Source organism: Phyllobates terribilis, unplaced genomic scaffold (assembly GCF_046119375.1).
Source record: "Phyllobates terribilis strain yellow unplaced genomic scaffold, ASM4611937v1 Scaffold_1__5_contigs__length_1240528914, whole genome shotgun sequence".
Classification (NCBI taxonomy): Eukaryota; Metazoa; Chordata; class Amphibia; order Anura; family Dendrobatidae; genus Phyllobates; species Phyllobates terribilis.
This window is the reverse complement of record NW_027362761.1, coordinates 796,250,211-796,505,322: the sequence shown is the minus strand read 5'-3', so window position 1 is coordinate 796,505,322 and position 255,112 is coordinate 796,250,211. Positions and strand designations below refer to the sequence as shown.

General features: G+C 42.2%; 1 protein-coding gene and 1 long non-coding RNA gene across 3 annotated transcripts; one reads left to right on the top strand and one right to left on the bottom strand.

Moving 5' to 3' along the window:
- Positions 1 to 32,234: 32,234 nt before the first annotated feature.
- RBPMS (RNA binding protein, mRNA processing factor) lies at positions 32,235 to 220,350 on the bottom strand. 2 transcript variants are annotated; one of them, XM_073637057.1, is made up of 9 exons: positions 219,962 to 220,350; positions 140,984 to 141,061; positions 137,143 to 137,181; positions 133,279 to 133,341; positions 108,725 to 108,875; positions 77,316 to 77,446; positions 52,926 to 52,995; positions 40,395 to 40,501; positions 32,235 to 33,614 (listed from the first exon to the last, which is right to left on the bottom strand). In XM_073637057.1, exons 1-7 carry the CDS (start codon positions 220,022 to 220,024, stop codon positions 52,933 to 52,935), a joined length of 588 nt encoding a protein of 195 aa, XP_073493158.1. In that variant the 5' UTR covers positions 220,025 to 220,350; the 3' UTR covers positions 32,235 to 33,614; positions 40,395 to 40,501; positions 52,926 to 52,932. The 2 variants fall into 2 exon arrangements, with proteins under 2 accessions (XP_073493158.1, XP_073493159.1); XM_073637058.1 differs by lacking the exon at positions 77,316 to 77,446.
- On the top strand, positions 42,141 to 125,192 carry LOC141151479 (uncharacterized). Its single transcript, XR_012247131.1, has 4 exons — positions 42,141 to 42,212; positions 123,025 to 123,083; positions 124,576 to 124,735; positions 124,843 to 125,192. It is a non-coding gene; the product is annotated as an uncharacterized lncRNA (long non-coding RNA).
- Positions 220,351 to 255,112: the final 34,762 nt, after the last annotated feature.

Here is a 255,112-nt window from a genome sequence, read left to right as displayed (position 1 = left end):
GTCTGCAAATGAAGGTTCTGGTTCAGTTGTATATCCTAAGTCACATGGCAAGGCTCTTGGGTAGATATTGACTTTTAGGATCAGTACTTCCAATAGGTGGCACTATAGTTCCTGTGCTATTTCTCTGTGAATAGGCTATTTGCATATTTAATTTCCGAGAAGAGCATTACACAACGTATATAAGTCTCCGTACACCAATTTGACACTTTCCACAAGGAGAAACTTTACCACTCAAACCACTAGTCAGAGGCCTCTTACCTAACCTTCCAGTTCTGCTTTGCGCTGCTGAGGGGCAAATACCCTGAAACTGTCTGCAAATGAATGTTCTGGTTCAGCTATATATCCTAAGTCTTGTTGCAAGGTTCTGCCAAGAGTCGACATTGACTTTTAGGAATGATACTTCAAACAGGTGGTACTAGATTGTCTGCTGTAAAAAGGCACCGTTGCTTTTTTTTTCTTCTATATCACAATCCATATTAAAAATAAGAAAATAGAAATCTTAGACTCCGGCTTTCTGTTTTCCCACATGTACATTAGCAGAAATATACAGACTTATTGGTAATGTTTTTTTTCCCCATATCTCAATCTGATTTTAAAATAGAAATTTTGCAAATATAACACTGACCACTGGGGGAATAACACATGTACATAGGGTGGGGTCTGACCATTGTAGCTATGTTTTGTATTGAGGCATCTAATAAGCATGTGCAAAGATCAATATGAAGTGAAGTGGAGAAGGGAGAGCTCTGACATCCTGTTGTGCATGGTGGACCCTGTGATAACACCTCTATTCACAGCTTTATATATCTGTCCCAGTAATCCTGCCTCTGATGATAAGGAACCTGCTGAAAACTCTTCCTGAAAGGACTGGAAATATGACTCTTAAGGCAACGTTCACACTTTCAGTATTTTACATCAGTATGTGTAAGCCAAAACCAGGTGAGGAACAATCAGAGAAAAAGTATAATAGAAACAAGTCACCAATTCTGTATTTATCACCCACTCCTGGTTTTGGCTTACACATACTGAGGTAAAATACTGACCAAATACTGAGCTTGGCCTTAGGGCTCATCCAGTCGTCCATACAAAACGGGCCAATCTCGGACTGAAATGAACAGACTGGCCACGGCGCTCCCCGTCCAAGTGTCACAGCCTCCCATATTTCCTTGGGGCTGTCACACTCGGGTCGGCAGACCAGTGGCCAGTCTATGCATTAGCGATCCGTAAATGGACCGATTTGTACAGGCATCTGCATTAGCCCTAAAATGGCTTCAATGACCAGTGTGAAAATTGTAAGTTTCCTAATTCTGTTTTTTTTTTTTTAATAAAGATCGTGATATGAAAATAAAAAAATTGCAACTTTTTTTTTTAATATATGGAACACAAAAGCTTTATTTAAACAATAGGTCATTCTCTGATGGCACATTACTTTCAGGCGGCAGCCTGAAACTTTAATATCACTTAGCGGGCTGGCAGTCTTAGATCGGAGTCATCAGACATATCTACAGCTGTAACTAGACCTGTGTGTAATGCATTATAGTGTAACACGCCATGGCCTACATCCGAACATTCCTGGGATTAGTGATCAGTCCATGGTTTCCTCATGGGAACACCTTGCTATGTTGAAATACACACATCTGCTCATGCTTTCCCCCCCACATGAAGAAAAATCCCAGAAATGCATCTCCTCTGTGATGAAACGGTTATCTGCATTTTAGTTACCTTTCTGTATATGTCTCTTATGTCATGCTGTGACTCTTGCAGTGTAAACCAACTTCCCCAATGCCCTTAACCCCTTAAGGACCGAGCAACTTTGCACGTTAATGACCAGGCCAATTTTTACAATTCTGACCACTGTCACTTTATGAGGTAATTACTCTGGAACGCTTCAACGGATCCCCCTGATTCTGAGATTTTTTCGTGACATATTGTACTTCATGATAGTGGTAAAATGTATTTGATATGACTTGCATTTATTTGTAAAATAAACAGAAATTTGGCGAAAATTTTTTAAATTTTGCAATTTTCAAACTTTGAATTGTTATGCCCTGAAATCAGAGAGATGTCACACAAAATAGTCACTCTGAGGTGTCTTTATGACAGAAAATACCCAAAAGTTACACCATTCTAAAAACTGCACCCCTCAAGGAACTCAAAACCACATTCAAGAAGTTTATTAACCCTTCAGGTGCTTCACAGGAACTGAAGCAATGAGGAAGAAAAAAATTAACATTTAACTTTTTTTTCACAAAATATTAAATTTAGACCAAATTTTTTTTATTTTCACAAGGGTAACAGATAAAATGGACCCCAAAATGTATTGTGCAATTTCTCTTGAACATGCTGATACCAAATATGTGGCGGAAAACCACTGTTTGGGCGCATGGCAGGATTCAGAAGGGAAGGAGCGCCATTAGACTTTTTGAATTCAAAATTTGTTGGAATAATCAGCAAATGCCATGTTGCGTTTGGAGAGCCCCTGATGTGCCTAAACAGTGGAAACCCCTCACAAGTGACACCATTTTGGAAATTAGACCCCCTCAATGAACTTATCTAGATATGTGATGAGCACTTTGAACCCCCAGGTGCTTCACAGAAGTTTATAACATAAAGACGTGAAAAAAAAAAAAACACAAATTTTCTTTTAGCCCCCAATTTTTTATTTTCACAAGGGTAACAGGAGAAAATGAACCCCAAAAGTTGTTGTGAAATTTCTCCTGAGCACGCTGATACCCTATATGTGGCAGAAAAACACTGTTTGGGCGCATGGCAGGGTTCGGAAGGGAAGGAGCGTCATTTGACTTTTTGAGTTCAAAATTTGCTTGAATAATTAGCGGACGCCATGTCGTGTTTGGAGAGCTCCCGATGTGCCTAAACAGTGGAAACCCCCCACAAGTGACACCATTTTGGAAACTAGACCCCTCAATGAACTTATCTAGATACGTGGTGAGCACTTTGAACCCCCAGGTGCTTCACAGAAGTTTATAACGTAGAGACATGAAAATAAAAAAAAATCACAAAAATTTTCTTTTAGCCCCAAATTTTTTATTTTCTCAAGTGTAACAGGAGAAAATTGACCTCTCATTTTGTTATGCAATTTCTCCTGAGCACGTTAATACCCTACATGTAATTGGCAACTACTTTTGAGGCACAGTGCAAAGGTCAGAAAGGAAGGAGCACCATATTATAGTACAGATTTTACTGTTATGGTTTGAGGGTGCCATGACCCACTGGGTGATCCCCTGAGGTGCAGTACAAGCAGATTCCCACATAAATGACCCCATTTTACAAACTACACCTCAATGAACTCATCTAGGGGTGCAGTGATCATACTGACACCAAGGGTGTGTCACAGAATTTTATTCCATTGGACAGTGAGGAAAAAATAATTACATTTTTACCGCAAAGTTTTTGTTTTAGCCCCAGATTTGACATTTTCACACTAGATAATGGATAAAAATGGCACCAAATTTTATCCCATAATTTCTGCTGAATGTGGCAATACCTCATATGTGGCTGTACAGTACTGCTTAGCCACATGGCAACACTCGAGAGGGAAGGAGTGCTATTTGCATCCTGCAGCGCAGATTTTCCTAGAATAGTTTGCGTACCCCATATACAGAGCTCCTTAATGCTAGAAGAGCAGAATCCCCCCTCAAGTGACCCCATTTTGGAAATTATACCCCTGCCAAACATGTGGACACTAAATGTGGTTTAGACACACTGCGGTGCTCAGAAGGGAGGGGGGGATTTGGATTTGGGAGCGCTGAATTTCTTTTGGGGGGTGAGGAGCCGTTTAGCTTTTCCAGAGCCTTTGTACTACCGGTAACGTGGAGGCCCCCTATATTTCCATTAACACATGACAGACCTGAGTGGGGGTTTTTATGTGAAGCTTTTATTGGGAACATTTTACATAACATTTTAGATCACATTTATCCTGCGCTCTACGCTGAGCACTTACTTTGGGGTTTCCATCTAAATCTCCAAATGACATGATTCAGATGAAACCCTGGAGGGATCCATTCACTATAGTGAGATGAGGCAGCAGAGTTACTCTGGACTCCGTCTGGCCTCTGTTCAGTGTTATCCTTCTTTACAGAGGTACACAAAACTGTGGCTGACCGCGCTTTTATTTACGCCTAAAAAGATGGACACCACTGAATCATAGGTCAGACGCCGTCCACAGTGCCTCCATCTGTCTCATTACAGGGAATCTTCCTGTCTCTTCCGTATTTCAGAGATTTACACGGAAACCCCGGTGTAAGCGCTCAGCGCACAGCGCAAGATAAATGTGCGCCGAGCAATACTGTGATCTTTGGGAGGCAGAATAAACAAATCTGAAGCAGGTGAAGAATTGGCTTTATATATTTTTTATGTCGTTCCTTGTGCGGTATAAGTGATTACACGACTTTATTCTTCGGGTCGGTGCGATTACAGCGATGCCAGGTTCATATCGGGTTTTTATGATTGACAGCTGTCACACACTAAAAGACGCTTTTTTTCAAAAACTAATGTTTGCATCTCCATATTTTGAGAGCTATAATTTTTCCATATTTCGGCCGACAGTCATGTGACGGCTTGTTTTTTGCTGGACGAGTTTACTTTTTTATTGGTACCATTTTTGGGCAAATTACATTTTTTGATCGCTTTCTATTCTGATTTTTGGGAGGCAGAATGAACAAAAAACAACAATTCAGGATATTTTTTTTGTTGTTACTTGTGTGGTAAAATTGATAAGACAGCTTTATTCTTTGGGTCAGTACGTTTACAGCAGTACCACATTTATGTAATTTTTTTATGTTTTTGCGCTTGTACATAAAACTTTTACAGAAAAAATAATTATCTTTGCATCGCTTTATTCTGAGCGCTGTAACTTTTTAATTTTTCAGATGATGGAGTTGTATGGCGGCTTGATTTTTGCGGGACAAGATGACGTTTTCAGCGGTACCATTTTTATTTACATTCGTCTTTTTGATCGCGTTTTATTCCACTTTTTCCAGCGGTATGATGAAAAGTCATAGTTTCTCATGTTTTGTGTTTTTTTTACGATGTTCACTGAAAGGGTTAACTAGTGTGACACGTTTATAGATCGGGTCGTTACGGACGTGGCGATACCAAATATGTGTACTTTTTTGTTTATTTTTATTTTTTTTACCTATAAATCTGTATTTATTAGTGTACAATATATATTTTTTTTACTTTTTTTTTTTTTTTTTTTTAGATTTTTTAAAAAAAATTTTTAAACTTTTTTTTTACTTAGTCCCACTATGGGACTTTCACTTTTTTCACAGATATAATGTATTGCAATGCACTAGCAATACAATACATTATACCTATATTGAAAGCTCCTGAGACTATGCTGTGCATTGGTCTCAGGAGCTTTCTGTAGCTTGGTGATCTGGGGGTCGTCATGACGACCCCTGATCACCATGGCAATGGTCGGGCCCCGACCATTCGGGGGTGCCGACCTGAAGGCAGAGGGAGCATCCAGCCCTCTGCCTTGTCTCCTGAATGCTGCGATCGCACTCGATCGCAGTGTTCAGAGGGTTAATAGCCAGGGGCGACGTTGACACCACTCTTGGCTGTTTAGTGCCGGAGCTCAGCCACTGGTAGCGCTGAGCTCCGGCACTGATAGAGCAGCGGACGCTGAAATTTCAGCATCTCCTGCGCCATCATGCTGTGATCGGTCAGTCAGATTGACTGACCGATCGCAGCGATCTGGGTGCAGGGACTGACGGCATGGGTCCCTGCACCCCTTCTCGTGCAGCTCAGCTGTCATGGACAGCGGTCAGCACTGAACTGGCACAGCGTGTTCACATTCTGTGCCAGTTCAAAACTATGAAGGACACTGCACGGCAAGGAGCGGTAATTTACACCTGCTCATGCCGTGCAGTGTCCGTCATTGAGCGCTATGGGGTTAATGATATTTTTAAGCCATTATATTACAGCTCTGCCCGTTTATTATTGTCTGTCTTCACTCTAGAAATGAGGCAGGAGACAGGGTGAACAGCGCTCTACCGTAAATTGTCTCTTCAGAGAGTAAGAGTTCTTGAACGCTAGTGCCACCTGTTGGAAGTAGAAATCCTAAGTCATTATCGACCCTTACCCCATGACTTGACTGATTTGGCTGTACGAGAGGCTTATGACTGGGATCTAAGGGGTAACGTTTCTCCTTGTGGAGAGTGACATACCAGGGTAAAGAGACTTGTAGGCCATGCAATGACAATTTGTATATTTAATTTCCCAAAGGAGCATTGCATGGCTAATAAGTCTTTTTACCCTTATGTGGCTCTCGACAAGGAGAAATGTTACCCCTTAGACCTGAGTCCGAGGCCTCTCATACAGCCAAATCAGATCTCATGCTTTGCATTGAAGAGGGGCAACATCCTGATACACGTGTCTGCAAATTGAGATTCTGGTTTGGCTTCTATCCTAAGTCATGTGGCAAGGCTCAATAAAGGGTTGATATTGACTTTTTGGATTGCTACTTCCAATAGGTGGCGCTAGAGTTCAAGTCCTGTTAATCTCTGAAGAGACAATTTGCATATGCTAAGATAAACACAGAGACTTCAAAAATGGTATATGATCACAAATGTGATGAAGACAAATCCCATAGTCATATAGACCTAAGAGGAAACCGAAAGAGTAAAGAACCCACATAAGAACCATAACACTGACAATAAATATATGTAATTTCAACATCTGTGCCAGTTTCTGCTTTGGCCACTAGGTGGTGCTGTGCCTTTGTTGCGGGTGATGCTTGACATCATCAATCCTATTTTATTCCTGAGACTTCTGGCTCTGCCAGTCCAAAAGATATGAGGTTAACCCGGTTTGGGTTTTTTCCTGTTTTCAGCACTGGGTGGGGCTGTTGACTATATTAACCCCTGAGAGCCAGGGTTTGTGCTACCTGGCTTTACCTGTGTTCTGTGCATCTGGTGTTTCATCCTGATTTATTCTATTCCCTGACCTTGGCTAGTTTATTGACACTCTTCCTGCTTGATGACTTTGTACCGCCTGGATCTGACCTGACTATCCTTCTTCTCAACTTGGGCCACTGAACAATAGCTGGCTCTATGGTCCTAGCCCAGGGACCCCCCCCCCCCCCCCCATTTAAGTCCAGATTCCTGCACAAGTGTTAAAGGGAAGGCCAGGGCAACCCCTGGATTCTGGGAAATTGAGTAGCTTGCACCAGGCCTGTTCATGGTAGCCATTTTAGAGATGCCAGTTAATGTGTGACTGTAATACAGTAATATATATTGTATTCTACTGAGAAATTGTAGTCTTACTTTAACAAAGTTCTCCGACAGCAATGTACACATAGCTAAAGGACATTGTATAGGGGAAGGGAAGGCTTTTCTGTGATTAATGAGAACATGGAGAAAGTGCTGTTGTGATCACTGGGGACTGTCTATTCTTTGACTACCAATAGATAAGAGCTGGCGGCATTGTAGGAATGTGCTGAAGTTCAGTTTATAGGCGAAAAGGGAGGGCTTGCTGTGCCTACTAGAGAAATGATGGTTATTGGTACCTTTCTGAATACAGGAGAAAGTGTGGTGAAGTGCTGTTATGAATACAAGGCAAAGGTAGGTCCTGCTATGTTCAATGGACTGAGGCTTAGCGCTAAAGTGATTCCTAGGAAATGGTCAGATGCATCTGTGACTAATGGGAAAAGAGAGGCAATAAGAGCCCTTACTTTGAATTTTAAGAAATAAGGAAAAACCCGGCTATGACTGCTTGAGGAAGGATGAGGGACCCTGCTCTGAACATTGGGGAAAGATTGGAAACTCTCATTATTACTTGGGTGGACAACCCAGACTGTTAGACGTGCCAGAGAAAACACTGAGGTGACTTGCAGAACAGAGGGGAGAGACTACTACTGTGAGAAAAATTCCAGGACCTGCTTATAGCTGCGCTCACAGTATAGTAAGCAGAGCGGTGACTGTAGGCGCGCTCTGTTCACGACTCCAATGACTGAAAGCCAGCAGTTCCCGGAAGTAGATGAGTTCATTTCCTCCCTGTAGCCACACCTTCAGTAAGGTGGCCAGGCAGAATCGGAACATTAGTTACCCAAGGACTAACCCCATATCTACAGGTAAATAGAGTTTTCTGAGGTGACAGGTTTACTTTAAAACTAGTTGAGGAACAGCAAACTCTGTGGAAAACAATTTTATGCTACAGGTCATACGTCATTGCAAGACAGAGCATAGCAACAAGACACAAGGTAGTTCTACTGCATCAACAAGGTTTCCCCCAGGCAAAGATTTCAAAGCAAACCGTGGTTTTATGATGTGCTCCTGTTTAATTTCTTTTGAAGAAGCATCAAGAAATGGGCAATGTTGAGGATGTTGTAGATGCAGTGGTTGGTCAACGAAAACTTAGTTCAGCAGATGAAATACATTCATACTTACTTCCCTTCAAAATCGAAAGATGTTCAGTAATGCCATCAACCAGTGGGACCCAACTACACCTATCTACTGCTCATAGAAGTCCAGCCAGAAGTAGTCTTCATAGAAAAATTGTGGCCTAAAAGCCATACCTTCAACATGAAAACTGCCAGCATGGCCTACTAATCAGAATAGGTGTCTGGGATAGATTGTAAGCTTGTGAGTAGGGCCCTCACTCCTTTTGATATCTAGGTAAAAAGAATATACAAACACCAGCACTCAAGGGTTAAAGAGTGGAAATAGCTGGATGGTGCTGATAGTGAAGTGGGTCCTGTGTGATAACCCTTAAAATGATAAAATAGCTAAATAATGGAGACTTATCACCCTAAACATCTTCATATGAAAGCAAGAAAATAATTGAAAAAGGTTTTGTTATAGTGAGGTAGATTGTTATGCTAGCGCGATAGTCTACATTACTTAGTCCTTTTGATATCTGTTATGTGTTAAAAAAACAAGTTTAAATAGAGTAAGGGTCTGTTACCACGTCAAAACCAAAGAAAAGGTCCTGTAAAATATAGCTTTTATTAGCAAATTTTAAAAGCAGCAATAATCCAAAAATAGGTTTAGGAGTCCGGTAAACCTATATGATCTTTAATAGAAAATAGGTCACAATATTCAGAAAGATTCTAAAGGAGATAGAAGGTGTCTTCAGCCTTCATATCCCTGGCTACCAGCAGAGGTTGTTACCCTAGGGGACACGATGTGGCGCCTCCACATTTATAGTGCATAGCACGGTGAATTTGTTAAGATCCCCGGTATTTAGTTATACTAATGACTGCATATAAATCCAAACAGAGAATTCCCAGATATTGGTTATGTATACAGGCAAAAAGGATCAATAGCTATGACATACAGTGGGTACGGAAAGTATTCAGACCCCTTTAAATTTTTCACTCTGTTTCATCGCAGCCATTTGATAAATTCTAAAAAGTTCACTTTTTTTCTCATTAAGGTACACTCTGCACCCCATCTTGACTGAAAAAAAACAGAAATGTAGAAAGTTTTGCAAATTTATTAAAAAAGAAAAACTGTAATATTAAATGGTCATAAGTATTCCGACCCTTTGCTCAGTGTTTAGTAGAAGCACCCTTTTGAGCTAGTACAGCCATGAGTCTTCTTGGGAATGATGCAACACGTTTTTCACACCTGGATTTGGGGATCCTCTGCCATTCTTCCTTGCAGATCCTCTCGAGTCCCGTCAGGTTGGATGGTGAACGTTGGTGGACAGCCATTTTCAGGTCTCTCCAGAGATGCTCAATTGGGGTTTAGGTCAGGGCTCTGGCTGGGCCAGTCAAGAATGGCCACCGAGTTGTTCTGAAGCCACTCCTTTGTTATTTTAGCTGTGTGCTTCAGGTCATTGTCTTGTTGCAAGGTAAACCTTCGGCCAAGTCTGCGGTCCAGAGCACTCTGGAAGAGGTTTTTATCCAGGATATCTCTGTACTTGGCCGCATTCATGTTTCCTTCAATTGCAACCAGTCGTCCTGTCCCTGCAGCTGAAAAACACCCCCATAGCATGATGCTGCCACCACCATGTTTCACTGTTGGGATTGTATTGGGCAGGTGATGACCAGTGACTGGTTTTCTCCACACATACCGCTTTGAATTATCACCAAAAAGTTCTATCTTCGTCTCATCAGACCAGAGAATCTTATTTCTCATAGTCTGGGAGTCCTTCGTGTGTTTTTGAGCAAACTCTATGCGGGCTTGCACCGAGGAGAGGCGTCCGTCGGGTTACTCTGCCATAAAGGCCCAACTGGTGGAGGGCTGCAGTGATAGTTGACTTTGTGGAACTTTCTCCCATCTCCCTACTGCATCTCTGGAGCTCAGCCACAGTGATCTTGGGGTTCTTCTTTAGCTCTCTCACCAAGGCTCTTCTCCCACGATTGCTCAGTTTGGCTGGACGGCCAGGTCTAGGAAGACTTCTGGTGGTCCCAAACTTCTTCCATTTAAGGATTATGGAGGCCACTGTGCTCTTAGGACCCTTGAGTAATGCAGAAATTCTTTTGTAACCTTGGCCAGATCTGTGCCTTGCCACAATTCTGTCTCTGAGCTCCTTGGGCAGCTCCTTTGAGCTCATGATTCTCATTTGGTCTGACATGCACTGTGAGCTGTGAGGTCTTATATAGACAGGTGTGTGCCTTTCCAAATCAAGTCCTATCAGTTTAATTAAACACAGCTGGATTCCAATGAAGGAGTAGAACCATTTCAAGGAGGATCACAAGGAAATGGACAGCATGTGGCTTAAATTTGAGTGTCTGAGCAAAGGGTCTGAATACTTATGACCATGTGATATTTCAGTTTTTCTTTTTTAATAAACTTGCAAAAATTTCTACATTTCTGTTTTTTTTCAGTCAAGATGGGGTGCAGAGTGCCCCTTTACAGCCTGTGGCGTATTAGTACGCCCCAGGCCATCACCCCCTGTTCAGCACGGGCTACGGTGCTGAGCCCACACTGAACCGGGCACATGTCAGCTGATTATTACAGCTGACATGTGCCCGCAACAGCCGCGGGTGGAATCGCGATCCACTCGCGGCTGTTAACATGTTAAATGCCGCTGTCAATCTCTGACAGCGGCATTTAACATCGCCGCGCCGGAAGCACGTCACTTACCCCGCCCATTGGTGACCCCGTCACGTGATCGTGGGTCACCGATGCATGGGCATGACAACCCTGGGTCTGCAGCAGACTCCAGTGGTTGTCATGTGCTGATCGCTATGAGCACCACCTAGTGGTCGGTGCTCATAGCACAGGAGCATTTCTGCTACATAGAGGTGATCTGCTCATCACCTCTACAGTCATGGCCAAAAGTTTTGAGAATGACACCAAAATTATATTTTCACATGATCTGCTGGCCTCTGGTTTTTATTAGTGTTTGTCTGATGTTTATATCACATACAGAAATATAATTGCAATCATATTATGAGTACCAATAGGTTATATTGACAGTTAGAATGCGTTAATGCAGCAAGTCAATATTTGCAGTGTTGCCCCTTCTTCTTCAAGACCTCTGTAATTTTCCCTGGCATGCTCTCAATCAACTTTTGGACCAAATCCTGACTGATAGCAGTCCATTCTTGCATAATCAATGCTTGCATTTTGCCAGAATTTGTTGGTTTTGTTTGTCCACCCGTCTCTTGATGATTGACCACAAGTTCTCAATGGGATTAAGATCTGGGGAGTTTCCAGGCCATGGACCCAAAATCTCTATGTTTTGTTCCATGAGCCATTTAGTTATCACCTTTGCTTTATGGCAAGGTGCTCCATCATGCTGGAAAAGGCATTTTTGGGCGCCAAACTGCTCTTGGACGGTTGGGAGAAGTTGCTCTTGGAGGACATTCTGGTACCATTCTTTATTCATGGCTGTGTTTTTAGGCAAGACTGTGAGTGAGCCGATTCCCTTGGCTGAGAAGCAACCCCACACATGAATGGTTTCAGGATGCTTTACAGTTGGCATGAGACAAGACTGGTGGTAGCGCTCACCTCTTCTTCTCCGAATAAGCTGTTTTCCAGATGTCCCAAACAATCGAAAAGGGGATTCATCAGAGAAAATGACTTTGCCCCAGTCCTCAGCAGTCCACTCCCTGTACCTTTTGCAGAATATCAGTCGGTCCCTGATGTTTTTTCTGGAGAGAAGTGGCTTCTTTGCTGCCCTCCTTGAAACCAGCCCTTGCTCAAAGAGTCTCCGCCTCACAGTGCGTGCAGAAGCACTCACACCAGCCTGCTGCCATTCCTGAGCAAGCTCGGCACTGCTGGTAGTCCGATCCCGCAGCTGAAACAGTTTTAAGATACGGTCCTGGCGCTTGCTGGTCTTTCTTGGGCGCCCTGGAGCCTTTTTGACAACAATGGAAGCTCTCTCCTTGAAGTTCTTGATGATGCGATAGATTGTTGACTGAGGTGCAATCTTTGTAGCTGCGATACTCTTCCCTGTTAGGCCATTTTTGTGCACTGCAATGATGGCTGCACGTGTTTCTTTAGAGATAACCATGGTTAACTGAAGAGAAACAATGATACCAAGAACCAGCCTCCTTTTAAAGTGTCCAGTGATGTCATTCTTACTTAATCATGACTGATTGATCGCCAGCCCTGTCCTCATCAACACCCACACCTGTGTTAATGGATCAATCACTAAAACGATGTTAGCTGCTCCTTTTAAGGCAGGACTGCAATGATGTTGAAATGTGTTTTGGGGGTTAAAGTTCATTTTCTGGGCAAATATTGACTTTGCAAGTACAGTAATTGCTGTTAAGCTGATCACTCTTTGACATTCAGGAGTATATGCAAATTGCCATTACAAAAAATGAAGCAGTAAACTTTGGAAAAATTACTATTTGTCTCATTCTCAATACTTTTGGCCATGACTGTATGTAGCAGTGGCGATCAGACAAGTGCTGCTTCTAGTCTCCCATGGAGACTATAGAAGCATGCAAAAAGTGAAAAAAAAATGTTTTTAAAAATATTAAAAAAATTAAAAAAATATAGAAGTTTAAATCACTTCCCTTTCGCCCCATTCAAAATAAAATAATAATAAAAAAAAAACACATACACATATTTGGTATCTCCGCGTTCAGAATCACCCGATCTATCAATATAAAAAATAATTAATCCGATCGGTAAACAGCGTAACGAGAAAAAAATTCTAAACGCCAGAATTAGGTTTTTTGGTCGCCTCAACATTGCAATGAAATGCAATAACGGGCAATCAAAACATCGGATCTTCCTCAAAATGGTATCAATAAAAACATCAGCTCGGCGCACAAAAAATAAGCCCACACCCGGCCCCAGATCCCGAAAAATGGAGACGCTACGGGTCTTGGAAAATGGCGCCATTTTTTTTTTCTTTTAGCAAACTTTGGAATTTTTTTTCACCACTTAAATAAAAAAGAACCTATACATGTTTGGTATCTACAAACTCGTAATGACCTGGAGAATAATAATGGATGGTCAGTTGTAGCATTCAGTGAACGTGGTAAAAAAAATAAGAACAAAACATCTGTGGTATTGCACTTTTTTTGCAATTTCACCTCACTTGGATTTTTTTTCCATTTTCCCGTACATGATATGGTAAAACCAGTAATGTTGTTCAAAAGTACAACTCGTCCCGCAAAAAATAAGCCCTCACATGGCCATATTGCCCAAAAAATAAAAACGCTATGGCTCTGGGAACAAGGGGAGCAAAAAACGAAAATGCAAAAACGGAAAATCCCAGGGTTGAGAAGGGGTTAATGAGGAAAAAAATGAACTTTTTAGAATTTACCAAATGGCTGCAATGAAACAAAGAGTGAAAAGTTTAAAGGGGTCTGAATACTTTCCGTACCCGCTGTAAGTTTGATACACATCAGTGTTGCTGCTTTCTATGCGCAGTTATTGAGGTTAATTTTCTTTAGATATATGGGCTATTGTTATTTTGGCAACACTGATGGGTATCAAACTTATGTCATAGCTATTGATGCTTTTTGCCTGTATACATAACCAATATCTGGGAATTCTCTGTTTGGATTTATTTGCAATCATTGGTATAACTAAATACTGGGGATCTTATCAACTTCACCGTGCTATGCACTATAAACTCTTATGCAAGGACCTATGTACACCTATATTTTGACATCTACAGTTAGGTCCATATATATTTGGACAGAGACAACATTTTTCTAATTTTGGTTCTAGACATTACCACAATGAATTTTAAACAAACCAATTCAGATGCAGTTGAAGTTCAGACTTTCAGCTTTCATTTGAGGGTATCCACATTAAAATTGGATGAAGGGTTTAGGAGTTTCAACTCCTTAACATGTGCCACCCTGTTTTTAAAGGGACCAAAAGTAATTGGACAGATTAAATAATTGTAAATAAAATGTTCATTTCTAGTACTTGGTTGAAAACCCTTTGTTGGCAATGACTGCCTGAAGTCTTGAACTCATGGACATCACCAGACACTGTGTTTCCTCCTTTTTGATGCTCTGCCAGACCTTCACTGCGGTGGTTTTCAGTTGCTGTTTGTTTGTGGGCCTTTCTGTCTGAAGTTTAGTCTTTAACAAGTGAAATGCATGCTCAATTGGGTTGAGATCAGGTGACTGACTTGGCCATTTAAGAATATTCCACTTCTTTGCTTTAATAAACTCCTGGGATGCTTTGGCTTTATGTTTTGGGTCATTGTCCATCTGTAGTATGAAATGACGACCAATCAGTTTGGCTGCATTTGGCTGGATCTGAGCACACAGTATGGCTCTGAATACATCAGAATTCATTCAGCTGCTTCTGTCCTGTGTCACATCATCAATAAATACTAGTGACCCAGTGCCACTGGCAGCCATGCATGCAAAAGCCATCACACTGCCTCCACCATGTTTTACAGATGATGTGGTATGCTTTGGATCATGAGCTGTACCACGCCTTCAAAATACTTTTCTCTTTCCATCATTCTGGTAGAGGTTGATTCTTGGTTTCATCTGTCCATAGAATGTTCTTCCAGAACTGTGCTGACTTTTTTAGATGTTTTTAAGCAAAGTCCAGTCTAGCCTTTTTATTCTTGATGCTTATGAGTGGCTTGCACCGTGCAGTTAACCCTCTGTATTTACTTTCATGCAGTCTTCTCTTTATGGTAGATTTGGATATTGATACGCCTACTTCCTGGAGAGTGTTGTTCACTTGGTTGGCTGTTGTGAAGGAGTTTCTCTTCACCATGGAGATTATTCTGCAATCATCCACCACTGTTGTCTTCTGTGGGCACCCAGGTCTTTTTGCATTGATGAGTTCATCAGTGCTTTCTTTCTTTCTCAGGATGTACCAAACTGTAGATTTTGCCACTCCTAATATTGTAGCAATTTCTCGGATGGGTTTTTTCTGTTTTTGCAGCTTAAGGATGGCTTGTTTCACCTGCATGGAGAGCTCCTTTGACCGCATGTTTACTTCACAGCAAAACCTTCCAAATGCAAGCACCACACCTCAAATCAACTCCAGGCCTTTTATCTGCTTAATTGAGAATGACATAACGAAGGGATTGCCCACACCTGTCCATGAAATAGCCTTGGAGTCAATTGTCCAATTACTTTTGGTCCCTTTAAAAACAGAGTGGCTCATGTTAAGGAGCTGAAACTCCTAAACCCTTCATCCAATTTTATTGTGGATACCCTCAAATGAAAGCTGAAAGTCTGAACTTCAACTGCATCTGAATTGTTTTGTTTAAAATTCATTGTGGTAATGTCTAGAACGAAAAAATTAGAAAAATGTTGTCTCTGTCCAAATATATATGGACCTAACTGTATATAGAGTTAAGGATCTTGCCTAAATGCACATATTAACTCATTGGAGAGTGTTTATAAAGGTATATAACCTTAAATGTTGTGACATTGGTCAACATTGATCAAGAGCACATCTCATTCTCAGAATTATACAACATCTTCAGCCATAAGCATATGCAGCCAAATTTTAAGCACTTTATTTGGGTGATGGTGTTGGCTTTGGTGAGGGAGTTCCTGGTAAGAGTCAGTTAGGGGCAGTTGACATGGAGCGGGGGCACCACATCGTGTCCCCTAGGGTAACAACCTCTGCTGGTGGCCAGGGATATGAAGGCTGAAGACACCTTCTATCTCCTTTAGAATCTTTCTGAATATTGTGATCTATTTTCTATTAAAGATCATATTGGTTTACCGGACTCCTAAACCTATTTTTGGATTATTGCTCCTTTTTAAATTTACTAATAAAAGCTATATTTTATAGGGTTTTTTTCTTTGGTTTTGTTTAGTTATGTGTTACCCTGTGATGTCTTTATTGTCTGTACAAGTCCCCTCTAAAATGTGCAGTGATGCGGAATATAAATCAGAAAGGAAAAAAAAACGTATAACGAACAATATCTGAAAATAGAATAAATTTTATTGATGTAAATCATTAAAAACATACAAAATTCCAATGGCAACAAATATATTAGTGGTGGGCCAAGTAAGGCACCACAGATAGGCATCCACATGAGGAGGGAGCATACAAATAAAGGTACAGACAATCAAGAGGGGTATAACAAAGTTTCCACTCATAGATTAGTATATACTTAGTATGTCTGAACCATAGGTAGGTGCTAAAGTGCACAGTGCATTGTACAATTTCATAAAAGAAACATCCCACACCTAAATACATATGCAAATATGCTACAACTACTCACATGTGTAGGTCAGTCTATGGTGCCGCCCTCTTGATTGTCTGTACCTTTATTTGTATGACAAATGTGGATGCCTATCTGTAGTGCCTTATTTGGCCCACCACTAATATATTTATTGCCATTGGAATTTTGTATGTTTTTAATGATTTACATCAATCGAATACATTTTTTTTTCAGATATTGTTCGCTATACGTTTTTTTTTCCTTTCTGATTTATCTTTTGATTGACTATGAACAGTGTATTTTTGTCCTGACATATAGAATTGTATATGTATACGATCCTGGTGGTCAATCTCTTTATCTGAGTGCTGCGGAATATGTTGGCACTATAGAAATAAAAAATTATTACTATATAGAATGGTTTGTATTCTTCAAATGTAATTATATAGTAGCAGCTAAAGTTGGAAAACACAATCTGAATATTTATGAAGGATGCTTCAGTGAGATGTTCCCCTAACATTTAGCAATATCTAATTGTTTCCAACTTTCATGCAATTTTCTAGAATTCCTGTGCTGTTGCTTAGAAACACTAAAATGACAGACTAAGAGGCATGTACATATTCAGTGGGAGTGCGAGTGCCCGATGGCGGCCAGCAAAGATTCCTACAATGCATACTTAAGATTTCTTATATATTTTATCCAGTTGGTCTCAAACAGGACACCTCTAGGTATGGCAATGACCACTGTGCTTTATCACTATAGTCAATAATTGAACATCCAAAAACTTTTTATCATGTAACCTTATATCATCAGTTAATGGGGTTGTTCCATGAACAAAGTAGATTTTAATTAATAGTTCTTGGAACAATAAGTTGCATAATTGGATTTGTTGAAAAAAAGTATTCCTGTTCTGAGATAATCTTATAAATTTGCTCCTGTTATATACTGTTTATTTGCTACATCTGACCATGCAGCGCTGCTCCAGTTCATGATCGTCACGTACCACAGCTTCTGGTCAGGATTAAGCATCATTCAGTTATGATAAGTAATTATACAGACAAAACAGCAGAGGCTCACAGCTGCTGCTTTCTGAGGTAACACATTTCCCTGCCTGTTTTATCACAGGAATGAGTGTTTCTGCCATGTCTCCACCCTTCTGAGCTCATCATAAATTAAGTCAGTGAGCTATATAAGCTCAGCGGCTGCTGGAGCTCCTATCACTGACTTGATTTATCATGAGCTGAGAGGGTTGGAAAAGAGGCAGGAACACTCACTCCTGTGATAAAACAGACAGAGAAATGCGTTACGTAAGAAAGCAGCTGTGAGCCCCTGTTGTTTCATCTGTATACTCACTTATAGGTGATTTATTCTTCCTTCCATGGCCAGGAGCTGTGGTATGTCCTGACCATGAACTTGAGCAATTCTGCATGGTCAGACACAGTCATTACATAGTACACAGCAGGGGCACATTTATAAGATTATCCCGGCACAAGTACATTTTTTTTAACATCCAACTGCGGAATTTATTTTTATTGCAAGATCTACTGATTAAAATGTACTTTGTTTGTGAGACAACCCCTTTAAACACGTCAGTGTGCAGAAGGTTTGATATAGACCTTTATCCTGGAGCTAATACTGTGTTGTAACTTCTATACTAAAGTACTATACGTCTTTAATAAAAAAAATTCTATTCTTAGATTACTGGATGTTTTTCAGCAACAGCTGGGATTAAATTACTGACACACCATGTAATAAGGAGAAAATAAAAAAAATCAAGAAAAAGCCATGACATTACATGGGAAAATGTCCGAGTATGAGACCTCATCTTCAGAATGTGAGAATGACGTAATGGGTGAAACATGATCTCACTTTGGGAATCAATATGTAGTGTTTTACAAATGGATTTATGCATTTGTATATTTAGGAACATGTCTCTGGGCGATAGTAAAGGATTAAAAAAAAGCAAACTTTGTTTTTTTGTACATTTTACTAGGATTTTTGTTGAGATCTGCTTATAATAAATACACTATGTATGACTATGTAAGGTAATGCATAAAGCCTCATATTGTGAGACATAATGTCATTCAGGATTTTTTCTGTAATGGGATCTTTTCTTATTACATTTGTCCTGTGTTTTCTTAAAGAAGTTCTCCCATACATTTTCCACCCTAGACCTGTGTATATACACTGTGTTCCAAAGTATTATGCAAATAATATTTTCTCAGATTTTCCCAAATTACCTATATGAATTGCAGTCATTGTAATTTTCCAGTCAAATAACTATTAGAGTACAATTGAAAAGTTTTTGTATAAACTGCCTATGATAACAGTATATTTTTTAAAAAATAAAAAACTCAAACTGCACTCAAAATGCATGTTCCAAATTATTATGCACAGCAGAGTTTTCAACCTTTTAATTTTAATAAAGAACAAAAAAATGGTCATTTTTGAAATTATAAGCATTAGCAGATTATTACAAACTGAAATCAAACAGTTTTCAACTCAAAACTTTATTCTAGGTGATGTAACATTTGCACATAGGACCCCTTGTTCGAAAAGAGCTTCTGAACTCTCTCGTCCATTGAATTTGTCAGGTTTTGGATGGTTTCTGCTTTAATTGTTTTGCATGAGGACAGAATACCTTCCCAGAGCTGTTGCTTAGATGTGAACTGCCTCCCGCCATCATAGACACTCCTTTTGATGATGCTCCAGAGGTTCTCAATGAGGTTGAGGTCAGGGGAGCATGGGTGCCACACCATAAGTTTGTCCCCTTTTATGCCCATAGCAGCCAGAGATGCAGATGTGTTATGTGCAGCATGAGACGGGGCATTATCATGCATGAAATGATCTCGATGGTCCAGATGGATGGAGTGGAGGATGGCTGGTTGATGGACACCCCATGCAAACACGGCTACGGCGCTAACAAGGAGGAGGTGGAGTAATGTTTTGGGCTGGAATCATGGGGAGAGAGATTGTCGGCCCTTTTAGGATCCCTGAAGGGGTAAAGATGAACTCCATAATGTATGTTGAGTTTCTCAAACAGCACTTCCTTCCATGGTTCAAGAAGAAGAACCGTGTATTCCGCAGCAAGATCATTTTCATGCATGATAATGCCCCGTCTCATGCTGCACATAACACATCTGCATCTCTGGCTGCTATGGGCATAAAAGGGGACAAACTTATGGTGTGGCACCCATGCTCCCCTGACCTCAACCCCATTGAGAACCTCTGGAGCATCATTAAAAGGAGTATCTATGATGGCGGGAGGCAGTTCACATCTAAGCAACAGCTCTGGGAGGGTATTCTGTCCTCATGCAAAACAATTGAAGCAAAAACCATCCAAAACCTGACAAATTCAATGGACGAGAGAGTTCAGAAGCTCCTTTCGAACAAGGGGTCCTATGTGCAAATGTAACATCACCTAGAATAAAGTTTTGAGTTGAAAACTGTTTGATTTCAGTTTGTAATAACCTGCTAATGCTTATAATTTCAAAAATGACCATTTTTTTGTTCTTTATTAAAATTAAAAGGTTGAAAACTCTGCTGTGCATAATAATTTGGAACATGCATTTTGAGTGCAGTTTGAGTTTTTTATTTTTTAAAAAATATACTGTTATCATAGGCAGTTTGTACAAAAACCTTTCAATTGTACTCTAATAGTTATTTGACTGGAAAATTACAATGACTGCAATTCATATAGGTAATTTGGGAAAATCTGAGAAAATATTATTTGCATAATAATTTGGAACACAGTGTACTGTAGTGTCAGTGTATACTTAAGTACCTACCACGGTCTTCTGTGGTGTCCAACTCCGTTCTAGTTGTCTTCTGAGTGACAGCAAGTCGGACTGTCCAGGACACTCTCTGTGTGAGCCGGAGATATCTTTTACAAGGTAAGCCCAAGGTGTCTTGTTCTGACGCTCCAAGCCACTTCCAGGTCACATAGAGCGCACCGTGATCAAGTGAGAGTCTGAAGAGCGGTAACGTCAACAGCAATGATGTTCCCTGGTGGCAGAGCCCTTTTATAGCAGGATAATGTGGCCTGCCTCACTGCAATTTTTCTTACAGGAATGGTTTAAAGAAGATGTATAACTTTTTTTTTATATTAATGATTTATAATAATCATTAATAATTTTAATAATGGTACAATGTATATTTAGAACAGTAATATAAAGAAGGTGGTTCGGTCTCCAATCCTATCTCCTATACTGTGTCAGCATTAGCTATGAACTCTGCTTGCACTTGTCATGCGAACTCCACAGCTGTAGGTGGAGCCAGGTGTCATTTATTTGTAGCCCAAGGCTATGAAATTTCCCGACCTGTCACCGCTCATTGCTGGAAGCAGTCACTGCTGCTGCCCTGGTGCCCAGACCTGCTGTCACCGCTCACTGTTGGAAGCAGTCACTGCCGCTGCCCTGGTGCCCAGACCTGCTGTCACCGCTCACTGTTGGAAGCAGTCACTGCCGCTGCCCTGGTGCCCAGACCTGCTGTCACCGCTCACTGTTGGAAGCAGTCACTGCCACTGCCCTGGTGCCCAGACCTGCTACCACCGCTCACCTCTACAGTGTTAAGTGTGCCGCAGTTATATTATCACTGGCTGCTGCACTCAGCACACTGACTGAAGTCTGCTTTGTCAGTGTGAGGGCGCAGTAAGACCAGTAAGACGACCGTATAACATGGACGACTATTGCATCACAATGCTCGGACTGGCCACGGCTTTCCTGAGCTGAGGATGACAGCTGTATAGAAATACATGCTGTCAGGCTCGGATCAAGAGAGCCACCAGCCAGTCCGAGCATTGCGATGCGAGCTTTGTCCGTGTTATATGGCCATCTGACTGTGCCCTATCTGTTGCCCCTGCACCAGTTTATCACTGGCCAATGCGCTCTGTACATTCAAGTTAAACTTGTTGCTGGCGGCTGCTCTCTGCAGAGAGAAAGTCTACCCAGGTTTGGAATCGCCGTAATCGTACTGCCCTGGAGAGTCATGTCACCAGCTAATTTTTGCTATCAAATGAATGACACCCAAAATTTAATTGCATTTTGGGGAGGGGCACCATTTACATTTTTGGCTCAGGCAGCAGGAACACGGTCCTATGGGACACTGTCCACAATATCAATCAGTATCACATTGCAGTCACCCACAAAATGGCTCGGCACTATGATCCTAAACTTTATCTTTTCCCCTCCCTTTGGAAACACCCAGAAGAGGAGTGTCGGAGTGACATGAGACTCATACGAGCAGATCCTGCCCATATTTACTGCAGTTTTAATTTGAGCAGCTGCTCCCTCGAGGGTTTCAAAATTGAAAATATCAAAACATTTAAAATAATTTTTCATATCTTATACCATAAAAAAAATATTTGAGTGAAAAGTGAAAGCAATATACACACTGCTCAAAAAAATAAAGGGAACACTCAAATAACACATCCTAGATCTGAATGAATGAAATATTCTCATTGAATACTTTGTTCTGTACAAAGTTGAATGTGCTGACAACAAAATCACACAAAGATCATCAAAGGAAATCAAATTTATTACCCAATGGAGGCCTGGATTTGGGGCTCTGGCTCTGTATTGTTTTCTCACTATCTGCCTGTCTCCCTATTGGTGCACTTTCTTTGTGGTAGGTATAGTATTTGCTGTGTACCTTCTATTTGAATATATATATATTTGAATGGGAGTAATCTTACCTTCTTATTTTTCTAATGCAACTGCATATATTTTGATACAGTTGTTCTATAAGGTAGCACTTGTAATTGCAGATACTCATCAGATTAATATATTTGTGGGCAGATTTAGTGGAATAATCTGTATTGCCTCTATATTATATGTATTACACTTATATTTTGATATACTACATACCTTCATGGGTATTTCCTACTTGTTTTTAAGTATGTTTTAACTGGAGTGTGTTTAGTGTTCCTAATTACATTTCTTTATAATTTTCCTTGCGGATTGATTTTTATTGTTTATTAAGAATACTTGGTGCCTAGCATATGTACCCCTTGTTCTCTTCAAAGTTCCATGTCTCTCTTTGGGAGGTTACTGGCACAGTATTCCTTTATTAAATATGTGGTGCTAGAATTTATTTTTTTTTCTGCTATCTAGGCCTGGATTTGGAGTCACCCCCAAAATTAAAGTGGAAAAACACACTACAGGCTGATCCAACTTTGATGTAATGTCCTTAAAACAAGTCAAAATGAGGCTCAGTATTGTGTGTGGCCTCCATGTGCCTGTATGACCTCCCTACAATGCCTGGGCATGCTCCAGATGAGGTTGTGGATGGTCTCCTGTGGGATCTCCTCCCAGACCTGGACTAAAGCATCCGCCAACTCCTGGACAGTCTGTGGTGCAACGTGACGTTGGTGGATGGAGCGAAACATGATGTCCCAGATGTGCTCAATCGGATTCAGGTCTGGGGAACGGGCAGGCCAGTCCATAACAACAATGCCTTCATCTTGCAGGAACTGCTGACACACTCCAGCCACATGAGGTCTGGCATTGTCCTGCATTAGGAGGAACCTAGGGCCAACCGCACCAGCATATGGTCTCACAAGGGGTCTGGCGAGCACATGGAGGGCTGTGCGGCCCTCCAAAGAAATGCCACCCCACACCATTACTGACCCACTGCCAAACCAATCATGCTGAAGGATGTTGCAGGCAGCAGATCGCTCTCCACGGCGTCTCCAGACTCTGTCACGTCTGTCACATGTGCTCAGTGTGAACCTGCTTTCATCTGTGAAGAGCACAGGGCGCCAGTGGCGACTTTGCCAATCCTGGTGTTCTGTGGCAAATGCCAAGCTTCCTGCACGGTGTTGGGCTGTGAGCACAACCCCCATCTGTGGACGTCGGGCCCTCATACCACCCTCATGGAGTCGGTTTATAACCGTTTGTGCAGACACATGCACATTTGTGGCCTGCTGGAGGTCATTTTGCAGGGCTATGGCAGTGCTCCTCCAGTTCCTCCTTGCATAAAGGCGGAGGTAGCGGTCCTGCTGCTGGGTTGTTGCCCTCCTACAGCCCCCTCCACGTCTCCTGGTGTACTGGCCTGTCTCCTGGTAGCGCCTCCAGCCTTTGGACACTACGCTGAAAGACACAGCAATTCTTCTTGCCACAGCTCGCATTGATGTGCCATCCTGGATGAGCTGCACTACCTGAGCAACTTCTGTGGGTTGTAGAGTCCGTCTCATGCTACCATGAGTGTGAAAGCACAATCAACATTCAAAAGTGACCAAAACATCAGCCAGAAAGCATTGGTACTGAGATGTGGTCTGTGGTCCCCACCTGCAGAACCACTCCTTTATTGAGGGTGTCTTGATAATTGCCAATAATTTCCATCTATTGTCTATTCCATTTGCACAACAGCATGTGAAATTGATTGTCAATCAGTGTTGCTTCCTAAGTGGACAGTTTGATTTCACAGAAGTTTGAATTACTTGCAGTTATATTCTGTTGTTTAAGTGTTCCCTTTATTTTTTTGAGCAGTGTATTTTTTTTAATTTTCACTTTTTTTTGGAGGATAAATTCCCTTTGAGGAACATGACAAAGATTAAAGTGTTGACTTGATCTAAAAGTGATCAAGCATCTAGGAGATGCCTAGGATAAACAGATCCAATCATAAATCCTAAAAAATTGCAACTAAAAGTGTTTGACGTCAGTTTCTGGCAAAAAGACTTTGATGAATTGGGGCCATAAAGAATAAGTTGTAAATACTATAGACACTAAAAAAATGCAAATAACTCCGAAAAACTTAGTGCCAGATATCACAGGTCTATACTTCAACAGGTCAAGACTATTTTAGTGGCTCAAGGGGCGCGTGGTTTTGTGTCTGATTTATTGATCAGTAAACAATGATAGTGCACAGATAATATATAGAACATTAGCACAAAAATAAAGAAAAGAAGACAAGCAAACCATACAATAATATATTTTATTTAAAAATAACAATAGAAAAGTACCTTTATACAACTCTAAAGCTTCAGATACCATTTTATGTTGGTATACACACAGAACACACTGGAAATAACATTTGGCTATACATTGCAACAATATCCCTTGTTTTTTTATTAAGCGAACAGTCATTATTTTTTTTTAAATAAACCATTTACAAAAGACACAAGAAAATTCACTAAGCTCAGTTCTGGAGCATTTGTAAAATACTATAACAAATAAAACGCTAAATCAGAATACCAGGAATGCACCTAAGTGAGGACGATGGATAGAAGTGGGATAAAAATGTATCTAATTGCATAGGGGACTGATGGTCACATGTCAAGCCCTATAATAGTAGAAAGACTAGAGATTCTAGTAAGGCTTGAAATGAATGGCTATATTTATTTATACTATTATGACACTAACTTTACATGCGTTTCACCAGTAACAACTGTGTTACTGCTAAGAGCATATGCAGGGGATAGGCCGTATAACTCTAATCTAAAGGTCCACCTCCCCAGTTGCTGGTTCCTAGCACTAGCCATGTGGATTGAGTATAATGCTTCACCTCCCATCCCTTCCTTACCTCTCATCTTTAGGAAGAAAGAGCAGCATCAACCTCATAATGGCCATGAGGAGAGAAGAACTGGCCAATTCTGACCTGGCCTATTTGGACACCATTGGTTCATATAGAAAAATACATTTTGTCAGCCTATCATTATTTTGTAGCCTTTGGTTATTTGCCCTCACATGTTCACCCTGTAAAAAACCCCATTGTGATAGAACTTATTGTAATCAGCTGGTCTTTAAATTAGAGCGTATTGTCTTACATTATATGACCTGATTAGTAATATATATATATACTTGAGCCACTGGATTAATAATTAGGTGATTATTGAGCAAAAAAACATCATAATGGGTTGCATTATTTGGACTAATTAGTAGTCCAGTTGATCTACAATATATATGATGCTTTTGCTCAATAATGACCTAAGTGTTACTGTGTTCTGGTTGGTTTCTATGAACACTCAAGGAGCTGGTGATTGTTAGCCTGACATATACACACGCACACAAAACACACCCAACTGCATAAAACACACTATAGGACATCATCATGTGACTGTAAAACTATGGCATTCACAAGCAACTAGAATTCAGCCATTATTTATGGTATTATATATAGCAAATAAAACCACTAGTACATATATCAGAGGCAAAGAAGACCAACATTACTTTCTCACTGGTTCATACGATCTTGAAGTTGTTAGTATGGCACTTACTGGCTACTTATCCAACAACCTCATAGAAGAATCATAATACAGCCACATTATAAATGTCTCTATTACCTTTTTAGGTAACAGTTCAGAAGAGACGGGGCCGCACAGCAAAGCTCAAAATAGGTTTTAGAGAAAATATACTTTAAAGATCTGTCCTGGGACCACAGAGAGAAACCCCTATCCAGCTTCTCTGCTAGAGGTGATTGACAGGTCTCTCCCTTGTGTGTATATAGGGAGAGACGTGTCAATCGCCTGCAGCGCTGCCGGGAAGGGCCAACCAAGGGTAGCACCAGACTAGTCTAGTCTACGCCGGTGCGTTTCAGAGGAATATGTATCTGGCTGTAGGCTCGGATTCATGCTGTCCGCAGTTGGGGCAGTATGAATCAGACAACAAGTTTCCTTTAATGTAGAATTTTTTTTTTTATAAAATGGTGACTTTTTTTAATTGCTGGTCATCCAAGTTATCTTTTGTATAGAATGTATATTGGAATATGCAGCTGTGATAACACTTATTGTCTGGAAAACCACAGGACATAATCACTGTATTAAAAAACATCCAGAATCCTGCCTGAGAAGATAATGTAGGGAATATTATCCCTTGTATAGCTGGCACTTCAACCAGTACAGTATTTTGTAGGAGTAAATTGCTGTTGGCGGCTTATTTCCTATACAGTGGCTATTACAAGGGATCAGCAGTGTTACATGTGGCCATTGGATTGAATAGCCTTCCTTGTAATTCATGGATGAACTGATAAGAGCCATGGCTGGTTAGTGATTTCTGTTCTGGTTCCTTTGGCCAGATAGATTAATTAAAGGGAACCGGTCACATTGAAAATGCGGTTAACCTGCAGATATAGGGTAAATCTTCAGGTAAATGGTGTTACAAGGCTAAACGCTAACTTACTAAAACTGCGGCTACTGGGAGAAAATGAACCTATTTCCTCCCAGGAGCTGCCGGCTTTCAGTCATGGGAGCGTGCACAGAGAGGCTACAGTCACCACTCACAGCACTGCTCTTTACACTGTATACTGTAAGCACACACGGCACTCTGATTGACAGCTCACGATGCAGCGCCCATTTACCTGCCGATTAATCCGGTATCTGCAGGTAAATAGCGTTTTTCCAAGGTCACAGGTTAACTTTAAGGAAATTATTAATGCGCCCTGAGTATTCACCTTAAGGCTAGTGTCACATGACCATTTTTTTCTGATCTGAGAAAATCAGCCTGACTCTGATCAGTGTGATTTGATTTTCTCGGATGAGGAGAAAATAGGAAAAAAAAATATTTCTCCATCTTCTCCATTCTGTCAGTTGTGAAAATCGGACTACACTGAGATGTCAGAGTATGGTCCAATTTTTTTGACGGACCCATTGACTTACATGGCCGAGTGCGATCTGAATATCAAGATGCAAATCGTGCATGCTGCGACTTTTACCTCAGACAGACTCGGTCTCAGGAAAAAAATCGGACATGTGCACGGCCCCATAAACATTGGTTTTACCACCTAATCTAAGAGCAGCATGATTTAGAGCAGAGACCCCGATTCCTGTGATGTGTCACTTACTAGGCTGCATGCTGTAGTTTTTATAAAATTACTGTTACTATTATAAAATTACTGTTTTATCAGCAGGAGTTTATCACTAGAGGACTAGTAAACCTGCTGCCATGTAGTCCTACATATTCATAAGCTCTGTATAACCCCGCTCCCACCACTGATTGGCAGCTTTCTGCCTATGCACAGTGCATACATAATGCTTTCAATCAATGGTGGTGTTGAGGTTATATAAAAGCTACACTAAACAGCCCAGTAAGTGATACATCACTGGAATCAGGGTCTCAGCTCCTACATCATGTTGATCTCAAAAACCTGGTGACTGATTTCCTTTAAAATCTATAGCTCATATATTAGATACGTATCTTCCTAAGTGAAGATGATGCTGGGCATCATGAATTATGCCTATTTATTAAATATAGTTTATGTTTATTGGTTAGAAAAACTATTATAAGTTTATAACATTAGAACTTTTAAAGGGCAAGTTCCCACAGAATGAATTTGCTGCGGACCTTTGGCAGTGGAGGTCCCATAGTGATATCAGAAGCGGATATCATAGTGAAAGGGGTGCAGGGAAGCCACACATTTCACCTTTTGAATTGCAAAATTTGTGAAAATCAGTCTTGAGAAGAAAAAAAAACAAATCGAACATGTGCACGGCCCTATAGAATAACACGGGGGCAAATGCTATTTATCAAAATGACGGACAGCGCTTGTCCGATTTTTACGGTCATGTGCACGAGCCCTTAGGCTTCAAACTTTTAATCAAGTTGAATGACTAGGGAATGAACCTATGTAAGGCCGGGTTCACACAAGCATATGTCACGATCCGTATACGAACAACAATGACCAGACTGACTGCGGGTTTCCCAACCTGAACCTATTACCTCAATTACACATATGAAGCTGTACGCTCAGGCCGTCAGACCTGGCATTGGGGTCCATATTCGGACCATGAAATACACCTAAAGTAAGTGAAATGCAATTGCCACCACACAAATCTGCGATACTCAAGCTTTGTAATCCTATGGTCAGCACCGATTGTAAACCATGACACAAACCCTACAAGGCACGCTAAGAGGCTTAGAATTGCATTTTTTTTTTTAATGTTAACATTTGCATAGAAATATTCCTTAAACAAGTACCATAAACCGCATATATCTATGTACAATACAAACAGAAAGAAGGACGCAGACATCCGCACAATATCTCCTGTACATCTCTATAGCAGGACATTCTTTGGACTTGGACGGATACATTTCACCTAGTCTTTTAATTCACATACAGAGTGAAGCACACCGGTTTAGTTTTGTGTCCATTTATTGAAACTGTTGCATTTAGCCTAAACATTCACTTTATCTATAAAAAACAAAACAAAAACTAAAATATATATAAATAGCTAGAAGGTATTAGAGGGAGCCAGTTACAGGTATAATGGGGGATGACTTTGGACTAAAGAGAACAACTGGTCACCCAGGCGGACCCTCTTAGAAATGTTTTCTGACTGTAAAAAATGATATATAAAGAAGCACCCCTATTAACCATGGGCTGTGTCCAGTATTACATCTCTGTCATATTCACTTTAATGGGACAATGCTGAAAAATCAGACACAGCCTATGGATAAAAATAATGCAGTTTCTGGAATAAAAAAAGCTCTCTTTATTTTTATTTAATTTCTTTTTCTTTTTTTTCATTCTGAATAACCACTTTAAGGGCTTTTACTTGTCAGGACTTAAATATGAATGACCTATCTATGCGATAGTTCATCACTATAAGATCATTGGGTGGGCTGACCCTGGTAACCCCCGCCTATCAGCTGACAACAGCTCTGGCAGCAACCGTCAGCCAAGCGATGTATGGGGTGGGACACAACAGCTGATTAGTGGGGGTGCTGGGTGTCGGACCCCAACCGATCTCAAATTGAAAATCTAGCAAACAAAAAGGTCATCAACAATATTCAGTCCTTGACCAGAAAGTTCAGTAGAAGCTCTCTACCATGACATACAGTGAATGTGTGAGAACTAATTCCTTTCCCATACCCAGAGGCATAACTATAGTAGGTGCAGGGGTAGCAATCATAAACGGGCCCTGGAACCTAGACGAGCGCAAAAGCTCTCTTTGGCCCATGTGAGAAGAACAATATTATAAACTTGTGTTCGTTGGGGGCCCTGTTGGAAGTTTTTGGGTCTCAATGCAAATTCTCCAAGTTATGCCACTGCCCATGACTTCACAGAAATGTGTCATTGTGATTATGTTCCATTTATCTAACTGGCTATCTCTTAAGGTATATATGACAAAAATAGACCCTTGACCATAATCAACACACTGGCCTATAAACCCCATGTAGGTCAAAGGCCTGAAGCAGCAATGGAGATCCTCCATTGCTGCTTGCAGTTGTTACATGGAATGAAGCAATCAGGAAGCGGTTTGGCGACTGTCATGACTTGAAGCATGAAGTCTGGGATCCAGCTGTTGACCCCCAATAGAATGTAAAGATCCTGTACCCACAATCCCCATTTGTATAACCCTGAATATCATCTAGTTTACCACTGGCAAGGCTTGCTTGCTCAGATGTGATAAGAACATTAGTGGGGACATTACTAGTAAAAAATGGGCACCACTACAAAATTTAGATGCCCCCATACATAAAGTCAATCGTTGACGGTTTATAAGTATAGTTTGCAGTTAAGAAAAATAATGCAGTAGACATTGTATAGGTCCAGGCCATCCTTCCTCTTTACCTTGCACCCGGCTAAATTTTAGCAGCGGAGGGAATGGAGACGCAGAAGCGCCAAGGTTCCCCACTGTGGGCCCTAAAGCTGCCGCTTAGTATAGCTACATTAAGAGAATAATTGGCCAAAACCTTTAGAGATCCAACAATATAACTGGAGGAAACAGAAGGTCAACAGTGAACCACATTTTTCAATCTCCTCATACTGCAGTCTCATGGACCATCTCCTGGCCACTTGAGAGGCGGAAGATCATGTAACTTCTTATAAACACATATCCTTAATGTGCTTGTTTTGGTCCACCACAGTGGCTATCAACTAAAAGAAATAGCTAACAAAATAAATTGTGCAGTTCTAGAGTTTCCTTTACTGTGTGTCAATACACAACGGTATTAATTCTCATGCCATGGCTAAGAAAATGTGCTGAGATCCCCCATTGAGAAATGGGGTATTGCTGGCACACTGCAGACTTGGTACTATTTATGATATTTGCACAATTCCACACTCTTGTCTGCTAAAAATGCAATTCCTCAGGACAGGGAAGTTGTGCAAAGGTTCTCATGAACTGGTGTGGAAGGGGATGCGACTCATTTTGAAGCCGCAAGGTCTGTCCTTCTAGTATACAGTTATATGAAAAAGTTTGGGCACCCCTATTAATCTTAAGCTTAATGTTTTATAAAAATTGGTGTTTTTGCAACAGCTATTTCAGTTTGATATATGTAATAACTGTTGGACACAGTAATGTTTCTGCCTTGAAATGAGGTTTATTGTACTAACAGAAAATGTGCAATCTGCATTCAAACTAAATTTGACAGGTGCATAAGTATGGGCACCTCACCAGAAAAGTGACATTAATATTTAGTAGATCCTCCTTTTGCAAAAATAACAGCCTCTAGTCGCTTCCTTTAGCCTTTAATGATTTCCTGGATCCGGGATGAAGGTATTTTTGACCATTCCTCTTTACAAAACAATTTCAGTTCAGTTAAGTTTGATGGTCGCCGAGCATGGACAGCCCTCTTCAAATGATCCCACAGATGTTCAATGATATTCAGGTCTGGGGACTGGGATGGCCATTCCAGAACATTGTAATTGTTCCTCTGCATGAATGCCTGAGTAGATTTGGAGCGGTGTTTTGGATCATTGTCTTGCTGAAAGATCCATCCCCTGCGTAACTTCAACTTTATCACTGATTTGTGAACATTATTGTCAAGAATCTGCTGATACTGAGTGGAATCCATGCGTCCTTCAACTTTAACAAGATTCCCGGTGCCGGCATTGGCCACACAGCCCCAAAGCATGATGGAACCTCCACCAAATTTTACTGTGGGTAGCAAGTGCTTTTCTTGGAATGCTGTGTTTTTTGCCGCCATGCATAACGCCTTTTTGTATGACCAAACAACTCAATCTTGGTTTCATCGGTCCACAGGACCTTCTTCAAAAAAGAAATTGGCTTCTCCAAATGTGCTTTTGCATACCTCAGCCGACTCTGTTTGTGGTGTGCTTGCAGAAACGGCTTCTTTCGCATCACTCTCCCATACAGCTTCTCCTTGTGCAAAGTGCGTTGTATAGTTGACCAATGCACAGTGACACCATCTGCAGCAAGTTGATGCTGCAGCTCTCTGGAGGTGGTCTGAGGATTGTCCTTGACTGATCTCACCATTCTTCTTCTCTGCCTTTCTGATGTTTTTCTTGGCCTGCCACTTCTGGCCTTAACAAGAACTGTCCCTGTGTTCTTCCATTTCCTTACTATGTTCCTCACAGTGGAAATGGACAGGTTAAATCTCTGAGACAGATTTTTGTATCCTTCCCCTGAACAACTATGTTGAATAATCTTTGTTTTCAGATAATTTGACTGTTGTTTTGAGGAGCCCATGATGCCACTCTTCAGAGGAGATTTAAACAGGAGAACAACTTGCAAGTGGCCACTTTAAGTAGCTTTTCTCATGATTGCATACACCTGGCTATGAAGTTCAAAGCTCAATGAGGTTACAAAACCAGAAAGAGTGCTTTAGTAAGTCAGTAAAAAGTAGGTAGGAGCATTTAAAACAAGAAAATGATAAGGGTGCCCATACTTATGCACCTGTCAAATTTTGTTTGAATGCAGATTGCACATTTTCTGTTAGTACAATAAACCTCATTTCAAGGCAGAAACATTACTGTGTCCAACAGTTATTACATATATCAAACTGAAATAGCTGTTGCAAAAACACCAATTTTAAGAAAACATTAAGCTTAAGATTAATAGGGGTGCCCAAACTTTTTCATATAACTGTATATAATCGATAGCCAGAAAACTATGCTGCATTTGTTAATGAGAACAAATTAGTAACAATGGAGATCAGTAATGGATGTTAGATGTAAATGGAGTCTATTAGCACGTTTTTAATATGTAACCTGAGAGCAGCATGATGCAGTGGCTGAGAGCCTGATTCCAGAGATGTGTCACTTACTGGGATGTTTTCTGTAAGTTCAATACAATCAGTGTTTTATCAGCAGGAGATTATCACTAGTGGACAACTGACCTCATGCCTCCTAGTCCAACCATGCCCCCTGCTCTGATTATAGTGTACACAGAAAGCTGACAATCAGTGGTGTGGGTGGGGTTATACAGGGCTCAGCATTCAGAGGACTGCTAGATCTGATTATTTTAACACAACTGCTGCACCCAGTAAACTAAGTGATACATCACTGGAATCAGGATCTCTGTCCCTACCTCATAGTGCTGTCAGATTACAGGTAAAGGAGCACTACACATATAATATGAATCTGATCAAAGTGCAGTTTATAAGAAAAATCTATGATATACAGTGAGTGATGTATATGTTAAATGGACCTGGGGATAAAGTAGTCATTATGGAGGCAGGAATGTCCCAGCCGACTGTAGGGTGCCGCACCAGGACTGACTGACCAGTAAAGGAAATCAATTAACCGCACTTTCCACAGGTTTCCAACACAACATATTTCACAAATAATAGACTGACAGAGAAATGTTTCTTATTAAATAAACCACTTTATAATATTAAGTACAACTAGGAATTGCTTTTCTGCCCTGATTGACTCCCTCTACTGTTATATCCGTACAAATAATACTGGGGTCAAGCCGATCTAGTGCATAAAATATGTACAGCTCACACAAACAAACAATCTCCATATTGTAAAAATACAGTTCTTTAGTTTTCTGTTTTCTTTTCTTTAAACAAGATATTTTAATATTCAGAAACATGCAGCTTAAATTTAAAAAAAAAAAAAAAAAAATAGGAAATTTTCTTTAATTACAAGTATTGAAAAGTATTATCATTAATTAACCTAGAGTCTCTGAACACAGCAGATTTCTTGGGACGGAGACTGCTAGTTACATTATCCCGGATGGTTCTCTTAGGGTTGAAAGCGTGAACTAGACCGCAATGAATGGCAAGCCAAACTTTCATATAAGGCACTTGCAGTTCTTTACAGTGTACAAGGGGCAGGGGATATTCACTTGCATTTAGTGTCAGCTTGACAAAGGCAGATGTGTGATGGAGGCTTGGTTGGATCTTGAAGGAATCATGATGTAATATCGATGGGTGGTCTTCGGTTGTTGTAGCCTGTATTTGAGAAAAATGAGAGCAATGTTAGCAAACGATGGTACAGTTCAGTATGTGTAAATGGAAAAGGATATCCAAAAATGTATTATATATGCACTTATCAGCCATAACATCAAAACCACTAAGACATGAAGAGATAAGAACATTTACGCTTTCACTACTGCCATGTAGTGTTTTTACACCGAAGTGCCGCCATAAAAAGCCGATGTATCAAAAGTAGATTGCAGCATTATATGGTATACAGTCACAATGCCGGAAACAAACTTGGCCTTTAAAAGGGGGTTTGTTACTTGGGGGGGTGAATAACAGTCTTGTCTCGTGATGCCACCTGTGGTTCCCGGTAATGGGTACCGGCGCTGGTGAAGACCTCTGGAGCAGATGTTAGGGCAGCTGGGTTGGTGCGGCTCTCCACAGGCAGAGCACAGCTCCAGGGCAGTGTAGGTGCAGATGGTGATGCTCGGCGTTGTAGTGCAGGAGCGATAGCGTGGTAGAAATAACTGACAGAAACAGTGGAGTGCAGTCATCCGAGTTTACTCACAGTTTTTTAGGTTCCTCAGGTGCACTGTACAGATGTCAGCCTCCCACGTCGGCTTGCATTTACCAGGCAGGGGTTCAGCACTCCCTCAAGTATCTCAAGAGCACTTAACAGGACCCCCTTTCTGTATGTTCCTTTCTTAGCAACTTCCCACGCTGGGTCTCTCCCTCCTGCACTGTGCCCCGCCACACAAAGTCCCGATCGGGTACCTTGAGATCCCTCTGGGCAACTTGAAGTTCCCGGACCTGACTTGGTGCCCTTTTCGGCGGCTTAGGTGCGGATGTGGCAACTGCACCTTGAAAGTGCAGAAGCCTCTGGTTTTCTAGCTGAGACCTGAAGTAACACATCTAGTCCAGGGACCGGTACCCTTCTTGCGGCCTGATCCCTCTGACGCCTGGCAGATTCGGGCATACGGGTGCCGTCTTGCACTCACCGTACCCCCTGGGATCCCTTCAGCTCCTGGAGCCTTCCTCCCTAACTCCCACTCCTCTCTCGGTCCTGGGCATGACAGGCCGAGCCTGCCTCCCGAGCAGAGCTCCTGCAGAGTCCCTGCTCCTCTCACTTCTCTTCCTCTCTTACTGACTGACTGACTTTTCTAAGATGGCTCCCTATATATATGTATCTTCTACAAGTGCTGCCCTGGTCTGCGTCCTCCACCCACACTCACTACTTGGTTCCCCCTCACTTTTGGTTCCCCCCACTCCAGCCAGGGACGGGGCAGCAAGAGAAGTGCATAATGCCCTTCCAGCCGGCCTGGAGTAGTGTAGTGTTGAGTGCAGGTGTTAGGGTCCCGGACAGTACTCCATCCTTACCTGAGAGAAGGAGATGCCACACCTCTGGATGAGGTGCAGTACCTCTGTGGCGACTGAACCCTCAGGGGTGCCACAATATACAATCAAAGCATCAAGGTCAGGGGTCTCAAACTCGGCTGGGTATGTGGGCCGCACATAGAAAAATTTGACGGGCAAAATTCTTTGCAGGATGAGATGACATTTTTAGTGACCGCATTTATTTTTCCATAAAAAAAAAAGATAATTTTTGGCATTTTTTTTAAAATCATATACATTCTGGTACGATTTTATAGCTGGTCACCTTCGTATAGCAATTCTTGTAGTAATGTCCTCATCCTGGTCACCTTCATGTAACAATGTCCCCATCCTGGTCACCTTCTTATAGTAATGTTCCCATTCTGGTCACCTTTATATAGCAATGTCTCTATCCTGGTCACCTTGTTGTAGAAATGTTCCCATACTGATTACCTTGTTGTAGCAATGTCCCCATCCTTGTCACCTTCATGTAGCAATGTCCCTAATCTGGTTACCTTCTTGCAGCAATGTCCCCATCCTGGTTACCTTCTTGTAGTAATGTGCCCATCCTGGTTACCTTCTTGAAGTAATGTCCCCATCCTGGTTACCATCTTGTAGCAATGTCCCCATCCTGGTTACCTTCTTGTAGCAATGTCCCCATCCTGGTTACCTTCTTGTAGCAATGTCCCTATCCTGGTTATCTTCTTGTAGACAATGTCCCCATCCTGGTTACCTTCTTGTAGCAATGTCCCCATCCTGGTTACCTTCTTGTAACAATGTCCTCATCCTGGTTACCTTCTTGTAGTAATGTGCCCATCCTGGTTACCTTCTTGTAGTAATGTCCCCATCCTGGTTACCTTCTTGTAGCAATGTCCCCATCCTGGTTACCTTCTTGTAGCAATGTCCCCATCCTGGTTACCTTCTTGTAGACAATGTCCCTATCCTGGTTACCTTCTTGTAGCAATGTCCCCATCCTGGTTTCCTTCTTGTAGTAGTGTCCCTATCCTGATTACCTTCTTGTAGCAATGTCCCCATACTGGTTACCTTCTTGTAGTAATGTCCTCATCTTGGGTCACCTTCATGTAGCAATGTCCCCATCCTGGTCACCTTTTTGTAGCAATATTCCCATCCTGGTCACCTTTTTGTAGCAATGTCTCCATCCTAGTCACCTTGTTGTAGCAAATGTCCCCAATGCTCTTCACATACACATAGCAAAAAAAAAAATATTTTTTTTTTGCTAGGTGGCAGTGACGTCATACGCTGCCCACGCTGGCATGCCGACATCAGCTACCGGCCTCTGATTAACTGGTGGCTGGTATTGGTATTGCGGTGTAGAGAGATGGTCTCTGCGCCGCAATACATTTCAATTGAATGTGCGTCCAATGATGCGCATTCAGCTGAAAGGAGGAGCTGGCATCGGAGGCACTTGGACTGGGCCACGATCGGCACGGTGAGCTCCAGTATCTGCGGGCAGCATGATGCAGCCTCATGGGTCGAATGCAGCCCGCGTGTTTGAGACCTTGTTTGATAGAAGTGTGTGTGTGTGTGTGTGTGTGTGTGTGTGTGTGTATTTGGGTGGGGGTCGGGAGTGGGAGCTAAAAAAAAAGAAGACACTCTAATCAGATGAGACAAACAGGCAATCCCCGCATGTGTTCAGGCTGTCTTACAGCTGTAAATCATGCAGACGCAGGAACTCAAACATATTATACGAGCACGCCGAAGATACTCAGTAAGCACCCGAGCATGCTCAGTGAAAGGGTTAAACAAGCACGCTTGCTCATCACTAGGTATGACATATCTTGGGTTGGACCAATGTAGAAACTGGCATACTAAAAAATACAGTTCAAGGATCTTGGCATCCTTAGAACTGTATTTAGACCCTTTGGCATCATAGCCTAAATTGAGAAGTATCATCATAACCCCTTATAAAAGGCATATTTTTGAAACAGACCTTGACTAAGGCTTTTTGGGCAGTATTCTAGCAGAGCCCCAATATGTTAGAATATGGGTTTAATGAAGCATCCTATAGGTAAAGTAATGGATAATTCATCTTCTGGTTGGGGTTCCAGAAGTTAGGAAGAGCTTCAGTTTAAGGTAAACTTCCTTTCTTTGCCCTTTGTCATTTTTAGTGAATGCTATCACCTCCCCGAATGTTCTTTACTGATGACACTATGTGTAACCCAGAAACATAAAGTTGCTGAAATAATGAACTGAACCTTTAAACTGGGATCTGTTCTAACCTGTAGTTCTGTCAGAAGTCTCTTTGGCACCCAATATCTTTGACTAAATCGAGTGATTCATTGAGTAAACAGCGTAAAATGCGAGAAACTCAGAGTAACTCTGTAATTTGTGAGTATGAGGTAAATTCTCTGAGCCCTTAAGAGCATCTTGCTTCACTTTGTCAGGCTTTTTAAATCATATTCTGTTTTATAACAAAATATAAATCTGTCAACCTTTTCTGGCACTGACATTACTGATAAATGCTCTGTTGATTAACCCCTTCCAAACAGGTTGCACAGTGCTGACGTCTTAACAATAACTTAAGAGTGGAAAAGGAACAGAGTGTACCATACTTGTATGAGCTGCTATCCTCTGTCATTCATAGAATATGTTACATCTGGGGCATACGTTTGAGGCATACTCGAAAAGGTTGTCAAAACGTTTATTTTTATCAACTAACAAAAGTGAATGAATAAAAGAGAAATCTAAATCAAATCAATATTTGGTCTGACCATTGTCTTAAAAAAAAAAACAAATATCAAAGCATCAATTCTTCTAGATAAACTTTTTTTCTGCCACCATTTTTGAAGGAACTCAGCAGGGAGGTTGTTCCAAACATCTTGGAGAACGAACCACAGATCTTCTGTAGATGTAGACTTGAGTAAATCCTTCTCTCTCTTCATATCATCGCATAGTAAGCACAATGAGTCTTTCATCTGCTGTACTAAGTGTCATTGGCTGACCTCGGCATCAACGTTGCCCATTTATTGTTGTTCTCTAATGCTGAGAAATACAGGCAGATACTTATCCATCATGGAGTACAATCAGGGAGGCGTTTGATTGGCTCCAAATTTATTCTGCAGCAGGACAACGACCCCAAACATACAGCCAATGTCATTACGAATTATCTTCAGAGTAAAGAAGTACAAGGAGTCCTGAAAGTGATGATATGCCCCTCACAGAGTCCTGATCTCCAAAACATCAAGTCTGTATTGTATTACATGAAGAGACAGAAAAATGTACGAAAGCCTAAATTGACAGAAGATCTGTGGTTAGTTTTCCAAGATGTTTGGAACAATCTTCCTGTAGAGTTCATTCCAAAACTTCATTAGATTTCTCTGTTGTTCATTCACTTTGCATTGTATTAATTGATAACAATAAACTATTATTGGCACAGATATTATATTGTGTTTGTGTTCTAGACAAGAACTACACTGTGTCAGAAGCTAATTGGCACAATGATGTCTCAATTAAGGAGATGAGATTGGAAGTATGGGATTCACAAGCGCTGTGCCCAATAAAGACACACAAGCCTCATTACTGACAAATCGTCTCAAACTATCCACAACTGGAGAAGAATTCTGGTCTGGTGCCCTAGGAGTGGGCACACTGTTAAGATTACTCCAAGAGCACAACTGGCAATTGTGAAAAAGTGGTGAAGAAAGAGAGGGAGAGCATGATGGATGTAGCATCATGGTTTGGTATTACTTTGTTGACAATGGGGTCTTGATGTCTTGCACTTTTTGAGGGAACAGTGCATTTAAAGATGTATCAAAAGCATCTTAAAGACTTATGTCTGGAGACAATGACCTCAAGTTGATGCAACACAAGACACACCAAAACAATGACCCATAGAACATAAGTAAAAACATTAAAGAATGGTTGAAAAAGACAATTTAAGCTCTGGAATGACCAAGTCGGAGTCCTGACCTTAAAGAGCTATTTTCAAGTTTGAAATTTATCCCCTAACCCTGGATGGTCCAACCACTGGGATCCTGGCCTTTCCCAAAACCAGGGCTCTGAAGAGCCACGTGTAAATGGAGCAGTGGTCAATCATGCACACTGCTGCTCCATTCATTCTTATGAGAGTGACAAAGACCAGCCAAGCGCAGTTCTCAGCTATCTTTGGTAGTCCTATTAATAATGAATGACGGCCGGACCCCCACTGATTGGGAAGTTATCCTCTATCCAAAGAATAGGGGATTACTTTCAAACTTGAGAATACCTTTTTAACCCTATCAAGAAGATGCTGCATAACTTGAAGAGGGCGGTGTGGACAAGGCATTCCAGATATATTAGTGTCCTGAAACATATTTGCAGGGAGGAATGGTTCTAAATTCCTCCTAACATCATGCAAATCCCATTTGCAGCTAAGGCTGATTGCTGCTACGGGGGATCTAAAGGTTAGAAAATTCCAGGGTTTACTGACATTTTCTCCCACTACAGAGGATGTTTGCGCAATGTGTTTCATAAAAGAAATATACAATATAACTGTCTGTGTTTTATTAATGCAATTAAACTGCTCTAATAATAATTATGAAGGAGAGAACAATCAGACCATATTTTGTTAGTAATCAATGCAGAAATTTCGATAATATCAAATGGATTACTTACTTTTCTATATTACACTAGTATTTCTAGATTATAGCTATACAGTATTACTAGCATGTGTATGAGTTAAGGGGAATCTGTCACCAGGTTTTTGCTACTTAATCTGAGAGAAGCATAATGTAAGGACAGAGACCTTGATTCCACTTGTCACTTATTAGGCTGTGTTCTGTAGTTCTGTGTTTTATCAGCGGGAGATTATCACTACAGGACTAGGTCTCACGTGCAGAGCAGTCCAGCTAATCTATGTAACCCCGCCCCGTCCCACTGATTGGTAGCTTGTTGACAATGCACAGTGTACACAGGAAGCTGCCAGTCAGTGGTGTGGGCGGGGTTATACACAGCTCAGTATTCTGAGCACTGCTACAGCTATAGAAGGGAAAACAGGGATTCTAGCAAAACTACAGCAAGCAGCCCAGTAAGTGACAAATCCCTGGAATCAGGCTCTCTGCCACTACATTATGCTGCTCTCGGATTACACAACAAAAGCCTGCTAGCAGATTCCCTTTTTTTATGAATAGTAACAAGTCTTTCTCTGCAGTGAACCTTCTCACAGTTGGCATATTTAGGAAAACGTTAATGCCTACAAAATTCCATAAGGTATATGAGGGAAGTGCTAGTGAGTGAGTTACTTTTTACCTGTCATATAGTCAATATATAGGCACACCATGCTCTCGGTACCACAATGCCGTTCTTCAGTATATTGTTGTGTGAGTCAGAATTCAAAGGTCAAATAACATATATAAATGTATGAAAATGGAGGAAGTATGGAAACCATGACTCATATCCAGCATACATTTCCAGTGGATTCCCAAGGGACCTGTAACTTACCAGCACACTGTTTTGATGGATAGCCTGAGACTCCAGTGGCCAACAATGAATAATAAATACATCAATACCCGCAAGAGAAACTATAGCCGCCATCACACACCTGATACCTGTAAAAAAAGAAGCTTCAATTTAGTCATTTTAATACCTGTGAAACCAATAATCAATTCTACTTCAATAAAATCAAAATTGTGGCCAACACAGAAGATAAATCCTAAATTCCCACATCCTTAGGTTCATCCAGAAGAGTTAATGAAACCTCAGAGAAGACACTCGACAGTCACCGAAATAAAGAAAATGTCACGTCGTCTTCCTCGTCTAATTACTTTTATTAATCATAAGATAGCAGGATATTGGCGAGGAGTCTATTTATTAAATATTCTTCTGTTGTGTGTGTCAATATTTTTATAAGAAAATATGCCGTTCTGTGCCATTGCCAGGCGTACAATGTGTTCTGTTTAGAGTATATAAGTAGGTTCTTAATTAATCTTTCTTAGAAAATATCTGTGAGCAGGAAGAAGAATTCAGATTTTCTCGTTAAATTACATGGACGACTCAAGCTATTTAAAAGGGAGTTTATCAGCACAAAATGACTGTTCAAACCAAGCACAGGCTCACATTGCGCCATTGCCGAGCAGTTCAGTGGACCACGTTACCTAATTGTTTTCCATTTATCTCTGCCCATCTCTTCTTTGATTGACAGCTCTGGCTTTATACAGACAGAGAAGGATGGAGATAGTTGAAAAACAAGTAGGTGGGAAGGTGCACCAAACTGCTTGGTTTGAACAGTCATTTTGTGCTAACAGACTCCCTGCACTTAGCATAATACATTAAGGTAATTTATTAAGATCGGTCTCAAAAGACAGTTCAATGGAGTAAAATGCACCATCATTAAGAGGTTAATACATCTCCTTGCCCATGCCCAGATGGTGCGCAAGACCCGTAGGAAGTATTGGGGTCTCAATCTCCATCCAGTCTATGGATAAGGAGATGGCTCCATGGACCTGCTCGTTATTTTGTTATGATGCTGCAGTTTAGGTGATGCAATGCCAGAGTGAGGAGTCCTATTGAGTAACACATTGTCATCATTTATTTATTTATTTTACTCACTTATATAGCGCCATTAATTCTGCAGCGCTTTACAGACATTATCATCGCTGTCCCCATTGGGGCTCACAATCTAGATTCCCCACCAGTATGTCTTTGGAGTGTGGGAGGAAACTAGAGAACCTGGAAGAAACCCACACAAACACGGGGAGAATATACAAATCATCATGATCATTATTATATTTTTTATGAATGTAGTTAATTAATTCTCTTCTGTTGGTTTTGCTGGAAAACGTTTTGAAAACGAATACTGAATACTTGGTTTTAACATTATATAAATATATTTTTTTATTTTACGCTGGCAGCTTTTCTTGAATCCAATAGTGTGAAGTTGATACAATATATTAAAGTTGTCCGAATCTGCTGATTTTGGCGGGACAGACTGACCAGCTGATGTGTCTGGGTGCAGATCATGTCAGGTGGCGGGGGAGACAAGGATAGCCAGTTTAATTTATAACCCCAATCCTTTTGTTCTCCAGGTAGACAAGCCACCGCCATTAAAAACACAGGAATGCTTGGGTGACTGTTCATAGGAATGGTGGAACGGGCAGACAGCTGTTGGCTAAACAAGATCTGGCCAATAGGAATCTCATGTGTTCGGTCACCAAATCTTGTACGCCTTAATACTAACAGCAGAATACTACTTGAGATCCAACACTGATGAGAACATGTCACAATTATCATGTTAACAGGTCGGCATTAACTTGTCATCAGGTAAGCAGGATTTTATGTTCTCTTTTTGTCTTTTATTTTAGACCTTACATGCCATGACTTGTACTTCCATGATCTGTAAATCAGGTCATACAGTGTGAAAAAAATGTTTTTTTCATAATGTAATTCAACTGCTGAGATTAGGATAGTTTATTATAACAGTGCTCCTCTTCATATTACCGGCTTACAGTAAATGATACCTGGTACCTGGACCGCTGACACTACTGACAATGTCCCATAGGGAACAAAGCAGAGGTTTTGTCGACTATGATTTCAATTGAACCCGTACCCCGCTCTGTGTGCACCCTCAGGCAAGATCGCGGCACTCCTGTTGCCAGAGCTGTGCACCTCAGCAAGGTGGGGGCTTTGAATGATCAATGGGGAGTCTCATCACAGGGCCGCCCACCTATCTGCTTGTGATTAAAAGGGCACTTAAATATATAAAAAGTGATAAAGGTTTAGTTACTCTTTAAAGGGGTATTTCGATTGTGAGATGCAGAAGTAGTGCTGTTGCTTCAAAAGCATCCAGCAACTATTACAAATAACACAAGCACAGGAGACAGGAAGTGTTGTGCTTCAGAAACATCCAGCAACTAGAGGGGTTAACACAGTCACAGGAGACAGAGAGAGTTTTAGCAGAGTCCCAGGGGGATTGTGGGGAACTTGTTATTGTAGTCTGGCTGAAGCCTAAGAGAGAGGTGGTGTGTTATCTGGATCTGACAGAAGGCAACTGAACAGGATTCAGATCAGGAGAGAAACTAAACACAGGTCAGATAAACTCCCTCAACTAACAGTGCAGAGTATTATCGGGCAGGAAGATAAGGACTGGAAGGAATTGTGTCACAGGGATCATCTCCCTCATCAAACCCTCCCCCCTCCTTCTCCATGCAGGATAAAGAATGCTGTGTACTATTGTGTCCTTGTGAAGGAAAAGCCTGTGTTTGTGTATGCATAGAAGTGTGCTGCAAAGAGATCTAACCTGTGCTGATGCTGAACTGTGCTACTGAAGAGACTGCCATTACTGTACCTGCTTTAATAGACTGTACTGTGGTGAAGCCTGTTTCTTCAAAGAGTTAAATGGTACTGGTCGTACTTGAATAAACTCCACTGTTAAACTGTGGAAAAAGACTCTTGTCAGATGTGTCTGGTCAGCAACTGAATCTATCATGTGCCTGAGAGAAGCTGCAGCCTATGGTCGCCCTGAGTAATGGTTCCCCCAGGATTTCAAAGAATTCATGAAACCCGTCTCGCCCCTATCTGAACTTAGGCGGCGTGTGTGTGTAACACCATCTCTAAAATTCCATCCCAATATGTAGTAAGTGTAATAATAATAGTAGCAAATACCTCCAATTAACAATGTAGTATAGTTCTTCTGATTCGCTATGTTGCTTACCCAATGTACAGGGCATTGCAGTAGTTTAAGTATCCATAGTGATGACCACTAACAGCTAACTAAACTGTCACTATATGAGTGGTCGTAACCATGGATATCTAAGCTACTACAATGCCCTGCACATGGGGTAAGTGACATAGCGAATCAGAAGAACTATACTACATTTCTAATTGGAGATATTTGCTAATATTATTATTATTACACCTCCTACATATTGAATGGGATAAGATATTGAGATGGGAATACTTGTCCAGTGCTTTATATTGATGGCTTATTCTTAGGATGCGCAACACTGAAATCGCAGTGTTGCGTTGCAACATTGAATCTAATGCTTTCTTATGGTGCTGCGTTGCAACTAACTGCGACACAGAGTAGCATAGGTTTCCAAATGTGTTGGCTTTTCAGTCGCTGGTCGCAAGTAACTTACTTGCCATAGACTTCAATGCAAATCTCATGCAACCACGATCTACATGCGACTTATCTGCAATTTGGCCATTTTTTTTCACAGCAAAATCATAGCTTTAAAATATTTGCGCAACAGCAAGTCTAAGACAATTTGCACAGATGTTTCTGGTTGCGCAACGTGTCTGAGAATTGCTGTTGCGTGATAGACGTTGGCGTGTAGACTCAAGTTGTCCATATATTTCCCTTCCATACAAAAAAAGTCAACATTTTTATGACCTCAGTAGATGGACTACCTTCCATTGTTACTTCCTGTTGTTCCTTTAGTAAAATCACAGTGATTTGCTCATGTGGTTTGCATGTTCTACAATGTAAGATACAAAGATGGAAGGAAGAGCCCTTGTAACATGGTAATGTAAGAAAGAGATCCTAAAACTAATGTAACTGACCTAAGAGTGGAAGGTATGTGACCCCCACTCATTTCATACCAGTGACATCATATGAATGTATCACTTCGGTGCTGCTTATCCTCTTCTGGAATGTATTAAGGGATTATGTCAAATCGAAAAGTTAAAAAAAGACAAACATAAAATTAACCATTTCATTGCTCACTATTAATTGGATTAGGCGTAGTCCTTTCTTTGAATATGTTTAAAAACTATATTACATTACAAAGTGATAATCTAATTTGATACAAAGATACAACTTTCACAACAGGAGGTTATAAAGGAGAGTAAAGATTTTGACTGGTCCTCCTATAGTTCCTATAGTCTGCTATAGTTCTGTAGCTTAAAGGGGTATTCCCATCTCTAAGATCCCAATATATAGTAGATGTAGTAATAATATTAGCAAATACCTCCAATTAGAAATGTAATATAGTTCTTCTGATTCGCTATATCGCTTACCCCATGTGCAAGACAGATCAGTACTTTAGGTATCCATGGTGACGACTACTAACAGCTAGCTAAAGTAATGGTCATGATATGAGTGGAGGTAACCATGGATAACTACGGTAAGCTACTGCAATGCCCTGCACATAGAGTAAGCATCATAGCGAATCAGAAGAACTATACTACATTTCTAATTGGAGGTATTTGCTAATATTATTATTACACCTACTACATATTGGGACAGCATCTTGGTGATGGGAATACCCCTTTAATGGTGAAATTCAGTGTAAGTGATCTCCTGATAAGTCAAAGGTAGTGTGAGAAGATTGGTTAAGTCGGTAATCTTGGGCCTTCATGGATTTGAAAAACATCATGGCTCCGTAGTGCTCAAACCCCTTTAGATGATCATTGACAAATAACTCAGCTAAACTCATCAATATCAGTGGGATTGGAATACTAGTGATTGTAGCTCCCCTGATGTTTAATGGAAGGATTGAGCATGTTGGGTTTCAACATGTCCTATCATTTTTTTTTGCTTGGGAAAAAGCCTGCATATTGAGTGTCGGGGTTGTGACGAAGGCCCAGAAGGCAGTGGGATGAGACCATGCAGAGGAAACACAGGTGGTCCGTGAATACCGCATCTACTGCTGAGGTGATCAAAGTGTGCCGAAGGAGGCACAAACGGGGATTAATAAGGCTGATGAACCGAACTATGGTGCAATCCGAGACCTGAGAGGCCCATGAGAGGGAAAACAGAAAGTTGCCATAGGCAGAAGTGCCTCTACAGTTTCCGCAAGTTGGCTGAATAGCCAGGAAAATTGGTCCAGTTGGAGAGACCAGTCGGGTCTTAAGGACTGACTCAAGTTTGAGGCATCCCGCCTCAGTTTGTTTGCAAGAAGGAAATAAAAAGCACTGATGAAAGCTTTTTGGCCATAAGGCCTCTTGTTTTTTTTCTCCCTTAAAGGGATGGAGAGACTGTACGGGACTCCCTTGTTGTTAGCTGCGGATGTCTGACGTTTGTTTTACTCCCTGACTGGATTGGAGGACTTTGCAGCTGCAAGACGGTTGCACACCCTTCACTGAGGACTGTGCCCAATCCCATAAAAGGACTTTGCCCCCAAGACTGTGTGCTTGCCACACAGGCTGGTCTGTACAGTCTGTGCAAAGGTCCTAAGGACTTTTGTTGGGGGGGAGAGGGGAAGAATAACCCGATGAGCTGTGCCAGGTTGGAAGAAAAGAACTGTGGACTGTGCCATGCGAGCCCTTGTTGTGACGGGCTACCCTTAAAGGGACCATGAACTTGAACATTCTGTATCTGGGGTATAGATTAGCATGTGAATGTTTCGCTCCGATATGTTTTCTTCAGGTAACAACTGCTAATTTCCCTGTGGGCTGCAGTACTAATCAATGGCCACACGATGTCACTGTCTTTCTTTTCACTCCTGTATAGAATGTAGGGGAAAGGTGAAATCTGCCCAATAACATGGCAGGGACAGACAGCAGGCACAAAGACAGTGTGAGGGTCAACTAGAAGTATGGCCCATAGTGGGAGGGAGTTCTGTGGGATTCTGGGAAAAGGGAATCCATTTTAGTCAGTCAAGAAGAGGAAGGGAAAGAGGCAAAACAGGTTTTTCCTAGTGTGGAACTACAAGGCTCATGAGGAAGATGATCTAGTTACAGAGGCGGCAGGATGACACAGGCAAGTGGGGAACCTGCAAGAGAAAGGCTTAGAAGTCCAGGAAGTGTACTGTCCAGCGAGAAGGGGACCTTAGGATGAGGTAGCGCCCTACTGTGGGTACTGAAGGTACTGTCCAGCGAGAAAGAGACCTTGGAACAAGGTATCGCCCTGCTGTGAGCACTGAAACAGGGAGAACGTTTCTACGAGCGGACCCTGGGACTGATATACCATATTTTTCGGACTATAAGAGGCATTTTTTCCTCCAAAATTTTGAAGGAAAGTTGGGGGTGCGTCTTATTGTTCGGATATACAGTTGTGGATGGTTGTCCGGCTATGGATGGTGAGGATGGGAGGATGGCAGCAGGTCACAGAGGCAGGAGCCAGCTGCTGCAGATCACACTGAGCCCGCTGCTAAAGAAAATGAATATTCACTGCTCCCCACACCCATAGTCCCTCCCATCTCTATGCACTGAAGCCAGCGGTGGGAGGGACTATGAGCATAGGGAGGAGTGAATATTCATGATCTTTAATAGCGCGCACATTGATAACTGCAGCCGCGGCTCCTGCAGCTGCTCGGCGGTCTAGTGTGCCCTTTACTAAAGAGCATGAATATTTATTGTTCTCCACTCCCATGGGCATGGAGAACAGTGAATATTCATGCTCTTTAGTAGCGGGCACGTGATAGCCGAGCAGCTGCAGGAGCCGCGGCTGCAGCTATCAGTGTGGGCGCTATTAAAGAGCATGAATATTCACTCCTCCCCACACCCATAGTACCGGGCGTGGGGAGGAGTGAATTTTCCGGCAGCTGACCTGAGCGTGTGAGGGCGCATGTCTGTGATGTCATGCGCTACTCACACACTGATGTTAGCTGGTGGCATCAGAACAGGACACAGTGCTGGAGCAGAGGGAAGGTGAGTAGAATCCTTTATTATTTTCATGTGTCCTGCGTGAGGGGGCTATGAATACCAGGATGGTGATGGAGTGGTGCCATGAATACCAGGATGGGGATGGTGGATGCCATATATAGACCAGGATGGGGATGGGGGGTGCCATGAATACCAAGATGGGGATGGGGCGTGCCATATATATACCAGGATGGGGGGTGCCATATATACCAGGATAGGGGGCCATGTATACCAGGATAGGGGGCCATGTATAACGGAATGGAGGGCCATGTATACCAGGATGGGAAGCCATGTATATTAGGATGGGGGGCCATGTATACTAGGATGGGGATGGGGGACCATGTATACCAGAATGGGGATGGGGGACCATGTATGCCAGGATAGGGATGGGGGCCACGTATATAAGGATGGGGATTTATTAGTTCAGAATTGGGGGACATTACCCCTATAACAGTTTCAGCAGCAGACTTGTCCCCATAACAGTGCATCATGACCACATTTTTTGTTTCAATTTTTTTTCTATTTTCCTCCTCTAAAACCTAGGTGCGTCTTATGGTCCCGTGCATCTTATAGTTCGAAAACTATTGTAAGCAGGACACAGGGTATCAGGGAATAGCGACACACGTGGACCCGTATGACCCTACGCCTAAGGAAAATGCAGGCATTTAAGATCTCCCCTTATTCCTGTGCCATACCTGTTGCCAGAAACAAATTGCAGACTGTAACTCAAAGAATGGAGCCGATGTACTGTGTGGGAAAAGATAAAGATTGCATAACCTGTTACTCTCTGTTTACCAGTTTGACTGCGCATAAAAAGAACACAGTTTCTAACAGCTAGTTTGGCTTCTTGACTGAGAGGGTTAAACGGGACGGTTCTGCAGCCAGTGCATTAACGTGGACTGTGGAGATCACAGATCTGGAAGCATCGTCACACATGTGTGTCACCCCAGACCTGGATGCCACAAATATTAAAGGCTGTGTCTGAGAGCAGGAGGGAGGTTCCCTGGTCAGGGACCATTAGCATGCAGCACCTCCTGTCCCAGGCCAGTAGGGGGAGCAGGCTGCCCCTATAAAAGCTTTATTGGGTGAAATGGACACCCGATCACGGATCATACTGTGACCCTCCTCTTTTGTTGGTGATATGGACACCCAGTCACAGACCACACTGTGACCTAAAGAACTCAATATGTGGTGTTGTTTGTTATTTCTTTCCCTGTTGTGTTTATGGTCATGCATTTATACCCTGTATTTGTGTTTCTTGTTTAGTCCCGGAGTACTAAAATTTACTAGGGGGGAATGTGTCACCCCAGGCCTGGATGCCACAAATATTAAAGGCTGTGTCTGAGAGCAGGAGGGAGGTTCCCTGGTTAGGGACCATTAGCATGCAGCACCTCCTGTCCCAGGCCAGTAGGGGGAGCAGGCTGCCCCTATAAAAGCTGGAACTGAGGGCAGGATTAGAGAGACCAGGACCCACTTCTGAAACATCCAGAAGGGTTCCCAGAGGAAAGGGACAGGTCAGCAGCAGCTGAGGAGTCCGGGAGGCAGAGGAGGAACAGCAAGCCAGGGACAGAGGCGACGAGAGCCGGTCCTGGCTGAGAGAGAACTACACAACCGGACACTGGGGTCCGAGGCTGTCAGGGTTGCAAGCCCGGCAGCAGATGACCAACCTGCGAGGGATTTTAGGTCCCTTGGCCTGAGAAGCCTGGAGGCTCCGCCACACAGAGGGACCGGTACAGCACGGAGAAGCAACAGGTACCTAAGGCCCGAGTCGCAAGCCATACAGGCGTAGTACACGGCCAGCTCAGGGACGTGGGCTATCACACCACGAAAAGGGGAATAGTCAGCAAGGGCAGAGAGAGAACGGTAGGCCTACCCACTCACCCTGACCAGTGGGGCTCGCCCGAATGCTCTCAGACACCCAGGCCCATTCCTACCCTGTACTCCTGTTGGGTCATTAGTGCTAACTACAATAAAGACCCTGGACTGTTTGAAGCAGACTCTGAACCCTTATTATTGCGGTCTGCACCATCACCCCCAGCATCCTATTACACTGCCCTGAGGCTACACTCTTCCGGTGGGGAGTTATCCTATCCCTGTGCTGCATACCAACATCAGCCTCAGCGGTCTGCCTTGCAGCGGCGGTCATCCCTGACCGTAATCCACGGGTGGCGTAGTCGGACATTCAAAACTCTACAAATAGACTGCCACAGCATTTGGTCTGACCACCCTGAGCCACGGGATCGGGTTGCCACTACTACCCCCAACATTGCACTGAAGCCCGGTTCCGGGTGCCCCACGGCCCAGGGGGCGAGTCACATGCATCCCCACAATGCACGATTTCCTGTAGCGGGCCAGAGTGATGAAGATGTGCCACTCGACCATGACTACCACCCTGCCCCCCGTTACAAAGTGGCCATAAGAACGGGACTCTGTTGCTTCCTGTTCTACCAGAGAACACTAGAAAGACCTGAGCTGGACTCACAGGTATTAAAGTGGGTTGAGAATACATTTTTTTCATGGTTTTTCCATCCTTTTCTTTTACATTTTTTAAATTTAGACAACTAATTTACATTTTGACTGTCTTATTCAGATGATGTTTCCAAGCACATTACCTGTACGTAAGGATAAGACGTGGAAGCAAGAATAAAGTCTAGAAGGCCATTCAGGTCCTTTCCAGATCGGACATGTAACACAGGATATTTTTGATTAGTTTAACATCACTATGTATTTGTATTATGATGCCTATGTATTAGGTTGCTATTTTGTGTATTATTGAATATGATCTAAAATGTAAATTGCCACAAACCTTGCATAAAAAGCTTAGAAGTGACTCAATGGAACACACACGCATATTACTGAGTTGTAGAAACACGGTTTTGTTCCATAGACAATTTAAATGTCATGGGTGAATGGGGAGAGGATAAGGAATGTAGGAAGAACATGCCTTGCGGATAATAACAGATTGAAATTAAAGTAAATATTTATTGGCCTACCACCGGCAGAGGGGTGTTTTATCTTTGTAGTCAACCACCTGTCAAATATGTTTTGGGTTATACAAGGGTCTCGAATTCCTCAGCCTATACTTTGCCATTAATTAGTAGCTTAGTGCAAAGACAGCTTGGATATGTTACTTGCCTAATGAATTCATTTAATGGCTTTGCAAACAGGCAGGCTCAGACTTTTAACACATCTTTTTGCTATGCTCTGTTATGTGACATGTCTGACAATTCCATCTATTAGGGATGCGAGTTTGAAGAAAATGACCAAATGCTCAGCATGCAGGCTTTTATTGAGATTTCGCAGAAAATAAATTCTATTTATAGATGGATTTGAGGAATGAGAGTCTGGATGATTGTTCATTATTACCACGAATTGTGCACAGAAATCAGACAAGTTGCATCATAACTCCGAAGTATCTCACTTTCACGAGGACATTCTCTACTTTTCACCCAATTTCCTCTCCCTCTCTCTACCGGTAACACACACCCATCCTGCATTTGGCATTATTAGAATGATATTTGCTATTCGGGGCTTATACATTTCTAAATCTAGCTAATGTTTATAAATGGGTGATAGATTAAACAGGAGATTACAGATAGCAAAAACTCAACACTATGCCATGTAATGTCCTCAGCATTGTGTGATCACCAACACAACCAGAAAGGAGCTTTGCATTGCAGTAACTATGTCACATTTAGTAATTCCTCAATTTCTACTAGATAATCACTTTTCGGGCAATAGCTGTTTGCTTAGATGCACGTCTTTCAAATACCTTTCTACATTTCATTTTCTCATCCTGAATATTGTTTTTTTTTCCAGTAATTTATTCCGTTTGTTCATTTAGTAAGGATTATTGTTTTGCAGTATGCTTTTTATACAACCAATACATTCATTATTTACCTTTAATTTACTACCATTGATAACTACTAATACTGTACTACTGCTTTAGTAATTATTTTTCCAGTAATTGTATTCGTTGGGTAGGTGCAAAAGGACAAATGGATAAATTGGTCATCTCACCAGTATGCTTCATGTTTTAATTCTTACACTTGAGGTAGGTTACATTACCCAATTTTTCAGCATTAAATGACTGTCGATCTCTACCAAGAACTAGGTCACTGTGCGCAACCCCGGTTCTGGTCAGAGCTCTCTGGCCGTGGACAGGAGCTGTGTGAATCTCCATAGCTTCTGGGTTTCCAGCGTGGCATTAGAGTCTGATGTAACGTCATATGTGTAGCGCACATGTGATATGTTCCCGCTCGGTTAATCATAAGCCTGGGATCCGGGATGGTAAGGAAATATGTGCAGCTCCTGTCCACAGCCAGAGGGCATTGACATGGACTGCAACTAGGGTTGTGCGAAGCGATCCGCTCATCTCTAATGAAAACCAAAAGATCATGAATGACTGCAAGATCATCATCAACCGGGCGTTCCTACGAATGTTCATTCACAGTAATCTTGCAGTGTAAGTACACTTTAAACTAGGTCACCAACATCAGATTGGTGGGGGTCCGACACCTAGCACCCCAATTAATCAACTGTTATGATCTCCGATGGCCAGAACTAGATGTTGAACAAAGCCTCATTCGATATGTAGCTACCACTGGTGGGTACTGCAGATCTGCTGTTATTATTCTGTTCAATAGGAGCTAATGTGCAGTACGAAGCAGCAGGCGCTACACATTGAACGAAGACATACAGCACAGGTCCATTCAATGTTTTCTGGAGATAATAGGAGCTGATCGATGAGGGTGCTGGGTGTTTGACATTGATTACCTATTCTAAGGATAGGTCATTAATATTATCTGACCCGATAGCCCCTTTAAGCAAGTATACAAATGGGAGTAGCACAGACCTCTGTAAGGTTAATAGAAATGCTTAGTGTACAGAGCCTGTCTTTGCTCTCAACTTTTTGTTGTCTGACGTATGCAGCTATATCAAGCGACATTATGCCCAACCCCGAGCATGCACGAGCCGCTGTCAAATGATATTAAGATGGTGCCAGAGGCTGAATGAAAGTGCTCCAAGTACAAGGCCAAGTGCACTACTTCTACAATGTAAAGGATCTCAGGATCATAATCTGTAATTTCTTCTCTTATACATGTTATTAGAGAAAATAAAGTTACATTAGTCGTGCAGAATGTTTATGTAGAAGATAAGGGGCGAGAAGATTAGGTCATCTGCTTATATATGAATGATGTCACCTCATGTAATAACAGACATCAAACATGAGGCCGATTCTCATGTTAATAAAAAAGATCTACACTTTAACAATTCTGTTAAGTTTTAAAACCAACATTCACTCATAAATTTCCAATGGCAAATATTATTATTATATCTTCAAATGAGACGAACGTTTTAACGATCAAATCCATGTTGGTGTCCCAATAACATAACTAGTTCCTTATATTAGAAGCTTCCGATATATAAAGAAATATAAGTACTTACACATTACTCAGCAGAACTGGCGGGATTTCCAGCCCTGAGAAGTAGCATCTGAAGGAGGGAGCCAACGGACCTGAAAAGAGAAACAGAATGGAGAAATGCATAACTTGGTCCAAAAAAATGAACTTACCATACTGAATTCTTATTAACTAATTTTATTTTAGTTATTGAATTGAAGGTGACACAATGTGGTCCCTTCTTCTGGCACACACATTTCAAACCTCTCACCATGGCTATCTTCCATTGGCCTCCAAATCACCCACTCCCTAATTCAGCTGTGATCCAAAGCAATATCATGTGAAATCTTTTGGTTTAGATATACCACAACTGTTACCATTTCATATAGAAACGTACGAAGATATCACTGTTGGGGAACCGAGAAGACCCCAACTCTTTACTAAAATGAAGGGGTCTGTAGACTCTTTTGAGCTCTGAAGTTCTTCATCTTTTAGCGTCAAGCTCTCCAGATATAGGTACATCAATAAACATGGAGGGCCAGTAATTATTCTGTGCTAAATGAAAAACTGTGCATTGTCTTTTTTGTTTTTTTTCATAAATGATATAATGAGATATCTGACATATATACATAGTTAGTGTCATGTTTTTTTATCTGCCACAACTGAATAAAGTAAATCACATAGTCACAAAAAGAATAAAGAAAATGTTATGTAGACACAATGTATGTACATTGCAAAATATTGTTTTTTATGTGTCAATGACCTCCATACACATTCACATACGATCGCTCCTATTTCTTTGCAGCAACCAGCAATTCTGTTATTTCTGCACATTTTGACTATGAATCTCATTCTTCGGAAAATGCAAGAACCTTTTTAAACCAAATTGGTAGCCACTGGCTCATGCATTTTGTAAACATGACAAAAGCGGCCGTTTTTTGCTCTTAGTTTACTGTTGCAGTTCCTTTGAGTACTGCGTTATTTTTTTTTCTTCTAAAACTGCCATACGGTTCTAGAGTTATGAAATGTTTTATCTGGTGCCACTTTTCATGGGGGTGTTGCTCATAGGGTAATACTGCAGAACAGCCTAAAGACACGGTCCCAGAGAATCCTGCGAGCAAATTAGCAGTAAAAAGTGCCCATCTCTCTGGAAGAAATTTTTTCTTCAATAAATCACACCATTTTTGTTTATGGACTGTGCCTAGTATTGAAGTGAATAGAGCAGAGTTACAGTACCAGCATGGTGGAAAAAGATGCACAGCCCACTGTGTGTATATACACTGCTCAAAAAATAAAGGGAACACTTAAACAACAGAATATAACTCCAAGTAAATCAAACTTCTGTGAAATCAAACTGTCCACTTAGGAAGCAACACTGATTGACAATCAATTTCACATGCTGTTGTGCAAATGGAATAGACAATAGATGGAAATTATTGGCAATTATCAAGACACACTCATTAAAGGAGTGGTTCTGCAGGTGGGGACCACAGACCACATCTCAGTACCAATGCTTTCTGGCTGATGTTTTGGTCACTTTTAAATGTTGATTGTGCTTTCACACTCGTGGTAGCATGAGACGGACTCTACAACCCACAGAAGTCGCTCAGGTAGTGCAGCTCATCCAGGATGGCATATCAATGCGAGCTGTGGCAAGAAGGTTTGCTGTGTCTGTCAGTGTAGTGTCCAGAGGCTGGAGGCGCTACCAGGAGACAGGCAAGTACACCAGGAGATGTGGAGGGGGCCGTAGGAGGGCAACAACCCAGCAGCAGGACCACTACCTCCACCTTTGTGCAAGGAGAAACAGGAGGAGCACTGCCAGAGCCCTGCAAAATGACCTCCAGCAGGCCACAAATGTGCATGTGTCTGCACAAACGGTTAGGAACCGACTCCATGAGGGTGGTATGAGGGCCCTACGTCCACAAATGGGGATTGTGCTCACAACCCAACACCGTGCAGGACGCTTGGCATTTGCCAGAGAACACCAGGATTGGCAAAGTCGCCACTGGCACCCTGTGCTCTTCACAGATGAAAGCAGGTTCACACTGAGCACATGTGACAGACGTGACAGAGTCTGGAGACGCCGTGGAGAGCGATCTGCTGCCTGCAACATCCTTCAGCATGACCGGTGCCTCCTAATGCAGGACAATGCCAGACCTCATGTGGCTGGAGTGTGTCAGCAGTTCCTGCAAAATGAAGGCATTGAAGTTATGGACTGGCCCGCCCATTCCCCAGACCTGAATCCGATTGAGCACATCTGGGACATTATGTCTCGCTCCATCCACCAACAGACTGCACCACAGATTGTCCAGGAGTTGGCGGATGTTTTAGTCCAGGTCTGGGAGGAGATCCCACAGGAGACCATCCGCAACCTCATCAGGGGCATGCCCAGGCGTTGTAGGGAGGTCATACAGGCACGTGGAGGCCACACACAATACTAAGCCTCATTTTGACTTGTTTTAAGGCCATTACATCAAAGTTGGATCAGCCTGTAGTGTGTTTTTCCACTTTAATTTTGGGGGTGACTCCAAATCCAGGCCTCCATTGGTTAATAAATTTGATTTTCATTGATGATTTTTGTGTGATTTTGTTGTCAGCATATTCAACTTTGCACAGAACAAAGTATTCAATGAGAATATTTCATTCATTCAGATCTAGGATGTGTTATTTGACTGTTCCCTTTATTTTTTTTGAGCAGTGTATATATAAACATACACAATGGGCTGTGCATCTTTTTCCACCATGCTGGTGCTGTAACTCCGCTCTATTCATACCCATATATATTTATATATATGGAGAGGTGTATTGAAAATCAATGAAAAAAAAAAAAAAAAAAGAGAAAAGCAATTGATGTGACAATGTGCACACCTACATGAAACATATATTTTATTAAAGAAATTAATTGTTGAACATTCCATGTGCATGGGTCAGTAGTACCAGTTGTGATCCACTTTGACTTAGGCTTTGCTTCCACTGGCTGAGTCTTTAGCGACATACACTTGAGAAGAAAGGCTTGACGTATGCGACTGTATAGTCATACATTAATATAATAGAGAAAACTCTATAGTCATATATTGGCATATGTCGGCCATAAGGACCATATGAAAAAAAACCTGCCCTACACTGCTTTTATTTACATTTTGTTTCAATGTGAAGAACACTCTTAACATCCTTTGGTTATGTGGGAGTTCTATATGCGTATGCCCCAAATGTAGTGTTGTAATGCTATATGCAGAGAGCCTTAAAGGGTTGTACAGTGTTAGAAAAATAGCCACTTTCCTCTATAAACAGTACTGCTCCTATCCACAGGTTACATGGGGTATTGTAAGATATGCAAATATTTTGTAATATATGTGAATCAGATAATTATCAGATTTTACAAACTGCAGTAAACTCCTCAGTCCTACATTGTAATATGTCTTGATCCATTCTTTTTTCAACTTCCGGGCCCTTTATCTTCAGTATATAGATTTTTTATTTCAAACTTCAAGGGCTGCTTTCTAGGTGTGGATATTAAGTATGTTTTCAAAGCAGCCATTAACCCTAATAACCATGATACTGTATCCTGGGAACCATATCAGTTATTTGGTTACATATTGGTGACATTTGTGCTTTTGTGTATGGCTTCCAGGTCAAAATGTCAATTAGGCGCCATTTTAGCAGTGATAAACCATATAGCATTGTGGCATGGCATTTATTTTAGAAACGCATGTGGCCCTATGACCAGCCTCGTGTACTCACAGAGCTTCATAAGTCATGCTGTTTATTTTTCTTAGCTATTCTCTCCTGACAGTGACTGCTGACACCGGTTCTGGGTATCTTACAGCACGGTCATTTTTGTTAATTGTAAATGTCAACTTTGTATTTTGTTCGAAGGGGCAAATACAGCCACAGATCACATGTACAAAGGCTCTGTATATGTGTAGTTACAGTAAGACGTTCCCACCTGACAGGTGCAGTATGGTATAACACCCCCTCTAGAATCATATCATTATAAAAGCAGACTATGTCAGACCAACCTGAAGCTTCTGGACCCCAATGTTACATCTCAAGCAGTGTCCAACAACAATTATGTGCTATTCAAAATACTGGGGTCTTCTTATAGCAGAGGGTCCCGAGTGCGAATGCTGCCTTTCCATACCCTCTATGACCCCCCCAAAATAGCTGTTTGCACCTATTGTATTTGGCAACTTTTTTTTTTTACTACAATACACACATTAGCATAAAATAATCTAGATAAAGTGATCAGGTGTAAAATATGTACAGAATAACTATGATACGATTTATCACAGTTCAGGTTTGAAGCTAGACCTCCCAAACAGCATCACAGAACCCCATTATACTGAGTTTAGATTATTAAATCTGAGGTCAGGCCAGAAATTGTGAGGACAGTAAAGATGCTAAAATGTGTCCGTCTTTTGGCCATCTGATTGGGGGAAGAAGGAGGTCATCCAGTTGTTACACGATGCCCCCCACAGTCACCCTTCACACAGTATGATTCCCACAGTAACCCCACAAACAGTATGATGCCCCCAAAGTATATTTCCCCACACACAGTAAGATTCACACCACAGCCCCCACACACACACACACATTATAATACCGCTCACAGTCCCCACCTCAAAAAAGTATGATTCTTCAAACACTCCCCCATACACAGTATGATACCTTAGAGTCCCACCCCCCCTTACATAGTATGATGCCCCAACACAAGCATCCTACTTGCCTGTGTGTCTTACTACTTGGCTACAGAGCTGGTCTCTCTTGCTCAGTCACGAGACTTGAAACTGTCCTTGCACTTTCTTCAGTCTCTACCCAAATTAATTAGTGGAAATATGATCTCTCGGCTCCCTGCTGCACTATAAAACATACAAAAACTAAACCAAAATGGATTTTCCTGGGAAAAATGTTAAGGAACATCCTTTCCAGGGTAACGACTTGACAAGGCAAAATAAATAACCAAAAACAAAAATGCTCCTCCACACCTTGGACTATGTTCACACGTAGCGTTTTTGCACTTTTGCATTGCTTTCAACAGTGAAAAATGAATTCACCAGGAAATGTCATTTTAACATTTTGCTGCCTTATCTGGCCATGTGGTGTGTGAGACATCATCAGACACATCCTGTTTCATTCATGAAGGAGGGACTCTGAAAGTCACAAACACTATTTTTATAGGGCCATCAGGCAGCACTTACTATTCTTAAAGGGCCAGCAGTCGGCTATGCTTAGTTGTTACCATTATTAAAGAGTGTGTCTCCTATACTGTTATTGGGTATGCAGTGGCTGCCAAAAATTTGGATGCACCCCAATACCTATTTGGAGAGACATAGAGGAGGGTCTCAGTGAAAAAAAATGTTCCCATTATAAAGGAGTGGGTCTCCTATAGTGGTAATGCCCATGCAGTGACTGCAAGGGCTGCCAAAATTTGGGAAAAACCCAAATACCAACTGAAAGACACATAGAGCTGAGCCACAGTAATGACAGGTTCCCATTAGAAAGGAGCGGGTCTGCTATATAGTTATAGGGTATGCAGTGAGTCCAACGGCTGTCAAAATGTAGGAAATACCCCAATAACAATTTAAAGACACAGAGCTGGGCCACAGTAACGACATGTTCCCATTAGAAAGGAGTGGGTCTCCCATACTGTTTGCCTATACAGTGAATGCAGCGGCTGCCAAAAATTTGGAGGAGCTCCAATGTCCCTTGCAAGAAACGTAGAGGTCGGAGGGCCTCCTGAAAACAATGTTCCCATTATTAGAAAGTGGGTATCCCATACTGTTTACCTATGCAGTGAATGCAACAGCTGCCAAAAATTTGGAGGAACTTCAATGTCCCTTGCAAGAGACGTAGAGGTCGGAGGGCCTCCTGAAAACAATGTTCCCATTTTTAGAAAGTGGGTCTCCCATACTGTTTGCCTATGCAGTAAATGCAACAGCTGCCAAAAATTTGGAGGAACTCCAATGTCCCTTGCAAGAGACGTAGAGGTCGGAGGGCCTGCTGAAAACAATGTTCCCATTATTAGGAAGTGGGTCTCCCATACTGTTTGCCTATGCAGTGAATGCAACAGCTGCCAAAAATATGGAGGAGCTCCAATGTCCCTTGCAAGAGAAGTAGAGGTCAGAGGGCCTCCTGAATACAATGTTCCCATTACTAGGAAGTGGGTCTCCCATACTGCTTGCCTATGCAGTGAATGTAATGGCTGCCAAAAATTTGGAGGGACTCCAATGCCCCTTGCAAGAGACGTAGATATGGTAGATATTGTGGTGATATGGTGGTGGAGGATGAAGATGAGGAGAAAGAGGAGGACAAGAGCAAATAGACAAAATCAAGAAGCTTATACCCATGTCTGGGTATGAAGACAGAGGTGCATGCGAATAGTAATAGACCTCCCAAAAACAAGACACTGTATTTGAGTTTATGCTACGCTACAATCATTCGGTTGTGTTGAGAAGTCTGGCCCAAGCCCTTGTTCATTTTTATAAGAGTCAGCCTGTCAGCATTTTCAGTTGACAGGCGGATGCGCTTATCAGTTATAATTCCACCAGGGGCACTAAAAACTCACTCTGACAAAACACTAGCGGCAGGGCAAGCCAGGACCTCCAAGGCATAGAGAGTCAGTTCATGCCATGTGTCTAGCTTGGATACCCAATAATTATAAGGCACAGAGGATCACGGACGACGTTGGTATGGTCGGCAAGGTACTCCCTTAGCATTTTCCAAAATTTTTCCCTCCTTGGGAGAGTACCCCGCGCCTCAGGGCCTGTGCGATGGGAGGGTCTGAGTAAACTGTCCCAGAACTTTGACAGTGTTCCTCTGCCTCTGCTGGATTGCATTTGTGTCTCTCTCGCCTGTACTCCTTGGTTGTCCAACTAACTGTCACCTCTGCCACCAGCGTTTTCAGATAGGAATTTTTTTAATAATTCTGCAACAAGGGCATTCTGGTACTGCCCCATTTTATTAGGCCTGTCCGGCAAGGGAATAAGAGACACGAAGTTCTCCTTGTAGCGTGGATCTAGAAGGGTCACCAACCAGTAATGACTGTCGCCCAAAATTTGGACAACGCGAGGGTCACGGGAAAGGCAGCGTAACAAACTCAGCCATGTGTGCCAGACTACAAAGAAGATTTCCGTGTCCTCGCCAAGAGGACGACTGACCATGCTCTCCTCCTCATCCTCCTCTTCCGCCTCCTCCCTCTTCTCAGGCCATCCACGCTGAACAGACTGTATGACAGTTGTGCAGGTAGTACCATCAATGGCGCAGGAAATTAGCTCCTGGTCTTCCTCCTCCTCACTGTCACCCAATCCACGTTGGGATGAGATGAGGCTGGGCTGTGTGGAATCACCCTGTATGGTTCCTTGCTACATCTCATCGTGCTCCGCCTGCAATGCATCCTCTTTAATTGTGAGCAGAGAGCATTTCAGAAGACAGAGAAGCGAGATGGTGATGCTAATTATGGCATCATCGCCGCTCACCATGTTGGTGGACTCCTCAAAGTTTTGGAGTATGGTACAGATGTCTGACATCCATGTCCACTCCCGAGGTCTTATGTGTGGAGTCTGACCTGAATACCCATGGCCGTGTTGATGCTGGTAGTCAACAACTGCCCTCTTCTGCTCACAAATCCTTCCCAACATCTGCAATGTAGAGTTCCAACGCGTGGGTACATCACACACCAGTCGGTGAGCTGGAAGCTGCAAACACTGCTGAAGCACGGCAAGGGCGGTGGAAGCTGTAGCTGACTTTCTAAAATGGGCACACACATGGCCTACTTTGACAAGCAGATGCGACAGATCTGGGTAGGTTTTGAGAAACCGCTGAACCACGAGGTTAAGCACATGGGCCAGGCATGGTACGTGTGTGAGCTCACCTCGCTTTAGAGCCGCCACCAGGTTCCGACCAATGTCACACACGACCATGCCTGGCTGTAGGTTCAGCGGTGTCAGCCACAGATCTGCCTGCTCTTTCAGAGCTATCCACAACTCTTCAGTGGTGTGCGATTTGTCACCTAAGCATATTAGCTAGGAGGAGGAGGAGGTGCAGGAGCTGTAGAATGTGGGGGAAACCCTGATTGACCCAGGGCTCGCAATCCTCGGAGTCGGGAGGACGTGTTCCGTCCCAAGGTCCAACTGGGTCCCAGCTTCCACTATGTTAACCCAGTGTGCCGTCAGCGAGATGTACCATCCATGCCCACAAGCACTTGTCCACGTGTCCGTGGTTAGGTGGACTTTCCCAGTAACTGAGTTGTTGAGAGCATGGCTAATGTTGTGAGACACGTGCTCGTGTAATGCGGGGATGGCACACCGGGAGAAATAGTAGCGGCTGGGGATCGAGTACCGAGGGACGGCCGCCGCCATCAGGATGCAGAAAGCTTCCATCTCCACGAGCCTAAAAGGCAACATTTCGAGCGCAAGCAGTCGCGAAGTGTGGAAATTTAGTAGTGTGGCATGTGGGGCGTTGGCTGTGTATTTGCGCTTGCGTTCCAAGGACTGGGGTAGGGACAAGTGAACGCTGCTCTGGGACAAGGAAGTGGACGTTCTTGCTGATGGTTCTAGTTGAGAGTGTGCAACGACAGGTGCAGGGCGGGAGGCATCTTGGCATGCGCCATGGACAGCGGATTGGCATGCACGCACAATAGCAGAAGAAGCAGTGCTGTCACCCACAGACACTTTTTCTGGGTCCTGGGATTTGGCCCACTTAGTAGGGTGCTTTGCTGCCATGTGCCTGATCATGCTGGTGGTGGTCAGGCTGCTAGTTTTGCTACCCCTGCTGATGCTGGCCTGGCAGGTGGTGCATATGGCCTTTTTGGGGTTATCTGCAGAGTCTTTAAAAAACAACCAGACTCGGGAAGACCTAACAGTTGTACTGGCAACTTCCGTCGTGGTGGTTTTACGGGGAACGCTTTCCCGCCTTGTGTCCGCGGCCACCACACTGCTTTTTCCTGCCTGTTGTGGTGCTACGTCTCCCTCCCCCTGTGTGCTGCTGTCCTCGCTCTGCATGTCCCCCTGCCAGGTTGGGTCAGTTACTATATCATCCACCACCTTGTCTTCCAATTCCGCTGCCTGGTCCTCCTCCTGACTTTCTGGCAATTGTGTCTCATCATCATCATCATCATCATCATCCACCTCTTGTGACAGTAATTGCACTTTCCCACCGTCGCCTTCGTGTGATAGTGGCTGCTCATATATTTGGGCATCGCTACATGCGTTCTCCTCTTGACTCGCTTTAAGCTGGCCGGGCGAGAGGCCCGAATCTACAAATGGAAAAGTGAACAGCTCTTCTGAGTGTCCAAGTGTGGGATCAGTTGTCTCCGGGCACTCGGCAAGGTTGGAGGAAGGAGGATCAGGGTGAGGAATATGTGGTACAGACTCACGGCTACTGAGACTTGACCGTGTGGAAGACAGGGTGGTAGTGCTGGTGGCAAAGTGACTGTAAGCATTATCTGCTATCCAACCAACAACCTTTTGACATTGCTCTGGGTTCAATACTGGTGTGCTGCGGTCCCCTGCGGCAATTGGGACAGGAAGGTTGGGCGACAAGATGTGGGTGTTTGTTGTGGCACAATTTCAGCTTGCCCATGGCCTCGGCCTCTGCATGCACCATCACCATCACGTCCACTTCCCCGTCCCTTGCCACGCACCTTGCCCATTTTAAATGAAGGACAGTATTTTCCACGTTCACTAGAAATGGCTGATTTTGGAACGCAGTTATATGTGATACGTCTGACAGAGAACGACAGTTTTAAAATAGCAGGCATGTAATTTACTAATATTATTCTTCAGAGAGACCTAGTGTGAATAGCTTGACCGTCACATTGCAATGAAATGGAAGGCACAAATGGCTGATTTTGGAACACTGTTATATGTGATATGTCTGACAGAGAACCACGGTTTTAAATAGCAGGCCTGTAATTTAGTAATATTATTCTTCACAGAGACCTGATGTGAATAGCTTGACCGACACATTGAAACGAAATGGAAGGCAGAAATGGCTGATTTTGTAACACTGTTATATGTGATATGTCTGACAGAGAGCCACTGTTTTAAATAGCAGACCAGTAATTTACTAATATTATTCTACACAGAGACCTAGTGTGAATAGCTTGACTGACACACTGCAACGAAATGGAAGGTAGAAATGGCTAATTTTGGAACACTGTTATATGTGATACGTCTGACAGAAAACCACGGTTTTAAATAGCAGGCATGTAATTTACTAATATTATTCTACACAGAGACCTAGTGTGAATAGCTTGACCGACACACTGCAACAGAATGGAAAAGGAGGCCAATATTTTCCAGGTTCAGTTCAAATTTCTGGATTTTTATCGCTGACATATGGAACAGATCTGGCTTCATTCTGCAGTGTTAACAAGGAAATGGAGCAGAAAAATGGTGTACTCCGGATTGCTTTTTAAGCAAATAACCAGGAATAAGATAAAAAAAAAATTTGCTGCTCTGTCCCCTGATACCTGGGGCTATGTCTCTATTTGTCACACCAGGATCACTCAGAAGTTGAACATGCAATAGACCCTCTTGTGCTCTATCATGCACTGCAGTCTGTCACATACCTTGCCTGCCTTGGTTTTTAAGCAAATAACCAGGATTAAGTTAAAAAAAAATGGCCCTGGCCCCTGATACCTGGGGCTGTATCTACAAATATCTGTAAGAACAGCAGCAGCAGGAACGTACTATGGACCCTCTTGCACTATATGCACTGCAGTCTGCCACATACGCTGCCTGCCTAACTCCTGCTATCATCATTGAATATATGCAGCTGAATTAGTCCTCAGAAGGACTGTTAGCTCAGATGTAAATATACATATATATATACAGTACAGACCAAAAGTTTGGACACACCTTCTCATTTAAAGATTTTTCTGTATCTTCATAACTATGAAAATTGTACATTCACACTGAAGGCATCAAAACTATGAATTAACACATGTGGAATTATATACTTAACAAAAAAGTGTGAAACAACTGAAAATATGTCTTATATTCTAGGTTCTTCAAAGTAGCCACCTTTTGCTTTGATGACTGCTTTGCACACTCTTGGCATTCTCTTGATAAGCTTCAAGAGGTAGTCACCGTAAATGGTCTTCCAACAATCTTGAAGGAGTTCCCAGAGATGCTTAGCACTTGTTGGCCCTTTTGCCTTCACTCTGCGGTCCAGCTCACCCCAAACCATCTTGATTGGGTTCAGGTCTGGTGACTGGGGAGGCCAGGTCATCTGGTGTAGCACCCCATCACTCTCCTACTTGGTCAAATAGCCCTTACACAGCCTGGAGGTATGTTTGGGGTCATTGTCCTGTTGAAAAATAAATGATGGTCCAACTAAACGCAAACCGGATGGAATACTGTAGCATGCCGCTGCAAGATGCTGTGGTAGCCATGCTGGTTCAGTATGCCTTCAATTTTGAATAAATCCCCAACAGTGTCACCAGCAAAGCATCCCTACACCATCACACCTCCTCCTCCATGCTTCACGGTGGGAACCAGGCATGTAGAATCCATCCGTTCACCTTTTCTGCGTCGCACAAAGACACGGTGGTTGGAGCCAAAGATCTCAAATTTGGACTCATCAGAGCAAAGCACAGATTTCCACTGGTCTAATGTCCATTCCTTGTATTCTTTAGCCCAAACAAGTCTCTTCTGCTTGTCGCCTGTCCTTAGCAGTGGTTTACTAGCAGTTATTTTACCATGAAGGCCTGCTGAGTCTCCTCTTAACAGTTGTTGTAGAGATGTGTCTGCTGCTAGAACTCTGTGTGGCATTGACCTGGTCTCTAATCTGAGCTGCTGTTAACCTGTGATTTCTGAGGCTGGTGACTCAGATAAACTTATCCTCAGAAGCAGAGGTGACTCTTGGTCTTCCTTTCCTGGGGCAGTCCTCATGTGAACCAATTTCTTTGTAGCGCTTGATGGTTTTTGGAACTGCACTTGGGGACACTTTCAAAGTTTGCCCAATTTTTCACACTGACTGACCTTCATTTCTTAAAGTAATGTTGGCCACTCGTTTTTCTTTACTTAGCAGCTTTTTTCTTGCCATAATACAAATTCTAACAGTCTATTCAGTAGGACTATCAGCTGTGTATCCACCTGATTTCTGCACAACACAACTGATGGTCCCAACCCCATTTATAAGGCAAGAAATCCCACTTATTAAACCTGACAGGGCACACCTGTGAAGTGAAAACCATTTCCGGTGACTACCTCTTGAAGCTCATCAAGAGAATGCCAAGAGTGTGCAAAGCAGTCATCAAAGCAAAAGGTGGCTACTTTGAAGAACCTAGAATATAAGACATATTTTCAGTTGTTTCACACTTTTTAGTTAAGTATATAATTCCACATGTGTTAATTCATAGTTTTGATGCCTTCAGTGTGAATGTACAATTTTCATAGTCATGAAAATACAGAAAAATCTTTAACCGCTTCCCGACCGCCCACTGTAGATAAACGTCCGCGCTGCCTGGGCTCTGTGCAGCGCGGACGTTTAAAAACGGTGGGTGGTCCCGCAGTGCTCAGGACCCCCAGGGTCTTGCAAGCGCTGCGGGAGCGGTGCAGAGCGATAGCTCTGACAGGGAACATCATCGGGACCTGATTGGATCAGGTCCCAGTGATGTTAACCCTTCGCTGTCTTCTATATGCCGCGATCTATAGTGATCGCGGCATATAGAAGACAGCAGGAGGAGAGGGGGTCGTCCACTTACCTCTCCGACGGCCCCCTTATACCTTCCAGGACCTGACGTTGCTATGGCAGCTGGAGGTCACATGACCGCCTCCAGATCTGTCATATATGGTGTCCTGCCTTGCTCAGCCTTCAGCTGAAGCCAGGCAGGAGACTGACTGTGAAACAGTCAGCGAAGATCTCATGTAATGTAATACATGTCTATTACATTACATGAGATCAGTGATCAGAAAAATAAAAATTAATGTCCCATACAGGGACTAAGTAAAAATGTAAAAAAAAAGTAAAAAAAAAATGTTTTTAAACTGTTAAAAAAAAATTACAAAATAAATAAAAATAAATAAATAAAATATTAAACCGATAAATCCGTATATTTATGCAAAAATAAAAAAAGTACACATATTTGGTATCACCGCGTCCGAAACAACCCGAGCTATAAAACTGTCACACTAATTAACTCCTTCTGTGCACACCGTAATAAAAATAAATAAAAAACGGAGCAAAAAACTATGCTTTTTCCTCATATCGCCAAACAAAAAGTGGAAAAAAATGCGATCAAAAAGCAAAATGGAAATAAAAATGGTACCGCTGAAAACGTCATCTTGTTCCGCAAAAAAACAAGCCTCCATACAGCTCCATCAGCCGAAAAATAAAAAAGTTATACTTCTCAGAATAAAGCAATGCAAAAAAAAATATTTTTTCTATAAAATGGTTTTATTGTGTAAAAGCACCAAAACATAAAAAAATATACAGTAAGTGTAGTATCGCTGTAAACGTACTGACCCGAAGAATAATGCTGCCTGATCACTTTTACCACACGCAGAACGGCATAAAAAAAAAACCTCAAAAAACAATTCCTGAATTGTTGGTTTTTGTTAATTTTACCTCCCAAAAAACGGAATAGAAAGCGATCAAAAAATGTCACATACCCAAAAATGGTACTAAGAAAAATGTCAACTCGTCCCGCAAAAAACAAGCCATCACATGACTCTGTCGGCCAAAATCTGGAAAAATTATAGCTCTCAAAATATGGCGATGCAAAAACTAGATTTTGCAAAAAAAAGCGTCTTTTAGTGTGTGACAGCTGTCAGTCATAAAACCCAATATAAATCTGGTATCTCTGTAATCGTATCGACCCGAAGAATAAAGTAATCTAATCAGTTATATCACACTAGGAACGGCGTAAAAAATAAATAAAACCAATTCTTCACCTGCTACTGATTTGTTAATTATGTCTCCCAAAGATCGCAGTAAGGCTCTGCTCACATTTATCCTGCGCTCTGCGCTGAGCACTTACCCCAGAATTTCCGTGTAAATCTCTGAAATATGTGATTCAGCCGGAACCCATGACGGAAGATTACCTGTAATGAGGCAGATATAGGCACTGTGGATGCCGTCTGGCCTGGGATCCCACGGTGTCATTTGTTTTAGGCGTGCATAAAAGTGCGGTTGGCCACAGTTTTGTGCACTTCTGAAAAAAAGGACACCGCTAAACAGAGGCCAGACGGAGTCCAGAGTAACTCTGCTGCCTCATTACAGTGAATGGATCCCGCAGGGGTTTCATCTGAATTACATCACTTGGAAATTTAGATGGAAACCCCGATGTAAGTGCTCAGCCTAGAGCGCCGGATAAATGTTACATAAAATGTTCCCAATAAAAGCTTCAACTCAGTCCTCAAAAAAAGCTAGTCCCCACTCAGGTCCGTCATCTGTTAAAAATATAAGGGACTTCCAAGTTACTGGTAGCAGAAAGGCTCTAGAAAAGCGAAATGGCCCTTGCCCCCCAAAATAAATTCAGAAAATTTTATGCTCCCAAATCCAAATGCCTATTCTACAATAATTTGTTCTCCAATCATCAAATAGCACTCCGTCCCCCCCAGAGCTCGCCGTATGGCTGAGCGGTACGATACAGCCACATATGGGGTATTGACACTTTTAGAAGAAATTGTGTGACACATTTCGGCACCATTTTTACCCATTGCCCTGTGTGAAAATGTAAAATCTGAGGGTAAAACATTTTTTTGTGGTAAAAATATAATTATGCTTTTTTCACTGCCCAATGGTATAAATTAAAAAATTAAAAAATACTCACTACTTCCCTAGATGAATTCCTTGAGAGGTGTAGTTTACAAAATGGGGTCACTTGTGGGGGTTTCTGCTGTTTCGGCATGTCAGCGACTCTTCAAATGTGACATGGTGTCTGCAACCTATCCCAGCCAACATAGCGCTCCTTTCTCTTTCGAACCCTGCTGTACACCAAAGCAGTGGTTTTCCCCCATATATGGGGTATCGGCGTACTCAGGAGAAATTGCACAACAAATTTCATGGTGCAATTTATCCTGTTACCCTTATGATAATGCAAAATTAGGGAATGAAAAACATTTTTTGTGGGAAAAATGTGAAAATTTTATTTTTACGGCTCAATATTATAAACTTCTGTGAAGCGGCTGGGGGTGCAAGGTGCTCACCACACATCTAGATAAGTTCCCTAAGGGGTCTAGTTTCCAAAATGGTGTCATTTGTGGGGGGTTTCAACTGTTTAGGCACATCAGGGGCTCCCCAAATGCAACATGACATCCGCTAATTATTCAAACAAATTTTACAATCAAAAAGTCAAATGGCGCTCCTTCCCTTCCGAACCCTGCAGTGCGCCCAAACAGTGGTTTTCCCTCACATATGGGGTATCAGCGCGCTCAAGAGAAATTGCACAAAAAATTTTGGGGTACATTTTTTCCTGTTACCCCTGTGAAAATAAAAAAATTGGGTCTAAAGTAACATTTTTGTGAAAAAAGTTAAATGTTAATTTTTTTCTTCCACATTCCAAAAATTCCTGTGAAGCACCTGAAGGGTTAATAAAGTTCTTGAATGTGGTTTTGAGCACCTTGAGGGGTGCAGTTTTTAGAATGGTGTCACTTTTGGGTATTTTCTGTCATAAAGACCCCTCAAAGTGACTTCAAATATGATGTGGTCCCTAAAAAAATGTTTTTGTAATTTTGTTGGAAAAATGAGAAATCGCTGGTCAACTTTTAACCCTTATAGCTCCCTAACAAAAAAAAATTTTGGTTCCAAAATTGTGCTGATGTAAAGTAGACATGTGGGAAATGTTGTTTATTAACTATTTTGTGTGACATATCTCTCTGATTTAAGGGCATGAAAATTCAAAGTTTGAAAATTGCAAAATTTTCAAAATTTTCACCAAAATTCAGATTTTTTGACAAAGAAACGCAAGTGATATCGAATAAATTTTACCACTATCATGAAGTACAATATGTCACGAAAAAACAATCTCAGAATCAGGGGGATCCGTTGAAGCGTTCCAGAGTAATTACTTCATAAAGTGACAGTGGTCATAATTGAAAAAATTGGCCCGGTCACGAAGGCAAAAACAGGCTCTGGTGCGAAGTGGTTAAATGAGGTGTGTCCAAACTTTTGGTCTGTACTGTATATTTATATATATATATATATATATATTGTGGAATATCTATACTAACTATAAACAAGCAAATCTCTCCCTGATTCAGCAGCAGCTCTCCCTACTCAGCTCTCCCTACTCAACCAACATGGCTACGGCATTACAATGTGTGGCAAGCAATCCCTGCATGTTCATTGGCTCTCTAAAGAGCGCCAAACATGAAGGAGGGGACCCGAGTTCCCACCCGAGCAACCCAGAAATACTCGCAGAGCTTGTCGAGCACCGTGATGCTCGGGCGAGTACCGAGCAGTGGCAAGCACGTTCGCTCATCACTACTGGTGAAAGTTTCGCTTGCAGACCTGGAAAAGCTCTTTGATGTCTAAGGCTGGTGTTTCAGAATATACCCACCCATTGTGGCTCACTGAAGTTCACAACTTTTGAACAGACAATGACCACTTCCATTGGCTCCATCACACCTTCCCCACCAATCCTCAGTGTTATTTATAATACATACTCTATCTCCATCCAACCCTACTTCCTTCTTACTCCATACATAGTTCTCAGTGCAGCACTGGTTAGTGGCCTTGGTCACTATGGTTCTATTATGATCCATTCAGCCAATGGATATTATCTGATTGACATTGCTTCCCTTTTGCTCGGGGTTTACACCCTACTCAAATCTGGTGTGAAAACATTTTTATTTGCTCCTGATGAGTATAGATTCTAGGATCAGACACAAAATAACATAATTTTATGTAGTTTGTGATGTATTATCCATGAAGCAAGTTACAGTATGGAATATACAATAATAGGTGATTATTTGTGTATAAATAGGTCATTGGAATCTCCTGTATGTCATATCTATATTTTGGTTTCCATTAGCTCAATATATAGAGAGAGTTGTATTATCGTTAAATCTATTAATATTTAACCATGGTTTCCAAGGAAAGGCCACAGGTAGGTCAGAGGACCATGGATCAGTGGTCACATAACTTCAGCTTTCTCACAATAGACCATTGTTCAGCCTTTACTTCTGTCAGGAACTTCTAGTCTTAAGAAGGACATGAATCTAGTGAGTGGAGAACAAAGCTTTGTCAGGAGGCTCTTAGGGAGTGCCTTATCGTTTCTTTTTTTTTATATCAAAGCAAAATGACCTTCTATCTGTGTATTAGTCATCATCCTTTCATCCTGTTCATTGAACTGTATAATATTTACGAGGAATGCTGATACAAACTTCTCAGGCCAGTGAAGGACATCTTCATCTTTTATGCATTGTCAGATCCATGAATGAGCCTCTGTGATGATGTCTATGATCAACATTAGTACATATCTACTGCTAAAAATGGAATGTACATGGATATCCGATAGAAAACATGAGGGCTATATGGTGGAATATTGGATATTAGACATATTATAATAAAACTGAATTGATACAGGCAGAATTTACAAGAATTCGTGAAATCTTTAGCCAACCTGCCATGGCAACAATTCTACAGGTTTTTGCTATGCCACCTGAGAGCAGCATAATGTAGGGGCAAAGACTCTGATTTAAGCAAGATATTACTTACTTTACTGGGTACTTCAGTTTTGATTAAAAATGATTTTATCTTCTGCAAATCTAGCAGTTCACTGAATGCCGAGCTCTGTGTAACCCCGCGCGCACCATTGATTGGCAGCTCTATGTACACTGTGCAAAGAAAGAAGCCAATCACTGGTGGGGGTGTGGTTGGACTAACTGGCAGCAGGCCAAGTGATCCTCTAGTGAAAAACTTCTGCTAATAAAATACCGATGTTATAAAAACTACACTAAGCAGCCCATTAAGTTATACGTCGCTGGTTTCACATGTGATTTTCATATTGCCCACACCTGTTACTTGCCACAGGTGAGTTTGAATGCGCATCACATGCATGTTTAACCATAATTTTGGAAAGGTGCCAACAATTTTGTCTGGCCCATTTTTGGGGTTTTGTGTGAAATTATGTCCAATTTGCCTTTTTTTTCTCTTTTTTTTGTGTTGTTCCAATACACACAAAGGAAATAAACGTGTATAACAAAATATGTGTAATTGCAATAATTTTCTAGGAGAAATACTTCATTTTCTGTCAACACTTTCGGCCATAACTGTATATGCGCCCATGAAAAAAAAAATACTAATTAGCAACTCCAATAATCTGCGTATGAGACAGTAAGCTCAGGTCAGGAGAACCGGCAGTTAGGTTGAGAATTCCAATGAGAGCACGGTCAGTGTTCACAGACATATGAAAACGGCTTAATGTTAAAATCTGGGGGCCATGGAGTCAATATATTAATTGCCCTAATCACCCCTTATTTATTTCATTACTAGTACCCTTTGACTTGCCTTTTTTAGTGCACTACTTGCCGTACTCTCGCTGCCACATTTGTCTAGATGTTGCATTGTGAACATGTGCTTTTTGATATCGTGTGACTGATTGGCATTAAATACGAATCTTTTAATTAGCACTTTGCCTACTTGTACTCGTCTTTAGATTATTAGTGGTTCAGGCAGATTTCCTTTAATGGCTTTAAAGGCTCCTTTTGAGCTCTGCTCATATCAACTTTGGGCCTTTTGCAGTTTTCAATTCATCTACACCCCAATATGCGCCACATTTTTGCTGCTTAATATATTTGGTGCATTCTACTCCAGCAGGCTCATATTTGTGTAAGACTGATGCAAGCAAATCCCCCTCACAGTAATCTAGTTTTGGAAATGTGGTTCATGTAAGATATACAGTGATGAGCTTTCTTTGACAGGTTGGGGGAGTCGGTACTACTGGAATTCCATTTATCTCAGGGGTTCTCTCAGTTACAAAATTGTTAGAAGAAGGTGTGTCTCACTGACTTCTAAACATTAAGTACTTATTAAGAAAATTCATACACAAGTATTTCTCATAGTGTATTCAAATATCACATCTGTATTTGAAACACCTTCATTTATGGCAAGATTCTGAAACACTACATTAGTATTTTCATGTTCTTGTTGCAACCATTCTTATTAGTAGTAGGAGATCTCCTTTCTCCTCCTGCGTAATTAAACCTAAATAGATGTTTGTGTTCATCTACAGTACATACATACAGTACATACATACAGTACATACTGTACATACAGTACATAAATACAGTACCGTACATACATACAGTACAGTACATACATATTCTTAAAAGGGGTTTCCTCAACATGAATCTTCAGGAGCACACCGCTCCCAGCCCCCTGAATTCCTGCTTTTGTCAGGGGCAGTGCCCTCCTGAAGATTGACAGTGCAGAACAGCAGCATGGTCATGTGCTCTCTCCCATGCTAATAGCAGAGATAGATGAGCATCCTTAGCATGGGAGGTGCACAGGAGGACTGAGGCAGTTCAGATCCAGCAATTGAGCAAGCATCAGAACGGTGCAAGTTGCCTGTAAAGCATACATCCTGCTCGTACAGCTTGGCCCAAGCCCAGGTAACCGGCCAGGCTGGGACTGCAGGGTGACTAGTAACTTAGGTAAAGATCTATACACTATATAACTAAATTAAAATGCCTCCATTTTTGGAAACGGAGAGTATTTTTACTATGGTGTAAATTGAAAAAATTGCTTGTTTTTACAAGCACTTTCCAATTTTACCCATTTCTGAACTTGAGACAATCCTTTTTATGTCTGACACTGACCTAAAAATACAATGGTGAGCATTTAATAATAAAAGAGCCCACTCTCACTTTTGCCATCAAGCACTATCATTTTGGCATATGTCCCTGTGTGATATATAAAAAAAAAATCTCCTGTACTTTGAATGGACATAATAGTTTCTCTGAGTATTAACCCCCATCTTACCTGGTTTTCTTACTGTGGATTTGCAGTGAATGCACCACAGGTACTTAAAGCACCACTCCAGCGCTTTCTTATTGCAGCGCTGGAGTGGTGCTTCTAATCTAAGTTCCCTGCCCTTACTCTCATACTTACCACCTTCGATCACCGCCACTTCCGTCGGTCTCCAGCAGTTTGTGACCTGTCTGATCGCTCAAGTATTTGCTGTAGCGGGCCAGAGGTAACTTTTTACTGCAAGTCTATAAGAGCCTCGTTCTGGTTGTCATAGACTTATATTGGGCGCTCGTGACCGTTACCTCTGACTTCCGGCGAGTCAGAAGTTGCGGTCACAAGATGGTGGCTATAGAAGGTGAAGATGTGGTGGAGTGGTGCTTTAATATTTTCTAATTATTCTAAGAATTACATTGCATGTATTGCAGAAAAAGGCTGATTTCCCATATATTGTCTTAATAACCATTTACATACGAAATAAAAACAAGCAGGACCAGGAAAAGTAAATGCACATTCCACCGTGCCAAGACTGCTTGCTCCAGGAAAGACACGATGTAATCCAATGGCCGACTGCCAACCACTACAATAACACTATATGTTATGCAGTCAAGGGTTAGACAGTTGAGGGGACACTGAAAATCCCGGTGAAATGCTTCCCTCTCTGTATTAATAATTCCCTCTCGTTGGGGGGAGTTGCTATTAGCTTATGAGCTATATATTTCACTGAATACATGACTAGGCAGCTCAGGCTCATATAGAGCTCTAATATATCTGACCATATCATTAAACTAAGTATGGCAGTTAAGGTTACAAAATTGGCTGTGCTCATAAGATGAAATCATTTTCTATGTCTTGAGCTAAGCCAACAGGGATCTGCAATCATCTTGTTTCCATTCTGAGATATTCAATTATATTTAAACAAGATGACACACCCCGGAGAAGACCGACTGCGCATTTATAAATCGGCCCATATGTACATTTATACAATATCTCATCCTCCATAATGAAGCTTTGACAGCATGACACATTGTATAGGTTAAGATTATACGTTCTTTTATGTCAGTTAAGTAGAGTTTACCAAATGTTAGGCATTTTTTGGATTTAGCCCAGCTTTGCATCATTGATTCGTATTTCTAAAAATCTACATTTTTTGACTGGGTGAAAGATTGACTTGGACTGATCTTGATTTCATTATATCAATTACCAGGATAAGCCTCAATCTGTCACGGTCAGTCGAAAGTTGTACATTAAAGGATGTGTCAATGTTTACCTATTCCATTTAACTCTGGCATTAGAATGCAGCGAAAGAACATGATTTATATTGGTCACAACAAAAGCTGATCCATATAGGAGATATGGTATATGTAGCCGAATCATGAAAAAAATTTTTTGCCATGGATTTACCAAAATGCAAATCACTGAGACCTTAAAACAATTATAGATCCAATAGCTCTGAAGTAGAAAAAAAAATTAGACAAAGTTTAGATAGTACTGTCCATTACCTGCTGTTCTGGCAGTTGTATAGCAGCAAAAGATGGCAACAAAACACAAGTTAAAGAGTTCCTGTCACTTGCTAAAAAATTGAGATAAATACCTTGTAAAAAAGTCTCTGAGCTTCATTGATTCTGCCGCTTTTTTCTGTTTCGAGCTACATCACTCCATTGCCTAGATATTCACATTTGTGGGTTTTGGGGTGCACCATGTGAAATCTCTGCTTATAGTTAAACTGGGCGTTTCTTCAGAATCGTCCCTGGAGCATGCTCTTTCCCCACTTCCTCCCAAGCACTGCCAATTACAGCTTGGCAGCTGATCTAGCAGTCTCAGATGCTGCCCAGTTGTGACTGGCACCATCTGAGAGGGAGGGGTGAAAGTGCACACCCCCGGAGAAAATTCTGAAAAAATGTCTAGTTGCACTATGAGCAGAGATTTCACATACTGCGTTTCAAATAAATAAGTGTGAATATCTCTGAAATAGAGTGACACAGCTCAAAACGGAAAAGTGTGGCTGAATCAGGGGAGTTCAGGGATGTTTACAAGGTATTTAACTCAAATTTGGTTTAATTAAGTACAGATTGACTGTTCAAACCAAGTACAGATGCTCGGTGCATCATTGTATTGTCAAACATTTAACTACAACTTCCCACCTGCTTGTTTTCCATCTATCTCCACCCTTTTCTGGCGGCTCTATCATGCCAGAGCTTCAATCAAAAAAGAGGGGATGGAGATACAGTGAAGACAAGCAGGTGGGAAGTTGTAGTTAAATGTTTAGCATCGCCATGTTGCACCGAGCGCCTGTATTTGGTGTGAACAGTCATTCTGTGCTGACACAGTTCCTTTAAAAGTCCGCTTTAAAGTTCCATTTGGCCTTTTGTAGCAAGGATTCCTGTAGTATGGCCTTGTTTCCAAAGTAAAATCAACTTTTGAGAAAAGGTGAAGTTAATTGTCCATTAAGCGCTCTCTATTGGTTCTTTTACAAACTGCTTATCTGGTGCCTTGGGATCAACCCGATCCTTTTCATGACAAGTGATTCAATATGGTTCAGTGCTGAGTGAAACTTGGATGCCATCAGCTTTATATAAACTTTTGCATATCTGAGCACAGACTTTTTTGGTGAAACGTCACTTTTCTTCGACATGTTCTGTTACTTTAAAGGGGTATTCCCATCTTCAAGATCCTATCCCAATATGTAGTAGGTGTAATAATAATAATATTAGCAAATATCTCCAATTAGAAATGTAGTATAGTATTTTTGATTCGCTATCTCTCTTAAATCATATGCAGGCATCGCAGGACCTTAGGTGTCCATGGTTACGACCACTAGCAACTAGCTAACTAACTGTGACTTTATCAGTGGTCGTAAACATGGATACCCAAGGTCCTGCGATGCCTGCACATGAGGAAAGAGAGATAGCAAATCAGAAAAACTATACAACATTTCTAATTGGAGGTATTTTCTAATATTACTATTATTACACCTACTGCATATTGGGATAGCATCTTGGAGATGGGAACACCCCTTTAAGTATTAGCCTGGAGCATTATTTTTTTAATTTTAGCATCTCGTTACAAAAATTCAATCAATCAATCTAAAATAAGTATCAAAATGTACCATTAATATCTTTAAAGTACCATTCCAGTGGGGTTTTTTTTAGCGCTAGAGTGGTATCACTAATGTAAGTTCCCTGCACCTAGTAATACAATTATTAGCTGCTGTGTTCATTTGTCATCAGCGCCGCTCCGACAGTCTTCTGCAGTTTGCGACCTGCTATATCTCTCCTTTGTTTGCTTGGCCAACCAGAGGTCACATTTCAATGTAAGTGTATGAGAGCCAGAATGAGGCCAGAATGAGCCTCTCATAGACTTACACTGAAAGCTTGCGACCATGAACTCTGACTACAGGTCAATCAGAAGTTGCAGTCACAAGATGGCGGATCAGGATCGGAGCGGCACCGGGAACAGCTGAAGACAGCGGCTGGTAAGTATATTACCAGGGACAGGGACCTTACATTAGTGCCACCACTCCGCTGAAATAAAAAAAACAAATTGCTGCAGTGGTGCTTTAATCTAGTTAGACCCTAATAACACTTAAAGGGCCACAGAGAAAATAAAAATTTGTTATATGTTCCTGTGAGGAATTAATCCTCTATCCTTTCTTATCTTTACCATTAGCAAAGTAGTTTGGGCTTAAAGTTGCCATTCACAATAGTCATCGGGACCTACTTCGGGATATTAGCGGGATTAGCTCCGGACTCCTTCCCAACATTATCTGATAAGCGTAGGGCAATTTGAATTTAAAAGCTTGTTTCCTTTGTTTTTCATGAGATAAGCCACAACCAGAGCTGTCTGGCAGCGTCTTTCTCCATTTTCACCTTTGAAAACACATATACGTTCTGCTGAGCTAAAGATTCATGTATACGAAGGGGTCGGAAGAGATGCTGTTGGCCAAACAAGAGTTTGGCCAACAGTTCTTACATATGTGTGAACAGCTTCTATGTTGCTATACACAGAGAAAATAGATGATTTCAACTATAACAAAAAATGAATCGGGTGATATTTCAGAATGAACGATCATTTTAGTTGACTTATGACACACCAGAATTGTTTGGAATGACGTTGGCTGTGTTTGAATTTTTCACCCAATAGTTGGACAAAAGATCTTTTATTGTAAGAGAGATCTCGTATCTAAGAATGATTTGATGTTAGATTTCAACTGAACAAATGACCAGTCCTCCCCCACACAATTATGGATAGATTCTGTGTTAATCTGTAGGGAAAACCTCAGATCAGTTAAGTCAGTAGTAGGATATGATATTAATTCTTGATTTACAAATCAGAGATGTAGGAATCCCGCCACATGAAGACAGTCTGAGGATGAGTGAGGACAAGTGAGGCATCTTTGGCCTCCATGTAGTGAGCCAGTTAGCTGGTAGGACAGTGGTTAGTGTGTGGAGTGCACCGTGGTACCAGGAAAGGGCAGGTGGGATACAGAGTGCGGATGTGGCTGATTGGTATCAATTACCTGGGCATGCAGTGAAGCGGGATAGGTAAAAGCAGGAGGAGGTAGAGCAGGTGCTAGTTCCGCTGGGTAGAGGGGATACGGCGCCCACACTTCAGGGCTACCCGGGTAAAGTGCAGGCACTGTGAGTTCATCTGTAAGAAAAGAATAAGGACACCAGGTTAGTAATAACAATATTGTAGGACCATAGTGAGAACTTGTGGTGAGGATTTCTGGACGTTTTAGGCTTTTACTTTTTAAACATATAAGACATAGTGACTTATAAACATAGTAAACATAGGCACAGTTATTGAGGATAAATATTATGGATTTTATATATAGTATTTTACTTCTTCATTTTGGGTTAGGTATTTTTATAATATGTGAACATCTCACTATTAGAGATTAACCCTACTTACGAGATTAGTATGAAGAAATTTTAGGATAAAAATGAACATATTACCTACAAACATATACGTCTATCTATTGTATAACATGACCTAATGTTTCATGGTTAGGTCATAAGAGCCCTGTGGTGCTTTTAGTGTAGTGAGCCGGTGTAGGTCATTGAAACGCTGATAAAACCAAGTAAGGAACATCATGTGAGGTTGGTTATAAAGCTCTGTAGGTCACTGTGCTATCTTCTAACTTATCATTATGGAGGGCGTCCACTTGGAATGGGAATGCTGCAGATCCTCACTTGAATACAGCACAAATCACGTGGATGAGCTTTGAACAAATCCAATCTACATGTGTATGCTATTGTTCTGCACAGAAATTGGCCTGGTAATTGCCCCAGCAAAATCCATTTCTCAGTTATTCCTCCATCCCTTCTGGACATACCCTATATGGTGTAACCTGAGATTTTCAATTAATGGACATGTATTAAAATAAATAAAAAAAATATAACTTGAAGGGAGATCTGTGTTCATCATTTAGCACAGGTGTGAAATGCTGCATTAGATTTTCTGCGTGGCACATTAAAAAGGATATTTGAGCATTTATATAATTTTATTCTATTTAAACACTTTTATCATCTCTCTTCTTTGCTTCTTTGTATCCTGGTATCAGATGCTGGCTGCAGAATAAACAAAGGAATTAAATGTCCAATGCCCTAGATAGGGGCTAATTAATTGTTTCATTTGTTGTCCGTGCCTGGAAATATGGGTGATGCTTATTATTCTATGTGTACATGAAGTTTTTTTTAGGTGGTCAAAAACTCTTTCCTGAAGAGGTTTGGAAGTTTTTTTTTTTAAGCATTTTGGGAAAGTTTCATTCTCGTGAAGCATTTTTTTGCAGCCATTTGATTGGACAGTATCTATCTAGTTTGGAGAGATTTCCTTCAAGATCCTCATAAACATTAGATTAACAATGGCAGAACCGGTCAATATCAGCAGGTTTACCATACAGTCTAATGTGTATGGTGGCCTCCCAACTCTCCCCACAGAAGATGTCAGGGCAAATAAGAATTTGGCATTTTTTGTTTCAAAATGCCGATCTTTTTGTTGCTAGTGAGATAAGCCTGTGACAAAAAAATCTGCCAGCGGCTCTCCTGTACAGAACACAGTAGTGCTCGGCTGAGAGAGTGCTCCTGTGTATGGGGGAGTTGGGAGAGATAGCTGAGGGCCAAACGATCAGCCGAACCATTGGTCAGCAGAAAGCTATCTATTGGGTATGGAGCCCCTCAGACTTCTCTATGTACAGGGTTCTTTGGTAGTCTGAGGCTATTCAAGAACAGGGAAGAGTGTCCTGGGCTGGATCATACACACTTAGTTTGAGAAACTGGTAGTAACTTTAGATAATATTTTAAATATGTATATTATGCATTTATTGCGAGCTGGAAAGCAGCTTTAATTGACTGTTAAACGCAGTATTGAAATAGTTATTTCTAAATACAGGGTGCACATGTTACAATTCACAAGGAGTGTATGAGATCCTTTGCTTCCTTTATGAAAGGTCCATTATACACAGTATGTAGACTCAATAGTTTAGTTATAACTTACCTTTAACAAGCGCTTAAATTGACGCTCGATTACATGGGCCAACGAAGACTTACGAGAACAGAACCATTGTTAATACAATCGTTTCGTACCAATATAGCATCATCTGGTAGGCAGCGCATGTAGAGGGCACAAAGTACTGCCAATAAGAATGATTTTTATACTGGCATAAACCATCAGATTAACCCAAGAATGAGCGATCTATTTTTGACAAGTGATTCCAGCCATGTGTTTACATGGGACGATATTTGGGAAGGAGGCTCATAGAAATAGGCCTACACAATACCGGCATACAGCTGATATTAGTGAGATATCAAGCACAAGATGAACTCTTTTTGTCCTGTCTCCCACTCTTGGTACCGGAAGATGGCTGCTGGATGGACAATAATCCATTTGTTTGTATTCTCTTATCTCCTTCTGGACCAGTCCCTGGAATTATTTTCCATAGAACAGTAGTATCCTATTCCTCCATCCTCTCAACCCTCACACATATGTACAGATCACAATGTAGGACCAGCTCTCCAGCCTACCATATATCTGTAGTAGGGTCTTCCTGCTAGAGTGGAAAGGTGAATGGGCCGGCGTGGTGACCACAGCTTCCTACCACCCTGTTCTCAAGTGAGCAATTGTAAACTATGTATCCATTTATCTTCTATCCTAAGTCTTATGGCAAGGATTATTAAAGGGTTGATACTGACTTGTAGGATTGCTACTTCTAATTGGTGGCACTAGAGTTCTAGTACTCTTCCTCTCTGAAGAGGTAATTATCATATGTAAACTATGTAGTAGTTGCTCAAAGGGGCTATAAGACTACGTTCCCAAGATAAGCACTTGGTAAGTTTTTGATGTTGCAGATTTTCTGTGGCATTTCTGCACCTATTATGATGCATTCTTTTCATTGCATTTTTGAGTGCATTTTTTTACATGTGTTTTTCATTGCATTTTGGATTTTGTGGTTTTCATTTCTTGTTAGGATGTCATGTTTTAAATAAAGCTGATTTGATTATGATGAGATGTCCTGGTATTTGGCTTTGACAAAACTTTATTGATGCAGTTATCTGCTGATTATACATACCTATGTATATGTTACCTGCGGATTTTCCGTACTTAATGTAACCACAAGAGAATTTGACAGGTTGCAGATTTCAAACGCTCACACACCAGGAATACAATTTCTATGAATCCAATCCAGTTTTCTGAAACTATAATAAGTTGCATTTTTTGTGCAAAAGTACGCAGAGTAGTGATGAGCGAGTATGTTTTGTTAACCCTTTCGCCGAGTATACTCGGGCGAGCACCAAGTACTTATAGCGTGCTCGGGCTTTAAGTTTTCATCGCTTCGTGAACATGATTTGCAACTGTTTGACAGATTTAATACATGTGAGGAATGCTGGAAAAACAGGCATTCCTCACATGTATTAAATCTGTCAAACAGTCGCAAATCATATTCACGGAGCAACGAAAACTTAAAGCCCGAGCACGCTATAAGTACTTGGTGCTCGCCCGAGTATACTCGGCGAAAGGGTTAACAAAACATACTCGCTCATCACTAACGCAGAGCCAAAAACTAGCAAAAAACTCATCATGGGAACTACTTAGCCTAAGGGAATTGTTTACATAGTAACATAGTAACATAGTTTGTAAAGCCGAATAAAGACTTGCGTCCATCAAGTTCGACCTGTTAGTTCTGTAATTGCTAAAGTTGATCCAGAGGAGGGCAAAAACCCCAAATGATTTGGCCAATCTTCACCTGAGGAAAAATTCCCTCCCGACTCTGAAACCAGCAGTCAGAATAAATCCCTGTATCAACCTACTATTTTATTTTATTTTTAAGTATATGCTGAAATCTGCCTGGTATCTAGAAATGCATCCAGTCCCCGCTTGAACTGGTGTAGTGAATCCGACATTACCGTCTCCTCACTCAGTGAATTCCATATTCTCACTGCTCTTACCGTAAAGAACCCCTTCCTATGCTGGTGCTGAAACCTTTTCTCTTCTAGTTTTAGTGAGTGCCCTCTTGTTACCGTAATATCCCTCCTTTTGAACAAATCCCTGGCAAGATCTCTATACTGTCCCCTAACATATTTGTACACATTTATTATGTCCCCCCTCAACCTTCTCTTTTCCAGGCTGAATAGTCCTAGTTTTGCCAACCTCTCTGGGTATTGCAGTCCCTCCATTCCCTTTATTAATTTTGTTGCCCTCCTTTGTACCTTTTCAAGCTCATTTATATCCTTTCTATATATTGGGGCCCATAACTGAGCACAGTATTCCAAGTGTGGTCTGACCAGTGCTTTGTACAGTGGAAGAACAATGTTCTCATCCTTTGCAGCTATACCTCTTCTGATACATCCCATTACCCTGTTTGCCCTTACAGCAGCGGCCTGACTTTGGGCACTCCAATTTAGTTTGCTATCAATCAAGATGCCCAAGTCCTTCTCCATCTCCGAATTCCCCAATGATTTCCCATTCAGTGAGTACTGGTGACTTCCATTTTTCCTTCCCATATGTATGACCTTACATTTCTCCTCGTTAAACCTCATTTGCCATTTAATGCTCCACCTACCCAGCTTATCCAAATCCCTCTGTAGGTCTGCACTGTCCTCTTTTGTATTAATTGTTTCTTTCAATGCAATTAGTATGCAGGTCTTGAAATTCAATTTGTGACTTATTCTTCATGATAAGAGGCTGTTTTTACATAACATTTGAATTAAAGGCCAATATAATGTCATAACCAAAGTGTGACAAAAGCATATAAAAGAAAAGTGACATTTTAATAGTTTACATTCCTAAAAAGATTATCCAGGGACCAGAAATTCTAAAAATAAACCAAAATACTTCTCTACCACCATTTCTTGAGTCTACAATTCATATTCATATAGGTTTTTCAAACTCATTATATTCTGTCACAAGGAAGGCTCCTTATATTTTAGAACTCGGCATAAAGAAAAACTACAAGTTCCAGCTTGCCCTTCTCCACTATTTTCAGCTATCCCAATTCAATGTTTCTTTCTAACTGTCCCCTGTGATTACCTGAATTGCTTCAATGTTGGGTTGTTAAATTGGTGCTTTTTTATTTTTGGTCCCTGAATCACCCCTTTAAGTACATATTTTTTTTACATTTTCATATGAACAAGTTCCTAACGGTTAAGTGTCAGCACGTATTCTGCAGCTAGACAGCTGTGCTTTATCACGTTTTACTGCTATTTAGCCAATGTCACGATCACTGAAGATGTGTCATTCTCACAGACCGTCCTGCCTGGCACAGAGCTCAGATTTTCTCAGGCCTATTTTTCCACGATCTGAGAAGGAAAACATATGGACATGTGCACCCACAGGCCATTTCTGCCGTTCCCAGATTTTTATTGAGAGCATGTTCCCAGAACACCCTGGGGACCGTATTCCCAAGTCAATATGAGGAGGTGAAAGGGAAAAATAAACTGACTACTTCCTGGAAATGGGGTTCCCTGTGGCTAGCAACATTTGCACTTATTAAGGCATTTCAATTACATAGGATTCTCGGCACAAAGCTCTTATCTATCTAATTAAGAACACATTTGTCTACAAGCACAGATATTACAGTGAATAATTACATAGAACAAAATCGCCTTCCATAAACTTCAAGAAGAAAAGTCAAAATGTCCTGCAAAAGCCAGCGACCTTGATAGTAGCATTAGGAAAAAACAAATCCTCACATTACATTTCAAATCCACTATCAGAAGACAGACTACTGCTCATGTTACCAGTATTCTGCTTGTGTCCCAGCTAGTGATGAGCGAGCATGCTCGCCACTGCTCAGTACTCGCCCGAGCATCTCAGTACTCGAGATACTTGGAGCTCGTCGAGTACTTTCGAGATGCTCGGGCGGGAGCTCGGGTCCCCGTCCTGCATGTTTGGCGCTATTTAGAGCACCAATCATGCAGGGATTGTCTGACACTCACTGTAATGCCACAGCCATGGTGGTTGTGGCATTACAGTGATTGTCCAAATCGATGGGAACAGTGCTCACAGTGAAACATGAAAAGCCGGCAATTCATCAGCGGCATCGGTACCCGACAATTTAGAACAGAAAGAATAGAGCATCACACATAGATTAGATAGATAGAAACATGTCAGTCACATATATAAGAAGTACAGTGACAGTGTTGGTTACTGTACTTGTCATTTAGTGTTAAAATAAAGGATTTATTAAAAAAAAAAATTGGCGTGGGGTTTCCCATAATTTTAGGCTCTAGCGGAGATTAAGCAGACGGCTGGGGCAGATGTTTGAAGCCTGGGAAGGGGGTAATACCCACGGAGCTTCCCAGGCTACTAATATCAGCCCCCAGCTGAATACCTAGCCTTTACTAGCTATTAAAATGGGGGACCCCAAAAAAAATGACGTGGGGTCCCCCCTATTTTAATAGCTAGCAAAGGCTAGGCAGACAGCTGGGGGCATGCCTGCGCTACTCAGTGTCTCTGAAGGATGGCATGCTGGATGGCAGCATTCTGCTAACATCCAGCCTGCCATCTCAATGCCGTCCCAGCATGGGAGAATTCTCCTGCTCAAGCGGTGACGTCCTTTGCCGGCACCGCATGCGCAGGAGAATTCTCCCACGCTATCAGTGACATGCATGAGGTGAGCTGAGTTCATTGGACATGAACTCGGCTCATCTGGATGCCGTCACAGCCAGACACTGAGGAGCTTCTCAGTGTCTGCGGCATGGCAAGCTGGATGGCAGCGTTTTGCTGCGATCCAGCCTGTCATGTCAATGTAGCAGAGCTGAAGCCATCCTTGGAACCATGGAAAGGTAAGGATGAGGTTGGTTTATTATTTTACTTTTATTGCAGGAGATCGTTGGCTTCAGCTGGAATGGGCGATACGGTAAGTAGAGTTTAATTTATAACATTAAAGAATTGAGTCTTTATTTCAATTAAAGGACTTTATTCTGGGTGCTTGTGTTTTTTTTTAACTTTCACTATAGGGTTAGTAATGGGGGCGTCTTATAGACGCCTCTCCATTACTAACCTGGGCTTGATGTCAGCTGGCATTATAAGCTGACATCAACCCCAACCCTATTACCCAACTGCCACGGCTACAGGGCAGTGGGAAGAGCGAGGCTAAGTGCCAGAATTGGCGCATCCTATGGATGCGCCATTTCTGGGGCGGCTGACTGCTGGTGTTTCTAGCCTGGGAGGGGGCCAATATTCATGGCACCCTTCCTGGGCTATAAATATCAGCCTGGGAAGCTCCGTGGGTATTACCCCCTTCCCAGGCTTCAAACATCTACCTCAGCCGTCTGCTTAACCTCCGCTAGAGACTAAAATTACGGGAAACCCCACGTTAATTTTTTTTTAATAAATCCTTTATTTTAACACTAAATGACAAGTACAGTAACCAACACTGTCACTGTACTTATTATATACGTGACTGACATGTTTCTATCTATCTAATCTATGTGTGATGCTCTATTCTTTCTGTTCTAAATTGTCGGGTACAGATGTATACCGCTGATGAATTGCCGGCCGGCTTTTTTAAAGAGACAAAAACACTATTATTTTTTTTAAATAAATCCTTTATTTTAACACTAAATAACAAGTACAGTAACCAACACTGTCACTGTAACATAGTAACATAGTTTTTAAAGCCGAATAAAGACTTGCGTCCATCAAGTTCGACCTATTAGTTTTGTAATTGCTAAAGTTGATCCAGAGGAGGGCAAAAACCTCAAATGATTTAGCCAATCTTCACCTGAGGAAAAATTCCCTCCCGACTCTGAAACCAGCAGTCAGAATAAATCCCTGTATCAACCTACTATTTTATTTTATTTTTAAGTATACGCTGAAATCTGCCTAGTATCTAGAAATGCATCCAGTCCCCGCTTGAACTGGTGTAGTGAATCCGACATTACCGTCTCCTCACTCAGTGAATTCCATATTCTCACTGCTCTTACCGTAAAGAACCCCTTCCTATGCTGGTGCTGAAACCTTTTCTCTTCCAGTCTTAGTGAATGCCCTCTTGTTACCGTAATATCCCTCCTTTTGAACAAATCCCGGGCAAGATCTCTATACTGTCCCCTAACATATTTGTACACATTTATTATGTCCCCCCTCAACCTTCTCTTTTCCAGGCTGAATAGTCCTAGTTTTGCCAACCTCTCTGGGTATTGCAGTCCCTCCATTCCCTTTATTAATTTTGTTGTCCTCCTTTGTACCTTTTCAAGATCATTTATATCCTTTCTATATATTGGGGCCCATAACTGAGCACAGTATTCCAAGTGTGGTCTGACCAGTGCTTTGTACAGTGGAAGAACAATGTTCTCATCCTTTGCAGCTATACCTCTTCTGATACATCCCATTACCCTGTTTGCCCTTACAGCAGCGGCCTGACTTTGGGCACTCCAATTTAGTTTGCTATCAATCAAGATGCCCAAGTCCTTCTCCATCTCTGAATTCCCCAATGATTTCCCATTCAGTGAGTACTGGTGACTTCCATTTTTCCTTCCCATATGTATGACCTTACATTTCTCCTCATTAAACCTCATTTGCCATTTAATGCTCCACCTACCCAGCTTATCCAAATCCCTCTGTAGGTCTGCACTGTCCTCTTTTGTATTAATTGTTTTACATAACTTTGTGTCATCTGCAAATATGGATATTTTACTATTTATCCCGTTGACTATGTCGTTAATAAAGATATTAAATAACATTGGGCCTAGTACAGACCCCTGTGGTACCCCACTAGTGACGCTTACCCAATCTGAGTATATTCCATTTATAACCACCCTCTGCCTTCTATCCCTTAGCCAGTTAGCTACCCACTTGCAAACATTTTCCCCCAGCCCCATCATTCTCATTTTGTATACCAACCTATTATGTGGCACGCTATCGAACGCTTTTGAGAAGTCGAGATACACGACATCCACTGGTTCCCCCTGATCTACTCGAGAGCTAACCTCCTCGTAGAAGTCAATCAGGTTTGTTTGGCAGGAGCGATTCCTCATGAATCCATGTTGGTTCGGGATTATAAGATTATTAGCATCAAGATGCTGCGTAATCGCCTCTTTAATGAAGCTTTCAAAAATTTTGCCCACAACGGACGTCAGACTCACCAGCCGATAGTTTCCGGCGTCACTTTTTGCTCCCTTTTTGAATATTGGCACTACATTCGCCTGTCGCCAATCAAGTGGTACAGACCCAGTCTCAGAGTCCTTAAATATAAGATATAACGGTCTGTCTATCACATTACTTAGTTCCCTTAGTACCCGTGGGTGTATGCCATCAGGTCCTGGTGATTTGTTTATTTTAATGTTACTGAGGCGTTTCTGTACCCCAACTTGGGTTAGATTTGTCATACTTAGTAGAGGATTAAGCTTGTCACTTCTCATTTCGCCTGTTAGTTCTATTTCCTTTGTGAAAGTTGTCGGAAAAAAATTATTTAATAGATTAGCTTTATCCTGCCCTTTCTCTATGATTTTGCCTTCATCACTTTTTATCGGTCCAATATTATCCGATTTAATCCTTTTACTATTTATATACGTAAAGAACAGTTTGGGATTTGATCTACTTTCCCTAGAAATACGTCTCTCTGTTTCCTCCTTCACTATTTTTATTTGTTTTTTGCAGGTTCTCGTTTTTTCCTTGTAACACATTAGTGCTTCCTTACTGTTTTCCTGTTTTAACCTCTTGAATGCCTCTTTTTTGCTATTTAACGCCCCTTTTACGTTCTTGTTCAACCATATTGGTTTCCTCTTATTTCTGGCCCTTTTATTCCCATACGGTATATACCTCTCGCACTGAGTATTCAGAATTCTTTTGAAGGTTTCTCATTTACTATTCGTATTCCTTTGATTAAGAACTTTGTCCCAGTCAATAAGTTGGAGGTTTTCTATCAGCTGATCAAACTTCGCCCTCCTAAAGTTTAATGTTTTTGTTGTTCCCTTATTGATAACCCTACTGAAGGGCATTTTGAAATCGATAATATTATGATCGCTATTACCTAGGTGCCCCCCTATCTGTACCTCAGTTATTCTATCAGGCCTATTAGTCAATATTAAGTCCAACACGGCCTTCCCTCTCGTTGGTTCCTGCACTAGTTGGGAGAGATAATTATCCTTAATATTTGTCAAGAACCTTTTTCCTTTCTGAGATCTACAGGTTTCTGTTTCCCAGTCAATATCCGGGTAGTTGAAATCCCCCATTACAATCACTTCATTATGTTTTGCTACTTTGTCTATTTGTCCTAATAGCAGATTCTCATTCTCCTCTGTTATATTTGGTGGCTTATAGCAGACCCCCAGTAATATTTTATTATTATTTTTTGCCCCCTCTATCTCTACCCACATGGACTCGACCCCCTCTTCTCCCTCTCCTATATCTTCCCTTAGTCTGGGCTTTAGACATGACTTTACATATAAGCAGACTCCTCCGCCTTTCCCCTGTTTCCGGTCCCTTCTAAATAAACTATAATCTAATAAATTTACCGCCCAGTCGTAGCTATCGTCTAGCCAAGTCTCTGTTATACCTACGATGTCATACCTCTCCTCCGATATAAGCCCCCGCAGCTCATCCGCCTTATTGGTCAGGCTTCTTGCGTTGGTCAGCATGCAAGATAAAACTTTGGGGTTATTTAGCATCCTATTCTTCTCGAACGATCTAACTGTACTATCCCCACCCCCCTCTCCACCCTCATTATATTCACTTCTCCCCTTCCCCCTTGCTTGCCTCACATCCCACCTATTTCCTTGGTTCCCCCCCCCCCATCTCTAGTTTAAATACTCCTCCAACCTATTAGCCATCTTCTTCCCCAGCACAGCTGCACCCTTATTATATATGTGACTGACATGTTTCTATCTATCTAATCTATGTGTGATGCTCTATTCTTTCTGTTCTAAATTGTCGGGTACCGGTGTATGCCGCTGATGAATTGCCGGCCGGCTTTTTTAAAGAGACGGATGCATGAAAATCGGAGGGCACTAGTGTGTTCCAAGTGCCCTGCTATGTTTTTCATACACCCTCCTATATACCCTGCCTGCCTGTCTGCCTATACATTCTGCCTGCCTGACGTTTAATTGAGCAGTGTTCCCATCGATTTGGGCAATTTTGACCTTCTGCAGACCGCCGGGGTGGTCGCCTGAAAAATACTCGAGTTTCCCATAGACTTACATTTGGCTCATTGCTCGGGTCGAGTACCCGAGTATTCCAATGTGCTCGACCCCAGCTTCGAGCACCCGAGCATTATAGTGCTCGCTCATCACTAGTCCCAGCGTAAGATATCATAAAACAGCCTATAGCCCCATTCAGAAGTCTGTGAATCACATTTTTCATGGATAGAACATGTACCTATTATAATCTATGGAGCTTTTCACATATTCCATTTTTCTGTGGACTTTCTACAAAAAAACAGAGACACGTGCATTTTTGATCCAAGTCATGGATCAAAATTTCCCATAAAAGTCTATGGCTCAGTGAAAAATCACTGACAGCACACATCGCCATCTGTTTAAGCCTATGCTTTGTTGATCTGATTTGTATAGTGATGCGGAATATGTTGACTTTACTTAATGATTATTATTAATAAAATGCCCCCCGCCCTGTTTGACCGTGTGACAGACATAGATCTGTCTTTGTACACTTTGACAATTCGGCCTGGATAAGTTATGGCCCATTAATTTGCACCTAAAACATAATACCAGCATGATAATGACAATTTTTTATTCAGTTGTAGCTGCCATTTTTTTGGGTGAAAGTTAAATTAATACTATTTAAAGTTACATATTAAGGCCATAGCCCCACTATCAGTATTTGGTCAGTATTTTTTCTCAGGAGTGGGAGCCAAAACCAGGAGTGGGTGATAAATGCAGAATTGGTGACTTGTTTCTATTATACCTTTTCTCTGATTGTTCCTCACCTGGTTTTGGCTCCCACTCCTGAGAAAAAATACTGACCGAATACTGATAGTGGGGCCGTGGCCTAAAACTAAGCTTGAAAAAGCTACTCAGATGCATCACTTTGTTATTGCTGAAGATGCGCTATACTCTGAACATACTGACACAATATCACCACTCTGCAAAAGTAATAACAGATCTGGTTTTGTATAAATGGCTACCTCAACAAAGTGTAAAAAATGGTAATCTCTCTGTAAGTGAATCAGTTACTAAACGTATCCGTGATTTTTCTCATACTCAAAAATCAGGCTGTCTGCCATCAGTGTGCTGGATCAGATATTCCTCAATGTTTGGTCAGTGTGTTCGTTTTTGTCATTAGTTTCATAAATTTTTCTTGTATGGGGGAAAAAACAAAACAAAAAACAAAACAGAAGTTTCCCGAGCTTCTCCAACCATCCAGAGAAAATCATGGACACAGGGAAGCAGCTCAGATGCCATCCAGGTGCCAGTCCTTGTTTTCGTTGAGCCATACACTTTAATAGCAGAGTTTGGTCTGTCAATCACACCAGTACATGAAAGAACAGACATAAGGGGGGATTCATCAAAGTGTTGTAGCAAGAAAACTGGTGTAAAACACTTTGAAAATTTGCACATTTTTTGCACAATGAGAAGATGCACAAAAAATGTTGTGAAGTTTGAAGTAGCTCCACCAAGATGCTGAGGAGGGGACAGGGCGAGGTTACAATCACCCGTCAAATTCAGCAAAAAAAAGTTCACGTTTTGTATACCTGAAATGCTACTCCAGTTTCACTTTGGCACAGTGTACTCCAGCAAACCTTCATTAAGACTGGCATGCACAACACGAGTCTTAAAGGGTTATTTCCATCTCCAAGATCATATCCCAATATGTAGCAAGTGTAATAATAATAATATCAGCAAATACCTCCAATTAGAAATGTAGTATAGTTTTTCTGATTCGCTATGTCTCTTTCCTCATGTGCAGGCATCGCAGGACCTTAGGTATCCATGGTTATGAACACTGATATAGTGACAGTTAGCTAGTTGCTGGTGATCGTAACAATGGATACCTAAGGTCCTGCAATGCCTGCACATGAGGAAAGAGACATAGCGAATCAGAAAACAATACTACATTTCTAATTGGAGGTATTTGCTAATATTATTATTATTATTATTATTAAACCTACTACATATTGGGATGGGTTCTTGGAGATGGGAATATCCCTTTAATGAATCAGTTCCATACACTGTAATGTGTCTTTTGTGCTCTAAAACAAAAGATGTTTGAAATAGGCCTTACTATTAGTGAAGAGATAAAATTGAGTCTTTAATTGCACTTCAGTTCACATGAATGGGGAAAAGTCATGTTACAGAAGCAAAGATAATCGCCAGATAATTTTATTTAAAGGTGACTGTCAAATAAATAAATAGTGAATCCTGCATTGAGCAGGGGGCTGGACCAGATGACCCTGGAGGTCCCCTTCAACTCTAACATTCTATTTTTTTATGGAATAGTGCGAACTATTATTGTAAGAATCAAAATAATCCAGTCTAATGTGATAGCCAAGCATGTGGAATTAATTAGAAAGAAAGCGACTGAATACGTGATTAAATCATGGTAGAATTACCAATATGTAAGAATAGGTTTCCTCACACTACCACTCCAGTGTTTATTGGTATTTCCCCATCCGTTAGCCTTCAGTAATGTAGGTTCAGTGTGTGCGATAAAATAATTACCGGTTACTGTCTTCTGCAGTTTCCACCACTGCTTTGGTCCCTCTCCTGCATCTTGTGACCTGAGTTGTGATTAGTGTTGAACTGATAACATCTGCGTGACAGCGTGGCAAATGAGGGATGTTCGTGGGCGGAGACGATTTTTTGGCGTGAACAAGCTGGAACCCCGAACACAAACCCGAATTTGAAATGCTGAACAAATTCGCTCAACACTAGTTGTGATGAGCCGGCTCACACTTGTCTTCTGTGCGGACCGGGAGTCACTTTCTCATTGTAATTCTCGGAGACTCCGAACGAAGCTCTCTAAGACTTACACAAAGAAAGGGAGTAATAGTCCGGAGTGTGAGTAGTCATTTGATGCAAGAGATGGAGCGTTGCAATACTGGTAATGGCAGAAAATAGTGAGTGGTAAGTATTTTAATGCATATATTGTGCATACATTACTGATAGATAAGAAATGGGGAAATAAGAAACCTAAATCAATAAAAAAAACATACTGGAGTGGTACTTTAAAATACTTGAGTTTCATATTTTAGAAAAATCTAATTATTACCACTGAGATAAAAAATGTAGACTTTGTATATCACTGGGAATCTGAATAGAAACACATAGAGGACAGTATGGAAAACGTATTGTTCTAATTACACATGGGAAAGGAAGATGAATGATATCAAAGTCAACCATCATTTTCTGCCTTAACTTGACAATTTATGGGTCTCATAGCTTTTAAAAGCATTACACATACCAAAGTGTATTTAAGGTTCATTTGCAGTTTAGTTTAAACAGATGCTTGTGCGCTGAGTCATTAGTTACATCTTAGAGAAGAAAAAAGACAATATCACGCTTATCTGAAGAACACAAAATCTTAAAAGAAGCATAAAAAGGAAATGAAACACTAGAAAAGAAACCTCCAAATAAGTAGTCATTAGTTCCTAGAATGATCATAAATAATGAATCAGAATGACTTGAGTGTGGAGAGCAAATGAAGTCATGTGTGAATGAAGGCGATTTTACCAAAGACAAATATATTACAAAGATATCATTGTACTGTAAGGACAAATTGGGTATTCTTGAAGCTAAGGTTAGTAGAGGTCACGAAGATGTACTTAACTTGCCCAAATAAACTAGTGCCACCTTTCTCAAGATGAATATGGTAAGAAAAAGTGAGACAATAATATGTATTTGGAAGGGGTATTGGTGGTAGTTTTTGGGTGATGGGGTGCCCCTTCAAATGTAATGTAGTATACAGGAGGCCCTAGTGGTGTAAGAGTGGGTTCCCCACTTAGGAAAGACACAGTGCAGACAAACACAGGAGACAATTTAGGATAACTTTACTCACGAAATGGAGCAATGAGCTTGATGGTTACAATGTATCTTGAAGGACAGCATTTTGGAGGATACAATATTATTAGAAGACGCAACAAATTGATACATCTTCCTCTCAAACACTCGTTCAATCCCCTATCCAGGTCTTCACTCACAGGAATAAGCCTCTTTGCTCTCCTCAGTTGTGGATAGCCTCTCTCCAAAATGACAGTACTCTCTCTTGCAGATGGGCTAGTCCCTCTCACATGGGGCAAACTACTATGGCAGGCAGTACAGGATGGTGCTTCCTGCTTTTGTCTTCTGTGACTCTTACTATAGGTGCACAATATATACAGAGCTCCTCACCCCTACTTAGCTAGCTATGACCAGCACACTTTCAAATATGCTTCATAGTTCTCTATCTTTCTGCCATCTATCAGTATGTCTGATCTTCACTCGTGCGAAGCAGGACTTTTTTGTATGAACTGTCAATTTATCAAGCTTGTGCCAACCCAACACTGCGCTTCTACCTATCCTTTACTTAGTCAACAGCAACTCAGGGCATTAAATCTCTATATGACACAGTGCAACTGTTCCTGTCTCAAGGAAAGGAATGATGAGAAAGGTCCATACAGTGCTGGCCAAAAGTGTTGGCACCCCTGCAATTCTGTCAGATAATACTCAGTTTCTTCCTGAAAATGATTGCAATCACAAATTCTTTGGTATTATTATCTTCATTTAATTTGCTTGCAAGGAAAAAACACAAAAGAGAATGAAGCAAAAATCAAATCATTGATCATTTCACACAAAACTCCAAAAATGGGCCAGACAAAAGTATTGGCACCCTCAGCCTAATACTTGGTTGCGCAACCTTTAGCCAAAATAACTGCGAACAACCACTTCCGGTAACCATCAATGAGTTTCTTACAACGCTCTGCTGGAATTGTAGACCATTCTTCTTTGGCAAACTGCTCCAGGTCCCTGATATTTGAAGGGTGCCTTCTCCAAACTGCCATTTTGAGATCTCTCCACTGGTGTTCTATGGGATTCAGGTCTGGACTCATTGCTGGCCACCTTAGAAGTCTCCAGTGCTTTCTCGCAAACCATTTTATAGTGCTTTTGAAAGTGTGTTTTGGGTCATTGTCCTGCTGGAAGACCCATGACCTCTGAGGGAGACCCAGCTTTCTCACACTGGGCCCTACATTATGCTGCAAAATTTGTTGGTAGTCTTCAGACTTCATAATGCCATGCACACGGTCAAGCAGTCCAGTGCCAGACGCAGCAAATCAACCCCAAAACATCAGGGAACCTCCGCCATGTTTGACTGTAGGGACCGTGCTCTTTTCTTTGAATGCCTCTTTTTTTTTCCTGTACGCTCTATGTTGATGCTTTTTCCCAAAAAGCTCTACTTTTGTCTCATCTGACCAGAGAACATTCTTCCAAAACGTTTTAGGCTGTCTCAGGTAAGTTTTGGCAAACTCCAGCCTGGCTTTTTTATGTCTCAGGGTAAGAAGTGGGGTCTTCCTGGGTATCCTACCATACAGTCCCTTTTCATTCAGACGCCGACGGATAGTACGGGTTGACACTGTTGTACCCTCGGACTGCAGGGCAGCTTGAACTTGTTTGGATGTTAGTCGAGGTTCTTTATCCACCATCCGCACAATCTTGCGTTGAAATCTCTCGTCAATTTTTCTTTTCCGTCCACATCTAGGGAGGTTAGCCACAGTGCCATGGGCTTTAAACGTCTTGATGACACTGCGCACGGAAGACACAGGAACATTCAGGTCTTTGGAGATGGACTTGTAGCCTTGAGATTGCTCATGCTTCCTCACAATTTGGTTTCTCAAGTCCTCAGACAGTTCTTTGGTCTTCTTTCTTTTCTCCATGCTCAATGTGGTACACACAAGGACACAGGACAGAGGTTGAGTCAACTTTAATCCATGTTAACTGGCTGCAAGTGTGATTTAGTTATTGCCAACACCTGTTAGGTGCCACAGGTAAGTTACAGGTGCTGTTAATTACACGAATTAGAGAAGCATCACATGATTTTTCAAAGTGTGCCAATACTTTTGTCCACCCCCTTTTTTAGGTTTGGTGTGGAATTATATCCAATTTGGCTTTAGGACAATTCTTTTTGTGTTTTTTTCATTGAAGACAAATTAAGTGAAGAGAATAATACCAAAGAATTTGTGATTGCAATCATTTTCAGGAAGAAACTGAGTATTATCTAACAGAATTGCAGGGGTGCCAATACTTTTGGCCAGCACTGTATGTAGCTTTATCAGTCCTTTCCATGTCAATCCACGGAAGTTGGAGGACTTCCCAAAAGAATTGATGAGGTAAGTACTATATTTGAAACTGGGTGGCTTTTGTGATCAATATTTTTGACAACCTCCACTCCTCACCTGTTTTGAATAGATGGACAAACCCCATATAGGAATTATTAGTATAGTGAAAGGATAGGGTGCACTGTGGATGGAACCCAACAGACTTTACTACACTATTGAACGGAAACAGTGATATCACTATATACGTGACACTTCAATAAGATGGCAACAGGTTATATTTGATAAGATACTAGTGAATGCATCTCTTATCATAGTGTGATTATCCCCTACAGTTTGGAGTATTGTCCTGATTGTTTCTATGTTAAAGGATAGTAAAATTATTGTGACTAAGGCCCTTTTAGTAGAAATATTTTACATGCTGATCATTTAAAGAGCATCCTATTTAAAGGGAATCTGTCACCCCCTTGCACTTATCTGATCTCTTATATGGGCATACAGGTGATACGAAATGTCTTTTTATTCAATCAAGTTTCTGATACTTGCGGGCCTGGGGCGGGAAGAATCCCCTCCTCATGTGGTAATTATAATGTTTCCCCCCATCCCTGCACGTTACAGTGCCCAGATTTGGCCGTGACAACTGCACATCACATTTCACAGCAACCAGACCTCTAATATGGGTCATACAGATAGGTATAGATTTACAATTCTATCACCTGTATGCCCATATTAGAGATCAGATAAGTGGCAGGGGGTGACAGATTCCCTTTAAATAGGATGCTCTTTAAATGATCAGATGTACCTAAATGTCCAACAGAAGGGAATTCCATTAACAGCTGATTTGCAGCCAACTGGATGTAAATATGGGAAACTCTTAATTAAAGGTTGATACACAAATGTTGTTAGAATTTATTGGTGATGATATGATAATATATTGCTGGATTTAATTTAAATGGAACAGGCACATGTTCCAACTTACCAACAGTTATAAAACAAAATATGGCACATGTACGCTCAAGAAATGCTTGGGAATACTCCCGAAATGACCAGCATTGCCCTTTTTTAAAATCTGAATTGTTGGGGCAAGCATGACATTTTCTATATAAATTGAGAGTAGGCTTCTAAATCATATCAGAATATTTGCCTTTCATTAGAAATTCTCCTCCCTTCTCCTCTCTTTTTATCCTCAGTTTTCTGATCTCTGCTGGGGATTTGGAAAAGAGAAGGGTACTCTCACATATATATGTGGCAGAGCTGTGAAAGAAGTTTGTTTCTGGTCAGCTAGTTATGATATTTATAATAAAGTTTTTTTTAGATTCAGTACACTGGTCGCCGGAGATGGCTCTGTTATCTATTATACCAGGTTCAGTCTCTTCTCTGAAGAAAGATCTAATGTGTTTCTTTATACAAGCAGCTACTATAGTTATTCAATGCCACCAGAAGACCTTGCAGGTACCCTATCTTGTGGAGGGCTAGATACCTTCCCGGATATTTGTAGGATGCAGCAGCTAATCACCTGGAACCACGAAAGGACTGACCAGTTCTTCAGAACATGGAGCCATTGGTTTGTTTTTAAGCATTCTGAAGAATTCTTATCTTGGCTAGATAACCAAACTAATTCAAGACTGCAAGTATGGACTAAGGCTATGTGCCCACGATGCAGAAATGCTCTGGATTTTTCCTGAGCGTTTCTGCATCTCCCTGGCAGAAAAAACGCATGCGGATTGTACATGAGGATTGTACATGCGTTTTTCCTGCCAGGGACATGCGGATATGAAGCGTTCTTCACATACATTTCCACATGCGGGTTGTCAAGCGCTTTCCAAACGATTTTAGCATCACTTGGAAAGTGTTGTCAACTTGGTCACACTATATAAATCCATGCAAAAGGCATGGATTTATATAGTGTGACCCGACAGAATGCAAAAAAAAAAAAAAAAATCTATACTTACCTTCCGATGGCCCCCGGTGTCTTGCTTCGCTCGGTGCTGACTGCCGGCAGATCGTGGTACACTGAAGGATCTGCCGACGTCAGCGTCGCGTGACCAATCACATGATTATGACGTCAGCGCAGGTCCTTCAGTCCATCGCGATTTTCCGGCAAGGGAGGAGGAGCGCACTGCGGGCCGTCAGAAGGTAAGTATAATATTTATTTTTTATTTTATTCTTTTTTTTACAGTTTCTATGGTACCCGGGTCCAGAGGAGAGTCTCCTCTCCTCTAGACCTGGGTACCATCCGCACATTGAAATGCATGGATTCCGCATGTACAGATCCAGTGAGGCGGAATCCATGCGTTCTAATGCAAGTCAATGGCGGCGAAAACGCAGCACTTCCGCAAAATAATTGGTAGTGCTGCGTTTTTTTCCGCAATGATAATCCGCAGCGGAAATTTCCGCAGCATGTGCACAGCACATGCGGATTATCATTGGGGAACATGGCAGGCCTTCTACCATGCGTTTTTTAAGCGTTTCTGCAGCATTTTTGCCGCTGCGGAAACGCTTAAAAAACGCATCGTGGGCACACAGCCTTATACTCCCTCTTCTTTTTCTCATTCCTTCTCAATTACTTCTCAATCTCATTATTTTTTTCTTCTTAATAAAAATACTAGCATATTGGCTTCAGTCCCCACCACTGAAACTGCCCGAACCAAAATTACTAACAACTGACTTACCGCCAAAACTAACAGATAATTCTCTGTCCCACTCTGTCTTCCACACAGTCATCCACTCCCTCCTGCTGCAGATCCTCTCTTCCCTTGGAATTAAAGACCTTGCCCTCTCCTGGATCTCCTCATACCATACTAGCCGCACATTTAGCATCTCCCATTGACATACTACCTCCTCATCCTGCCCTCTCTCTGTTGGTGTCCCTCCAGGCCCTGTCTTGGGACCCATACGCTTCTCCATCTATACCTTTGGCCTGGGACAATTCAAAGTTCCATTGCTTTCAGTACCACCTATACGATTATGACACTCAGATCTACTTTTCTGGCCCAGATGTCACCTCTCTGCTGTCCAGAATCCCAGAGTGTCTATCAGCCATATCCTCCTTCTCATCACGCTTCCTAAAGCTCAATGTGGACAAAACCAAACTCATCATCATTCCTCCATCACACTTAACTCTCATACCTGATCTGTCTATCACAATAAATGACATCCCGCTTTCCCCTGAAGTTCGCTGCCTCGGAGTAGCCCTTGACTCTGCCCTGTCCTTCAAACCGCACATTCAAGCTCTTACCACCGCCTGTCGCCTCCAGCTCAAAAGTTTCCAAAATCTGTCCTTCCCTCAAGTGCACACCCTCATCATCGCCCACCTTGACTACTGCAATATCCTCCTCTGTGGTCTCCCAGCTAACTCTCTCGCACCTCTCCAGTCGGTCCTCAACTTCTGATTAATCCAGTTGTCTCCTTGCTACTCCTCCAGTTCTCCCCTACACAAATCCCTACATTGGCTTCCAATTCCCCAACGGATCCAGTTTAAACTACAAACATTGACCTACAAAAGCCTTTTATAATCTGTTCCCTCCATATATCTCTGAACTAATCTCCTGATTCCTACCCACGCATACTCTATGGTCCTCTCAAGACCTCCCTCCCATCTCCACACTCATACGTTCCTCATCTAATTGCCTCCAAGACTTCTCCCGTGTATCCCCCATCCTTTGGAATTCCCCATTCCCAACAGGTCCGATTATCCATCACATTCAAAACCTTCAGGCGGAATTTGAAAATCTTTTCAAAAAAGCTTACAGTTTAAAATTACCCCAATGTCACCTTATCACCCCCGGTGCTGCTGCAACAACCTAACCTAAGGTCTCTTTCCCCATTATCCTGTAGAATATAAGCTCACAACTGCAGGGCCCTCTCTCCTTCTGTTTCAGTCTGTCTTAGTTTGTTCATTGTAATTTAGATCTGTACAGCACCATAGAATCAACAGTGCTCTAAAAATTAATAATAATAATATTGTTATTCATCCTGCTTGACTTGTCAGTTTATGTACAGTTTCTATCTCTAGCATGTATCTTATGATACTATCTAATAAAAATAATTGAACCATAATTTTTTTTTCCCAAAAATGTAAACTCACTGAGTAACTGCTGATGACGACTTCCATTTCCTGTCTATCCTGCAACCCATATAAACTCTCTTATTTTTGAGTAAACTTGCTATTGTCTCTGGCCAAAATTAAAGGCCGTTCCAAGGTAACAAAACTATATAAATCTATTTCAATGCTCAGTGGGACTGTAACCTAAACAAAGCAGCTTACTTCCTGTATTACAATACTACAGGCAGCGTATCTTAAAATCACAGACAACCAACATTTTTCTAAAAACACAATAAAAGTCCATGATGATTTAATGTCAGTAAAATCAACACCCCCAAACTGCATAAATGAACTTGTAACTCCTTGAAATGTAAATCTATTGACAACTTTATAGTTTGTATCTGTTGCTGCATTCCTGAGTAATTAGCATTTTAGTGTACATGCAAATGAGGCATTAAGTGCTATGGACGTGACAGAACATTTCAAGAGCTTCTGCCTCCTGGTGGATATTGCCCAGCCCAGTGCAAGTCTCTTTAGTTTGATTGATAGCTCACTGTCGGTATGATGTCAGGTGCCAGGCAAAGAAAGAAGACAGAGTTATCAATCAAGCTAATGAGACTGGGGCTTGGTGGATTTGATTGATAGCTCACTGTCGGTATGATGTCAGGTGCCAGGCAAAGAAAGAAGACAGAGTTATCAATCAAGCTAATGAGACTGGGGCTTGGTGGATTTGATTGATAGCTCACTGTCGGTATGATGTCAGGTGCCAGGCAAAGAAAGAAGACAGAGTTATCAATCAAGCTAATGAGACTGGGGCTTGGTGGATTTGATTGATAGCTCACTGTCGGTATGATGTCAGGTGCCAGGCAAAGAAAGAAGACAGAGTTATCAATCAAGCTAATGAGACTGGGGCTTGGTGGATTTGATTGATAGCTCACTGTCGGTATGATGTCAGGTGCCAGGCAAAGAAAGAAGACAGAGTTATCAATCAAGCTAATGAGACTGGGGCTTGGTGGATTTGATTGATAGCTCACTGTCGGTATGATGTCAGGTGCCAGGCAAAGAAAGAAGACAGAGTTATCAATCAAGCTAATGAGACTGGGGCTTGGTGGATTTGATTGATAGCTCACTGTCGGTATGATGTCAGGTGCCAGGCAAAGAAAGAAGACAGAGTTATCAATCAAGCTAATGAGACTGGGGCTTGGTGGATTTGATTGATAGCTCACTGTCGGTATGATGTCAGGTGCCAGGCAAAGAAAGAAGACAGAGTTATCAATCAAGCTAATGAGACTGGGGCTTGGTGGATTTGATTGATAGCTCACTGTCGGTATGATGTCAGGTGCCAGGCAAAGAAAGAAGACAGAGTTATCAATCAAGCTAATGAGACTGGGGCTTGGTGGATTTGATTGATAGCTCACTGTCGGTATGATGTCAGGTGCCAGGCAAAGAAAGAAGACAGAGTCATCAATCAAGCTAATGAGACTGGGGCTTGGGGGACAAACAAGTTCTGGCTTGGGAGGCACTCTGTGATGCCAAGAGCACGCAATGCTTCATTTGCATATGAATTAAAATTATAATTACTCTGGAATGCAGCAACAGATAGAGAATATAAAAGGTGACAATGGAATTTTTTTTTTTATATCGGCACTGCTTCGTTCTGAGGATACTCCTATTACTAGTGGTTCCTGTATACAGGGTTATTGTATAGAATAGGTAATGCATAAGTCTCTAGGAAAAAACAATATTCGTGAAATTCTTGTACAAAGAGGAGAGCAGGTACTCACCATATCTTAAAGCTTTTGTTTATTCCATCTTCATTAAAAAACAACATCATTAGTAGTGTTCTCAGGAGAGGGAACTGTAGCTAAGATTTGACGGCCGTTTTGTATTACAGACGCTAGAAGAGGCAAGTTGGCATGAATGTAACACGAAACGCCCATTGCCTCTAAGTTCGAGTTCTCTCTGCTCTACAAGCACTACTATTAATGCCATTTTTAAAAAACATGGAATAAAGAAAATAGTTTAAGATACGATGAGTCTCCTCTCTACTTTTATTATAAGAATTTGTCAATGTATTTACATTTCAAAGATGTGCATGCCCATTTATGCGATTTGGTAAGATTGATCTTACTGACAGACTCACTTTGAAGGGGTTTTCACACAAAGTACATTTTAATAAATATGTTTCGAATAAAAATATTTTCCTCAATTGGATGTGTTTAACCCCTTAGTGACCGAGCCAATTTTAACCTTAAGGCGCTCCTGTCAGCAGGATTGTGCTCAGTAAACTACATACACTGTCAGGTGGGCGACATTACACTGATTAAAATGATACCTTGGTTGATTAAATCCATCCGGTGGTTCTTGTGTAATCTTTACTTTCAGTTTGGAGTTAATGATATGCCTGAGCTCCAGGGTGGTCTGTGGGGTCACTCTATCTGATGCTCTGCTTACATATTCATATGTACGCTCTTATGACTCTTATGTTCCTTCACTGACCTGCCTCCTATTTTACATAAAGCATCTAGTAGTGCGGGGCTAGGTAAAATAGGAGGCAGGTCAATGAAGGCAGAGTTTGATCACACGGCAGGGATCGGATGGGAAGTAGCGCTACTTGGCTTTTAGAATGCAGATTCTGTTTGAACAGACTGTGGGCTCTATTAGCTGAGCCCCTAAGATGCAAGTGACCCCATATTGGAAATGCACAGGTTCCTCACAGAATTTTATAACATTGTGAAGTGGAAATATAAAATTTTATTGGTAAAAATGTAATTTTTTTATTTGTTGTAAATTTGTCACTTACACAAGGGTTAATAAGTGAAACCGGACCCCACAATTTATTGTGCAATTTCTCCTGAATGCAGTGATGCTCCAAACGACTGTTTGGTCACACGTCAGGGCTGAGATGGAAGGGGCGCTACTTGGCTTTTGGAGCCTTAGAATAGTTTGCGGGTGACGTTTGCGGAGCCCCTGAGATGCCAGAACAGCAGAACAACCCCAAAAGTGACCCTATTGTAGAAATTGCACTTTGAATTAAAATTGTACTTTGTTCTTGGGAAAACCTCTTTAAGGGATAGTTCACATGAGCGTATAAAAAAATCATTCAGCATCTCAGATGATTTTTTTCTTCTCACTTGTCATCGATGTGCTGTCTGTATACAATTCGTTTTTGTACAGCAGCTGTTAATCACTTGCAACACCATTTACAGTTTCCTATGCTACAGAATTGCAATTTACCTGTAAGAGTTAAATTTTATAGTGTGTCTCATTCGATTTAGGGAAGAAACTAGGACACGGTGCGATTTTTTCCACATGCAGATTCGGCCAGAAAAAAAAGGCTCATCAGCACTGCCCGATTGAATAATATTGCTCCGAGTGTTATCTGTTTTTTTCCACGGACAGCGCTTGGACCAAAAATATGATCATGTGAACGAGCCCCAAGAAAGATGAGGGATACATGTCTATAACTCAATAAACTGCTATGAGCCAACATTTAACGTTTTAAGCAAATGATAATTACAATGACATTCTCAAGTGCTACCAACCTTAAAAACAAGAAATAAATAATATTACTTTTTCTTGTGGACACTGGACAAAAAAGTCTCTTATGTTTACACTATCCACTGATAACCTTGCTCTCTACACTGCTTCGTCCTGGGCATATCATTTATATACATTTGTGTTCACTGTATAGGTTTAATGAACAACAAAAACATTTATGCTAAATGACTCCTATCCTGAAATAAAGTTTCTAGACACCATTATCAAAATTCAGAATAATATAACAGAGAACACTTTACTAGACGCTCAACTGAATTGAATGCCCAACATACTTGAAATGGGACTTGTAACTATTACATACACATAAAAAACATCACTATCTACAGTCAAGCTATTAAATACAAGCACATTCTACAATCCGAGGAAGAAAAATATGCTAGAGCCAATAAAATACCAGAAAGTAAGACTGTAACATATAATACAGGAGAAACCATAATAGGGTACTCTTTTAGTCACTGACAATCCACAGATGACTGATCGGAAGAAACCATGTCATTTTATCATGTTTCAAACCTTCTGGGAACAACTATGGACCAGATCTCAGAGGACAATCAAAATATCACACTCCCATCTATAAACTGCTGCAAAAAACTATTGCTACTTTCTCTTTCTTCCACTTATATTGATGACTATGTAACACTTCTCTCCTTTCATCACTTCATTTTTTTTTTATCTTGTTCTCCTTTTTTGGAAAAAAAAGCATCCGTTTTGTCTGTCAAAATAACAGAATTTTCTACACAGCTTTTCTGGTCATCTTTGTAAAGGAACGTCACTAGGAGAACACGGGTGGAAATAAAATCATACTTAGAAAGAGCTCACAATTGCTTATGATCAACACTTGCCCAAAGAAATGATTGATGTCGTAGATTGAGGAAGGTAAGCGGGTATTCCAAGAATAACTTTTCCCTTCCAATTAGATTTTGCTAGGTTAAAATAATAACCCCAAGTGTTATTGACCTTCCCCAGATGCAACACTTTGTTTCCGATGCTGCCGCCTTGGTCTTTGTTGACTGGCTGCAGTGGTGACATAATTACAGCTCATGTAAAACCACTAGCCAATCACTGTCTTCAACAGCTCTGCTGATGTAAACGCCACAATCCACTAAGCCCAGTGATTGGCAGCAGCGGTTTTGTGTGCTGTAGTCAAGAAAGCATCACTGTACGGTGTAATCAAAAGGCCCAGAATTTGCTGCAGAAATTTCTAGGACTGAAAAAGAGTTCAATGTATCCGAATCTGGCTTGTAGAGTATGCTACATTTTGGGGAAAAAAAAGTCACTGACTCAAAATGCCACCGAAACACCACAAACAATGCACAGTATGCAAGTCCTATTTTGCACAATAGACTAAAAAAAAATCCATGTAAAAGGTCATGTAACCTGCCTAATGGCATCACTCCCATAAAAGAAGTCATCTCACCCTGGACTTGTAACTCATAATTGGCTCACCAACACATTCCTGTCAAGCTCACTAAGATTGCAAAATGGGATCACATTTCCTAATTATCACAGTGCAGTGTGGGGGATGTGTCCTTGCCAGCTGTCATGGCTTTGTCTTTCAGCCTTACAAATAGAAGGCACAACTGTAAATTGCTTATTTTTTATGTCATCGCTTGCCCATCTTCCCTACGATAAGCTGAAGGCATTTTACAAGTGCCTGATTGGAGACTGACTTATATTAGCTAAACGCTTGTGAGCAGTCCATCTGCTTGCTTGTTTTCTTTAGCACCTCATCAGGGTTATTGGGGGCAGCACAATGAGGTGAATACAGGGTTAACACATGCAAACCTGAAATATTTGCCGACACCTCTATCTACTATATATGAACAATGATAGATGCACTCTTCAACATTGAAACCGCAACACCAACAAGGAAAAGTTGTGGAAGTATGAAAATCACAAGATGGATGGAAACGGGGGTAACAATCGCAGTTGCAGAGGGACTGGGCCCGTGCTGGAGGGGGGCTCGTTGACGTCTAGTTCAGCTGGATGTCTGTCCGAAGACGTACATGCAGCTGAAGTGTATTGGAGCGCAGGGACTCTCTAGCTCCCTGCACTGCAATACATGGCACCAGCCAATCAGAGGCCGGCAGCTGACATCGGCGTGGCAGGCATTGCTCTCGCACAGCAGTGATGTTATGTGTTGCTATAGAAGAGGACACTGTGCGTTGTGAGATCAGAGGAAGGTGAGTAGAAGGTTTTGTTTTTTTCAATTCAGAGGCAGAAAGGGACTTTTAGCGTTTTCATGACAATTTCTCCCAGTTCTATCGAAATGGGCAGAGCTGGGGTGGGAGCGTGAAGCCACAGCTTTTCTAATTCATGACATGCTGTGGTGTTCCGTACGCCAGAATCCCACCTATTTATGGATCAGGAGCATCTGACTCCACCACGTTCCCTCATCAAGGCTGACGACAAAATAACTGGTAAGAAACAAAAATGTTGAACGCTTGGAGCCGTTCTTGCACAGTGTGTAGTGTGGAGCTGGCTACACACTGCGCAAATGCGGCTCCAAGCGCCACACTGCACAAGCGCAGGATTCTAGTGACCTCGATGCAACCAGAAAAATCAATCAAACTGAGTGGGCGGTGACGCCTGTGACTGCACCGAAAATGAACAACTCTATGACTAAATGAGCAGGTACGATATAACTACAGTTGAAACCAGAAGTTTACATACACTGTATAAAAAGACACATATGCATGTTTTTCTCAATATCTGACATGAAATCAGAATAAACATTTCCGGTTTAAGGTCAATTAGGATTACCATAATTTTTAATATTTTCCAAATGCCAGAATAATGAGAGAGAGAGAATGTTTTTAGGCATTTTTATTACTTACTGCAAAGTCAAAAGTTTACATACACTAAGATTACTATGCCTTTAAACAATTCTGGACTGCCCATATGATGTAATGTGTTTGGAAGCTTATGATTTTTTGGCAACATCTGAGTTAATTAGAGACACACCTGTAGATGTATTTTAATGCACACCTGAAACACACTGCTTCTTTGTGTGGCATCATGGGAAAGTCTAAAGAAATCAGCCAAGATATCAGGAAGAGAATTGTGGACTTGCACAAGTCTGGCTCATCCTTGGGTACAATTTCAAGATACTTGAAGGTGCCTCATTCATCTGTACAAACAATTATACGCAAGTACAAAGAAGATGTGAATGTCCAGCCACCATACGGATCAGGAAGGAGATGGGTTCTGTGTCCCAGAGATGAACGTGCTATTGTCCGAAATATGCATATTAACCCAAGGACAATAGCAAAAGACCTTGTGAAGATGATGGCGGAAGCTGGTAAGATTGTGTCAATATCCACAGTGAAACGAGTACTGTATCAACATGGGCTGAAAGGCCACTCTGCCAGGAAGAAGCCATTACTCCAAAAGAAACACAAAAAAGCCAGATTAATGTTTGCAAATGCACACAGGAACAAAGACCTTCATTTTTGGAGATATGTCCTGTGGTCTGATGAAAAAAAAAATTTAACTTTTTGAGCATAATGACCATCGTTACGTTTGGAGGAAAAAGGGAGAAGCTTGGAAGCCTAAGAACACCATCCCAACTGTGAAACACGGGAGTGGCAGCATCATGTTGTGGGGTTGTTTTGCTGCAGGAGGGAATGGTGCACTTCACAAAATAGATGGCGGCATGAGAAAAGAAGATGTGATTACTGAAGCAACATCGCAAGACATCAGCCAGGAAGTTAAAGCTTGGGCGGAAATGGGTCTTCCAAATGGACAATGACCCAAAGCATACTGCCAAAATGGTAATAAAGTGGCTTAAGGATAACAAATTCAATGTTTTGGAGTGGCCATCGCAAAGCCCTGATCTCAATCCTATTGAAAATTTATGGGAAAAGTTGAAAAGGCAGGTGTGATCAAGGCGACCTACAAACCTGGATCAGTTACACCAGTTTTGTCAGGAGGAATGGGCCCAAATTCCGACCAACTATTGTGAGAAGCTTGTGGAAGGATATCCCAAACATTTGATCCGAGTCAATCAGTTTAAAGGCAATGGTACCAAATACTAATGAAATGTATGTAAACTTTTGACTTTGCAGTAAGTAATAAAAATACCTTAAAACATTCTCTCTCTCATTATTCTGGCATTTGGCAAATATTAAAAATTGTGACAATCCTAACTGACCTAAAGCGGGAAAGGTTTATTCTTATTTTATGTCAGATATTGAGAAAAACATACATATGCGTCTGTCACGGGTGTGTCAGGTGTAATAGACAGTCGCTCTGGATCTGGCTATAGAAAGTCACTGCGCTTGGCATTGCAGACACCTTCTTAATCCTTCTTCGTTCTTCCCCAGCGGCGACCTCTCTCCTGCTGCTGTTTGACACACCCTTGCATGGGAGTTAAAAATTGTCAGTTTGGTCCAGGCAATTGCCGGTGATACTTCTATGTACAGGCTTGGAGTGCTAGCAGTCGGCTAGCATCTTCTCTTGTGCCCTTGGAGGACAGCTGGCGTTACTCCTCTGGTGTCTGCTCAAGCCAAGTTATTCCCCTTTGTTTGTCTACCTTGTTGTCTTTAGTTTGTAGTGGGGCCTGACCAGTGCTCACCCCTCCCTATCTATGGCCAAGCTCTAGGGTCATCCAGGGTTTAGGGTCCTCCTCGGCGATAGGTGTGGAACCGATATAGGGACGGTAGGGTAGGCAGGGTGATATTAGATCTGCCTAGGGGTCTCCACTCTCCCTTTCTCTAGTGTTTGGGCTTCCTCCCCCTCTTCCCTTCGTGTTGCACCTAGTCTTTCCCACACCTTGCGTGACAGTGTCTTTTTATATAGTGTATGTAAACTTCTGATTCCGACTGTTTAAAAAGTGCTTTTTGGACATCATTACAGCGTCATTTTTAAAACGTGTTAGTGATGCGCATTGTGTCACTAACAACGCACTGGGGACAGTTTAGATACTTGAAATGATGTGACAGGTTCCTTTTAACTGTCATTCGCCTCTGCCAGGGATTGGAGTATATTTCAGGAGTGAAAGGCGTAATTTTTCAAGAATTCGATGGCCGGGCATAGCCATGCCTCGTCCATGCTACGCTCATATTATCATAGTTGTGCAAGATTGGCATGTAAAGGCTAAATGTCACAATATTTTTGTGAAACTTCTGAGTTAAGCAAAAATATTGTGACTTAAGAAGTTTTACACCATTCTGGCATAAACCCTTTGAATCGGGCCCGTAATGTTAACGTTAATAATGAAAAAAAAAAGACAATTAATAGAAAAACCCATGAGACTGGTGAAGACTCTATCAGTAATCTGTCATTCTTTTATTGGAAATTCTGATCAACTTCAATTATATACCTTGTCATGAGCTTAGAGGTTATGGGTTTTGGTGCACAAAAGGCAAATTGTTTTATTAACAGCAATGTGATGAAGCCAGCAATAAAATTCTAAAACAAATCCAACATCATTCATAAAGCACAAAATGTAATAAGTGATCTTCAATTGATGATAATTATTTAGCAACAAAATGAAAATGACGAGAGAGTATGTTCTACTAATAGATTGAGACCATCAGCTCTCCCACTGTTTTCTGTCACTTAGAGTAAGGCTATGAATACATTTAGATTTAGCATACTAATACAGTTTAGGCCAAGAATGTGCTCCACTGTTCTCCAGGGATGCACAAGACTAAATATTAGTAATATTACACCCAGAATCATGGTATAACCTAAAATGCATCTGCTCAGAAAAAAATTGTGAATGATAGTACAAATGCTTTTATTTTATTACAAGATATACAGTATATTATTAATGGATAATATTCCAGATATTTGTGGGGTCTCAGTAGGAAAGATTCAATATGTCACATCTACATATGTCTTCTAATGGGTTTAACTGGATTCAGAAAATATGACTTGTCCATAAACTCTGTATATGAATGGATGGAATTATTGGGCTGTATCCACTGCATGTTGTACCACTGGGTCCCTTCTCCTATGGACAGTAGTCATTTCCACTCTCTCTGGATCCTTATACAGCCCAGTGATTCCATCCCTTCATATAGTATAGTGGTACAGGTGGACATTCTGCATTTTTCTCATCCAAGAAAGACATTCCACACATATCGTATTCCAACCCGAAACGTTGCTATACTTCACTTTGTGATGTATTAACTTTTTTGGATATTTGGGTAGAAAATTAAAAGCATTCAAAAACATTCAGTTTTTTGCCTATTTTTGGTGTGCTATTCCCTTATACAAAATTAGTTTTCCAACGACGTAAAGAGTAATGTGACTTGCTCTATTGGAATAAGCACCCATTTTCTTCTTTACAACATGAATTGGAGGTTGATCAACCCACCTTTTGTCTACACTGTAATAGTGACACTAAATATATTTTTACATCAATATTCCAGCTAGAATTCCATTCCAAAATCACCACAGAGGACCTACACTGGACAATGTGATCTGTCCTACAGACAGTTTGTAAGTGTAAAAGAAGACTATCTAAGAAAACTAGAAGATGACCAGTGTTATTGTAATGTATCTTCCTCTGATTCACGTAAAGACCATATTTCCTGATTAAATAGCTTAGGTCTGATCCAAAAACACATTTTATTTAGCTATAAATACAATAGAGAAATCCAATACTTACACTGATCCCTGGAGATAAACTGAGGTACATTGTTCAGTTGAGGTGTGCTGGGATTTGGGGTTCCGACAAGTTTGCTTTTGGCCATTTTTGTGTTTGCTTTTGCAAACTCCAACCGTAACGTCTGAGGAATTTCTGGATCAAAGCGTATTCCCTGAAACCATTAAATGAGAAACATTTATTCCATGAGACATTAGCATTTAAGAAAATCCATACAGTAATGGATGGTGAGATGTACGTAATAGCATGATGAACGAGGGGTCATAAAGCAGTCTAGCGTAGACACACAGAGTAGCATAGACTACATATGTAGTAACATCTACATGATATTTGATGTTGTCTTTTCTGCAGATTGCACATTTTAGATCAGGATCAACCAATCAATGGACACCTCAGTGATTTATAATGCAGTCTGCTTTGGGTAGTTAGGAGAGATAGCCATCGATTAATCGAGCGTTCGGCTGATAGCAGTCGCAGATGTATGGCCAGTTTAAGGCTGAGATCACCCTATTCTCATACCAGGTATATATAACCAGAAGAAGATGGATTTTAAGGCGGTTTCTGAGTTTAGTTTCTTTGTTTTGATGCTACCATGGTAGGATTACCATGCAATCATGCATTTGACTAGTTTTGATGATTCTTTTACTTCTATTTATATCTACCTTAATTCCTCTTAATTACAAAGTCTGAGATAGTTTAGTAGTTATTCTTAGGGCTCATACACATGGCCGTATTTTCGACCTGAGTGTAATCCGACAAAACTTCGGATCACACATAGACCAATGCTATTCTATGGGGTTTTGCACATGTCAGATCTTTTCCTCGGACCGAGATGGGAAAGTAAAAGAAATCGCTTCATGCCTGAGTTTGAGCAGATTATCAGATCGCACTTGCCCATGCAAGTCAACGAGTGCATGCACATCATCGGACTACTCTTGGATGACATCTGAGTGTAGTCCGATTTCCACGGACTGACAGAATGGAGAATTTTTTTTCTCTATCTTCTCCTTATCCGAGAGCATCGGATGACACCATGATCAAACTCTGATCAGAATGTGATTTGCCTAATCGGCCTGGTTCTCTCGGATGAGAGAATACAGGGTCATCTGTGCCAGCCCATGATCTGCGCAGGTAGTGTTGCTACTAGACACAGCTCTGCTGCTAAGCACAGCTCTGCTACTAGTTACTAACCACACAATCTGCTGTCCAGCATGTAAAACACAAACACAATATCAACCTTTTCAGATACTGTAACTCTGTATTATACTACTTGCATATAGGACAGCACAGTGGGTCTACCTTTAAGGAGATTTTCCAAAATAATAATAAGAAAAAAAAAAACACCTATATATAAGGGAATTTATATCATATACTAAATTAAATCACATTTTAATACTACATTTTTTAAGGTTTTTATTTTCCGATTTCTTATTTTGTTTTCTGTACATGTCTATGCCATGTTGCCAACTTGCTACCGGTTCCATCAAGTAGTTCCAACTTCCCACACGTCTTCCAGGACTCAGGGAACGGCTTATTTAAGTGGCTTGCTAATTGTTAGATGTTAAAAGATTTCCAAGAAATCTTGTTAATAATCGCAATGCTCTCAGCGCTGTATTTCAGCCAATCATTGTTGCCATAAATGTCACAGTAGAAAAAAAATCAAAAACAGTCATTTATAAATTTCTGCAACAATGAAAAAAAAACAAAAAGCAAAGCAAAAAAAAAAACACCAACCAATGGCATCATGAGGATTTATATAAAGATTTTTATTTTTGGTTAGGGTACCTATGGTTGCTAGAAAATCTGTTAAAAAGAGGACCATTCACTGGATTTTTTTTATTTTTTATTTAAACTGAGTACCCCCTCTAATCGGTGATGCTCCACTGATTCTGGAACAGTTTGTCTACTGTGCCCCTCTGTTCCAATGTTATGCCCCCTGGTAATAATGGTGACAATTTCTCTACAACCAACTGGGCGTAAACCACAGAACTTCTCTGTGGATGTTTGCTTTTTGTCCTTTAAAGCTGGTCAATCAAAACACGGCAGGCGCCCACAGAAGTTCCGTGGTACACGCCCAATTGGTTGAAGAGAAAATTTGCACTGTTATTACAAGTGTCATAACTTTGGAGCGGAGGGGCCCAGAAGAAAAAGAAAAACTGTTCCAGACTTATTGGAGCATCAACAATTGAGGCAAGAAATCAGTTTAAATAAAAAAAAAAATCCAGTGAAAGGTTCTCTTTACACACCCCTACTGTGTAATATTACCTGGTCACCCTATGGACAAATTCCGTTTTCAAATGAAAGCTGATGAGTTTAGCTGATCCCACAGGTTTTGCTTCTGTAACCTGCAGTGATAAATTAAAGGGGTTGTCCACTACTTTATATGATCCCCCAATGTATTCCCCCAGGGCCCATAAGTGTTTCTCTAAATACTTTTTGGTGCCTTTTCAGCCTGTGAGCGGCGCTATCACTGGCCTCTCACAGGTATCACGTGGCCCCCGGCTGCAGCCGGCTCTGACATCCGCTGACATCACGACAAGTCGAAGCTGCAGCTGAGGGTCCCTCTTCCGCGTTCCACCGGTGGCTGCTGGGTTACGGGCGGGGCACGTCACACCCGGCATCCACCGCGCGCTTTCCCTCTCCTCATTCACTGGGAAAACGCGCGGTGGATGCTGGGTGTGACGCACAGGGTTACCCCGCCCACAGCCCAGCAGCCACCGTGGGGAGTGCGTCGCTGAGGTCACGCCTCACTTGACGTGACATCAGTGACGGGTCACATGATGCCTCTGAGCGGCCCGTAATTCCAAGAAATGGTCATTGATGAAATGAATTGGCAGACTGGGTCCACCAGGGCTTAAACAGGTCTGCCCCTTCATGTCCTTATGCAGTAATTAACCACATAGTAAGTGGATGTCCTAATGAGCAACTTCTTTAATAAATTGCTATTCTACATAGTCCTTTCTTTTTTGTATGTAATGTACCTCCTATGAACTTTTCCCCAAACATGTGTATATTTGTATGTTATGTACTGTAGTGTCAGTATATTAAAGGAGTTTTCCCACGAACAAAAGTCTGACTGTGTCTGACTGTGCAGGAACATGGTCTGATCATACCACAGCTCCTGGGCAGGGGAGGAAGCAAAAGAGTATACAGACAGGACAGCAGGGGATTGCAACTGATTCTTTCTTTGAAGTAAAACATTGTTTATTAACATGCAGTGAAATGTTTTACCTCACAGGAAGAATCAGCTGCGATCTTCTGCTGTCCTGTCTGTATACTCTTTTCCTTCCTCCCCTGCCCAGGAGATGTGGTATGATGAGACCGTGTTCCGTACACAATCAGCCACAGCCATTACACAGTACACAGCCATTGATTAAAATGAACTTTTGTTCGTGGGAAAACCCCTTTAATATACTCAGCTACCACCGTCCTCTCCACTATACAGCGCAGTTCAGCTTCTCTTCTCAATGACTTCACTGCTCTGCATCCTCTCCTCTGTGTGAGCCGGAAGCCTCTTTTACAGTGAAAGCCTATGGAGCATTAGAATGAGGCTCCATGGGATTACATTGTAAAAGAGGCTTCCAGCTCACGCACAGTGTAGCTGAACACGACCATTTTCTCCCCATCCAACAAAATTAGTGCGATTATGCTAATTAGACTCTGATCAGAGTTTGATCTGTGTTTGCTCAGAGTGGGATCAGTTTTTCTTGGAGGTGGAGAGAAAACAAAAAGTTCTACACCTTCTCCATTACGTGAGTCTGTGAAAATCGGACTGCACTCGTATGTCATCCGAGTGCGAGCCGATATTTTCCACGGACCCATAGATTTGCATTACCAATTTTGTTCCGACATTGGGATCAAAACCGGACACATCACCGATTTTTGAAAACCACAGATAGCACTCATCCGATTTAATCGGTCTTGTGTTCGAGTCGATAGAGTGAAAGTGAGCCGGATAGTCTGAAAAGCGGTGATGTCACTCAGAAGAGGAGTGGAACGGTTTTGGAGACTGCAGAAGATGGCGACAGGTGAGTAAATTAACACACTGACAGTACACTATATACACATATTTAGGGGAAAAAAATGTTACATGTGATAGTTTTCAAAGTTATTTGTCTACAAACATCGATATTTTTCTGATTTATTCTTTATTTTCTCAGAAAAGCCAATGAGAAAATCTTATTATACACCAAATCTTGTTATATTTTAAATGAGCACACTATGAAAAAACTCCTAGAAAACTCTATATACATTGCAAACTGCAAAGATGTAGGTTTCGGCCACACAATTTGCCAATATAGATAATAAATGTAATGGGTTTCATACTTCTGTCATCCATTTCTCTAGTGTTAATTACTACAGACAAATGTACGTCGTCCACGCGATAATGAACACAATGAACACTAAGGTTTCTGTTTTCTTGGAAATCTTTTAACATCTGACAATTAACAAACCACTTAAATAAGTAGTTCCTCGAGTCGTGGAGGATGTGTGGGAACAACGTAATGAAGCCAGTAACAAGGAAATTGTGTAACGGCTATGAAGGCTTCAGGCATTAGTTACTATAGAAGCCCTTATACGGGATGATTTAAAGGCAAGCTCATGGCAGATTCTCTGTATAGACATACTATATAAGTACTGACAAAAGTCAAACCGTTCCCAAATTACGCATTTATTTCCCAGATGCATTTTTCTAAAAGAATAACATGTTCCATAGTGCTGTACAGATTGCAATCATTTACGTCAGTCTCTAGCCACTATGCAGTCCTATTTCCTTACATTACATACTCAATAGACATAGAAGTCTAGTTTATCCTTAGGTTTCTTCAGGTACTTTGTTCTCCATCTACACTCCCTCCAAAAAAACATTTAATACCTATGTGAACACACAATTTTAAAAGCATATGTTGAACCTGATCAGATTGAAAGCAAGGACCCTAGTTCTGCTAGGTACCAATGGCAACCTTGAACCAACATGTTCTCATATATGAACAATAGTGGTGTTTCCTACTATTCAACACCCTAAGATTGGTTTCAAACATCCAACATTCACGGTCTAAGAGCAGATCACAATGACCGGCCCGCAATGTTGAGTTTGGGTCAGGAGACAGATGGATGGTCTAAACATTCTGGTTCATCTCAGACTGTGAATGTCAGAGATGTGAAGCCAACCTAAGAAAAGAAAAAAATAGCCAACTAACCAACCTATGCCAATCTGTGGTGGAGCAGAAAAGGTTTGTTGCTTTATGTGATAATCCCACTCAGTTACATATTCAGTACACTGGACTGGCACACTATCAGATTGTCCAGTAGACCTAATGCCATTATAAGCTCCTGAAGTTATCATATCGATTATTTTATTGCCGCCACCATTTTACGAAAAGCATCAGCCAGAGGAGTATCACAAACTTGTCTGAGCTTCTCTAGAACGCATTGCAACTATCACAAAGTATAACAGCTAATTATGAGGGACCATCATAGCCTGAATAAAAGCAGAAGCAGGAAATGGATCAGCCATTTTGTGGCGAATCTGGTTAGCGAGAGGATGTCAGTTTAGTCATAGAATCAAGGATAGAAACTCATAAAACACTGAAGAAACAGTACAGGCAGTGTTTGAAAGCATAGCAGTGAAGATTAGTGTTTGTGGAAAAGAGAATCCTTGCATTCATGTTTTCCAGGGCAATTGGAATACTTTACATTTGCAAATCAAATTTACTGGCCCATCGAGGCTTGGATTCCATAAGATCTTAGCTGAAGAACCTGTCACCATGAACATGCAGTCCAATCTGTAAGCAACGTTGTAAGCAATGTTGTAGTGTAGGGGGCGCTAAGTAGATTAATGTTTAGTTTTGTGAGAAAAGATTCAGTATAGCCTGCGTTGTAATCATTTAAAATGTTTGCTTTTTCTGGGATTTTTGGTCCAGCGGTTGGACCCATCAGTGACTGACAGCTTTCTTTATATGCACTCATAGAGATAGATGTCAGTCACTGATAGGACCGTCCACTGGACTGAAAATCTCAGAAAGAGAGGAGGTTTAAATGATTAAAACACAGGTTATTCTGAATGTTTTCTTACAATTATACTGTATATCAATCTATTCAGCTCCCCCTTCTCTATGACATGGTGGCTGCAGATTGGTCAACATTTTCATGGTGACAGGTTCTGTTAAGTCCTGTAAATTGCAAGGCGGGGGCCTTCATGGACTACACTGGATTGGAATAAAATATAATAAATATGTATGTTTTCTCAAAGCATTCCTGAATTCTTGAATTCTGGTGGGGTATGTTATCCTGCTGACAGGGGTCACTGCTATTAGATAATACTATTGCTATGAAGAGGTGAATCTGTGGCACCCTGCTGTGCACAGGTACCACAGGACCCAGGGTGCAAGGACGGACTTCTGCACAAGAGGCCCTCATTACATACAAACACCTCCACCCTTCCACCTCATACCACCAGAGGGAGCCCGTTAGGGATAGATATATGGAGGGTGGAGCCAGGCAGCTCAGTCAGAGAGTTAGTTGTAGTCAGACTGAGAGAGTCTGAGAGCGTGCTGACGCTGAGAGCAGCGAAGACGCAGCATGTCTGCTGCTGAGTTCTGAGGGCCCCGAGTGTGGCCGACGGCAAAGAGGAGAAAGGAGAGAGGAGTTTAGGGGGCAGAGGAGCATCATAGGCTCACCCCGATATACAAACCGGACACCAGGTCCGCGCCTACAGGGACCCTTTATACCCAGTAGGGATCACCGGCATTCCAGGAGGACTACAAGTCCCTGGACGACCTGAAGCTAGACCCATTACAGGACCAGGAACCACAAGGCCCCAGCATCCAGGGAGAGTGGTTACCAGCAGAAGGTCCTACTACCGAGCGACAGGTGAAGGAACAGCACGACACATAGGCTAGGCCCAGTTGCAGGCTGGCCAGGAGCATACAGAGAGGCAGACACGGACCAGGAGGCCTTATACCCGCTCACTGAGGGAGAAGTCCTGAAGTGCACCCATCCTACTGAGTACCCTGGACCGTACCTGACATCCGCACCAGTAAAGGTATTGAAGCGAATCCCCTGTCTCTGACAGTTACTCCTGCTGCGCCATCCGCCTGCACTATAAGTCCCAGCATCACCACCATCAAACTCCACACTGCCCCGGGGGCCCGCTCCACCTGTGGGGAGCAAAACATCCCAGCTGCCATCCCATCACCCCCCGGAGGTCTGCAGCAGCGCTGGTAATCCTTACCAGGTACCACAGGTGGCGTCACAAACTATTTATTTTATTTTTATTTTTATCCAAGTTACAATTCCCCCCTTTTTGGTTGACCGCCCTGGGCCACGGACCGGGCCAGCCACTGTGACCTATCCCTCACCAGCATCCATAGGCCCGGCTGCTGAGTACCCCATTGCCCTGGGGGCGCGTCAAATCTGGTCAACAACAATGTTTAATTATGTTGTATGTTCCTGGTTGCCCTTCCTTGAACAACTATTGCAGGTTAGTAACCACTGCATATCAGAAACACCATATATTAGGCCATATTCTCACAGAGTGTAAATGTGTTTTCCCCCTTTGCATTTTTTTATGCTGAGAATCTGCTGAGTTTAAAGCACCACTCCAGCGTTTTTTTTTCTTTCAGTGCTGGAGTGGCGCTTTAAATGTAAGCCCCCTGCCCCTGTTCTTATACTCACCTTCCGGCGGCTTCACCTTTTATCGATGCCACTTGGTCCTGCGGCGCCATCTTGTGCCCGTAACTTCTGACTGGCCGGAAGTTGGAAGTAACATCACAAGAGCTCAATGCAAGTCTATGAGAGCCAGAACGAGGCCAGAACGAGACCCTCATAGACTTGTATTGAAAAGTGACCTCCGCGCTGCTCCATGAAACACTGGAACTGCCAGCAGGTCACTTTTCACCGGAGACCAATGGGAGCGACGCTGGAAAAGGATGAAGACGACAGGTGAGTATGAGGCAGGGGACTTACATTTAACGTACCACTCCAGCGGTACAATAAAAAAAAACCACTGGAGTGGTGCTTTAACTGTCCAGGTATAAAGTGGATGAGATTTCATGAAAACTCCTGCCAGGTGAGCGTGTAAAGATGCTATTGAGCGGTTTATTTTTTTGTATTTTTCACGATACTCAAAGAAGATTATTATTGCGTATTTTGGTGCGAACACCTGCAGAAAAGCGGATAAAACGCAGCAGATAAAACGCTACGTGTGAACACAGCTTTAGTTTAGAGCCAGTTGTCTAGAAATCAGAATTTAGCTCTTGTCAAAGTCCCACAGAATTGCTTATTATTCCTGTATTCAATACAGGAGTTAATCAGAAAACATATAAAAGGAGTGCTCAATATACCCTTACATATTTGCTTGCTGTCTAATGTTTTTGCATAGCAACTCTTTGGAGCTCAACTTGCATTTCTTAAAATGCTTTAGAAAAATGAAGGCCGAGCTGTTATTGGTTGCTATGGGCAACAAGGCTGATTTTCTGTTCTTGATTAAAATGCCTACCTCCACACTAGTAATGAAATCTGAGCGTTCCTTTAGATTTGCTACCTGTACAAAGTCATACTATTGTGGAAAGTGTTTTGTATTCATTTTCCATCATTTTTAATAAATGTGCGCTCTCAGTGACAGGAGACACCGGATGGCTACCTTTCTAAGCTACTCCGACCATTGGCTGTGCACAACAATAATGAAAAGCAGAAGGGAATATGATCCATAAAGCTGGGGATATCAGAGCAGCGCTTACACAGATGGCAGCCTCGGAGCAGGCCATGAAGGGGGCTGTTGTGGAGAATTAAAGCATTATTGCGCTAACATCTTTAAAAGCTCAAGTCAAATGAGCTCATTTGTTTGGCAGAGTTCACCATAGCTATCAGGCAAAAGCAACATTCCTCTATCATCTTTACACAGCGCAGCTCCATATTTGGAGGCCTATATCCTACTTCATCTGCGCTTATCCTCTGGCGCTCTAACAGAGGACTAGTTCAGAATAGGTCCAGAGGAGAAGACTACGTAAGCTTCAACCCAAAGTTAGAATTGATGTGATTTCTTTCTGGGCATTGCGACTCCATTCAAAATGCTACCATGATAAGATTTAGAGTGAACTGGCATCTTATTCTTGGTTTGCATCTCAGGAGTGCCCTATTATAAGCACTGTTCTGGCAAAACATACTTTGTGACTTGTCGGCTCCATTTTTAGATTAGTTTTTGTCTCTTACACATTCAGTTCCAGTTCTGCACGGTATATCCTACAGCGTATCTTACAGGAAAGCAATTGTTCTGAACGTAGGGGCGTAACTACAATAGGTGCAGGGGTTACAATCGCACCCGGGCCCTGGAAACTAAAGGGCCCGAAATGTCCCTTTGGCTTATCTAAAAAGACCAATACTATTAGAGACTTGCAATTATTGGGGGCCCCAATGGAGCTTTTACATTGGGGCCCACAAGCTTCAAGTTACGCCATTGTCTGAAAGCTGTCATGTTTTAAATCCAATAGCCAAAGGCCCCCAAAAAAGCCCATTTTAACCAATCCGGAATAAAACATAACCTTTATTTGTTAAATTAAAAATATGAGTAACCAGTGCAAATCATATGTTAAGGTGCACATTAAAGTTACTTATTGGTCCCATCTATGCTTAAATATTATAATAGTTGAGTAATTTAATTGTAATATACATATGGATAGATCTTCCGTTTTGTAGCTACATTGGTTTGCAGCTCCAATCGCTTCAAATTGTATAACTAGCATTAAGCAAAAGGACTGCCTTCCATTATCTAGCCGTAAGGTATTGTATCCTATTTTGTAATGTCTAATCACCAGAGGGACAAAATAGAATAAGAGTTTCTCCAACATGTTTCACCCTTATAGGCTTCATCAGGGTAGCGAGGCAAATGCATATCAAAATGGCAAAACAAACAATTTCTAACCTCCACATCTGACATCACTTATCTCATCATTATGATTCCCAATCTTTCATGTTTTCTTTTACGCTGATGATGTAATCAAATGGCTGCTGATTAGGAATCATAACAATGAGGTATGTCAGATGGCAAATGTGATTTTTTGGCCTTTTGGCTACTGGATTTAAAATATTAGTTAATCCCTATCAATACCATTGAGCAATTTTGCTGTGAAAACTGTCTTATTAGCTGTAAAACATAAAATAAACATAATTAAAGGAAATTGACAGGTCTCGCCCATGTGTTTACATAGGAAGAGACTTTTTAGTGACCTGACAATGACCTGGAACGGCGTGGCGAATAGCCAGCTTTTCAAACTGTTTTCTATGAAATGCTGCAGTATTTCAGAGTAGAACATGCCTGGCTGCAATCGCACTGTCAGGCTGATTCCCGATGCCCATAAATTGGTCAGCATTCAGGGCCATAACTACAACCGGGGCACTGCCCCGGGCCCCAACCACCCAAGGGGCCCCAAACTGATGGTAAAAAATTGTATTTTAATACTTTCATTTCTCATAAAATACCCAGCTCCTATATTCCTGTCAGACAATGTCTTCCGGAGGACAGGAGAGACAATCATTTCAATAATTTCCAGGAGCTCTGCCAGCTGTCAATGAATGGAAACCTGCACTGGCCTGGAGAGTCTCATAGCACAAGATTTGTAACAATATGTTAGTCTGGAGATCACAGAGAGTTGGGAGGCACAGTGCACACTGACTGTAACAAACTCTCAGCATCATTGAGAGGAGACAGTCTCCGCAGACACAAAGATCTCTGGGACAAACTGTGAGAAGCCCTGCTATTTAATAAACATATACAGTTATTTGAAAATTGTGCAATATTTGGAATTATTCACCTTATTAATTTTCCAAACATATTCACTGAATATTTAACTTCTAAAACTTGCATCATAAACAACAAAATCTATTAAAGGTCTTGCGGAAGTGGTGAAGCCTGTGTGTTGTATACAGCACGTTCCGCACAACCTCTAGTGATTGAAATGTTGAGGGGCCCCACTATGAAGTTTTGACCCGGGGCCCCAAAGTTTATAGTTATGGCACTGTCAGCATTAATCTAGGGAGATGTTATTAAAGGGAACCTAACTATTCTAAACAGAAAAGTGACAAAAACTGCCCCCGTAGTGTCTCTAGGGACTGTGGAAGAAAACTGGGGGTGCTACAGTGGGAACTGGAAAATAGCAAAAAAACATTCTGCTACAATACCAATTGTGGAAGCTCTTCAATCAATGGAGGAAATTTATAAGTTCAAATGCTACTGAGTTCTGAAGTAATCTGCACTCAAAAAATATTTTTTAATGACTTGCACCATATTTTTTATGTTTTTCATACACTTTCTTTGCCTTGTTGACAATGGTAGGAGGCCTCGCTGAAAAGGGGCTTGACTTGGAAAAGGATATGTGGCTTAACATGCAATGTCATGCACCAAAATTGTGATGCAGTTTTCTGGTACACAGTATGCCAACTAATAGGTGGTGCAAAATTAGACTATACAGATTTACACATTTATCAAATAGCATGAAACACTATGATAACTCTGGAGTCTTTTAAGACTGTGTAGTCGGCAATAAGACTTAGACAGTATTCATAAATCTTCCCCACTCTGTTCATCAATTTTGTATTTATTCCTATCAACATTTCACAAATGTAAAATAAAGGTTTTAAAATACCAGTTTTCACATACCTAACTGATGTACCCCATGTGCTTTTACAAGGAACCCGTCAAGTCCTCCAGCTTTGATTGATGTGGATGACGTGGCCAGCGTCATCCACGTAGCTGAAAGAGATCTCAAGCCTCCGCATTAGCATCTTCCAGAGCGCAGATACAGTTATGTTTTGTGTCCTGCCCGCAGTAGAGCAAAGCAAAGTGCGCCTGTGCGACCGACGATGCTAATGCGCAGGCGCGAGATCTCTTTCAGCTATGTGGATGACGCTGGACGCATCATCCACATCAATCAAAGCCGGAAAACTGCTTTTAGGGGCAAGGAGGCAGCACAGGCGCCAAGAAAATGACGTCAATCGGACAGGACCAAAAGCATTTACATACAGAGGGAGGAAAATAAAAATGTATTTTTGGTGGTATACAGGGTGAGTTTGGGAATGATGGACACAGTTGTTTAATGCAGTACAGGTGCTCAGTAAGGTGGTGGCATTGGTTCACACACTAAAAAACTACTCACAGGTTCCCTTTAACATAGTAAATACATTACAATGTAGACAACTGGGATGGAAAATGAGGAGTGCTAAACATGCAGACATTTTTTGGTGACACTGCTCTATACATATCATAGAAGGTTTATGATAACAATCACTCATCTGAGTGCCATGACATTTGCATTACTGAACTTAGGTACCAAAGTTACATCCATGTGACTAGCAGTTGACACCAGGCAACTGGTTAGAAATCAGTAGGAACATGGTACCACGGCCAAACTAAAAACTGCACCACTATATTAAATCATCCATGTGTTTTTTTCTTCTTTTAGTTGTTAAGAATTAATAAACTGAGCATATTTCTAGTTTAATAGGGTGTTTAACAATATTTAGGTAGCTTGACAGCCACTAGGCTTCATGTCTGCTTGCCCACCATAATAGAACAAGTCCAAGATGTTCTAAAACTTTCCTCCTTGCTAAACCTTCTTGTTCCTTGACATTTCCTTGGGCTTTATTCAAGCATCAGTGATTTTTCTCATATGCATAAAACAGTCCGAGTTTCACCAGTATTTTTTTTATCAGAGTTTTGACAAAGCTCTGATGGTATAATCTGACACTAACTAAAGTATCATTTTCCCTGGGTTGAAAAAAAAAAAAAAAGTTACCGTACTCACCCTTTTCATATCAAATCATCCATGAAAAATGGACAGCACACTGAAGGCATCCAACTGCTGTCCGATTTTTTCACGGACACATTTTTCATTAGCAATTTTGATCCGAGAACTGGATCAAGATCGGACAGGTCCGTGTGATTTTGTGCGGAACACTCGTTCTGCAAGAGTACACAGACATGTGAACTGCCCTATAGACTATAATAGTGAAAAACACAAAACGAGAACTTGCATGCAAAAAAACAGGCATCTACACGAGGCCTTAAAATGAGGCGAAAATATGATGATTAAAAAGAAAATGAAACATTTAATACAAGGGGGAAGTGAAGGAAAAATTGTCATAATGTGACATGGTCTATACACAAAACTTTCAACCGTCAGCACTAAATTTGATACAATCGGGCAGATATGTGCAAGGTAGACATATTTAGTTACAATTAAATCCCTAATTTTCTCTATGTGGATTATTCCACTTAATCAGGCGCAGCCCTCAATGGTTATTAATTTCACACAGGGACTGTATTATTATAGCAGTACAGATCTATATATCAGTACTTTACCCGCAGGATATTTATAAAGGATTCAGATTTCTGAGCTTTATATTTCTACCCGATTTTCTAATTTATTAGATAAAAGTTTTTTTTTACCACTTGCTCATCTTAAATATTTTTGCGCCATTTACTGGCATGTCTAATAGAAGCAATCACTACAAAACAAAATAACGTGTCATATAAAATAAGCCCACTTGATTAAGGGCTGACATGCATAGAAAAGTGCTGAACAACTGACTCTTGGAGGATTCAGACTTAGACAAACATACTCTAAAAACACAAAAACTTTGATTTTAGTGATTTTAGGCCACACAGCTAGTTTTCTAGCACAAAAGCATCTTAGTGTGTGTAATGCAACAAGAGCATGTGCCATAGTTGAAATTGGTAGCATACTTCAGATTGCCCATCACTCAGCAAGTATACGGAAGAAATACTAAGGTTGTCTCTTTTAGGGATCTTGGATGCAAGTGTAGGTTTGCTCTCAGGCTTTTTCTAGAAACAATCATACATAATTAGTTTGGAAACTCAGCTATGCGGTACATTTAATTGTGGCTGTGACAGATAAATTTGGGATGTGTACCAACATATCAACAATTTGGAAGGTGCCATTGATAGAATGATGACTTTATTAAATAAGGCTGTGTTCATATCACGCCATGTGAAAAGGTTTGGTGTATGCAGAAAACTCCCAACAAATCTCCTACACAGCAATACTGTGATGTGAACAGGACCAAAATCAGTGATATGCATTAAAGTGGTGGTCCCGAAGGCAAAGTCATTTTGAAAGAAAAAGGCAAAAAAATATAATAACTGTTAGACAGTGTAGTGAGGGAACGGTAGGGAATTTTTAAAGCAAGTATATTAGAAAATAGCTTAGATTATAGCATCAAATAGTTAGGAGAAAAATGACTGTCTTCGAACCACCCAGTTAAGTTATCTGTCTCTTTATTCCAAGATAGACGTCCAAGGCTGCAAAGCAGAAGCAAACTATCACCCAAGAATCAAGAGCATTCTGTGAGTATATGCTGTACAGAGCACTCATTTTAGGTTCTTAGCACACATTTTGATCAAACTGTTAGCCCATCTTCCCTGACAAGTTGACCATACATTAAAATATTTGGCGGCAGCAGTAGTGCTGAAGAGGCGTCCATATTAAGGCTATGTTCCCACGTGTTGGGTTTTTTTTACGTCAGAAATCTGCAGCAAAACTGATCTCTGGCAGAAAATCAGCTGCGTCAAATCTGCAGGTTTTGCTGCGTTTTTTGATAATTTTTTTCAGCGTTTTTTATCACTGTCCTTCTGTCTCTATTTATGCATGTACATAAAGTTCTGTGAAAAAAAAGAACCCCATTCTGTTTTGCCATCAAAAACGCTGAAAAAACGCTAAAAAACTTTACCTGTGTTTTTTGGTGCATTTTTTCAGCGTTTTTTTTCACCACCCATTACTTCCTATGGGTGAAAAAACGCTGAAAGAAGTGACATGCTCTATTTTCCAAAAACCCATCCAAGGCACAAAATACGCAGCAAAAAAACCAAGATGTGTGAACAAAGAATTCTGTTTTTTCATAGACTTTGCTGGTACTGCAAAATGCAGCTGAAAATTTGCATAAAAATCTGCAGCAAAACACACTGAAAAACCCAACATGTGTGAACATAGCCTAAGTGTTTATTATACCTTGTTGGTATAAACTTTGTACACATGCAGGCTTCCTTGCTAATGAGGAAGACTATTTAATCATTGTGGCCTGCTCTTACAGGCATATTCGTCACATGTGCAATAGTATGTGCAGGGCATTTAACAATTTTTATTGTCTATTTGACCAATTATTTAACGATTTTAGTTATGAGCTTGTGTACTTTGTAACTTCCCTTTTCTATGGGCCAACTGCTTATTAATTTGGTGGGGAGAGTAACCTATTGTGGACCAGTGTCTGTTTGGTGACGACAGAAAATGATTTTGAGAGTCCCAGTGTAATATATAAATAAATATATATATATTTATATATATACATACACACATACATACATATATAGAGATAAACATAACAAATTTTTGTTTATTTTTAGTGATGTTTAATTTGATATTGTCTCAACTTTTCCATGTGTTTTCTTCTTTCTGGAAATGAATTACTTCTCATCCACACATGCGTAGCAATCATGTCATGTGGATTTGACCCCAGCAGTGGCCAATTTCCCTCTTCGTTGTATTAAAATAAACATTGGCCCTCATCCTCCAAGTATCTTGCAATAAACAGAAATGTACTTTACAAGTTCCCAGGAAAGAAGAAGCACCTTATCTCAAGTTCAGTAACATGTTCTGGAGCCTCCAGATTTTAATGTTTAGCACCAGAAAAAGTTCAGAAATTTATAACAAGACTTTACATTAAAGAGAAAAAAAGCTGGAATAGATCATTGAGAAATGCTTGGATATTGAATACGTATTGTTAATGGCAGCACAGTTGTACAGATACTATATTGGCCTTACTTATTGCTGTTCTATTTACAGGTATTTTCTCGGTTTTGACAGCCACTGCCTGCAACATGTCAAATTTCAATGAAAGCAGGGGTACAATTTAAATTGTCCGGCCCATTTTGGGGGTTTTGTGTGAAATTTGTCTTTTTTCTGTGTTTTTTGTGTTGTTCCAATACACACAAAGGAAATAAACGTAAGTATAAAATAACGTGTAATTCCAATACTTCAATTTCTGGAACAATTTTAAGGATGCCAACACTTTTGGCCATGACTGTATGTGTGTTCTAATCTATTCTTTAGAATCACCTACAAAGATGTTCTTGATCATATAAACGCAGAAAAGTCTGTGGAATGCAAGATTACCAGAAAGAAACTGACCTATTTTTAATATGCAATGATAGCAAATTCATTATAAAGGAAGATGTTACTAGGAATAGTAAGTGGTAAAAGGAAAGAAGGCAGATCTAAGGTCAGCTGGCAGGACATCATCAAGAATCACTCGGGAATGAACATCAAGCAATTAAAAGACGCCATGGAAAACAAGGAAGCATGGCAACAACCGGCCTACGGAGTATTCAATGGTCGTACAAAACTGAATGGATAGAAAATAAAGACTAGAATAAAATGACAACCATAGATTATTGCGGTAAATCTCTAAAAAACAGTCTTTCTCATATGACTCTTCATGACTATTGCATCGATGTGTTGATAGAGAAGAGCACCATTGTGTATCCAAGTCTAAAATTCTCAACTACAATACCTTAGCATTTATACCTATTAGGTTTTTCAGACTTTCTATTTCACAGGTTTCCAGCAAAAATTGCAACTAGCTGCTGCGCCATAGAAGAACAAAAATTAGTGTTTTTATCCTTTAAGAGAATAATGCCCGCTTGTAAATGGAGAAAAAAAAGACCATATGTTATAGACCATTTCACTTTGTAGCATTGTGAAACGTCATGTGAGAATGTGCTGAACACAAGGAAAACACCTGTAATCAATTGTGAATTAAATACATGTGAGCCAAACCATAATTGCCTTTATGGAAAATAAGTGGATACTTGTAGAGTCAGATCTGAGAAGAAACTAAATCCCAAAGTAGACATTTTTGTAGAAAACGTACTAGTATCAGGGGAGCATTTTTATTACCTTAAAATTAATTTAATACAGAGAAAATACAAATTGCAATAAAAATAATGGATTCCTAAGGGCAACTTGCTGCCTCTGTGTAGCATCATATTCTTTTTAGAAGCAATGCTAGTAGAAGAGAAGACTTCCAAAAATCAGCATGCAATGAAGTATAAACTTCACTTGCATTATTGGTTTACTATACAACTGTTTATCGGAAATGTTACTTGACTGCTTTCCCTGTTTAAGTTGATTTATGTATCATTGCATCCTTTAGTCATCTGTGATCTTTTTGTACATATACTACCATACAATTTTGAAAATGTGTTGATTTGCATTCTGGCAATTACCTTCTAACCCCAAAAGGAACGGCAAACCTTCAGTCATGGTTCCCTAAAGATTTCTTGGTTGGGCAGACAGATGGCAGTATGCGGCAAGTTATGGGGGACTAATTTTAATTAATAGAGGATGTTAAACAATGGTGGTGAATAGGCTGAGCTCTGTTGACCAGTCTGAAGGATGTGCTCATGGTAACGTCAGCCAAGCTTATCTGGTAAGCACAGGAATAAGGATCTTTGGTAGGGTCATTGGAGACTAGCTTTGCTAGCGTGGCAGGTCAGAGAGTATGCAAATTGTCTCTTCAGAGAGGAAGAGGAGCAGAACTCACTTTATTTGTGAATCTACGATTATACTTGCCTAGCACTTTACCTAACTTTACTGTGATTGTCATAATCATGTGGGTTTTAAATAAAGCTGCAGCCATTTGACACCAAAATAATGTGTTGTATTTTTTTTATTTTGATCATCATATAGTTACTGAAGTTTGAGTCATGTGCTAACGAATTAGGGTCCATGCCATATCCAGAAGTTATGGACTCTTAGCTGCACTCTAAATCACCTTTAATTTAATCACTCTGTGAGCCGCTGGCCTGCTTATTAATAAGCAGCAAATTAAAAAAAAAAGTTTGTGTGGCTGGGACAGGACCACGTATTATATCTAGTGGAAATGCTTAAATATTTGCAGATTTTTGATCCATATAGATCACCTAATCTTTTGGTTAATGGAGTTATCTTTTTCCAAAAGTCCAAACAAATCCCTTTTGAATGACCCAATTACTGATGTTCTCAAAAGAACACGAAAATTAATTTACTTTCTAGTTTTGACGGTTAAGATGGCCATACCTAAGGGCTGAAAAACCACCTCAGTCCCCTTAGATTTAGTAAAATAACAAATTAAGATAGATCATCTAGAAGTATAGATTGACCACCAGATTTCACAAATCCAAATTTGAAACAGTTTGGCAGCCATGGGCTGCTTATCTAAAAGGATTGCCTTTAAAACCACAGAGTTTTACAGACCCTTCTCCTCCCCGCATATGTAGTTTGTCACATATCTGTCCAAGGTATCCAGAGCTTTGCTGCCCTCTTTTTTCCTCCACATGCCCATCATGGCAACATTATCCAATGACATCATCTCCCAAGACCTATTTAAGGCCCACTGACACACACACCTATGCCATGGGATTAAGACTCTAGAGTTCCTTCTTTGGTATGTTCCATTATCTGTACTACTGTGTTTCAACTCACATTCATCTCTGCTGGGTTCCACTGCATCTGTCTGCTCCTGAGTTTTCAGTTAGTCCTTGTACCCACGATTCCACATGTCCTCCCTCTGGAAGCTGCACCAACACCTGGGGTCTGTGTGCCAACCTGGACCAGAGGCTTAGCAGATTCACTTCACCTGGTGAGCCCTTACATAGTTATTGGAACCAAGTATGTTTTACTTTGAAACAGTGTGGAGCTTCACAGAAAACATACTGTGAAAAGCCAGCCTTGGACTTATGGCTAGAAGTCCCATCCCCTGATGACACCACATCTGTGGTGAAACATGTTGGGTGGGGCAGTAAAAACTGTCCTATCTGCCTTATGGTGTTGACACCCCGGGGTGTCACTAAGTGATATTTTGGCAATCGCCTCAACATTATATGAAATGTTTCAAGTGATTAAGCTCAGACTCCTTGACCTTCACAATCCCTATGTATCATTTACTCTTCATAGTTTGTCATTTCTCAAATATGGTAATGTTTTTCTAAATAACAAAAAAAATACTTCAATAAAAAGGCTTTGAAAATAATTAAAAAAATTTCTATATTGTCATATTTAATAAAATTGTTTAATTTTACTAGGTTTTTGAATTTTGAAACCTCATCATCAGCAACTGTATGACTAGCTCAAGCGATTCTGAATACAAAATAATGCAAAGCGCTGTGGAATTAATGGCGCTATATATGCGAGTATAATAATAATAATAAATAATACTAAATGAGCCAAAGAAATGGCAAGGTGAACATAACCTTGTGTTATATACTCTAGATTCTGTGAAGTATTAATTAAGCGTTTAACAGAACATAGTTTAAATTATATTATTATTGGAGAAAAGTCATAAGAGAATATATCCTCAAGTATACATAGTTAAATGCATGCATTTATGACATGGCCTAACAACAGTAATCTAAAAGGCGATATTTCCTCCAAAGGAAATGTAGCGCCCTGAGGGTTCGGTCGCTACAGAGGTGTTGCATCTCACCCAGAGGTGTGATATCTCACTTCCAGGTAAGGATGGAGTGTGGCTCAGGACCCTACCACCCACATGCACTACACCACATTTCCGGGGGACAGGGCGACAATGCTCCCGGGTGTGAGCACAACTGTCCCTGTCCCTGACTGGAGTGGGGGGAGGGAACACCTAGAAAGGGGGAACCCGGTAGTGTGTGGGTGGTGAGAGTAGATCCAGGGTGCACTGTATAGAGGAGTATATATGGTGGGCACCATCTTAGAGTCAGTGCAGAGAAAGAGAAGAGTAGTAGAAGGAGGAAGAAGTGGAAAGCGTGAGGGAGCAGAGGCTCTGCTCCGCAGGCAGGCCAAGTCTCAAGGCCTGGTCCTGGAGGAGAGGAACGGAGAGGAGAGGAATGGAAGAAGCTCTAGGAGAAGACCGAAGGGACCCCAGGGGTGCGGACCGGCCAGTCGCCACCGCATGCCCGCCGCTACCAGAGTAGGGGGGTCAGGCCAAGAAAAGGGAACCGGATCCCTCATCTAGTGGAGGAGAGCAACTACCCTCAGCTAGCAACCGGAGGCCGTGGCATTGTACATGCACGGCCCCTCACTACACCCGTTAGGAAGGCACCACATAGGACCCAGGGAAACAGAACATACGTTTGCCCGCCAAGGCCCGAGGCAGCTGGACAGAAACGTGGTCAATTGTGGGGTACGACAGGCCAGAGAAAGGACACACGAAGGGGGTCCTGAAAAGCACTCCAAAGGTACCTGGGAGTTGGCCGAGCCACTCACCTGGTGAGCACAGCACGACGTGGGCAGCCATCATCTGCAGAAGTGGCTTGGAGTGTAAAACTGTGAGTAAAGACCCTGAACTGCATCACTGGACTCTGAGTCATTACTGCTGTTCCCGCGCACCATCACCCTCACCATCTGCACTCACTGCCCTGAGGCTATACTCCTCCCGTGTGGAGTTATACTACCCCCTGCTGCGCACACAACATCAGCCTCAGCGGTCTGCCCGCAGCGGCGGTTCTTAGTGACCGCAATCCACGGGTGGCGTAGTCGGACATTTAAGTATTACAAAAACCAAGTAGACAGATCCGCCACTGGTTTGACCACCCTGAGCCACGGGACCGGGTCGCCGCCACGGAGACTACAACCCCCAGCATTACGCAGAGACTCGGTTCCGGGTATTCCCCTACACACACAGCCCAGGAGGTGCGTCAGATACACAAATGTGTGTGCAGAATGTAAAATAGAATCTCCTCCAAGACGGATCATCTGACTCTGATTCATGAGAACGGTATCGCACAGCTGGTTATGTGATCACTCTGCTTTTTTTTTATTTTAACTAAAGTGAGTGGTCTTTTACAACCCCCAAATCAGAAGCTGGGGGATCATTCTTTGGGTGCAATTTATTGCAAAAAGACCTAATTTATGTAGAGTAATACCTTAAGTAAAAATAGTCCATTACAGTGATACTGTCAAATTCACTTTTAGGCTATGTGCCCACGATGCAGAAATGCTCCGGATTTTTCCTGAGCGTTTCTGCATCTCCCTGGCAGAAAAAACGCATGCGGATTGTACATGCGGATTGTACATGCGTTTTTCCTGCCAGGGACATGCGGATATGAAGCGTTCTTCACATGCATTTCCGCATGCGAGTTGACAAGCGCTTTCCAAACGATTTTAGCATCACTTGGAAAGTGCTTGACAACTTGGTCACACTATATAAAATCCATGCTGGTTGCATGGATTTTATATAGTGTGACCAAGTTAGTTAAAAAAAAGAACAAAAATGGTAAAAAATAAAAAAAAAAACATTATACTTACCTTCTGATGGCCCCCGGTCTCCTTCTCCGGTGCGTCCGGTCTTCCCAGTGTCTCGCGGTTGTGTAAAAGGACCTGCAATGACGTCATTTAGTCATGTGACAGGTCACGCTACCGCCGACGTCAGCGGTCGCGTGACCAGTCACATGACTAAATGACGTCATGGAAGGTCCTTTTAGACCATCGCGAGCTGCCAGAAAGCATCGCTATGGAGACTGGGGGCCATCAGAAGGTAAGTATATTGTATATTTTTTATTTTAGGTTCTATGGTACCTGGGTCTGGAGGAGAGTCTCCTCTTCTCCAAACCTGAGTACCATCCGCACATTGAACCGCTTAATATCCGCATGTGCACATGTATACATGTGGATGTTATGCGATTCAATGCAAATCAATGGCGGCGTTTTTGCCGCGATTACGCATAAGAAATGGTCGTGCTGTGGATTTTTCCACAATGATAATCTGCAGAGGAAATTTCCGCAGCATGTGCACAGCACATGCGGATTATCATTGGGGAACATGGCAGACCTTCTACCAAGCGTTTTTTTTAAGCGTTTCTGCAGTGGAACTGCCGCTGCGGAAACGCTTAAAAAACGCATAGTGGGCACACAGCCTTATAGTCATTCTTGGCTATACAGTATAGTAAGAATACATTAAAAAAGGAGCAAGATATTTTCCTGACAAAATCAATATTTTGTCAGATTTGCTTGCGTTATAATAAATGTAAAATCCTTGTAATATATTCTTAGTTTATTTAAATAGGTAGATCCACTCAACTAATTTTATTAAACATACCCCAAGAATGCATCAGATAAATGTGACCCTTAACCCCTTCACAACATGGCTATTTTCTGTTTTTTTGCCTTTTTGTTTTTTTCCTCTCCTTCTACAAAGAGCCATAACGTTTTAATTTTTCATAATAGCCATATGAGGACTTGTTTTTCTTGCAGGACAAGTTGTACTTTTAAACGACATCATTTATTTTATCATGTGATGTACTGGAAAGCAGAAAAAAAGATTTCATGTGCGGCAAAATTGCAACAAAAAAAAACACAGTACGACACAAGGATAACCAAAATTGCATAGCTTTTCTGTTCTAAAATTGCTTGTGTCACCATATTTGGAGACTAGAAAAGTTTTAAAATTTTGGCCAATGATTTTATTGATACCATTTTGGGTAGATATGATGTTTTAATCGCCTCTTATTGCATTTTTTGGAGTGTTGAGACAGCCTAAAACCCCACAATTCTGGTGCTTTGATTTTTTTTTGTCATTACAGTGTTTGCGGATTGGGTTAGTTAATGTCATATTTTGATAGAATGCACTTTTACAGATGTAATGATGAATTTTTATTTTCTCTATTTTTAAATAGGGAGAAAAGAAAGGTTATTTGAATTTTTTTTAAAATATTTTTAATAACTTTATTTTTCACTATATTAGTTAGTCCTTTTAGGGGACTTGAACCTTCGCTCGTCTGATCATTTGTACTATATACAACAATACTACAGTACTGGTGTATATAGTTTAAATCCTGGTCTCCCATGTACACAAGCCAGAAGCTGATGTTCGCAAAAGAACCATCATGACAGGCATGGGGATCTCCAGCACAGCAATCATGGCAACCCATGGGCACCCTACAATCGCATTACATGGGCAATGATGAGTGTATATGACGGCATGGTGTAAATGTCTCTGTCAGAGATTGACAACATCATTTAACAGGTTAATGGCCGTGGGTGCAGCTCTGCTCCATGTGTGGATGTTAGAGGCAGATGTTGGCTGAATATCACAGCCGTCATCTACTAGGTGAAGATGCGGGCTTGGCTTTTGAGCTCGCATCATAGTCAGGGAGCCGCAATATGATGTAACTGTATTCCCTATTATGGCAGGGGGTTAGGAGGACCTTTTCACTATGATCTAACTTGACCACGCTGAGAACGCCTCACTTCTGTCTATTTCTGTCATTACAGCATCAGATGAAGTGTAGGACAAGAGCAATGAAGATCATCATGGGGTAATGTTTGTCACATACAATGCTCTAGATCTACTATAGGTAATGGGGGAATAAGGAGATTGACACATTATGCCCCTATACCTATAGTAGGTCCAAAGTATTGTATGTTATAAATGCTGCTCACATGATGATCTTCACTCTACCAGACACTCCACGCTGCAGCTCTGCTACTCTCCTGATGCTGTAATGAGAGGAAGCAGTGGGAAGTGAGACGTTCTCAGTGTGGTCAGGTGTTACAAATAAAGTATCACTAGATCATGCTGAATATGCCTGGTTTTGAAATGTTCTGTGAAGGTTGGCTTTTTACCCCTCTATAATGCTGCTTTCTTTTGATTGGGCAGCATCATAGAGATGAAAAAGTAATTGGGTGTCCTAAACGTCAAAAGCCTATTTCTTGGCAAAGCAGTGGAGAAATAAAGAAACAAAAGAATTAAAAACATGTTTTAATCATCTTTACAAGCTCTTTTTAGTGATCCACTTTAAAATGAAAATGTTGTGAAAGGTCTCTTTAATCATACCTTAAAATATTTCTACTTGATGTTGCAAACAAGCTACTATGTCTGATGAAATACTATGCTGCATATGTGCTGGAAGTGGATAGATTTTTCTCTGATGCTGCATATTTGATTGTGACGTCTTTGTCCTTTAGTAACCACCATAAGTCTTAGAGTGTTAAAAATGACCTTTTTTCAAATTTTACACTTTGAACTGGGTGTAATAGTGTTTTTTTTATTTTGCCCCTCTGATATTAGCAATCAAAGCATTTGGCACCTAATAAGTTAACTTTAGTTTGGTGGGTGTTATCAGAGGGTTTTCACTGAAGGTGTGCACTTCTTCTCCCTGTATGGGTTGCTAACTGATAACACCCACTTGGGCTTAAATAAAGTTAATTCATTAGGTGCCAAATATATTGATTGCTAATATTTCCACAACGGAGAGGCGAAATGAAAAAATAACAAAAATGTTGTATTCCACTCTGCAGCCACTATTACATCATGTATCCAGTTCATCATGAAAAATTTGGAGAAAGGTCCTCTTTAAAGTCGAGAGCTGTATTTATTGAAATCTAACTTTTGATGTCTTTTAAAATTAGAAACTAAAATTGCACAATTTATTTTTTTTATAGGGACTATTCAGCAAATATTCCATTATTGTATTTGTTTGAAAGTAAGATGTAAAATAGGTAATATATGGAGATAAGAGTAATACTCACATTTAAAGCATTCTTGGCAGCTTCTGCTTCTGATCTGCTATCAAAACTTACAAAACCAACAGGCTGTGGTCAGAAAAAAAAGAGTTGGCATTAAAAGTGTATTGAAGCATAACATGAAAAAAATAGTATTTTAATTTGCTCAGTATGTCACCACTATTTATGCATCCAGTTTATTGGAGAAAGGAGTCACATTTGTCCCAAAAAGAGGTCTAAAATTAGAATTAAGGGATTGCTTTCTTTCTTCACAAACAGTGCTCATCTTGTCCATGACTTGTGTCTGGTATCACCATGAATGGGGCTGAGCTGCAATACCAAACATAACCCATAGACAAGAGTGGAGTTACTTTAAAGGAAAGCAGACCCTTTTTCTTTATCTCATACAAAAGAAAAAAGCCACCAGTTTTCACTAAACAAACTGTATATTTTATTAAATAGATCTCTTATACACAATGAGACTGCTGTACTTACTTTGAAAATCTATTTCAAAATGGCTCTATAACCCTGATATTAGGATGAGCATTTTGAGTCCAGATATAGAAATAGCTCATGAGTCCAAGTGTATTTAGTCTCCCCCTACCCAGCCTGACTGACACTGCAGTTTATACAGAACAGTGTGAGAACACAGCAGGGAGGAGAAACCGTGGGTGGAGATGGAGATTAAGTCATTAGTTCATGCATTATCAACTTAAATACAGCATTCTTATCAGGTCCAAGATCTAATTAATATTTTACTGTATGCAGTTTCTGTTGTGATAGTCAATAATCACAATAGTTTCTTGAATTATCCATTGAAAACACCGATCAATAATTTTCTATACTGACATTCTGCAACCTAATGCCAAAGCGTTGATGTACCTCACAGATCGGAAACTTGGCAACAGCTACATCTAGACAACTTTGATCCATGCAGGTCTCATTACTACTTTAGGGAAATTTTCTCCTGATAGTTTCTGATTATATGATATACCAGGATCACAATTTAAATAAAGATGCAATTGTTCAGCATATGCTTTTTTGATCAGTTTAAGAACGAATTTTATTAAGGCCCATAATTGAGCAGTGAAATGGAATATCATCTGAACAGTCTGTGCAGGCCAAGAACATTATTAGCAAATCTTTCAGTACGAAGTATATCTTTCAGTTATCTGATAGGAATAATGGATTACTCTGCGTGAGCTGACTAAAGGTACAAAAGCTATCTAGGGACAAGGATGTATTCAATATTAAACCCTAGCAACAGATATGGCTGGAGTGCGAGACGTTCCTCTATCACATATGTGTTCTATCTAGAGATGATGCAAATTGATTAACAGGATCTAGTCCAGCGGCTGGGTCAAAAATATATGGCCATCGAGTGGGAGCCCTGAGAACGGTCACTTAGCTAACAGCATCCCCAGCTCCCCTTTTGATTAGCTGGACTGGTGTGACATCATATTTGCGACATCACGCTACAGGTGTGACATCATATTTTCAACAAGTATGACATCACGCCAGGCCAGCTAATCAAAAGAAGAACCACGGATGCAGAGAGACAGTGCTCACACTATTCTAACATACCCAAGTGATGGGGCGATAGTGCGCGTGATCGATCTCTGCTCCATTCAGCAGTAGCTCCTTAGAGCCCCGGTTCTTGGGATCGGTGGTCAGTCCGAAAAAGATCAGAAAGTTATCCCGTGGATAGGAGATAGCTTTTAAACTTGAGAACACCCCTTTGAGCCATTTAATGCCTTTCTTAGCTGTAAATATTAGGAGAGAAGGAATAAGTTAATAGCTATTTTTTTAGCACTGTTGGCATATAAAATGGTTTAAAGGGGGTTTCCTATCACAGGAAGTGATATCATATCATATCATTAACATCTTCCATTACTTTCTACTCTTGAGAATAAAGAGGCTGCAGTGCTGCTATAATGCGGAGGCCCCTTCACAGTTCTTCCGTGCACAGTAGCCCTCCTGGTCACTTTTGCAAAGAATTGCAACACAACTTCATTCAAGAGCTGCGGTTCCCAGAACAGTCCCCTGTATGGATGGGGTCCTGACTGTTGAACAGCAATATTCCATCACTTTTAGCCATGCAATTGTTACATTATGATACACATAGTTGCCACAGGTACAGGTTTTTATTTCTTAGATGCTGAAGAAAGACTTGCTATAAAAAGGATATATGAAAAGGCATCAAGATGATCATCAATAAAGTAACAGGTTCACTTTTAGGCCTCATTCAGAAGTCTTTTCAAGCACGGTACATTATCTATCCATGTTTTTAACAGATAGAACATACACTTATTATAATCTGTTCCAGGGCCATGATTTTTGTGGACAGTGTCCGCAAAAAAAATAGAAAAATCACAGGGTCATGTATTGGGAACTTTGTTCCGTGACTCGGATCAAAAACAGACAAGTCTATGGGTTTGTGAAAATCACAGAGAGCACATGGATGGCATCAGTGTCCAATCCATGCGCTGTACGTGATTAGGATTGCAATGTATAGGAGAAGATTTGCAATTACAAATGTACTTTTTCATATGAGAAAATAACTGATGAAAACCTGACACATTGACAAAATCCTCAGCGATTTTTCTTATATGCAAAAAAAATGTCCAACTTCTGAATGAAGCCTAAATCCTGCCATACACAAAGTTTCTGCTGATCGTTTGGCTGGCTCTCCCATACACAGTAGCGCTTGCTTGCCAAAGCACTCCTGTGTTCTTTATTTAATATATCAAGTGCCGTCACCAGACACGTCTTATCTCCAGAAAAACAAAATGATTGGCAGTGCAGTATTAGACATGCCAGATACTTATCTTCACTGACAATAAATTAGCCGGGGCCCCCATAGTAACACAGTAACGTAGGTTGAATAAAGACCTAGGTCCATCCAGTTCAACCTTTCTCCATATTAGGCTAATGGCCGAACCCATCGATATTGGCAGATTCGGCCATTAGTCTAATTTGTGTGTATGTAGGGGGCATAAGGTTCTTGTTTAGCTGGAGAAACTGGCAACCCAGAATCTGCAATAATAGGGAAAAGCCATACAGAGCTTGCTCTATACAAATCCCCATTGAAGATTATGAATGAAAAAGAATTGATCAACAGATCCCATTGTGTTTTTTAACTTTTTTTACTGGGTTTTATGTACGATGCCAAACATTTATTTTTTCTTAGCTAATTTTACTTATAACCAGTCATAGATAGCGGGATAAATCAGCCGTCCAAAATCAGAAAAACTTGGCTGCTTTCTTCCTAGAACAGCACCACACCAATAATATTGCTAGAGATGAGTGCATGTCCCAAAATTTGTTTCTGACAGATTCACTCAATTCGACCAGCAGATTCGATTTGGCCAGAATAAAAATCAGAAAAGCCACCAAGGACCCACCTTTCCGACTAGTTTCCCGTGCACCTTAGTCCTCAGAGGCTTTCAAAGTATGGTTTTCTCTGACACGCCGCGGTGTTTCTGAGTCAAATATACCGGGCTGAAATCATACAGCCAGTGTCTGATATATGCTGCCCATGGTTCCCTTTAACCCTCTCAAAGGCCTCTAATGATGAGGGACAAAAAAGTGGCCTGCTGGCCACCATTTTGTTGGATTTGTGGAAATCAAATCCCCAAAATTTGGGATTCAGCAGAATCTAACATTTTTGGGAAATTCATAATGAATTTGATTAATTAGGGATGGATTCACTCATCTCTAGATATTACAGCTCAGTTCGATTCATTTCAAAGGAGCAGAGCTGCAATACCAGACCCGACCCTTGCACTGGTGTGGTGCCGATTCTGGAAGAGAGCAGACATGTTTTTATAATCTTGTACAACAATTTTAAAATGCGTTTTACTTTGTTCATTACATGATTGCTTTTCTTACCTGCTTTGATGTAAGTTTTATTAAAGATCCTTCATAACCCTGTAAAAAGATAATACATACTGTAAGAGTAGAATAGATTATTGTACCATTATTACATAGAAATTACAAAAGAACACTTCCATTTTCAACATTAAAAGATGTAGTTATTTTGTGTATACTAATGATGAAAGACTTCAAAGAACACCAATATACTGATTTACAGTGGCCTATGTTGTCAATAGTTCTGCTTAATCTGTCACCTACAGAAACAGTATATACTTGCAGATTTATATAGTGGTAATCTGCAGGTAAAGAAGCATTTAAATCATTTTAGGCTGCTTTACTGGAGCAGCGGCTACAGGGAGAAAATGAAGTTGAAGATGAATGCAGCAGCATCATCAAGGCAGTGAAAGTAGCAGGTATCGCTACTGGTTGTAACATACCTGGCAGCGTTCTTGCATGGTGGTCCATCTCCCACTGTGCAAGAGCGCGCACTTGATCTCCAGTCCAGAATGTCTCTCTGGCTTCCCTCCATGCTGTCTGTTTGTGTCTGTTTCTGCTGCTTAAGGGCGGCGCCCGATCACTTCCTGCTTTTTGTACCTGCTGTGGGTCACACCCCTTGTGCGTCCTCAGCCTATTGCTGTCTGTCACCTGGTATATAGCTCAGCTGCTCCCATCTATCCCTGCCTGAGCATAGTGTTTCATTCAGTGTGTGCTTGCACTCTGAAGGTGCCAGGTCCTGTTCTTTGTCTCCTGCTTTGCGGTATCAGTTCCCGTGTCTGAACTGAGTCCTGTCTATGTCTCCTGCCTTGCGGTATCAGTTCCCGTGTCTGAACTGAGTCCTGTCTATGTCTCCTGCCTTGCGGTATCAGTTCCAGTGTCTGAGCTGAGTCCTGTCTATGTCTCCTGCCTTGCGGTATCAGTTCCCGTGTCTGAACTGAGTCCTGTCTATGTCTCCTGCCTTGCGGTATCAGTTCCCGTGTCTGAACTGAGTCCTGTCTATGTCTCCTGCCTTGCGGTATCAGTTCCCGTGTCTGAACTGAGTCCTTTCTGTGTTCTCTTGTCTGCCTATCCTGGAGGCTGTATTTCCAGGCCTGTCTGAACTCGCTCCTAGCCTGTTCCTCCCGCCTTCTAGGGGCCGATTACCTAGACCTGTTCCTGTATCTTGTCTGTCCTGTCTGAACACGCTCCTTGCCTGTTCGTCCCGCCTCTCTGGGGGCCGTATTCCCAGACCCGCTCCTGTATCCCGCTGCAGTGTCGGTCTCCTCCGTACACTCAGTTCCAGTCTGAACTCTTTCCTATCCTTTACCTGTTTTGCCTCTATGTCCGTTCCCTTCCTTTTTCTGCAGAGTCTGAACTCGTACCTAACTCCTGCTTGTTGTCTCTGTACTCCCGTTTGTGAGTTTGTGGTCCACTCGCTACTTCACTGCAAGTATCCTGTGGGTATCCGGCTCTGCCTTTCTCTTCCTGTCTGTTCCGTGTGAACAGAGCCCTGTCCCCCCTGCTCTGCCTTGCTTACCGCTCCGGCGGTTCTAGCCTGCTCCTACTCCTTTGTTCACCGCTCCAGCGGTTCTAGCCTGCTCTGACTCCTTTGCTCACCGCTCCGGCGGTTCTAGCCTGCTCTGACTCCTTTGCTCACCGCTCCGGCGGTTCTAGCCTGCTCTGACTCCTTTGCTCACCGCTCCGGCCGTTCTAGCCTGCTCTGACCCTTTGTTCACCGCTCCTGGCGGCCTTGTCCTGCTCTACTCTTGCTCACCGCTCCAGGCGGCCTTGTCCTGCCCTGTTCTCGCTCACCTCTCTGGGCGGCCTCACTCTGCTGTGTTTGTCCGCCACATCTGTGGTTCTGTTCCTGAGTCCCAGTGTGTACTGGGTCCTATCCCGCCAGTGTCCCTACCTGCTAGTGCCTCCCTGTCTGCACTCTAGCTGTGCTTGCCTGTACCCCCCTGCTTGCATACCCGCCTGCCTGCATACCAGTCGTGCCTGCCTATACCCACCAGTCTGTGTGCCAGCCTACCAGTCTGTTCCTGTATTCCCCTGTGTGGGTCAACAGCCGTGTCCGGGGTCTGTCCTGGAGTAGCACCTGGTCCCTCTGCTCGGTTCCTCCTTGGTGCACTGGCGTCGTATGCCGTCGTGCGACCCTGGTCGGATCGGGTGAATACCTAGTTACGCCCCTCCAGGCATTCACTCTCCGGCACGGTCCAGTGGAATCACTACAATCACACGCACACGCCGCTCAGCCCGGGCGTGTGCATTACACTGGTCACTACACCATGAGTGTGATTGTCAAGGTGCAGGGGGAAATTAGATTGCACTCCCAATATAGAGAGCAGTGATTGTTACAGCCAACTGCACACTTCAATGACTGGAAGCAAGCGGCTGCAGGGAGAATATAATTTCTCCCTATAGCCACACTTCCAGTAAATAAGACTAGTTAAATAGTGTTTTTGCTGGTGACTAGTTCTTTTTAATAATAAGCGTGGAGTGAATGTTCTGGTAAATGAAAAAAAACATCACTTTTGGGTGCAGGACTGGTTGCTGCTCACCGTTTTCTCTCCTTACAATGTGCACTGACATTGTGCTCTATTGCCAGCTTGTCATTTGTAATTAGAGCTGGTGAGAGAGTGCACTGTCACTGTGCATTAAAAAGAATATCGCACACTGACAAGGGAGCTCGCACTGAGTATATATCGGAATTGATAATCGACTCACGCTCAGTACACCAGGGACTGGCCCTACCACTGAAACAGATGTCACTGATGACGCTTTGTTTCAGGGTGGGGAAAAAGCCTCTGCCCCCTGATGATGTCAAGTTTGAGTATCCCAGCATGCACTAGGGTTTCTGAAAAAATCATCATCAAATTGAAAATAGGTAAAAAAAAATAAAATAAAATAAAGCAGTTGGATTAGAGAAGGAAGGGTAGGGACTTTTTAATTAAACCATATTAGAAAAAATATATTAAAATAAATTGAGAGATACTTAGGATGAGAATTAGTATTAGTTTTGGACCACCCATTAAAATTATTCAAGCTGTTTGAAATATTATATTATGGACACATTATCTTTCAATTTTTGATTTATTTTTTTTTCCCATGTATGGAAAAATTAAAATGATAAATAAAAAAAAAATATCCGATCAAAAAAATAAAAAAAAGTACATACATCTCAAAATCCCCCCTCTAAATAACAAATAACACAAAATAAAGAGCACTAATGAGACAAACTAATTTACACTCTAAAGCGAAGTATTATGGACAGAATCTCACAAAAAGCAGTTTCATAAACTGGAGGCACATGAGGTACATTATAACTGCATAGACATTTATATCTCTGTGTATTTTTGTTAGGTTCAACTCAGAAGTTGTATGGAGCCATATGAAGCTTTCAATCTGTCATGAGATTTTACAATATAAATTTCATACATTTTTAATTACGGTAGATGTCTTAGACCTAATGCTGCTGCTAAACTTACTTAAAAAAAACAATTATACAATCATTTTGACAAGGATTTTCAATGTTTTCCAATAAGATATTAAAATTGGCATTTTTCAGTACAGTTTTAGATGCGTTTTTCCTAGAATTATTGGTTACGTTTTTTTTTTTTGGAATAAAAAAAAAAATGCGACGTCCAGATGTTAGCTGGCGATAAATAGGGAAACATGTCATTTACTAAAAAAATACATTATTTGGTGTGTTTTTTTAATTGCTTGATTAAAAAAAAACACAGGAAAAATGTGTAAAAATAATAAAATTAAATTTAAACCAAAACATTACATTCATGAGATCTTTACAAGCTGAAAAATAATGCTAAAAATAAATGTTAGCATAGTGCAATTAATCCATGGTTGTAAAGTTAACAATTACCTTAAATGGCCTGAATAATAAGTACAGCTCTCGTGGCTTTATGTCTAATGGCAATCCACTAACAAACAGCGTCCTGACCTATAAAAGACACAAAAACAAGAATAGGAAAAAACATTAACGATGTTAGCACTGGACAGGATTTCATGCTTTTATTAGTGTGGCATAGTGATGGATTGATAAAACATTGTGTCTACAAAAACATTGGCACATAAAACAAAAACAAGAGAGTCTTCTATTGGTGATTTATTAACTAAATATAGTATGCTTAGACTTATGAGGTCCTGATACTGTCTTGGAGGAAGGTCATTAAACTTAGAGCAACCCTAAACTCCAGATATTAAATGTGACTATACAATTCTGATGTACAGTCACCATGAAGGTCTTCCATTCTGCTGCCTCCACCTGTCAGACCAGTGCCCAGTTATCTCGAAATGGGTACCGCAGAGGCATTGGGAAACTTGGACCCACCACTCCACTGCCTTTCCATTAGTGTAGAATTACCAGGGTGAGTAGTAGAGAATTTTGCAAATTTTTGCAAATACCACAAAAAAGACTGTAACCAACCCAGGTTTGTTTTTGCAAATAACACATAGTAGAGATAGCTACCATATACATCAATGACTGACCCTAAACACTGTAATCAACCCAGGTTTGTTTTGTTCGTTCTGTGGAAGCTTTAATTTTTTCCCATGGAGCATTGCCAGTAAGACTCCTTACTGAACTGGTCACTTTGAGAATAACCATTACTTTCTCCAAGTTACCTCATGGGCATCGCACTCAAACATCCAGACTCTACTCTTTCCTGACAAGGGGCACACACCCCAAAACAGCCATTTGTAGCAAAGATTTTGGCTTTGCATTTATCCTTGGTGATATTGCAAGGCTTGTGAACAATGACTTATGGTAGCCCAATCGGCAATGTGGCACTTGCAAAACACTTTGTGAAAGAGCTAATTTGCATACCTTTCTCCCATTGAGCATTGCCTGAAGGACTCTATATTGAGTTGGTCTCTGGTGGACACAGACTAAAGTGGGCTCCTGTGTAAGAGCAATATTTGAGCCCTTTACAATGTAATAGCTCATCATAATGTATAATTCCACCTGCTTTGGAAGTGAACATGGGCTCCCTCACCTATTAGGCCCCTGTACAGCTGCACAGGTTGCACCAATGGTATGTCCGCCCCTGTGCCTAAAGTAGTGGAGGGTATAAAGAGTTAGAACTTTTCTTCTACAGGAAAAATATATATATTTGTACCGTGTTAGCCAGTAGAAAATATTTAGATTTGAGAGTCCTCAGTGGTTGATACCTTTTAATGGCTAACTGAAAAGATGGTAAGAAATTGCAAGTTTTCGAGACCACTCAGGTTATGTCATTCTACACCAAATAAGGAATGTGCTCCTCAGACCTGTGGGTGTTATGTTCTGCTACCAAAGCTAAGGAAAGAGAGGAGATCTGTCCCTACTATAAGACTCAGCTGAATCCCTACGATGTAACAGGGAACCTGATCCTGCGATCAGACCTGCTAAAGTCCTAATCTAGTCTGTACGGAGACCTATAGATTTGGGGAGGGAATCCCTACAAGTACTAAGGACTGGGAGGAATATGGGACACCTCCTAACAGAAATAGTAGCAGACAGACGAACAAACAAAATAGATAGAACCTAGAGGTCCGTAGACCAAGCAAACTAACAGAGTTAGATACAGAGCACAGGCTAGCTAGAAAGTAGATATACAATGAAGTCCAGCAAAGCCAGAAGGGCGGAGCAGGATTAAATAGGCCAACAAGGTCATGTGACCAGCAAAGGAAGAAAAACCTAACAGCAAGGTTCTAACAGTACCCCCCCTTCTAAGAGGATCCTCCGGATCCCCTAGGACCAGGCTTATCAGGAAATCTCCTGTGAAACGCTCTGATAAGTCTGGACGCGGAAACATCATCTGACCTCACCCAAGAGTTATCCTCGGGTCCGAAACCTTTCCAGGCCACAAGATACTGCAAACTACCTCTATACCGTCTAGAGTCAAGGATGCGAGAAATTTCATATTCCCCGTCCTCCACCACCGGAGGAACAGAGGCAGAGGCGTCACCATCCGACACAACAGCTTTTTTTAACAGAGAGACATGAAAGACCGGATTAATTCTCCAGGAGGTAGGAACCTCCAACCTAACAGCAGATTGGTTGACAACCTGAAGCACCTTAAAGGGCCCTACAAACTTGGGACCCAATTTCTTAGAAGGAATCCTCAACCGCAGATTCCTAGAGGACAACCAAACCATGTCACCAACAGCGAACAAAACCTCCTGTCGTTTCCTATCAAAGTAGTCTTTAGATTTTCTGTTGGCCTCCTGAAGATTACCACGCACATCCGTCCAAACTCTTTCCAAATCACCGGAAAAATTCTCCTCCTCAGGCACGGCAGATCCCAACTTGGAGAACGACCCAAACGACGGATGTCTCCCAGAACAACAAAAAAAAGGCGAACAACCAGCAGAAGAAGATGTATGATTGTTCAGAGCAAATTCGGCAAGTGGCAGAAACTCAGACCACCCCTCTTGATTGTCTGCCACAAAACAACGCAAGAACTGCTCAACATCCTGGTTTTTCCTTAGAGAATTTACAGGCTGGACTTACTGTTATGTTCTGCTACCAAAGCTAAGGAAAGAGAGGAGATCTGTCCCTACTATAAGACTCAGCTGAATCCCTACGATGTAACAGGGAACCTGATCCTGCGATCAGACCTGCTAAAGTCCTAATCTAGTCTGTACGGAGACCTATAGATTTGGGGAGGGAATCCCTACAAGTACTAAGGACTGGGAGGAATATGGGACACCTCCTAACAGAAATAGTAGCAGACAGACGAACAAACAAAATAGATAGAACCTAGAGGTCCGTAGACCAAGCAAACTAACAGAGTTAGATACAGAGCACAGGCTAGCTAGAAAGTAGATATACAATGAAGTCCAGCAAAGCCAGAAGGGCGGAGCAGGATTAAATAGGCCAACAAGGTCATGTGACCAGCAAAGGAAAAAAAACCTAACAGCAAGGTTCTAACAGTGGGGGCATCAGAGCCCCGGACCAGACTTCAATCACAGGACAATAAAACTTTCACACTCCTTATCTATGAACTATTCCAATATTTACGACCACAACTGTTTATCCCTCTCCCATGCTAATAGTTCTGTTTTACGTCACTTGTTTCATCTCTATTGCATTACTCCTGTCTCTTGTTGTGTATAAATATGTGACCCTTCAGATTTTGTGTTATACCAGCCTGATGAAGGCACCGGAGTAGTCTGGAAAGCTTGCAATTTGTTATCATCTTTTCAGTTAGCCATTAAATGGTATCAACCACTGAGGACTCTCAAATCTAAACTTTTCTTCTAACATTCCACTGAATCCCACTAATAAAGTTGTATGGGCAGCAAACTTATCTACCAGATAAGAATCCATTCAAACACCATGTGAGAGAAATAAATTGTCCTGATACACAAGAAGAAAAATCACAGACTCTTCTATATGCTTAGCCTGGGAGGTCATGCAGGGGTTTCAATAGCTCTACATGGTCAGGTGCATTCTTATCTTCCATCTCCTCCCCCCAAAAAACTAACAAAACCCTTGAGCTATGAATGGCATTTTTTTTAAAGAATAAAAACACAACATTCATCTTGAGGAATGTTTCTAAATCTTTAAATCCTTCTATGTAATGATTAACTTTTATGGCGGTTACTCCTAATTTGAAGATGAAAAGAATAAAATACAGAGCACATAGAGATGGAGTGATTTGGGCAGAAAATCAAACTGTTAGCGATTTGGTACAGCAACAACCTTTTGCCTCCTAAACCTTATAAAAGTTTAGAACAGACATAAATGAATAGGTGGACAACTAAGCAAATAGAAATTATATAAAAAAAATGTGCATACACACACAAACACACACCTATACAAAATTGAATGCAGGTGTGGAGCATTACTGAAAAGTAAAAATGCTTTCAAAAATAGTAGTGTTCATTTATTTTTAATCATTTAACAAAATGCAATGTGCATGAACAAAAGAGAAATCTAAATCAATATTTGGTGTAACCATGCTTTGCTTTCAAAACAGCATCAATTCTTCTACGTATACTTGTACATGGAACTTGGCAGGGAGGTTGTTCCAGACATCTTGGAAAACTAAAAAAAACACAGATCTTCTGTGGATATAGGCCATAGAATCACTTTATTTTTCTCACTTAGCACAATTAATTTCCACAGCACTTTACAGACATTATCATCACTGTCTCCATTGGGGCTCTCAATCTACATTCCCTATCAATATGTCTTTGGACTTTGTGAGGAAACCGGAGTACCTGTAGGAAACCTGCGCGAACATGGGGAAATCATACAAACTCCTTGCAGATGTTGTACTTGGGTGGATTTGAAGTCAGGACTCCAGTACTGCAGTAGTAACCACTGAGCCACCTTGCACTTCCAGGAATATTTGGGATCATTGTACTGCTTTAGAATAAATTTGGAGACAGACTCCTCCTTGAACGTGTTACATGATGGCCAAATACTTGTGTGCATTTCTCAGCATTGAGGATACCATTAATCCTGTCAAATCCCCAGCTACACTTAAGGCCCTGTCACACTTAGCGACGCTGCAACGATCCCCACAATGATATGACCTGTCAGGGATCGTTGCTGCGTCGCTATGTGGTCGCTGGTGAGCTGTCAAACAGGCAGGCTCACGAACGATCAGGGGAGCAGCGACATCGTGGAAAGAATCTTTCCACGATGTCCTGCTCCTGGTTACCAGCCTGCTGAAGCAGGAGCAGGCTGGTAACCATGATAAACATCGGGTTACTAGGGGCACAAGCGCACCTAGTAACATCATGGTTACGAGCCTGCTACGGTGAGCGGGAGGTTACCGCTCACTTTAGCAGGCTCGTAACCATGATAAACAACGGGTTACTAGGTGCGCGTGTGCCCCTAGTAACCCGATGTTTATCATGGTTACCAGCCTGATTGCTGCTCCCGCTGGTCACACACAGCGATGTGTGCTGACCAACGGGAGGGCAACGACCAAAAAATGGTCCAGGACACTTTGCAGCGATCAGCGACCTCACAGCAGGGGCCTGATCGCTGCAAAGTGTCACACATAGCGACATCGCTGGTGAGGTCGCTGTTGCGTCACCAAAACCGTGACACTGCAGCGATCTCGCTAGCGATCTCGCTATGTGAGACGGGGGCTTTACTGAAATGCAGCCTAAAAACTTGAAAGGATCCTCCACCATGCTTCATTGTTGCCTGCAGACACTTATTATTGTATTGCTCTCCAGCCCTTCAACAAACAAACTTGCAGCCAAGTATTTCACACAGATATCTTACCAATTTCTTTCTATTCAGATCAATATGAATCAAAATCAGAGTTTTTAAATGGTCAATTGAACTAAATGACATTGTTTCATCTCCCCAGAATACGGATCTGATGAGCATCAAAATTTGTCTGTCAATCACAATGATTGTAGCATTTGAACAGCATTCAAAAGATATCTCCATTTGGGACAATTATTAATTATGGGTTCCTGTGTCCACATAGCTACCCTTTAGGCTGCGTGCCCACTATGCGTTTTTCAAGCGTTTTTGCTGCGGAATTTCCGCAGTGAAAATGCTTAAAAAACGCTTGGTAATACGTGCCCCATGGTCCCCAATGATAATCCGCATGTGCTGTGCACATGCTGCGGAAATTTCCGCTGCGGATTATCATTGCGGAAAAATACGCAGCATGTCCATTAATTTTGCGGACACGCAGCCTAATTGCCGCCATTGACTTGCATTGAAACGCATAATATCCGTGTCAGCACATTTGCACACACGGATATTATGCGATTCTATGTGCGGATGGTACCCGGGTTTGGAGAAGAGGAGACTCTCATCCAGACCCTGGTACCATAGAACCTGTTAAAAAAAGAATTTAAAATAAAAAATAAAGATTATATTTACCTTCCGATGGCCCCGGTCTCCTCAGTGATGCGTCCGGTCTGTTGTATGTGTCGCGGTGGTGTGAGGACCTGCCATGACGTCATTGAGTCATGTGACAGGTCACGCGACCGCTGACGTCGGCGGTCGCGTGACCTGTCACATGAGTCAATGACGTCATGGCAGGTCCTTTCACACCACCGCGATCAGTACAAGAGACCGGATGGAGCGGAGAAAATACTGGGGCCCATCGGAAGGTAAGTATAATCTTTATTTTTTACCATTTTTATTCTTTTTTTAACTATTACTTGGTCACACTATATAAATCCATGCCGGTTGCACACGCGCACACGCGCACTTAGTAACCCGCTGTTTATCATGGTTACGAGCCTGCTAAAGTGAGCGGTTAACTCCTGCTCACCGTAGCAGAGTGGTAGCCATGATAAACAGCGGGTTACTAGGTGCGCGTGTGCCCCTAGTAACCCGCTGTTTATCATGGTTACCAGCCTGCTCCTGCTTCAGCAGGCTGGTAACCAGGAGCAGGACATCGTGGAAAGATTCTTTCCACGATGTAGCTGCTCCCCTGATCGCTGGTGAGCCTGCCTGTTTGACAGCTCACCAGCGATTACATAGCGACGCAGCAACGATCCCTGACAGGTCGTATCGTTGTGGGGATCGCTGTAGCATCGCTAAGTGTGACGGGGCCTTTAGGGTCCATTCATGAAATTTCATGGCTGGATGACTTAATAAAAAGTAATAAAAAAAATCACATGCAAATAAAAAATGGTATCAATAAAAAACGTCATCCTGACCCGCAAAAACAAGTCCTTATATAATAGCTCCGTCAACAAATAAATAAAAGAGTTACAGCTATCACCATATGACAATGGAAAAACAAATGATGGTTTGTACAAAGGTATTTTAGTGTGCAAAAGTAGCGACACATAAAAAAAATCCTATATAAATCAGTTATCACTGCAATCATAATGACCCGAAGAATAAAGTTATCTGACCACTTTTACCGCGCGGTGAATGGCGTGAAAAAAATAAATAAAAAAAATATTTATGAATTTCTGGTTGTTCACTCTACCACCCAAAAAAAAAAAAAAAAGCGATCAAAATAAGTTACATTATGTAGTCCAAAATAGTAGGTATAAAAACATCAATGCATCCAATAAAAAAACAAGCCCCCACATAGCTCCTTCAGCAAAATTAAAAAAGCTATAGTTTTCAGAATATGGAGATGCAATAAATACTTTTTTGCAAATCAGTGTTTTAGCGTGCAAACTATAAAAATACTTTGGGTCCGTACAATTACAGCAACATCAGGGTTATAAAGCTGTCTTATCACGTGTACCCCAAAGTGAACAGAACAAAGAAAAATGAAAGACAATTCCTAAAGGTGCTTTCACACTGTGCGTTGTCAGGCGCCTCTTGAGAAAGAACAGGCGAAACGCGCGTCGGGGGCGCTTTTCACACACCCACTCTGCTTCTGCGACGCCCTTGGAGCTTGAGGCCCTCAGTTATAATTTGGTGAGCATGTACTTTGTCAGTGTCTATTTGAGTCCTGTTACATTAACTCACTATGGCTCTTGGGACTTTGTTACATAGTCTTACTGAACATGTTGATTGCTCTCATCTTTCTCCCACTGTTACTCTCATATGAATCCCAATTGATTCCTCTTGCTCCCTGTGGCGTTGCTCTGTTCGGCACACTGCACCTTACACCCTATTGCATGTATTGTGACTCATTACCTGATGATTGTCTTTTAACTTTATAATGAAATTGTTTCTCATGCCAGCATGCTCAAGTGTTTCTCCTGTTTTAACTATTTTGTGTAGTATAACTATCTGGTTTAAGGGCATACAAATTCAAAATTTGAAAATTGCAAAATTTTCTAATATTTTGTCAAATTATTGATATTTTCATAAATAAACGAAAATAATCTTAGCCTAAATTAACTATTAACATGAAGGGCAATGTGCAACGAAAAAAAAACAAACTCTGAATCACTGGGATATGTTTTCAGAGTTATTACCACATAAAGTGACACTAGTCAGAATTGTAAAATTTGGTCTGGTCAGGAAGGTGAAAACACGGTGAAGGGGTTAATTACAGAATCATTTAAAGTGATCGTCAGGTAGGTATCAACCACCCTATCTTCAAAGTTATACACAAGTGGACAAAATTGTTGGTACCTTTCTGTTAAGATAAGAAAACTCACAATGGTCACCGAAATTACTTTTGTCAGTTTCAAGTTATTCTCATTTTAAATTTATTGAATATGAACTAATGAAAATCAGACTTTGCTTCTGAATTATTATTCAACAGAAAAATTTAAAATACAAACTAATGAAAATGGCCAGGACAGATGGTATCCCTAACCTCATATTTTGTTGCGCAACCTTTTGAGACAATCACTGCAAACAAACGATTTCTGTAACTCTTAATGAGACTTCTGCACATGTTCACAAGTTTTGTGGCCCACTCTTCATGAGCAAACTGCTTCATCTTTGTCAGGTGTAAAGGATGACTTCTCTGGACTGCATGTTTCAGCTCCTTCCACAGGTGTACAATAGGATTTAGATCAGGGCTCATGTAAGGCCACTTCAGAATAGTCCAATGCTCTGCTCTTAGCCATTCTTCCATGCTTTTAGCTGAGCCATTATCCTGCTGAAGGACTTGCAACTCATACCAAGCTTTCTGACAATGTGCAGCACATTTCACTCCATAATACCTTGATAGTCTTGATATTTCATTGTATCTTGCTTAGATCCAAAACACCCTTTGCCAGATCCAGCAAAGCAGCCCTAAAACATAAATGAGCCTCCTCCATATTTCACAGTAGGTACAATGTTCTTTTCTTGCTAAGCTTCATTTTTGCGTCTGTAAACATAGAGCTGATCTGACTTGCCAAAAAGCTCCAGTTTTGACTCATTTTTCCAAAGGACATTTTCCCAGAATCTTTGTGGTTTCTCAATATGTATTTTGGCAAATTCCAGTATCGTTTTTTTATGATTTGCTTTCAAAAGTGCCTTCCTCCTCGGTTGTCTTCCATGAAGTTTATTTTTAGCCAAGGCAGCGACGGATGGCAAGTTCTGACAGCGATATACCTTGACCTTGGAGTTCACCTCTAATCTCTTTCGACGCTGTTCTGGGCTCTTTGGTTACCATATGTATTATCCAGCTCTCCAATTTGTCATCAATTTTCCTCTTGCAGCCATGTCCAGGGAGGTAGCCTACAGTTCCATAGACCTTAAACTTCTGAATAATATGTGCACCTCTAGTAATAGGAACATCAAGCTGTTTGGTCTTATAGTCTTTACCTATAACATGTTTGTCTATAATTTTCTGTCTAATCTCCTGAAACAACTCTCTCCTTGGCTTTCTTTGGTCCATGTTCAGTGTGGTGCACACTACGATCCCAAACAGCACAGTGACTACTTTTCACCCTTCAAATAGGCAGACTGACTGACAAGTTTGTAGACACCTGTGATGTTAATTACAGGACACACCTTAGTTTAACAAGTACCTATGGTCAAATTATCTTCAATCATTAGGTTTTTTTTACATTTTTCTGTCTAACCACAATTCAAAAGCAATTACTGAATTTCATTAGTTGATATTTAGTAACTTTAAATTGAAAATTACTTTTGTCAGTTTCAAGTTAATTCAGAGACCATTGTAGGTTTTTCTTACATTACGGGCTCGTTCACACTAGCGTATAATATGGCCGAGTGCTATCCAATGTTTTATCTGCAGCTGTTCCCTAGAACACAGACTGTACCAAAATATCTTTACAATATACGTACTATACGTAATATACAACCCAATGTACAATCACAGTTACAGAATTCATTTACATAAAATGTTGGGTATCTAAAGTGTTAAATGCCCTTGACTTAAAGATTAAGGTGATGAATTTCTAAATAGTTTTCCATGAAGTAAAAACTTCAGCCTAAAAGATGAAGTGGTTGATAGTAAGACAACATTGATTACATATCCATCCAGTTGAAAAAAAAAAGTCTCTCTCTTATCCGAAGAAGAAAAATACTTTCTTTGACAGCTTTATTTCACAGAATCCAATAAAACTGAAAGCATAATGGAAATATAAACCTGGAGGATTCAGGTTGCAAGTGTTCCAAACTTATTGCAAAATCTAAGACTAAAGAATTCTACAGCTAGGATATTCACAGTCAAAATCCTCATAAAACTCTTCATACTTCCTAACAGTACGTCATGATTAAAGCATTGAAAAGGACGTATGGCATACTGACCGCCCACCACAATGAAAAGTAAAATTCATGAAATAAATCCGAATATGCTCTATTTAGCAGCCTATTCCTTACATTGTATTCATCACTAAAAATAACAATCAACACGATTTATAAAAGTGCCCGCGTCTTCCAATTTAGCTGAGTGTCAAGTAACATCTGATGTAATTTTATGCCCCTGTTGAATTATAGTCTCATATATAACATGATCAATGAGCTGCTGGTCCCTGCGGGAGCTCGGTGGGGGGGTTGCAGTTTGTTTAACAATAGGGATCTGTGCCCCTGCAGTTCTCACTGTACCTTTTTTTCACCATACTCACAAAAATAAATAGTGTGCTTCTTCCTGGGGACCTACTGTCTGGGGCAATATCTTAGGAGATGACTTCATAGCAGAGAAATAGTCAGGGGACAGAGTGAGGTATGTACAAAAAAAACACATGGAAAAAAAACAGTGGAAAAAACAGCAAGTCAATTCAAAAAGATGACATATCAGTTTTTGATAAAATAAAACATGGAAACTTTGTGGTTCAATATCCGCCCTGCCGGCTTGTGAAGAAACGTCAAATGCCAGAGGTATTAAAATATAACGTTTTCTTTCTTTTTTTCTACACGTTTCGAAGTGTATACGGTATGTTTTTTTATTTTCTGAAGAAGTTGGTTACACTTTGAAAAGCGTAGAAAAATAAAAGAAATCGTAATACCTCTGGCATTTGACGTTTCTTTACAAGCCGGCAGCGCGGATATTGAACCACAAAGTTTCCATGTTTTATTTGTTCCTTTGGTGAAATCACCCGTGGATCCGCAGAGGCCATACAACCCTGGAACAGGTCAGCATATATCGATACGATTCCTGATATTTATCAGCCAGATAAGACCCTATTCTTGTGCTATTTTTTTCTCCTCAGCTTTTTTGTAATATCCGTTTTCGAGGCATTTCTGATATGTTTTTTGAAGTACGTCAAAAAACTCTATGTGACCTATTAAAATCTAGAAGACACACACTCCTTAATATTGAAATTGTAACACCAAGTCGGAAAAGTGGTGGAATTAAGGAAATCACAGGATTGATAGACATGTTAATGATATGCAAATTATGAAAAAATTAAAACAATTTTCAAAACATTTTGATTTATTCAGTACTGAGTATGAGCATCACACACAGAAATACACGTACTTACACTCCTTGGCATGCTATCAATGAGGTCATTAATGGTCGTCTGAGAATAGGTTGTATTACCACTTACTTTAAGTCTAGTTGATTTAGGCCTGATTCAAACATCAATTTTTGACATGTGTTTTTTCCTTGTTTTTCATAGATGATAAAAATGTACCATCTATAGGACTGTTCATATCTTTTGGGGTTTTTTTGCAGACCAAGTGTCTGTCAGAAAATAAAACTGAAACAAGTCTCTCTTTGATCTGAGTCAAAAACTTGACTCAGCTCAACGATGGCACCCTATTGTCCATTTTTCACTGACAAAGGCTACCAGAAATCTCCAAAAGTTTTTTTTTCAATTGCATACAAGAAAAGCTGATGGTAAGACCAAACAGATAAAACTATGATCCTGCCCACTGATGAAAATCAGTCTATATGAGAAAAAAAATCGACATGGAATGACACCTTAAGGAAAGACATCAACAAGGGTAAAATGTATTGTCATGAAGACATTGGCAATGTGGCTTTTTTCACAGAAGGCCTGTACTTTCAGACTTTTTTTTTTAAAGGGGTGCTCCAAAATACAAATTAATTGTCCTATACAAAAGTAGAGTCCCAACACAAAACAAAGGACAATTTTTTTGCCTTGCTAGTTTAACATGCAAATTATAATAGAGTGACTGTAGACTTGTTGCCTGCGGACGTACAACTCCTTTAATAGACAGTTGTAGGTGAAACCAATGTGATACACAATATGCCTTATTGGCTTACATGCTAAGTACAGTCATGTTTAAGAAATCTAATTCTACAGGCACATACATTCATCTCATAATTAAAGCATGAAACCGTATTTAGTCGTCTTGGAAGAACACAATATGGAAACAATCCACCTTTTTTTTCGGGTTGCCCTGGTTATCGCTTCATAAAGCAAACCTTTCAAGTTGATTTTAATTATGTTTTACTTGGTCTAGTTCATTGAACTGATTGAACTGGTGATTTTGCTATGCCCCCTATACTGCAATTAGCTTCTGTCAGCAGATTTCAATAAGCTGGCAGCAGATCCAGGAAGAGCTGTGCAGTAGGGGGAGCACCGGAAATTTAACTCCTGAAGAGCTGCTGTACATCAGAACTTTATTCTTGTATATTACAATAACAGCCTTTCCTTTTCAGAATTAAAGTGAAGAGACTCTGGCTTCCTCACCATTGTTTCCCGGATGTAACAAACTCTGTAACAAACAATAACTTTACAGTAAATAACTTTGCAGTCACCGCCAATAGTTGCCATAGTAGATATAGAGCGATAATATTATACCACAAGGAAACTTGAGACGTTGATAATAGAATTTGAAAGATTTGAGCATCAAATAATGTTTTTGATGTCTTTAATCAGGGTTAATTGCAGGAAGTACTGCATGAATAGCATTCCCATAATATGCTGCTTTGGTCAGAAAACCCTGGATAAAATGCGATGCATAAAAATGTCAGAATATAATGTCTGGGAATTGCTATTCGCTTCACTGCCTTCTCCTCAACATTAGCAGTTTGTATGTAAAATGACTGTACATGGGGTGCCTGCAGCTCTGTAATATGGAAATGTGACTATTCTGTGTGCAGCCATATGGTGCCGATTTCCGAGTAGCATTATGGAAATATTGTCCCTGAGAATCAATGTTTCTAGAGACGGACATACCTACAATTTAGTATTTGACTGGAAGTTTCAGCTAGGTGATCTAGCCGTGCATATGCTACTCTACTTTCACCAGGATTTCGATATGGGGCTAGGATAGTGAACTAAATCTTAAGATCCCCCATGCACACTAATGTCGGCCAAACCTGGCAGTAATAATGTGTTCGGCCGACTGTCTAATGTGTATGGGAGCCCCAGGCTACTGATTTTCAGGGAGTTAAGGAAAATATTAAGATTTGAGAGTTCTCAGAGGTTGATACCTTTTAATGGCTAACTGAAAATAAGGTAACAAATTGCAAGCTTTCCAGACTACTCAGGTCTCCTCATCAGGCATAGTAGAAGAAGAAGAGAACTGAGTAGTTTCGACAGCTTGCAATGTGTTACCATCTTTTCAGTTAGCCATTAAAAGGTATCAACCACTGAGGACTCTCAAATCTAAATATTTTTCTATCTACTGGCTAACACGGCACAAAAATATATATTTTTCCTATATCAATAGGGAGATAAGGACGCATCCTTGCGTCCATGTCAGATCCTTTTGTTTTGTCTGAGATAATCCACCATACATGTCTGGCAGAAGCTCTCTCAGAGAAAACGGGCTGAGCAAATCTCCTGTGTATAGGAGTGACAGCTGAGATGGCTGCCGGCCAAATGATTGGTCGAACAGTAGTTAAGTCAACAGCCATCGAATATGTATGGGGAAGCGGGGGGGAGGGGTCTTTACACAAGCTTTGACTTTGCATTCAATAGAAGATGGTACTATCTCTACTTTCCCTGCTGCCTTCAAACATGCCACAATCACACCCATCCTCAAAAAGCCATCCCTCGACTCATCCGCCCTGTCCAGCTATCGCCCCTTATCGCTGCTCCCATTTGCCTCCAAACTCCTTGAGCAACACGTTCACACTGAACTTTCCTCCCACTTTTCATCTAACGTTCTCTTCGACAAACGACAATCCGGCTTCCGCCCTCACCATTCCACCGAAACTGCCCTTACCAAAATCACCAATGACCTACTTACAGCCAAAGCTAACAGACAATTCTCTGTACTCCTTCTACTTGACCTGTCTTCTGCTTTCGATACAGTTGACCATTGCCTCCTACTGCAGATCCTCTCTTCCTTTGGCGTCAAAGACCTTGCCCTATCCTGGATCTCCTCATACCCTTCTAACCGCACATTTAGCGTCTCCCACTCCCATGCTACCTCCTCACCCCGCCCCCTCTCTGTTGGAGTCCCTCAAGGCTCTGTCCTAGGACCCCTACTCTTCTCAATCTATACCCTTGGCCTGGGACAGCTCATAAAATCCCATGGCTTCCAGTACCATCTGTACGCTGATGACACCCAGATCTACCTCTCTGGCCCAGATGTCACCTCTCTGCTGTCCAGAATCACAGCATGTCTAGCAGCCATATCCTCCTTCTCCTCCCGCTACCTCAAGCTCAATGTGGACAAAACTGAACTCATTATCTTTCCCCCTTCTCGCATATCTTCCCTACCTGATCTATCTATCACAATAAACAACATCACTCTTTCCGCTGTACCGACAATCCGCTGCCTAGGCGTAACCCTTGACTCTGCCCTTTCCTTCAAACCCCACGTCCAAGCTCTCGCCACCTCCTGTCGCCTCCAGCTCAAAAATATTTCCAGAATCCGTCCTTTCCTCAACCCTAACTCTACTAAACTGCTTGGGCATGCCCTCATCATCTCCCGTCTCGACTATTGCAACATCCTCCTCTGTGGCCTCCCTGCTAACACTCTCGCACCCCTCCAGTCCATCCTCAAGTCTGCTACACGACTTGTTCATCTCTCGCCTCGCTATTCCTCTGCTAAGCCCCTTTGCAAATCGCTTCACTGGCTCTCAATTGCCCAGCGCATCCAGTTCAAACTACTAACACTGACCTACAAAGCCATCCATAACCTCTCTCCTCCGTATATCTCTGAACTAATCTCCCGATATACTCCCTCACGTAACCTCTGGTCCTCCCACGACCTCCTTCTCTCCTCCACACTTATCCGTTCCTCACGCAATCGCCTCCAAGATTTCTCCCGAATATCCCCCATCCTCTGGAATTCTATGCCTCAACACGTTCGATTATCCACCACATCCGGATCCTTCAGACGGAACCTGAAAACCCATCTCTTCAAGAAAGCTTACAGCCTGCAATGACCAAACTGCCTCCTCAACAACGCCGAAGCTACTACTACTACAACCCCCCAACCTACTGTCTCCTCCCCATTCCCGTAGAATGTAAGCCTGCAAGGGCAGGGTCCTCTTCCCTCCGTACCAGTCTATCATTGTTAGTTTGTTTACTGTAGTGATATTCTTATTTTGTATGTAACCCCTTATGTACAGCGCCATGGAATCAATGGCGCTATATAAATTAATAATAATAATAATCTCTGCCAGACACAGAATACAAGATTAGAATTCTAAAATTCTATAGACATCTATTGGTGCCATATTAGAACTCTATACGAGTCAGAGGTAGTACGCAGCTGTAATATGGTTGTACATGCAAGCCCTTATAGTCACAATCTGTAGGAAATTTCTGTCTGAAAGAACCTAATTTCAATTACTGTCTAGCACCGTTGCCGCATTTATGCTTCTTGCAGAACCCCCACTGTTACACTAATCATCATGGAGAGTTCATAAAAAAGTATCGAAACTCTAAATTGAATCCTGGATGCGTTCCATGTGTGTCTAGACCTCGAGTTACATGCGAGTTAAACAGCATTTGCCAATAGTGCCATCTCATATTTCTTCAAAATAAATCCCTAGACTTTTTAATATGCTTTGTACTAACTTCAGTTGCATATACTCATTGTGACTCGGTATGAGGAATACTGTTTGTCTTTGCAATACTGTTTGCATTTGTCAACTCGTATGTGTTCAGATCAGTTGGCTATGTACATTAATATTGGTTGTCTGGAAGCCATATTTCATCATACATTTATCTAAATGCCATAATCCTGTACTGGAATTTTGGTATTCTCGCTGGATAATGGTCAGGACAATGTGGCATCGCTCAATACACTTGCACTGAGCGAGGTCACACTCATCTAGTCGTCATGTGACCGCAGTGCGCACTATGTGATGATTCACAGATCTGCAGTCACAAAGTGAATGTAGGCTTGTAGCTTAGTTCTAGCGCTTAGATCTGCAGGCAGGATGTTATAGAGCAGGAGGAGCTGATAAGAACAATACATTATTTTTATGGGAAAAATGTTTTCAGTATGACTTGTATTTTATTCATTGATATCCCTGGTGTTTGTATGCATAAGAGTCCAAAAGCCGCTGAGCATTCCCAAAAACTATGTGGATGGCAGTGTGAGCAGCCTCTTCTCAGTTTACTACAGTTGGCTAGAGTACTTAAAGGGAACCTGTCACATTACATATTGTCTGATTTGTGGACAGCATGGTATAGAGAAAGAGAAGCTGAACATAATTGTGTATTGGCTTATGGGAAATATTCAGTATACCTTGTATTTTATTCATTGAAGTCCCTGTTTGAGTCCAGTGTACAGTCCTACTCCGTGATTGACAGTATTCCCTGTATGAGTGTGCATGTACAGATAGCTGTCCATCACTGAGTAGGGCCACCCACTGGAATCAATCAGGGACTTCAATTAATGAAGTACAAGGTATATGGAATCTTTTCCCACAAACCAGTATATAATTCTGCTCAGATTCTCCTTCACTATACCATGCTGTCCACAGATCAGACTGCATGTATAACGTGACATGTGACTTTTCAATACTGTAGTAAGCTAAGAAGAGGCTTCTCACACTGCTAACCACCCAGTTTTAGGGAATGCTCAGTGGCTTCTATCACTTAGAGATGGGTTAACAGTGCATCTTATAGGTTATCTCCAAGTCACAGCAGCTTTCAGCATTGAGAAAGACTTCCCATCCCTAGTGCCGCTGGTATCTCCAGTATTAGATCTGAATATCCACTTAGAGCTCACTTTTATGGAGAAGAGCGATGGAGGAGATCGGGGCTTCCCACTGCGCATGCTCACAGACACCTACTAACATTGCAGAACAGGCAAGATAGCAGTCATTTTACTGTACTATTGTAATAACCGTCCTAGACAAAACGAGCAGGATTTGTTAATTACAATTATTTAGCAATTTGTTCATAATTATAGTTTATTTTTCTTTATTCCTGAAGAACCCTGTTAAGTAAAAAAAAATGCCTTCACTAGAGCAGGATTCACATTATTTCTATGCACCAGCACTATTGTGGTATATAATGTCAGAGGTAGTAAGAAAATAACAGGTAATGGGATGCAGTTTTCTAAAATATCTTACCACTCAGTTACAGACTCCTTACCACAGACATATTGGTGGCAAAAATATATGAAAGTCTTAAAATATTAAAAATGCTCCTGGTTATTAAAAGGTTTTCCTTCTCGGTAGTAAATGTAAAACATATGGTTCATTTATTTAATAAGAGATTCTCTTGAGCCTTCTAGATTAAGGTGTTTAGTGTCTATTTATGAAGCACAAAAGAAGTAAATTCAAGTCTCTGTTCGAATGAAATTCAGCAAAAACTGGAGTTATCATTGTGTAGGTGTCCATACACATTCGATACAAGACCCACTCATTTAGACTAGAGTGGTCTACTATCTTATTTGTATGGGATTGTCCCTAGTCTCCTCAATGGCAGATGCTGAAGGAAGAAAGGACTGGCATGTTAAATTTGGACATGGCAGATCCGTTGTACCAATGTGACATTAGACTCATCTGGCAGTGTCTTATTTGCTATGTCCACCAAAAACACATGTATCCTTAAAGAGGTTGTTCACTACTTTTTTATTGATGACCTATTCTATCCAATAATCAGCTTTTCTTGGTGACGGCAGTGGACGGCGGCTGCCGGCCAGAACTGCTAGATTGCGGAGCTGCTCTGTCTTCTGATAGCAGCTCCACAATCGAGCAACTCCAGTTGGAGGCAGCCGCCGACACTGAGAACAGCTGATCATCGGGGTGTTGGGTGTCAGACACCAACCAATCAGACATTGATGACCTATCCTAAGGATAGGTCAATAATGAAAAAGTAGTGTTTTCGTAATATGGGGCTGTGTGAGGGCTTATTTTTTGCGCACTGAGCTGACGTTTTTATTGATACCATTTTGGGATGCGGACGCTGTGTGAGTCCGCATGAAAGTGAAGGACGTGACAGATGACGTAAATGTACATCATATGTTGTGAAGGGGTTAAATGTTCGATTTCATCAGCTTATAAACGGAAGTTACAAGATGTGCAGGTAAAGCTATTTCTAAGCAATTAGGAAACTATGCATTTGAAGGTCCCATGGCTTTTCAGTCTGTATTGGGGTATGTGCACATGCATGCATATTTTAAAGTGGAAACGCTCTAAACCCTCCTCAAAAACCTGGAGGATCTGCTCAGGTTTGGCTCTAAAAAATGCTCAAAAACTCCTTGTGCACCCTGTAAATATACTGCCGGGCTTATCTCTGAAAAAGCTACATGCTGATACATTCCCTTCACATTTTGCTTCCCTTTCGATATTGCGATTGTTCATAATACACTAATCTGTCAAGGCTGTCAATGATATCTTGCCACAAAATCATTATCCCTATAAATACCTCTTGTACATTATACTGCATATATTAAAAAGTACAGCATGAGGACAGTGAAAGTACCCATTAGAGAAATGGAGTATACCCCAAAACGTACAAGTATGAGAGGTAAGGGGTTGACTGCCCCCCTAAGCTATAGATCTTGATCATGTTATCTGCTTGAGTACCAGGTACTTCTGTCTGATCTCCTGGAAGATCAGAACCAAAAGAGACAACAGAAAAATGTTAGATTTAAAAAGTAAAAAAAAATCCAATGAGTTATTGTTTGACCCCCAAAATGCCTAAATGATTTACTATGCTGCATACAAATGTTAAAAGTTATATGGTTTACACGGCACTGATATGCAAAATAAAGAAATAGTCATCACATCCAAGCCTTACCAATGATGAACTGACAGCCATGCCAGGTCAGACTGCCTTTATTATTTTGTTCAGTGCAAAAGACTTGTAAAATTACTAAAGATATGCTGTAATAAGATAACGTTCTTCCAAGGTCACGGTGCTCTCCACTGAGAGAATACATTAAAGACCTCGGTAAGATATATCGTACAAATGCCATATAAAGGACACACTTTTAGATTTTAAAATATATAGTGAAGAATATACATACAGTAAGTGTGCCAACATGAAACCTTTACTAAGTTGATCTTTTTAGTTTTTGACTGGTTTGAAGAGTATACACATTTCATTAACCTGTCCGGATTGCCACCCTACAATTTCTTTATAGTTGTGAATGCCAGACTCCTGTAATTACTGCAGGAACATTCTACACTGATGGCAGATAAGACGCGCTCAGTCTTCAGGAATAAGTAAGAAGATTGGCCTCGCTGAAGCACAAGGAACAAGGTCGTCTTTTATGCTGTTCCATGCAAGTTGTTCTTTATTGTAAATCCAAAATGTCCAATGAAACATATTGGTTAATGCACTAAAGATTAGGATGACCACTGGATATAACAATATCCAGCAATGTTCACATTGTTCTTATTCATTTATTACAAGTGTATATCATGAGCATAAACTATTGGGGTTACATTAGAAAACCCATTTTTCATATAGCCTTTTTGGGGAAGTTAAAGCACGACTCCAGCGATTTTTTTTAATTTTACCGGTGGAGTGGTGCTTCTAAACTAAGGTCTCTTCCTCTACTCTCATACTTACCCACCGCCGTCTTCAGCTGTTCCTGTAGGTCACCTGCAGTTTGTGACCTGCCGGATTTCTTCAGTGCTTCAGTGAGACAGAGGTCACTTTTCAATGCAAGTCTATGAGCTCCTGATTGTTGCATTGAGACCTCGCCAGACAGTCAGAAGTTGCGGTCACAAAATGGCGCTGTGTCATCGGAGTGGCGCCTATAAAGGGTGAAGACGCCTACGGGTAACTATAAGACTGTGGGCAGGGACCTTAAGATTAGAAGCACCACTCCAATAGAGGAGAGAGTGGTTACAAAGCATGTCTCCTGTTCTGGAGCACCTGTCCTGGAAAAAGCTTCAGTTGGAGCTGAAACATTGCTTGGAGTAAGACTTATAGCTGAAAAAAAGTAAATTATCAGCGTGCTGAAGTCCACATGCTTCTGCTCGACCCAGTCACATATATTTACTATTGACTCCCATTGTAAAAATCATACTCACTGCAATACAGTATGTTCTGTTGCAAAATGCCTCCATGAATATGTTGGACTTATCCAGAATCAAATTATCCACTGATGCCCTATTTGATACAGAGTACATTCTCTATATGGTAGAAAGCAGAAAGACTTTGCCTAATACACTTTCCTCTCTCAATACCTTGGCTGCTCTACATTTTACCCTAAATGCTTGCTCACTTCTAAAAAGTGTACCTGAACAGTTGGGATAAGTAGTTATTCTGTTCCTTTAAAGGGATTATCTAGAACTTTGTTTTTTGTTAGCCCCATAAGAAAAAAATACAAAAGACAGGGAGTTGCTAACTAACTGCCTATTCTACTTGGCGCTGATCTCTGTCAGCTGAGAGCAGTGACAGACCACTCTTGCCGGTGATTCTGTGGCTTCCTGTGACATTTATTCAACAGAGCAGCTTCTTCTCTTCCGCTCAGTTGATGGGGCGTTACTGCCGATGTTACTGCCTAACTGCAGGGAGCCGACTGTCAATCAGTATGTCAGAAGAGGAAGAGCTGATCTGTTAATGTAAGGTCAAGTGGAATAGCAGAATCGGCAGCAGGAGCAGTTCATGGTTGATTGGGGCCAGCAGAGTTCAACGCCAGGCAGAACAGGCAGGTAGTTAACAACTACCTGCCTGTAACTTCTTAACCCCATAAGAAAAAAAATGCAAACGTCCTAGATCAGGGATGTCAAACTCAAATACACAGACGGCTAAAATGAAAAACTTGGACAAAGTCGCGGGCCAACCAGTATACCGTATAATGGGTCCCACATAGTGTTCCATACAGAATAATGGGCCCCACATAGTCCTCCATACAGAATAATGAGCCCGACAGTCCTCCATATAGTATAATGGCCCCATATAGTCCTCCATACAATATAATGGACCCCACATAGTCCTCCATACAGAATAATGGACCCCACATAGTCCTACATACAGCATAATGGACCCCACATAGGGGTGGTAATTCTGGTGTTGCGGGCCAAATAAAATCACCCTGCAGGCCAGATTAGGCCCATGGGCCGGAGTTTGACATGTATGTCCTAGATAATCACTTTCATTGTCTGCAGATCGGTGGGGATACAGAATCTCCAACTGATCACTCAAAAGACCCCTGAGAAGTGCACAGGTCATTAGACAGTCTATGCTTTCTATTAAATCCACTACTCACAAGCTGCATACTTCTTGGGGGTCTTTTGAGCAATTGGTTGGGATCTCAGGACCTGGACCCCAAACAGCCTGCAATTAAAAAGGGGCACAAAAATAAAGCATTTTGTCCCCAACATTTAGCTACTATTTAAGTAGTTGTCACAAGAAAAATTCAGATAAAATTGTCACTTTTACCCATAACAATATTTGACCAATGTGTCAAATTGTGCTACCAATCTTAAGAAATATTTTTTTGTAATGACCCAGAAAACTATCATGGAATTAATACTCATATCTCTAGTTAATTTTTTGTCTAAGTCTAAACAGAATACAGAACAGTACTATGCTTTTATCCTAAATTCCAAGCTTTCATTTCAAATGACAAAAAGCAAAGATAGAATACTTAGCAGATGTTTGAAGAAGAACAAACTTATCGTTAAAACAGTGAAAATATTAAGTAATTTTCTTAAAGGGAACCTATCAGTCCAAAATGACAGTATAAACTAAGCACATAGCCTTGTAAGGGATAAGGCATAAACCTACCCTGAATAGTAGAAACAAAAACTGGAAGCGGCACTCCAAAAATAGTGCAGATTGTAGGACTTTAATGTCCCATGTGGTGACATTTTGGTTCACAGTGTGAACCTTACTTGAGAAAAGTTCATACTATGCACTGAAACGTAGCCACATGGGCCATTAAAGTCCTACAATCTGCACTATCTTTGGAGTGCTGCTTCCATTTTTTGTTTATATATATTATTTTTAGTGTTCTAGTAGCTGCCTCCATTCTGCGTAAAGAGAAATGTACTTAAATATGTTAATTATGATGTTCAGTGCACCCATAGAGGGGCTAACAGGCACAGTGCACCATTTCACCCACTAGTTTTGCAGGTCTCGCTTCTATCACTGGTGATTGACAATGCTGGCTAGCCTGAGCTTTCTCTGCAGACTGTTTACTCTTGGGAAGCCAGCATGGTCAATCACCAGTGATGGAGGCAGAGACATGAAATGCACTGGGGTGAGTGGTGAAGCCTATTTAGCATCTTTGATCAATCTTTAATGTGCAATTTTCTATAGGACCTATAGCCGCTACAAGTCCATGTGCTTAGTTTGTACCATCAATTTTGGCCAACAGACTCCCTTTAAAGGGAATCTGTCAGCAGTTTTTTTCTACCTCATCTGAGAGCAGCGTAAAGTAGGCAAAGAAAAGCTGAATCCAACGATGTATCAGTTAGTTTTCTGGGTGCAGCAGTTCTGACACAGAGTTTTTAGATTTAGCATGAAGCAGAGCTGAGAAAGCTAATCCTGCCCACACCAGGCTCTGCATGTACAATGGCTATACTTAGGTGCTTATCATCATAAGAGGGAGCGGAGTCAGACCAGGAGGCACATGCTGCTGTGTCCAGCAATGATATGCTCCTAAAGGCCCCGTCACACATAACGAGATCGCTAGCGAGATCCTTGATACGTCACGGTTTTTGTGACACAATAGCGATCTCGTTAGCGATCTCGTTATGTCTGACAGGTAGCAACGATCAGGCCCCTGCTGTGAGATCGCTGATCGTTACAAAGCTTCCTGGACCATTTCTGGGTCGTTGCGCTCCCGCTGGGCAGTGTGCATCGCGGTATTTGACACCTTATCAACTACCTCGTTAGCGATTCAGAACTGAGACACGTAGGCATGCATAAATTGGACTTTTCCGCGCCCCTCGTCCCCGATTGGTGGTCGCTACAGCGTTCTCATTTTCCGTCGTGCATAAAGAAGGCAACAGAATAGCGATTCCATCCTTTGTTTCTGACCTCGTGCTGGATTGCAGATCCTAGCAGAATTCTCCGGGCTGTTGATATGTGGAGTCACAGCCGAAGAACACTACTACAATCCACAAACCAGAACGCTTGTCAGGAACAAAGCCCAGATGAATGGATACAGAGTCACAGCCGGAGAACGCTACTACGATCTGAAACCAGAACGCAGTCAGTAACAAAGGGACGGAATTGCTACAACGTGGCCTTCTTTTAAACCAAGGCCGCCCAGTCAGAACGTAGTAGCGTCCACCAATCGGAGATGAGGGGGTGCGGAAAAGTAATTTTATGCACGCCTTTGTGACACAGTACAGTCCCTATCAAGGTGTGGATCGTTGAAATAGCTGCTGTGTGAAAGCGTCCCAACGACCGCCGAGATCGTTAGTTAGATCGCTGGGGCGGCCGAAATCGTTGGGAAGTTCTGCATGTTTGACAGCTCCCCAGCGATCACGAAACGACTCTCCAGCGATCCCAAAACCATGACGTAATAACGATCTCTCTAGCGATCTCGTTATGTGTGACGGGGCCTTAATGCTAAAACAGTCATTGAAAGTAAACAAAACCACAGAGTTTGATAAGAGGCATCGCTGACATTTGTTTTTTAACCCCTACAGCATGCTGTCTTCAGATTACATAGCAAAAAAAACTGCTGACAGATTCCATTTAAGAGTGCTTTCACACTGCATTCTGGCACCCGTTCTTTGTTCCCATTGGGGCTTGCGTCCAAACCACCTGCAAATCGGGATTCAGGCATATGGCTGACAAGGCCATAGACCACAATGATGCCGACTGAGCGAACGTTTGCTGCATCTGACGCGCCCGCGCCACACATCATGCATGATTTTCGCCTACTGGAGACAAACACCCGATGCAGTCTACTACTCTTGTTTCCTGAATTGGGAGAAAGGAGTAAGTGGCTGCTACACACCTCGAGCTATGGCTCATCTACCCTGAAAACAAAAGGGCATGGGCATGTCGAATACCAACAGTCCTGAAATACTAGCTGGCCTGCCAGTCCTACTGAAATTACAGTTTGCCTTGGATCCTCCTCACTTATCACAAAAATGAGAGTTCCCTATTTGAATGGAGAAGTGGTGATGCATGCACACTACAATACCATTTTACCATTTACTGTCTATGAGACTGAAGGAGAAAGCAACATACTGAACCAATCCAATTTCACAGTCATAAGATATTTGTACCTTCCACTTTAAAAAGAAAAGAAAGAGGGACACATGCCATGGCAATTTCTATTCTATGCTAAGCTACTTGAGCCCACACATCAATATTGCTTATCGTGAAGTCCATTAGTGTTCTCATACAGTACAATACTGCCTTCATGGCCGTGTGATGACTCCAAAGTACATTCCTCCAGACTGTATGATACCTTGTACAGCCACCCTACACACAAAGATACCCACCACAAAATGATACTCCCATAGGCTCCCTTACTCAGTATAATGTCCCCCTCAGTCTCCTCCACACACCGTATGATGATACACCTTTCATCTTCTTAAAACAATATATGATGACTCATACAGTCCCTCCCACGCAGCATGGTGTCCCCCCACAAGAGTCACTCTTGCTGGTCACATCCCTGTTCCCTGTTCCTGTGTTAAGGAATTGGTCTCTGCTGTCAGTCTAGGTAATGTCTGAAGGACTTGCCAAGAACTTTAGGTCCTTTAGGCTCTAACTAGATAGAATGGTGAAGCAAAGATCTGTTGGCTCCTTGCTCCATCATTATATTCACCAGTATCTGTGTTCTGAGATGCAGTTGAAGTTGGGACATACCCTTCTGGGACAATCATACAGCTCCCCAAATTTGGGACTGTCCCTCTGGACCCAAAACAGATGGAAATCTAGAGTAGAAGCAAGTGCAAATCAGACTGGAAATGTAATGAGGGAGAATCAATGTACTTGTATGGCTTCTTCCAGGTGCATTGACACTCCTCAACTGCACTTCCAGCCTTATCAACATATGCTAGATTTTTCATGTTAAAAAAAAGTATTTTTATTGTGGGACAAGTGCCAACACCAAAATCATACCATACTACTATATGTAAAATGTTCTGACGGGTTCCATTGAAGTGCAAAAAGTCTCTCTCAAATGCAATATAAGTAGAGATTTAGATATGTTTAAAAATACCCTTTAAAAGTCCTTCTAAGGATCTTGGAAAAATACCAGATGAGCTCTGTCTAAGTTCCTGTTCTGTCTAAAAAGTAGATATATTGATTAGAATATGAAGAAAAATATCCTTCACAACTATTTCATAAACTGTAGGTAAAGAACTTAGAACCTCCTCCAATACATGATGTGCTTCACACATACTTCATGAAGTTTTGTGCTGCATATTAGAAAAGTCACAAAGTTTTTGAGCAACCCAGAGTTGCAGGCAGCTTTGCCAAAATAGGCTGAGCTGGGGAGGAGCAGGGCAGGGCAGGGTGTGGCTATGCCTGCCAAATTCATCGATAGTGGCAGCGTTTTACGCCAGAAATGTTAACTGAAGAGTAATTCTGACAAGACAAATGCCACTGTTATGCGCTGAATTTAATAAGTGGACTGTGCCTTTTAATGAATACATCACATCTTATTCTTGCACACCCCCAGTTTTAATGAATCAAGGCCTTAGATTGGGCTGACAGGCTCCCTTTAACCCCTGTCTGACTGTATGTACGTCACACTCCAGGTGCAGGTGTATGGAATGGATGCAGGAGGTGAGCCTGCACTGTACCTGTGTTGAACAGTCACCGGTATGTAACTGCAGAAATCGGAGCAGAGCTCTGATCACTGCTGTTAACCGCTTGCTTGCCAAAGTCAATCTTTGACAGTGGAGTTTTAGTTGGTCAGTCACTGGGGCACGCCATTCCGGTGTGTCCATCAACCTCCCACCTTCCCTGTGATGCATTCACGGGGTGCCGATGGTTGCCATCGCAGCTGGAGGTCTGCTGAAGGTACTCCTGTTACGCCCAGCCTGATTTTACCTCTATATTGCAAGATAAAAAATATATATATCAGACAGTTGCAGGTTCAAGTTATTTAAGGGCACTTAAAATAATAGTAATAACTAATAAGTTTAAATTAAGAAAAAAAAAACAAAGACAAAATTTGAATCATCCCGCTTTTCCTCCATTAAAAATATATTTTGTACCGCCACATACATAAAAGTCCAATTTAGTAAAGCATAAAAAAATTTAATATGTGAGATAAATGCCTTAAAGCAAATAAAAAAAGGATTCCAAAAGTCCAGTTGCCGGTACTTAGGTTCATGTGTGGCGCCCCTGAGGGTTCGGTCGCCACAGAGGTACTGCACCTCACCCAGAGGTGTGGTATCTCCTTCTCTCAGGTAAGGAGGGAGTGCTGCCGGGAACCCCAACACCTGCATCCAACACTACACTGCTCCAGGCCGGCTGGAAGGGTAAGATGCAATGTGTTTTCCTGCTGAGCCCTGTCCCTGGCTGGAGTGGGGGGGAACCCAAAGGTAGGGGGAACCAGTAGTGGGTGTGGGTGAAGGAAGCAGTTTAGGGGAGCACTATAGAGTGAGATATAAAAAGTGGAGCCATCTTAGGGAGGTCAGAACAGTTGAGGAGAGAGTGTTAGTAAGACAGGGAGCAGAGTCTCTTTAGGAGCTCTGCTCCACAAGTAAAGCCCAGTCCTAGAGGCCCAGGTGGGGAGCAGAGGAGTAGGCTCCGATCTAAAGAAGGGATCCCAGGGGGTACGGCGAGTGCGGGACAGCACCCGTACGCCCCGAATCTGCCAGAAGACAGAGGGATCGTAGGCGGCAAGAAGGGAACCGGCCCCTGGACCAGTCGTGTAACTTCAAGTCTCGGCTGGAAAAACCGGAGGCTTCTGGCTTTCATAGACCAGTTGCCGCAGCCTCATTCTAATCACCGTGAGGGTCAAGCAGGTCTGGGAACTCCAGTAAGACAGGAGGGACTTCAGAGAACCCGAGCGGGATAGGGAGTGGGGAAGCGCAGGGCAGGAGGGAGAAGACCCAGTGTGAAGACGGTCTAGCTAGGAACACAAGAAAGTGGGGTTCCGACAGGTGCTCCTAATCTGCCTGAGGAAGAGCCGAACCCCTGCCTGGTGAACGCAGCGCGACATGGGAGGCCGACAACTGTACAGTGCACCAGTGGAACTGTCATAAGAACTGTGAGTAAAGACTCGGATGACTGCACCGTACTGCCTCCGTCCGTAGTTCCCGCTGCGTCATCTTTCCCTCCCTGCACTACAACGCCCAGCGCAAATTACACTACCTACACTGCCCTGGAGCTAGCTTTACCTGTGGAGAGCCACACCATCCCTGCTGCCGTAACACCAGCTCCAGAGGACTGCTCCGCAGCGGCAGCACCCTTTAGCCGCATTCCACAAGTGGCGTCACGAAAAACTTTACAAATCCCCTATAAATAATTCCCCTTTTGGGTGACCGCCCTGGGCCACGGACCGGGTCAGCCACCGTGATATCCCCCACCAGCATCCAGAGGCCCGGCTGCCGAGTACCCCACAGCCCTGGGGGCGCGTCACATGGACCTGCCCCCTTAAAATTAAATAGAAACATACCCCAAAATAATATCAATAAAACCATCAGCTCACCACTCAAAAAGCAAGCCCTCCCACAGCTCTGTCAACGAAAAAAATAAAAAAAAGTTACAGGTCTCATAATATGATGCCAAGTTTCAGATTTTTCAAAATTTTCTTTTCAGAAGAAAAAAACAAAAAACTAAAAAGCTTTAACAAAGTTTAGTCAATGGATTGAATTTGAAAGTTAGAATATTCATCCAAAAATGATCATTCCCAATGATTATAGTAATACAATGAATTCTAGCAAATACTAGGTTCATGATATACATGTTCATATTCCCAATACACCATATTGGAAATATTGTTGGCCTTTAACAGCAGTAAAGAAATTCCATATCCTTACCCTAACGTAAGCCTAATGTATTCAAGTGCTTCCAAAAGATTTATCTCTAGACAAATCATAAAGACAATAACCATAACATGACTGAAGGCGCGATTTATCTGCTTCTAGAAGGTCTTCATGGGCTTAATTCCAGCAGATTATACTTGTTCCATCATCTGTTTGCCATTTCCACATTGTCAGCCTAGTATAAATATAGGTAAAATGTGGACTATTTTAAAATACAAAACATATACAGTTCACAGAGTAATTCAGAAAAAAAGGGGTAGGACAAAACTGTGTAAATTGGAGACAAACATTTTAGCACACAACAAAATTTATTGCAGCAAAATGCAAAAAATTCAGGAGACAGATATGCAATTTCCTGAGAAGAACAGCCAAGACACAAAAACCAGACCTGGTGCTGTCCTGCAGATATGATCTGGATTCTGTTAAGTCTGAAATTAAAGTAAACAGAAGAGTACAGAAAAGAACCTGCGAGCAGCAAGTCAGACCCGGATACTGTGTGAGCATGACCTTCAAATAACAGAAAAGACTAGGTGTTCCAAGACACTGCTTTTCTTAAGGTCTCATTCATACGTCTGGGTTTACACATGTACGTGAAAGAATGATACCGGTGTCATTAGTGCCTTGCATCAGTGTGCAATTCATGTGTCCGTTTTTACCATCAGTGTGTAATTGGTGAATCCATTTTTACCATCAGTGTGTCATCAGTATGTCGGTTATTACCATCAGTGTATCTGTTTTTACCATCAGTGTGTTTTTAATGGACCCCTAGACTTGGCCCTTTAACCCATAATATCAAGAAAAAAAACTGTCATGTCCCTGTAAGTTTTGACTGTGAAAAAATACATGTGAATATCATCATAGATTATAATGGGTTTGCGTCGTATCTGTGAAAAAAAGCGGATACAACACGTACGTGCAATACGGATGTCTGAATGAGGCCTAAAGTGGTTTTCTGGTATAAGGAAAACTCGTTCTCACTAGCTGTAGTCAGTGTCGGACTGAGGTGCCAAGGGTCCACCACCAGTAACCAACTCCAGGGCCCCACTTTTCAACTTCATGCAAATGTGACATTATCCTCAATCACAAATGTACAGTACAGACCAAAAGTTTTGACACACCTGCTCATTTAAAGATTTTTCTGTATTTTCATGACTATGAAAATTGTACATTCACACTGAAGGCATCAAAACTATAAATTAACACATGTGGAATTATATACTTAACAAAAAAGTGTGAAACAACTGAAAATATGTCTTATATTCTAGGTTCTTAAAAGTAACCACCTTTTGCTTTGATGACTGCTTTGCACACTCTTGGCATTCTCTTGATGAGCTTCAAGAGGTAGTCACCGGAAATGGTTTTCACTTCACAGGTGTACCCTGTCAGGTTTAATAAGTGGGATTTCTTGCCTTATAAATGGGGTTGGGACCATCAGTTGTGTTGTGTAAAAGTCAGGTGGATACACAGCTGATAGTCCTACTGAATAGACTGTTAGAATTTGTACTATGGCAAGAAAAAAGCAGCTAAGTAAAGAAAAATGAGTGGCCATCATTACTTTAAGAAATGAAGGTCAGTCAGTCCGAAAAATTGGGCAAACTTTGAATGTGTCCCCAAGTGCAGTTGCAAAAACCATCAAGCGCTACAAAGAAACTGGCTCACATGAGGACCGCTCCAGGAAAGGAAGACCAAGAGTCACCTCTGTTTCTGAGGATAAGTTTATCCGAGTCACCAGCCTCAGAAATCGCAGGTTAACAGCAGCTCAGATTAGAGACCAGGTCAATGCCACACAGAGTTCTAGCAGCAGACACATCTCTACAACAACTGTTAAGAGGAGACTTTGTGCAGCAGGCCTTCATGGTAAAATAGCTGCTAGGAAACCACTGCTAAGGACAGGCAACAAGCAGAAGAGACTTGTTTGGGCTAAAGAACACAAGGAATGGACATTAGACCAGTGGAAATCTGTGCTTTGGTCTGATGAGTCCAAATTTGAGATCTTTGGTTACAACCACTGTGTCTTTGTGCGATGCAGAAAAGGTGAACGGATGGACTCTACATGCCTGGTTCCCACCGTGAAGCATGGAGGAGGAGGTGTGGGGGCGCTTTGCTGGTGACACTGTAGGGGATTTATTCAAAATTGAAGGCATACTGAACCAGCATGGCTACCACAGCATCTTGCAGCGGCATGCTATTCCATCCGGTTTGGGTTTAGTTGGACCATCATTTATTTTTCAACAGGACAATGACCCCAAACACACCTCCAGGCTGTGTAAGGGCTATTTTACCAAGAAGGAGAGTGATGGGGTGCTGCACCAGATGACCTGGCTTCCACAGTCACCAGACCTGAACCCAATCGAGATGGTTTGGGGTGAGCTGGACCGCATAGTGAAGGCAAAAGGGCCAACAAGTGCTAAGCATCTCTGGGAACTCCTTCAAGATTGTTGGAAGACCATTTCCGGTGACTACCTCTTGAAGCTCATCAAGAGAATGCCAAGAGTGTGCAAAGCAGTCATCAAAGCAAAAGGTGGCTACTTTGAAGAACCTAGAATATAAGACATATTTTCAGTTGTTTCACACTTTTTTGTTAGGTATATAATTCCACATGTGTTAATTCATAGTTTTGATGCCTTCAGTGTGAATGTACAATTTTCATAGTCATGAAAATACAGAAAAATCTTTAAATGAGAAGGTGTGTCCAAACTTTTGGCCTGTACTGTATATCAGGGTTCCCCAACTCCAGTCCTCAAGGCCCACCAACAGGTCATGTTTTCAGGATTTCCTTAGTATTGCACAGGTGATGGAATTATTGCCTGTGCAGGTGTTGCAATTATCACCTGTGTAATACTAAGGAAATCCTGAAAACATGACCTGTTGGTGGGCCTTGAGGACTGGAGTTGGGGAACCCTGCTGTATATAACAATGAACTGGGTAGATTATTAAATGAATAAGATGCTGCCTTTGTCTGTACATAGTGATTCAAGTATATTGTGGCAAGTACTTGTTATATAAAAAGGGGCTGGCCCACCAGCGGATTCTCCTGTTCTCCTGTGGCCAGTCCAAGCTTGGCTGCAGTTAGTTTGTTAATTAAAAAAAACAACAAACACTGCAACTAAGAATAGGGGTTTTCAGAAAACCCCTTTTAGTTGTCATACTTGTAAATCATACAAGCATGGCAGGATTAGGTATCAAATAGCCTAAACACGGGGCCAATAATATGGATGTACTATAGACAAGGGATCCCAAGCCTGTGGCCTGGGATCCACACATGGCTCGAAGTCCCATGAATTGTGGCTTGCGGCTGTCTGCCGGCTTGGTGCATTATCACCACGTCTAGCAAACAGCTATGAAGAGCAGATGGTGGCTTTTTTGAGTAGTCCCACACAGAAGAGCAGATCTGGATGCGCATACACTGGCCTTGGGGTTGGAGAGATAAATGAAGTAAGTGCTAAGCTGGAAATAGGATGATACTGTCAGTTAGAGGGTGTCTGAAGCTGGATGTGACAGCGTGGTGGGAGTGCTTGATGCAAGAAAACCGAATTAGGGTAAGGTGGGAACCCCTATATGTAAGTTTACCGCCACAGTGTCATTTCTATGGGGAAGCATTGGCTGTCATTAAACCAATAATAGAGACTTGGGGTGTAACTACTGTTGGGGAGACAGGAGCAGGATGTCACTGTTTGGGGGGGCTCTGGAAGTGGCTTGTGACCTTCTCTCAGAGCTGAATGTGGCTCCTGAGGTAAGAAAGGTTGGGGATCACTGCTGCATAGCTTTAAGATGGGGTATACAACTTACATCTTGGGCCAGCCATACTCCTCTGTTCTGGGGAACCCTGCCTCTCCCGAAGATAAGAATACATCTTTTTTTTTTTTTTTAAGACAACTGGGGCAGTTTATAAGGAGTTGTCCAGTAATGAATAACTCCTTGATAAAAACATGCCTAACCCTGACCTCTGACATTAATGGGTGAGAGGGCTGGGGGTAGAGCCATACGTTTTTCTAATTTGTCACCTTTATAGGTGAATAAAACATTGACAGTGATAGAAAATGTACCTGGAATATTTGTGTTGTCAGGAAAATTCATGGGCAGGAGGCATCACGGAGATCTGTAAGCAACAACGAATGTGAAAAGACCTGGTCTTTATTGTTCCCATTAACAATGCAAAAATATTAGTTAATGGGTTAAAAACAAAGTATTCTGGGTTAATTTTTAATAAACTTCTCAGTATGTCCTGTGGGTACGCTGGCTGTTATGGTCTAATGAACTGGAATCGTTGTTTGAAGTCATACAGAATAAGTTGGCGACTTTCCACTTTCTCCCAGTACACATCTTTCACTCACTAGAGCGCAGAGAATTATTCATTTTCTGGTGTTACTTGAGACGTGGCAAAGAGAACGGGTGTGGTTAATCAAACAATGAGCCATCTTTTTTGGGTGACAAAACCTGTCACCTTTACTGAAGGACTTTTTTTTTTTTTTTTTAAACATCCCTTTTATTTTTAGGAATGAAAAATGCAAACCCATGAGTAGTCATTTTTAATCATTAAATAATCTCATTCTGTGAGTTTAAGAATGTAGCAATGCAATTGCTATACAGTAATTTTTTTCCAAAGACTGTCTTATTTAGAAGACCACCTACTTTAGAAGACCACCAGGTTATCCAAGCCGGATTTATAGTGCCAGATTTTTAGTTCCACCATACATTTTGAAAACTGGCAACCTTCTTAGAGAAGACCACCCTCTAGAACTGAGCTTCTTCTGATGAGGCAGAGGGAAACCAGAGCAGCCGGACCATCCACCTATCTAAAATTAGAGTATTTGACAAGCGTCCATTGCTAACATACTAAGCTATAGAGGTGTAACCAAGGGTATAATCATTCAACTATCAGACCCTGAGAAGGAGAGTGGCTCAGTGGTTAGCACTGTTGATTTGCAGTATTGGGTTCCTGGGATCAAATCCAGCCATGGTCATCATCTGCAAAGAGTTTGTATGTTTCCCATGGGTTTCCTGTGGGTCCTCTGGTTTCCTCTCATGCTCCAAAGACATACTGATAGGGAATTTATGTTGTGAGCCCTGATGGAGATGTTGATCATGTCTGTAAAGCGCTCTGAAATTAATATATATAACATGTATTTTGTTCATACCACCATTCAAGCACATACGTGTGTACTCCTCTCCCAAAAGCCACACGAGTGACATCTGATACAAAAACCAAGTAAAGGGGAAGGTGGGCAGGTCCAAGGGACGGGTAAGCTACTTTATTTATTTTACTCGCTTATATAGCGCCATAATATTCCACAGCGTTTTACAGACATCATCATCATTGTCCCCATTGGGGCTCACAATCCAAATTTCCTATCAGTATGTCTTTTCGAGTGCGGGAGAAAACCGGAGAACCCGGAGGAAACCCACACAAACACGGAGAGAACATAAAAACTCCTTGCAGATGTTGTCCTTGGTGGGACTCACCACTGAGCTGGCCTGCTACATCCCATTTGATATAAACTCTGCTAATTCTCCACATATCAACATATAACACACTTATGACAATGTGCAATACCATAAAGGAGGTGTTTTGCTCCAAATTTATTTTGCCGCTGGACAATGACCCCAAACATACAGCAATGTCGTTAATTATCTTTAGCGTAGAGAAGAACATGGAGTCCCCTAAGGGCTAGAAAAGGAAAGGTGTAATCAATCTTAGAAGGTGATTCTTTACTGTAAGAGCAATCAGACCATGATATTGCAATGGGCGATTCACTACAAAAGTACAAGGAGGGCCTGGATGCCTTTCTCGGAGGATATAATATTATAAGTTATAGAAACTAAATTCTGTGATGGGACGTTGATCCAGGGAAACAGTCAGATTGCTGCATGTGAAGTCGGGAAGGAAACTTTCCCTTTATTTATGGCAATTAGCATCTGTCTCATTGGGGTTTTTCTTTCCTTTATTTAGATTAACAAGTCAGGCTATAGGTTGAACTTGATGGACTTATGTCTACCTTCAACGAAACTCATCATGGGAAAGTAGCCGTGCAATTATTTATTAGGCTTTGCTTATATAGCACCATCATATTACTCAGCACTTTACCGATATCATCATCTCTGCCCCCATTGGGGCTCACAATTCCCTATCAGTATATCTTTGAAGTGTGGGAGGAAACCCACGCAAACATGGGGAGAACATACAAACTCCTTACAGATGTTGTCCTTGGTGGGATTGGTGGGATTGAACCCAGAACCCCAGTGCTGCTAAGCAATAGTGCTAACCACTGAGCCACCGTGCTGCCAAAATAATAATATATAGGTTCATTTCAAAAAGTTTTTGGCTAAAATTAAAGATACTGCTCTGTTTATGATAACGTATATTCATAGAATATCTATAGAAATATAGATTTCTTGAACAATAATAACTTACAAGTCTGGATATTTTTGTAATATTACCATTACAATCTGGTATTAGGAGTTTTTTTTCTACCACTATATTGTATGAATGCTTTGCATCATACTTTGCAATATTCTACCTTAGTGATCCATTATTAGATAGAGTGGAATTTGTCTACGTTCTTTGGCTCAAACAATGAGACCATTTTCCGAAAGCTTTAAGAAGTTTCCTAAATTAGGCCTCAGAAAGACAAATAAGGAGAAGGCGTGCTCTTAATAATGACTCTTGTTTACTTTTACAAAGTTGAAGTGCGGGTCAGCCAACTTTTTAACAGAAATAAGGTTGCATTGTTCAGCAAGTGCAGGGAGTGATGAGGAAGGAACACACAGGCCAGGCAAGGCTAGAACTGCAAGGTGGGAGTACAACTTGAAAGATTTCTTATCTTCCTGCTGGAACACAGTTCACCAAACACTGGCTGATACAGGCTAAAGAGGTAATAAGACAGATGGCTTATTACCAACATCGTGGAAACAGCAGTCACAATTGTGTTATTAGCAAGTGTAGAAGGAAACATGTCTATAGTTTTTGCTTAAAGGAAATCTGTTACCAGATTTTTGTCACCTAATCTGAGTGCAGCAATGTAGGAGCAGAGACTCAGATTCCAGCGATGTATCACTTACTGGGCTGCTTGCAGTAGTTTTGTAAAAAAAAAAAAAAAAACAGTTTTATCAGCAGGAGATTATCACTAGAGGACTAGTAAACCTTCTGCCATGAAGTCCTCCATATGCATAAGCTCTGTATAACCTCCTCACTCCAGTGTGTCAGCTTTCAGAAAGCTTCCAATCAGTGGTATGGGCGGGGTTATAAAGAGCGCCAACATTCAGAGAACTGGTAGATCTGCAGCAGATAAAACAGTGATATGTGACGTCATTACTCATGGACAAACCGCGAGACTGGGTATTCAATAGGTCCGAGGTCAAAATCCAGGAGGGTGCATCAAAGACAGAGGGGTGAGATAAAGGTGCAGGCAGGTAACAGTCCGAAGTCAGAATTCCAAGAAGGTCATGACAAAAGGCTAGGCAAATGGATGGTCAAGGCAAATCCAAGGTCCAGCAACAAAAAATCTGAATAAAAGAATAAGAGCACACACACACATCTTGAGCAAAGCTACAATTGGCAGCAATCTAAGGCAGAGAGCTGGTTAAGTAGCCAGGTAATTACTCTGAACAGGAGACACATGGATGAAGCCCTGACACACCTTGGTCCTGATTGGACAGCTAAACTGTCACTCAAGACATTGACAACTCAACACGCCCCAGCATCCAATTGGACTGCTGAGCTGTCCATCACCATACTGACAGCTAAGCATGGCCCTGTCCTAGATTGGATGGCAGAACTGTCATTCACTACTTTCAGACACACTGATAGGAGGAATAGTGACAGATATTATCAAAATTATAGCACGAAGCCCATTAAGTGACACATCACTGGAACCAGGGTCTCTGTCTCTACATAATACTACTCTCAGATGGGGGTTGCAATAGCCTGATGACAGATTCCCTTACAAAGTTTTTCAGACCATAAGGCATCCACAGGTCCTTAGTTTATCCCAATGACCAGTACCGATGCATCATTTGTGTTTTAAGTTTTTTTGTTTACTCTTGTTATGTGGTATTCAATGCTGCTTTTTGCACTAGAGACTTCAAAATGGTGAACATATTTCTTTAAGTGTGCGCAAAATCAAAAGTCATCTTCATTTTGGTCTTTAACCTGATTGAGAAAACTTTTTAGCACAAAAAGTTGCCAAACGTTGCAAAAATTGAGAAAACGATTTCTGCCATGCAAAAACATCAGTCGGGGAGAACTGGAGTACGTTTGCAACAAATTTTGAGAGCGTTTTAAAAGTTACAAATTAAACAGGCGAAAAGATCTGTAAACCCTAAACTGTGCCCACAGTGGCAAATGACAAAAACAAAATAAATAAACATTTATCATGCACACAGAGGAGAACAAATAAAATAGACTTTAAAAACAAGGGCGCAAGTTAAAGAAGTTGTCCACTACTTTGACATTGATGCCCCGCACGCAGCACCCCCGCCGATCAGCTGTTATCGGTGCCGGCGGCAGCAGCCGCCGTCCGGAAGTCCACCGGCCTCAATTGAATGGGAGGCGGATGTGCAGTTACAACTGGCGGCCACTACAACTTGACAGCCAGGCACCGCAGGTAAGGATTTCTGGCTGGCGGCCGCTACCGCCGGCAACGATAACAGCTGATCGGTGGGGGTGCCCTATGCGGGACCCCGGCCGATCAATGTCAAAGTAGTGGACAACTTCTTTAAGAGAACAATTAAGTGCAAATAAGCAAGTGAAAAACACCAAAAACTAGAAAAACAGGTGAAAAACTAATAAGAAAAAAGGCAAATGCAATAATGAATCAGATCTATAGGTTTTTTTTTTCCCAGGGTTCTTTGAAATAGAAATTGTGGCATGTTTTATTGGTTGCTGTAGAAGTGTACATCCACATGGGATAAACACAGATTCGCAGTGAAAATGTAGCAAAATGCACAGTAAATTCTACTTATTTTACATGGATTTTGCCATGCATTTGCCACACATTCCCCCAATGCATTGCAAAACGTGAAATCCATGATGAAAATCCACAACATAAATCAACATGTTGCAAGTTTCCGGCGGTCATTTTCTGTATTTTTCTGTGGCTGAGATTTGCTGAAATTGTATCCACTTTGCTACTATTATAATATTATGAGACACACGCTAATAAGAAACTTCAAGAAAAAGCAGAACAAAAAACTTTTGCCTGATTCATCAGTTTTTTCCAGAAAACTGGCATAAAACTGTTGTAAATCTGGCAAAACTTTTGTACAACACGTGGCTGCACTTTAGAAAAAAAGTTGCAGGATGGGCCTTCCATGACCCTAAAAGTTCATTACAATTTATTCCACAAAAGTAAAAAACTCACCAAAAACTCAAAGTGGGAACATAGCCTAAAGATTATCTTCCCAACCCCATCCTCAAAAAAAAATAATTTCCCAGATATAGGCAAGTTGTTCCCTTTCCTCACTGTTTAGCATTGTTTGGCAGTTCCGGGGTCCTGGGCTCAAATTCCACTAAGGAAAACATCTACAGGGAGTTTGTATGTTCTCCCCATTCTACAAAGACATACTGAGAAGGAATTTAGATTCGGAGTCCCAATGGGGACAGTGATGATGAGGTTTATAAAGCGCTAAGGAATATTGTGGTGCTATGCGTAAGCATAATAGGCAACAAAAGCCAGATTTCCTGTTGGATCATGTTGATAAAGGAGGCCAATATTGTGTAAATTCATAGTGAACGGGAAGGAGGTATAAAATGGCTGCACGTACAGCTCAGCACAATACAGAAAATTCTGTATCTGGCAAACAATGTATCCTGGCCGTAGTTCTACAGCTTTGTTTTGATAAAATACATAACAATAGTAAGTCCTGGTATAGTCAGGACATAAGCCAATATATCATGACTGGGGTGCTCGCCATGTCCTCTCCCATGTTATGCCTTCACACATGGTCAAGCAGCTGTACACTGGGAAACTTAATAGATTCCTGTCATCACTCAGTGGAACAAAGTGCCATACAGAATGGAGCATGTAAGCATGAACGTACATGTACAGGCACTTAGACATATCATTAAATTAACCGGTATGATGACCTTTCTATAGAAGACTAATGGAGTATTTACAGTTAATGTTGAGCATGAAGATCATTTTCTCCTAATATATTAATGCCTGTTTATGTACGCCCTTGAGAGGTCTTATTATGTTTATAAACATTTTATGTTGCCTTTTAACCTTATCCGTTTCTTGGTAATCTAGATGATTACTAATACTCCTGCCATTTAAAGCTAAAAAAAAAAAATTTCCCAAAACTGTGGTTGAAGCTTATTGTTTTCTGAAAACCCAGAGTAATAGCCATGAGTAAAACACGTAGTAGATTTTTAAACAAAATCTGTCACTATTTTTTTGCAAACCCATCTGAGAGAAACATAATGTAGAGGCAGAGACTCCAACTGTAGCAATGTTTCACTAGGCTGCTTACTGCAGTTTTGATAAAAATCACATTTCTGCAGCAGATCTACCAGTTCTCTGAATGCTGAGCTCTGTATAACCCCATCCACACCACTAATTTCTAACCATGTACACTATACACAGAAAGTTGCCAATCAGTGGTGGGGGCAGGGTTATACAGAGATCATGAATATGGAAGACTGGTACTAGTCCTTTGTTCAATATTCATGCGATAAAACAGTGATTAACAAATTGACATGGTTCCACCACCCACAGTGTCCTAAGGATTCTGTGAGTGACAGCTGGGATCAAGGGCATGCTGGGCTGTCAGTATTGCGAGTGGCAGCCCAGCTGTCCAATCTGGCCTGGCCTGTGGGGTTTTCTCCAGATGTCACCTGGCTGTTTAGCAGGCTGCAATGGTCAGACCATTGCTAATTCTAGCTTTGCACAGTGGTTTGTTTGCTCTGGACTCTGTGTTCTGATTTTCTGATCTTTGTGGCTGGACCTTGGATTTGCCTTCTGACTGCTCGTTTGTATTACCCCTCTTGCCTTTGATGCTCTCTAACCTCAGTTACCTGACCCTGGTTTTTGCTTCTGAGTATTCATTTGTCTTATCCCTTTTTGCTTAACATACCCTCCTGGCTTTTGACCTCGGACTCTTTGACTTCCCTGCCTCACGGTTTGCTCATGAAATGTGACTCACTGGAATCAGGAGCTTCTCTACCTCATGCTGCTCTCTGATTAAATGGAAAAAAACTGGTGTTAGATTCCTATTAACAACTTGCCTTCTTTTCTGTCAAGAATTGTCCGCTCAGTTCAAAGGTATTTATCTGTAACAAAGTTAAAGGGGTTGGCAGGGACTAACATTGATGACCTATCCAGATAATAGGTAATCAATATGAGATTAATGGGGGTCCAACTACAGAAATGGCTGGATGTAAGCAACATACGTAGCACAACACAGCATGCCTGAACATATCTTAGTGGCAGCTGCTGAGTACTGCAGCTTGTCTCCCACTGAAGTGGTGCTTCTCTGCTTACAGTCAAGCAGATATCAGCTGATCAATAAGGTTGCTGGATGTCGAACCCCCACCAATCTCATATTGATGACCTATTCCTCAATAAGTCCTTCAATATAAGGTGAGGGATTCTCTGCTTAGGATCCTTATAACTTGACCAGAGTATAGAGTAGTCAACAAGCGTCTCTCGCGCTGAAGGACATGTTCTGTCTTGCAATACACAGACATTAATTCGAATGGGCACTCTGCTAGTATTTCCCACAGATTAGAGTTGATGGCTGGGAAATTAAGCAGGGGATACTTTGTAAACAACCTAATCTCAAAAGACCCCTCAAAAAACAACCCCTCAAACAAGTTGGGATAATCCAAAATGGTTGACCACTTTAAGCAAACAGTTCTTACCAATTCTAACTTAGTTTAAGGACTCACTCTCTCTTTGAGCGCAGCATTACAAAATTCAGATGACTGGATTGGATGTTCTGTTGCATAATTAGAAGTAAGGGATCGCCAACTGCTGCTTGTCCCTATTCTTTTTGAAAGTTGTCACTCTTTGAGCTATGAATCTTTCAGTCTACACTTTAGACCTATTAACACTGAAGCACACTAATGACTGACCCTCTCACAATATTACATCAGGCTTCCAATAGCACATCTTTAGAGGTGCTCTATAGAAGATTTTCATCTAGAATTTAGTGATATACTGACATAGACTTCCTCAATGTCAATTTCTCACACATTTAAAAGGGTTGTCCACTACTCGGACAACCCCTTCTCAATCATTATTTTCCCTCAATGTAAAATAATAACAGCCTATACTTGCCTCTGGTATGGGTGTCATTTCAGTGATAACAGCACCTGCTCTCCCGGTGCTCATATGACTTTGGCTGCAGGGCTCCCATGACATTATGTCATGGGAGCCCTGGCAGAGCAGGCGCCAACATCACTGGAACAGCACCGATACCGGAGGAGAGTATTATTTTACATGGGGAAACATATTGATTGAGAAGGTGTTCTGAGTAGTGGACAATCCCTTTAAGATAAACTAGAAGTTCATTTTAACGCACCATCTTCCTAGAATACTTAGTGGCAGTGACAATAAAAATGGAATCCGTCCTATGGTTACGCCATCATGCTCACATTACAACGAAAACCAAGTCCATTCTGTAACAAATTTTCAGAACTATTTTTCCCCCCCAAAATAGAAAACATTTCTAAACCATCCCACCATTACAAGCAAATCAATCTTCAGTTTTCATTGAAGCAAATTAATCAAACAGAATTGACAGTAGCTAATAATACACAGCTTTACCGTACTTGTAAAATTCCTATTTCCAAATCAAGTGGAACTGTAATTGTCAAGCGTAACTGTCTTTTTCATGGAGGGCTAAAGAATAGCTTAAATATGCTCCACACAGATAACATCACATATGATAAGCAGCACAGATGTTCAGCGAGATCAGTAAATCTGTGAACGGTTTGCTAGTTACGGTATGCCTAAAATGGAAGAAGACATTTCAGATGTTATCTCAGGTTTAATGCAGTGCAAAATTACTTTCAGTTGTGGAGGAGTTAATGGTAATTAAACTATATCACATGAATTTTTAATTATATCTGGAATCAAGGGTTCAATGCAAGGATGTGGTATATGATTAAGACATGTGCCACCTTTGAGGTGAATGCTACAATGCGCAACACAAGGTGATAATTTTTATGTGATATATTTGGGCCAACATGCACCATTTCACTGTGTGAACAGGCATTTGTAGTATGCCATTGTCTTGGATGTAATATCTGTGGGAGCATAACTAATTTATACCACCACAGACATATTCTAGATATTTGCCCTCCATGAAGAAGGTCCAAAGAAGAGGTCCCCTAGTCAAACCATAGATAATTCCTTTCTCATAATTACTGGAACATAACATACATGAGAAGAGGAGGAGCCTGTTGGTGCTGGGAGTTTGTGCTGCTGTAGGTGCTGTGAAGGAGGGAAAAACATCTCCATGACTTTTTCATCTGACCCCTTCCCAGCTACAGAGAGAGCACGTGACCGGAAGTGAGAGCGAGCGTGGGGTGTGAGCACGTGGGCTGTGGTGTGGCTATGGTGAGTGGCGTGCGGCGAGGTCCGACTCGGCTCGCGGCCCTCCGGCGAGGGAGCCAGGCGGAGGTGACCGAGTGGACCGGGTGGACCGGTAGGAGGCAACCGGAGGGACGAGCGCAAGAGAGCGCTGTGATAGCGTGCAGCGCCGGCCGGCGGAGGGCGCCAGGTGGTGGTGACCAGGAGATGACCAGGAGGACCGGTAAGAGGCGACCGGAGGGGCGAGCGCGCTGTGATAGCGTGCAGCGTCCCTAGAGGAGGTGAGTGAGGGGCAGGAGGCCGCGATAAGCGGCCCTACTGAACCCGAGTGTGTACTGTACTGTACTGTATTGTATTTGTATTGTAATTGTTTTATATTTAAGTGCTCCCCCCCGGCCTTATTTAAATTAATCCCCTGTCCATACTTGATCGATCTCCCCCCTATCCATATTTAATACAACTCCCCCGGCCATCTTTAGTGATCCCCCAGTCCATATTTAATTGATCACCCCCCGTCCATATTTAAATTGATCCCCTGATCACCCCCCGTCCATATTTAACTGATCCCCCTGACCACATTTAAATTGACCCCCCCGTCCTCATTTAATTGATCCCCCAACCACCCCCGTCCATATTAAATTGATCCTCCCGACCACATTTAACTGATCGACCCCCCCCAGCCCATAATCAATTGATCCCCCTTGTCCATATTTAATAGATTCCCCCTGTCCACTTTTACTGATCCCCAGTCCCTATTTATTTGCCTTATCCCCATCCATATTTAATTAACCCCCTGTCCATAATTAATTGATTGTTTCCCCAGTCCACAATTAATTATTTCCCCAGTCCATATTTATTGATCCCCAGTCCATAGTTAATTGACACACCATCCATACTTAATTAATCCACCTGACCTACTTAGCTGATTCCCCCGTCCATACTTGATACTTAATTGATCCCCCGTCCATACTTAACTGATCCCCCGCCGATATCTAATTGATACACTTGCACATCCCTAATTGATCCCCGTCCATACACCTATATATAAATAATTGTGTTTTGGACTTGTATATATATACTGACTGTATCCCCATATTTAGAATGACGTCCATGTTGGCCGGAGCCGTGCAGTGTACATCTTGCGCAATGTATGCATTCCGTGAGCAACCGCTCGAGGATCCATACTGCTGCGAGAGATGTGAGCATATCGTGCACTTGGAAGCCCAAATTCTGGATCTAAGTGCTCAGATAGCGATACTGAGGAGCATCGACAACATGGAACGGAGTTTGCTGCTCACCGAGCAGACACTCAATGGGTCAATACTGGGGGTGGAGCATAGAGGGGAAGTGCAGGCTGAACAGGCATGGAGCTGGATAACAGTTAGGAGGGATAGAGGGAGTATAGGAAGGCTGGTTCAGAACCAGCATTATTGGAGCACGACAGATCCTCTGACCGCCGAGGGAGTGTATGTTCCAGTAATGAGGGGGAGGGGGGAAGTGTAGGGCAGGCAAGACAGGTCCTGGTAGTGGGTGACTCTATTATTAGGGGAACAGACAGGGCAATCTGTCACAAAGACCGGGATCGCCGAACGGTGTGCTGGCGCTCGAGTCCGGCACATCGCGGATCGGGTTGACAGGTTACTGGGTGGGGCTGGCGAAGACCGAGCGGTCATAGTCCACATCGGCACCAATGACAAAGTGAGTGGTAGATGGAGGGTCCTTAAAAATGATTTCAGGGACCTAGGTAGGAAGCTTAGGGCAAGGACCTCCAAGGTAGTTTTCTCAGAAATACTACCAATCCCGAGAGCCACAGAGGAGCGCCAACAGGAAGTTAGGGAGGTGAATAAGTGGCTAAAGAGTTGGTGCAAGGCAGAAGGGTTTGGGTTCATGGAGAACTGGGCCGACTTTGCGGTCGGCTACAGGCTCTACCGTAGGGACGGGCTGCACCTCAATGGGGAGGGTGCAGCGGTGCTGGGGAAGAAGATGGCTAATAGGTTGGAGGAGTTTTTAAACTAGAGACGGGGGGGGGGAAACCAAGGAGATAGGTGGGATGTGAGGCAAGCAAGGGGGAAGGGGAGAAGTGAATATAATGAGGGTGGAGAGGGGGGTGGGGATAGTACAGTTAGATCGTTAGAGAAGAATAGGATGCTAAATAACCCCAAAGTTTTATCTTGCATGCTGACCAACGCAAGAAGCCTGACCAATAAGGCGGATGAGCTGCGGGCGCTTATATCGGAGGAGAGGTATGACATCGTAGGTATAACAGAGACTTGGCTAGACGATAGCTACGACTGGGCGGCAAATTTATTAGATTAGTTTATTTAGAAGGGACCGGAAACAGGGGAAAGGCGGAGGAGTCTGCTTATATGTAAAGTCATGTCTAAAGCCCAGACTAAGGGAAGATATAGGAGAGGGAGAAGAGGGGGTCGAGTCCATGTGGGTAGAGATAGAGGGGGCAAAAAATAATAATAAAATATTACTGGGGGTCTGCTATAAGCCACCAAATATAACAGAGGAGAATGAGAATCTGCTATTAGGACAAATAGACAAAGTAGCAAAACATAATGAAGTGATTGTAATGGGGGATTTCAACTACCCGGATATTGACTGGGAAACAGAAACCTGTAGATCTCAGAAAGGAAAAAGGTTCTTGACAAATATTAAGGATAATTATCTCTCCCAACTAGTGCAGGAACCAACGAGAGGGAAGGCCGTGTTGGACTTAATATTGACTAATAGGCCTGATAGAATAACTGAGGTACAGATAGGGGCAGGGCCGGCTCCAGGTTTTTCTGGGCCCCGGGCGAAAGAGTCTCAGTGGGCCCTTTTAACACATACACGATTCATGATGCACAGATACGGCGGAGAAATAAATATATAAATATATATATATATATATATTTATTTATTTATTTATTACACATGGCCCAGCCTGCCCCCTCATCCTTCACATATGCAGACATATGCGCGCGCACACACGGTACGCAGACATATGCGTGCGCACACACGGTACGCAGACATATGCGTGCGCACACACGGTACGCAGACATATGCGTGCGCACACACGGTATGCAGACATATGCGTGCGCACACACGGTACGCAGACATATGCGCGCGCACACGGTACGCAGACATATGCGCGCGCACACACGGTACGCAGACATATGCGCGCGCACACACGGTACACAGACATATGTACACATACAGACATACACATAGATAAAACAGACAAATATATATACACAGTCATATACACTGACATTCACATACATGCACTCACACAGACCCATTACTAATATTTTTAATATGGGGATTGGGGAAGCCTCACTCACCTGTCCCCGGTCCAATGTCCTGTCCAGCAGCTCCTCGGGTATGGGGCAGTGCAGGGCCCCCGGCGTGTCACAGAATTCATGGCCCTGGAACATCAGAGGGGCCCACTTGCAGTCGGGTCCGGGCCCCTCCCGCCCATCTGTGCAGGACCTCCGCTCCGACGGTGTTTGATTGCCGGCACTCCCCCAGACATGGCCGCGCGCTGTGCGGCTGTGTCTGCTAGTAATGACGCGGCAGGAGCGACACACAAGCACAATTAAAGGTGCAGTGCCGTCGACCCTGCCGTGTCATTACTAGCAGACACAGCCGGACAGCGCGCGGCCATGTCTGGGGGAGTGCCGGCAATCAAGCAGCGCCTGCGTCCCTGAACAGGTGCCGAGGAAGCGGCCAGTGCCCCGACAGTGAGTGGGCGGGTGGGTGTGTGGGCCCGGCCCCGACAGTGAGTGGGCGGGTGGGTGTGTGGGCCCGGCCCCGACAGTGAGTGGGCGGGTGGGTGTGTGGGCCCGGCCCCGACAGTGAGTGGGCCCGGCCCCGACAGTGAGTGGGCGGGTGGGTGTGTGGGCCCGGCCCCAACAGTGTGTGGGCCTGGCCCCGACAGTGAGTGGGCGGGTGGGTGTGTGGGCCCGGGCCCCGACAGTGAGTGGGCGGCTGGGCCCCTCTGATTTTCCAGGGCCCCGGCACTTGCCCGGGTACGCCGGGTGCTGACGCCGGCCCTGGATAGGGGGGCACCTAGGTAATAGCGATCATAATATTATCGACTTCAAAATGCCCTTCAGTAGGGTTATCAATAAGGGAACAGCAAAAACATTAAACTTTAGGAGGGCGAAGTTTGATCAGCTGATAGAAAACCTTCAACTTATTGACTGGGGCAAAGTTCTTAATCAAAGGAATACGAATAGTAAATGGGAAACCTTCAAAAGAATTCTGAATACTCAGTGCGAGAGATATATACCGTATGGGAATAAAAGGGCCAGAAATAAGAGGAAACCAATATGGTTGAACAAGAACGTAAAGGGGGCGTTAAATAGCAAAAAAGAGGCATTCAAGAGATTAAAACAGGAAAACAGCAAGGAGGCACTAATGTGTTACAAGGAAAAAAACGAGAACCTGTAAAAAACAAATAAAAATAGCGAAGGAGGAAACAGAGAGACATATTGCTAGGGAAAGTAGATCAAATCCCAAACTGTTCTTTACGTATATAAATAGTAAAAGGATTAAATCGGATAATATTGGACCGATAAAAAGTGAGGAAGGCAAAATCATAGAGAAAGATGAGGATAAAGCTAATCTATTAAATATTTTTTTTTCGACAACTTTCACAAAGGAAATAGAACTAACAGGAGAAATGAGAAGTGACAAGCTTAATCCTCCACTAAGTATGACTAATCTAACCCAAGCTGGGGTACAGAAACGCCTCAGTAACATTAAAATAAACAAATCACCAGGACCGGATGGCATACACCCACGGGTACTAAGGGAACTAAGTAATGTGATAGACAGACCGTTATATCTTATATTTAAGGACTCTGTTGAGACTGGGTCTGTACCACTTGATTGGCGACAGGCGAATGTAGTGCCAATATTCAAAAAGGGAGCAAAAAGTGACGCTGGAAACTATCGGCCGGTGAGTCTGACGTCCGTTGTGGGCAAAATTTTTGAAAGCTTCATTAAAGAGGCAATTACGGAGCATCTTGATGCTAATAATCTTTTAATCCCGAACCAACATGGATTCATGAGGAATCGCTCCTGCCAAACAAACCTGATTGACTTTTACGAGGAGGTTAGCTCTCGACTAGATCAGGGGGAACCAGTGGATGTCGTGTATCTCGACTTCTCAAAAGCGTTCGATAGCGTGCCACATAATAGTCATTCTATGACTCTATGACATAATAGGTTGGTATACAAAATGAGAATGATGGGGCTGGGGGAAAATGTTTGCAAGTGGGTAACTAACTGGCTAAAGGATAGAAGGCAGAGGGTGGTTATAAATGGAATATACTCAGATTGGGTAAGCGTTACTAGTGGGGTACCACAGGGGTCTGTACTAGGCCCAATGTTATTTAATATCTTTATTAACGACATAGTCAACGGGATAAAAAGTAAAATATCAATATTTGCAGATGACACAAAGTTATGTAAAACAATTAATACAAAAGAGGACAGTGGAGACCTACAGAGGGATTTGGATAAGCTGGGTAGGTGGAGCATTAAATGGCAAATGAGGTTTAACGAGGAGAAATGTAAGGTCATACATATGGGAAGGAAAAATGGAAGTCACCAGTACTCACTGAATGGGAAATCATTGGGGAATTCAGAGATGGAGAAGGACTTGGGCATCTTGATTGATAGCAAACTAAATTGGAGTGCCCAAAGTCAGGCCGCTGCTGTAAGGGCAAACAGGGTAATGGGATGTATCAGAAGAGGTATAGCTGCAAAGGATGAGAACATTGTTCTTCCACTGTACAAAGCACTGGTCAGACCACACTTGGAATACTGTGCTCAGTTATGGGCCCCAATATATAGAAAGGATATAAATGAGCTTGAAAAGGTACAAAGGAGGGCAACAAAATTAATAAGGGGAATGGAGGGACTGCAATACCCAGAGAGGTTGGCAAAACTAGGACTATTCAGCCTGGAAAAGAAAAGGTTGAGGGGGGACATAATAAATGTGTACAAATATGTTAGGGGGCAGTATAGAGATCTTGCCCGGGATTTGTTCAAAAGGAGGGATATTACGGTAACAAGAGGGCTTTCACTAAGACTGGAAGAGAAAAGGTTTCAGCACCAGCATAGGAAGGGGTTCTTTACGGTAAGAGCAGTGAGAATATGGAATTCACTGAGTGAGGAGACGGTAATGTCGGATTCACTACACCAGTTCAAGCGGGGACTGGATGCATTTCTAGATACCAGGCAGATTTCAGCGTATACTTAAAAATAAAATAAAATAGTAGGTTGATACAGGGATTTATTCTGACTGCTGGTTTCAGAGTCGGGAGGGAATTTTTCCTCAGGTGAAGATTGCCTAAATCATTTGGGGTTTTTGCCCTCCTCTGGATCAACTTTAGGAATTACAGAACTAACAGGTCGAACTTGATGGACGCAAGTCTTTATTCAGCTTTACAAACTATGTTACTATGAATAATAAAGCTTATGGTTTCCCACAACTGTGCACGGGTTGGCTGCTCTTCCCCCATCTAACAGGATGAAAAAGAGCACATGCTCAGGATTACTGGAGATGACAGTTTTACCGTGCGACCCTTTTCTATTGATAGGTCATAAAAACCTTTGTGGAGCGAAAATCTCATTTTGTTGCTATTAAAGCTCTATTTTAGATTTTAAACTGCCGTATTTTTCGGGCTATAAGACGCATTTTTTTTCCTCCAAAATTTTGGAGGAAAGTGGGGGGTGCGTCTTATAGTCCGAATACTATAATATTGTATGGCCGCATGGTGGTGGGTGTGGGGGAGCGGCAGCGGGGGATCAGTGGGGCACAGGAGGCAGCAGCCGCCTGCTGCAGCCTAGCTGTGCCCGCTACTAAAGAAAATGAATATTCCCTGCTCCCCATGCCCATGGGCATGGAAAGCAATGAATATTCATTTCTCTTAATAGCCGGCACACTGGAGCCGCAGCGCGGCTCTTGCTGCCACTCTGCGGTCTGTGTGCCCGCTATTAAAGCTCATGAATATTCGCTACAACCTACTCCCATGGGTTGTAGTGAATATCCATGGTCTTTAATAGCAGGCACACTGACCACAGAGCGGCAGCAGGACCAGCATACCAGGATGGGGGCTCCGAAGGTGCCAAACATACCAGGATGGGGGCTCAGAAGGTGCCATACATAGCAGGATGGGGGCTCAGAAGGTGCCATACATACCAGGATGGGGGCTCAGAGGGTGCCATACATACAATGATGGGGGCTCAGAGGGTGCCATGCATACCAGGATGAGGGCTCAGAAGGTGCCATGCATACCAGGATGCGGGCTCAGAGGGTGCCATGCATACCAGGATGGGGGCTCAGAGGGTGCCATGCATACCAGGATGGGGGCTCAGAGGGTGCCATGCATACCAGGATGGGGGCTCAAGGGGTGCCATGCATACCAGGATGGGGGCTCAAGGGGTACCATGCATACCAAGATAGGGTATAAAGGGGTGGCATGCATACCAGGATAGGGGGATAAAGGGGTGCGATGCATACCAGGATGGAGGATAAAGGGTTGCCATGCATACCAGGATGGGATGGGGGCCATACATACCAGGATGGAGGATATTAACAGAATTGGGGGACATTACCCCAATACTAGTGTCAGCAGCAGACCCCCTCCCCCATAACAGGGCATCATGACCACATTTTTTGCTTAAATTTTTTTTCCTATTTTCCTCCTTTAAAACCTAGGTGCGTCTTATGGTCGGGTGCGACTTATAGTCCGAAAAATACAGTCTTTATTGACCTAGTTTTCATTTCTCTTTACATTTTTCCAACCATACTCCTTTCAAAAATAAAAGAAGAAAGACAATTTGGCCTCGATTTCATCTTCTGGCATTTGACGTCATCTTTTGGACCAAGTTCTTCAAAAAAGGTTCACCCTGATGATTGAATTAAACGCAAAATCAAAGAAGCTTCTTTCTTGTCCTTCACCTTTTTAGAGCAAAAAAGTCATTTGATCCTTTAAAATGTTGCAAGTCAGTTTTCAACTAAGTAAAAATAAAATTAGACAGATTTTTAACTTCACTTATTGGTACTGGAGCACAATTGCTCAAACATGTATTGACATTTCAAATAGTTGCAATTGCATAAATTAAGATTAAAATTCTAGATAAGGGAAACCATGACAATAATGTTTTTTTTAAACACCCAAGACAATAGAAAGTTAAAAAAAGAGAAAAAAGGGTGAAAATTAAATTATGAATAAGGCGCAAATACGGTAAAAGAAGTGACAATTAGGTTCATTATTGCCTTCAGGAGTAAATGGTTCTGTGTCTATCATTTTCAGAAAAATATGAAACATTGTCTTTCTTTAAAGTGGTTGCCTGATGAAAACAGGTTATCACCTATCCTTGGATTAGGTGATAACTTATTGATTGGTAGAAGTCTGACTGCTGGGATCTGCACCAAATAGCAGAACAGGGAAACTTTTGTCCTTGTTAGAATTGAGCGGAGTGCACATGCATGACCGGTCGCTACATTCATCCGCTATAGAGGTGCTGATTACTGAGCTTTTTCCAATAGCCCTACAGAGAATTAATTTTGTAATGGTGATAAAAATTTCCTGTTCTGCTGCTCGTTGAGGGTCCTAGTGGTCAGACCCCATCGGTCACCCAGTTATCCTTGCTATCCAGCTATGCATTTCAGTTGTGTAGATATTATAGCATTTGGTGATTTTAATCCATACACGTTATCTATAACACTGGCTCTGTCAAAATTCAGAAGTGAACAACCTCTACTTCAAAGCCATCATTATTTGCTAATGCAACTAGTCTAAATGTTACATAATTTATGACATTCAGTTTGATTTTAAGTGATTTTGTACATATTTAAGAAATAGTCAATAAAATTTTACTTTGGTGGTATTTTTTGGATATAGAACACATACAGTGGTACGAAACCATTTCACTTTTGATATGGTGCCGCTTACTGACAAGGCACAGATTGGTGGTAAGCCAGGTTGGCAGAAGTACACACAAATCCTTTGAACAGTCTGATCCAAGATCATCTATAAATCACACAAAATAGGAATCCAAAACACAAAGTTCTTAGAGAAGCTAACCCTGATAGGTCATTGCGGCACTATAAAGTAAGGACTCTGAAACCAGTAGATGACTTCAATAGGCAATAAATCAAGAAAACAATGTAGAGAGGTTATGTGACACTTTTCTAAATGGTTGAACAAATACTGCATTTTTTAAAGGAGTTTCTAACCTTTGTGACATGATTGTATAAATTAGCCCTCCTCCAAAAGGAAGAAAACTGTCTATAGTGCCACCCAGGGGTCGACATATCATTGATGCAATGTGTACAGCCACACAGGGGTCCAAGAGGTAAGGGGACCCCTTCCACCTTCATAGTAGGTGGAATTGCGCATTATGATGAGCTGTTGGATTGCAAAGGGACGATTTATTGTTCTTGCACAGGGAACCTCTTCTATCTGAGGCTGCTCCTGGTGCCACTTATAGGTAGCTATCATGCAAGTCAATGTCCACCTATTAGAGAAGCTTAACATGTGGCTAGGAATTAAGAATTGAGAAAAAGATTCACACATCCCTGGACCAACAGCCAAATTGGCCACCATTGTGGATCACTGCAAACCAGGCACCACTTCTGATTCAAAGGCCTAGGGAGGTCTCCATATTGCAGCACAACACATTCATAATGTGACTGGGACCTAGTAATCAAAAGTCGCTGGGGATGTTGCAAGTAGAGGGTTCCCTGGACTCCCAACATAACCGTTGCACTAGAGCCCTGAAAATCATTTTGCTCAACTCAACTATGCATATCAGCCAAATCCAAGACACCCATATGTAGACAGCACTTTTCAGAGTGCTTATGCCTCATCAGTACAGAGTAGGGTTCTGATCTTGCTGGTGTAGGAACTCTAACAAGCAATATTTCCTGGGAAAAAGTCTTCAAATTTGCTGTTTTCTATAATGTTGTTCTAGTGCCAGCTATAGTCATCCACCCGGGAGCATTGTCTGTAAGACACCCTACAACATCTGGATATCCACAAGTAGTAGAATCAAAGCCTTTAAAGAGCCGTGTCAGACATCTGACTCAGCCAACCAGTACTGATGAGGAGCAAGAACTCTGAAATAGTCCTGATTATAGATCGGTGGTCTCGAATTGTTTGATATCTCTATTAATGTTTCAAAGCTTTATAATGTGTGGGGCATTGACTTACGTGATAGCTACCTAGAGGTTGTGTTAGAGGGACTGTTTTCCTTCTATTCAAGAAGAATTAATGGAGTATTATTTCCCTTGCAGTGAGCATTGCCTGTGAGACTACCTACACTATTTGGATCTCGGCAAGCAGAGCCAATACCTTAAAGGGTATCTGTTACCCCCTTAGACGTACTTAACCTATTAAAATAGGCATAAAGGATTAAAAGAGGATTTCTGCACAACAAGACTGCAGATATGAAGCATACAGGTATGACTATTTTAAGTAGTCTAGAACCTGTATGCCCATATTAATAGGTTAGGTACATCCAAGGGGGGGACAGATTCCCTTTAATCTAGGATAAGTGATACTTATTAATTCACTGTGCAATATCAATATCTACATGCAGTTATAGGTATTCTGGGCAAATTTAACATCAATGCTATCATGATATGTCATATGTATTACTATGATTTGCTGTTAGAAATGTCAACTAGACCCTAGAACATCCTCTAAAGAACAGTAAGGCTAAGCGCACTCTCTTAATGCTCTCTAACAGTCCTGAATACTTTCAGAAAAATGAAACATGAAGATTCCCTTTGAAACAGTTTCACCAACTGTTTGATGAGAGTACCCAAGTAGTGGTGGAAGGAGATTGATCTTCTACCAAGATCCACCATCAACTGTATCTGTGGAGCCAATTTTTTATTAGAACCAAGAGATTCCACCGTTGCCCTGTATTGGAACCAAGACTGTGTAACAAGGCAGTGTAACACAAAAACCAAGCTTCAATAGACACCCATTTGGCCTTTAGAGAAGCCTTCCACAACCATAGCATAAAGACTATTTTTCATAAAGCACACCGCCTTTGAGGTCAACTTCACAGGAAAAAACAGGGCTGTTGGGAGATTTGACTAAATGGCTGTATTAACAACACATGAACGGAGAATTGCTAACCTTTAGGCATCTATTAATGAAATATTAAACAAAGTAATATCACAATTTCAGCTAGTAGAAACACATCCACTGGAAAATTCCAGGAACCTGTCTCCGTATATATACTATTCAATGCGTAACATCAAAAGTTCTATTAAACAAACTGATTTATGTAACCTTCACGTCCTTATATAAATGAGTGCCTTATCTCTTCATCTCGTTTAGATAAAATCACATCCTATTGGCCACAATCCCCTCTTGTTCTTTTGAGTATGGCTATTGTACAACCTGTAATTCCAGTTTGCCCGGCGGCATGTATGTCACTAACATTTTGTTTGAAAGTGCAAACAAACTAGACTGCACTATGCCAGTACAGGGCAACGGTGGATGTAGAATTTTATGTAGGGCCCCATGCATCATATACTTGACTACAGTTGGGCAGCTCACCTGCTGTGGCCATTCTGGATTCCACTTTGTTACACCTAAGCCAAAATACATCAAAAGTGATTGAAAACTCTTACAGTAATGAGTTTGTGGTCATTGGACCCTTCATCTATATTTGATGCTTTGTACGCATTTTATGTTGTAAAAGGTCTAGTGGTTAATAACCAATTCCTCAATCATCAAAACTTTAGATTTTAGTCATATACTGAGAAAAAAAAATAAAAGACTAAAATATTAATATCTATAGTCAGCTTAAACTGATGGGCTTGCGCTGCAGTAAGTTTCCTTGTACGTGCCAACAGTGGCCATTAAATGCCTTCCAATAGGCAGCCGTTTACTGGCCTTTTCATACAGGCAAGTCATGGAAGGATCTATGCACAAAGAACATTAATAAGATCGTTCTATGTACATGGAACATCATTTTATCAGTTTACTTAAAAAAGGGTGTTGTGCTTCCCATAACAGTTATTTTTAAGCTTGCATACAAGTCATCGTACTCGACAAACGAGCGTTTTGCTCACTTATCGGGTGATTGCCAGTCTGTTTAGACGGGTTGATTATCGGCTAGTCTAAATGGGCCTTACGGAAACCATATATCAATATGCTAAATGGTCCAAAGGGAAAGGCATTAGTATTCTAAATGCCAAATTCAAGTTTGTCACATCTGAATATACATGCTGGATTATTAAGTTTGGGTCCAAGGTCACATCTCCAATTAACAAGTTCAACAGAGTGGTTACTCATACAACTTGTTTAAATTATGAGTATCGTATTGTGTGCAGAGACATAAGGATAATACAGATGTTGATGAGCCATCAGCTCCCAAACAGCTGGTGTAACATGCCATCTCACTCAGGTTACATCATCATGGATGCCATGTTGTGTATGGAGTACATAAGTGAATGACCAACCTGTCAACTGTACACCAGCTTGGTAAAAACAGAGGAACGTTCGCCCACCACTGTACAAAACATTATAAATCATGGGTCAGTCTCAAAGTCCCAATATTCCAAGTATTGAGGCTATGTAATGTACAAGGTGAATAGATGTGGTTAAAATTAGAAACAAGATTAAAGTATTCGAGACCTACAGAAAAGGCAAAAAAAATAAAAAAGGGAATGTGCTCCATCAGGTGAGATTGTGCCATCTGGATCAACAGTGTTGTGATTTTATTCATTCCCATCTCCGACATATATGGGACTATCGCAGGTTATGCCGTAGATGCAGGTCTAGCCTCTATGTTGAGAATATGATTACCAGTCTGAGCCGTTTTACCCCCTTGACAACCATTTTAATGTATAGATAAATTAACAAATGATATTTCCCCAAATATAATTCTTGTTGGAATTTTTATAATCAGGACTTATTGGCTAGCGAGATGTAGGGAATTCAAGTATTAAGGTAAGCTGACTGGTATAGCCAAGCTGGTGTGTGCTGCTCCATGATTCGGATACCAGCTTCGGTAAATGCAGGGAATTTGTATTATTGCTTACAAATCCAAAAATAGGTGTAAAACCACACTGCATTGGGGAATGGCTTTTTTGGCAATAGTTCAGTAACTTCTGTATCGAGATTGTGAGTTTTAAAATATTTACAGTGCAATATTTCATTTATTGACAGCTCTGCCTGTAAATCTGTCTCCAATTCTTTGGAAATAAAAGAAAGGCTGATCCCGGTATAATAATAATTGTGAACACTACAAGCTCTTAGACATCCTAATAAAATAGGGTGAGGCAACATGGGGCAACTCAGGTCAGCAGTGACAGAAGAATAGAAATCAGCACCAGAACTGTGCAGACAGGTAGCTCCCCTTTGGCTTTTTGGAAATAGTTATAGCTTAATGTATGGATTGCAGTGCTATCGTCTAATAGTGTTTTGTGTCCCAGCACAAAAATAGATGCGTAAAAAGACTAAAATGTGTATTATGCAAGAGTATTGTACAATTCTATAGGGTTGTGACTTTAGCTTGTTAATAAGCTCTATGTTCTGTCTATAGAGGCACAGGTTATTACCATATAGCATTGAGCCTATTGATTATCTGCAAGAATTGCACAGTGTGGGAGATTTATCAAAGGGAAAAGTGGAGTTAACCATAGCAATTACTTATTATTTTTCAAAAGGGCCTCTACAAAATAATGATGGACTTTGTGTAGCATCGGCGTCTCTGCCTCCTGCCAGGCAGAGACGCCGTCCCTCTCACCTCCCCGCTCCCCGCGCTGCGTCCTCCTGCGCTCCTCTTCCTGCAGCGGCCGGCGCGTGTTCTTTCCCGGGCACTGTGCTTAGGGCGCGCGCGCTCCCTCTCTCTTAAAGGGGCCGCGCGCGCCGCCCTAAGGGGTCCCCGGCCAATACCCGGAGGACCTCCCATATTTAAGGCACCTCCTCCAAAATGGAGGTGCCCGAGCAAAGTTGTAGCACAGTTACTTATCTCTGCTTCAGCCCTCAGGTTCCGCTGCTAGCCTGACTCCTCGTCCTGCCTGCCAGCCTGTTATCTGCCCGTTACCTGTCGAGCCTGCCAGCCCGCTCACCTGGAGCGCTCACCTGTCACCTGCCTGTTACCTGCCTTGTCTGACAGCCCGCTCACCTGGGAGCACCCGCCTGTTACCTGCTGTGCCCGTCAGTCCGCTCACCTGGGAGCGCTCACCTGTTACCTGCCTGGCCTGTCAGCCCGCTAACCTGGGAGCACCCGTCTGTTACCTGCTTGCCCACCTGGAGGCTCCGCTGTCACTTGCTGTGACCACCTGCCTGGTAAACCTAGAGACTACTACTTGCTCTGCTGTTACGTACCGTGACCACCTGTCAGCTACCAGAGACTTCTGCCTGCTTGCTGTGTCCATCCGTCATACCGGTCAGTCCCAGCCATCTGACCCGTGGGAGCCACCTGCTCTCTTACAAGGTCGTCCCCAGAGTAGCACCTGGTCCCTCTGCCCGGATCCTCCCTGGTCACGGAGTCGTTAGCCGCCGTCCGACCAGGGTTGGTTCGGGTTGATACTTAGTCACGCCCCTCTGGGTCCCTCCTTGCACCGCAGCACAGAGGTTCCACCACCCGGACCCGTAACACTTTGATTGATTATTTTGACCAATTCTCTTTGCACCAGTTTTGATATATATTTATTTATTTTACTAACCTAAATAGGGCCATTAATTTCACAGTATACTATCATCGCTGTCCCCATTGGGGCTCACAATCTAGATTCCCTATCAGTATGTCTTTGGGGTGTGGGAAGAAACCGGAAACCCGGAGGAAACCCACGCAAACACGGGGAGAACATACAAACTTCTTGCAGATGTTGTCCTTGGTGGGATTTGAACCCAGGACCCCAACGCTGCAAGGCTGCAGTGCTTACCACTGAGCCATATCACCCATTGTGACTACAGCACTAATCAGCTCTATGACCGGTACTGCAGGTTGGAGTATATCCGGAAATAAAAGGAAATCAGAATTCTGGGAAATGACATTATACAAAGCTTCGATGTTTTGGAACCTCCAAACCAGAGCTAAGCATTAACTGACTTCCTAGTTATGTTATACCTTATCAGACATTGCAGGGTGGGGAGAAGTTGCCTGTGTTGTGCTCCTGAGGAATTACTAACAGGAAGTCACAATTTAGTTTTGGGTTTATTGTGTTTGTTTTAATGCTGTGCAAACTGATCTGCAGGACGTGTTTGAAATCTGCAACATGTCCATTACTCTTGTGCGTATTCTCCCCACAGTCTTGCATTAGACTTAGAAAAAAAATGCAGGTAAAAAATGCATACACTACGGATTTATTTTTATCCAAGTCCTCCCCTACACCCCCCCCTTTCAAAAAGAAGAAAATAAATACTTTAGCTAAAACTGCTAATAATTAAGTGATAATGGCTATTAGAAACTATTTATATGAACACATGGTTGATAGATTTTTAGATTTTGTGCCACTGACTGTAAAATTCTACTATAATATATGTATATATATTGAAAAAGAGGAAGCAACTGTGTTACATGCATCGGTGTTTCTGGTGTATACTGTACATCAAACTTAAGAGTCTGAAATCATTTTGACGCAATAATCCTAAGAAAACAATGGCTTTCATAGAAGTAGGCACACAAGCCAAATATTACAAAGTAATCTATTCTTCTAAAGCAACTTGCTTTAACATAAGAAATGTACCAGCAACAGTAAGATATTCATCTTAGGTCATTTACTCACAAATGTGTGACGGCTATGTAACAGCAGAATTCACATAACTATAAAAGGAAATGTTCTTCACTAAAAATCATATTAAACCACCAACATACAATGAATGCAATTATATGCTTACAAATTCCACAGCATCCAGAACCCAAGCCAAATCCCACTTATATCCTTCACCACAGTCCGCAACACTTCAGTTATCCTTCAAGCAATAAAGGTATAATGAAATTACTATTAAATTCATAACTGCTGGAGCAGTGAACAGGCACATTATTGGCACGCTCTATATATGGACGAGTCCCTCACACTTCTACCCACAAATACAACCGTCAACTTTTACCGACCATCGATAAAGCCACACTCATTCGGCTGAGCGATCCTGTATTCTTTATGAGAACCATCGAAAGACATGTCAAGCAATAGCTTATCTCCAGTTGACAATATGATCAGCAGTCCGAAATCGGACATTTGGGATTGATAGTTCCCCAGACAATCATTCATCCAGTGCTCCTATACACATTAGACTGTTGGCTGAAACCCATCGATATCGGTCAACATTAGTCTAATGTGTATGAAGGAGGTGGGATTGTTTGAGATATGGGAATAAGATTGTGAGCCTTATTGGAGACACAGACTGATGTGCATAATCACTACTTTGTACAGTGCTTTGAATATGCATAAACATAAAAAAAAGGCTTTTTTCTTTAGATTAGATTTAGATTTTACAGTATATGCCTCTATGAAATCATAATTACAGTAGTGCCCCATAGGCTTCTTTGGATGCCATATTACAGCTAGGTGAATCCTGACAGTTGTATTCTGTGAAAGTACTAAAGGAGTTCCCAGAAGAAAAAAAAAATCACCCTACAGACGTAGCAGGTCTACTGCTAGCCATTCTCTATCCACTCTCGGTCCCTGAGCAAAACTCTCGAGAACAACAACTAAAGAAAAGGGGAAGGGGATTATCATTTTTCAGCACCAAGACTTACTCCATTGTGTGAATGATATTTATATGTTTCCTGAGAATTAATTGACTTTGCATGAAGTAAATTAACCCCTTAATGATCAGAGCATTTTCCGTTTTTGCGTTTTCGTTTTTTGCTCCCCTTCTTTCCAGAGCTTGAACTTTTTTTTATTTTTTGTTCAATATGGGCGTCTGAGGGCTTATTTTTTTCAATGCAATCACTGGTTTTACCATATTGTGTACAGGAAAACGGGAAAAAAAATCCAAGTGAGGTGAAATTGCAAAAAAAAATGCAATTCCACAGTTTTTTTTTTTTTTTTTACTACGTTCACTGAATGCTAAAACTGACCTGCCATTATTATTCTCCAGGTCATTACGAGTTCGTAGACACCAAAAATGTATAGGTTCTTTTTTATTTAAGTGGTGAAAAAAAATTCCAAAGTTTGCTAACAAAAAAAAAAAAAAAATGGTGCCATTTTCCGAGACCCGTAGCGTCTCCATTTTTCGGGATCTGGGGCCGGGTGAGGGCTTATTTTTTGTGCGCCGAGCTGACGTTTTTATTGATACCATTTTGGGGTAGATCTGATGTTTTCATCGCCCGTTATTGCATTTATTGCAATGTTGCGGCACCAAAAAAAAACGTAATTCTGGCATTTGGAATTTTTTTCTCATTACGCCGTTTATCGATCAGATTAATTATTTTTTTATATTGATAGATCGGGCAATTCTGAACGCGGCGATACGAAATATGTGTATGCAAGGTTTATTTTTTTATTTTATTTTGAATGGGGCAAAAGGGGGTGATTTAAACGTTTATATTTTTTAAATTTTTTAAATATTTTTAAAAACATTTTTTTTTTTTACACTTTTTGCATGCTTCAATAGTATCCATATGAGACTAGAAGCAGCAGCTGTCCGATCGCCTCTGCTACATAGAGGTGATGAGCAGATTGCGTCTATGTAGTAGAAATGCTCACTTGCTATGAGCGCCGACCACTGGGTGGCGCTCATAGCAATAGAGACATGACAACCACAGGGGTCTGCTGCAGACCCCAGGTTGTCATGCCAACCATCGGTGACCCGCGATCACGTGATGGGCGGGGCCTAGGACGCACTTCCCGGAAGCGCGAGTTAAATGCCGCTGTCAGAGATTGACAGCGGCATTTAACTGGTTAACAGCCGCGGGTGGATCTGTATAAATCAGCTGACATGTGCCCGGTTCCGTGAGGGCTCAGCGCCGGAGCCAGTGCTGAACAGGGGGTGCCGACATGGTGCGTACTATTACGTATCACGTCGGAAAGGGGTTAAATAAAGTTGCTACATATACAGTCATAGGAAAAACTTACTATACTCCCTTCAGAATTATAAGATTTTCAAATTGGGGCGAAACAACAAACAACCATTAAGTGCAATAAATAGTCTATCAAAGGTCATCATAAGAAACCTTAAAAACACCCCATTTTATTAGCTATACGTTGAAACAAAAAAATGGCCGACTAAAGAACATACAAAATTCCCAATTAGGGAGACTAAATGTCCTGATAGCTAAGATGATTCTGTTATACCCTAAACTGATGGCAGTATTTCTGTGTATACCCCATGTTGATGGATCTATAAATTGCTTTATTTTTTGTATTACAGTGGGTACGGAAAGTATTCAGACCCCTTTAAATTTTTCACTCTTTGTTTCATTGCAGCCATTTGGTAAATTCTAAAAAGCTCATTTTTTTTGTCATTAAAGTTCACTCTTCACTCCATCTTGACTGAAAAAAAAACAGAAATGTAGAAATTTTTGCAAATTTAGTAAAAAAGAAAAAGTGAAATATCACATGGTCATAAGTATTCAGACCCTTTGCTCAGACACTCATATTTAAGTCACATGCTGTCCATTTCCTTGTGATCCTCCTTGAGATGGTTCTACTCCTTTATTGGAGTCCAGCTGTGTAGGACTTGATTTGGAAAGGCGCACACCTGTACATACCTAGGACAATGTCAGGGTATGTGAACACAGTGTCTTCTTCAAGCGGGTCGGCTATGAAATCTGCCCAGAATATGCTCAAAATAATGAACATATTCATTTCTATGTGAAAACGACTTACTGTTCATACGTTCAGTCTTTGAGCGTCTTTTCATCACTTCAGGTTTCCAAAAACACCAAGCAGTTAAAAGAAGTGAGACAACCATTTTTTCAGGCATTTTTGCTCTAAAGAGGCCCTACACTTTACAATACAGGTCAATGAGAAGGCTTAAAAAACACCCGGAAGATGTCTGGGGATCTTCTTGAAAGTTCCATAAGGGTTTTTGCTTGAAAACTGCTAGCGATTTATTCATTTTTAAATGAAGTTAAAAAAAAAGAAATGTCTGGAAAATGGCGGTAGAAAAAAAATTGCCTGCGGGTTTTTTTTTTTTAATTTAAGTATCTTCCGCTTGAAAAACTTGGCAAGTTCGTCCGACAGGAAAAGACGTCACGTACACACACACATACAATAAAGAGTTTTGTCAAAACATCTCATTCTCAGTTAAGACTCTGTCCACATCAGCATTCTGGTCCGCAGTACTATTCTTACCATCCAAATAAAATAGTCTAATGGAACCCTGAAAGAGCCAGTTATATGGGTTGTCTCACAAGAGACATTTATGGCACATGTGTAAAGCATGCTATAAACGTCTGATCAATGGGAATCCCATAGATATAAAGGGAGAGAGACAATGCATGGACCACCATCTCTCCACTCACCGGTGGATGGATGACAGCAGGAAAGGGGGATCACAGGACCTGCTTTCGAAAGTGCACCCCTGATGTGGCACCTACATCTATCACCCATTTAAGGGATATCCTATGGATATGACATGGACATGTCTTGTGAGACAGACCATTTAATGTAAATTTACTAGTGTCAGAGAACTAGTCTCTTAAAGAAGGCCAGAATGCAAAATTGAGCAGAGCCCTCATTTGCTAGTGTACAAGGTATTATTACTTGAATACTGATGCCTGATCATCTGGGAGCCCTCAATAAAATGTTATTGGCTATTCTAGTCATGTCAAAAATTATAAACGTGGAGATACCCCATTAAAAGAAATTTATGAAATCAGGAAAAATTATCTGCTTTTTATCCCCAGAAGAATGCATTGTCCATCAGGCGGTGTGTCTGGTATTCACTTGACTATAGATAAATTGTAACACCAGACGCAACACATGGGCAAGAATGGAGCCGTTTCCCAAAAAAAAAAATAAGTCCGATTTTCTTTTTTTTTTATTAACTTTCCTCATGGTGACTTTTTTTGTCTTATGGTTGTTTATATTATTTTACTCTTCCTGTGCAAGATACACATATACGACAAGCTAAAATATACATTGCCCTTGGTTTTAAAGATTGCTTATATGTTTATTATTTATATAATGTAAGCAAAGCAATATGAGTTCTATAGAAAGCTTGTGTATAGAGAGCTCACCACATGAGGTCAGCTTCAAATATTACATTGTACGTGCTGCTGGCAATTACATCTTACAGCTGTATAAGGCTATGTTCTCACGATGAGTATTTGCTGCATTTTTGATGTTGCAGATTTACAACTTTTCCTGCTGCTGTTTTTGTCTTTATGATATATTTTAAATGAATCTGTTTTGTTTTGGATACTTTGTTACTTTTTTCAATAAAACTTTGCTGGTAAAGTCATGTGCAGATTACTTGCGTTTTTAGTGCGTTTCCTCTGCTCACCAAAACGCACTAAATACTAATCGTGGAAACTTAGGCTGCAGTTAGATGGCCATGTAAATCGGACTAAAATCGGAAGGCAGTGCATGGACGGGCTGGCGGCTCTCCTGACCTGAGAGTAAGAGCTGCATAGAAATACATGAAGTTGTCACGCTCAGGTCGGGAGAGCCGCCAGCCAGTCCGTGCACTGCGCTCCAATCTTGGTCCGATTTATACAGCTGTCTGACTGCGCCCTTAGTGTAATACATGATTGGTCTTTTGATGTGTAAAGATACCAAGTATTCTTCCAGTGGCGTACCATTGAGCTCATGGGCCCCAATACAAAAGCTCCAACAGGCCCCCAACTATTGCAAATCTTTAATAGTAATGGTCTTTTCATATGGGCCAAAGCTACTTTTTGGATCCCCTAGGCTCAAAGACCCAGATCTGATTGCAATCCCAGCACCCCTGGTTTCATCATCTAAGAAAGTCAAAAGATATAGCAAGTATGAGAACCTACTGTATTGTGTCCAAAATTATACCTGTTGTAATGAAAATTTTAAGGCCCCCATAAATATTAGATGACAATAGGCCAATGAGCTTCGATGGCCCCAAACCTGCACAGACTTCATAGGCCAGGATTGTTTTTCTTTCAAAAAAAAATTCAACACACCGGAACGATTACGAATGTTTACTACTTGGTCGCCAGTAAAAATGACCATCGTGCATTTTACTGAACAAGCCGCTGATTGTTCATGATGTTCAAAATTGACCATAGTTTGGTCAAATGTGTATGGGATCCCTTAAAAGTATCCATCTTTGAACACAATTTCATAACGTACATGTAGAATTAAATCTACATAAAAAAATTGAGAAACTTAGTACATTTGTTACATATATTGCACAGATCCTGCAATGTGTAAATGCTGCGCTCTATTTTAGTAATTTTTTTTTCTTGGCAAAAGAAGGTCAGATTCCTGCTTAGGATTACAAAAGATCTTCTAATGTGTTTTCTTTTGTTATATTTAGATTTTTCCCAAAAAAGGGCACAGTTCATGCATGATCATGTTATTGTTGGTTGTAACTAATTTCCAGAATGGAAACTTTCACATACAAGAAGAGTTAGTTACTGAAGTAAACGATAAAGTACAATAGGATATTCACCAAACAAGGGATGCAAATAGGGTATGAGGAAAACACTCCAAGTTGGAGGAAGGGATGACAAATGCAATCAAACTGTAACTTAAAATAGTATTTAATAATTAGTTTGCTTTTTTTTTTTTACCAACCTTGTAATTCTAGAAGAAAATAATGTACTTATGTAAATGACAATGCATTAGTCCCCCTTACTAATTTTGCAGACTATGCTACTATGGCAGCACACTACAGCAGCAAAACCAAAATGATGCCAATATATTTAGGATTCTGACAATCATTAAGATTTTACATGTTTCATAGAAAATGTTAAAAATGTGTAAATAATAAGCTTTAGTTTCAGTTTACACCCGTTCCTCCTCCAAGTAGTTCTCTGTCCTTTCACCAATACATTTTGAGATTCCTCTGACATGAGGAGCTCTATAAACAAGTCCCAATGCAGGACTGTGAACCAGGAGTGGCAGGGAATCGAGGACTGGGATGTTGTAGTACTACATCTTCTGAAGCAATCACACCAGGAAATATTGAGAAAACTGTAGATCAACTCATTGCTCCAGCAACATTCTTAAAGGCATTGTCCACTATTCGGACAACCCCTTCTCAATCACTATGTTTCCCCCAAGTAAAACAGTAACAGCTATACTCACCAGCAGTGCTGGCGCCATTCCTGTGATGTCGTCACTGGCTCTCCTGGGGTTCATGTGACATTGTTATGTCACTCAATCCCTGCACTGTCCCCTTGTTTGGACAAATCAGATCTCCGAAGGAAGTAAGACAGCTGCCACAGCTCTGACTTCCTCCGTATGTCAATTATGCGCCAAAGAAGTTTCAGTGAAGAAACCGCTGACTGGCAGCATGGATCGCGTGACATACTAATGAAGAACTTTGGCAACTTCCTTCTAACTTTGGTCGCAAAAAGGTCTATCAGAGGCTGACCCCATAATAAGACTTCTGAAGTACTGCAGGGTTCAGTGACCATTTGTCCTGACCTAACTGGTGGAGGCTTAGATAGTCCGCTTTTATTTTGTCCTTTCCCTTTAAATAATCTGCTGATAGAAACAAAAGATTTTCTTCTTCCACTGCCATGAGTTTCCCTGTTTTGGTCATCAGAGACCTGAGCCTTGTGCCCTCCTACTTGTTTATATAGAACACTGCTGTCCTGTTGTCCAAAAGAATTTTCACATTCCGGCCTTCTAGTCCAGGCAGGGCTTCTGCTAGAGCCAACCTGACTGCTGTTAGTTCCTTCAGATTTGAGGACACTTGTGTCAGAGCTAGTGACCACTGCCCCGAAAAGCACTGTCCTCCCGATGTGCCCCCCAACCGAAAGGATCTGCATCCATGATAACTGATGGATTTAAGATTTCCCAGAGAACTCCTTGTAAAAGATTCTCCTGGCAGAGCCACCAAACTAGGGGCTCCGGATTTGTTTTTGAAATCCGAATTCTCTTGTCTAGGTGTCCCTTGCATCCAGAATTTCCCATTGAAGCATTCTGAAATGAGCTCATGCCCATGCAACTGCCAGAATGCACGACGACAGGGACCATAGGATGGACATAGTGCTCTCTCTGAGAAATTATTGAATTCCTGATTAGACTGGAAACAATCCCGGTTATTTTGTCTACTTTTCCTTGGAGAAAAGCTCACTGTTTGCACAAATCCAGAATGGTTCCCAGAAAAACTTTTCTCTGCTCTGGAATCACCTTTGATTTTTTCGCATTTACCAGCTATCGAAAGGAAGCTAGGACACTGGATACGTGTTTTACCGCCTGACTGCAGTCTAACCTGGTCTTTCCAACCATCAGGAAGTAGTCTAAATATGGGATGAACATAATCTTTCTTTGATATGGACAGACATCTCTGCAATTATTTATGTGAACACTCTTGGGGCCATGGATAACTTGAAGGGAAGACCCTGAAATTGAAAATGATGCCAGCTTCCCTGGATATTATCCCCAGAAATTTCTGATGTTTCTGAAGGATAGGTACTTGATAATATGCATTCTGTAGATCTAATATTGCCATGTAGCATTTCGGAAAAAGAAGTTTTACCGTCATTTCTATCGTTTCCATTTTGAAATGTTTGACCTTTAAACAGCGATTTAAATTTTTTAGGTTCACAATATTTCTCAAAGAGAGGTCTGTTTTTTTCTGTAAAAAGAGAAGATTGTAGAATCCTCTCCCTTTTTCTGAGTCCAAAACCTAAGTAAGGACCCCCTTCTGCGCCAAGGACAAGACTTGTTCTAAGGCTCGTTCCCTGCTTTCGAGGACTGGATTTCTATAACGAAGAATTCTAGCTTCCAACTCTGACCTATAGACCTATGGTATTTAAAATCCATTTGTTTCTTGAGATTTCTAACCAGGCAGCAAGAAACCTTTTCGGCCATCCACCTACCTGGGGCCTGGCGTCATTGTCTTCCGAATTTTGTTGGGGGATCAGCGGGAAAGGGGTTATAATTGAAGCTTTTCCCATTAGCTCTCGGGACCTTCCATCTTGGATCTCTGGTCCTGTTGGACACAAACTGTCTCCTTCCAGAAGGAAGAAAGAATTTCCTCTGAAAAGAATTAACAGGGAGCCCTTTCCTGGTATCTGCTGCTTTTTCCAGGATCTCATCCAGGACTGGTCTGAAAAGGAATTGTCTCTGACATGGAATGCTGCACAGCCTACTTTTAGATTGAAGATCCCCTAACCAATTCTTCAACCAAAGAGCCCAGCGAGATAAGAGCATGACCTGACCATAAGCCTTACCGCATCTGCAGAGGCGTCTGCTAAAAAGTCAGCTGTTTTTGAATGGTTGGCAAACTGGCTAAAATCTGATCCTGTGGACATTTATTTTTAATCTGATATTTCAGCTGATCCAACCATACAATTAGAGATTTTGTTGTGCATGTTGCTGCGATGTTTGGCTTAAATGCTGCTGTACCCGACTCCCAGGCCCTTTGGAGGAAACTTTCTGCCTTATTGTATCTATGTAAATACTTTTATGCCATAAATGCCAAAAGTATTCTCGAAGTGATACCTTTGCCTTATTATCTAAGAGTTCTTTCAGGAGGCCCGTGTCATCAAAGGGCAAAGTCAATTTGTGGGTTACATGCGAAATGGCCTCATCGAGTTTAGAGGCCTTTTTCCCCCAAGACTCACAAATATCAGATTCAAAGGGGTATTTTCTTTTAACCCTTTCGGAATAAAGCTTTTTTTATCAGCCTTCTTCCACTCCTTCTTTATCAGGTAGGACACGTTTTTATGCACTCGAAAATATTTCTGCTTTCTCTCTTTCAAACCCTTAAAACATCACATCCTGTATGGTTTTGGGCTCCCTAACGTTCTCAATTTTCATTGTGGCCCTAACCGCTTTTACTAATTTATCCGTATGTTCTGCTGGAAAACAATCATCTAAGGAGGAGGATGAAGATGAAATATCTTAATAGAGTCCTTCTAATTCCCATCTTCCAAGTCCTCATTGGAACTTGTACCCTGCTTCTCAATAGGAGAATAAAGGGTCCTATTGTTAAGTCCCTTAAGTGAATTCCTGACCTCTGTTTTAACTATTACTTTCAGGTTCTTCATAAGGGATGAGGATTCCTCTGCCAATGTCTACAAGCCGCATCGTTTCAGCTCGGCGTTCTGAGAAGAACCCCCCACGACTGCTCCAACCTCCAGAATGCAACCCCCTGACCGGGGAGAAAAGTAAGTATTGAATATCCCTGGCATCACTAGGGACTGTAGATCTCCCTCCAAGGACAGGAAAAAATTGAAGCGGGAAGAGAGTCTCCGCCTTTTAAATCTGTAGGTTTCTTGTCCTTGAGGATGGATCCTCTCTCTCTCTATATGGTGCTGTCGTGGAGATGGGAAAAGTATGCAATTAGAATTATTTTGCCCACATTCCAGCTACAGGGTGGGCCATTTATATGGATACACCTAAATAAAATGGGAATGGTTGGTGATATCAACTTCCTGTTTGTGGCACATTAGTATATGGGAAAGTGAAAACTTTTCCAGATGGGTGGTGACCATGGTGGCCATTTTGAAGTTGGCCATTTTGGATCCAATTTTATTTTTTCAATGGGAAGAGGGTCATGTGACACATCAAATTTATTGAGAATGTAATAAGAAAAACAATGGTGTGCTAGGTTTTAACGTAACTTTATTCTTTCCTGAGTTATTTACAAGTTTCTCTTTGTTTACAGCCATTGACATGTCACAGAGGTTAACACGTGAGGTGTGGATAGAAATTGTGTTGATGTTTGGTGAACGCAGTACCTGGGTCATTGCAGCAGATTTCAATGCAAGACACCCTACAAGACCACCCATCTCCCATGCTACAGTTAGCAAACTGCTTGCCAAATTTCATGAAACAGGTTCAGTGTTGCATTTGCCAAAATGTGGACGCAAGAAAACTGTCACTAATGAAGAAACATCAGTGGCTGTCCTAGCTTCACTCAGCAAGAGCCCACAGCGTAGCACTTGCCGCATGTCACTGGAGAGTGGCATCAATCGAACATCGCTTCGGCGGATATTAGCTACTCACAAATGGCACCCTTACAAAATCCAGTTGCTGAAGCATCTCAACGAGGATGACCCAGATCGGCGCACTGAATTTGCAAAATGGGCAAAACAAAAATTGGAACAGGACCCTCAGTTTACACAGAACATTATGTTCAGTGATGAGACAAACTTTTTTTGTGAATGGTGAAACAAAACCACCGCTATTGTTCTGACACTAAACCACAGTGGATAGATCCCTCCAAGACTGTTGGAACACAAAAATTGATGGTATGGTGTGGTATATGGGGTACAAAGATAGTGGGGCCATTCTTCAACAATGGAAACCTCAATGCCACTGGATATCTGAAATTGCTACATGATGATGTGTTGCCCTCTCTATGCACTGAAGATGGCACGTTCCCTGAGTTTTTCCAACAAGATGGTGCACCACCACATTATGGGAGTCAGGTCCCAGCATTCCTACATGAACAGTTTCCTGGAAAGTGGATTGGTCGTCGTGGGCCAGTTGAATGGCCACCGAGGTCTCCCGATCTGACCCCCTTAGACTTTTATCTTTGGGGTCATCTGACAGCAATTGTCTATGCTGTGAAGATACGAGATGTGCACCATCTGAAACAATACTGGAAGCCTGTACTAGCATTTCTTCTGCAGTGTTGCTATCAGTGTGTCGAGAGTGGGAGAAGAGGGTTGCATTGACAATCCAACACAATGGGCAGCACTTTGAACACATTTTATAAGTGGTCATAAACTTGTAAAAAACTCATGAAAGAATAAAGTTACGTTAAAACCAAGCACACCATTGTTTTTCTTATGAAATTCTCAATACGTTTGATGTGTCACATGAGCCTCTTACCATTGAAAAAAATAAATTTTGATCCAAAATGGCCGACTTCAAAATGGCCGTCATGGTCACCACCCATCTGGAAAAGTTTTCCCCCTCCCATATACTAATGTGCCACAAACAGGAAGTTGATATCACCAACCATTCCCATTTTATTTAAGTGTATCCATATAAATGGCCCACCCTGTAGATGTACGTGGCTGCGCTCAATTCACTTGTATTGAGTGGCGCCGCGCATGTGTATAGCCGGGACTAAGCATATTACATACTTGCAGTCTTATGACCTCCCACTCCTGCCTCCAGTGCCGGTGAGTCCTGACAACGCGCGCTTTAAGGATTCACAAGTCTGACTTTCGTGCCAAATCTGGAAAGTTCAACCTTTCCCTGCCAGTTATACATTATCTTTCGCTAGATTCTTCAAAACCCACAGTGTCATTTGTTATAAGAAAAGCATCCAGCCCTTTTTTTTTTCACTGTTCTATAATTTGTATTGTATTATATAAAAAAAGCTGACATTCATTTTGCAGCTGTTGACTTTATATGCAAACTTGTAGAGAGGAAAACCATGATTAATGCATGTGGTATTAAGTATGAGATGATTTCACCCCTTACTGTGAATTATCTAAAGCTGAAGAAATGATGGCATAAATCTGATCAAAATGGCCACCCGCATACTATATGCCTGTGTCACTACAGAAACTGGAGTCGGCCATTAGAATGGGTTGTCTTATGGAGCAGTGTTTACGGCCCGAACCGCGGCAGTTTATTTCAATTTGGTAGCATAAATATTGACTTGAAGCATAAACAATGACTTTATGTTATGGAGTGAGCCCTGACACAATGATTTCATATTTATCCAGTTAACTAAATATTTGTATTCATCACTGAAGAGCAACACAAAGAGATGGCTCCACTCCGGGAAACAGCTCTCATGCAAGTCTATGCACATATCTGATGCTGAAGCTGGCCGCTCAGTTCTATTACATGAAACTTTCTGTGGTTTTTAGTTGTTTTTTTTGTTGTGATTTATGTAACTGCTAAAAAAATGATGCACGTTTGCATTGGTCATAAAAATCAAAGCAAAAGACAAAAAAAAAAATGATTATGTAAATATACTGCCAGGATATTCTCATTTAAAAAAATATGCATTAAGGTATAAACCTAAAAAGTAGGCTGTAACTTTATTGAAACAATTATTTCACCGTAATATTTTGGAAATTTGTAAACATAGTAATTTGCTAATAAAGTCATCATACTCATGCGCTGTATCATTAAGAGCGTTATGATAATGGTAATAATATCTGTAAATGTTATACTCATTGTAACCTCTCCATTAGAAGTTTATTAGGTTGTTGGAATCCATTTTTTACACTTCAAGGTACTTTCTGGGAAAACACATTGATAGCCTGTTGTTATGGATCTGATCTCAACTTATCAACAATGTACGGAGACAGCCCCTTTAATGTTTATCCGGGCACAGTGGCTTAGTTATATGTGCCTAGTACTGAAGTTCAGCCAAATTGTCCCTTTTTATATTATTTAGTGGCAAGATTTTCTACAGGACGGTGTACAGATTGTAATTACGGTACTCACCATCAGACCCTGACCTCACTTGGTATTCTAATTTTTTTCCTTGTACATTTATACACGCACACTTCAGCTAACTGCATTGGAAGTCAATGAACCCATCAGCATGTTTTTTGGGCGTGGGAGGAAACTGGAGAACCTGGAGGAAGCCCACACAAACACAGGGAGAACATACAAACATTTAGTGAAAGGAACCAAGGCCCTTCGTGCTGCAAATCTGTGTTTATAAATAGCTGCAATAGAATAAATTGCTTTTAACTCATCTCTATGTTCTCTGAAGAACTGGGAAGTATTTTAGATATTGCAATTGTGATAAAGAATGCATACTAAAATGCTCCCATTTTACAGCCATCTGAAAGTGGCCAAAGCCCGGGGCCGGACATATCATTGGTACATCCTGTGCAGCAGCCTCTAGGAGAAAGGGGGTCCACATCTACCCCCAAAGCAGGTGGGATTGTGTATTATGATGAGCTATTGGGCTACAAAAGGCCCATATATTGTTATTGCAAAGTCTACAAGTAATAGAAATAAACACTGCTATGCAAAAATATATGACAAGAATTTCACTCTTTCAAAAGGGTAACGTTTCTCCTTGCGGAGAGTGACATTTTAAGCATGTCAAGGTGAGGAGACTTTTAAGCCGCAATTCTCCTCTAGGAAATATGCAAAGAGAACTAGAACTCTAGTGCCACCTATAGGAAGTAAAAATCCTAAAAGCCAATATCGACTCTCCAACGAGCCTTGTCCAGCCCAGCCATATCTCACACTTTGCACTGACGAGATGCAGTACCCCGAAACACAGTGTCTGCAAATTGAGATTTTGGTTTTGGCTATTATCGTAAGTCATGTGACAAGGCTCATTGGGAGTCAATATTGACTTTCAGGATTGCTACTTCCAATAGGTGGCACTAGAGTTCTAGTTCTAATCCCACCTATTGATGTCAGAGGTGGTAAGGATCGGGCACTTGACACCGCCCAATCCTTTTGATCTTAGCAAGCGAAGCTGCTACTAAACACATCTAGCAGTGGCTTACTCCCCTCTTATAGAGAACATATGCTTAGTATGGGTATGATTCAGGGGACAGCCATCTAATGTCTATAGCCAGTATTACCAGTATGGCTATAGACATAGATGTCTATGGCCAGTATGGATCTTATAACTACTGAGGTAGCAATAAGATCCATTCACTAGACACACTTTTTTAGTTCTTTATAGTACAGTCAGGAACAGTTTTTCTATTAGCGCACCTCACAAACACAGAAGACTGGTGCCAGTTTAAGTAACAATGGCTTTACCTTTTCCACTCAGTCCTTTATTACTAGAAAGATTGATGACGGAGAGTCGGTAGGACCACCACCACTAGCATTTTGTTTTAATTGCAGAAGTAATCCTCTAGTCTTTGGCAATAAACTCTCCCCATTAGTGGTTTCTGTTGAATAAACACAGAGCTGCTCTGAAGCCACAAATAAAGAGGATCCCTTTCCATCTGCTCCATCTGCCTAGTGCAAATGTTTCGCTATAAAACAGAAGCATTAGGAATTGTTTACGTGAACAACATTGGGTCCGGTTTTCAGAATGGCAGAAACATTCCGTTTGGCTTATGTCAACAGATCTATGAACCACAGTAATATACCGATATATTTAGAAGCAGATGTGACGTAAAACAGCAACTGACATCTGTTAATTCTGCAATGTATCACTGGACTTGTCTCCCTTGCTGAAAGCTGGACCGTCCATCACACAATACATGGAATGCATTCTGTGTACAACAGAGACTAGACAATGTCTGCTCCTTGATGAGATGGCTCGGGATATAGATTTATGCAATGCCTTGATAGGAAAACAACTGTTGCGTTATTACTGCATATCAGTTTTTCACTAAAGGGAATGTGTCAGTAGGATTTCACCCCCAAACTATTTATATGCGCTCTTTACATGTAGCTCATTCAAAGACAAATCCTGCAATACATTTACATGGCCAGTCCATTCCTCTGTTACTGAGAAATCAGCTTTTGAACTTATATGAAAATGTGTAGATTTGAAGCCTCTGTCACTCCAGCTCTATTCTTAGCTCAGCGCCGCCTCCTCCTGCATGACTGACAGCTTCTATGCTGTGTGACTTCAGGCAAAGGAGCAGTTAGTTAAAGCAGGAGTAGGCGGTATTGGGTGGGAAACAGAGATATAGTGACAGAGGCTTCAGATCTACAGCCTCATTTGTATATCAGTTCAAATGCTGATTTCTCCATTAATGGGGGAAGAGTCTTTCCAGGTAAAAGATATTGCTGGACTTGTCTTTGAAAGACCAACATGCACATATAAATAGTTTGGGGGGAGAGAGTGGTGAAATCCTGCTAACAGATTCCTTTTTAATGTATTATTATACAAAGGGAACATATGTAAACACATATTGTACCTGACCTCTACCCCTTCTGTACGTTTGTGTGTCTCCAATTTTGTAAGGCAACAGTTTTTATTTCCTTGCAGTTTGGTTTAATGAGGATTTCGCAAGAGTTTTAGCATGTGAAAATGGCCACATCATGGAATAGTAACTGCAGAGCTGATAAAATGTAGATATTATCTAGTAAGGTTTAGATTCTAATTTCCACTTCAACCAAGGGGAAGCTAGCAGAGATTGGTCTCTGGGGGTGATTACTTTCCCCTCTGCATGACACTGACCAATCATAAGCAGGAGGTGTCATGCAGGAGAAAAAAAATCAAGCAAAATCATTGGCCATTGAAATTCAACAGGCCAGATTCTTGTGTCTCCTGAAATCTTCTTCACACGTTCAGTATTTGGTCAGTATTTCACATCAGTATTTGTAAACCAAAACCAGGAGTGGGTGATAAATACAGAAGTGGTGACGAGTTTCTATTATACTTTTCCTCTGATTGCTCCACTCCTGATTGTGGCTTACAAATACTGATGTAAAATACTGACCAAATACTTAATGTGTGATCGTGGCTTTAGGAGTAGAATCGGGGCGCTCCATAACTACATGGTTAGAGTATCCCTACCAAAATCCGGATGTCCAGTCAAATTTTATCTAATGTGCATGGGAACCTTTATTATGCAGATATTGCTGATGTCAAATACTATGAAATCTAAAATGTCAAATACTATGAAATATAAAAAGTAAAAGTATTCAGCATTATATCATTTCACAAACTGTATGTAGGAAAATAGTGTGTGCACAGCTCACTAGAGCAAACATGAGTAAAAATGCTTCGCTTGTAAGAGATAAGTAATTCTCAACGTTTCAGCGGGATAACTATAAGTCAAAGGCAAGGACTGAAGGCAATTCCTGTAACTTTACATGACTGACTATCTTAATCGGGGACCGAGTGATATTTCAGCTTCTTAACAGATAGTAAGTACTATGGATATGGGCAATAATTGGCTCAATAAACTCAATAGTGCATTTTTATAATACCATTAAAATGCTGCCACACACTTTGGATGGCTGTTCAGTCAATCGTTCGGCACGCAGCCATCTCGGCCACCAGCTCTCCCATACACAGGAGGGCTCATTCGGCCGAGTGCTCCTGTGTTCGTTATGAGACTGCCTTCGTCAGATGTCCTGGTGGCGGCTTACCTCCAGGAAACAATATGATCAGCACAGCAGTCCAAAATCAGACATGCGGGATCAATATTTCCCCCGGCAATCAATTGTCTGGGGCTTCTATAAACAAACTATCGGCCAAACTTGTCCATATCAGTGGGTTCAGCCGACATTAGTCTAATGTGTATGAGGGGCTTAAGTGTCACTTAAGTGGAAAACAGAGAGTTTGAGGTATGAGAAGACAGAATTATTAATGCAGTAAATCATCGATTCACCCTACCTGAGGAAGATAGTGGAGCGGTAGATAAGACATATGGCAGAATGTGATATGGGAAGACGTTGGGCTTATATAAGACAATTTTAAGTAGCATCAGACAGAATTATTGCGGCTTAGAATAGAGTGAACTAAGACCTACAAACAATGAAGGAACTCATGGTTACCTAAATATTTTACTCATGATGTTGTAAGAGGGTCTATGAGGACAAGTGAAGAAACAGGAGCTATGAGGTTATGCTTCCCAAGCAATGAATGCTCAAGTTGCCCACACCCAGAGTTTCTCACCCGATAGAGGGGCATCAAAGTGGAGTCAACACAGAAGGTCAAGGTGCTGTCGCTAGTCCCTATAGACTTATGGAGGTATATAAAGCCACAGTAGTTTGCCAATATATGAAAGTGAAATGTTCTGTACATAATGAGGGGGGAAGGGCTATACCCCATGTGAAATTGCATTCAAAACCAAATATTTGTATCACATGGTTTAAAACATTCTTATTATTTATAATAAATTATTATAGCAAAAGTCTACTATAGCAGACTTAATAGTTACCTTATGAATAAAATAAAATATTTCTGGAAAATGTGGCTATTCTGAAATTGTGAGAACTAATTGTCCAAGGTTACCACACTGTCATCTGAGGCTTCATTGATCTTGCAAAGTCCTAGTTCTTGGAGTGTCATAGGTTCTCATAGCACGTGTAATCCAACAATAAACAGAATGCATACACACAGTAGATGCCTGATGTTCTGGGTATTTTTCTGTATTATTCTACTATACCTGTGCATTTCTGTGTGGGTCACGCAATCCATTGTTGACCTGCAGGCAGTACTTCCTGTCTGTTTCGTCTGTTCCGCCCCTCATTTGGGCACAGGATTTGGACGAAATGAGAAGAGCACATTACTCTGATCCTGATGGAGTTGGAACTCCTTTTGTAGGATTGACAGGGTGTCTGAGCCAATCAGTCTTCACAGATCTTGCCAATGCTTTCGAGCGCTGACCCTTCAATTGACAACCATTGAGATATGCCTGTCATTAGAAAGCACATCTTAGCATTTGCCAATTGAAGGGTCCGGCACTTGCGCTCCAAAGCAATGGTAGAGTCAGTCTGCATCAGACATCAGTAACTCACATGAGAAGCTTTACTGTCCTCTGCACTCACCCTGGCAATGCTTTGGAGCGCAAGTGCCAGACCCTTCAATTGACAAGTGCAGCAATTGGCTTAATAATGAAAAGCACATCACAGTGCTTGTCAATTGAAGGGTCTGGCACTCTGAAGCATCGGCAGGGACAGTGAAATCTGTCATTTGAGCATCCTTGCTCAGACACCCTGCCAATCACTTAAAGGCAGCTCCGCCCCATCAGGAGCAGATAGTGTAGAGAGATATACGGCACTCCTGATGCGTGGAAAGGTGCCCAAGTAGGGTTCCAACCATAATCAAATATAGAGAAAACTTGGCACTCAAAAGGGTTGAAGTGAATGAAAAGTTTATTTATTTAGGCAATCTTTATAGTTTAACATTTTTGGTGCTACATTTGGACCTTCATCAGAACTTATTGCCACTGGCGCTGGTGTCTGGGACGCACGTTTCTTCGGAGAGCGCCATTCCACAGCGACGTGCGTCGCAGACACCAGTGCTGCCAAAGGCAGTTTCCCTCATGACCAGTGGCTATCAGTTCTCCCATCATGAGCAGAGTCACAGGCTCTTTTTATTCTTTCCAAAACTTGTGCTCAGATGAGAGTCGGATCAGATGTAACAGACAGGAAGTTTGCCTATATGTCGATGGCGGATATGTAACTTACACCGAGATGCACTCATCGAAGAAGTGCAAGTCGTAAAAGTATATTAGAAAATCGAGGAGTGGAAAACCCCTTTAAGGTGGCTATACACGTAAGATAGCCGTTGACTGACAGTCGACTGCTATTTCTTGTGACTCCTTCATGTAGCTGAGCATATAATGTTCTCAATAGGGAGAGGAGAGAAGCCGATATTAACCCCCACGAGTGGCTGATCTCCTTGATGAACAAAAAGGTTGGTTGTTTAAATTAAAAATGTCCAATCCTTATCCTTCTGTTACCTGACATATGTCAGGAGAAAATTGAAAATCCACCATACCCTGATTCTGCTGAATATATTGTATAATGAGTTGACACATACATTCATACTGTCATTATATAGCATCCATAGAATCACTTAATAGAGTGTCACAAGCGTATAGACCTGGGGCCCCCAACCTGTGGCTTGGGAGCCACAAGTGGCTTGCGGGCCCATGATGTGTGGCTCACGGCTGCCTGCCAGCTTGGAGCATTAGCACCAGATCTAGCAAACAAATATGAAGAGCAGGTCTCCAGATGGTGAATTTTGTGAGTAGCCCTGCACAAAAGAGCAGATCTGGATGTGCAGATTATGGCATTGGATGTTTGGAGATAATTTAAGTATGGTAAACTGGAGACCAGATGATGCAACCTATCAGAGGAGGTGTTTGAACCTTGATGCAACAGTGTCATGGGAGTGATTGATGGGAGAATACTGAATGGAGGTATTGTGGGAACCTCTGGATCTTGGTATACTGCCTTGGTGCGATTTCTGTGGAAAAGCTTTGGCTGTCATTATACCAGTAATGGGGGCTCTGTGGGTTGTTATTGTGAGGAGGCGGGAGCTGGATGTGGCTCACGACTCAATGTGGCTCTCAAGGTCAGAAAGGTTGAGGACCACTGGTATAGACAAATACATACATTTCTATGTAGTGCATAGCCTGAGATTCTAAATCAAAGACGACGTTGACAAGAGAAGGTGCCTTACAGAGTTTACTCAAATACCATGCAGTGAAATACAAGGTTTTATCGGACTAATCATAAACTATCCAATACAAAATGAGAGCAATCATCATGCATCACCCAATAATCCCATACAAGCAATGGCAATCTGTATTCGGTCTTATAAAATCACTTTGTTCTTCTACTGTGAAATGACGGCTTTTTCTTTCACAATCCAACAAAGAAAAATTGGCATTGGGTCATTTGTAGGCTAACCATGATGCTTTCCATGCATTACTAATCCATGAATGTGAAGTGTAAAGTACAGTCAGTGTCTATTCACAAAGGCATAGCATTTGACTTGACAAGCATAAACGCCACACTACTGAATGGCATCATCTTACCAACCCAGTACAACCAGTGGTGGCAACCATGAAACTAAGTATACAGTTTATAATGGCAAGGCAGCAGGGGAAGTACAATGAAAAAGTCAAAGTGCTACTCTCTTCTGTATCTTCATACCATAAACCAGATTTGTAATTATGAGAAGTCATGTCATTCTCCTCTAGAACTAGTTACTGGGATGTTTTTATTAATTTGGTTAAGGTACATTTGCACCTAAAGTTTTCTCATTTCTGACCAAATAAAGAGCTCATACTGCTCATTTCTTTGTAGACATCAAGAAATCACTAGATCAGAAAAAGATTAAATCAGCTGAAAAGTATAAAGGACAAATAGATCTACTTTCTGCTGCAGATTAAAATGAGAACTACAGTAGGTACTACTACTTATATGAGGAAATGCAGGCTTTATACTAATGGGATAAAGAAACTTTCCAGTCAGTCCTTGTACAAGCGCCAGAATTTTCTTCTAAGCACTCGTATGATATGTTTCAGATCCGGATTAATTACTGTCTCAGACCAAAAACACAAAAAGCAGAAAGTAATTGGTGTTCTGTAATATGTTGGATCCTGCAATGCATGTGGATTCTGGCCGGAACATCTGATTATAAAGTATGTCTGTGTGTTAGCTGCTCACTAGTGCAATGACATATATAGTCAACATTTCAGCTGAGAGCACGCAGGAGCCAAAAGGAAAAAAAAAAGTGTATAACGTGTTTAAGAAAAAGTTACGCAACTGTAAAAAAATGACTATGGCAGAACTCCAAGGACTGCTTGTATCTGACTGGAAACAACTGCATGGATTGGGGATTCAAAAGCTATAAATAATAATTGTATTCTGTCCTGATACATAGTGTGTGTGCAATATACACAGAATAAATTACAAACTATACATATAAATAAATGATATATGAAAAGATAATAAATATATATATACATATATATATATGAGCATATTTGTTATTATGGTATATTGATGGTATTCGCTTTGCTTTGTATACCAATTTTTCATACAGACCTATTTGACGTATATATATACATATATATATATTTTTTGGTGCAATTGTTTGATAATCTATGTAGCCATTATCACAGAAGTACACAAATGATGTGTGTGTGTGTGTAAAATATACACACACAAGCGTACATACATCCACACATCATATAGGTGTATCTGTGATTGTGTGCTAATCCGTACACCAATTATCAAAAAAAATGCAACAATATATAACATATGTATATATATATATATATTATATACATACACACATCATGTAGGTGTATTTGTAATTGTGAGATAATCGTGTTATAATCCCTATAGCAATTATCAAACAATTACACCTCCAGTATATGATATATGTGAGTGTGCGTATATACATATTATATATGCATACATGCACACACACTCATCATATAAGTGTAATAATTGGTATACAACTCTGTAAGAATGAGAAGTACAACAAATACAATCATTATACTAACAGTATCAATAGCATCAAACAAGAACACAACAATGAGTGTAGAAAGTGTGTATCAATGCAGTAATAAACACTACATAATATCCTTATATATCAGTATGAACTGAACATTGGAAATCTGAGTGGTAATATCTATGTGGTTGAAGTAGGCAAGGTCCTGTAGCAAGGAGCACAAGGAGGTCTCTGCTCCTTACTGAGAGGGCATCCTCACACATAAGGCATAATTGCTAGAATGCCACAATGGGCACTTTGCTCCATGCCATCCACATACCTCCTCCTCTGGAAGGCTGAGATCATCAGGACAGCTCTCCTTCTCTGCTAGGTTGTTGTTCATTGTGATCTCCTGAGTAGTGTGCAGCACAGCCCGCAGGAATAAGGGAACTCTACAAAGGTTACTAATTAGATCAGGGGGAATAAATGTCCTTCAGCTCCACTGGTGAAACAGAACGTCCCCTTGAAATGTGAGAAGAGGAACTAGTGAAGTGTCTATGGCTTGTGATAGAGATAAGGAGGAAAGCATGAGAGAGCGGGGAAAGGGAGGAAAGGGGAAATGTTCTTGACTGTTGGTGATTAGGGTTAGATCCAGCCTTTGGTTTCTAAAACTCTCAGGAGGGGAGGGACTGAAGTCAACTTCACAGCTAGCAACTAACTCCCAGCATTCTGGCTGGGAGGTGCCCTGTTTATAGAGGAGATGGAAGGAGGGGGAGAGACAATCAGTATCACTTCCAATTAGTTGAGAAAAAAAATCTCCATTTCTTGAAAACATGGAAAAAACGGACAGTTTCCAGGGCGGGTCAAAAGGTGAAATGGAGAGAGATAGCAGGAGCACAAGCAAGAGAGCAGATAAGAGAATTATGGGTCCATTATAAAGCCCAGGCTTTGGTCAGATAGTTACAGGGCATGCTGTATAAATCACCATTCCCAGGAATTATGGTCACCATAGACTATCTAAAAGAAATGGATAAACTTCATATATGCTTAATCAATGTTCCTCACCGTGATACATGATTAGAGACCTTATATACAAGTGACAGTAATGAAATAAACTTATTAAAAAGATAGAAAATAATTTTGCCTTACTCTGATTGATCATGTTAGGCTCCATTCACACATCCATGTGAAATGTCGTACGCTGGCCATTTTTATTTTTAGACTTGACCAGGTGAATCTCATCTGAAATACGGAATTAGTAGTGCATGATACCGTTTTTTTCACATGGACATTTGGTCCATGAGAAAAAAAACTGTCATCTGAACAGGCTAATTCAATAACGTTGTTAGTGCTGGCTGTGTGATGACGTTTATTTTTCCCACACACCGCACTCTGACCAAAAATATGGCTGTGTGAATGTAGCTATATAAAGATAGGGATGTCTAAATGTAGACTAACAATAAATGTATATGGCCAAATTATAAAAAAAAAATATCAAATCACGGGATCTATGCTCAAGGTTGTCCATTTTCTATCTCTTCATCTATCTGTCTATATCTGTCTGTCCATATAGGACAAGTGCATTTCAATCATAATCTCAGCATCAAAAGCTTGATGGCTTTGCAGACATTATGGTCTGGCGTGTCATTAATAATTAAGCCTGCCGATAAAGGCAGGGATATTGTTGTTATGGACAAAGAATAGTATGTATCAAGGATTATGTCTCAATTATCTAGTGTAGACAACTATATAACTATGACTTGTAATCCTATACACACACTTAGATCTAAGATTGACTGAGTACTGGACCATCACTTTGAACTAAAAATGATTGATAAAAAGACCTTTGATTTTTTACATAAAGAGAAGCTAGTTACACCAATATTTTATACTCTGTCCAAGATTCAAAAGAATCTAGCAGACACCTGTGAGACCTATTGTAGCATCTATAGACTCAGTACTGTCACCACTTACTATTTATCTTGATTCTTACTCCAATAGTGAAGGTGAAGGTGGTGAAATCCTTCTTGCTTGAAACCACAGCCTTTTTTTTATTATAATCAGATCACTAAACACTGTACCAGAGGATAGCTTACTAATTATACTGGATGCAAATAATCTGTACACATCTATCAGACAGGACAAAGGTATAATTACAGTAAACTGGATTCTACAAAAATGCACATTTTTATCATTTCAGATTTCCTTTTGTCTGCAATTGTAGAATTTGATTTTACGTGAGAATTACTTTCTTTTTGGCGACCACTTTTATATACAACCAAAAGGGACCACAATGGGCTCTAATGTAGCCCCACTCTATGCTAATAACTTTATGGCCCTATTTCAGGAGGAACATGTATACAATAACCTTCTCCTCCAAACACACTGCATGATCTAGCGATGAGGACATTACCTGATTCAACATATTTTTTCATTAACTTAACTCCGTCGATCTTGATTTAAGTTGACTTGACATACAAACGTATCACTTTTTAAGATACTGTAGTAACAAAAACTACCACTAGGTCCCCGACAACTAATGTTTTTAGGAAACCCACAGACCGTAACAGTTTCTTACTATATAGCAGTAATCATCCTAGATCCATGAAAAATTATTTTATTTGGGTACAATTGAAACAGGTGGCACATAAAGAAAGCGATTCCACAACTATGTCCACCAAGTTAGATTACATGTCCTCCAGATTCTATGATAGAGGATACCCACGGGACTTACTGCAACGTGAACGATCAAGCGTGCATATCAATACCCGAACACATTTTACCAATAGGAATCTTATCCTGTTTATTAATTCATATCATCCTTTCATGACAAAAATTCACAATCTGTTACTCAAAAATTGTCCCCTACTAACCAGGGCATGTCCAAACATAGAAGATTTCAGACAACCAATACTGATGTGTTACAAATGCCCCAAGAATATCTGTGATATGCTTGTAAGGGCCAATATTGGTTCATTTAAACCTTCTCTCAGACAGACTCACAAAATGGTATCAGCACAAAATGGTATCTTTCCTTGCCTAAATTTTGGACATTGTTCTAATGTTCCAATGTACTGAGTGGTGACTGTATCATATCGTTCACCCTCAGGATATGCCTTCCATGCCAAAGGATTCTTTACATGTGAATCCTATTTTGTGATCTATGGCATCAAGTGCCATCTTATATATGTTGAGTAAACTACCCAGCATATTAAGAACCGTATTTCTGAACATAAATCCACCATTAGATGAAAAATGACTGAGTTGCCAATCCCTCACCATTTTATTAATCACGACCACAGCATCAGCCAATTAAGTTTTCAGGTGTTGGAACAGGTGCATACAACAAGACTTGGGGGCAATAGAGTCATAATACGAAAAATGCGTGACTCATTCTGTATCCACCGCTAACGGACTCTGGCACTTTTAAGTCTCAATAGAGAGTTGTACTTATTACTATAAATATTTATTATGTCCTGATGTTATCTTGACCTATCTATCTACAGAAGTGCTGAAAATCACCCCTAACTTTATAGGATAATTCTTCACTATTTATATAACTAACCATTCATGGTACTAATCCTAATACAATCAATATTACACTAATCACTGTACTCTCTATATTTCTGTAATTATCTATTTACAGTATGTAAGCGCAATGCTTTGTAATTAGTGATGAGCGAGCATGCTCGCTACTGCTCGGTGCTCGCTCGAGCATCTCACTACTCGAGATGCTCGGCGCTCGCGGAGTATTTCCGGAGTTGCTCGGCGGGAGTTCGGGTCCCCTCCCTGCATGTTTGGCGCTCTTTACAGAGTCAATGAACATGCAGGGATTGCCCGCCACTCACTGTAATGCCGCAACCATGTTGCTTGTGGCATTACAGTGATTGGCTGGTCGCACAGCATCATCAGGTCTATATCAGACCTGGTGCCGCCATGCTCGTCACAGTCACTCCGGAATCAGACAGTGTAGGGAGAGGTGCTGCTGAGCTAGGGAGAGATTTGCTTGTTTATTAGGTAGTGTACGTAGAACAGAAGTATATTACACATATCCATCTCAACAAACAGTCCTTCTGAGGACTAATCCATCTGCAGAGATATCAGGCAGGCAGTGTATATAGGCAGGCAGGGTATAAAGCAGACTGCAGTGCATATATCACAAGAGGCTCCATTCCAATTCTGCCTTCTGCTGCTGCTGCTGCTGCTAGACATTTCTAGACATAGGCCCAGGTCTCAGGGGCCAGGAATAATTTTTTTTTGGATCTTAATCCTCATTATTTGCTTTTAAAAGCAATCCAGAGAACACCATTTTTCTGTGCCATTTGCTTGTTGGCAGTGCAGAATACAGCCAGGTCCTTTCCATATTACAGCGCTAAAAATCCAGCTATTTAAAACTGTGGTTTCTCCGTAACACGGATCACATATACGTTTTCAGAAAATACTGCCATTTCTGGCCTCCATTAAAAACTTGTTTCAGAGTGTTTGTGAAGCTATTGACACCGGTTTGCTGTTAAAAATAGTTACCTACAGGCCTTCTATTTGAAACTGTGTTTTCTCTGTCACACGGATAACATATACGTTTTCAGAAACTACTGCCATTTCTGGCCTCCATTAAAAATTTGCTTCAGTGTGTCAACGAAGTTTTTGACACCGGTTTGCTGTTCAAAATAGTTACCTACAGACCAGGTATTTAAAACTGTGTTTCCTCAGTCACAAGGATCACATATACGTTTTCAGAAAATACTGCCATTTCTGGCCTCCACTAAAAATTTGTTTCAGTGTGTCAGTGAAGCTATTGACACCAGTTTGCTGTTAAAAATAGTTACTTACAGGCCAGCTATTTAAAACTGTGTTTTCTCCGTCACTTATAGAGCCTCATGGCTTTCAGTATCACCTCTATGCTGATGACACACAGATCTACCTCTCTGGACCCAATATCAACTCCTCACTAACGCTGCCTCGGGGTAACCCTGGACTCTGACCTCTCCTTCAAACCACATATCCAAGCCCTTTCCACTTCCTGCCGACTTCAACTCAAAAATATCTCCCGGATCCACACATTCCTCTGTAAAGACTCTGCAAAAACTCTAGTCCATGCCCTCATCATCTCCCACCTCGACTACTGCAACCTCCTGCTCTGTGGCCTCCTTTCTAAACACTCTCGCACCCCTTCAATCTATCCTAATTAGTGTTGAGCGAGCACTAAAATGCTCGGGTGCTCGAAGCTCGGGCCGAGTTCACCGTGATACTCGGGTGCTCGACCCGAGCAACGAGCCCAATGTTAGTCTATGGGAGTGTAGCCGAGGTGAGAGAGCCTTTAAGAGAACTCTTATATGATGCTTCAAAGATGGAGAGAGACTGCCATCTGCTGGCCAGACACAGTCAAGTGGAAGCAAGATACACAAGAGAAGTTGAAGAGAGAGCAGATTTAGATGCTGGACCCGATCAGGTGACTTCCAGGAAGGAGTTCCTGGAGATAAGAGGCCAGCGCGCCAAGCCTGAGCAGTTTTTGGCGCCAAGCAGCAGAGAGGAGGAGACGCGTTCTCTGCGTGCTGAGAAGCCCCGTGTGGCAGGCCTAAGCCAGAGGTCTGTGAGGTGCCACAGCCGGGCGCCGGTGGAAGAGCTCCAGATCCCTCACAGATGTGACCCGAGTGCTGTGCCTGCTGAGGAGACTCGGAGCCTGCTTGCGGTGCTGAGTGAGTTCGCGGAACCCGACGTCGCCCGCCGACAGACGAGGTCTGGACCCCACTACCCAAGGCTTGAGAGATTGCCTCCAACAGCAAAGAAGAGAGGAGTTGAGAGACTGCTGAGCCAGGAAAGTCACGCCAGTGAAAGCAGAGGAGCTGCATACGTAAACAGGGCTGTCACTTCTACTGTTCACTCATGGTACCGGGGCCAATTGGGTTTAGGCACTCAGGTTGGGAGGGGAACGATTGGGGTTAAAGGAGCTCAACGTGATCTAATTGAATTTGTCCGGAAAAGACTTTCGGCCTAGCGGGAATAACGGGTGACCCCCGCTAGGTCCATATTCAGAGTTAAAGAACTCACGTGGTGTCTCCCATGACTAAGGGCACCACATTACTTTGAGAGACTTCGTATCTTGCTAATATTTCAAATTACTGTTCATTACCCTTGTTGCCAATCCCTTGTTCAGAATACCTGTTATATATATATATATATATATATATATATAAACTGTTTATATTCATCTCTGACTGTTCTCGCCTTGTGTCTCTGTGCGTTGCATTCCGGCACCTGCATTACATTTGGCGTAGTCGGCAGGATGCAACATTCAGACGCAGAGATGGCGGAGCAGCCTGTGACTGGGTCCGACCGGAGCCATATACCCCTGGGGGCTATGCTCAGCCATCTTCCCAAGTTCATGGGGGATGGCATGTCACTGTGGGACTGGGTAGAAAGACTGAGAAGTATACTACGTATGTATCCCCTCGATCCCCTAGCCCAGGCGAACTGGCCCTCCTAACCCTTGATGGAGAGGCCAGGCAGACTGTAATGTACCGCCCACCTGGGGACCGTGACACCGTGGACAAAGTGATAAAAATTCTAAAGGACATGGACGGTGACACCACAGATCTGGGACACTTGCGCCTACGGTTGTTTCAGCGGGTCCAAGGGGAAAATGAGACCATAAATCAGTATGTTAATGCATTGCAGGAAGTGACGGCCCATATCATTAAGAAGGCTCGAGACGGGAACCGAGGACTGGGACCATTAGATGAAGTGTTGCGTGACCAACTGATTGCTGGCTTGAAAGACCCTTCCCTGAGGCAGATCTTGAAGGAGCGGCTGCGTTTGAGCCCTGATCTGGGCTTCCTGGAGGTAGGGGCTGAAGCTAGAGTCCTGGAGAAAGAAGTTCCTGTTCTCAAAGCCACAGTTAGAAGTCATGAGGCAATTGCCCCTGGATTCACTAACAAAGAGCCTGATTGGGTACGGGAGATACGTCAGGAAATTCGAGATATTCGGCGTGAGTTGAACGCTATCAGAAAGACCCCTGCTGCCCCCTTGCCGATGGACCGTACCGCCCAACGTGGACGGAGACCAGAGGGGGAAAGACGTTCCTACCAGGCCCCAGCATGGCATGTACCCGACCTATCGGTAGAACGAGGACCAGAGTGTTGGACCTGCGGTGGTAGGGGGCATATCTCCAAAGACTGTCCAAACCAAGAAAGGAGAAGAAAGGGACAGCCGTTAAACTAAAATGCCCCACGGTTGTGGAGCATACCGTGGGGTCTCGAGCTTCAGAGAGTGGAAGAGAGAGCTCTGCAGACATTGTCTCCGAGAGGCCCATTATCTGGGCTGAATTTAATGGGCAGCGGATCCGCTGTCTAATGGACACCGGGTCTCAAGTGACCACTATGCCTCAGACGTATTTCCAAAGTCACTTTCCTGAAGTTGCTCGTTCCTGGCGGGAACCCACTGTCAAACTGGTGGCTGCTAATCGACTACCTATCCCAGTAGCGGGAGTAGTATGGATGTCTGTCCGGGCATGTGGAAAGGACCTCGGTCGGAAAGGGATCGTACTGACCACAGGGCCCGGAGGCGATGGGCCCATTGTAACCCTGGGCATGAATGTGCTGAAGGAGGTCGGACAGTTCCTGGCTGAGGGCTGTGAAAAAAACAACTGGACCCGCGCCACTCGAGACCCAGCTAACAAGAGAGTATTCCAGCATCTCGTGCGGGTCAACCAAATTCAAAAATTGCCCGCTACCTCTCAGTACCTTGGTGAGTTATCGTTACCACCCGAAGCCACAATGACACTGCCAGTGGGACAGACTGTACTCACGTTACCGGTGCTGGCACATGTGTCCTTAGAAGGCGTGGACATTCAAATTGAACCAATGGAAGGAGAGGAAGCGCCCTCTGGACTCCTGGTTGCTCGGACCATGGCCACCGTGCGGCAGGGTCGAGTGCCCGTGCGTTGCATCAATCTAAGTGGCACGAGTTTACAGTTGTTGCCCCGACAAGAGGTGGCGCGAGTGTGTATAATGCCAGAGGCCCTTACCAGAGCTGACGCTATAGGGCTGGCACCTGTGGAAGGAGAGCCATGGACCCTGGAGGTGTCCCTCAACAGCCAGGAGAATGGAAGAGAACCCTTGGCTGGGCGCCACCTCTTGGAGAAAATGGCTAATCTTACTGAGTTTTCTGCTGGACAAGTAAGGCAGATCGAACAACTTCTACAGTGATATCAGGGAGTGTTTGCACAACATGAAGACGATTTCGGGTGCACTCGGGACATTCAGCACGAAATACCCACTGGAAATACTGCTCCCATCCAAGAGAGATATCGGCAGATCCCGCCTCAAATGTACCAGGAGGTGAAAGAGCTGTTGGCCCACATTTTGTGGAATGGCGTGATCCGCGAAAGTCAGAGTCCTTGGGCGGCTCCTATCGTGCTGGTCCGGAAGAAGGATGGTACCCTGAGATTCTGTGTAGACTATCGGAAGCTGAATGCCTGTACAGTACGGGACTCCTATCCACTCCCCCAAATTGAAGAGTCTCTATCTGCGCTAGGAAGCGCCAAGTTCTTCTCTTCCCTCGACCTGGCCAGTGACTATTGGCAGGTCCCAGTAGCTGAGAAGGATCGTCCGAAGACAGCTTTTGTTCTCCCTATGGGCCTCTTTGAGTTCAATCGGATGCCGTTCGGGCTAACAAATGCGCAGGGAACCTTCCAAAGACTGATGGAGAGATGCTTGGGGGACCTCAACTTTGAAGCCATTTTAATATATCTGGACGATATAATTATCTATTCTGCTACGTTTGAAGATCATCTCCGCCGACTGGAACAAGTGTTAGAACGGCTTCAAAGGCACGGCCTGAAAATTAAGCCTCGTAAGTGTCATCTCTTCAAGCGACAAATTAAATATCTGGGGCACACTGTGTCCAGTGCAGGAGTGCACCCCACTGCGGAGAAAGTAGCTGCTGTGCAGAAGTGGCCCACACCCGCCAATCTAAAAGAACTGAGGGCATTTCTGGGGCTCACTGGATACTACCACAGATTCATTAAAGACTTCGCTAAGATTGCGATCCCGCTCAATGAATTGCTGAGAGGAACAGCTGGGGGAGCCAAGCGGCAGCCCATTCAGTGGGGTCCACGACAAGAAGAGGCTTTCCGAGCATTGAAAATTGCGCTAACGGATGCCCCAATTCTGGCCTACGCTGACTTTTTGCAGCCTTTTATGTTGTACACTGATGGAAGCTTGCATGGACTGGGAGCAGTGCTAGCTCAAGTGCAAGGAGGAAAAGAGTGGGTGATCGCGTATGCCAGCAGGTCGCTCCGAGATACGGAGAAGAATCCGGACAACTACAGTTCGTTTAAGCTGGAGCTACTGGCACTGGTGTGGGCCATGACCGATAAATTTGCTGGGTACTTGTCAGGGTCAGAAGTGCAAGTGCAGACAGATAATAACCCTTTGGCCCACTTGGAGAAAGTCAAACTGTGCGCGTTAGAGCAGCGGTGGGTCGCAAGGATGTCCAAATACCAGTATAAAATCGCCTATCGGTCCAAGGCCCTGAACACTCATGCAGATGCCCTGTCCCGGGTCACTCAGACGGAGCCGAAGAGGGACAGAGATGAGGAGCTCGAAGGCGACGAGATTCCGGATTTCAGCCAGTTCGCCGCTGCCGTGGTCGATGCCCAGGAGACCAGAGAGGAGCCGAGGCACACTCAAATTCTGGGTCGCTCAAGAGATGAGTGGATACATCTGCAACAATCTGACCCAGAGCTGGCAAAGCTGAGAGAATGGGTCGCCCTTGGTCAAAGACCCGACCAGGAAGCCAGAGCCGCTACTCTTCCAACTACCCTACAAATCCTAGGCCAGTGGGAGAGGCTCTTCCTGAAAGATGGCTTGCTATGCCGAAGAATCCAGCTACCTCGAGAGTTTTAGGTTACCTGGCAGGTAGTAGTTCCAGGAGCGCTGGTAACGCAGCTAGCCCAGGAAGCTCATAGAAGAGGTGCTCACTTCGGCGTAGAGAAGACCTTTCGGTGGTTGCAACTTCTGGTGTATTGGCCTCAACTGCGGCAAGAAGTCGAGGGGGTCTGCCGAACATGTCGCCAGTGCGAGTTGAACAAGCCCCCGGAACAAAGAGCTCCCATTCAGACCATCCGAACTTCTGCCCCCTTGGAAGTCCTGATGATTGACTACCTGATGATAGGAACTTCATACAATGGTTATGGACACTGTTTAGTCATGACTGATCACTTCACCAAGTTCGCAGTAGTGACGCCTACCAAAGACCAGACAGCAGAAGCCGCAGCTAAGGCCATCTGTCAGGATTTCATCCGGATTTATGGGTGCCCGAAGCGGATACATTCTGACCAGGGGGCCTGCTTCCAAGGATGAGTGATGGATGAACTATACCACATCTATGGGATCGACCGATCCTGAACAATGCCCTATCACCCTCAAGGGAATGGCGCAGCCGAGCACTTCAACCAAACCCTGTTGCAAATGTTGCGAACGCTGGAAGCGGACAAAAAGAAGAAGTGGCCCGAATTTGTGTCCGAGCTGGTGTGGGTGTATAATAATCGAGTTCATGCAACTACTGGCTACACCCCTTACATGTTGCTGTTTGGAAGAAGTGGGCGAGAAATTACTGAACTAGAGCTAGACTCAGAAGACTCCGGCCCGGGCAGTAGCCCAAGTACCTGGATTCGAGAACACCAGCGCCGGCTCCATACAGTGAGAAGATTGGTTGCTCAGAAGTTTCAGGAAGTCGAGCATGCAGATCGGCCCCCGACCTCAGGTGGATCACTCCAGTCAGGAGACCGTGTACTGGTAAGGGTCAAACGATTTGGGAGTAAACTGGACCATCGTTGGGAGGCGATACCATATCGGGTGGTGAAGAAGGTTCACCCAGACAACCCAGTCTACGAGGTTAGGCCCGAAGGGGATGACGCCGCGACACCCAGGGTGTTGCACCGCAATGTGCTGCGACTTTGCTCCTCTGAAGCAGAAGCCTGAAACGAGGTTGGGCCCTCAAACAAATTGGCTGGAGTGCCACATACAGGAACCTTGGGGGATGAAGAAGGATGGGCCACAATGCAGTTGGGCCCGTCAGAACCGTCGATGCCAACCCCGAGTGGAACCCAGAATGAGTCGAGAAGTGACTTGCAATCCCCAGTGGTTGATTCATCGGATATCCCGGAGTCACCTCCGCAGGAGGAGCCCCGCAGAACTGAGTGGGCTAATGCCGGAATTCCTCCTAATCGGTATGCTCAAGAAGAGTTTATCTGGTCTCATATCCAACAGAAAATGCAGGAGTGTGCTCAACTCCTGTCTGAACTTGCACTGCCTGGAAAGAGACATCAATTCTGCAAGAAATCCACTCGCTCGAGGACTGGCGAACAAAAAGGAGGGAGGAATGTAGCCGAGGCAAGAGAGCCTTTAAGAGAACTCTTATATGATGCTTCAAAGATGGAGAGAGACTGCCATCTGCTGGCCAGACACAGTCAAGCGGAACCAAGATACACAAGAGAAGTTGAAGAGAGAGCAGATTTAGATGCTGGACCCGATCAGGTGACTTCCAGGAAGGAATTCCTGGAGATAAGAGGCCAGCGCGCCAAGCCTGAGCAGTTTTTGGCGCCAAGCAGCAGAGAGGAGGAGACGCGTTCTCTGCGTGCTGAGAAGCCCTGTGTGGCAGGCCTAAGCCAGAGGTTTGTGAGGTGCCACAGCCGGGTGCTGGTGGAAGAGCTCCAGATCCCTCACAGATGTTACCCGAGTGCTGTGCCTGCTGAGGAGACTCGGAGCCTGCTTGCAGTGCTGAGTGAGTTCGCGGAACCCGACGTCGCCCGCCGACAGACGAGGTCTGGACCCCCCTACCCAAGGCTTGAGAGATTGCCTCCAACAGCAAAGAAGAGAGGAGTTGAGAGACTGCTGAGCCAGGAAAGTCACGCCAGTGAAAGCAGAGGAGCTGCATACGTGAACAGGGCCATCACTTCTACTGTTCACTCATGGTACCGGGGCCAATTGGGTTTAGGTACTCAGGTTGGGAGGGGAACGGTTGGGGTTAAAGGAGCTCAACGTGATCTAATTGAATTTGTCCGGAAAAGACTTTCGGCCTAGCGGGAATAACGGGTGACCCCCGCTAGGGCCATATTCAGAGTTAAAGAACTCACGTGGTGTCTCCTATGACTGAGGGCACCACATTACTTTGAGAGACTTCGTATCTTGCTAATATTTCAAATTACTGTTCATTACCCTTGTTGCCAATCCTTTGTTCAGAATACCTGTTATATATATATATATATATATATATATATATATATATATATATATATATATATATATATAAATATATATATGTCAAAAAAACTGACCAGCACATCCCAAATGTGAACAGGTGCAAGCTGCAGAAACTGCATAAGATATATAAAAAGAAAGCGCAGCAGCACTCCATTATGGCCAAGATACATAAAGACAATAAAACCATTTAATTTAAACTGTGTTATTACTCAATAAGCTTTACTTACAAAAAATGGAGGCTCTTAGCGCATAAATTGGCCAATTCATGTGTGCCCATCAACCGCTGCAAGGTGACCTCCCATCTGATGGGTACTACTCTGCCTACATGCCTCTCTTGGGCTACAAGCCTATAACTCTGGACAGAACATGTCACTTCTGGGCTAAAACACCTACAATTTAAATGGGCCGGTAGAATAGAATATACATCACCTGCTGGTTAAATGGGGGGAGTGCAAGGTCAAACAGGAGGCAGTTCCCACCTCCTATAGTAATATGTCAAATAAACTGACCAGCACATCCCAAATGTGAACAGGTGCAAGCTGCATTTGGGATGTGCTGGTCAGCTTTTTTGACATATTACTATAGGAGGTGGGAACTGCCTCCTGTTTGACCTTGCACTCCCCCCATTTAACCAGCAGGTGATGTATATTCTATTCTACCGGCCCATTTAAATTGTAGGTGTTTTAGCCCAGAAGTGACATGTTCTGTCCAGAGTTATAGGCTTGTAGCCCAAGAGAGGCATGTAGGCAGAGTAGTACCCATCAGATGGGAGGTCACCTTGCAGCGGTTGATGGGCACACATGAATTGGCCAATTTATGCGCTAAGAACCTCCATTTTTTGTAAGTAAAGCTTATTGAGTAATAACACAGTTTAAATTAAATGGTTTTATTGTCTTTATGTATCTTGGCCATAATGGAGTGCTGCTGCGCTTTCTTTTTATATATCTTATGCAGTTTCTGCAGCTTGCACCTGTTCACATTTGGGATGTGCTGGTCAGTTTTTTTGACATATTACTATAGGAGGTGGGAACTGCCTCCTGTTTGACCTTGCACTCCCCCCATTTAACCAGCAGGTGATGTATATTGTATTCTACCAGCCCATTTAAATTGTAGGTGTTTTAGCCCAGAAGTGACATGTTCTGTCCAGAGTTATAGGCTTGTAGCCCAAGAGAGGCATGTAGGCAGAGTAGTACCCATCAGATGGGAGGTCACCTTGCAGCGGTTGATGGGCACACGTGAATTGGCCAATTCATGCGCTAAGAATCTCCATTTTTTGTAAGTAAAGCTTATTGAGTAATAACACAGTTTAAATTAAATGGTTTTATTGTCTTTATGTATCTTGGCCATAATGGAGTGCTGCTGCGCTTTCTTTATATATATATATATATATATATATATATATATATATATATATATACTGCTTATATTCATCTCTGACTGTTCTCGCCTTGTATCTCTGTGCGTTGCATTCCGGCACCTGCATTACAGGAGACCCGAGCATTTTTGCGGCGGCACCCTCGGCAGTCTGTAGAAAGCCAAAAAAGTGCCCAAAACGATAGTGACAATGTTCAAATGACATGGGGATCGCCCCAGGAAGCATTTCTGACCCCCAGGTCACTGCTGTCAACAATGTGGTCAGAGGTATTAAGCCACTTTTACGGGCTGTAATGCAGCGACTTGCAGCATTACGATAATGGTCCTGGATGTGTTTTGGCTGACCATGTACCTCCCCCTCAGGTGACTGGTCACATGACTGTGACATAGCACCGGTCCTGTGCACACAGAATGTCTGATCACATGGCTGTGACATCAGCACAGGTCCTGTGTGTGTGTACTACAGGATATATAAACCCTGGTAGTCTTGAGACAGGGTGTGTAAGGTGTGAGGCCTGTTCCTGTGTGGGACACCGCTAGAGTGTGAGGCCCAGTGAGGCCTATTGAAGCCTGGTGAAGCCTGAAAGGTGGAGGCTGGATCCTTAGCTGTGTAAGCGATCCCAGTAGCCTTGGAGGGCCAGAGGCTTGGAAGGCAAGAGCCTGAAAGGCAGAGGCTGGATGTTGGCCATGTAAGCATACCAGTAGCCTTGGATGGTACGAGGGCTGGAGACCCCCATCTGGGAAGCCGTAAAGCCACAGTGGTGGCAGAATAAGTCTGAAGCAGCTAAAACCCGGCGAAGGTAAAAACACTGATTGATGTGGACATTTCTATAAGTGACTTTGCTGGGGGCTGTAACTGGAGCCAAGTGAGCCTGTCTGCCACTTCAACGGCTCCTGGACATTATATGTGATATGTCGGCAAGTCACTGAGTTGGACTCGGTTATAGCAGTTATGATGTATAATAAACTGCTGGAGTGTGAAAACTGGAAAAACGTGGCTGGTGTGCTTTAATTGACCCGGTGCAGCAAGTATCCCCCAGTATGATGACTAGGCTCACAATAAAACATTCAAAAACAAAACTGAAACGGTTTTCCTGTGAAATATGTTAAGGAACTTCCTTTCCAGGGTAAAGACTTGTGTATAAGGTAAAATAAATAACCAAAAACAAAAATACTCCTCCACACCTTGGGCTATGTTTACAAGTAGCATTTTTTAATGCGTTTTTGCACTTTTGTATTGCTTTCAACCATGACAAATGCATTCACCGGGAAATGTCATTTTAACATTTTACAACCTTATCTGTGCTGTGTGACACATGCATACAGTGCTGAAAAGACATGGGAACAGCATGAGGAAGACCCCTGGAAGCATCTCTGACACCCAGGTCACTGTCTAAAAGTGTGCCCATCAGAAGTGATCCTTGACGCATCAGAAGATGCAGACTTGCAACTATCAACATGCAAGTCCTTGTCCCAGGGCAGTGTTCAATTGTACCTCCCCCATTCCTTGCAATGCAAGCGCAAATATGCAGCCAACCACTCACCCACCCGCAGGCTGCAATACTATACTGCTAGCTTGCACTTGAAATGGGGCCTTTTAGTTGGAGGAGGCCGAAGCTGGCCACTACCTCATGGCTGCATCGGCGGAGAGGTCTCCATACTCAGTCCCCAGCCGCCACTATTTGTCCCGGGAACCTTCCCCATACTTTTCTTAGCCTGGCCTGCTTTAGGGCAGCATTGGACGAGCCCACCAGACAACCAGACTCCCCCGGTGGGCCCTGGCTTCTCCAACAGGGAAGTTGAGAGTGCCAAGGTGAGGAGCATGATGATGATGATAGAAGTTAGCATCTGCTTTGTTTTCTTGGAATGCAAGCGTAAGTGTGCAGCCTGCCACCCACCCACCCCCGACTGCAATACCATACTGCTAGCTTGCTTGCACTTGAAATGAGGCCTTTTAGGCTTGTGGAGGCAGACGCCGACCACCATGTCATGGCTGCGTCGGCGGCCGCCCCTATTTGTCCCGGTGCGCCTTATACACAAGCGCGCATACCAAAACATTACCTGTGCCCTACCCAGTGCATTTAGTGGGAGGACAGCCTAACCACAAACACGTGAATAAGTGAATGTGGCCAGGGATGGTCCATCTCACTGACGCCTTCACACTGGGTTAATATTGTGGAAGCCAGGGCACAGTTGGACACTGAGATGCAACACGTCCACCAGACATAGAGGATTACGGGTCCTGGGTCAATCAGGCTTCAACACAAAGTTCAGAAGGTAGACAGCAGCAGTGGTTGGCCTCCTACACAACGATTAAATTATTCATGATCATGAGGCCATCCATCTCCTTAGCTTTCTGTTCCTTGTAATGCAAGCGCATGTATGTAGTAGCGGCTAGGCCTGAGGTGGTCAGAGTTTTGGCGCATATCCTACCTCCTCCGAGGATTGCTGGATGTTTTCCTGCTACTGTCCCAGTTCTATTCTATGACTCCTGTTAAAACAAAGCTTCAGGTGATGAATGATGGATGAGGTGGTGGCAAAGGAGAAAGAGCAGGAGGAACAGGAACCATTCACATCAATATCAGGCCAGTCAACCACACATGTCTTGTAGGATATGTTTCTGTACCAAAAGGAGCGGTTCGGCTACACAGTTAGGCTTAGTGCCCACGATGCAGAAATGAAGCAGAAATTTTCCTGAGCATTTCTGCATCTCCTTGGCAGAAAAACGCATGCGGTTTTTACATGCGTTTTTGACGCGTTTTTGCATGCGTGTTTGCCATGCGTTTTTCCAATACATTGTATAGACAAATACGAATGCAGAAACGCACAAGAATTGGTCATGTCCGTATTTTTTCTGCGAGTAAAATCTGCGCAAAAAAAATCCTGACCATGTGCACAGAACTTGCAGAATGTCATAGGAAGTCATGGGATTTCTGGACCGTTTACACGCTGCGAATACGCACCAAAAAACGCACCAAAAACGCATCATGGGCACACAGCCTTATAGGGCATACAGTGAGTGCAATGCCTACCAAAAATTTCGAGGCACTCCAATGCCCCTTGGAAGTGACATGGAGGTCAGAGGGCCTTAACTAAACCGTTTTTTCCATTTATAGCAACTGGGTCTCCTGTACACTGTTGGCCTAAGCAGTGAATGGAAGGCTTTCCAAAAATTGTGAGGAACTGCAATGCCCCTTGAAACAGACGTGGATTACAGCATACTAAAAACCTTCTACCCATTATTGGGGAGTGGGTCTCCCTTAGTGTTCGCCTATGCATTGAAAAGCAAAAGCTGACTAAAATTAGGAGGAAATGCAATGCCCGTTGGAAGAGTCGTGGAGGTTAGAATTAATTAAAAACAACATTTCAATACCCCTTGGAAGAGCTGTGGAGTTCAGAGTGGTTTAACAAGATGGTTTTAATGCCCCTTGGAAGAGACGTGGAGGTCACAGTAGCTTAACAAGATGGTTTTAATGCCCCTTGGAAGAGACGTGGAGTTCAGAGTGGTTTAACAAGACGGTTTTAATGCCCCTTGGAAGAGACGTGGAGGTCACATTAGCTTAACAAGATGGTTTTAATGCCCCTTGGAAGAGACATGGAGGTCCCAGTGGAATAAAAAGACAATATCAATGACCCTTGGAAAAGACGTGGAGGTCCCAGTACCTTAACAAGACGATTTTAATGCCCCTTACAAGAGCCATGCAGTACAGCATATTAAAAACATTATTCCCATTATTGGGGAGTGGGTCTCCCATAGTCTTTGCCTATGCCTTCCAAGCAAAAGCTGCCAAAAATTAGGACGGAGGAACTTGCAATGCCCCTTACAAGAGCCATGCAGTACAGCATATTAAAAACATTATTCCCATTATTGGGGAGTGGGTCTCCCATAGTCTTTGCCTTTGCCTTCCAAGCAAAAGCTGCCAAAAATTAGGACGGAGGAACTTGCAATGCTGGCAACACGGACCACGGTCACCCTGGTGGTATAGTGGTGGTGGAGGCTGAGGATAAGGAGAAGAGCAAAAAACAGCCGAAATGAGGAAGCGTGTACCCATGTGTCGGTGTGAAGCGGTGCATGGGAATACACCTCCCGAAATAACACAGTGGATTTGACTTTATGTTACTCTGCTGTCAGTTAGTGGTGATGAGAAGTCTGGCCCAATCCAGCCCTTGTTCATTTTGATAAGGGTCAGCTTGTCAGCATTGTCAATTGACAGGCGAGTGCGCTTATCAGTTATAATTCCCCCAGCGGCACTAAAAACACGCTCCGATAACACGCTAGCGGCAGGGCAGGCCAGGACCTCCAAGGCGTACAGAGCGAGTTCATTCCAAGTGTCCAGCTTGGATACCCAATAATTAAAAGGCACAGAGGAATCATGGAGGACGCTGGTACGGTCGGCAAGGTACTCCCTCACCATCTTTTGAAACTTTCCACTCCTTGTGAGAGTACCCCGCGCCTCAGGGCCTGTAAGCTGGGCGGGTCTCAGAAAACTGTCCCAGAATGTTGACAGTGATCCCCTGCCTCTGCTGGATTGGAGTTGCGTCTCTCTCGCCTGTATGCCTTGGTTGGGCAACGAACTGTGACCTCTGCCGCTAGCGTGTTCAGATGGGAATTTTTTTTAACAGTTCTGCAGCAAAGGCCTTCTGGTACTGCCCCATTTTTGTAGACCTCTCCACCTCAGGAATAAGAGAGTGAAAGTTCTCCTAGTAGCGGGGGTCTAAAAGTGTCACCAACCAGTAATGACTGTCACCCAACATTTTGACAACGCGAGGGTCACGGTTAAGGCAGCATAACATAAAGTCAGCCATGCGTGCCAGACTGGTAACAGGCAAGACTTCCGTGTCCTCACCAAGATGATGACTGACCATGCTCTCCTCCTCCTCCTCCTCCCCCCTGTCCTCAGGCCACCCACGCTGAACCGACGGTATGACAGTTGTACATGTACTACCGTCTACAGCGCATGATACCAGCTCCTGTTCTTCCTCCTCCTCCTCTCCCTCATTGTCCCCCAATGCACGTTGGGATGAGATGAGCCTGGGCTGTGTGTAATCGCCCGCTACGGCTTCTTGATCCAGCTCATCATACTCTGGCTGCAATGCTTCCTCTTTAATTCTCTGCAGAGAGCGTTGCAAAAGACAGACAAGTGGGATGCTGACGCTAATGATGGTGTCATCGCCACTCACCATCTTGGTGGACTCCTCAAAGTTTGTCAGGATGGTACATATGTCAGACATCCAGGTCTCTCACAGCTGTCCACAACTCACAAGCAGTGTGAGGTTTATCACCTAAGCTTATGAGTTTCAGCACAGCCTGTTGCCGCTTGGCTGAGGCAGTACTGCAGTGCTTCCAGCTTGTAACTGATGTGGTGATATCTGAGATGGAGGGTGAACATGAGGAGGAGGAGGAGGAGGAGGAGGAGGATGATGCGCAGGAGCTGTACACTGTAGGAGCAACTCTGACTGACATAGGGCCCGCAATCCTCAGTGTGGGGAGGATGTGTTCCTTCCCAAGGTCCGACTGGGTCCTGGCTTCCACTATGTTTACCCAGTGTGCTGTCAGGGAGATGTACCATCCCTGGCCACAAGCACTTGTCCACGTGTCCGTTGTCAGGTGGACTCTCCCAGTAACTGCGTTGTTGAGGGCACGGCAGATGTTTTGGGACACGTGCTAGTGTAGTGCGGGGATGGCACACCGGGCAAAATAGTGTCAGCTGGGGACCGAGTACCGAAGGACGGCCACCGCCGTAAGGTTGCGGAAGGATTCCGTCTCCACCAGCCTAAAAGGCAGCATTTCCAATGCAAGCAGTCGTGAAATGTGCGAATTTAGGACTGTGGCCTGTGGGGCGTTGGCTGCGAATTTGCGCTTTCGTTCAAAGCTCTGGGATATGGACAATTGAACGCTGCGGTGGGACGTGGACGTTGATGCTGTTTCTTGAGAAACTGCCATAACAAGTGAAGACTGAGAGGAGGGGGCATCTTTGCATGCAGTATGGACAGGGGATTGCCTTGCATGCACAACAGGGGGTTCTCTTACACGCACAACAGTGGAAGAAGCAGTGGTGACACCCGCTGACACTGGTCATGGACCCTGGGGTTCGCCCCACAAAGTCGGGTGCTTTGCTGACATGTGCCTGATCATGCTGGTGGTGGTCAGGCTGGTAGTTTTGTCACCCCTGCTGATGCTGGCCTGGCAGGTGGTACAAATGGCCTCTGGAACACCTACCAGTTGTACTGGCAACGTCCCTCGTGTTGGTGTTACGGGGAACGGTTGCCCGCCTTCTGTCTGCGGCCACCACACTGCTTCTTCCTGCCTGTTGGGGTACTCTGCCTCTCTCCCCCTGTGTGCTGCTGGCTTTGCTCTGCGTGTCCTCCTTCCACGTTGGGTCAGTTACTAGATCATCCACCACCTCCTCCTCCTCCTCTTCCACTTCCGCACCACGGTCCTCCTCCTCACTTCGTGGCAATTGTGTCTGGTCATCGTCCATCTCTTGTGACAAATTGCCAGCGTCGCCTTCCTGTGGCCGTGGCTGTTCAAATATTTGGCCATCGCTACATGGGATCTCCTCTTCAACCACTTCAAGCGGAGCAGGCGAGGGGCCCAAATATGGAAATGGATCAGTGAACAGCTCTTCAGAGTGTCCAAGTGTGGGATCAGTTGCTGTCTGACGACACTGGGCATGGTGGGAGGAAGGAGCATCAGGGTGAGGAGGAGTATGCGGTGGAGACTCACGGCTACTAAGACTTGACCGTGTGGAAGACAGACCAGAGGTGGTGGTGCTCAGGTGACTGGAAGTATTATCTGCTATCCAATTAATAACCTGTTCACACTGATCAGTTCGCAATAGTGGTGTTGTTGTGTGCTTCCATAGTAATTCGGTCAAGAACTGGGAGCGAGAAGATGTGGCTGTTGGTTGTGGCACATTTTCACCTTGGCCACGACCCCGTCCTCTGCACGCACCATCACCAGAACGTCCAGTTCCACGTCCCTTGCCACGCGCCTTGCCCATTGTAAATGAAGTAAAATAGCTTACACTCGCACTATCAATGGCAAAAGGGTAATAAAAAGGAGATTTGAACCGTGGAAGAGGAAAACCACAGTTCTAGTTCTCTGGCCTACACCAGAATCTTTTAAACAGATATATTTGTGTCTGAACAGTCAGCAAGACACTGAAACTGTTTTTATTATGTAAAAAAAGGCAAAAAGGTGGATTACACCAAGATTTGAACCATGGAAGAGGAAAACCACAGTTCTAGTTCTCTGGCCTACACCAGAATCTTTTAAACAGATATATTTGTGTCTGAACAGTCAGCAAGACACTGAAACTGTTTTTATTATGTAAAAAAAGGCAAAAAGGTGGATTACACCAAGATTTGAACCGTGGAAGAGGAAAACCACAGTTCTAGTTCTCTGGCCTACACCAGAATCTTTTAAACAGATATATTTGTGTCTGAACAGTCAGAGAGACACTGAAACTGCTTTTTTATGTAAAAAAGGCAAAAAGGTGGATTACACCCAGATTTAAACCATGGAAGAGGAAAACCACAGTTCTAGTTCTCTGGCCTACACCAGAATCTTTTAAACAGATATATAATAATAATAGTTTTTTTTTTTTATAGCGCCAACATATTCCGCAGCACTTTACAAATTTTAGGCGGGACATATACAGACAATTCAGAATAAGCATATCACATATCGAAAGGAGTGAGGGCCCTCCTCGCAAGCTTACAGTCTATGAGGAAATGGGGGAGACACAAAAGGTAAAAAGTACATATATTGTATAATGCAGCCTTGATATACTGAATAGGATAAATAATACATGGACTGGTGTCCTGCCAGTATGTGTACTGTCCTGCCAGTATGTGTACTGTCCTGCCAGTATGTGTACTGTCCTGACAGAGGCTATTAAGTGCATGGTTGGTGTGAACCTGAAGTTGAAGAAGATTTTAATATGGGGGAAAACTGGGACGGACAGAGTGTGTTTAGGCGATACGCCAGTCTAAAGAAATGTGTTTTTAGGGTTCGCTTGAAACTGTGGGTATTGGGAATTAATCGAACTGTCCTGGGTAGTGCATTCCAAAAAATTGGCGCAGCACGCGAGAAATCTTGGAGACGGGAGTGGGAAATTGGGATTATGGAGGATTTTAGTTTTAAGTCATTTTCAGAATGGAGGGCACGTGTAGGGTGGTAGACTGAGACAAGGGAGGAGATGTAGGGGGGGTACTGATGCATGGAGCGCTTTGTGGGTAAGAGTGATAAGTTTAAAATGAACTCTATATTGGATGGGCAACCAATGCAATGACTGGCACAGGGAAGAGGCATTGGTGTAGCGGTTGGCGATGAATATGATCCTGGCTGCTGCGTTAAGGACGGATTGGAGAGGGGAGAGTTTAGTAAGAGGGAGACCGATTAGTAGAGCGTTGCAATAATCAAGACGAGAATGAATAAGAGCTACAGTAAGAGTTTTTGCTGAGTCAAAGGTGAGAAAAGTTCTGATTCTTGAGATGTTTTTGAGGTGTAGATGACATGAACGAGCGAGTGATTTGATGTGAGGAGTGAAGGAAAGATCTGAGTCAAAAATGACCCCAAGACAGCGGGCTTGTTGCTGGGGAGTAATGGTTGAGCCATAAACGGAAATGGCAATATCGGGCACAGGTAGGTTAGTGGAGGGAGGAAAGACGAGTAGTTCAGTTTTTGACAGATTCAGTTTTAGGTAGAGAGAGGACATAATGTTAGACACAGCAGAAAGACAATCACTGGTCTTTTGTAGTAATGCAGGGGTGATGTCCGGAGCAGAGGTGTATAATTGGGTGTCATCAGCATAGAGATGGTACTGAAAACCGAATCTGCTGATTGTTTGTCCAATGGGAGCGGTGTATAAGGAGAAAAGAAGGGGGCCTAGGACTGATCCTTGAGGAACCCTGACAGTAAGGGGAAGTAGGGAGGAGGAGGAGCCGGCAAAAGACACAGAGAAGGAGCGGTCAGAGAGATAGGAGGAGAACCAGGAGAGAACAGTGTCCTTGAGGCCAATAGTGCGGAGCATAGTGAGGAGGAGCTGGTGATCCACAGTGTCGAATGCTGCATAGAGATTCAGGAGAATCAGCAGGGAGTAGTGACCATTAGATTTAGCTGTTAGTAGATCATTAGAGACTTTAGTGAGGGAAGTTTCAGTAGAATGTAAAGAGCGGAAACCAGATTGTAAAGGGTCAAGAAGAGAGTTGTCTGAGAGATAGCGGATGAGACGGGAGTGGACCAGGCGTTGCAGGAGTTTAGAGATAAAGGGAAGATTGGAAACAGGTCTGTAGTTGGCCGTGCAGTTCTGGTCAAGGGATGGTTTTTTAAGTAATGGTTGTATGCTGGTGTGTTTAAAAGAGGAGGGAAAAATACCAGATGAGAGGGAAAAGTTGAAAATTTTAGTTAGGTGAGTGGTGACAGCTGGAAAAAGGGACTGAAGGAGATGTGAGGGAATAGGGTCACTGGTGCAGGTGGTAGGGCGAGAAGATGCAAGGAGCCTGATCACTTCATCTTCCGTGACTGGTTCGAAGTCAGAAAATGAGCAAGATACAATGTGGCGGGGGAGAGCATGCATAACATTTGGGGATTGGGAGAAAATTTCCTGTCGGATATGGTCAATTTTTTCTTTGAAATAATTGGCCAGATCGTCAGCGCTGAGGTCGGTAGTCGGGGCCTGTGTTGTTTGATTGAGGAGAGAATGAAACGTGTCAAAGAGTCGTTTAGGATTATTGGAAAGTGAGATTATGAGGTTGTTAAAGTAGGTTTGTTTGGAGAGGTGAAGGGCAGAGTTATACGTTTTCAGCATAAATTTATAATGGAGGAAATCTTCGGGCAGATTTGATTTTCTCCACAGCCGTTCAGCGCACCTGGAGTACCTCTGGAGAAGACGTGTTTGAGGCGTGTGCCATGGTTGTCGCCGTCTATGCCGAATTTTCCTTTGTGTAGGAGGTGCGGCTTCATCCAGGGGGCATAGCATTATTTTGTTATAATGCTTCAATGCAGAGTCGGGACATGAGAGGGAGGAGATTGGGGCCAATGATGATTGCAACCTTTTTATAAATTTCTGGGTGTTAATGGCACGTAAATTTCTAAAAGTGTGGACGGTGGGAGTGTCTTGAGTAGAGTCACAGTTCTTGACAGAGAATGAAAGAAGATTATGGTCAGAGAGTGGAAGGGGAGAGTTAGTAAAGTCATGTACTGAGCAAAGCCGGGAGAAGATCAGGTCCAATGTGTTCCCGTCCTCATGTGTAGGAGAATTAGCAAGCTGTGAAAGGCCAAAGGAGGAGGTTAGTGATAAAAGACGTGTGGCAGATGGGGAAAGAGGATCGCCAATTGGGATGTTAAAATCTCCCATGATTATCGTGGGGATGTCGCAGGATAGAAAATTTGGTAGCCAGGCAGCGAAGTGATCCAGGAATTGACGGGGGGGACCTGGAGGGCGATAGACAACCGCCACTCGCAGGGAGAAGGGCCGGTAGAGTCTGACTGTGTGGGCCTCAAAAGACGGGAAGATAAGGGAGGGTACAGGGGGGATAACCTGAAAAGTACATTTTGTTGAAAGAAGCAGACCAACACCTCCCCCTGATCTGTTGTCAGGTCGCGGGGTATGAGAGAAATGTAGGCCACCATAGGAGAGAGCTGCAGCGGCGGTGGTGTCCGACTGCTGGATCCAGGTTTCAGTGAGAGCCAGAAGGTTGAGTGAATTGGAGAGGAAAAAGTCATGAATGTAAGAGAGTTTATTACAAGCTGAGCGCGCATTCCAAAGGGCACAGTTGAATGAGACCGAAGATATGCAGGGAATATTAATGAGATTAGCAGGGTTTCTGAATGTAACAGGGAAAGAGTTAGTGTTGTTATTACTGGAGGGTCCTGGATTAGGAGAAATATCACCTGCGACTAATAGAAGGAAGATACAGAGAGTGAGCAGATGATTGAGTGATTTGTGAGAGGGTTTCCTGTGTTGTATGGTGAGAATGAATGGATCTGCGTGGTATAACATTGTAAAGAGAGCATGACAACTGTACATAGAAGAGAGGAGTGAGGGATTAATATGAATGAGGTGTGCCACAATTGTGGGAGAACGGTGAATGTGGATGATTGTAGCAGCCAGAATATAAATGGCACAAATACAAATGGTGAATACTGTTTGCCAAAAACATGACCTTGAAGCAAGTTTGTTTAAAGCTCTTGCATGTCTTACCTGTCTTCTGCCCTGTCCAACTGCCATTTTCTAACTGCCAGGGCACTTTGATAAATTATGGCACTTGGATAAAGTATGCATAAATGCTATATGCATAAATGCCCCCGCATAAATGCTGCCCCTTAACTATGTCTCAATATATAGGGAAGTATCTGCTTAGATATACACAGATTTCACTCGTTAGCAATCAATCACTAGCTTAAAAGACAACAGGAGACCATAAAGTGCAGGGAAAAGCAAACAAATAAAAAAAAAAACAGACTAGCAAATTCAGCATGGATCATAAACTCTTAAAGTAAGTGTGATGACCTTAAAGTATCATCGATTAAAAAACATAGAGGAGTGAAAAATATATACCAGTGATTGATAGGCTGCAGAGCATTGCATGGAGATACAAGGCAGTTTTCAGGATAGATCACAGAAGCAGTGAAAAATATATACCAGTGATTGATGGGCTGCAGAGCATTGCATGGAGACACAAGGCAGTTTTCAGGATAGATCACACAAGCAGTGAAAAATATATACCTGTAAGAAGAGAAGAAAGATGAATATTAGCAATGCCATTTTCTAACTGCCAGGGCACTTTGATAAATTATGGCACTTGGATAAAGTATGCATAAATGCTATATGCATAAATGCCACCGCATATATTTGTGTTTGAACAGTCAGCGAGACACTTGGATTACACCAAGATTTGAACCGTGGAAGAGAAAAACCACAGTTCTTGTTCTCTGGCCTACACCAGAATCTTTTAAACAGATATATTTGTGTCTGAACAGTCAGCAAGACACTGAAACTGTTTTTATTATGTAAAAAAGGTAAAAAGGTGGATTACACCCAGATTTGAACAGTGGAAGAGGAAAACCACAGTTCTAGTTCTCTGGCCTACACCAGAATCTTTTAAACAGATATATTTGTGTCTGAACAGTCAGCGAGACACTGAAACTGTCTTTTTTATGTAAAAAACGCAAAAAGGTGGATTACTCCCAGATTTGAACCGTGGAAGAGGAAAACCACAGTTCTAGTTCTCTGGCCTACACCAGAATCTTTTAAACAGATATATTTGTGTCTGAAAAGTCAGCAAGACACTGAAACTGTTTTTATTATGTAAAAAAAGGCAAAAAGGTGGATTACACCAAGATTTGAACCGTGGAAGAGGAAAACCACAGTTCTAGTTCTCTGGCCTACACCAGAATCTTTTAAACAGATATATTTGTGTCTGAACAGTCAGAGAGACACTGAAACAGTTTTTTTAATGCAAAAAATGCAAAAAGGTGTATTACTCCCAGATTTGAACCGTGGGAGTTTTTTTTTTATGGAAAAAAGGCAAAAAAGTGGATAATACAGAGATTTGAACCGTGGAACTGCAAAACCACAGTTCTAGTTATCTGGCCGAAACCAGACTCTTTTAAACAGATATATTGGTGTCTGAACACTCACAGACACACTCAATTTTTTTTTTTTTGGGGGGGGGTGGAGTACCAAAAGGTTAATAAGACGGGTATTTGTACAGTCTGACTGAGGAAAAACAAAAAAAGAGGATTTAGATGAGAAAAAAAAGTCTAGCAATTTGAGCAGCGGTAGCACACAGGACTGTAATGCAGTGTTTGTCGGTATAACCATTGCGTTTCCTATACAGCCTGCCTGCCTGATATCTAGGATGGATATTAGTCCTCAGAAGGACTGTTTGTTTGATTTTGCAGGCTTTAGAGACCCTACACTACCTATTTCGCAGTATAAATCTCTCCCTAGCTCAGCAGCACTCTCCCTACACTGTCTGATCCGGAGCAACTGTGTCCAAGATGGCGGCGCCCGGTTTTAAATACTCGAGGTGACGCTGTGTGGCCAGCCAATCACTGTAATGCCCACAACCAATATGGCTGCGGCATTACAGTGACTGGCTGGCAATCCCTGCATGTTCATTGGCTCTGTAAAGAGCGCCAAACATGCAGGGTGGAGACTCGAGCTCCCGCCCGATTAACCCGAAAATGCTCGGTGCTCGCCGAACATCCCGAGTAGTGAGATGCTCGGGTGAGTACCGAGCAGTGTCGAGCATGCTCCCTTAACACTAATCCTAAACTCTGCTGCCAGACTAATCCACCTGTCCCCCCGCTACTCTCCGGTCTCTCCCCTCTGTCAATCCCTTCACTGGCTCCTCATTGCCCAAAGACTCAAGTTCAAAACCCTAACCCTGCCATACAAAGCCATCTACAACCTGTCTCCCGCATACATCAGTGATATAGTCACCCAGTACCTACCTACACGCAACCTCTGATCTTCACAAGATCTCCTTCTCTACTCCCCTCTTATCTCCTCTTCCCACAATCGCGTACAAGATGGAGACCTACCTCAGATGTTTCCCCTCTGAAAATCAGGAGGATTGGGCATCCTACTTACCGCTGGCAGAATTTGCCATTAATAATCATCGACAAGAATCCACTGGCAGGTCACCGTTGTTCGCTGCATACGGTTACCACCCACAGTTTGGTACCTTTAGTGGGGGAGGAGCTTCGGGATTTCCTGAGGAGGAACGGTTTGCTTCATCGCTCTTCTCGGTAGGGTGGGGTGTTCAGAGTAATTTAAAGATCATGGGAGACAGGTATAAACATATGACAAACAGAAAACGCTTGCCAGGCTGGACCTGAATGTGAATGACTTTGTGTGGTTGTCTACCAAGAATATAAGATTGAAAGTTCCTTCTTGGAAGCTGGCACCTAGGTTTATTGGTCCCTATAAAATAACAGCCATCATTAAACCAGCAGCGTTCCGTCTTGAACTTCCTCAGGCCCTTAAGGTCCACAATGTGTTCCACGGGTCCTTACTCAAGAAGTATGTGGAACCTCTTGAGCCCTCACCTCTACCACCGCCCCCAGTAATGATTGATGGTAATCTGGAGTTCCAGATATCGAGGATTGTAGATTCTCGTTTCCAACGTTGTTCTCTACAATACTTGGTGCACTGGAAGAGTTATGGTTCAGAGGAGAGGATGTGGGTTTCAGCATCTGAGGTGAACGCTCCTAGGTTTGTTTGTTGATTCCACACTTCTTATCTGGAGAAACCCGGTCCTGAGTGTCCGGAGGCCACTTGTAGAGGGGGGTACTGTCACGGGTGTGTCAGAAGTGACAGACAGTCGCCCTGCAGTTGGTTGCAGGATATCTCTTCGTTTGGCTTTACAGACTCCTTCTTAGAAGCTGTCTCTCTAGGACCCTACTCCTCGACCTGTCATCTGCCTTCGACACCGTGCACCATTCTCTCTTACTACAGACTCTCTCATCTCTTGGCATCACAGACTTTGCCCTATCTTGGATCTCTTCATACCTAACAGACCGGACATTCAGCGTCTCTCACTCACACACCACCTTCTCATCTCACCCCCTCTCTGTCGTTGTCCACCAAGGCTCAGTTATAGGGCCCCTGCTCTTCTCCATTTAAACATTTGGCCTGGGACAACTTATAGAGTCTCATGGCTTTCAGTATCACCTCTATGCTGATGACATACAGATGTACCTCTCTGGACCCGATATCAACTCCTTACTAACCAGAATCCCACAATGTCTGTCCACTATTTCAACCTTCTTCTCTGCTAGATTTCTAAAACTTAACATGGATAAAACTGAATTCATCATCTCTCCCCCACCTCACTCAACCCTTCCATCCGACTTAACCTTCAAAGTTAATAACTGCCCACTCCCCCCAGTCCCACAAGCTCGCTGCCTCGGGGTAACCCCGGACTCTGACCTCTCCTTCAAACCACATATCCAAGTCCTTTCCACTTCCTGCCGACTCCAACTCAAAAATATCTCTCGGATCCACACATTCCTCAGCAAAGACTCTGCAAAAACTCTAGTCCATGCCCTCATCATCTCCCTCCTCGACTACTGCAACCCCCTGCTCTGTGGTCTCCTTTCTAACACTCTCACACCCCTTCAATCTATCCTAAACTCTGCTGCCAGACTAATCCACCTGTCCCCCCGCTACTCCCCGGCCTCTCCCCTCTGTCAATCCCTTCACTGGCTCCCCATTGCCCAGAGACTCAAGTTCAAGACCCTAACCCTGGCATACAAAGCCATACACAACCTGTCTCCCCCATACATAAGTGATCTAGTCTCCTGGTACCTACAGTACAGACCAAAAGTTTGGACACACCTTCTCATTTAAAGATTTTTCTGTATTTTCTTGACTATGAAAATTGTACATTCACACTGAAGGCATCAAAACTATGAATTAACACATGTGGAATTATATACTTAACAAAAAAGTGTGAAACAACTGAAAATATGTCTTATATTCTAGGTTCTTCAAAGTAGCCACCTTTTGCTTTGATGACTGCTTTGCACACTCTTGGCATTCTCTTGATGAGCTTCAAGAGGTAGTCACTGGAAATGGTTTTCACTTCACAGGTGTGCCCTGTCAGGTTTAATAAGTGGGATTTCTTGCCTTATAAATGGGGTTGGGACCATCAGTTGTGTTGTGCAGAAGTCAGATGGATACACAGCTGATAGTCCTACTGAATAGACTATTAGAATTTGTATTATGGCAAGAAAAAAGCAGCTAAGTAAAGAAAAACGAGTTCATCAGCTGAGAGCTCCGGGAGCTCACTTACAGCACCGGTGCTGCGTGGGAATTTTCCAATGCAACACTGATGCAGTAAATGAGGGCACCGGGGCTTATCAGATGATCTTCAGCTAATGAACTCAGGCGAACTCAGCCCCAGCAGCGCAACAATGTACACTGACTACCCTCCTGTCAATGTATAGTGCTGTCTTCTACAGCAGTTACATCAGTGATTGATGTGGCTGCTGTAGAAGTAACCCGGATCGCCATGGGACACTGGGATTACGTCATGACAGCGGACAGGGGAGGGATATGGTTGTTTTTTTATTCATTTTTTTACAGGACACAAGGGCTTTGGGGACTGGAAGTTAGGTGAGTATACAGTATTTTTTTATTTTTCAATAAATTATTAAAACCGTGTGGAATTTTATTTTAATAAAAGATTTTATTCTGGCCGTTTTTATTTGAAAAACCATCAAAAACTTTTACTACGGGCTTAGTAATGGGGGTGTCTTATAGACGCCCTCCATTACTAATCTGGGCTTCATGTCAGCCACCAATACAAGGCTGACATGAACCCAAACCTTATTACCCCACTCGCCATTGCTACATGGCAGTGAGAAGAGCAGAGGCTACGAGCCAGATTTGGCACATCCTATGGATGCGCCATTTCTGGGGCTGCTGAGAGCTGATATTATAAGCTTAGTATCCATGGCCCCTTTCCTGGTTATTAATATCAGCCTGCAGCTGTCTGTTTAGCCTTTTCTGGTTAGATTTTATAGGGAGACCCTACGTCAATTTTTTTCTGGGGTCCCCCTGTAATCTAGCCAGTAAAGGCTAAGCAAACAGCTGCGGTCTGTTATTAATAGCCAGGGAACATTTTTGGCTAATGGCCCCTTCCCCGGCTACTAATATAGGCTTTCCCTCTACTGGTTATGAAAATGACACGGGAACCCATGCCATTTTTTTCAATTTTAGGCTACGTGCCCACGATTCGGATGTAGCAGGGCTTTGGAGACAGCATATTTTTGCTGCATCCAAAATGCTGCGTTCTATCAAACGCAGGTAAATCCACGTGTTCACTGAACTATGCGGATTTACTGCATTCAATACATTCTAGTGGTCAAATTTCTGTTGCGGAGACTAGCAACTCCGCAAGAGGATTTGACATGCTGCAGTCCTGAAAGACGCGCCACATGTCAGTGTCCACAGGTGATCCGCAGCCTCAGATGCACGCATAATGGACATGGGATTTCTAGAAATTCCATCCACTCTGCTGTAACATCTGGATGCAGCAGGTTTGTCGCTGCATAAATACGCAGCTTAAAACCCGCAGTGGCTCCTGATAGTGGGCACGTACCCAATCTCACACACAGCATGTTAATTTCTGCAGCAGAGACCGATTGAAATGTCACTATATGCGGTGGATCCGCATGTATTGACAACAAAAGTTCGGCATTAGAACACAGCGTTTTGGACGCAGCTAAAATACGCTGCTGGTTGCTGATCGTGGCGATGTAGCGGCTAAACAAACAGCTTTGAACTGTTATTAATAGCCAGGGAACATGTTTGCCTAATGGCACCTTCCTAGGATAAAAATAAGAGCTCTGAGCTGCCCCAGAAATTACATGAATGGGAATGCTAATGAGATTGGGTTTATGTGATTAGCTGACACCTAGCACTTTTGTTTGGTGATGAAAAGGTGTCAATCAGACCCTTTCATTTCTAACCCTAACTAAAGTAGAGAGTTAAATAAACACACACACACAGAGTAAAAGACTTTATTTGAAATACAACAGACGCATATTTTAATCATTTAAATTAACCAATATACTCACCCCAGGTCTAACGGTAATTCAAGGGTTAAAGTGATGTCCCACATTTCTTATTTCAAATATCTTTATTTAGTTCCAAAAAGCATTCATTGAAGTATAAAAACACATAAAAAACATATCAAAAACCACATCAAAAAATGCATCAAAATCACAGCAAAATGCATGTTTTTTCCGCAGCGTTTTTCCTGCCAAGAGATGCAGAAACCTTCAAATCCTAAACGTGCACACATAGCCTTAGATGGAAACCCCGATGTAAGTGCTCAGCGTAGAGCGCATGATAAATGTGATTCAAAATGTTATGTAAAATGTTCCCAGTAAAAGCTTCAACTTAATCCACAAAAAAAGCAAGTCCCCTCTCAGGTCTGTCATCTGTCATCTGTTAATGGAAACAGACCTCTAATTGTCTCTCCTTAGGATGCAGATACTGTTGAACACAACCAGGCTCGTTCCCAGAGGATTCGGTGGCTTGGAGTCGGCAGGTCCCATCTCTTCAACTCTGGCTGCACTGTGTCCGGCGCTCAGATGAGACAATGCCTCAGTGTCTGGTTTTGAAGTGCAGGATAGGAGGCTCCGCCCACCTGCTTCGGCCTCCAGCAGAGCAGAGTGGCTGATCACAGCATGGCCCCTGCTCTCTCTGCCTCCCCCGCTCTGTCTGTAATGTACAGCTCTGCTCTCCCCCTCCTGCCTTCAGCCCTGCAATTAGCAAGAAATCTCTGCAGTCGGGCCCTGGGAGATGGGAGGCTGCACCAGAGACATCTGCAGAGAGGGTAAGTGTTACACGCACACCGCCTAAGTTCAGATAGGGGCGAGACCGGTTACATGAATTCGTTGGAATCCTGGGGGAACCGTTACTCAGGGCGACCATAGGTTGCAGCTTCTTTCAGGCACACGATAGATTCAGTTGCTGACCAGACACATCTGACAAGAGTCTTCATAAACGGTAGAACAGTAACATTTAATGAGGCACGGCCAGTGCAATGCAAATGTCTCTTTGAGCAACAGGCTCCAGTAATAACAGTACAGTCTCCTTTGCAGCACAGCAGTACACAGTCTATTATACGGTAGCACAGTACAGCCCAGTTTTAATGTATACACAACCACAGGCTTTTCCTTCACAAGGACTCAATAGTAGACAGCATTCTTTATCCTGCATGGAGATGGAGGGGCGGAAGGGTGTGATGAAGGAGATGATCTCTATGACAGGCTTCCTTCCAGTCCTTATCTTCCTGGCCAATAATACTCCACACTGTTTTGTTTAGCTTCCCTCCTTACCTGAATTCTGTTCCCTTGACTTCTGTGAGATACAGATCATAAGTAGTGTGGAGCCACCCCCGTAGTGTTCGAGTTCGGTTCGTCGAACTCCCGTATGTTCGCCGAACTGTTCGTCGAACTGTTCGTCGAACACCTTCGAACACCGTTAAAACCAATGGCAGGCAAACAAAAACACATAGAAAACACATAGAAAACACTTCAAATGGGTCCAAAAGCTGACAAACTGCTCAGAAGACACAACTAACACATGGAAAAGTGACAAGTACATATAGTCATGTGAAAAGAAAAGAGGTGGAGGAGTAAAAGGAGGGGGAGACACAGATATAGGCATGTCATGCCCTTCTAAAACCAAAAAAGTGCGAAGCCGACACGGCCAGTCCGTTCCTGCCCGTGCGACCTCAGTGTCGCCGAGTTTGTGCCAGAGCCGCAGTGGACCCGGACGGCCAGCCTCCCTCTCCCAATACTGGTGCCTGTCCGCTGGTGGGTCGAGCGAGCCCCCCTGCGGTGGAGGCAGGTCTAATCTTTTTAATTTAAATTGTCTCTCTAATTTGAATGAGTATACTTTAAATCATTTTACAAGGATCTATTGAAGGGCAAGTCTCATGCCAGCAGCCCCGGTAATTCCAGCTCCAGTAGCGTCCACTAAAGCTGCTGCAGTTAAAAAGCTTTTATAAGGATCGAGCTTGGCGGTCCACCGCAAGGCGTCCTACCGCCAGTCCCAGCCCCTGTGCCTTGGGGTGCCTCCCCGATGCTCTTCACTGAGTGTCCCGGGGGCCTGAACCATTTCCTTTGAAAAAATTAAGTGTCCAAACTACAGGTGGTGTAGCTTGCTTAACAGCTGGGATAATCCGCTGACTAGCAGACACTGCTACTAGGCACAAAGTATTTCCTGGGCTAGATGCAGTTAAAAATGTGTAATAGATACTCTCGGTGGATGTTGAGAAAGCATTCCATAGAGTCTCCTGGCACGCCATATATTATTCTCTTAAAAAGCTTGGGTAGGGGTCTAGAGGACCCTTTTATAGGCAAAATCACGGCCCTGTATCGCAATACGTCACCTAGGCTGAAGATAAATGGAACATTTTCATCACCTTTCATAATCACCAATGGGACAAGGCAGGGATGTCCTCTGTCCCCTCTCTTATACATCCTAGTGACAGAGCACCTGCTCTCATCAATTCGCCATAACCCCAATATTAGGTGGATTGAGGTGGGAGGCACCGAGTACAAGTGCTCTGCATTTGCTGATGATGTCCTAGTATATATCACTCAATCACATATATCCATCCCTGCTGTTATGGCTGAAATAGATCACTTTGTTACATGGTCAAATTTTAAAATCAATGCAGCGAAGTCTGAGGCCCTCGATGTCTCCCTCCCCAAATCCATACAGGATTCCATCCAGTCCAACTTTCCCTTTGCCTGGCCCCTCACAGGGTATCAAATACTTAGGAATTCGTATTCATAGAGACCTCTCCTGTCTATGTTATCTTAATTTTGGGCCCTTCATTGAACAACTCCATACAGACCACGGTTGGCAAGTTAGAACTGTAAGATTCACTTTGTGAACCACTGGTGTTTTGTGGAAAAGCACATGTACACTGTGTTCCAAATTATTATGCAAAAAGTGTTTAGGAGTGATAAGGGAAGAATTTGTTTGTTTGTCAGTTAAACTCATTGATGGTGATGTGTGTCAGGGCTCTTTATATCACTGTAAGCAATTGCAGACACCTGTGCTAATTAGTTTGGCAGGTGTGTCCAATGAAAGGCAAGACTACTTAAGAAGGCTGTCCCACATTATTAAGCAGCCTACATTTTCTGCCAAAATGGGAAAGAAAAAGGATGTGTCGGCTGCTGAGAAGCAACTAATTGTGGAGTGTTTAGGTCAAGGCATGACTACAATCAACATTGCCAAGACACTTCATCCTGATCATCGCACAATCAAGAAGTATGTAGCTGATTCACAGTACACACGTGTGCGTGCTGATAAGGGAAAATTGAAGACTCTTTACTCCAGGCAATTACGTCAGGTTAAAAGAGCAGCGGCAAAAAAGCCTTGTCATAGCAGCAGACAAGTTTTTGAAGCTGCTGGTGCCTCCAACATCCCCCGAACAACAAGATGCAGGGTCCTTCAGAGGTTTGCAGCTGTGCGTAAGCCATCCTGTCGACCTCCTCTATCCACTGTACACAAGCAGAAATGGCTCCAGTGGGCCAAACAATACATGAAGACTGACTTCAAAACTGTTTTGTTCACCGATGAGTGCCGTGCAACGCTCGATGGTCCAGATGGATGGAGTGGAGGATGGCTGGTTGATGGACACCCCATGCAAACACGGCTACGGCGCCAACAAGGAGGAGGTGGAGTAATGTTTTCGGCTGGAATCATGGGGAGAGAGATTGTCGGCCCCTTTAGGATCCCTGAAGGGGTAAAGATGAACTCCATAATGTATGTGGAGTTTCTCAAACAGCACTTCCTGCCATGGTTCAAGAAGAAGAACCGTGTATTCCACAGCAAGATCATTTTCATGCATGATAATGCACCGTCTCATGCAGCACATAACACATCTGCATCTCTGGCTGATATGGGCATAAAAGGGGACAAACTTATGGTGTGACCCCCATGCTCCCCTGACCTCAACCCCATTGAGAACCTCTGGAGCATCATCAAAAGGAGTGTCTATGATGGCGGGAGGCAGTTCACATCTAAGCAGTTCCCTCTGGGAGGGTATTCTGTCCTCATGCAAAACAATTGAAGCAGAAACCATCCAAAACCTGACAAATTCAATGGACGAGAGAGATCAGAAGCTCCTTTCGAACAAGGGGTCCTATGTGCAAATGTAACATCACCTAGAATAATGTTTTGAGTTGAAAACTGTTTGATTTCAGTTTCTAATAACCTGCTAATGCTTATAATTTCAAAAATAACCATTATTTTTGTTCTTTATTAAAATGAAAAGGTTGATCGAAGAGTGTGGGGGATCTA

Coding starts and splice junctions, on each gene's coding strand:
- RBPMS (XM_073637057.1), bottom strand. CDS start 220,024: ATGAACAACAACCTAGCAGAGAAGGAGAGCTGTCCTGATGATCTCAGC. Junction 141,062..219,961: donor TCAGCCTTCCAGAGGAGGAG/GTATGTGGATGG, acceptor TGTCTTTTATAG/GTCAGGACGCTGTTTGTTAG. Junction 77,447..108,724: donor GTTTATCTCCAGGGATCAGT/GTAAGTATTGGA, acceptor CTTTTCTTACAG/ATGAACTCACAGTGCCTGCA.